Source organism: Seriola aureovittata, chromosome 21 (assembly GCF_021018895.1).
Source record: "Seriola aureovittata isolate HTS-2021-v1 ecotype China chromosome 21, ASM2101889v1, whole genome shotgun sequence".
In the NCBI taxonomy this organism is placed as follows: Eukaryota; Metazoa; Chordata; class Actinopteri; order Carangiformes; family Carangidae; genus Seriola; species Seriola aureovittata.
In genome coordinates, this window is record NC_079384.1 from 21,171,096 (window position 1) to 21,381,591 (window position 210,496).

The 210,496-nt window shown below is 40.8% G+C and overlaps 9 protein-coding genes across 14 annotated transcripts; 4 read left to right on the forward strand and 5 right to left on the reverse strand.

The window, feature by feature from the left end:
* Positions 1-32,756: 32,756 nt before the first annotated feature.
* enpp7.2 (ectonucleotide pyrophosphatase/phosphodiesterase 7, tandem duplicate 2) lies at positions 32,757-39,254 on the forward strand. Its single transcript, XM_056366552.1, has 5 exons — positions 32,757-33,033; positions 36,466-36,611; positions 36,739-37,371; positions 37,678-37,924; positions 39,084-39,254. Exons 1-5 carry the CDS (start codon positions 32,757-32,759, stop codon positions 39,200-39,202), a joined length of 1,422 nt encoding a protein of 473 aa, XP_056222527.1. The 3' UTR covers positions 39,203-39,254.
* Positions 39,255-40,198: 944 nt separating this feature from the next.
* zgc:171971 (uncharacterized protein LOC569690 homolog) lies at positions 40,199-49,181 on the forward strand. 4 transcript variants are annotated; one of them, XM_056366016.1, is made up of 10 exons: positions 40,203-40,295; positions 40,377-40,500; positions 40,852-41,080; positions 42,107-42,153; positions 42,274-42,434; positions 42,559-42,683; positions 44,761-44,869; positions 45,947-46,233; positions 46,463-46,615; positions 47,729-49,181. In XM_056366016.1, exons 3-10 carry the CDS (start codon positions 40,889-40,891, stop codon positions 47,867-47,869), a joined length of 1,215 nt encoding a protein of 404 aa, XP_056221991.1. In that variant the 5' UTR covers positions 40,203-40,295; positions 40,377-40,500; positions 40,852-40,888; the 3' UTR covers positions 47,870-49,181. The 4 variants fall into 4 exon arrangements, with proteins under 4 accessions (XP_056221993.1, XP_056221992.1, XP_056221991.1 ...); XM_056366015.1 differs by having other exon boundaries at positions 40,204-40,295; positions 40,377-41,080; XM_056366018.1 differs by having other exon boundaries at positions 40,199-41,080; positions 46,466-46,615.
* Positions 49,182-49,904: 723 nt separating this feature from the next.
* Positions 49,905-54,893, reverse strand: tfam (transcription factor A, mitochondrial). Its single transcript, XM_056366019.1, has 7 exons — positions 54,619-54,893; positions 53,725-53,867; positions 53,421-53,491; positions 53,048-53,197; positions 52,771-52,866; positions 51,828-51,884; positions 49,905-51,649 (listed from the first exon to the last, which is right to left on the reverse strand). The coding sequence occupies exons 1-7, from the start codon at positions 54,702-54,704 to the stop codon at positions 51,368-51,370; spliced, it is 885 nt and encodes a 294-aa protein (XP_056221994.1). The 5' UTR covers positions 54,705-54,893; the 3' UTR covers positions 49,905-51,367.
* Positions 54,894-55,844: 951 nt separating this feature from the next.
* Positions 55,845-63,848, reverse strand: ube2d1b (ubiquitin-conjugating enzyme E2D 1b). The gene is made up of 7 exons (XM_056366719.1): positions 63,650-63,848; positions 62,494-62,557; positions 61,726-61,757; positions 59,217-59,294; positions 58,449-58,554; positions 57,136-57,229; positions 55,845-57,047 (listed from the first exon to the last, which is right to left on the reverse strand). The coding sequence occupies exons 1-7, from the start codon at positions 63,671-63,673 to the stop codon at positions 57,002-57,004; spliced, it is 444 nt and encodes a 147-aa protein (XP_056222694.1). The 5' UTR covers positions 63,674-63,848; the 3' UTR covers positions 55,845-57,001.
* A 5,731-nt stretch (positions 63,849-69,579) lies between these two features.
* ipmkb (inositol polyphosphate multikinase b) lies at positions 69,580-97,351 on the forward strand. Its single transcript, XM_056366150.1, has 6 exons — positions 69,580-70,913; positions 78,012-78,097; positions 80,580-80,676; positions 81,932-82,104; positions 87,505-87,586; positions 88,707-97,351. The coding sequence occupies exons 1-6, from the start codon at positions 70,676-70,678 to the stop codon at positions 89,522-89,524; spliced, it is 1,494 nt and encodes a 497-aa protein (XP_056222125.1). The 5' UTR covers positions 69,580-70,675; the 3' UTR covers positions 89,525-97,351.
* A 1,496-nt stretch (positions 97,352-98,847) lies between these two features.
* naglu (N-acetylglucosaminidase, alpha) lies at positions 98,848-111,514 on the reverse strand. 2 transcript variants are annotated; one of them, XR_008826312.1, is made up of 7 exons: positions 109,880-111,514; positions 105,559-105,706; positions 105,228-105,374; positions 104,114-104,199; positions 102,598-102,854; positions 100,963-102,360; positions 98,848-99,574 (listed from the first exon to the last, which is right to left on the reverse strand). XR_008826312.1 is itself a non-coding variant. In XM_056366704.1 (6 exons), exons 1-6 carry the CDS (start codon positions 110,290-110,292, stop codon positions 101,156-101,158), a joined length of 2,256 nt encoding a protein of 751 aa, XP_056222679.1. In that variant the 5' UTR covers positions 110,293-111,514; the 3' UTR covers positions 98,848-101,155. The 2 variants fall into 2 exon arrangements, 1 of the variants encoding a protein (XP_056222679.1); XM_056366704.1 differs by having other exon boundaries at positions 98,848-102,360.
* Positions 111,515-113,662: 2,148 nt separating this feature from the next.
* LOC130162288 (signal transducer and activator of transcription 5B-like) lies at positions 113,663-138,930 on the reverse strand. Its single transcript, XM_056365973.1, has 20 exons — positions 138,751-138,930; positions 137,921-138,126; positions 137,559-137,693; positions 136,557-136,713; positions 134,771-134,860; positions 134,380-134,557; positions 133,747-133,877; positions 131,675-131,826; positions 131,220-131,375; positions 129,934-130,113; positions 129,605-129,692; positions 125,916-126,038; positions 125,565-125,657; positions 121,506-121,712; positions 121,252-121,346; positions 121,004-121,146; positions 120,701-120,856; positions 120,410-120,461; positions 119,911-120,018; positions 113,663-118,713 (listed from the first exon to the last, which is right to left on the reverse strand). Exons 3-20 carry the CDS (start codon positions 137,684-137,686, stop codon positions 118,590-118,592), a joined length of 2,361 nt encoding a protein of 786 aa, XP_056221948.1. The 5' UTR covers positions 137,687-137,693; positions 137,921-138,126; positions 138,751-138,930; the 3' UTR covers positions 113,663-118,589.
* Positions 138,931-139,748: 818 nt separating this feature from the next.
* Positions 139,749-169,193, reverse strand: LOC130162192 (caveolae-associated protein 1-like). Its single transcript, XM_056365789.1, has 2 exons — positions 168,268-169,193; positions 139,749-144,329 (listed from the first exon to the last, which is right to left on the reverse strand). The coding sequence occupies exons 1-2, from the start codon at positions 168,796-168,798 to the stop codon at positions 143,454-143,456; spliced, it is 1,407 nt and encodes a 468-aa protein (XP_056221764.1). The 5' UTR covers positions 168,799-169,193; the 3' UTR covers positions 139,749-143,453.
* Positions 169,194-176,080: 6,887 nt separating this feature from the next.
* atp6v0a1b (ATPase H+ transporting V0 subunit a1b) lies at positions 176,081-208,536 on the forward strand. Of its 2 annotated transcripts, none has more exons than XM_056366141.1 (22): positions 176,081-176,184; positions 178,070-178,232; positions 178,514-178,592; positions 178,813-178,910; positions 179,031-179,159; positions 179,428-179,510; positions 180,281-180,407; positions 180,528-180,610; positions 182,099-182,192; positions 183,886-184,098; positions 184,786-184,936; positions 186,093-186,232; positions 186,344-186,507; positions 186,763-186,853; positions 187,264-187,382; positions 188,078-188,294; positions 188,852-188,959; positions 190,864-191,064; positions 192,832-192,849; positions 195,968-196,085; positions 196,466-196,637; positions 207,059-208,536. In XM_056366141.1, exons 2-22 carry the CDS (start codon positions 178,116-178,118, stop codon positions 207,150-207,152), a joined length of 2,616 nt encoding a protein of 871 aa, XP_056222116.1. In that variant the 5' UTR covers positions 176,081-176,184; positions 178,070-178,115; the 3' UTR covers positions 207,153-208,536. The 2 variants fall into 2 exon arrangements, with proteins under 2 accessions (XP_056222116.1, XP_056222117.1); XM_056366142.1 differs by having other exon boundaries at positions 190,957-191,064.
* The last annotated feature ends 1,960 nt before the right edge of the window (positions 208,537-210,496 follow it).

Sequence of the window (210,496 nt, forward strand, 5' to 3'; positions counted from 1 at the left end):
TCTGGTGGACTGGACTGTAGTCTTCATGTCCCTCTAACAATGCACACTCTTTCACATTAACACACACATGTTATAGTTTCATTCGCTCATTCGCATACACGTCAAAGTCAAGCCTCGGATTCTGACAAACTAACAAAAAACATCATTTATACACAGAAGCACTGTCCCACTCAGCTGACGAGACCCCGCCAGAGCACACACACTGACAGGTACACACACACACACACACACACACACACAATCTGAGACAGACAAACTAACAGGCGTGAGCTGGCTGACCTCTCTCCACAGACCAAACTTTATCATAAGTTGACTTTAATGGGAAAACGAATGACAAGCTCAAGGAGAAGCCACGGCCCCAGCGAAAAACAATTTGCGCTCCCGAAGAACAAAAGGAAAGAGTGGGGAATAAAAGACAGCACGGAAGAAAGAAGAAAAAAGTTGTTCAAGCGTTGGCAGGTAGCTGATATCAATTGAAATAGTTACTGAGTGTTGCGTTTCTGTTCGGCAGGACTCAGGACAACCTTGAGCAGAGGGGCTAAGGCTAGCTGGAGTTCTGAAGAGTGAGACTGGCAGGTTGAGAAAAAGAATACGCTTTCTGGTTTTTGTCAGGCCAATCCTGAACACTGAAGCCCTTGTGGCTGACATTGGCAGAAGTGTGCGATGGTTTTCGAAAGTCCATAAACTTTCACAGATGGAAAAAGGGAAGAAAAAGAAAAACACACTACCAGGATTCAGTGCTCCGATAATTGGCACTGATTACACGTGTCATTTGCATATATTCACACATCCTCCTGTGAAAATGCTTTACAACACTACTACTACTAACTTACTAACAGTTGTGACCAAGTTGTTCTCACAATTACAATCACAGAAAGTGGAATTATAATTTTTTTTTAAGGAAACAATAGCAAAAACATAATTCTATAAACATGCAAAAAGAAAAATAATTGTATATCAATTTTAAAATGTTGTCAATTTATCAAACTAAACCCCCCCCAGTCCTCCACTCCAACCACGAGGCATTCAGTCTAAGCAAAGTTACTGTAATGTCTGTGAGAACAGAACAAAAACTGGACACAGCAGCAGCAGCTGGGTAGGGGTCAAAGGTCACCAATCGGGACTCAATGGATAGCTGACAAAAGATCAAGGAGGATATTCAGGGGTGAGTCTACTACAGAGAGACCAACACACACATTTGTAGATCTCAGAGATGATAAGAGTGAAGCAGTAGTCGCATGCCAGGCCAGACCTTCAGGAGACACTCGGGCTAACGGTGCCCGAAGGCCTCCTTCTTCAGACTGATGCCCCCCCCCCCCCCCCCCCCCCCCCCCCCCACTGGTGTCCACCAGCGGGTTCTCAGGTCGCACCTACGACTTTCTGACTTTGGTTTTTAAGCAAAGTTACGTCACGTTCATACCTACACATCCAGCTGACTACTAACATGTACATGATGTGATGGGTATGTGATTTCAACACACACACTGTGCGTAGGGTGAGTCTTCTATGTAAGGAGTGTGTGAAAAAACAAAAAAACAAACACCTGACCTCCTTCTGCTAAAGTCACTCCAGATTGCTGTTTTCTTCCTCCATGTTTTCTTCCCTCTCTCTTGACCTTCACTCTCGCCTCTCCCTCCTAATCTCTCCTGTGGCCGATTGGAGTTTTGTTCCATTGTCGAGCCTGTCACAATGCAGTGACAAGAGCATAGATATAGAGAGAAATACAGAGGCACACACACTGGACAGGCACGCGCACAAACGCACGCACGCACGCACACACACACACACACACACACGCACAAATACAGCACAGAAAATGCAGGGAAATATTGAGATACACAGAAACACACAAAGACTAAAAACACAGAAATAGCTAAATATACACATACATAAGACAGATTGTCCTCCTGTGAAAAAAAAAAAAAAAAATGCCACCATAGGTCGTCTGTGTGAGCAGTTTATTACAACACATAGCTGTACACATTGTTAGTTGATCTCCAAAGGCCGCAGCAATTATGACAGGAGCAAAGGAGGAAGTCAGGTGACACAGTATAACAAAGTCCTTATTAGGAGGGGGTCGACAAAACACAGGCCACAGTTTCCTGTTTCAAACCAATCGTCATTGTTTCTTTTATCCGTGACCGTTCCACAATCTTAACTGCATATACAGTATTATTGTAACCATGACGACCAATGTCTGGTACGCCCGCTACTACCAAGCTACTATGTGTCCTATGAGTCCTATCTGAAGGTAGGATCAACTGACCCATACACACAGTACCTGCCAACATTTTGGTTTGAAAGTACACAGGGTGAATTACAATATATTATTTACATATCAATTGATATCCATACACTGTGTCACTGCATCGAATGCACACATTGCATGAGACTCCTATTCCATCTGAATCTTTATTCCAAATCTTATCAGCCTTCAGGAGCATCATTGGTCACACTTTTTCAAAGCAGCACTGGACCCAAAAGAAATATTTCTACCCATGATGCTGATCAATCGACACTCAGCCCAGCCCGCATTATTCAGTTTTGATTTCAGCCATCCCTGTTTACGAATTAAAGTGCTTAATATGGCTGTATATCACACGGCCATGGAGCTGTCTGTCAGTAAAATGTTAAAATATGTGCTGAGGTGGAGGTGTAATTCCTTCCTGGGCCAGGTCCTGAGGGAGAGACCCTCTATATATCAGTGTAGAACTGCAAAGATCAGACCTAGATCTTCTATCCACCGCTCACCTTGAAGAAGAAAGAACTGCTTGGCTTGCAGCATATGACCACAAACAAAGCTACTTATATTACAGCCCAGTTTATTGTCTCCATAACATTTTACTACCGTACATTTGGAGCCATGCATAAATAATCTCTCTCCTAAAACAGTACGAGTGATAAGCTGTCGTGGATGAATAATCAGGCTCAGTGTGTATAGAATAAGCAATTATGACGAGCTGACTCATCCATTCTTTGACTGAAGCACATTACCGGACCATTCACACTAACAACAACCATGTACACCTAGAAACTACAGTCATATTGGATTCGGTGTCAATACAGGAAGTAGTAGCGACAGTCGTGGCGTGGTGGTTGGGATACTAGATGGTCATGCACCATGTCTGACTTATATGTGGGAGACAGGTGTTTTAGTTGCCTAACCATAACTTAACCATAGTTTATTTGTCACAACCGTGATCTTTCCTTGACCTTCAGCCTGTTGTAACAGCCATGGGACATTAAAGCCCGCCTCCGCTGAAAATCACACCTTGTTAACACGAATGTTTTTTTTTATATATTACAAGACATATGATGAGTGAAAACCATGTTAAACAAAACATTAATCACAGCAGAGGATTTTCACATCATTTAAAACATGTCTGGAGAGAAACTTTAAGCTGAATTGAGTTCGCTGAGTCATCGTCACTGGAGATGGAAGCTGCCCTCGCATGACTGATGAAGTGTCATCATCATTTCAGCCATGATGTAGCTACAGTATGTTTATTTTTCTTTATTTAAAAGCTTACTTCTACTTGATTACAAAACTGTAATTCCCACATCTACCTGGCTGCCACCAGAGCTGATGGAAGCCATCATAATCTCCTTTTCCTACACTTTATATTCTTTGCTGTGATTAACTCATTGTCCAGGAGCTTGGAAATTGTGATGACATTGATAGTGTTCACCATTTTTTCCAGAGCTGTTTTATGTGAAGCAGAGACGCTGCCCTGATGGTGTTGCTGAGCTCATCGCAGCTTCCTGTGCCTTTTCACCAGGATGGAAGAATTGAGGGTCCACGAGAAACAAGTCTACATTGTGTCCTGATGACTCCCTGCTGTGCTTATTACATGTCAGTGTAATAAGGTGGTTGATCATGCATGTTTATAAGAGGGATAATCTGGCCTGTAACATCTGCCCGTGCCCCCTCTGTATTCTATAGAGGTGTGTTTGTTTTGAGCCTGTACACATCCATATCTTCCCTTTCACGGATAAAGATTTCAGGGCTCATTGGTAATCAAGAAGTAACTCCTCTGGTGCCTAAATCATTTGCAAATGATGCGAAATGTTGCAAATTAACAGACCACTGGAGTGCCAGAGAACGATTTGGTAATTGGAGCTGAAATTAATACCAGGGGTTGAGAGGGAAAATGATCACATGGTCAATCTGGATTCAAATTAAGGAGAAGTGGAAGGAACATAACATAAATTCCCCCATCCTGGAACAACTAACACAATCCAAATGGGACAATAGTTTCCTTAATATATCTTCTGGGTTTGATACAATCTTGAGCAGCGGCTTTTTCTTGGACCTCGCTTTATTAAGAAGGTTTCACCATCCAATTTTAAGGTGCAATTCCATGAGATCCTGTGTGGAAAAGCAATCCAGGAAAGTGGAAATTGTTCTGTAATAACCGTTTGTCTGCCAACATGGCAAAAGTTTTGGTGACTACTGTTGTGGTGTAGCAGCTCCGTGAAGAGATCCCTTCCCAATGCAACTATAACAGTATAGAGACCTTGTTGTGTGTATAGCTGATACTAATGAAGCTTCCAACAAGTCTTCCAACCTAAACAACCATGGGTGCTTGTCTCCACTCTTGGATATGACTTGTAGGCAGGTGAACCAGACCTTTGTCGTCATGGTATTTAATCATAATTAACACATATTCAAGGTTGTGGAGGGTAAAGGGTGAAGGTAAGGGCACTTCCTTAAGGTTAGAGGACCTTCATCACCTTGGTTAAAATAATAAACACTTAGTTAAGGTTGTGGAATGCCATGGATAAAGACAAACAACAAAGACTATTGGTATCACATGGTGAACGAACAGTGGTCTCCTCATGTATCCACCCCAAACTCCTCCCAACCCCACCCACTCCATATCCTTTAATAAGTCATGTCAAACCAAGCACACAGACCCATAAGTCTTCAAAAAAGCTACTACACTGATTAGGCATTGCACTCCTATATAATGTTTCACACTCACAGTGGACAGTTTTAAAAGAAAAAAGGATTCAAATCGATGCAACTGTAATGATTTGTATGAGGTAGCAGAGAGAGCACCCACATGCAAATACAGACCAGGGGCCAGATGCATAAACACTGTGTAGCTTCATGACCGGAAATATACATACACAGTCTTTTCATCAGTAATATAAAGCCGTGCGTACACACACTTCAGCTTTATAAATCTCATTCATTGAGAAATTCGCCGCACATGAACGACCCCCATTTCCACTCCGACAATTAGCTATAGATGGATGAAGACGCTTCCTTAATCAATCAGTTTGCATTAAAAAAAACACACTGTCTGTGCAACAACTTACCAGGAATGGCAGCGAAAAGAAAAGACAAGAAAGAAGAACAATTTCTCCGATTGTTGGTCAGATTACAAACGAGAGCTAATCAGTATTTTACTCTTAACTTCATTTGCTGGGACTAGAGACGTCTTAATTAGGCTACCTGAAGGGCGTCTGAAATTGGGATTAGTAAATATTAAAATGGTATTGAAACAGTTTACAGAAAGACTCACAATAAATTATGAGGATATAATATTAAACAATGCTAAAGGAAATATTGAGCACATAACACAGTTTATGAACAATATAACTGTTTATGAATTGTTAAATTGTTTTTGCTGTGTAAACTTATAAAACTTTTAATGATAATAATAAATGCAAGCTCTGTGGCTGTTGTCTCACCATATAGTCTGTGTTCATAAATATAAGTTCATGTGCAGGAAATGGTGTACGCATGGTTTTTGTGTGTATGCATTTGGCTCCAGGAGGCGAACTGTTCTGTTATTTCAATGGAGGAGATGGTGGTAGTTACATCACACACACACACACACACACACACACACACACACACACACACACACAGGCAGGCACAGGTAGCAGGAATAAAAGAGGCTACAGGATGAGTCCACAATGTGGAGAACGTGAATGATATGGCAATCTGTGAATGACTGGGTGAAGACAGCTGGTGTGTACTGTGAGCTGATTGGGGAATTGGAAACAGGTGAGGTGGGTGTGGGAGGTCAGGTGACCGAGATGGTCTGAGGACATCTGGTGGGTCAGAATGGCAAAAAAAACCAAGGCTGAGACAGGAATGGAGACAGCAGCAGAGGCAGAGATATTTGTTTTTTTTTTTATTCTATACATTCCTCCTCCTTGTGAAAACCTGGCGTTTACATTACCCACAATGCAACCTGGCCACCGACAGTTTTCTGAAATTTTCAGTCTAGAGTCTGTGGTCTCAAGCAGAGATGAGGAGCGGAGGTCTGGTAAGCTCACTCCTCTCCAACTCCAACCTCAAGATTTATTTCATTTTCAAAAGCTGTAGTCCCAGCTGTCACTGACATCATTTCAGGGCATTTATCAGACTTCAGGCAGCTCCCTCTCCAGATACAAAAATACCTTTACACAACTTTCTTTTCACAAATACAGAAGTACTCCCCGACACCTGCGATTGGAGTTCCCTTTTAACCCCGCAAACATTCTTACATAATGCAAAAACTTTTCACTCACAGACTGTCACATGTTGTGTCTGATGTGTCACCTGTAATTCTTTCGTTTCAGCAGGCAACAAAGGATGAGGCTGTCTACTTTGATTGCGCGTTTGTTTGGTCTTCCACAGCTCTCGTCTCGGCTCCGTCTGACATGTCTCTTGCTGTAAAACCCCATGTAGAGCTCTACAGTTTTACCCCTGCAGGTATGTAAGAACACATGCTGGCTATGTTTGCTCTGCCATGACTGGATGCTGTCAGTTTTCGAAGGTCACAGCCTGTTATCAGCAGTCTTATATGTCTGAATACTTCTGTTTGCAATAGTGTCATTTAGCTTAGTGCTTGATTTTTATTTAAGTCCAGTGCTCATTAAGACTATGAACTATATTTTAAGTAGGTAGAACTGGTATTGGACAAGCATCCATGTGTTTTCATGCTTCAAACTGATGATTTTATTTCCACAGTTTCTGGTCAGACCTGGTTTATTCCCACCACATACTGTATATGAAGTCCTTAACCATAGTTCACAAATAGGGTGCAGTCCTGAGCCCAGACCCGAACACCGTCCTATCTGGACATATAGTCATATAATCTATACATTATTAATAATTATTCAATTTTAAAGGAGCATTTCTATTTTAGCACAGCTTTTCTAGCCTTTAAAATTCCCACATTGTACAAAGTGAGAATCCCATGTCTTTTTTATTATTAAGGAGGTCCAGGTTCTATATTAATGCTGTGAAAGTATCAAAGCCTCAGTCCACAGAGAAATGCACACAGCCTGTATTCAGAAACGGAGCCTTAAAACCAGCCGTCAGGACTTCTGGAACTTTGTGATGTCACAACAATACAGTCATAGTCCTCAGCCATGCCCCAAGCTCCGCCCACTTAGACCCACCATCCATCCTTGCAGGATTTGGTTTCTCTGAGTGTTTTCTAATGGATCATTCAGAAACAGTCAGCCAATCAGAAGAGAGGGTCAGAGCCTCAAATATATCTTCTTATGGATATCAACACTCAGCCAATCATTGCGCCTCAAGCCGCTCAGTAGGATGAACACACATGGTGAGAGACAAAGTCAGAAAAGTAGGTGTGAAATGTGGGATAGAAGAGGGAAAGAAAGCGAAAAGGATGTGATAAAGCTGTTGTTAATATATGTTGAGATTGTTTATTATAAAGGAGCTTCTGTTTTGCTATTGCTACATAGCTAACAACATTCACACCAGTCTATAAGAAACGAGTTCAGCATTTACTTGAAATGCTAAAAGAATATATAGTTATTTTCATACTATATACTATTTATAGAGAGAATGTATTATTATTTTATAATAATTAATATAATACATATATATATATATATATATACATATATAACTTTATTATACATTATTATTATCATCCTAATCTAACTGTCTAAGTGGACCCCTTTGATTTTGATACCCCTGTGCTTTACTAATGTCCACAATGTATTAGCACATCAGCGCCATGAGCTCCATTGATATGGATACACAGACAGTAGTTCGTGGGATCAGTTCATTGATGGTTTGGGTCTGCACATGGGATGTGTTGAAATAAGAGAAAAACATATCAAATATCACTAGACTTATCTTTTCATTCATATCAAGTGTGAAACTAAATGTTGTCACTGAACATAAATCGTTAATGTAAACCAGCTGCATGCATCAGATGCCAACTGATAGAAGACAGGGTGGTGTGTATTCCTTCTGCTGGACATCACATCACATCTGTCTGCAGACTCTCACAGCTGTAGGAGGCATCAAATGAAAGTGGATGTGTTCCCCAAATGTGAATGAGCCTCAAAATTCTTAGGTTTTGAGCCTTCAAACTGGTTTCTCAGTAGGATAGCAAAAAGGAAAACCCCCACACACATTAACACACACACACACGCGCACGCGCACACACACACACACACACACGCACAGACCTTTCCATTTCCCTCCCCTCCCGGCTCTTCAAATCAGCATGGATGTGAAGCCAAATGCTGGGAGTGGAAGCTGAAACGGCGCTCTGGAGCACCACACTTAACAGACCACTGCCTGTGGCTATGAACAAGTCGGCATCTTCATTCCTTCCCTTTCCCTCCCCCCTCCCTCCCTCAAATTCTCATCTCTAAACCTCTTTACCCTCAATCCCTGTATCAAAGCCTGCCCTCTACCTTCAAGCCGGGGAGAGGGAGGCCCGCTGTCCATTTGCACTGCAACCTTCTGGCAGGATCCCTTAGTGGAAAATGAAAAGATGGTGGGATGACGTAGGAGGACATCAAATCAAAGAAGACCATGGAAATGTGGGTATGAATGACGTTATGGAGTATAAGGGGGAAGGGAAGGCAGTGGATTAAACATGGTGGAGAGACAGGAGTGATGCAGAAAGTCTGCAGAAGGGAGGAGATCATGTAAGGAGAGAGGAGGAGTGGAAGAGGAGGGTGGCGGTGTGGGTACATGTGAAACCTCACTGTCTGTTTTAATATTCCCAGCAGAGAGAGAAACAGACGGAAAATCGATCGTTTCATTTTTTCTCTGATATGAAAGTTAGACAGAGGGCTGAGCTTCAAGTCTCGCTTTCTCCCTCCACCACCTTGAAAATCATCTCGTCTCTCATCTGTAAGTCATGGAGACAGAAAAAGCGGGTTTGACGAAATAAGCAAGAGAAGAATGAGACTGCAGGGTTAAAGGAGCACGCTGTATATCCATATCACTTCAAGCATGACAAGTACTATCTCATTCAGCTATTTCCTCATATATTCACTCACTCACTTCCTTATATTTGGGCAGGCAGTCATTTTGTTTGGCATCAATGAGCAAAAGATCCTTAATCAGATTTCAGCATGTTGTAATTCAACTGGTCGGAGACCAAACCTCATGTCTGCAGCTCCTCTTGGTTCTGCTTTCAGATAATCTAGACCGTGACAGGCGACTTTGGCCTATCATGGATCTTTTCAGAGGGAAAGCATTCCTATTGGCTGTTGTACAAATGCAGATGCATGTGCACGTCAATTGAGATGTGAAGCATTTCAGAGATACAGAGAACTTGCTTTACTTCCACTGGACAGGTATCAGGCTGCTAACCAGGGTTCCAATTTTGGGGGGTGTTGGGGATGGTCTGACCCCCCTGATTAAGACCGACCACCCAAAAGAGGTAAAACCAACAGTTAACATTTATATATCCTACTTACCTGTAATTGTATATTTAACAATATAGTTCCCATATTCATGCCTGGATCTCGTAGAACTTGTACTATGATTTCAGACACCCATAAAATGGACTGTACCATTTCTTAACCTTGACGTTAGCTGAACGCTATCCAAAGATTACTGGGAAATGTACTTTAGCTGTTAATGTAGCTGTTAACCCTCCCCACACTGTGCAAACACAACTTATACATACAAATGCATAACAAGGCAACAAAACACGTCAGGTATTCTGAATCACAGTGTCTATATGGAAGCGAACTTCCTTGCAGTGCTGATGTAAACACATGTCTTCCCTCAGAGAGAACCTTGATCTTAGATTCAGAACCACCTGAGCAAGAAAGTGGCAAATGCTCCACTGTAAGTTATGTTCCTGTAATGGAAAAAGCCTTTACGATAAAATGGTGACGTTACTGCTTGATGTCAATATGGTTTAAATGAAGGAATTTGATTGGCTGTATGGAATCAAGTTCTCTGTTCAGACAAATGAATGACACCAAAAAAAAAAAAAAAGTAAATTCCTCCCTTTTGGTTTCAGATTTCCAGTCAAAGGAAAGCACAGGTAATGCAATTTAGAGAACAGGTACTGTATATCAGTCAGAAAAAAAACATGCAATTTAATTTCAATTGGACTTTAAAACCTTTAAACTGTAAAAGTGTCAAGAATTCCAATAGGATGCTTGTGTTACTTTGCTCGTGCTGCATGTTAAAGCACATTTGTTTGCTAATACCTCTGAAATAAAATGTTTAAATTAAAGAGTAATACCAATCAAATACCCAGTTTGTTTTGAGGGTAATTGAAAATCAATATTAAACATGATTGGACAACAACAGGAAACAAACCTTTTCTATAGTTCTTTCTAGCATGAGCAGCGTAATGCATGCTGTGTTATACTCAACCCCGACTGTTACTAATCTAATGCCATATGCATATGCAGTGACGATGCAAGAGGTGATGTGAGGATTATAAAGTGTCAGTAAAAAGTTGTGTATCCCTGCCAAATATTGTGAGAATAACCAATAGAAAAATACACTGTGTACATATGAACATTAAGTGAAATAACAAACAAGGCAGTCTTGTTTCGTAATATTTTGACACACTGCTTATATCCAATTAATTGCGTTCATATACAGCTATTTTGTGGCAGTAGATTGTTGACACATCAACCATTTTGCATTAATAGAATATGTTTTAAGGGACACGTAGATTTCGAAATCATTTATTTATTTATTTCAAATCACAACAGGAACATTTTTTTTCCTTGAAATGATTCCCAACCTCTCACATTTATTAAACATTATATAATATCTTCATCCAGAGCAACACAATCAGCTGTCAGAATATATGAAGGGAAAATCCGGGCATCTCAAATCAGCTGTCCGTGTGATGTAGTGAGAGCACTGCCCCGTCGTGCAGGTATATGAGCCGGTGCTGGAGCTGTCCAACTGTCCTTTAACTGATAAAACCAGGAGACGCTGCTGGCTTTGGGTCGTCTGGATGGAGTCTGATTGCCTGCCCGTCTCTGTGGGTCCAATCCACTATCAGGTTTGGTGGTGCCACTCAGGAACCACTTGCACAGACCCCCCCTATACACACACACACACACACACACACACACACACTGTGCACATACTTTGAAACGCTGACGCACGCACTCACATGGGAGGAGAGAGGCTCCGTCACACTCGGATGCACACATGCCCCAACAGAAATATTACAAAGGCAGATTTCGACTCAGTGTGCACTATACAGTATTTACATGTGTTTGACGTCACAGCCACATACTGTACATGCTTCAACACTGATCTACACACACACAGTTAATGAAAAGCAGGATTCCTGGGAGTGTCTGGCCAGAGTTTGATCTTTATCTCAGATCAATGTCAGTAGATTGCAAGGGAGCCGTGAGTCTCACATCTCCACTCAATACTAAGACTAGACCGAGCGGCTGTGTGCGCGTGTATGTATGAGATAGAGAGAGAGGAGAGAGTGTGTGTGTGTGTGTGTGTGTGTGTGTGTGTGTGTGTGTGTGTGAGAGAGAGAGAGAGAGAGAGAGGACCCAGTTAAACAGTGATTTTTAAGGGCAGACACTTAATAGTCTGCTTTACTAAGTTTTGTAAAACTCTGTGAGCGTGAATGAGATCCAACTCCATCCATCCATTAGCTATACCACTTCTCCTTGTAGGGTTGGGAGGGGGGGGGGCGGGGGCGGGGGGTCTGAGCTCCAACTCAAACCACTCAAACAGTTATTTTCGCGTACGCTTTCACAGCCCTCACACACAGAATATCTCTGCTCCTGACAGCAGGCTGAGTGTTGAAGCCTGGACCTGTTGGACAAACCACATAGACCAGTTCTATATGACAAGTGACCTGAGATAACCTCTGTTGTGATTTGAAGCTATATGAATAAAACGGACTTGATTTGAATTAAATGTATGCCAAATTTTCCAGAGCAATGTTCTTGAAAGTGTTTGACTCAGCTCTTGGTTTTTTTTACTTAGATCCTGTAGTTATTTCTATATTGTTAGTTTAGGTAAAATGTCGGTGTAGGCAAAGATATTCACACTGCCAATATTAACATAAATCTTAACATAATAAATACACAGTGTTTGCAAGCTACCAATTATATCACACTGGAGAACTTACAACCAAAATAAAAATCGAAGTCAGTTGTTTTGTCCCACTGTAGCAGTGTATGCCATCATGTCATGTTATGTTTTGCCACGTGAAGTTATGATATATCACTATCTTTGTCTTGATTCACCAAATAAAACAAAACAAAAAAAAGAACTAAAGCTACTTAGGAAAAGTAGTTCAAACTAAATGATGCAAATAACGTGATACGAAATTATAATGAGCTATAAAACAAAAATAAATTACATGAGAGCATAAAAATGCCACTCAATTGAGTTTATTGTACAAAGTGCCAATTTGTTCACAGGTCATATATAAACCAAAGAAATGAAATATCCCAGCACTGATGGGCAAGTGCTAGAATGTCAGTTAGTTTAGTTTAGTTACAGTAGAGAAGCAATGGTAAAATAAAAATAAAAAAATTGTTCCTTTCCTTTGATGTCCCAAAATTGTTTCTAGTTTCAGTAGTTAACTACATGAAATGGTAAAAAAGTAACTATTTGAATCACAACGCACATATGAATGTAGTTGAACTACCGGTAAATTACTGCAAAAGGTAGTTAAACTACTAGTTTGATTACATGTAGTTCACTACTCCCCAACACTGTAAATACAGATATATATATATACACTGCCAATATTAACATAATAAATATTATATATCGTTGGGACTCGGTACATTCAAGGTGGTGGAGACCACATGTTTCTTCTGTTCTACAGACAAGGAACTCACTTCCCCACAGTTCCTCACTGTTCACACCTGGGGACGACCCTCCCCCAGGGACATCACTGATCAGTCAGTGCTGGTCAGTGTGTGACATGTGACCCCACAGGGTGTCACCAGTCAAAACCCAGATCTCCTTCTTTGTTCTTTTCTCTTCTCTCCTTGGCTTGCTCTGGAGCACTCCCGGCTCTTCGAGGAGCAACAACGCTCCCGGCTCTTCGAGGAGCCACAACGCTCCCAGTGCCGGGTCAGCACGAGGCTGCAACACTCTCCCTCACTCTGCTTCTCAACACAGAGTGTACAAGTTAACTTCAGCGCCAGCGGCTACGACACAAAGGCTTCCAGCTGATTTTGCAAGCAGCAGGAGCTACAGCAGAGTTAGCGTGGGGCAGCTAACTCTGTAAGAAGAACAAAGAGGAAAGCAGCTAACCTCCTCTCCAACACAAAGACCACACGGCCGGCCAGGACTTCACTGCACCAGGAAGTCACCTGACCCACTGGACTCTTCAACAACACTGGGAAGGGCCTCTTTTTTGGCCCCTCTCCCACGAATGAAAATCAGCTGAAGCCTCAAAACTTATTCAACCCTTAAAATGAAGATAACACAGCGTTAAAGTTTTATATATAGTTATACTACATATAAAAAAACTACAAAAAAACTGTTGACATTTTATTGCTGTTTTTACCTGTTATAACAAAGGAAAACACCAAACTCATATTAATAGGAGAAAAAAACACCGGCATGTGTTTGCCTGCTTTTAAATAAAACACAGAACTATGGCTTATTCGAGTCCTTTTCTTATTTCCTAAGGATTAAAAAAATAAAAAGAAACCCACTTTGAAATAGATAAAACATATCTGCAGCCTAATAGCTTTAAGAAGAGTAAACATAAGAACAGGCCAGTTTGTATTTAATTATGACTCAAGTCCATTTCAGTGTGCAATCATCCTCTTCTGTTTTTATCCTCAGCCAAGTACAGCATTCAACCGTCCAGACATCCAGAATTAAACTCTCTATTTTCCTATGAGACTTTTCTTTTTTTGGATTTACCTATCAGCGGCAGGAAGAGGCGGTAGGCTGTAAACGCTGCTATGGAGACGTTGTAAGATGTGATGTATATTTTAGTCGAGGAAACATAATCAGTATCACCTCGATCTCCATAATATGAGGTGTTCTCTTTAAAAGAAAAAAGAAAAGTAAAAGAAAAAATAGCTGTTATTTATTTTCATATTATTCTATTTACACACACATACACACATCTGTATATACTTTAGATTAGACATTGTGTTTCTACTGATGAAACCAAAGCAGAACGCAAAGCTATACAACATTATCCTGCTGAAGAAACTCAGACTAGGTTCTGTTGTCTTCTGGCTACTGGTAATGCTGTAAAACTTGACTAGTGTGTATACTGGACTTATCGGGAGCTCTACTGGGAGCTGTGGTCCTGAACTCATTCTGCTGCTCCTCCCTCCTCTCTGTTGTCTGCAGATTTACCGCTGCTTGATGCACAACCGTTTGAAGCAATTCGTTTTTTTTCTGCAATTCGTTTTATTTCAGCTTATGTTTTTTTTTTTTTCTCTTTAACTTTATTGGTCATGTAATTACAAGGCAGCAACAGTCCACTGGTGCCTCAGTGTGTAAACAGTGGTAACACATAAATGGTAACCGTGTGGGCAAAGCTGCAAGACTGAACAGTCAGCCAGAGAGGGAGACGGACATGAGAGAGACGACGGCCACATAGAACCAGAGTGGGCCGCTCAGCCTGCTCCACTGGGCCGATCACCACAACACAGCCGCTTCCATCTCTCTCCCTCTCATTCACTCTCTGTCTCTCTTTCTCTCTCTGTCTGATGTTCAGCCACCGGCCCAATTTGTGTAGCAGCCCATCGGGATCGTGGATACATACACACTGCCAATTTTAACATAATAAATATAGATCCAGATATATCAGAGGAAGCTGGTCCATAGAGGCAGAGGAGGTTGCTCTTCCTCTATTTTTTTTTTTACATGTATATATATATATATATATATATACTTTGTGTGTGTGTGTGTGTGTGTGTGTGTGTGTGTGTGTGTGTGTGTGTGTGTGTGTGTGTGTGTGTGTGAAGTGGTGATCAGGGGCAGACGAAGATGGACTCCTGCTGCCCTCCTTAGTCTTCCTTGTCCTCATTTCAATTTAATACTTCATTGTTTTATGCAAATCTGTCACTGGCCAAAACAATCAAGAACCAGAGTAGAGTCTTGAGTCATTGTGTTGATCCAATGATAAATTCCAAATTTCATCTTCAGTTCTCTACCACTGTATAATATGTGAGTGTGAAGAGCTGGCAGTAAAGTGATAGATACATTCATACAGGAGTAGTATATTAGAAAAGAAATTATAACATGGAATCGCAAAACACATCTTTAAATACATCACTAAAAAATGTCATTTTTATGCGTCCACGCAGACAGCCAGGACCGGAGGCTTTATGTTGAAGGTTGTCTGTGCATCCGTCCGTCTCATTCTCATGAACGCGATATCTCAGTAACGCCTTGAGGGACTTCTTCAAAATTGGCACAAACATTCACTAGGACTCAGGTCAAGGTCACTGTGACCTCACAAAACACATTTTTGGCCATAACACACAAATTCATAAGCTATGATACAATTTAACTCAAATGTCAATAAGGATTTTCTATCCAAAAAGGTCAACGGTCAACTTCACTGTGACATCATCATAATGTTCTGCAAAAACATGTCTGGCAATAGTTCAATGCTGTAACTCAGGAAGGGGAGGTTGTGACCATATTTCCTGACACTTGGCTGGTGGGCGGAGGAAACAACTGTGAGGCGGTCATTTTAGTTATTAAATGTGACCTAACCTTTTAACAACATTGGCATTACATATAATAATTTGTGTTTTTTCAAAGTTGTCCAATACAACAATAGGTGTTGCAACTCTATTGTCCAGCACTTATTTTTTTCACTTTATTTATGTCAATGAGAAATTCACTGTTTCCTCCAATAAAAAGTTGAGCCTCGTGCAACTTTTGCCTCTTGCTGTGATTTTTGGTGTGAATGTGCAGTGAGAGCTTATGAAACTTGCCTGTAGACTGTTCTCCCTCAGCTGGACCCAACTTATTATGTAACATAATGTAGTGTAAGAATAAGTGTTGACTCTGTGTGATCTTTTGCTCATTTCTCATACCAGCTGGTCGTCTTGGTACCTTCAGGGCCGCTGTGGCTGTGAGTGAAAAGGATTGATCGAAATGTTGAAAAGCTCCTTGATATACCGATATGTGTTGATCCCCTCTGACTCTGTCTGGACGTGAGCGTACTGTCAAATCCCTCTCGCTCTTCCCAGCTGTTAATTTTCACACAGCCTTCTGGGAAACGGTGTTCTGAGGAAGCATTTTAAGCTCTGCTGATCAAGCCTGCCAATGGACAGTAATCAATCCATGTCCACCAACCTATTATTCATTAAAGCATCAAGTAAAAGGGTGGGGTGGGGGGGGGGGGTACTTGACCCACTTGGAGCCTCTCTTAGTCTCTCTTTGACACATATACACACTCAAAGCTGTCAGCCGTGTCCCCCGGTTCCATTCGGTGGGTTAGTTGCTGCTTATAAAGTAAATGAGAGTTAACCGTGTGTTGGCCCCTCAATACTCTGAGCTGGCTCACCCCTGATTCATGGACAGACACCTTTACAGGCCACTCACTATGACTAAGGACTATCAATCACACACACACACACACGTTTATACACCAGAAGCCCCCATTCAAACACAGTGTCATGTAAATAGCTGCCCTCAAGGTGCCACAACCACAAGCCCTGTATGTATGCTAAGCTGCTAGCTACCTGCTGCTGCTACCTGGCTATTAGCAATTATTATTTATGCATACTGGGAGCAGATACAGTCAGCTGTTACATCCACATGCCACTGTAACTCCACTAATGGCCGCTGGTTTTGGTCTTCTTCAGTTCTAGCTGTTTACATTTACCTTTGATCCCCTGTGATAGCTGCTTCTATAAATAAACCAATGAATACATTATTTCCATTCCCTGCTAATGAGCAACAGCAGGTTACTTATAACACACTGAAAAATGATTGTGATGATCTGTACCATCTCTCCCTCACACTTCCGGAAAATGTGCAGTTACAGGTAATTACACTTTTCCCAAAAAAGTGTCCGTACTTGTGTGCGAGGCTCGGCGCGTGCAGATGGCGAGGCAGAAGGAGTCGGATGTTTTCCCGCCACATTAACAAGGGGTGGAGCACTCATTCTTTTGACTTGCATTTTTAAACTCTGACAGCTTTCTTAAAAACTCTGCAGTAATGAATCCATTTTGTCAGTTTTATTGCCAGCAGCACTTTGATCATTCGCATAGTTAAAAGCTTGCGACGGTGTCCATTTAATATTGTATACAACACAGACTGACTGCCTGACAGGACCTCTTTCTGTCAATCAGTCTGATGTATTTTTATATTAAAAATATATTGTAGTTACACCATTAACAGCATCTAAATGTATTTTGTGAGGCGTGAAATTATAATTGCCACCTTGTTCCCTGTGGATGGGGTCATTGCCATCCAAGAATAGACTCCTCCCATCAGGATAGAAATATTTCATCATAGGATAAAGCTGATCACTCAGAACAAACCATGCCATCATTGTAGGGGGTCAAACACTCAGGCCTGGACTGTTCTCTCTGCACCTGCCCACTTGTGTGGAATATGGTGAAGGATGACTCATCTGACCACATGGCATTTATATATCTTTGAAAAATGTCCATGAATTTCACAATATCTTATATCCTTTTTAAACCAAAATTAGCGGGTATAAGCAGGTTTTTTAAATGTGGGTAAACCAGCTAAAAAACTCAGCTCTACCAGGTGAGGTTTGCCTTTCTGAGAGGACACACACAGCTGCAGGGACCAATGTCATCACATGCACAGAGCACACACACACACACACAGACACAGGTCCAAAGAGTGAGCTGCTAGCCACCATGCAAACTGGTAAAATCTGTCGCGTCTCATTGTGAGACGCTTTGATCGGTGATTGTGTGTTTTAGAAATTTATTTCGGGGCTGCAGCTCACTCTTTCATCCCTGAGTGCTGGGCAGTTATCAGGTCTGTTTACAGTGTCTGCGTGCTCTGTGTACCTTTTACATTGCTGCCAAAGGCCCAATGTTAGCGGGTCTTAGCAGGTTTTTTGACCAGTGTAAAAGAGGTTTAGTGTTTGGTCTGTCCCCCTTTTCGTTTTAATGACATAAACTTGGACTGCACATGTTTTTACAAAGCTTGATGACCCATGTTCTCCCAGCATGATCTGACAATGTTTTACTCAGCTTCTTGTGGGGTCACACAGTTGGCTTGTCTTTTTCATATGCCCCACAAATGTTCAATGGGGTCGAGGTCAGGTGACTGTGGAGGAAAGTCCATGACAGTCAGGACTACTTGGTCTTCTTTGATCTTTAACTAGTTCTTGCAAAGCCTTGAGGTATGTTTGGATCATTATCCTGCTGCAGTATGAAAAGTCTCTGAAGAATGGAATGGTGCTTTTCCTTGGCCAGGATGTAATCACTTCAGTGCAGACCAACTCCAGAGTAGGTAAAACACCCCCAGACTTGAATATTCCCACCACCCTGTTCTACTGTGGGTTTCATACAAAGCAGTATCATCCTCTCTCCTGTTTGTCTCCTTACTTGCACATTTACGTTATGCCATACATCTAAAACTTGGATTCATCAGTAAATAGGACTTTTTTTTCTTCCCCCCAGCGCTTGTCCTTGTTTCCCCTCCTAAGAAGTGGTTTAGAAACAGTTCCTCATCCTCTGAGACCACTACAACACAGCTTTCTTTTGACAGTGCTTTTGCTGATTGGAGTCTGGAAATTCTCTATCTGTGATGAAGTTGCTTTTCTGTCTCTCAGGGAACTAAGCTTGATGTCTTGATCCTCTGATGGTGTGGTCATCTGCCTAATCGAGCTTTGGATACATTTGCTCCAGTTTCTGCAAAGAGTTCATCCACTGCCCACTTAGAAACCTTTATCTGGCTTTGATTTGATGCTGAGAAAGCCTCTCTTTGCTTAAAAAAATATTTGACTTCTAACATTTTCACTTAGTCCTGCTGTCATTCTCCCCACTATTGCATTAACAGTGATCTGAGGAACAGTCTTATTTATAACAGGTGAACACAAGCTCCAAGTTGAGTTACTTGAACCAGCCTCTGATGAGTCGATAAGGGCCTGGAGACTTAGACTGTGGCTTAGATATAACAAATACTCAGACTTCAGATAGATGTCTGAATTCATCCATTACAAAGAAAGCAGTTTAGTTCTTAACTATCTTAAGCTGGACTGCACAATGAATATTAAAATTGATATTTAAGACTATTTTCAGAATAAAAAAAATGGCTGACTGAGGAACAGCAGAAATGTTTGTCTTTTGGAAGAATTCAACACTTAGATGGATGTTTTACTAATAGTGTTGGCAAACCACAAATTATGAGCCATGTTTTCTTTTCTTTTTTTGTTGCTGGGTGCTACTCGGTCAGCACAGGTGTCATTGGTTGTCGCCATGGTAACATTGGTCTTAGGCCTGACAGGGGTAAGGTGTCCAATTTTTTTTGGCATAAAATTAGTCAGCCAAAAACATTCAGTAACGGTGTTGAATAGAAAGGTCAGAGGTCAGAGGAGAATGGACAGACTGGTTGGAGCTGACAGAAAGGCTACAGTCACTCAGAGAACCACTCTTTACAACTGTGCTGAGCTGAGAAACTTCAGACTGAACAACACATTCAACCTACAACAGCAGAAGACAACGTCACGTTCCGCTTCCTGTCACCAAGACCAGAAACCTGAAGCTGCAGTGGACACAGACTCACCAACACTGGACAGCTGAAGACCTGGTGTGATGGATCTGGATTTGTGCTGAGACAGCAGATGGTAGAGTCAGAGTCTGAATCCATGGACCACCCTGCCTGGTGTCAACAGTCCAGGCTGGTGGTGGTGGTGTGATGGTGTGGGGAATGTTTTCTTCTTAACACCAATCAATCATGGTCTGAGTGTCTCAGTGTATCTGAGTATTGTTGCTGATCATGTTCATCCTCCATGGTCACAGTTCACCATCTTCTAATGGCTCCTTCCAGCAGGATCATAATCCATGTCACAAACTGGTTTCATCAACATGACAGTGAGTTCAGTGAACTTGACCTGAATCCAGTAGAACACCTTTGGGATGTGGAAGAACGGGAGATTGGCAGCAGGAATGTGCAGCAGACAAATCAGCAGAAATGATGGGATGACATCATGTCAACATGGAGCAGAATCTCAGAGAAAAGTTTCCAATCCGTGACATGTACATGAACCCAAGTATGGTGTTCCTTAGAGAGTACTGTCTGCATATAACTGTGATAAAAGCAGCTCCTTAAACATAGGAGCAGAACTCTCTGTGCACCAAATCTTCAAACACTATTACCTAGATGGGACTGCATGTGAACGGGATGACATTTGAAAGGATGAGAAAAAGCAGAACACTCAAGATCCATTTGGTATGCAGACACCTGAACATTGTCCAAAGATTCTGAATAAAGTGTGTGTACTTGAGCATGTGTGTGTCAGTGCGGGTATCGTGACAGTTCTGTCTCCCAGACATGTTGTTAGGATGCAGGGAGAGATTAGCATAAACATACTGCAATTCCCATGAACACCATTGTCAGGATCTGTCACTGCAGTAACGCTGACACCACAGAGCACAAAGCATTAACCCCCAGATTAACCCACATCCCTCCTCTGGACAGGAGAGGAGAGGAGGAGAGAGAGGGAGAAGGAGATGGAGGATTTGGATGTAAAGACAGAAAAATGTCAAGAAGAAATGGGGAGAAGCTGTAAGGAGTATAAAGGAAGGAGAGGATGGAAAAAGAGAGAAAAGCTGAGGTGAAGGGGAAAGGGAAAAGAAAGAGTAGAGAATGAAGAGGAGAACTCAGATAAGAGGTAAGGAGAGAGAGATGGTAGAAGAGGGGGGATGAAGGGGAGCTGGGAAAAGAGGAAAAGAATGACAAAGGATAAGACAAGGAAAGAAAGGAGATAGGAATGGAGGATGAACCATGAGAGGAGAGGGGAAACGGAGGGGAGTAGTGTGGGAGAGTAGACGAGAGGAGAGGATTAGATGAGTGTCATCGTGGAGTGATCACACGCAGCCCTCATCCATCACAGACCCAACAGGAGGGAAGCTCTGCTGTCTGTTCGTCCACTCCACTGCTACTGGTGGAGAGGCACAAGGACACAAAGATAGTCACAGAAAGAGAGAGAGAGAGAGAGAGAGAGAGAGAGAGAGTGAGAGAGACAGTCAAAACTGTATCTGCAAGAATTCAAAAACAGGATTTTTCTTCCTGCAGGAGCTTTTCCAGTTTTGGGCTGTAGTTCCAGGGCTGCAAATAGTTCCTACCTTTGAGGCACAACTGTGAGGAACTGTGAGGCTGCTGCGGTGATGAATATTAGTGGCTAGTTATATAAGGAGCAATGCAAACCATCCACCTGATGAAACTCAAAAAGTAAACATGGAGAATCACCTTTCAGTTCTTATTTGGAACAAACTCCAAGAAACCTGGAGGTCTGCTCCATCTCTAAGTGCCTTTACATTCAAGCTACAAACTACTTCTCTTTGCCACTGTCTTAAATTCAATTAAATTATAATATTTTGATCTACCATATTAATTTGGCTTAATGCCCTTTTATGTCTTACTTAGAGGTTCTGTACAATTACTACAGAATACCCACTCCAGGTATCAGGCACCAAGGTCAAGAAAACTACATAGAACATTGTGTGGACATCTGAGCAAAGAATGAGGACATATGAACATTCAGGCCATATATGATAGATCAGCATGTGAATCAAAAACCACACGCATTAATCTGCTTCTCGAACAGCCTCCACTCTTCTGGTTACAGGCTGTCTACCAGATGTTGGCATCTGGCTGCTGGGATTTGTTGCCTTTCAGCCACAAGATCCCTGGTGAGGTCCAACACTGACACTGGTAGTCAGTCATTGTCAGGCTGAAACAATAAAAGGCCTCCAAACTGGCACAAAGCTGCAAATCTGCAAAGATTTCCTTTCACTGGTGCTAAGGGACCAGAACAACATCCGCAGACCATAAGTGTGGACACAGGTGTCCACATTCTTTTGTGTATGTAGCAATCTAAATGAATCTGTACTGAAATCATGTTATCCAAATATGTGAAAATGTTCTTTTTGTTAAAATAGAACAAACCATTTTAAAATTGTTATGAAAACTCTTGGAATATTTTGCATTTGGTATTTATCTCAACATCAGTTGTAATTCATTTGCTATTTCAAAGACTAGAACTCATCACAAACCAAAGAGCAATGTGCGGAGTGACCCCGGTAGTTTTATTTCCCTGGGGGCCGGCACACATCTGTGCGGAAGTACCCATCTCATCCCTTTGTTTTCAACTGAAGAACTGAGTCACTTTCTCTAGTCTCAAGTTTTGAATTGTTTGATTTGGACTTTATTCACAAAAATCGCACATCCACATTCCATCATGACCCATAAAACCATATATAAACCTGATGGTGCTATTAATTACAGAGAGGAACAATAAGAACGTAGAGTTCATCCTTAACTAGAATCACCTCCTCACAGCTGTTTCCTGCACCAACCAGCCAAGATGTAAACATGGTCACAGTCTCTCCTTCCTGAGTTTCAGCATTGAATAGTGGCCAGAAGTGTTTTTTCAGAACATTATGATGTCACAGTTAAGTTGACCTTTGACCTTTTTGATGTAAAATTTAATCACTTTTCATTTTATTCTTCTGGACATTTGACTTAAATTGTGTCACAATTAGTGTATGAATTTGATGAATGAAGTTATGGCCAAAGCGGGTTTTTTGAGGTCACAGTGACCTTTGACCTTTAACCTTTAACTGCCAAATTCTAATCGGTTCACCCTTGGCTCCAAGGGAATGTTAGTGCCAAATTTGAAGAAATTCCCTGAAGGTGTGACTGAGAAGTCACGTTCACAAGGCCAAAACTGTGTTTTGTGAGGTCATGGTGACTTTGACCTTTGACTTTTGGCCACCAAATTCTAATCAGTTCAACATAATACAAGAGGTTAATTGATCAAACAACATAATAGCTCCAAACAAATATGCTCTCTTATATTTTGATTAATGTGTGACAATGTGTGACTGCTATGACTTTTTGCAACTTTCCAAATGTTGAGGTTTCAAGTCACAAAAAAAACAGTGTGAATGACGAGGAGGAGGTCGGTGACAGTGCAACAGGTGAATGGGTTATCTGTGTGTGTATGAAAGAGAGGCAGTCTGGTCTGTATGTCTCGGCTTGTAGCCAGTCTCTTAGAATCATATGGCGCCATCTACACACACACACACACACACACACACACACACGCACACCTCCTCTTCCTCTTCCTCGGTAATGGGATGAAGTGCCAGAGGCCGAAGAGCAGCGCAAACAAGCAAAGTGGTTTCCAGGACAATGCTGCTGACCTCTGGCACTTGCTGTGCATGTTGGACGCAACAAGGTCACATGACAACAACACACAATCACAAAGCAGTATTAGCATTCCTGAAAACAAATGAGAATTTAAAAAAATTTGACATCAAATTCAAGTTAATTAAAAGTGTTTGTATAAGAAATGTGAGAGTTTTGTGTTTGCTTATACACTGTAATGTGTGTGCTACGCTACCTTTTTCTGTGTGTGTGTGTGTGTGTGTGTGTGTGTGTGTGTGTGTGTGTGTGTGGTGTGTGTGTGTGTTGGAGTGGATGTAGATGAGTTTTCTCAGCGCTGTAGGCGAATGGGCTGCGGTTGGCTGGCCTGACTGCAGACCGCTCTGTGGAAAAGAACGACTTTTTAAATTACCCATACATCACTGTCACTGCAGCACAGACCGGGGTGATACTAGCACGGCGAACACATGCACACACACACACACACACACACACACACATATACATGTATACACATTCACACCTTCTCTTGCTCCTCCTCCTCACTCAACAAACTCAATCCCGTGTTTACAGACATGCAAACACATGGCTTTGCAATGCAAACCTAATCACGTTCTTGTATGTACATGCAGAGAGGCAAGAAATGGAAATATGAAGACTAATACTTGGAGACTAAGAAAAGATGTAACTGATTTATGAACTAAACAAACACATGCATATCTAAGCCATAAGAGCACAACTGCAGAACCATCAGCAGCTGGTGAGTCTCCTTCTCCACACTCCTCTCTTCCTCTTTGCTTGCCATTCTCTTCCTCCTCCTCTTCCTCCTCCTCCTCCATCTAACGAACTGGATCTTAATTGCAGGTAATTAAACTGCTCATGGCTTACAAAGCAGGAGAAGTGCTAGCAGCATATGTGTCGGCAATAAAACACCGAGACATTACACCACTTGCAGGATTTAGATGGTGGGCATTCGGAGGGTTGTCGCTTCATTATCGCTCTGGTTATTCCTCTCACTCAACTGCTAATTAGAATCTCAGGAGATGCGGAGCATACGCTGAACGCCCACTCTATGAGCATGCAAATACACACACCCACTGGAAAATGCAAGTGCTGCTGTGGGTTTGAGTGATTGTTACAGCAGAGGGTGACAGAGGGCTGTGAAGTAACGCAGGAGCACGGTGATGATGCTACAGAGGCTGGTGGACGCGCTGAGATTTATCGCTTTCATGTGATTTACACATGTTGATAACGCCTGGAATCTTTGAGGAAATCGTGATGGAATTCACCTTTTTAACACCCAGGCGGGTTGAACCGGTCAAATGAACTTTTAATGAAGAAGTAACAGGCTTACTGGCGGACGAGATGACAAGATGGCAGGCAGGTATCCAGGAACAAACAACAGGGAGATAAACACAGGATTCTGCACATGAGGAACACGAGGGATCGCACACACACCAACTGACACAGAGTGAGGGAAACACAGAGACTAAACACACGGAGAAGGCAAGGGTAATTGGGAACAGGTGAAACTAAGTGAGGTGGGGCACACCATCAGAGAGGCGGGAGACACACACACACACACACACACACACACACACACACACACGCACACACACACAGGGGCAGGAAGTAAAGTGAAAAACAGACACACAAGGTAAGTCATTTCAAAATAAAACAGGAAAAATAACACAGTCCGAGCATGAAGTCAACGAGAGGTGCAGATCGTGACACTTTCTTCTTTTCTGTATCCAAAAGTGGACTTGACACTCGACGACCAGATAGGTTCCTCTACTACATCACCATGCGTCCTCTTTTTTCCTCCCGTCATGTGAGGCAGGAACCCGGCAGGACATGATGAAGACGAAGTTTCACGGATGAGTCAGAGTCAATCGGACACGAGAGACAACAGTTCTCAGCTGAGGCACTTTAATATCACAGCTGGGTCAGTAACTTCACCATCAAGCTTTCGCAGAGATTATTAAGAGAAAAGAAACCACAAAGCTTTTTATACCTTTGCCACCAAGTTTAATTACACGTGATAATACATTCATGAGGCAGTTATAATTCTCTACATGATAGGGACATCTGGAAACCCTTGACTTTCTCACGCAAAGATAGTATAAGATATACATTCACATAAGAGGTCAGGCTGGTTAGCATCTATAGGTACAGATGTGAGGGGACAGATGTGTGTTTGGACTGTGGGAGGAAGCCGGAGAACCCAGAGAGAACCCATGCAGAACATCCGACGCCAGTGACAGTGCTAACCACTGCACCACCATGCCGCCCCAACTGTGACTCATTGTCAGGTCGTAATAACCACGGCAGGTTGTCTAATGATAAACGTAGCTATGGGTACAGGAGACCTGGAAAACTCAGATAACTCACAATAACATTAAAAAAGTAAAATATAGTTTATGTAATAATAATAATAATAATAATAATAATAATAATAACGATAATATACCTCATTCACCTGGATGTTGGGTAATTTTTTTCTCTTTTCTCTTGTTTGTTCCTGTTTTGTAATTATTATTATTATTATTATTATGATTATTACCTATTATTTATTTTCTTATTTACTGATATTCTTCTTATTGTTTTTATTCTGTAATATTTCTTTAGCTGTTTGGGAGGGAGTTAGACCTGACTTGCTACAATTTGCATGTCTTATCCCTCCAGTAACATCTAACGTAATATATTTGCATTGTTACTTCCTTTTTTTTATACAATAAATAACTGTGATCACAGAAAGAAGGTGGAGATGTTTCCTTTCAGTCGTATGGATCAGGTTTTGACTAATACATTGTAATCATCAATGGTTATCTTATATGTCTTTATAAGACAAAGAGGGCTTAAATGATTTTGAAACTGTTCCAAATATTTGACCAAAATGAATCTGACATTGGACATTTCCAAAATAATGTAACAATGTTCTGTCTCAGTCATTCTTGTGGGTTCCAATATGTCACATGACAGTCTACAGGTCATTTCCACATTATAGGAGGCTTTCATAATAAAAACCCGTATCAGTCTAGTTCAAAATGCTCTTAAGTGTTGGTTTGTGCAGAGCTAGAAGATAAGAACTTAAATAAATTTATTTCGTGCACAAACATAATGTGAGTGCAATAACTATGATTAATCTCTCTCCACTGTGGATGGCAGTTATACTGTACCTCATTCCCTGTGTGACTTTGGAGGCAGATAGCAGGAACCATCTCTGCTTTCATTAAAGTGCATCTTCAGTCAAATACTTTGAATTAAACCACGGGATTGAACTTAATCCATAGGAGTTTAAAACCATGTCTCAGGGCTTCACCAGCAGCATTCTCTGCATCTGTTTAATGTCTTATATTTGGAATCAGAATTTAAATACTAAACAGATTACTAACTACTTATACTTATACACAATGATTGGTTCAGGCTACACCTAGTGTATATGGTGTAAAAGGCCTTTTTACACTGACACGGACACAAACTTGCTTCGTATTAATCTTGATATTAACTTTGCTCATTAAAACAAAAAAGAAAATATGGCAAATTTAAATCAGGAATCATTCATTCATCAATCACTGTTTTCTTCCTCAAGGAAGTCACAGAATACTGTAAGTACTTTTCATTATTTTAGAAACATGTAACATGAACAAACATCTATATTAGATTTTAACAATATCATATCTACCCGCCTGAGTGACTTTGGTAACTGCTGTCCTCATCTGAGAGGTGAAAACAGAGGCAGAGAGGACGTAGTGGTTGGAGGTTGGAAAGAACAGACAGCCTGAACCTCAGGTCTGGTTCATAGACTGGAGTCGCCACCTGCTGGTCGTGTCAAAGTATTGTCGGGCTGCTTTTTACTTGTATGATCCTGTTGGCTTTCCAATTTGTTGTCCCGGTGGATGATCTGCTTCTTGGTTTGGCTTTGTTTTATGATTTATCACAAGTTTATGACAACTTCAATACAGTATTTTACTCTCTGTAGTGAGTTACATTTGGTACGATTGGTTTTAATCACACTGCACATGTAAAAGCCAAACTAAGGACGAGAGTTGGAAATTAGCATCAGCTATAAACTCTCTGTGCGACACATCACTTTCATGCTTTGACTAAACTAAGTCCTGGGTAAGAGGTTGGACTCTGGATTATGGGATTTAGATGAACTGACTCTGTCTCATGCAGTGAGGGCTTATCGTGATCAATGATGTCCAAAACCTGCCTCAAAGTCAGTGAGAATTAATAGAAAGAAATCTTACGGGGAATAGGCTATTAACATGTATATTGTCCCGCCCGTCACAACTGTGACTATAGCGGAATATTTCTTTATGCTACAAGCAACATGAACAACATTTTAATATTTCAAAATGATAACTGGAGACTAGAGCAAGATTCAAGATACTTACCAAAAGTCTTTGGTATAGTGAACTAATAACATTGGTTATTCACCCTGAAATAGAAAAAACCTTCTAAAAACTTTTTTAATTTTGCCCAGATTACAGTGTGATGTTGTTCTTTTACCTTCTTTTCCCTGTGTTAGATTTCCCTACTTTCTTTTCACTAAAGCTTAAATGGGGATGGAGGTAGCATTTTAGATTGATGGTGTGCTGAGTGCTGTTAAAGGGGCACATCAGGATCAGTTAATACACCAAAGGGGTTTACCACTCAGCCTGAATAACAGTCATATAATGTCTTCTGTGGCTTTGAAGGGAGCGTTCCAAAGACTTACAGTAGAGAATAAACCTAAGGATGTCATCAGAGTTATTCCATCTTTGATTGGAGACATTTAACAGAAATGCTGCATTACGCTGTGGTCGTGTACCAGCAGGTCCTAACGAAGGGATGCTTTTGAGCTGCGTGTGAAGTGTAGGAGCCAATGTTTTTCGGGTTTGACCCATATTTAAACTAAAAGTCAGGATATCTCTGCTGATTGGATTTTTGGCAGTTCTTTTTTTCATTTCTCTCACAAGCCCCTCAACATCATCAAAGTCCAAATCCAAATCGCTGGAGTACCTCTTTAAATTGTCTGATACAAGTCTGGATTAACAGCTAAGCAAAGAAGGAAACTGTCCAACAGCTCCAGATCCCTAAAACCAGCTGGTTTACTGTCTACCAGTTGGTTTTTGGTACAATGGTTAAGTGCAAAATGTGTTTGGGAATTTGCATCGCTTTAATGCAATATCATACTTTCACTATTGTTCTCATACAGTTTGTGCATAATCCCAAAACAAAGTTGTGTTTCATCAAATATCCAATTACCATAAACTGATATGAACAAATTGTGGGGTTTGTGATTGGGGCACAACATGTATCAAATTTTTCTCTTTGTCCAAATGAACCGAACCACAGGTGTGAAAGTGCCGCGAGAGGAGGAAGGGGAGGAAGAGGAAATAGTATGATCAGTAGTATGATCCATTTTGAAACCAACAAACCCTGTCCGAGGAGTTCTGTAAGTATTGATCTGATTCCTTCATGAGCTGGAGATGATGGTGCATCTTCTGTGGGTGTGAGTACAGGTAACGTGTGGTGTTACCTCTCTGCCTTAGTCAGATTTCCTTCAGATCAGGTTGTGCAATAGTCAGGTAATAGAAGAGCAATCGTATACATTGCCGTGGACACTTTGCTGCAATAGCAAGCAGATCAGGCTGATCAGGCAACCTCCGCATACTTTAGTTTATTGTACGTCACTGCTCCACCTTGCTGTCCTCTTTGGTGTTGCTATCTCTCCCTGTGCTGCCCAAGCTGCTGCACATCTCCTTCTATGGTTACCACTAGGACTATGACCAAGACTTCCCTTGAAGGCTCAGGATGGGATGGAGAGGAAGGAAAGGAAAAGTCAAGAAGAGTCAAGGAAAGGTGACAGATTTAAAATGTCCAGCATTTTTGTTTCTCCATAAAAACCTTCTTGTGAATCACCTCAAACCAAATCTCAGACTTAATTTTCAAAGAGCGTTGATTGATCAACTCAAAACTTGATCAACTCAAAACTGCATGCATACATGCATCCTGTGGTTAAGCAACTTCAATGAGAGGAGATGCAGTAGAGGTATGATAATACTGTGGCTTGGACTGGTTTAAGACACAGAGAGGTTGGTAAGTCAAAGGAACAGACAAAGGTACTTTTCCTCTTCCAGAGAATCACAACCCACTGAGGTGGGACTCCGTTTGTATCTGACCATCACTTTTTCTCTCCAGCAGCCGATGACTTCAGTCAGGCTGATCCTCCTTCCTCGGACTTTACTACTACAACTTTGGCTCCTCAGAGATAATCTACTGCACAATCCCAACACTCACCCGCAGCTTGATTCCTCACAGTTTGTAAAAGTCCATCACTCCATTAAAAGCCAAACTAATTGGCACTGATTGGGAGTGGGTTTTGGGTGTGTGTGGGGTAGAGGGACTACACCTCCACATGTAGCTGTGCTGGTGACAAAAGGAAGCAGTCTTTAAATGCTCTGTGTTCAACTCTCACTACTTAAGCTACTTGTGACTGTAGGCGAGAAGACATACTGAGGTTTGTGTAAACAAGCGCACCTCCAACACATATTAAATACCTTCTACCTGCTGTGCTATGAAAAATCTATTACACCATGCTGGAGCAGATGCTCATGGCTGAGCTCGGTCTGAGTATCCCCACCCCTTTAAAAAACAGCAATAGTCTAAACATTTATGTTGTAGAATCAAATGTGAGAATGTCTAGAGCTTGTGTTAACCACAAACCTTAATTCAGCCTCTAACCAAAAACCCATTCAAAACACTGGAAGTGATAAAATGCAACTAATTTCTGGGTTTTAGGACTCGTTCCTGCAGAATTCTAACGCTAACAGCAGCAGCAAACATTGGGGGTCACCACATTAAAAGCTCAGTCACACTATAAAGTGACTCAGTGAAATTCATCTCAAAATTGAATTCATTTGAAAGACATACAAATGATTGAAATAGGTGGTACAGGGAATCTTCAAAACAAAACAGTGTGCCATGTTTGCAGGATCACAGAAATCAGAAAGGAGGTTCATTAAACCACAGACTGTAAAATCCCTTTTCTCAACAGTGTGATGTTTAGTTTCAGTGAGCAGCATTTTCTGTATTTTGATGTTTTCGTCTGAAATGCACCTTGGCGGTTGTTGTTAATTCCTCCTCTTGTACTTTTGACTTTTCATCAAAGAGCTAGAATTGTTAATGAATTAATAACGTACTACATATTAAACTGCATATACTAAAATGATTGATATTTTACTCTTCTCGCAGATTGTTTTGTCTTCAACTTAACAAAGGGTGAAGACAAACTTCACACAGTTTGTTGACCATCCTGTTTTCTGACCAGTTTTTTGGAAAATTCAGACAGATGTTTGTGCTTGTTACCAAATCTCCTCCTAGTTCAGAGCATCTTCTTCCATTCATTACAAATATGAAATAATAGTCCAGAAGCACTTATTGATCAAATATTACTATGACTAATTATTACAGTGTCCACAGATGTAATCATTTGTTTTGTTTGTTTGTTTGAAGGATATCTCAGTTTGAGGGAGCCGATCTTTCAGCTCCTGTTTACACATTAGTGCACAAATTAAATGGACTCTTTGATTGTATTGGGCAGCTACCAGTTCTGCATGTAACTGACTGAGTAAGTGGTACAAAGACATGAAGAGGAAGATAAACGGTACCTTGTGAAACAAAATGGATTTAAATAATAGGAACTTATAATTATAGTTTATGTGTGTAGGCTAATGGACATGTGAATAGGAGAGAACCATTTCAAGTCTAAGGTGATTTTGTCTATTAAAAGTGTTCAAGATTTAGATTAGCTGTTGTAAATTGAAGTTTTCTAAAGCAGTTCTATTTAATTAAAGGTCCCATATTTAACACTTGTTTTAAAACACTTTTATTTTTCTTTTTTATTTGAAGTGTTGATCCATAAGAAGCTATATTTTTAAAAATAATCTCAGTGTATCTCCTCTCTCAGGCTTCTCTCTGGAGCTCTAGTAACAACAGCTCAGTGAGCCAATCAGAAGAGAGGAGGCTCTGAGCCTCTCTTCTGATTGGTTGAGTGTTTTTTTAAGTGATCCAATGAAAATATAAAATAACAGATTTCAGGGAAACACTCAGAGAAACCAAATCCTGCCAGGTTGGATGGTGGGGCCTGATGGGCGGGGCTTGGGGCGTGGCTTGGGACATGGCTGAGGGCGGTGACTGTTTGGCTCAGTTTCTGAATACAGGCTGTGTGCATTTTTCTTTGGACTGAGGCTTTGATACTTTAACAGTATTAATATAGAAGCTAGACCTGCTTTATAATCAAACAACACATGGACATCTGCCTTTATACTATATGGACCTTTAAATGGGCTATTTGTAAAGTGGTTTCTTGTGGGGAGCTTCAGCCATCTTTGTCTTTATAATACAAAAAGTTATAATACGCTCGCTGAGCAGTGTTACGTCTTCAGAGCAGACTGGAGGCTACAGTGTGTCGCTATCAGAAAGTAACAAAATGGGCCGAGGCTAGCTGGTTAGCACGAGCATGCTAACTTCAGTAGAAGAAAAGACGTGATATAGACAATAGTTAACATTTGTGTTGCTTTGATGCTAAACTTGCAATGTTTCTTCTAGACTGGTAAGTAACCAATTGTTAATGCTAACGCTGGCTAAGTAGCGATAGCAAAACTTACAAATAGCTTCTTTAAAATATTTGTAAAGTTACCAAAGTAATACAACCAGTAAGAGAAGCCCACTGAACAGCTTCTTGGTTTGAACAGCTTCTCATGATTTGTCCGGTCTGACCTGCAGCAGGTTCAAAAAGCTGAGTATTGTTCTCAACAATCTCACACAACAACCCACACACACACACACACACACACACACACTTTCTCCCTATCATAGCACTGCATTACACTAATAAAGCCATAAAACTTGCTTTATTTTTATGGATAGATTAGATAGAAGGAGATAGAAGGGTTGGACAATATCACATACAAACGTTGGTTAAGGCTGTACCCAGCACATTGAGCAACACAGTCTCATATTAGCCTCAGGGTAATGTTGTACTAATGCAGTTGGAGCAGAGGAACAATTAGATTTTCTTGTAAAATATTTAGCATTGCTGCAGCCGGATATAAATGATTAAATTTTAGACAAAATAGACTCCGATAGAAAAAGTCTAAATAAATTGGAATTCTGTGGATTTTCAGTTCCAAGGTCTAAATCCTCAGTCATGCTGCCGCTCTGCCTTGCTATCCTCAGCCTCATTTCCAGCTCTCCCTGCACCGCCGCCCCACCGAGGGACTATGTTTCTGACCTGCAGTCAGTTTTGACTGGGTCCACCAGAAACAAGCTGCTGCTGATCTCCTTTGACGGCTTCCGTTGGGACTACGACCGAGACGTTGAAACCCCTAACCTGGATAAGATGGCTGAGGACGGGGTGAAGGCAGCCTACGTTACTCCAGCCTTCCTCACCATTACCAGCCCTTCTCACTTCACAATGCTGACAGGTAAAAACATCAATTTAGCATTTATGTAAGTAACTTATTGATATGTGACTCTATTGTGGGCTTAAAACATGGCAGTTATCATACTTCAGGCATCTACCAGGCCATTTCATGCTAAGTAACTTCATTATAAAGACATCTGGGTTTGCTTGTCTATGTGTAAAAGATGGTTAAGTTTATCTCCTGAATAAAAGAACAGGGCCCCAGTCTGCAAATAGTGCTGACATGTGTTTTTGGTTTGAATGATTTAATACTTGAATGCATCGATCAGCAATTTAAGGATTTCATCCAGAATTCAACAGTGTGTATGTTTTTTAAACATCCTCCTCCTTCTTCTGTCTTTTAAATGCTATAAGTCTGAGTCCTGTGCGCAAGGACTTTTTTTTCCGTTACTAAGTTTCATTCATTTTGAGTTTTGTATTACAATGGCAATTGTGTTTTTTTGCTTTTTGCTTTTTCTTTCATCCTCTTAGATCCTCACTTCATTTTACCAAAAGTCCTTATAAGGAATCCATATCACAACAGAGAGCAAGCGAAGACCTGAAACTAAGAAACAAAGGGACACTTGTTAGCTACATGTCTGCATTTTGCCTTAGCAGGTCCTCCTTATCTTATGTGAAGTCAACTAAACTTATCTAACACTGTCATCTTGCAGATATCAGCAAATATCAAATATGAGTGCTGTTATTCAAAGGCATGCAGAATGATTTGTACTTTCTCCGATGAGCTGTGATGAGCCTCTTTGCCAAAGAGTCTAGGATCGCCACTGATGTTTAGTTCCACAGTAGTACAACAAATTTTTATTACCCACATGCATACGCTTTAATATTAATTCCGTCTCAACAGAACTTAAATCCTGAATAAAGACCCAGAGATCCCTGAGCTCCACCGCTTCAGGTAGCAGCTCTTTAGTTTCCTGTGTTTACTGGGGGGTTTTAGGGAGACCGTGACACGTACAATCCCCTTTTGGACACAGCTATTTTAGCTATTTCTATGAGCAACTTTTCAAACAGGGTCCATTGCAGCTTTGTGTTCTAAAACTTTGCTTAGATACAGATACAGTAGATACAGTGTTTTTTTTTAGAAACATTCCCTTTGTCTCAAAATAGTACTTTAGAGCAGTGAAGTGAAGTTATTAACACTGACTGTCTGAAGATGCTACTGAATACACTTTAAAGTAACTTTACATATTAAACTGTTTGTAAGCAGTGCCATATATTAAAATATAAATCTCAAAGCATGATTGTAGTAAACCACACAAAGAGATACCTCACACTCAGGATTGTTAATGTGCAGTAAACAGCCTACATCTTTCAGCTTTCTGTGTTTTTTCATTCATGTTACTGGACAGAAATTAACAGTAAACACTGATTAATTTACCTGCTGCTCGACGCGGACGGTACTCTGAAACTCATATTAACTTAAAATGAGGCAGTGATGGCTGCCATAAGTTTAATGAATATGCACATCATCTTGTGGATGTTGTGGGCCAAAACATTATAACCACTCACAGCTGAAGTGAATAACATTGATTTTTCTCAAAAAAAAAATAAAAGGTGCACGGAAAGGTAGACATAGTAGACAATGTTGTTGGGTGTCAGAGAAATGGGCAAGTGTAAAAACCTGTGAGAACTTCTACAAGGGCCAGAGGATTTGGTTGGGGGAATCTTCTAAATGGTGAGGTTTGTGGGGTGCACACCAGAGGTGAGGGTGTGGTCCAAAGAGGGACGAACCATCATACGCAAGGGCAACGAAGGCTGTCCTGTCTAGACCAAACCAACAGAGGGGCTACTGTGGCACAAGCTGCAGAATATTTAAGTGATGATTATGGGAAGAATGTGTCACAATAGATGCTTGCTGCATATGAGGATGCATAGCCACAGGCCTGTCAGAGTGCCCATGCTGGTCCCAGTGGTTTTTAATAATATTTTGGCACATCAGTGAGTAAGTGTGTGGCATACAACATGCACACCATGAATAAAATCCAAATAAGAAAATACAGAACCTGAAAATGCACCATTAGAAAAATGGCATTTCGGCTCAAACAGAGCAAACAGCATTTAAATGACTGTGAGAGAGGAGAGCAAACACCAGACACTGTTCATCACCTGGTTAATACCATCCCTACAGGGAAGCATGGTGGAAGCAGCACCCGGGGGGGGGGGTCAGTCTCACTGGTCAAAATTGAGGGAAGGGTTAAGGCAGCCAAACACTGAGAGGGCCTTGAAAAAAACCTGCTCCGGGGTGCACAAGACCTGAAACTGGGGGTGACGGTTCACCTTTCAGCACAACAGTGACCAGCCAAGACAATGCTGGAGCAGCTGGAGTTGCCCATCCAAAGTTCAGACTTAAAGCCTGTAGAAGCTCTGTAGAGAGACCTGAGGATGGCAATTCCCAGACGCTTCCCATCCAATCTGAGGGACCTTCAGAGGATATGACCTGATAATGATAAACTCCCTGAATCCGTCCTGTAGAGAAACACCCAAGAAAACTGGAAGCTGTAACTGCTGCCAAAGGGGCTTCAACAAAGTGCTGAATTAACATGTTTTCGCTTCGTCATTATGGGTTATTGAGTGTCCATAGATGAGCAAAAATGTATTATTAAAGAAGAATAAGAATAAAGTGCGCAAAAAGTGAAGGTTGTGAATACTTCCTGAAGCCTCTGTGTTATATGAGAGAAGAGAGATGAGTCCAGTGATGACAGATACTAACAAATCGATTGGTGAATTAGTTAGCGTGTAAATATTCTCTCATTTTACTTCAAACATCACTTCACAAAGAACATCAGTGTTGATTTTGTGATAAAAGTTTAGACTTAAAAATGAATAAAAACAATACAAACATCAATAAAAACATGTCCTGGTTTTGGAGCTTCTTTGGATGCTCATTAATCTCTGCTTTAGGGAAACACCTCTTTATATAATTTATAATTATCGGTGCTTCGATGGTTTTGGGGAAACGACATTGGTGTATTTCAAGCTGAGTCAGTTTATTGACCATAATTTGTCTCGGGAAGATTTCCTAAAAGCAGAACTCCACAGGGAAATGAAGCAGTTTTGAAGTGTTAAAGATCAAGCAATACTTAACCTGTGGCCTTCTAGATTCACAGTCAAAAAGAAATGTGGTTTTCCTGGTTTCTGTTCCTGCTATTTATGGTATGGAGATGACATGTAGGTGACCAATGCAGATGCATCCAAGAGTGGGACCTCTGCTGGTTGAGGAGATGTTGATCTTTTGCACATTGTACAGTTGTGGATCTTACCCTGATTGTTTTAACAACAGGTTCCTCTTTTTAAATCTTTAAATGTAATCTATCAAATTTTACATGTTCTTCTCTAAGTACGAGCAGTCCGTGAATCTTCTACAGTTAAAAAGTCCCATTAAAACATGTATAAGTTTCTTTACTTTTAAGGGTTTTTTTTTATCTTTCATCAGGACGGCACATTGAGAATCACGGAGTGATCCACAACATTTGGTTCAACACCACCACTCAGGAGAAGAAGCAGTACTACATGACTCAGTTTGTTGATTCCTACTGGGACAATGGCAGCTTACCCATCTGGATAACAGCACAGAGACAGGTTCATTAGATCCTGACTACCTTAAAATCTTCCAGTATTTCTGGTTGTTTTTTCTATGAATGTCCCTTGATGAAGAGTGTTTGAGGAACTCCTTTCCGTCAGTTAATGGTGTCTTATCCTCTTCCAGGGGCTGAAAGCAGGCTCTCTGCATTTCCCTGGCACAGCAGCCACCTACAAAGGAGAGACGGTGAGTGTGAGGCAAGTGGAACCTCGTTTCTACGATCATTCCAACGAGACGGACTGGAGGCTGAACATCGACAAGGTGATTGGAAAGTGGTTCCACCAACAGGACCTGGACTTTGTTTCTCTGTACTTTGGAGAACCAGATATAGCCGGGCACTCACATGGACCAGATTCACCAGAACGGCGGGAGATGGTGCAGCAAGTGGATCGTACTATAGGCTACATCCGGGACAAGATCCGAGAGCATGGCCTCACAGACCGGCTCAACATTATCATTACTGCTGACCACGGTATGAGTACAATTCTGCGAGGTGGACTAGTTGAGGAGATCATCCTCTCTAAGATCCCTGGCTTCAGCTTCAGAGACATCCAGTTCCAACTGTTGGATTATGGTCCTTTTGGAATGCTGCTTCCTAAAGAGGGGAAGCTGGAGAAGGTGTACCAAGCTCTGAAAGGAGGCCACCCTCACCTCCATGTGTATAAAAAGGAGGAGGTGCCAGCTAGACTGCACTACAGCAACCATCCTCGACTCCTGCCCATCATCCTCATTGCTGACCCTGGATACATCGTCAATGGGGTGAGAGTCAGAGAGTGTATTTGAGCTTTGAGGAGCTGTGTATGTTAAGAGGATTAAATATGGGTCTGATTTTCTATGGCTGAGGTATAAAAGTGCAAACACTACTTGGTGTTCTTCAGATGTACCTTTGAGGCTTTGAGGCCTTGGTTTTCCTTTACAACTGCTTTAATTTAAAAGTTATTACATGATCAGGCATTGTCATCAGTTGTCTAAAACACAAGCCTACTACTTAACCAAAACGTCTGGGTTTGAATCAGTCTGGGGACCATGATTCTCATGAGATGTCTCATTTCTGTGTCCATATAGCTTTTACCTCTTAACAACCACAAAGGAGACCACGGCTTTGACAATGAGAACATGGACATGAAAGCCTTCTTCAGGGCAGTGGGGCCTGACTTCCAGAAGAACGTGATGGTGGATCCCTTTGACATGGTTGATCTGTACCCATTGATGTGCCATCTACTGGGAATAAACCCAGATATCAACGATGGACACTTGAACAGCACCAAATACATGCTGTTACCCAAGGAAGAGACAGGAGGAGACAATGATAGTAAGTGAGCACCATTCACTGATAGTATTCATGGAGCTGGCTCAGTTGTGGGCCCTTGTATAGAACATCATACTAAAAGAGTACTCAACTGATTTGACACTGAACTCCTACAGCACTGTTAACATTACATTGCAGTCTTCCTTTTTGTCAAAACCTTGAACCTAAATTACCCACAATGCAACTAAACAGCCAACAGCTCAATCATAGATTTCTTAGGAGTCACCACTTACCATCTCGACTGTGAGATGAAAGCTAGTAGGTGAACCATATTTTGTCAAACGTGACTGTGATGATTTAAGGTGAAATTACCATTCCTGAAATCACCTGATATATACCTATAGCTGCATTTTTCTTGCATGTTTCCAGTGGCAGTAGTGTTTAGCAAGATTGAAGACAACATCTGAACCAATAAGAAATAAATATTTATTATTAATAATAATAATAATAATAATAATCATACAAGAAATGTAACACAAACTGCTTTACAATAAAGAAATGGTATGCACCAAGACATAGAATTACCATGAAAACATGTTAAAATGTAAAAGTGCTGCCTATCTGATATCTTTAGGTAGTGTGTTCCACAGCTTTGGGCTGTAACTGACTCCATCCCCAGTTTCCCTGTAGCTTTTACTGCCGACCTTCAATTAACCAATAGTAGATGATCTCAGTGTTCTTGGAGGTCTATAGTTAACAAGCTTTAAAAAGCTCATTATAAGCCTCACACTGGAAACATTTATTGCATCTATCTCTTTTGTTTGATTGCATTATAACAACGTTTGGATATCACATCTGTTGGACTTCCATAAAGATTATATCTTTCTGCAAAGGTAAATAAATTTAAGGTGGATTTGGCATCCACTGTTATCCTTCGGTGAACCAAAGAGGGAAGATAAGATACTCCAATCCAGTGATAGCCATCAGCAGACTTCAACCTTGACATTGCAGGGGTTATATTACATTATCTAACCACTGTAAAGTTATATTTTATCAGTATGTAAAAGGTTACTGTTGTTTGCAAGATTTTTGAATCATGAAGGAAATGTAATGTAAATCTAAAGATTTTTTTCTGTAAGTTTTCCTGCCTGTTTTTAGTCTGTTGCTTTTTGATTTCCTGGCTGATTTGCTGCCTCATGTATGTCTTCTGTCTTGTCTGCAGCTCCAGAGGAGAATACTCAGACGAAGGTGGTGATTGGCTTGTCAGCAGTGACGGGGTTTCTTGTGCTTGTGTTTGTCATTACCACTTCTTACAACATGTGCAGAAGGACTAAAGCATAATGAATTTGAAATTGATATATTTTTTAAAGTCAGGGCAAAGATTTTAGTAAAAAATTATCCTGTTTTATTTATTGCACAAGTGTAGAACCTGCTGTAGAGGAAGAGAAGACGTTCAGTGATTATTAGTAAATGATTGAGAATTCAGGGCTCAAGGCTCAGTTTATTAAGCTCTGCAGAAGGAAAGACAGAAGTCCTCTGTATTGGTCAGTGTAACCTGAACAGATATTTTACTCTGTAAATAAATGTTGTGCTACATGAACATTTATTTGGTGCTTTTAGTTCATCTTAAAATGGTAATAAATTGTATTCTGCGAATAAAACAGTGATTTTTATGGCTTTATTCTCCTCTGCACTCTCTCTGCATCCTTGTCTAATAGTCGCAGATCAACATATTTTATACTAAGTTGCATTCTGCCCTTCTGTGAGCACAGTGTTAATAATGTCTGCTGCTGTAGTACTTTATCAGAGGATTTTATTAAAGGCTAACAAAATAATTCCCCAAATAAATTGTTGAGTCATGGCCTCAATATGGTCTATATGTTTGCATATTCTGTTCATCATGAATAATAAATAAAAATGAATAAATTGTGCCTATTTTTAACTCAAGGTAGGCCTATGTTCTACACAAAACAAAACTCAATAACTGTTCTTTGATAAATATTTCTAAATGAATAAATAATATTATAGTATCAATAAATAATTCTATATTATTTTAAAACAAGCAAGCAAAAATTAATTAGTGAAGCCTAGAAATTAGAAATTGAATGTATATTTAGTATGTTGCAACCATCCCTGATCCGATTATATTGTCATATGTAATCATCTTTAAATGTTATAAGTAATTAGCAGACAAATATATGTTTATTTATATATATATATAGTCCAAGTCCAAATGTGTCTAAGTAACTGAGAGAAATGCGAGAAGTTGCGCCGTCCCCAGTCTACCTAATGGAGCAGGACCTACTGTCACACACCAGACAAACACCGCCCTCTAGTGGTTGCACATGTGAAGTACCGTTTTAACAACAACAACAACAATAGCTGCGCAGTACGGAAGGAAATTAGATCCATTTACACTGCCCAAATTAAACAGGTAGCAGAACGGAACTGCTGGAATAATATCACTGTTTGAATATATTTGACGTTTTCACTCGGGACTGTTTGTTTTCTACAGCCGCCGCCCGGAAATCCCACTGTGTTTTCACCAGGAGGATGAAGTGTCGAAGGTGAAGAGTTATTCGTGCGCAGCCTTTCAGAGGCATTACTACACAAAGCAGCGGGACCGAGTGTAACTACCGGTAATAGTGTTGTGCTGTGCAAAAACGGAATTATTTATGTGCTCGTGAGTGCGCAGTTGTGTATTTTGGGGCAGTCTTTTAACGCGAGTGGGAACAAAATGGAGGATAATAAGCTGATAAGTTGTCTGGTGTGTGTGTGGACCCGTGCTCGGTTTAGACTGAGCTCATTGTGGGTTTCAGTGTGAATTAACTGTTCTTGGGATCTTTTTTTTGCTGGACAGAGACAGAAGGAATAAAATCAAGTCACTTAGCTGAGAGAAACCGGATTTGAAACGCCATTACTTTCAGAATAAGAGCTTGAAGTGTGTCCCAAGCTATATCGTTATTAATTAGCCTATGAACATCCGTTAGCCACAGAAGTTAAACGAGGAGAACCTGAGCCCACAAAATGACCGACTCGGGGGATGCAGCAAGTGTACCCGGCTGCTCCGGCCTCAGCAGCGGGGCCGGGCTGAGTCTCACCGCGGGCAGAGGACATCAAGGCACGGTCAGGAGTATGTCCTCCCCAACTCCACCTGTGAGACTGACATCCCTCAGGACCAGGGACTTGACACTGGGGGGAGCATTTAAAAAACCAAAGGTAATGATTGACACACCACAAGGGTGGAATATAATATTAAAGCACTAAGGATTGAATATTAAAATGAACATATCCGTAGCTACTATAGGGAATCAGAATGAATAGAGGTAATTATAGAGGTATGAATGAATATCATATGACTAAAGTTGCCCAGCCCACATGAGCTTACAAGACACTTCCTACATCCAGTTCCCCTCAGAGGCAAGGGAAAACAAAAAGTAAAAGGAAGCAAGTGCATGGTTCTGTATACAGTATATGTATACATATGTTTATGTGCCAAAAACATTATATCAGACTCTCATATGTTGATGATAGGCATTTAGCAAAAACTGAGCTAAGTCAAATGTGTCATATTTTCTGTCGGGCCTGTGGAACAGATACAACACCTCTGCCTGTGGTTCTCAAACTGCACACTGGCTCAGATGGTACAAATGGTCATAAATGTAGCTGGGAGAGAGAGTCCATGGTAGTTATCAATAAGACAATCCTAAAACACACTGGGAGCCAGTGTAAAGAGGATAATGTTGTCATTGATTTAAAAACCTGAGCTCTTTACAGAAATGAAAGCATTACAAATGGTGTCTGTGTTTTATAGAGTTTGGCAAGATCATATTATGGAAAATGTTTCTAAGATAATAGAAACATGAGCGGACTAACTTTGTGGCATGCTGCTAAAAACTGACAATACTATCGAATAAAACAGGATTTCTTGCACCCAGATTGGCTTGTTCCAGTAGAGAACCAGCAGATGGCAGAGTTTGTCTTGTAATGTGCTGGGAGCCAGTGACAATGATTGCAAGGTCCTTTTTTCCTTGGATCATTACCAAGAAAAAGTAGAGCTCCCTTCCTTGATATGCATGTGCTAATGGAAGGGTCACAGTTAAAATGAAACTGTAAAGAAGTAATAAGAAACAAGCGTAATCTGTATCATCACCAGCACGCGTTTAAACACAGTTTAAAGTCATTTGTTTCAAATCCCCATAAAGAAATACTCGGTCTAAACAGTGTTTTCTCTTTTTTCTGAAGAAGACCTTTGAGCCGAATGTCCACGCTGTGAGGAAAAGTAAAGATGAGTGAGTGACCGTTAATAAGATGATTCCAGTCTCCTGTTTCATAATGACAGCACTGCAGCTTTTGCTCTGTCAGTATGTCGTGTTTAACGTTCATGAACGTTGTATCTCATTCTTCCCCAGGTTAAAGGAAAAGATAAGTGTGGCTCCAAAGAAGGAAAGAAGAGAGAGGGATGAGAGGAGAGGAGCGAGGGAGAACAGAGGGAAGAGGAGAGAGAGGCCTCAGACTATTCAGTCTCACTCCATCTTTGAACAGGGTCCTGCTGACACAGTCTGCAGAACAGGTGGCCACCTTCTCTTCTCTTTCATATGCTTTCTTTTTCAGGGAATTGAGGCACCAGAGCTTCAGTTACAGATGATATTACAGGTTCACTGCTTCCTTCCCTCACAATCAATCCCTCTGTTCAGGCTGGCGTGCTGCTGCAGACAAGCGTGACTCCACCACCCCTCCTGTATGTAAACTTGTGAAGAAAGAGAGGAAAGATTCAGAGGAAGATGAAGATGAGATACTCAGTAAACTACAGAGGGATGATGTGAGTACTTCCTGCTATCAGCTATACTTTAAAGGACAGGTTCACAAAATTACAAGTCAGTCTTAAAGGTCCCATATAGTATAAAGGTAGATGTCCATGTGTTGTTTGATTATAGATCAGGTCTAGCTTCTATATTAATACTGTGAAAGTATCAAAGCCTCAGTCCACAGAGAAATGCACACAGCCTGTATTCAGACACTGAGCCCTTAAAATGAGCCATCAGGACTTCTGGAACTTTGTGATGTCACAACAAAGCAGTCACCGCCCTCAGCCACGCCTCAAGTCCTGCCCACCAGGACCCACCATCCAACCTTCCAGGATTTGGTTTCTCCAAGTGTTTACCTGAAATCTGCCACATTTTAGTTACCTCACTCAGAAAACAGTCAGCCAATCAAAGAGAGGCTCATAGCCTCCTCTCTTCTGATTGGCTCATTGACCTGTTGTTACTAGAGCTCCAGAGAGAAGTCTGAGGGAGGAGATGTAAAACTACATAGAGATGTTTTCTTAGTTCTTAAAACCACAAATATATCTTCTTATGGATCAACACTTCATATAAAACACAGGAGAAGAGGAAAATATGGAGCTTTTAAACAATAGTGCCCATGTGGACATTGAAATAAATTGGCCTTGCTGTAAAGAGGGAATGTAGTACTAAAAGTCCGTCCAAGAAAAGTTGAATCAAGGGCAACTGGATTGGATGAACCAACTTACATCAATGGCACAGATAACAAACCCACAGAGGTTTAATACCTGGGTCTCCTCACCAGTCAGTCAGAGCTGAAGAAGCCACTTGGATGAGAGATGAAACGTCCAGTCTCCCATGATTCAACGATTCTTGATAACCATGACCTGGATGACTGAGGCTACATCCACACTAATACGTTTTAGTTTTAAGATACATCATTTTTGCTACATTTACCCCCATTCAGAGTTTTCAAGCCCCTAAAACGGAGACTTTTGCAAATACTGCTGACCCTGTTTTAGTTTGAAACTCTGGTATAGTCTGGAAGGGCAAAAACTGTGACTTTTGGAAAACGTGACGCAGACGTTTGCCTTCTAATTAGGTCTTTTCAGTCTCGACTACCAGTGGTGAGTACAACATGATAATAAATTACAAGTGTTACGGACCTTGTTGTCTTTGCTAGCAGCTGTTGTTCAGTTACATTCTACATTTTTGTCTTTGCTGTTCCTTGTTTGTATTTTCTGCAACAAACCAACTGCAGAGTAGACTGCTTCCTGTTTACACCAGCACCAGCATGTCCAGTGCACATGAACAGTCATGTGATATCCCTTTTCAGGTGTCTTAGTATGGATAAAGATATATTTCTGATCCTGAGCTAAAATGCTTGTCTGGATGGAGATCGTTTTCCTTTTAAAACACCATTTTAAAAATGAAAACATATTAGTGAGGACACACCCTGAGAATCTTAACAGACTTACTTTGATTGTTTTTACTGTCAGAATGAACAGGAGGAATGATTACATCACGCAAAAACAATATGATCATCAGACTGTTGGTTTAAACTGTCCTTTAAAGCTGCATTCATTGTTCTTGGCCACTTGGAGGAAGTGCAACAAGCTGAAAACACAACATTTCACACACTATGACCTCAGGAAAATGTGGCTGTTGTGCTTCCAAACTGTTCGATATTTAGAAATGCAGCAGGCACAGAGCAACTACTTGTAGTAGGTGAGTTCACCTGATGAATGTCAGGACAATAGTCTCTCTCCTTTTAGCTCCGGTTTTTTCTCCTCCTGCAACAAAATATCTGGCTTCAACTGACACCTTTCACATTACATATACATATCACTTGATCAGTTATTAATATATAAAATATTGATCAGTGCAGCTTTAAAATGAAATATACACACTAAAGCAGGGGGCCTGAAGTAGTGGAGTCAAATGTGACTGTTTTCTGTGTCAAATGCAAACAGAGAGCTGTTGTTCATTCCTCTCCAGTGGAACTGAAGATAAAGTTTAATTAATGTTGCCATAATGATAATAATAATAATAATAATTACCCTCATCACTGGTGACTGATCAGCTCATAACTAATATTATGTGTTGCACCTACAGTTCATAGATGATCCAGATCTCAGGAACGACGCCAGGCTGAAACCCATCCAGCTGCCTCTGTTTCAGTCCAGCAGCTTCATCAAGAGTCAAACACTGTCGACCACAACATGTGAGAAAAACCACCTCTTTCTTCTTCTACTGCCCCTGTCTGAACAACAGTGTCACATTACATGTCTGTTAACGAGGAGCTCATTTCATGGCAGAAATAGCCTGAAATATACAGCATTTAATAAACAAAATTCACATACACTCACGGAGCGCTTTATTAGGAACATCTGCGTATCTGCTTATTCATGCGATAATCCAATCTGCCATGTGGCAGCAGTGCAGTGTATAAAATCCTGCAGATACAGGTCAGGAGCTCCAGTTAATGCTACATCAATCATCAGAGTGAGGCAAAGTGTGATCTCAGTCACTCTGACTGTGGCTGGTTTGATGATCTCTCAAACTGCTGATCTCCTGGATTTTCACTCACAACAGCCTCTAGAGTTTTTACTCAGAATGGAGCCAAAAAACTAAAAAAACAACCAGTGAGCAGCAGCTCTGTGTTGATGAGAGAGGTCAGAGGTCAGAGCAGAATGGACAGACTGGTTGGAGCTGACAGAAAGTCTGCAGTCACTGAGATAACCACTCTTTACTAATGTGCTGAGCAGAGAAGCTTTGAACACGTCAAACTTTGAGGTGAATGGGTTACAACAGCAGAAGACCACATCACGTTCCACTTCCTGTAACCAAGACCAGAAACCTGAGGCAGCAGATGGTAGAGTCAGAGTCTGAATCCATGGAGCAACCTGCCTGGTGTCAACAGTCCAGGCTGGTGGTGGTGGTGTGATGGTGTGGGGAATGTTTTCTTCTTAACACCAATCAATCAGTCTCCAGACCTGAATCCAGTAGAACACCTTGCCATGTGGTAGAACAGGAGATTGGCAGCGTGAACGTGCAGCTGACAGATCAGCAGAGATGATGTGATGTAGTCATGTCAACATGGAGCAGAGTTTCCATGACATGAACGAGAACAAAGAGAGGAACTACCTAGTGTTAGTGTGGTGTTCCTAATAAAGAGCTCAGTGAGTGTATGAGCATCATGGCTGAATAAGTGCCAAATATATGGAACATGTGACTTCCTTGCCTGCATGATGTGCAGTCCGTTCTTGTGTTGAAGGATTTGTGGTTCTTGTGTGCACAGATCCAGAGAACCCTCCTCTGCTCAGACCTCCGGTCTGTGGAGATCAGGGTAGGGTGGGCCCCAGCAGGACAGTGTTGCCCAAACCAGAGCAGCCATCTCTGGTGGACCTGCTGCAGGACCTCAGCCTGTCTGGCAGAGAGGAGCTCTTCTTCATGCAGCTACCTGACTGTATGCCGGGCAGAGCGTCGGGACAGAAGCAGGACCCCGCTGTCGCATGTCCAGCACAGAAACCTGCCAAGAAGGAAGGCAAGGCTGAAGACAAGAGACCAGCACATCTGCAAGCACAGGTGAGTTTACAGAGGGAAAACTGTAACTAACTAATATCACATGTTCTTACTTTTCTGGATTTGATGGCTCCCATCCTTTACTCTTTGTCTTATTACTGACCCTCTCTGAGACCTTTCTTTAATTCTGGTTTTACTCGCTCTAGTTTTTTCTCAGCTGCTGGACTTTTCAATACAAAAATGCTTGTATAAGCCAGTTTTTAACAGGGTGTGTATCTGTGCCTCTCCTCAGCAGGCTGTGACGAAGGAGGGCTGTCCTGTGCTGTCACAATTCCCAGAAGGATTTCTGGGTAAACTGCAGATCAGAAGGTCAGGGAAGGTGGAGCTGAAGCTAGGCGACATCGTCATGGACGTCTCTGAAGGAGCTGCATTCTCCTTCCTACAGGTACCGTGAGTGTGGGGGCAGAGTAAGCTGTTAGGTTCACCCACAGTGGCTTACTATGATTAAAGTAGCAGTGTGCTGTTCTTAGCTTTTCCTTTGGTGTTGTCCCTAAGACCTCTGATATCAAAGGAGACAATACAAAAATCGGAGTCCTTAATGCAAAAATCCTTTAACCATTTAGAGTCAAAACAGAACAGTTTTTGTCCAGAGAACAACGCAGAACCTATAGAGTTATTTGTAATATAATAAGTATGACTCTCTCCTGTGTGTTTTCACCCTCATGTTCGCCTCCTCAGGCTCCATTAATTTTTTCTCTCCAATCGGAGAGCTGTTTCCCTCACAGCAGTTCTCTTTTATAAGCTCAGTCAGTTGCTGATTCATGATTTCATCATGGACGTCAGGTTGTGAAGCGCTGAGAGGTTTCTGTGAAGCATGACATGGTGTCTGACTCCACCTGACGAGGACGTTTCCATCAGAATTAGTGCTGCGTGGTTATGCTGGTCTATGTTAGCAGTGTTAGCTTCTTTTGTTTTTGTTTGTGGACTCTTTTGAATTCTATCACACGAAGTCGTGGTCTTGATCACGGAACAGCAGCTTAAACATTAACATGTGATATGAATTAGGGAACGAGCTGAACGGAGCTCAGAATCCTTCCTGTGCCCGGTCCGCCATCTTGCCACCTGGGTTACCTGATTCCAATGGCTGCCTTTCAGTCAAGTTGAGGGCTGTGTTGCAAAATGCGTCACAAAAGCAAGATGGCAGCTCTCGTAGTTTCGTAGTAGACTTGAAACCTTAATAAATTAATTTAATATGCAACAAAAATGAAAAATGTATTAAAATATGTATATGCATATGTAAATAAAATCTATATATGTCATTTTTTCAATAATATTGTTTACAAAAATATTTCTTTGGGAAAAAAATCTTTGAATTTAATTATATACAGTAATTTCATAAAATACTTTTCTATTACTTTTTATTGTATTTTTTTATCCCTCCTCCAAACTGCTACCAAAGCACTGCAGTACTGTGGAACGCTGCCAGTGATCAGTTGGAAAAATGAAGCTGCTCTGTCACTGTTAATACAGAAACAATCTCCTCTTCTTCCTTCTGCAGCAACTGGTGTCTGTGCGTCTGTCTGAGGGGCGGACTGGGGACATGATGGTGCTGGGAAATGTCCACCACAAACTGGTCTTGTCTCCTGACTTCCAGGCTTTACTGAGACAAGCTGCGACACAGCAGCAAAAAGGACCCTGATCATGTTCTTATCTTCTGCACAGAGACTCAGCAGGTCGGAAAGTGACGCTCTTCGACACATGGAAAGATTTATTTTGGATTCTGTGACACTCCTGATCTGATGGCACATGTTTAGTTGTTACAGCACAGACCTCCGTCTGACGTTTTTAAGGCAGCTACTTCATTATTTGTGAAATTATAATTATATTTGTGAAAACCTTTAAGTGGTTGTAACTTTTTGAAAATCCTGTGACGGTAAAACAATCCATCAGAATTTGAATAACTCCCTCTGATGTGACGACACTGCCAGAGATGATTTGTGGAAAGATGAAAATTGCGACGTGGTGTAAATACATGGTGACTCCACAGTGACTGAATGTTGTACACTCTTACCTGTGCACTGATTACCTTTTTATAGATGGGCGACTTCTCACTGCGTCAGTTCTACACACACCAGCACAGCAGACGATATGATTGTGAGCTTCACACTGACTGAACACCAGCAAAAGACATCAACCACATGTTGTAGCTGATTTTGGTCCGTTACAGGATCCACTTAGAAGAGGTCAAAGGTCAAACTTGTAATGAGTGACAGATGACAAGTGGAGACTTGTCTCTCACCATGTGTGGATTCTGTAGACTAAAAGGTGCAAAGCAGATGCTCTGTTAGCGCACTGATAATGTACGTGATGCATTTAGACTTTGTAACATTTGTAGCGTTCAGTTGACTTAGAGTTGTATTTCCAGTCTGTTCTGTTCGTTCTTTCTGCTTAGTTTCCTGCTACATCCACATCAGTTACTCTTTCTTCACATCAGCCCCACAGAGCAGCTGAACAGCAGCTGTAAATCCAGATGTCGCTGATCTCCAGTGGTAGAGGTTTTTATATATAAAAAATACAAACCAGATTCCAAACTGTCAACCAGTTTACTGCCAAAACATTGTCATTGCACTTTGTGGAAGCGGTTTCAGATAATTTAATCTTGAATATTTCAGGCTTTAAGGGTATCTCACTGGAGAAAACCTTTCAGTCTTGAATCAGCTCTGAATGAATGCAGATGCGGGACGAGACACAGCTGGATTGTTATTTTGGAAGACTGTAGTGCAGCTTTTGATACAGAGGGTCGTGCCGTCCTGATGAAGCCTTCAGCAGTGGGTTTGTGTATAAAAACTGCTTTTAAGAACAGCAGTGATGGCTCCACATCACTGCTGTTCCTGTGTGTGGGTTTAAAACTAGAGGGACTGTGACAGGGCAGCATGGCTGTGCTCTGAAGAGCTCAGGCTGAGCATGTTTCGCTTTCAATCATTTATTAAAACTCATTTTTATGCCTTTTATACTGATTTCTCATGTGGACATTGTAGATTGTTAACGTATCTGTTTTACTGGTTTTCTGCCTCCATTTTATTCCTGAATCTTTGCTTTTCTTCATGTTTAAAGAACTTTGGGGGGGGGGGGGGTGTCTGCCTCGACCGGTTGGGTTGAGCTTGACTGTTATCTGGTGTTGTCGTTACAGCCTGTCATCACTGTTGACTGTAAATACAGCTGCAGCAGATGTTCATTTTCACCCAGAAACAGTTTTCAGCTTGGTATTACTGTAATTACTCTTTGGCAAAAATGCTGCATTCACGACACGATGTAAATGAACTTGTTCATGTTTAACTGGGAGAAACAAAGTCAACAGAGTTTCTCTTCACTCTCCCAGGCACAACTGAAAGTCTCGACTCTGTAATATCTGAACTGATGCTGGGCAATAATTCGATAATGTTTATGGACTTTCCAGATCATAATGTGATGACGTGATCTCATATTATCATTCAACAAAATGATGTAGTCCAAATTCATTAATGAGCAAGTAATGTAATTATGACATTTCATTTACATTCACTGTATCAGAAATGTACTGTATATTGATATAAGAAAAATGGGATCTGCAGTACAGAGAATACTATGAAGGAATAAATAGTAAATGAATGCAAAATAAATTCATTTTGGTAATTAAAAAATACTTCAGAAATAAATGTATTTTTAGGGTCCATAAAAGCTGTAGAAGCTTGTAGAAAAGTGTATGGAAAATGTTTATTCAGTAAATACACATTACAAAGAAAACACACTGTAGTCGCTGTCTGAATATGGCAGCTCTAAACACAAAACCGTCAATACTGAAAGTATGTTCTTCATTACTAACAAGAGTGTCATTTAACTAACGCGAAGAGCAGACAGAATCTGGATTTCAGGATTGTTAACCGACGTTCTCCGAGTTTCTTTTAAACATGAAGCAGGAGGCTCATGACTTTAAACAGTATGATCACAACAACACAATACCTGAAGGGGAATGACCCTTTACATCAGATACACATAATTATTGGATGCTGTGAAAAAAGAACATTTTATTATCAACCATCAGGTATGTTGTTGTTTGTCTTTTTACAGGTGTTAACAGAACAAAGCGCATCATATGAAGCTCATCGGGAGCAATGCATAACCTGGGACTTTGTGTTTAAAGACCAAAGTGTCAGTTGATTATGTTACTTATGTCAGGATTTCACAGTTTGAGGTGGCGACTGTACAAGCTTATGCTACACCATCGACAGCGATGATTCAGTCAGGATTCATTCATAGAACGTTGGTACCGCCTGATTTTGTAAGTGCTGTAAATTTGTGGCCAGTGGACCTTTTCTCAACAGCAAAGTCACTAAGAACCGGCCGGCAAGCTGCACTGTGCCGTCACTTCCTCCTTTGTGTTAAAAACTACAGTGAACAGCTGTTTTATGAAATTTACTGACCAGACTTTTATTTCTTAATAATGAAACTGTATTTGTGAGGTATTCTTATTATTTTTTTTTTTTTTTAAGATTTACATCTTCAGTAGGAACCATTGGGCTTTGAGCTGAGACTTACAGTAGAGAAGTCAGGAAGTGCTGCGAGACAAACAAACACACCGTTTTGGACTTTTCGTGGATTTGCTGACAAGAAAATAGAGAATCAGAGTAGACTCATTCTTTACATTAACACTCCAAAAATAGAAACGTGTGGTTGTTCCTGGGACGGCAATAGTAACCTTTACATTTCCCTCATGTTTACTGTGGTAACACTCAGGAACTTTAAACACTTCAGACAGTAAAAAGTAACTTTTCCTCCTAGAATCACTTTCACGCCTCACTCAAATGTCTAAGCTTTTACAATCATTCATTTCATCACTTCGAAGTCCCAGTCTACACCATTCAACCACTCAAAGCCAGATGTGTGTTTGTAGAGTGGATGAGAATAAGCTCACACTGTAGCTGGTAATGGTGTCATGTTAACTAGAAAGAGATGTGACTGCAGTAAAATGATCTTAATTCCTCTGAATGCTGTGAGAGGATTGGCCTGTTTAAACATGAATGACAACAGCTCACTTTGTTTTGTTTTTTTTTGTTTTTCCTTGAATATGAAAGTCACAAACAGAGCGCAGGCCTATGTCGCCAGAACTCCTGTCTTCAACACTCTTTTTTCCCCTCTAGACTCAGTAGATACACACATCCTATTTGGTGTCGGTGGTCTTGTTAGTCCTGACAGTTTTTGCAGAGCTACTTTTCGTTGTCTTCCTGGTTGTTTTGGACTTTCCTTTGGCAGTGGCCTTCTTCCCTTTAGCTTTCTTTGTGGTTTTCTTGGCTGCATGAGTCGGGTCAGCGAGTCTTTTCTTGATAGACAGGGTCTGCTCTCGGAGCAGGTCTTCACGGCCAATCTCCACCATGTGCTCCTCCCACGACTTGATCTCATTCTTATAGCGAATTTTGTCATCCTGGGCCAGCTGTGTGTAGACCTGAGATGTGAACACAGAACATCTGCATGAAAGCCTTGTAAGTACATATAAAGGATATGTGATATGTGATGTGTGTGTGTGTGTGTGTGTGTGAGAGTGTGTGTGAGAGTGTGTGTGAGAGTGTGTGTGTGTGTGTGTGTGTGTGTGTGTGTGTGTGTGTGTGTGTGTGTGTGTGGACCTGTTTCTGGTGGCTCAACAGATTCGTCCAGTCCTCCAACAGCGACTTCATCTTTGCCTGAATGAACATCAGGAACAACATTACATCAACGACTGTTTCTGTAATTCTCTTTTGCAATACAAACACATAATCGTATGTATCCCAGCCACATGTCATGGACCAGAACCCAGGACCAGAACTATGTTATGTTACCAGAGAGGAGGTGGAGGTGATGGAGGGTTACAAATACCTTGGTGTCCATTCTGAGAACATACTGGGCTGGAAATACAACATACAGGCTTCTACAGGGAGGGACACAGGAGACTCTAGGTCCTTTAATGTGTGCAGCAAGATGTTGCAGATCTGTCACCAGTCTGTTGAAGCCTGTGCAATATATTCTTTGCTGGAGTTACCAGAGCCAAGTGACACCAACAAACTGAACAAACTGATCAGGAAGGCCGACTCTGGAGCCCAGGGAGTTGGTTGTGGAGACGAGGATGCTGCACAAGCATCATCCCCTTCACCAGTGCAGTGCTGTTTTCCTTGCTACAGTCTGCTAGGGCAGCAACATCAGACTCCTCTCACTGAAGAGTTTTTCCTTGCAAGGGACAAGAAGGGATGTCTACCCAAATAGCACTAATGTACAGTACATTATATTAACACCATTGTACTGTGTATATTCAGCACACAGTAAAACTGGGTCTATCTTTAGTCTCTATTTTCTTATTTTTTTATATTTATACTTTTTTCTTTTCTTTCTTGTTTTTTTTATTTATGTGAAGTAGCAACTGCAACACTGCAATTTCTGTCCAATTGTTTATTCTTTGACATCAAAGAAGAAACAGTTTGTATGACATCATTTAAGTCTGATCAGTCACTTGCAGACCATTCATCTACTACGGAGATCAACTCATAACCTGAACCGTCTGTTTAAATGTCATGTCATGGTGCTGTGGTCACTTACCTGCGTGGTGGTTCCTCTGGCCTCCTCATAGTGCTCTGACATGAAGATGTTAAACGAAGTGCGAGGACGTTTGGGCTTCCCCAGGCTATTCATCTCCTGGATCACACACACAGTGAGGAGCACAGTTGTTGTTCAGCAATGTTGCTATAAACAGGATTTAGTACTCTGCTGACTTCAACTGGATACTGTTAGCAAAGTCAAACTTTTAGATTACTTGGATATCACAGAAACAGTCTTGACAGTGGAGCACCCTGGCCTGAAGCACTTTATGTCTTACCCTCTTCTTGCGGATTGCTTTCCTTTTGGCCATCCTCTCCCTCTTCTCCAGGGCTTGCTGCTGGACCTGTGCTGGGGTCAGCTGGGCCTGGTAGCGCTGGAAGTCCACCTTAAACTGCTCCCTGGCCCGCAGAGAGGCCTCCTGAAACGGCTACAGGACAGAGAAAAAGTCAACATCATTCTGACTAAACCTGTGTGTGGAGAGACTGTAAGACATTATGCTTGTGTTGTGTTACACTTATTCAGTATCACAGAGATTAGCTGGAAAGTTCCTTAGCCTACAATTTATGCACTTAGGGCAACATTAAAGCTGGAATAGACGAAAAAGCATAACGTACAGTTTATACTGTCCAACAAGTAAAATATGGAACTACCTGTTTCTGTTGTGGGCTCATGGTTCTCCACTGTTGGGCAACCTTCCTGATGATATCCATTGTTTTGATTTCTAAAGGCAAAAATTACAAGATGGCACTTAACAGACTGATATGATCTCAGTCCTTGACTTAAGATAGAAAAAACCTCAAACTGTTGGATTACATTTCAATGTGATTTTAATATGCATGCTTCACGTTGCTTATTGTTAAGTATTACAAGCTGTAATTGCCATATCCGTGCGGCTAGTTTATGAAATCAATATCTCAAGCTGCCCTCTACAAGTATCAAGCGTTGCACATTTACCTGGGTTTTGTCTGATCATTATTGGCTTCTGTTCCATAAAATATCTAAAATATCCATTCAGAGGTCTCTTTGGAGGGCCGCTGGCCTGAGAAGTCAGACATTTCACTGGGTTGACGTATGCAGCGGGGAGGACACTGGTACACCTGGAAGATGCGTGTGCACACATACACATTAACATAAAAAGCGGATCTATTCTCCCCAGTGGAGAGAACTTCACACAAAACTCAAACATCTCTTTTTAAACTAATGTATGTGATATGTATCCCTCACACCAAAGCAATAATAATAATATACTTTGAATAAATGGTTGACGTTAAGAATCTGTTTTCCTTTAACCCATACAATCCTTTTAAACTAAAAACCACTGTAGAGATATATTTTGTTTGAGTTCACATATGGATCATATGTATGATATGGCCTTAAGTCATGCTTTTGAAAAAAGAACAGACAGCATGAACTGCAAGATGCTGAAAACTGCTGCACATGGTAAAAGACATTATAATTCAACAAACGGCCCCAATCACACGTGCATCACTTACAATGTAAAAAGTACATTTTGAATGTGTTTAAATAAACACCCTATATTTCTTGTTAATATTAACTCCCTAAAAGCTCGTCACAACCGTTCAAAGCACTCAACAAACACGATGTTATCTAAATTAACTACTCAAAACGTGGCTGTAGCTGACTGATTGGTTATTCAGTAAGTTGACTTAAGGACATACAGTAATTCACTTATGTTATTATTTCCATTACTGTCTGTAGTCTCTAAAAACAAGAATTTGTGCAAACTTTCAGTATACGTGCTAAGAGAGCAAGCCAAAGCTAGCTGGCTAACTTAGCTGTGCTACAACTTCAGCTAGCTGATTCAGAGAGCAACTTAAAGTTAGCTACCTTGCCAGGGTGCTTGTGCAGGAGAAGACACTGAAGGACTTAGCCAACAGGCTAACACTTGCTGTTAACACACTGAACGGAGCCATGTCGGTGTAAATTAACGTTGAAGGCCGTTAACTGGAGTAATGAAAGACAGGCGTATTGTCCCACAAAGCCAGCGTGTTGTTATTTTCATGCATTAGATGTATGAATTGAAGCAGTGCCTCCTCCCCACTCCTTCTCGACATGCAGGAATAGCAAAAGGCGCCCTCCGTCTCACCCGGTGGTTTGTGGGAAAAGGTCGAAGCTGTTTACTTCCGTTTCCGTTCTGTTCGTCTTACTAATAATATATCGATGGTCTCGTTTAATATTTTTTACGAAACAGAACATTATATATGGGAATGATCTTGCCATATAAAATAAAACAATCATTAAAAGACTAAATAAAAGCATTAGAACCTTTTTGTCTCTTACAGCTTGCCGTCCAGCCTGTACACTTTGACCCCTTCTTCTGTAATCACTGCACTAAGCCTTTGTAGGGCAGTACCTATACTGAATGTATGTCAGAAATAACAACAACAAAAAAAAAATGTATGTCAGAAATAGGAATACAACTAGTCGAAGTGGTCAAAGTGAAAGATTATACAAAAACAAGTTTCACAATCTGTTAGCTCACAGTTAAGTAACTGGCTGGCAAATACAGTCACATACCTGAATTCATTCTTCAGGGATTATTGAACACACTGTAATTTTTATACCTGTGTGATTTGCAGAAGTGGGTGTTTTTGCTTTGCTTACATGCCCCTTTTTCCTCTGTTCTGAACCAAGGCTTTGCGTTTTATACTGCCAATCAGGCAAAGCAGACAACTGTCCCATGGCCCAAAACTTTGTGCTAATTTGACCAAAAGTGTTTCATAATATCCACTATTTAACCACAATTATCAATGACTTGACGAGGATGGGTCATGCTTTATTACCCGATCTTCAGACCTTGTCCAGATCTAATTTTAAGACAATTCAAGTAAAGTTGTATGCTTTGTATCCGTTAGTGATAATTGTTTACAATCTTTGTTTTCCTTAGTATTTATGAGTATACTTCTGTATTAATAAATGCTGGCTACCATGAATTAGAATTACATTAATACCAAACAATATGATCAGTAAATTAGACGTCAACAGAGTAAGACAACATACAGATACAAACTCAACAGTAAGCACTGTGATAAAAACTGAGCTAGACCATAAAGTCATGATAAAAAACTGTACCATTCTTTAATTCAGTACAAAAGGTGCCACACAGGCCTCAAAGACACAAGTGAGAGAGTGTTTACACAGGAACAGAAAATGGGATTTTTACCCTTTCTGTAGCAGAGCCAGAGATACAGACAGACTGGAGGTCAAACAGAGGAACGTGCTCAACCCTCAGGTACAGGTTTCATCGGGTTCAAAATCTGATCTTTGTGCCTGTGTAAATCCAACCAAAAATCCAACATCACAGCTATTCCCAGGGGAAAAGAGTACATCGTTTTAATGACAGATTTACATTGTGATGACTCTAATTCAAATAAAAACAAATAAAACAATTATACAGTTCCAGAGGATTTTAATACTATACAATTAATAATAATAGTAATAATAATAATAATGATAATACAAATAATGATGAAGAACACAGTAACACATGACTTGTAATAGCTCCCATTTCCAGGGGAACTGCAACAGTACATTCTTTCATTCAACATCGTCTGCAACAAGATGCAAAATAACTAAACAAGAACTTCCGTCACCCACTACACAAAGGTGGGGTGAAGTTGTAATGTTAAAGGTGGATATTATGATGTTGTCATTATTCCTTTGTTTTACAGACAAGTGTCAGAATGATGGGCTTACATATTTGGTATTCACGCGTCGACATTCCCAAGGTTCAGCGTGTTCTTTGCTGGTTGCTGATGGATGCTAGCAGAGACCGAAGCTGAGCTCTTCCAGTTACGGAGCAGCTTGTGTAATAAGTACATTATCGTGCTGCTCTATCACTCAGCTCCTCCCTTGTTGCTGAGCGGCATACGGTGGGATTTGTGGAACTACAGTTCTCTAGTTTCATTTAAAAATGAAGAATTCTGTGAAGCAGTTCATAATAAATTTGTGTTTTATAAATAAAATGTCCTTGATGCAAAAACATGCCAAACTTTAAAATGTCAAGCTAGCCATTAAATGATCTTAGGCAAAGTAAAACAAATAACGTCTGGTTTCAGATTAATAACAATGACAGTTTGATGGAAGTTACCAAAGATTACTTAATGACTCCATACTATAATTTACAGTGTGTTGTGACTTTAAAAAAGGACGGAAAAAGAAAAAAAATTCAGCGTTTTTTTTTTATTTTTTATCTGTGATGTTTTTTTCTTTACATGGCATACTTTTGGGTCCATTCTTTTGCTAGTTTGTTGTATCTGAGAAGAGAAAAGACGAGAGTCACTAGATGTTGATATTGAGATTAGTGGATAATGAAGCTTCACCTGAGCCTGTGTGCACACTCACTTGTCTTTGTCGTTCTTGTAGATGTGCGCTATGTCTGGAACTAAGGGATCGTCTGGGTTTGGATCACAAAGCAATGAACATATGGACAATAAAACTGGAATGAAGAGAAATTATGAAGATCATATTAGTTAAAGTGTAAATAAAGGAGGTTAAGACAAGGCAAGTTTATTTGTATAGCACCTTTCAACAACAAAAAGTGCTTTACATAGAACATAAAAGGCATTAAGAAAAGAAACAAGATGTATATACAGGTATACATACATAGAAACACCTAGCTAAAATGAATGCAGCCTAATCTAACACTCCTGCAAAAGATCCTTCCTCATGTAGGTTGTAATGTTCAGTTTGTGTTGTAACTGTTAAAGAGGTGCTGACTCAACTGTATGATCATTTTGGAGGCTACAGTTTATGTTACTTTTGAATTGTATTGTGTTGTGTTAACAGGTCTTTCTATAATTTTGTCCACTCCATTCAAAAAAGTGAGGGTAGGCTAAAAGAAAAACACCTCTGTTTGTGACAGCGAAAAGGCAGACCTCTGTACATCTCCTGACAGAAAGTCTTTTACCGAGCTAATGTCGGCAGAAACATAACACAAGCACCAGAACTGAGTTAAACACACTGAATGTTTCTGAATGATACTTGCACATGTCGCATTAATTTCTGGGTGTGTAATTAAACAGATCGTACAGCGGTGAAGTGAATTACTGACATTTGTCAGGAGTACTACTGGACCTTGTGCGAACATTGCACCTCTGTGAGGTGTCAAGTCCCTGTGGACAGCACACACAACAGCACCACTACTGTAAAAATCCTAGGGGAAAGACTATAAATGTTTCTTTGTTTGTTTTGTTACACTACTATTTCCACAGTCAAAAATCACTACAGCATGTATCTGATCAGCATCAACCAGGAATTCATATTATACATTACATTTACTACATTAAACACTGATATGTTATATAAAACATCCAGTCATGTGCACCAGAGTTAAACATTTTCTTATGAATGAACTGCTGCCACTGCCTGGTCTATGTAATACAGTCATAATAACACAGACAAGAGCTTTACACTGTGCTAATAATGCAGATCTGGATATCTGAAAAGTGTGATACATTCACTTACTCTGCTACAGCAAATTACACAATAAATCCACATGAAGTAATGTTCTCAAAATGAGCGCACGCTTTCACATTTTGGAATGAAACTCAAAACATGCGAATATAGATTTACACTCTACACGCTCAAAATAGGATCAATGGCACAGCGGAGATGTTGTTGTTGTGTTGTAGTTACGTTTGATAGAGTGTAATTACCTTTAGACACTGTTAGTGCTGGAGACCACTGTGACCGTAGAATGTCCAAACAGATACTGCCATTGCTGTTAATATTTGGGTGATAAATCTTTGTTGTAAATGCTACCTGTAAAAAAAAAAAAAAAAAAAAAAACACATTTTATTCACGCAGGTTTGTATGAGCAGATAAAATACACATCCACAGTTACTGTACTAGTGTTCCTCACTCAGGCTCTGTGTTTCACATTCAATTTCAAATAATGGATACTACAGTAAAGTGTAAAGTCTCAGCTTTAATTTGATGAGGTTTTCATGGAGATAGAAATTCTGTAGATAGATAGTACTTTCTAAATTGCAGCGATTTAAAAAACTTGGATAAGTTTGTATCTTTGATGACTCCAGAGGAAAGCCACCCTGTATCATCAATAAAAGTAATTTCACACAGTGAGCTGTACACCACAGACAGCTGCTATCCATTATCTACCTTGTATAGTCTCATCACACGGCTAAATAGCGTGAGTTTCAGCTCAAAATAGAGGAAATTGTTCACAATATGACCAAGAATATAAGGAAGTTTTGCAACTAGTGTCCTAAACGTTGTTTGTTGTCACTGTTTATGGAAAGCACTTTTAAAATCATGAAACATACAACTTGTTGAGGGTTATCCTTAACATAATTCATGAAATAAAGAGAGGTTTTGAGGACCAGAAGGTTTTGTGACTGCACACCACCATGATAAATTCCACAGTGTAACAGGACAAGGCTTTGAGCAACCACACCAGCTCTTACCTTTGGTGGCTTGAACGGGTAGTCGGTGGGGAAGTGGATTGTGAGAAAGAAAACTCCTCCTTGATAAGGACTATCACCCTGACATAAAGACACAAGAGATATTTGTCAGTAAAACATTTCCCACTAAAAACATTCAAATGACTGACAGTCAGCAAACTACAGCCGCCTTCAGAGAGAACAGGCTCTCTTTGAGTTATCTAGACTTTGAAGCCTTACATTGATGGTTTTAGTGAACTGCTGTCACAAAGCTGCTCACCATGACTATGAATGTCCACACTGAAGAAGGGAAGTTCACAGTTACAAGCCAATCACACACAATGCTGACAGATCAAGAGCAGTAAATTAAAATGTTTTTTAAAGTGTAACTCCGTAATGGGAAATTGTGGCTTTACATGTAGACTACAAACACACAAGTAGAGTAGAATGCACAAGAAAAAGCAGAAACAATTAATACCCCATGGGTGTCACAGGTTGTCATTTGTCTTTTGATTGGTGGCATCAAGAAGGTGAGTTTCACAGTATCTAATATTAGTGCCAACAACTAAAGCACCTGCAGAAAGCCAGCTGAGCTGAGCAGGGTTTAGGTAAGGCCTGCATCCTTTCTTCTTGTTTGCAATCAGTGGATGTGGTAGCTGGTAAACACTGTGTCCCATATACAGGCAAACTGCAACCTACTGTTACTGTTACTGATTAACATGATCAGTTCAAAAAACACTGTTAATCATAGTGAAAATTAAATCATCTCTGGTTAATTCATGAAAAACCAGAGATAATCATTTTTATTTATTATTATTATTATTTTATAATTTCTTTTTTATTGTTAAGGCCATTTGTTTTATTGGTTGTGGTAATGCTGTACCAACAGAATTAATTGATGAGATCTCAGAATGTAAAGATATCATATACAATAGGTCCAAAGTGGCATCTAATGTGAGAAATTGATCAGAGGTTGTAAACAATCCAAGAGGTAAATCAAATTTATTTGTAAAACAAAAATATCCCAAACTGTCAGGTGTTAACATCCATCACAGACCCACTTCCTGCTTCAGCTTTGACCTTCTGCACTTACTGTAGTGCACAGTTTTCCTGTTCAATGAGTTCAATAAGCAATATTTCCGGTGTGCTTACTTCAGTTTTACCTCCAAATAAGGTGTTTTACACAACCTGAATAAACCGCTAGTTGTTGTCCTGTTCAACCTATTTTTACCAAAGTCACCCCATTCTGAGATCTCAACAATTACCCATTGCTGTAATTACCCATGGTTTTCCTTTGATATTCGACTATAAATGTAATTCATTATTATTGATTATATGGTGAACTACTGTACTTTTAAAAGTCATAATGGACAGCAGAATGATGCTGCTGGTCTGTGGACAGGTTCCTGTGTTCTTGTTATTAGTTGATACTTTACTGTAAATGCAGTACTTTTAGTCCATGTCTTCTGTAAAGACAATGACTCAGTTTTACCTCTAAGCTGACTCATAGATACGTGGCCTGTACTCTGGGACAGGATGGCTGTGTTTCGTAGGTTACTGTGGTGAACAGTTCCAATTACAGGTAACCCAAAAGGTGACACCAAAAGGTGAGTTAATTTGCTAATCTGACGTTGTGATACAGTTCCCATGAGAATACGTTTGACTGAACATCAACAACATTCCTTAAACGGAATCTAAGCGGGAGGCCTACCCAAACCGATTAGCCTCCGCTTAAAGATGATTCATGAATAAGTTAAGAGTTAGTTGTTTTATATTCACTAATGATGCTTAAAAATATACAATACACTGTGTATTACACAATGCAAATGCATTGAGCCAAAGTTATTCAAAACTATTGAAAGGAAATGCAAAAGTAGACCAAACAACTCCCTGCTGTGGCTTTAAAGATCTACACTACCGCTCAAAAGCTTGAGAACATTTTTGCAATTTTTAAGGAAATTTCAGCAGCTCAAGTCCAGTGAAAAACTGGTACAAATGACAGATGTAAACTGCCCAAGTAAAAAATTAATAGATAAAAAGATTGGGTAATTAAAAAACTCAAAAATCATGTAAAAGTTGGTGTTAATGCAAATTAATGCAAACAGTTCCTACAACCTTCTGTCTGTACAAAGACAGTGTTGGAACAAACTGTGTCACTACACTCTCTGATGCATTATTAGGACAACACTGTACTGCAGGAAGTAGGACTGTATATTACTGTCAGAACAGTGAGAAAAAGACAAGTAGCAGAGGAAGACAGACTGGTTCATCCTACAGCGAGATAATGAGCCACAACATTAGAAGAACAGGATGATCATTTTAAAATCCCCAGTTATTAATCTGCTCTGTGCTTTGATTTCGGAAACACTGAGACATTGAATTATGTGAATGTAAATAACAGCTGGAAAAATTGATGTTTCCTGAACCTTCTGACTGGTAATGTATGTAAAACACTGGGAAACTCCATAGTCCATATAGCTACTAAGTGCACCTTGAAAGGACTGAAAGGCTGAAGTGATAGCATGATACTCACTGGACCCATTATGGTTGCCTGCCAATGAAACACTAGAAGCAATCAAGGAGAAAGAGAGAAACACAGCAGAATGTAAGCTGTACATGTCACAGACACAATGTTCATCAGTCATCATTCATCTACTACAACACTCTGTCTACAGAAGCTCATGCATCTGCTCTCTCTCTGTTTGGCACAGGTGAAGCTGGTCTTACCACTGTGACCAGCTGATCATACGGCTTCAGCCACTCCTGTACCCAGTCACTGTCTATGTCTAGATTATTTAAAAGGTAACCTATCAAACTGACTGCACATTCTTCCTCACTGAGTCTCTCTGTCAGCATTGCTTTGTTGGAAGAATGGGGATTGTTCTAGTCCTACCATCACTTCCAAAATAAGGTGTGGTATAAGAATAGCTCACAAGTAACCCTTTAGGCAAAGCTTTGAAATCTGGACTCTTTCAATGCCTGTTTCTCCCCTAACTATGTTTGGGCCTCTTATCTGAATAGATGAAAATAACAAACATCCTGTTCATATTGTAGTTTCTAGGACAAAGAGTCCTCCTACAGTTGCCTTATTTGTTGAATGTGTGCAAAACAGTTGAAACAGTGTCTTAGTTGTGTGCTATTATCATGTTTTAACCATCAAACAGCCCACATGCCGTGAGAAGCTGCCACTTTTAAATATACTCAGGTGAGACATTATGACATGAAATATGTGTGTGTGTGTGTGTGTGTGTGTGTGTGTGTGTGTGTGTGTGTGTGTGTGTGTGTGTGTGTGTGTACTCACAGTCATCCCCCACTGGTCCAGCAGAGCACTGTGCCGGAGGGTCTCTCTGCAAATCCTGCAGCTCCTGCCCAACATAAGAGAAATACTGCAGTTAGTTATTCCTCTTTTACATCCAACTTTGTGAGCACTACTGTGATGTTTTCTCCAGTTTATGATGATGACTGGTGACTGATGACCGAAGATTGGGTAAGTGAGCTTAGCCACAATGACAAATGCTGATAATATATACAGTTTGTCAGCAGCATCAGGTTATTGGATGCACAATGAATTCAGTGTAGTGGAAAACACTATCTACTCAGGGATTCATCAGTTTTCACAGTGCCCCTTCACCAATTAGCAGGCAGCTCTTTTTGATCTTCAACAACTAATAACCTGTCCCAAGAGGCATGCACTTTCCCTTAGTCCCCCCCCCCCCCCCCCCCCCCCCCCCTTTCACTATCTGCATCAGGGTACTTCCTGGTTGGAAAGGAGTGGTATGGGGTAGAGGAAGAGCTTGCAAGATTTTCCCTGGGAGGTATACTCATGTTTAAGATATTATGAAGTGCACACAAGTTATCATAGCAGTGTATTTCATACTTTCCCAAGCAAACACTAGACTTTATGAGGACTTGTGATTGTTGGGTGGGGACATACCCGGCACTTTCCTGGTGTCTATCCACTTCTAATATTCTATTAAGGCAGTTACCACTGCCAGCACTAACTACATAGCAGGGGTACAATATCAAAAAACAACAAAAGAAAACAGTTGCGTTGTGAAGTAGTCACTTCCCTGGTCATTGAAGTACTTGTCCACAGCCAAGAGACGCGTACAAACACAAGAGGACTGTCGATCGGCTACTTGGACAAGTTAAAGAGCTCGTAGAGTGACAGCTTTAAAAACAGTGACAGATTGACACGGAGGCAGCCAAACAGGGCAGTTAAGAAGCTAACTTGGCTATTTGTTACCACGAAACTTTGAAGTTGTCCTTGTGTGTGTTCTGGGAGGTGTCAGCAAAAAGCTTATTCCTAGAAACGTTACGGAGTTCGCCAGAAGTTGTTTTAATGCGGGGATAGCGTTGAAATCTTTGTTAATAAACAATAATAACTCAAACGTTAGCCTCTGCTCAGCCAGTTAGCTGCCATTAGCCGGCAAGCAAAGCTAGCTAGTCAAACTTACCTTCTGTATTCTTTTCAGTGCCATGGTGACTGATGCCGTTCGCTTCTCAGCTCACTTCGACTCTTTCTTTATTTTCTGTTTCAATATTATTGCTGCAAAGTCAATGGCTGTAGTTTATTCCCTGAGTACTTGCACGGACAGGGATGTGTTTGTGTTTTAATAAAACCTCCTTTGTTTCCGCTTGTTTCTGTTTACGGTCGCTCCTCCGCTCCGAAGTGGATCATGGGAAACGTAGTCATATATATATATATATAGATACATATATATAAATACATATATTTATATACATTGTTGCTCATAAAGTTTGAATAAAATATTTTTTACCTCTTTCCATGAAATGATTGTGACAATGTGATTTATTCTTGACAGATAAAGTGTATATCTTCTCAAATCTTAGTAGTCAATCTCTTCCAAAGTGATTACTGATGTATTTAAATAGGAATAAACAGAGGATTGTGTCTGAAAATAAAATTACTCCAACTTTATATACACACACACACACACATATATGTGTGTGTGTGTGTGTGTGTGTGTGGCACTCACTACCTGTATACATATGCATATGTGCATATACATATAGAACACTAATAATAATAATAATAACAATAACAATAAAAATAACAATTATAGTAAGAGACTAATAATAATGAGACAAATAATAATGATTGTAGCAGTGGGTATTGAGCAGGGTCATGGGGCAGTATAGATGGTTTACAGACACAGATACAGTTTCTACAGCTCCTTAGGCAGAACCTACCTACCTACAGAGAGAAACAGAAGAAAGAGATGAGAAAGCACATCAAGTATGCAACAAGTTTTGTCAACATTACTGCTGCTGTTTAGTTGCCACTGGTTTGAAGAGTCTGTACTGGTTTACTCTGGTTTAAAGATAATGCATCTCTGTGTTCAGTGTAAAAATGAAACCAAATAGGCACCTTTCCAGGGTCTGTGTCCTGATTTTCATGCCATACAGATATTGATGGAATAAATGGACATTAATGGCTGGAAAAGCACATCTGAAAATCTAAAACCACAGAGCATGCATTTAAAAAAAGCATGAATGATTTGCAAGCAGCTAAAATCTAGTGTGCTATTTCTCTGGTCTTCCAACAGGTGGTGCTGTTTATAATGATTAAAACTGTTGCCACAATGTCTGAAACAAATTTTAATCAGTTAACAATTCACAATTTCTGAATAATTATAATTATTTTCAGGAGAGCATAAAAGATCTCTGCACTCCTCCTTACGCTCTACACTACAGCCAGCATGGAGTGATGGAGAGTTTCTGCAGGCCTCTGAGCTGAAACATGAAGGACACAAACATTTTCAAATACTTGCAACATTATAATGAGAGAACATTATAACGCAGAAAAGTTTGAGGGACTAAACTACGCTATTGTCATCATTAGCTAAATGTGTAACACATCATGATGGGTGTGTTTGTGGAAAGGGCTGAAAAATAGTTGAGCAACAAGAGCCATTCTTGACCACAGCCCACTAACAGGTTAATCATAGCTATGACCTAACCTCCATATATATCCAAATGAGCCAACTCCATGACAACTGAGCAAACCCATTTGCTGATGAAGACCATTTGCTGAATTGAAAGCTCCAGAAAAAGCTAGCTTCAGTTAAAATTACTTTGTCTGCTAGAAAATGCTTTTCAGCATCCTGATGGCATTGTACTGTATATTCCATAGAATGCAAGTTGGCTTTTGATTGGTTGACTTGACTTTTAATGCTTCTAAAGGGAAACATTATAATTGTGATATAAAATCAACCTGTTAAAAAAACAGACAGAATAAAAGATGTTCATGTCATGCCATACTTCACTCTTCTGTGATCACAACCTTTTTAATTGGTTTGTGATTGACATGGTAAATGTTCACTTAGAAAAAATAGTTCACTTCATCTGGTGAATGGCACTCACTACTTTTTAGATCTCTTTTCAATTTCAAGAGCAACTGATGATTTTCTGGATTTCCGTGTGTGAAACCAGATGAGAGCTGAGCCTCTTTCTCTGTGACTACTTTTTCAAAATCTGGCACCTATTGATACTTTAAATGTAAGAATGTCTGTAAGAAGTGGGTATCTAAAAATGACTCACTTCCAGCAATGTGCTGATATGAAGTTCTGCTTATTTGAAGGGGAATTTACCAGATTTTAGAGCCTTTCGTAATAAAATGCTTACATGTTTATTTAAAAAACCTTTTCCACACTATCTGTTGTTCTTCATTAACCCTTGTCTTTTATGATGTCACATGTGAGATATCATTATTGTCTGTTTTAGTGACTCTGTTGGAGATGAACTGATACATGTTGGTGGACTGTGAAAACGCAGGATTATTGATAATGAAAATAATATGATGAATATGGCACATGGAGGTCCGGGCCTGTACATTGAACTTATATAATACAGACAGAAATCATGAGCTACATCAGAACATTACATTACAGATGTAGGCCCACAGCATAAACACTCTCATTATGTTGTTATGAGCAGGAGAAAAGACTGAACAGCACCTCATATAAGTGTAAACAGAGCTGCAATCTGTTTACTGATCCCTGTATTGTGTTTATGGGACTTTAGGCCAATTAGAGTGATAGCATGAATTTTCCGACAGATAAGTGTAATTGTCAGTGCAATTAGGGACATGGACTCATCTGGAATGATGGTGGAGGAGAATGCAAATCCCAGTATGACAGGGGCTTTCTCAGACTTACATGGGCCATGCTGTATTTCAACAGTTTACAGTCATTCTGTCACACATTTATATCTGGGAGATACCAGTAAAAAATATCATACTGTTATCCATTAACCAGTGTGAGAACAGGTTGTGTCTGACTAATAGATTGATTAGTTGTCAATATACAGTCCAATAAAATGTTTAAAGCAAAGACAAACCAGAGGCTGACAGCGGAGAAGATTCAAATCATGTCTCCTACAAATTATGTTCATTTATAAGTAATGTGCAAATAGAGATTGTGAGATTCCCTCACAATATTAAGTTCCAATTCACAAAGTAGCGTGATATTCTGTCAAAAACAGAACAATAATTCAGTCACACACAGCTGCTCTGCATTGTGTGAGACTGTGTTTTAACATTATGGATGGCAAAGAGTGTAAAAGTCATCCCTAGGATGCACAGACTTACACTCACTATAATATTATATACTCTGGCTGATGTAAGAGAAAAATATCTAGTCTCACTGTTGAATAGCTGCAGCACAACATACAGTGTGTTATAGTAACATTTTAAAAGATGATTATGGATAAAGTCACAAGTCAAAATGCCATACTGACAATATAGAAATATCTCAAGAACATTTTAATATCAGATATGTTCTATGTTGGGATGTAGATATTATCAAAAGTGATTTACTGCTCTGGATTTCAACTCTAAAATTTCAGCTTGTTGTTGATATGTTTTGTGTTGTTCTGTTGAACACATCTCCTGTTGCCCTCATAATATGTATTTTATTATTGTAATTAATACTATTTTATCTTGTTATTTTTATGCATACAGAACTGGAATCAGTTAAATAAGCCACTTAATGAAATGAAATGATATTAAGTCGTGGAAACATTAAGTCATTCACAGCTGATGACAGTTGACAGATAAACTTCTGTTAAACTGTGATAAGGCTTCTTGATGGCTGATATGGGATCAACCCACATAATTCATTATTTCTAATAAACTCAGTGTTTTCAGTCAGCAACTATGACTGTGAGTCTAGGGGCTGTTGTCATGTTGTCTGCCATCAGGGAGGAGGTAAACTTTCCCTAGGAGCCAAATCATACACATATTTAAGATCATTTATCCCGTCAGCTGTTGGCTTTTTAAAGTTGTTGCCCTCATTGTCATTGCAATTAACAAATACTGATGGACTCTCAGTGTTTCACATCTTATCATGAAATTTACTGTATGTTAAATGGATTTATGCCTCAAGTTTTTCCTGCTTACCCCTGCTCATATTGCTCTCACAGTCGACTACGTCGCTACTATAAGGCTGCGGAGATACTGATACCGTCCCCACCCCCACCCTCTCTAATTAATGGTATTAGATAATAACGTTAATTATTATACAGAATATTGTATAATGAATTCCTGTTTAATGGGACACTTATGGAATTAAATCATCATTGATGTTACAAGCCGCAACTGTGCTTCTCCTGCTATGACAAGTCAAAATGTCCCCAGTAGTTATCTAGTTTCATTGGATTTCATTTTCAGTCTCACCTAAAGAAACAAAGAAAGCCTTATCTCTTGAGGGAGAGCAGTTTGACTTGTTTCCATAACCGATGGTAATGTACTGAAACAAAACTGTGTACACAGAGATGTTTGTCTTAATTTGAATTCTGCTTCACACAAGGCTCTACACTGTTTTTCACCGGACAATATGTCCATAATTTTTTAGGATTGTATCCCAAATCAACAGATCATCTTTCCTGTTACATCAAGAACAATTTACATTTAACATCATAAATATTACTGTTATCTGTAAATTAATCATACAGAATAAAGATTTCACTGCAATAAACTAGGGCTGTTCACAGTAAATGTTCCAATTAAAGATCTTCGCAGTGAGCAGCTGTTTAGGCAAATTCAAAAGACTCAAATATCACCTTACATAGTTTGACTATCTATTGAATAAGCTAAAACAATAATACCCTCCTTTGGGGTATTACTGTACAGCGGATGGTATATGACATCACTGTTGAGCGCTAACCCTAACTAACCCTAAGCACACATTTTTTATGCTAGAGGTAAGATTCTAATTTACATGAAGTAGAATACAGATAATCAAATCATCAATTTATAAGATCTGAAGAGCTAAATCATAAACAGGACAGTGTTGTTGACAACATGTTGCTTTGCTTCACTCCAACTTGCCTGGGAAACCACCCTGTTCTAAACTCAGTTACTGGAATGCGAGCAACATGTCCTTGATAAAGAGATAATGGCAGTATAACATTTTCCATCTACTACACCTGAAATTTACAAAGATCGCTATTTAACCTACTTTGTTTAATTCTTGCTCTAAAAACTGAATGAATGATTGATACATGCTGTATACTAAAGCTATTTCTCTCTTCAAGTGTTGAATATGTTCATATTTAGCACTGTTAAGGTAAATGCCATTGTAATTGAGTGGGAACTTAGGATCACTTATTATTTAGGGATATTTTTAATGGTCTTGTAACACTGGGAATGGATCCAGGCTGTGAAAAAGTTAATGTACTTTTACGCAATGTTTGGTTTGAATGTTTATTCTAGTGAAGCCCCAGATTAAAAATAAATCTGGCCCATACTTGGGCCACATGCTTATTTTCTTCTGGTCCATTATACACCTGGTTACATGGTCTGAATCTGGCCCATATACAGCATTCAGATGCTACTTCCACATCTGGACCAATTCTACTGCAGAAAATCCTGCAGCTGTCAGCCAATACCAGAGGATAAAAGCAGAAATCTGCCCAGATGTGGCCAGACTCAGGCCTAGGACCCTGTCACATACATGTAGATATCTTAGATCTTCTGCTCTTATTATTTGCTGCATGCTTTATACTTCACATATTTCATGCTATTCATGTTTATGTTTTTATGCTGCTCCTCATTTCTTTGTAGTGCTGTTCTTAATGTGGATCATTACAGTGCAAACTGTCTAATCTCACAGGATAACATTTGAATTTGGCTTCATGGAAATACCGGTAAGACTGATAAGTCACACTGGTATTTGTGTATTTAGTTAGCCACATATTAAATATATCAACAGACAGAAAAAGCTAGGGGGAGAATAGACCTACATTTATTTTCATACATAAACGAGCTGATGTCGGATGCAAATCAAGTTGCTGTCGCAAAGGTGTGAAAAGGTATGTTTTGCGACAGTAATGGCAAATGTCGCAAACGTGTGAGAAGCTCTGGGCGTTGGTTACGTAGAGAGGTAGCCGCCTACTCTGACCTGGATATCTGTGGCTGAGAAGGACTCTGCCGACCTCTTTTAATATCATGGATTTAAGGACGACAAAGCGTCGCGTTTGTGCTCATCCTCAGCGGACAGGCCTTCGTCTTGAAGGCGGTTATACGGCAAGTGCGATGTCCCCCTGGTCTGCTGAGCTGTGACGCGAGGACGGACTTGTTTAGCAGCCTAATGGACAGTATCGATAAGTTATCAATTAAAATCTCGACTGTGTAGCCTCTTTGTGCGATTTCGGGATTATATCGTTTCTGTTTGCACCGCCTGCCTCTGTGCTGGTTGACTGTAGCAGGATATCACCTCTGACTTTGTCGTAACATCAGCATTACTGAGGGAAACCAGTGTTTAGGTGTCGAGCGAGGAAGTGAAGCTGAAGTTGATAAAGATAAGACCGGAAGTTTGGTGATTTTGCCTTCATAACAAAGGCACCTAATATATTCATTTTGTTTTTGAAAAAAGACTTCTGGGGTTGAACAAAGCAGTTAAACCAACCAACTTTTTTTTTTTTTAAATTAATTTCTTTATTATTACCATGGTACACTGTATTATCTTTACGCCTCCAATCGTTTTATTTTGGAAGCTGCGAGCGGAAGTAGTTTTTGGTCCTGCTGTTTCTGAGTCTGGTAGGAAGGGGGATGTGGCCAGGATGTATTTATGCTGCTGTTCAAGATATGAAAATCATTGAATCGGCGCTGCTTCGGGAGCCCTGCTTCACCACCGGGCACAGCGGGGGTAACGACAGTGCTGCCGTCCGTCAGCGTGGTGGTTGTCGGCGCTCGAAAACAGCCAACACGGCCGAGGCGTCTGTGCTGGTTTCGTCTGGACTGGACCATTTCCATGAAGGCTTCTCAACCTCACGCCCAAACAATTTGTTGAATTTGTGTGCGGGGCTGTATTCTGTGCTTATGTAATAACAGTATGTGAATCGACACAGTCACATTGATTTTTTTTTTATAATTCGTTTAGTTTTGGACAAAAGGCTTTGCCCTTTTTTTTTTTTTAATTCTTTTTTAATTTAATTTAATTTTATTTTATTTTTTACAAATGTCAACAACTCAGCATCAAGTGATGATGGAGTCATCTCTAGCTCTTGGTAGACTGGAACTGACCCCCAGCACAGCCGCTGTTGGGGTCAACCTGACCCCGCGGCTAAGCGGTGGCCCCCCCGCGAAAGAGAAGAGCGGCCAGCGGCCTCTGGGGCCACAAGGCCAGGCTCGTCTGAACGGCTGCGTCCCGCTGTCACATCAGGTGGCGGGTCACAAGTACGGAGTGGATAAAGTGGGTAAGTGAACTGTTCGAGCGATTCTTAATTTCCCTTTTCTTCTGTCACAGAACATAACCTCCTTTTCTCAACATGTTATTAAGACATGTAATGTGTGAATGTGCTCTGGCTCATCAGGCCTCCATGTGACTCAGGACATCATATGAATTGTTTGAGTTCATTGAAAAAAAAAATCGGCCTACAAATAATCCACCAAGCAAATTTCTCATCAATGTAAACACACAACTTTGTTCGTACTGCTTGTTCTTGCCACCTGTCCTGTATTATAGGAAAAATGTTGTTGGAAGATCAATTAACCTAGAAGTAAAAGATGAAATCAGTATTTTAGTCAGTTCAGTTTGCTGTATAATGCATCCGAACCAGTGTGGATAGTAAAGTTCAGAAACACACGCTCTCGCTCTACAGGATATGCGCACTGTCGAGTAAACTCAGATTTTGAATAGAAGTTCGACACAATTTTTTTTTTTTTTCATACATGTGAGAGCAGCGTGCACATGAGGTAGGATTCATGCATCTGTGGAAATGAAGTTGAATATCTTCCTTCTTGCACCAGCTTCATCTTCACACATGGATCCTTGCATTTAACCTGATCACGCAGAGATCTGCGGCTCTAATTTGTCCCCATTTGTGGATTTGTGCCCATTGAGAATCCCGGCCCCACGACCTGTGTCTCATCATCACTGTCACACACTCGCACTCATGCACGCAGCACACCTGACATTATCAAAGCCTCCACTGTGCATTATTAGGCAAAGTGTTGAGCTGAATTGATTGTGCATGATACAGTCAGCAGCTGGTGTCACAGTACAGTGTCAGATGGATGAGTCATTGCTGTTTAGTCAGGTACCTTGATGAATTGCAACTTCTGGGAAAACACGTCTTTATTCTGTGGCACAGGCAGGACATTTCCAAGAGTTGTGAGTCCCGCAGTCCGGGATGCAGCCAAGACAGACCTGTCCATCCACGGAACCTCTCTGGCTGAAGTGGTCATGTTTTTACCGCAGGCAGTGGTGTATGCATTCTTTGGTGTATCACCGTGTTGATTCACAGACCTACTAAAAAAATTATGGAAAGTTACAGATGACAGTTACAAATGTAAATGTACTGCTCAACAAAAATTAAGCAATAAAACTAAGTTGATGCCATAAAACCTGCGTGGACTCAATTTAAAGAAAGTATCAGTTTTATAAGACGTGAATAATAGAATCTAAATGTTTGCAAAATATTTTGTGCGATGATGATTTGAGAGTGTCCCCTCTCTATCTGCAGGGTAGAAAGAAGGATTCAGGGATAAACTACATCTGACAGCAATGTGGAATGATCTTATCTCAGTCAATCCTTGGGCGTGGTTGTGAATAATCATTAACACGAGCATGAGTTCAAACTAACAGACAGGTATTGACACAGTATTGAGACTAAACCAGCAGTCTCCTTCAGTCTCCACGGCAGTTGTATAACAAGCGCTGGAATCCTGTTCAGCTTGTACTGCCGCTGACTGAAAGTGATCCTGCTCACTCCTCCCACCGTTTCCCTCGGCCTCCACTCTCCTTCTCCACCATAGGTCTTTTGTTTGAATGCAAGTTAGTGGTGGGCAGCTATGTGCCATAATGGACTGGAAGTGTGGAAGTTTTTAACTGAGCGCTGCCTAGAGCAGGTGGTTTCATTGATTATTTCAGTGTCTGTCATGCAGGTGATCTGATGTGTTCCTCTTAAACAGGAAGTGTGTGTGGTCATATATCTGTTAACTACCCAGGCTCACAGAGGCAAACTGGATTTCCCATGCATTAGACTCCATTGGTGTAGTGATTACATTTTATTGTATTGTTAATAGAACTAGGCTGATTATTCAGTCACTTTTTCTAGCTGTTAAATTGTTAAATTTACATAATTCAATGTTTCGGTGTTTCTGAAGTTAAAGCAGAGAACAAATAAACAGCTGGAAAATTTAAAATCAAGGAATCTTCTTGTTGAACTAAATTGAATCTAGATTTTTGACTCTGAACAATCAAATGCTGTTCAGAGACTTGGTCAAACTCTGTTGCAGAAGTTCCCACTGATGTGTCACTCTTGCAGGTTGCTTTGCTGTCACCGTCCGTCTGTCCAATTCATCCTAAACCGTGGGGTGTAGGTCTGGAGACTGCGCCGCTCTTCATCATGCGATGACGCCACCGTCCGGTTCTGTTCTTCTCATGTTTGATTTGACATAAGTGGACATTGTGGTTGCCGGTTCGTACTGAGAGGATAATTTTGCGTGTCTTGCCTTAGCGATTGACAGGCTTTGTTTTCTGCACATGAGCTGTTAGCATCTAGGGATACGCTGCTTCCAGTACCGTCACCTGTACCTGCAGAGGCCGCTGTTGCAGCTGCTCTGAAAAGGTTACACAGTGTTGCTTTAACTTTCAAGGCTTCATTTACTTCCATTGCTGGTTGTGAATTATGATCCACTGTCATTGGGTTGAAGCCAATCACACGCAGCATTATTAGAACTATGACTGGAGAACATAATGAGATAAAATAGTGATACCTGTCGAGAAACTGGAAGATTATGACGCCAGAAATATGAAATGAACTGAGGTGAAATACATACAACAAAGTTAATAAGTGTCTTTATTGTCAACATGTTTGCTGGTGCTGTTTTGGTGCATACAGATGCCAGTGAGAAAAAGTACATAATCGGTGTAAAGAAAGGTTGGCAAAAGATATGAATGCTTGATGAGGTCTGATGTGTAGGATTTATTCACTCAGCTAATAAACAGTTGGTGGTTGTTATTTTTTTTCTAATAAAAGGTGACAGTGGTCAGACTTTTTATTTGCAGTGATCTGATTGGTCAGTAATCGCACTGCTGACAAGTTTTGATCTGAACCCCTCAAGCGGGTTTTCTGTACACCATAGGTTTTTGGTTTACCTGCCAGCTTTGTGATAGGTTAAACCCACTGATAAATGGGTTTAACCAATGTTTTTTTGTGATAAGGCCCCTCTGTCTTACTGTAAACATTCCATCTGCATTAATGTGTGTAACCTGTGATGGAGATGGAAACATGTGGATCCAAAATGGGCCAAATATGCCACTGCATATTTCCTGTTCTCATGAATGTGGAACCAGTTCAAGTTTAGTTTTCAATTCAAAGCAGTTTTTTCATGTTCAACCTGAAAATCTACTTGATTTTTTTTTTTTTTTTTTTTTACTTTCAGTCCCTTTTAGATAGGAAAAAGGTGCTGTTTTCATACAAAAATATAAAAAAGGGGTTATGAAACTTGCTCAACACTGTTTTTTTTCCCATAAGAGCTCTGTTAGTGTGTGTGTGTGTGTGTGTGTGTGTGTGTGTGTGTGTGTGTCTGTTCGTGGTTGGTTAGATCATAACGTAGTTACAGTGTCTGATGCAAGACAAAAGCAAAGGTGAAAGTCCGGCTGTGTTCCTGAGCAGACCTCCCTCAGCCGCCTGTTGATTCTTCATGTTAAAGGCAGGGCAGGACTCAACTTTCAACCTGAGAGCCGCATTTCTCAGTCTGATCGTCACAGGCTCTTCTGTGTGACTTTACACAAGAAGCTCAAAGCAGAGTCGGTCACTGTGGTTTTCAAGATATGTTGTAGAAAACCAGTGACAATACCAATAAATCATCACCAGCAACAGTAAACATCTATATATGGTTCAATTATACTTAACTGTACCAGTTTAACTGTCATATGTTATAAGTAGTTGTTTTGGATAAACATGTCAACACTCCCATCACATGCTGGACACATTTATGTGAACATGGTGTGCATCTTCCTCTTTTTCTTTTCTTATTCTGTCACACCATCATTCATCAGTCAAGCCCAGTGTCTCAGGTCAGCTGACTGTGTGTGTGTGTGTGTGTGTGTGTGCGTGTGTGTGTGTGTGTGTGTGCGTGTGTTAGTAAGTCATTCGATGTCTTACACAAATTACACACTTCTATCACAGCCTGATTAACTGACACACTGGTGAGCTGCTATTTTTACTGACTGACAGACTGTGACTGGTCAGCAGACTGATGGAGTGACCAGGAAGTTCAGTTCATACAAACTTGCATATGATGCCTGTGTGACGTAATCCCCTGTCTTTCCTGAATGAATCCATTTTTTCTTTTGAACACACAGTGAAACATAACCCCACAGTTCAGATCACACAAATCTACTTTCCTGTGAACCACATCTACAACACCCATACTAATACTGTGGATATCGTACTAATACTGTTGTATTTCCACTGAAAACATTTTCCTTTGCACTTCAGAGGAATAAAGCTCCATGCTCTGCTCCTGTGTTTTATCTGAAGTGTTGTTCCATAAGAAGATATATTTGTGGTTTTAAGAACCAAAAACCATCTCAGTGTAGTTTTACATCTCCTCTCTCAGGCTTCTCTCTGGAGCTCTAGTAACAACAGGTCAGTCAGCCAATCAGAAGAGAGGAGGCTCTGAGCCTCTCTTCTGATCAGCTGACTGTTTTCTGAGTGAGGTAATTAAAATACACCAGATTTCGAGTAAACACTTAGAGAAATCAAATCCTGGATGGTTAGATGGTGGGTCCTGTTGGGCGGGGCTTGGGCACGGCTGAGAGCAGTGACTGCTTTGTTGTGACATCACAAAGTTCCACAAGTCCTGACGGCTGGTTTTAAGGCTCAGTTTCTGAATACAGGCTGTGTGCATTTCTCTGTGGACTGAGGCTTTGATACTTTGATACAGTATTAATATAGAACCTAGACCTGATCTATAATCAAACTACACATGGACACTTTATACTATATCATACAGTTGGATCAACTGAACAATTTTAATACAAGATGAACATTATAACCTTCAGGACAGATGTTTTATTGCAGAACTGTTGCATTACTCAGTATTCGCTAGGTGTTCCTAATAAACTGCCAACTGAGATTCTATAATTGTTAACACTGACAAAAAGGGACCATTCTGTATAATGAGAACTTTAACTTTTAATATGCAAGTATATATTTGTAATGATTCTTGGATAAAATTTTGAATTCAGGAGATTTCATTTGTAGTAGAGCTGTTTTTATATAAGCAAAATAAATATTTGAATACTTATTTCAGCACCGTGCCTATAAACCAGTATGAAAATGTAATGTAGAATTAGTGGTTGTCTGCACAGGCAGTGTTTCAGCTGTGTGCAGTTTTGTGTCTCCCACACACTGGACGCAACAGATGCACTTCTATTTTAATCAATCCAGCTGTCTACACACGCTGTGAAACAGACTGCGTCTCAGTCGCACTGGTTGCATGTAAGCGTGACGGGAGGTCTGGTACCTTTTTAAGCTCCTAGTCATATGATCCTCCTTTTGACACGTGTAAGTGCAGTGATTGTATGTTGGTCAAACACCGGTTGACCTGCACTCAACACGTTGCCTGAAAGCATCATGTGCAGACGCAGACGGAGCACTGACGCTGCCGCTCTGTTAATGTGCTGCTTTGACTGCAATCCCCCCCCGCACAGACATCCTGTACCATTCATTTGTGATGATGATGATGATGATGATGGAACAGGGCAGATACATAATACACTCAGAGCAGTGCGACAGCAGCTGTGGACTGAAAGGATGACTCTGCCTCCTCTTCATCTTAGGATTGAGGCTGATGACCTCACAGACAGAGGACAGATGTCCCCCCTCAGGCTCACATCACTACCCCCCCCCCCCCCCCCCCCCCCTTATCTGCTGGTTGTTTTCCACATGTGTTTGGAGGTTTTGCATATTGTTTTGTATTTGCATGTGTGTGTGTTTCTACATCTCTGTGTTCTTAGAAGAATCTAGAGATCAGCCAAAGAGCAGACTAATCCTCTCCACTGCAGGTTCATTCAGTCTGTCTGTAATCAGCTGTGGTCAGCATGTGATGATGTAACAGGAGACTCACCATCTTTCTTACTACACTGGAAGTAGGCTCGTAAAGGGAGCCATATTTACTGGTAACCTTGAATGTTTCTCCAACTCAAAATAGTAAAACGCAACACAAATCAATGATGAATAAATGAGTTTTAACTAATTAGTGATTTCCTGTAATGATCAAATGAACAGGGAATGGTCAGATAATAGCATGTGCTGTGGCCAGCTCAAACAAGTAATGGCTTGTGATACCAATAAATTCCCAACAGCAGATATGTGATGTGTATTAATCAGGCACTAATATGATTGATTCATTTGATTTTATGGGAGTTGACACTCTTTCACTTTTCACTGCCACAAATGCATAACACAACAAAAGAGTGCATGGCATGTGTGCAAGGTTAGCATCAGGATTAACCACAATGGAATAATGCATGAATGTGTTTTTCTTGTTCTTCCTACTGTGTCCACATTGTGTGAGAGCAGCATTTGCTCATCTGTTTTACAAGAATGAAGAGTAGTTTTTCCATAACTTCGTACAGGATGGTGCGAGAGCTGCTGTAACGGTGAATACACTCTGTGTGTTACACATCTGTGTTCCTTGTTGCTCGTTGGTGGAGCAGTTACATCCCCCACAAGGACATTCATAGAAATTGCGCTCGTTGCCGTCATGTTTCCTGAACCCTTCTTTTCCCTCCATGTCTCCCGGTGAAGTAATGATTACCTTCATTATTGATTAATCCACATTTAATGAGTCCAAGGTGACATCTTCAAGTCTCTCATTCTGTTTGCACAACAGCCCGAAACCCCAAATATAAAAAAAGCAGCAGTTTCTCACATTCAAGAAGCTAAAACCATCAAATCTCTGACATTTAATTTGAGAAACGACTGAACCATCACATATTGACAGATTCTTTTTGCTGTGCTTTCATGTTCTTCTACCTCCTCTAATCTTCATCTGTCGTTACACGTGTTTGATTGCTGCTGACTAAGCCCTGTATGTCTGATGAATGTCAGTTTGTGGTTCAGTATTTGAGATTTAACCTCAGTGTGGAAGGGAGTGAACACAGTCAACTTTGTATGACAATGTTGTTGTTGACGAACATTAAACCGAGTCGTCTGAAAATCATTTGTTCAACACTGACGTGCTGAAACGAGGACTGAGGCCACATGACCGAGTCCTCCTGTCAGCTGTTCCTTGTCTTGCTTCGCTTTTCAGCCCCGTCTTTCTGTCTGTTGCAGGTATCTTGCAGCATCCAGATGGAACAGTCCTGAAGCAGCTTCAGCCTCCACCGAGAGGTCCACGAGAGATGCAGTTTTACAGCATGGTAACGTGTCTCTCTCTCTCTCTCTCTCTCTCTCTCTCTCTCTCTGTCTCTGTCTCTGTCTCTGTCTCTGTCTCTGTCTCTCGCTCTCTCTCTCTCGTCTTTATAAATATAAAAAAAACAAGTGTATTTATTATATTCACTCTTTAGTTTGAATAATCTGATTAAAAAAACAAAAAATCAAACTTTAGGTGAAAATCAGATCAATATAACAATTAACTTTTTTTATACAATTTTATACATTTTAAATTTATTGGAACTTGCACATGACTAACTTTATATTTTTTGGTTGTAGCAATGAAAGAGTGGCTGGGACATTATGTTTCTTGTTTCATCATTTCCTCGTTTTATAACATTTTTTATTTAATTTTAACACTAAGCAGCAGAAGCCATTCCAATCCCATGATTTTTTTATTTTTATTTTTTCTTCAACCCACTCTTTGGTAGCTTTAATCCAACAACATAGTCATTTTTAGCCATTTTTGGGTAGAGAACATAGCCCAACATGCTGTGCAAACCCACCACCCCACCCTGCTGGGTTAAAGCGCCCCATGGCGGGGTTACTAGAATAGCCCAAATAGGGTTACTTTTAACCCAGCAGTTTTAAGAGTGTATAAAAAAAAGTTTGATGACGGACTTGTCAAGTAAAAAAGTAATCATCACTAGCTCTCTGTAATTCATTGTTCAGCATCACATTTGCATATTGTCACATTTTTTAAATTGTGTAACATCATGATTTGATGCATTATTACACCTCTGCTCATCATGCTTGTGTAAGGTCATCACCCTGTAAGGCTGTAAATATGTTTGAGTTTTTGTCTCCGTCGTGAGTCACATACTGACTTGTTAAACTCGCATTCCAACACACTTGCTTTGGTTTCACAGCTCATACAGGACAACACACACACACACACACTGCATACTGAGCATAGACTGATTATCAGTTTACTAATGTTTGTCTGCTGCTGATATTTGACCTATTGCAGATGATGGATCATGGATCTGTATCGTAGCCTAGTGTGAACAAGTATAAATAATCCAGGACCTGCAGACACATTACGCCTCTGTGTAATATCACTGAAACGTTAAATGATTCAAACATGAGTCGTCTTACAATAAATTTATTATCTTTACATTGAAGTGAGTACACCTGTGATTAAATGCATAAACAGGGTTAGAAAAGAGCTGAGCTTCTTCACCTCTGTCCTGGGTTGTGTCTAATGCAATGTGGCTCCACATGAAACAAACTGCCTGAACAATAAGAAACCAGGCTGTGGGAGAGGGAACAAGAGCGTCAGCAGGCTACTGACCATGAGCTGAAACACAGCTGCAGCAGTGGTCAGCAGGTCCAGGAAGAGCCGTACTACCAGTAACAGAGGGAGCAGAGGTCGTCCTCGGAGGGCGCTCCTGACATGAGGATTATCTGCGGAGGCCGGTGTTTTCGGTGATCAGACGGCGAGAGGGACGCCGCGTGAAGTCGACCTCTGTTGTCGAAGTACAAGAGGAAAACCATAACTCATGAGGTGGCACAAAAGATTGCAGGTTGAACGCTGCCAAAGAACATGAAAAGAGACCTTGATGAATGTTGGCAGCTCATTCTTTGGTCAGATGAACAAAAGATGGATAAACAGAAATAATTCCATATTAAATGTACTGGATTTGTCATTACTTAACATCTTAGTCACTCAGTCTTGTCGCACAGGATCCTGTGACCTCGGCAGAAAAAGCCAACTATGTAAAACAAATCTCCCTCTGGGACAACAACCATCATGTGTCCGTCTGGGCGGGTGTAAAGAAGAACGGATGGGTGGAGAAATGTAAATTCCTAATAATCGGTGCAGACATGAGTCGCTCCATACGGCTCTGTCTCATCACACAGAGGAACATGTGTCTGTTGCTCCAGAGCCTCAGTGTTTGCTTTAGAGCTTAGCAGTGCTGTCAGTCTCAGCAACTCTCATACAAACAGGAGTGAGTCATGGCATCATGTCTGCCTGACTCTCTACCACACCGATCCAACTCAGTCCCAGCAACACACACACACACACACACACACACACGCACACTGTTCTAAAATATGTTACTACTGTGACACTGTTTTATTGTATGTACTTTTTTTTTTTTGCTCCATCTGCTTTAGAGTAACAGAACATATTTAAAATGATGGGCTGTTATAACACTGTATGTTGAACCTTCACCATTTAAATAATAAAATAATAAATTCTAACTGGACAGTTTCCATTAGATTAAAAAAAAAAAATGTAATTGAAATGATACTGCACATAGCGTGTATTAGTGATGTAATAGATAATAATTGATTAATTGGTTTTATGTTGATCAACTAATCAATCAGCCACAACTTTGGCACTTACATTCAACAACAATGAAGATAATGTTAGTTGCAGCTTGATGCCAAATAAACCTGTATGTACAGTGTAGTACGATGATGATGATGATGATGATGATGATGTATGTGTGTGTCTCCCAGGTGTATGCAGAGGAGTGCAGTGATCCATGTCTCCTGGAGCTCCAGAACCACCTTCCAAAGTACTACGGGACCTGGTCCTCTCCTGACAGCCCCATTGGTGAGAGACTGTGTGAAGCTGGTTTGACCCTGTTCACATTAACATGCGTCTCAGCTGATCCGATCACAGGTGGTCAGCTCCAAGCTCAGGTGTGAACGCACTCAAGACACATCTGAGATCCCATCACTCGGACCACATCCAGAGGTGGTCTGGACCACATGTGTCCACATTCTTTTAGCAGTGTGAACGCGAATGTATCGGGGGCCGCGTTGGAGGAGCAACTACTCCGCTGACACAGGTCATAATTAACCAAAATATTTAACTATTTCAAATGGATGAAACTTTATTTCACTGTTAATTAATTCGCTCTTGCTCTGTGTCTCTCTGTCTCACTCTCACACACGTTTTGTGAGATCCAATCACAAGCGGTCAATGGAGACGCATGTGGAGACACATTTTAAAGCAGGTGTCAACTGACAAACTTATAGCTGACCACTTGTGATCGGATCACTGAAGACGCATGTTAACACCAGGTCTGAACAGGTCTGAACGGGGCCATTGTTACACTCTCAGACCAGATCTGTGGAGCGTGAGAGGTAGACAGGTTCCAAAAAATCTGATCATATCCAACAATACAATACCATCTTGATCTGTATCACTTTCTTCTCCCGGTTGTGCCGAAGATCCAAACTGAGTGGGACATTTTCCGGTGTAAATCAGCTGCCTCAGTGCTCTCTGGTGGACAAACTCTGTAATGGAGACACTACATGTTTCTAAATGACCTCAGGCCAAGTTTAGCCTTTTTGCACTGTAATTTCTCTGTATCTACAATAAGCTAACATGAGACAACTTATTTGATTGCTGATTTGTTGGTCTAGCTCTACTGGTAGTCTCTTTGACTCAGTGCATGCTGGGAAAGGACCAGCCCCCTGCAATTCTCAATGGGAGAAGAGTATAGAAGCCCCAATAGTTTAACCTCAAGGATTGATGGTACTGGTGCAATTTGAATTACAAAAACCAAATATCATGCACTAATGTTATTTACTCTAAATGATTCTTATTATTCCTCTTAATATTATGGGATATTTATATGATACCAGGGAAGTTTTTACTGCAAACTGTTGAGTAAGTTCCTCCCACATCTGTTTGTAGATTTCTCCTCTGACATCTCACGATGAAAGAAATAACAGACTAATTAACTTGCAGTCAAATAGTCAAGGAACAGCCTACTTCACATGAAAACATGTTGTTGGCAGCACTTACAGTAAGTGCAACCTTTTAATTCATCACTCCTGTGTCTGTGCCGCTGACTCAGACCTGTACCTGAAGCTGGAGGACGTGACCCGCCGCTTCGTCAAGCCGTGCATCATGGACGTGAAGCTGGGCCAGCGCAGCTACGATCCGTTCGCCTCGCAGGAGAAACGGGAGCAGCAGATCAGAAAGTACCCACTGATGGAGGAGATCGGCTTCCTGGTCCTCGGAATGAGGGTGAGTCTGACCTGTTGTGCCGCTGTGGAAGATCTTTAGTCTACCAATGTCAAGATTTTGAAATGGCGGGGGGGTTTTAAAAAATATATTTCTGGTCCATCAGCATGTAAATAAACTTTCCAACCCGTTTGATCAGTGCCGAGGGCTGCACTCAGAGATGAGCTGAAATAAAGTCCATCAAAATCTGATCCTGTGTTTACTTATCTTACTTTACTTCTTACTGTAGTAGCCACAGCTGTACTTTCAGTGTGCCAGATACATGTTTAATCAACAAATATCTGATTGGTGTCAGTATCATCATCATCATCCACCCATTTTCTGTGACTTACCTGCAGTGGGGTCGCTGTGGCAGCAGGTGAAGCTAGGTAGTAGCGAGCTCCTCCTGTGGGATCCTGAGGCGTTCCCAGGCCAGCTTATATCTATAGTCTCTCAGCTGGTTCTGGGGTTTCCTAGCGGTTGGATGTGCTCGGAAAAACCTCCAATGGGAGGCGCCCCGGGAGACATCCTGATCAGATGCATCCTGCAGCTAGCGCCTTAATCCACCTATAATCAGCCAATGTCCCGCTCCATGACACTGACCCATGGCCAACCCAGAGACCCCCGGGGCCAACCAAGCCTGAAAGGCCTCCTTTATCAGCTTGTACGTATCCACCAGTATGTTGTCTGGTTGTTAAAGACAGAACCCCAAACTATCTATGAACTACTATACAACATCTTCTGGGCAGTGTTAGCCGGTCGGAGAATAACAGCTGGTTACAGCGGAGGTTTTAATATCAAATAAAACCTGATGACACACCGTAAGGACCAGAAATCAGTGACATTGCTCTCACTACGTTCATGTGCATACAGCAGACTTTTAAAAAGATGAGTTAGTATTTAGCAGCTACTGCAGTCAGGATATATAATATCAGATACAGCTTCGTATGCAAAATCTAAACAAAGGTGAAAAGTTGTTGTGAACTTAGTTTTCACTTTGTCACAGTAACATGACCCCCCCCCCCCCCACACACACACACACACACACACACACACACACACACACACACACACACACAGACAGATGACAGGAAAGACGGCGAGAAGTTTTTATCTGCTGGAAAGGAAGAGAGTCAAATAGCGCAACCTTTTATCAGTTTGATCAGTTTCCATCACAGCCTACAGTCAGTGTCATCATCACTAAGTGTCCTGGTTTCCTGCTTCAGCAACAAACAAACAAAAAAACAGCCAATCAGATGAGTGAACTGTTTTCTTTCTGTATTTAAAATGAACCATAATTACAGGAGAAAACAGAGGCAGCACTTGATTTAATTAGTTGTGTTGAAGCTTTGTTTGTTTCCACAGGAAAGTAAAGCTCCATTTTTAACTCATTATTTTTTTACTACTAGAAACCTTCGTCTTCATATTCTGCATGTTGAGTTGTTTAAGCTTGAATTGTTAAAGACTGATTTAGGCAACTAAATAGAATGAAGTAATGTGAAGTAAACTAATTAAACTGAGCTATGTATTTCATCTGTAATTAGCTCAAAATGACAGAATTCATCTTTGGAAAACCCAGTTAGTGCCAACATTACAGTGAACCACAGTGTGTAGGACAGTCCAGCCCTAGATGTCCATACTACCAAGCATGTGAATATCCATTTATCCACGGCCACATAACTTGCTATAAGCTTACATAAGAGAGACAGGGAGAGCATTAGTGTCCTCAGGGTGAGGAGGACATGAAGATATGGGAGAGGAAAGGTGTGATTCAGGAGTCAGAGGAGGATCTCAGTAATGTATTTGAACCTGTCAGTCCGTGTGCACAGGAGGAAACAGCTTGTGGATTGGTTGGTTGGTCCTGAAAGACCTGATAGTGTTTTCTTGTGGTGACAAACCCACAGAGGATTATCACAGACTCTGCAGTTCCTCTCTGCTCTGGTTTGGTTTGTTCTGGTTGGAGTCTTGTTTTGGTTTTCCAGCCCACAGCTTTACTGTTGTGGTTCAGTCTCAGCAGCAGCAGCAGCAGCAGCAGCAGCGAATGTCAGAAGCAAAGTAGAGGTTTCTGCAACAACTTCATCTACTTCCAAGGTGCACGGAGGAAGGGAAAAGTCTAGAGGTCAAAACTCCAGCCACTCTTGCAGTGCAACTTTAGTGTGAGACGGATGTGTTGACCCCGATGAAGGCCACAAAGCATCAGTCTAATAATAAATAATAAAGTTGTGCTGTTTACTCCAAGGAGTTGGTGGAGAAACTCAAAGGAGAGTGACTATTGGACTTAAATTCATCATGATAATACTGAAACAATGCTGTGATTTCACTTAGTTCAGCTACAAAAAAATATAAATGTAGCTTTAGATATAAACCTTAATACGACAATGTAAAGATACTTACACATAAAAGTACTGCATTCAAAATGTTACTGAGTAAAAATGATTAAATCTGAGACCTGTGTACAAAAAAAGACACATAAATTCATTGGGATTAAAATGGACACACACACAGACATACATTATACATTTTCATATTTTAATAAAAAGCATGTGCAAGTTTCTCTGATAACTTATAAACCAGACGTTCAGGAGGTTTTTACCAGCAGCTGAATTATCCTCAGAGATGTCCTCCTCTCCATAACAAACACACCAGGGGATTCAAACCAGTGGGAATACCCAGAAAGCAGTTTGACTTTAAAAATGTGTGATTCACCAACACTATGTGGCAGACACATGACGCTGTCTCACATTGCCTCCGCTTTTTTCTCTGATTAATTCAGATCCAGACGTCCCATCGCCAAAATCCTTGATCTGGTCTGATGAAAGCCACTTCTTTCTTCTGGCAGGAAACCACAACACTGACACATGCATATAGGGGATATGATGATGTTGACGAGGGAGGCTATGAACGCCATGAAACAGAGCGTTACCGTATTAAAATTACGTATTTGTGTAGGGTTGAGAATTGATGGAAACATTTGTAATAATGTAAGAACACATCTAGAGAACATAGGTCTGATGTGGAAAAGTTACAGATTAGAACTTTAAATCCTGACACAGAATCATTGAAAAGTTTGGACTCTCTTGTACATCTAGTTCTGTGGGTTTAAATTATGTTATTATCACAGTTTTCAGATGCAGAGGTTTTTTACAGGCAGCCAGATGTTTTAGTGTTGCGTTAACCCAAGCTGCAATTTAACTAGATGCATGAAAAATTAAGAGTTCTGTAAAGTTGGACAGTTTTGTGCCTCAGAACAGGAAGTTTAGAACAGGATGTGCCCGTCACTGAGCTGGGAAGATTCCCATACTAATCACTGCTACGTGTTTGTTTGGATAGAGAGGAGACTAATTAGTGGTAATGATCTTCCTCCTGATGGATTGATAGTGGAGGAAGAGAGAGTTTAAGAAAGACTCAAAGGAAAGATAAAAAGAAGTGATTAAGTATAGAGCTGAGGAGAGACTCTTCCTGGTCTAAATATAAAACTGAAGCCACTCATACTTTAGAGTTGTTGAAGCAGAGGTGTGAGCCTTGTTCCGCATATGTGGCTTAATGAATCCGGGCTAACCTGCTGTAATCGGGCTGAAAAGATCTCACACACCTGATTTGAGCGCTTGACTTATGTTAAACAGTGCGCCCGTATTTTGAAATAAAGGTTGAGATTTGAAACTGTGATCAGTAATCACATGACTGGCTGAGTGCTGGTCATGTGATTGCAGATACATGAGGTAGGTGTGCTGTACACTTTGATCCCTGTTGAATACATACAGTAGATGTATGTAGTACATGTGGTTATGCTACAGGTGATGTTGGAATCGGTTCTTCTTTTAGTGTACAAACTTTTATGTTGTGTGTTTTATCAGTCCTGTATTTCAAGATAATCTCCTGGTGTCTTCCTGTTGTGTTTTTCTCCCAGGAAACTCCCGTAATTTGCACTGCCCTTAACTTTTATTATAAATAATCGTCATACACAGATCCACACATTTTGTATATTGACGTTATCCAAGTTTATCTGCTGTCTTCCACCTCAAAAACGTCTCTCGACTCCGGCCATCACTCTCTGACTCTGTAGCTGAGACCCTCATCCACGCCTTCATCACCACCCTTCTGGATTACTGCAATGGAGTCCTGTTCGGGGTTCCCAGCAAAACCCTGGACAGGCTCCAGTATGTCCAGAACTCAGCTGCCAGGGTTCACACCCGCACCAAGCCCTGGCAGCACGTCACCCCCACCCTCATCCAGCTTCACTGGCTTCTGGTCAAAGCCCGCATCCAGAACTCGCACCCCAGCACCTGTCTGACCTCCACCTGCCGTTAAGCCCGTCCCGGAACCTACGGCGCTCGGACACTGGTCCGCTCTCCACCCCCCCTACACCAGCCTGCGATCTTTTCGGTGACAGAGCATTCAGTGTGGCAGCCCCCACCTTCTGAAACTCTCTCCCGGAAGACATCCGCACAGCCTCATCTCTGGAGATTTTCAAAAAACTGCTGAAAACCCTCCTGTTCACCACGGCCTCTGGCCTCTAGCTGCCTCATCTCCTCCAATCTCTTCCAATCTCTGCCAGTCTCTGCCATCCCTATTCTGTCTCATCTTGTTTTCATTTATTTGTTCTTTATTCATTTTGTGTTTCTTTCCAAGTAAAGCAGCCTTGGGTACCTTGAAAGACACTATAAAAATCCAAGTTATTGTTATTATTATTATTATTAAGTTGCCAGATTGTGTATGGAACACAAGATAGACACACAATGCAAACACATGCATACAATTTTAACCCATCTGGCAACCCACAACCCGATTCAAGTGGTGTGTGCCGCTGCTGTCTGTGCAGGCAGGACATTTCACTGTGGAATTAATTCATTGTTGTTAAATTAACAAGTTAAACAAAACTTGTTAATCATGTAATGTTTATGTAATGATAAATGTTTATATTCATTGAAGTGATGGAATTTAAATGTAAAAATTCAAATGAACGTTATGTGTTTATTATGTATGTATGTTATGTATTAACTGTGGCGTTATGGTTCAGCATGGAGCAGGTGTAATGGAGCTGTTATAGTTTGATGTGATGGAGGCAGGTGTGAGTGTAGCTGTGCACCACTAGGTGGAGGAAGAGTCTGAGAGAACCAGCTCCTCAGTCTCAGTTATTCCTGGTCGGCACATATCTATCATCGCTGACGGAGGATCACAGTAACGGAGAGAGAACTATTTCTGTATGAACTGAATAGCTCTTGTTTTATAAACTCTATAAATGGAATGATGCTGTTTGAAGGTTAAGCTTAGAAACAGGAGCAGTGCTATTACCTGTCAGCACACGAGTCATGAACAGAACGTGGCACGTGTATGTGTGAACAGACAAACAAAAGCAGGGGACAGTTATGGGGGAATTATAGGGACACACACACTCTTACCATACTGAATGTTCTTGTCTTCCAGGTATATAAGGTGTGCAGTGACACGTTTGACTCCTACGACCAGCACTATGGAAGAGGACTGGTTAAGGACACTATTCAAGATGGTATGTGTGTGTGTGTGTGTGTGTGTGTGTGTGTGTGTGTGTGGGGGTGTGTGTGTGTGTGGGTGTGTGTGTGTGTGTGTGTGTGTGTGTGTGTGTGTGTGTGTGTGTGTGTGTGTGTGTGTGTGTGTGTGTGTGTGTGTGTGTGTGTGTGTGTGTGTGTGTGAACCTTCCATAATAACTCCAAAGTAATTACAGTCATATAGTAGTAGTAGACGAAGTACAGAAAATAACAATTGCAGAAAATAAAGATGCACTGGAACTGAAAGCTCTCCTACTGAATGATAAATATTCCTTCAGATAACATATTATTCATCATGACCATATGGTGTTAGAGGTTACAGTCATTCTAAACAACTTATTTTTGTCTGTGCCGCAACACATACTTCTATTTTAACTCGGCTTACATTTAAATGTACCAGCATTTTTAAAGCTCCATATCTTCCTCTTCTTCTGTGTTTTATTTGAAGTGTCCATCCATAAGAAGATATATTTGTGATTTTAAGAACCAAAAACTATCTCAGTGTAGTTTTACATCTCCTCTCTCATACTTCTCTCTGGAGCTCTAGTAACAACAGATCAGTGAGCCAATCAGAAGAGAGAAGGTTCTGAGCCTCTCTTTGATTGGCTGACTGTTTTATGAGTGATGCAATAAAAAATATAGCAGATTTCAGGTAAACACACTCAGAGAAACCAAATCCTGCAAGGCTAGATGGTGGATGCAGGTGGGCGGGGCTTGTGGCGTGCCTGAGAACAGTGACTGCTTTGTTGTGACATCACGAAGTTCCAGAAGTCCTGACGGCTCGTTTTAAGGCTCAGTTTCTGAATACAGGCTGTGTGCATTTCTCTGTGGACTGAGGCTTTGATACTTTCACAGTATTAATATAGAACCTAGACCTGATCTATAATCAAACAACACATGGACATCTACCTTTAGACTATATGGACCTTTAAGTCAAAAGAAATTTGATGACCAGTGTTTTTCCTAAAGGTTTGTGAGAATAAATAATAGTAAATTATTTTTCCTGTTATCTTTTACTTAAGTTACTTTACCTGCCAGTCAAAAAAAAGACAAAAAATTCCTCTCCTCTCTTCTCCTTTTGTTTCCTCTCCTCCCCTCCAGGCTTGGCTAAATTCTTCCATAATGGTGTGTGTCTGAGGAAGGATGCAGTGTCGGCCAGTATCCACAGGGTGCAGCAAATCCTCCGCTGGTTTGAATCTCAGCACCAGCTGGCCTTCTACGCCAGCTCGCTCCTCTTCGTCTACGAGGGTTTCCCCTCCTCTTCCTCCTCCTCCTCCTCTCTTTCTTCCCTCCTCAGTACCCCGTCAATCAGCCCGACAGCTGTGAAAACTACCACGTTGTCATCGGCGGGCGACGGCTGTCAGAGGGGGGAGGGAAAAGCAAGACAGGAAGGGGCGGGCCAGGAAGAGGAGGTGGCGGAGTTCAACAACAACAACATTCAGGTGGTTTTGCCCTGGGACTGCGGCATGACCACCATTTACACCAACCACAGGAAACACGGCCACCACCACTGCGCCAAGGGTCATCTCCATGGCAACAGTGGAGCCGGTGCAGACGTGGAGACGACGGCGAGCTCGGTTTCCAGAGATAACAACTCAGTACTGTGTCAAGAAGACAACTCTGCATGGAAACGAACGGGTGAGTCGCAGCAGCCGCCGAACGGAAACGGAAACAAATCACAACTGGAAAGGAAGGCTGAGGAGGGAGAGGGGGAGGACGGCGGCAGGAGGAGGAGAGAGGAGGAGCTCCAGGGACAAGGAGATGACGCCACAGAGGGGGGTGGAACAGACACAGAGGTGGAGGTCAGGATGATCGACTTTGCCCACGTTTTCCCAAGCGAGAGCCACGATCATGGCTACATCTACGGCCTCAAACACCTGCTGACGGTGCTGGAGCAGATCCTCTGTGAAGCTGCCTAGACCTCTAATTCCTCCCTGCCCCCCCACCCCTGTCCCCCCCGCCCCACCCCCCACCTCCTGACCTGCTCAAAGTGAACCACTGTCTCCTCCCCCTCAACCTTCCTCCTTTTTTTTTTCTCAAAAAGACAGACGCCTTCAGAGGAGAGAGGGAAGAATCAAAGAAGTGAATACTGAAGCATCATCATCATCATCATCATCAACGTCGTCATCATCGTCATCATCTCACCCGATTGTGATGGTCCGTCAGTCATGTGTGTGTCTGTGTTTGTGCGTGTGTGGAGGTGGTAGAGCTGTGTTCTCCCTGTGATCAGCAGCACTACATGCACTAATCAGTCCATGAAGGCATTAGACCCTGAACTTAAACACAACATCTCCAGCTGCACGACTTACCCATGCTCAGTCCAGCTGCACGCCACCTCACCGTTTAAATTGAATCCTTTTAAAGTTGTATTTTTCTATAACATTTATAACAGTAACTGTCCTTTTAATACCTCTGGTTGTATCAGACTATTGTGGGGGGTGCTGCAAATGAATATTGGATTTATCAGATTGCCAAATGCAGACTTTCAAATCTCGTCTCAACAGTTTCTCAATTGAATTTGTTGTAAATTTACTGTCATGATATGCTGTATGTCATTATGGCAATATAAAATTACTTATACCGTGATAGAAGATTTCATTTACAACGCCCAAATATACCTTTATATAGATTTTGGTAAAACAATCCCAACTCAAGCTTTTGCAAGAGCCATCCACCTTAATGTAACTTTTACTGAGCGGAGGCAAAAGCGCCCTCGCTGGTGCATGAGACTCTGTTGAGCTCAAAGTCCGAGCGGTTGAGGGCACAGGATGCAGCGCTGCCCCTAGAAGCTAACAGCGCATGTACAGAAAACATCGCTCGGGCAACAAACACGAAATCGTCGTCTCAGTACAAACCAGGAATCGCGCTGTCCACTCATGTCAAGTCAGCATTTGACTTATCTGATGGACCCACAATCTGAACCCACGGCAGCTGTGTGCTAAAACATATATCCTAGGAGCTAGTCCGCCATGATGTCAAGCTGCTTCTTATAGCTGGCTGAAGACCCAGTGTACCCACTGTAGTGCCGTAAAACACTACATCTGACACATTAGCAGCAAGCTAAGGATTAGAAATGGATCTGGCTCTATATATCTGATATAATCCTTTCAAAAACGAATGGATCGGACCCACTGCTGATCCTGTGGATTGGCTCCCCATCTTAAAGGATGAAGTTTGCTCGGTTGTTATGGAAATACAGCTGTGAACTGTTAGACGTAGCACAGTTAAACTTCATTCAGCTACATCATTCGAAACATTTTCTCTTATCCGCATCCTGGACATCCACAGTGGTTAACTGGATATGCTTCGTTTAGGGTAACATACATATATTAAATTACAAAATGGGAAGCAGACGTCCCCCGTTACTGTTCTCTGTTGAAACCAGTAAACAGTTGAACAGTTAAAGTAGTGTTCAGAGTGGCGTGTTGAGGTGAGCTGACGCAGATTCGCTGTCAGCTTGTGAGCATCGGGTAAAACGAGAACGTCTGGAGAGTGTTGAGGTTTGAGTCAGGTTGTCATTTTGTGTTTTTGTTTAAACCACTGTCTACAGGTTTCTAACTCAGGTAAATTTACTGTAAGAAAAAATTGTTTAATATTACTACTATTGTCCTACAAGATGATCCTCATGCTGTCTGGTTGTTCAGCTCTAAATGATTGTTTTATATAGTCTTATCTCATGATTCACCTTATCTCATCAGTGTTGACCTTGACTCATGTTTGACCTCTTAATCCTACGACGACCTTACACACATTGTATTGTCTTTTACCATGGCTATTTTATTTGTTGTTGTATATGTCCGGCTGCTAAATCACCTCTTCTTTCTGAAGCCTGTGCTCTTTGCTGTGCTATTTGCTGTGGACTTCAGTGCCATTAGTCTAACATTAACCACAAGTTGCTTTGTGATTTTCAACTTATTGTGATGTAATGAATTGATTTTTAACAAGGCAACGAAGATATTTTGTTTAGTGCAGATGGGCAGAAATGTCAGAGTACTGGTTCCCAGTGAAGCAGGAGTCAACACATGTAATTTTACACTAATTAATGTCAGGTGGAGCCAACAGCTTCACTGGTTAATTTAGCTTTTTTTTAATTCTATATTTGGTAGGGATTGATTGACCGAAGCGGGGGATATTTAGGTTTATATTAAGACCTGTGTTTTCCATTTAAACCAGTGTAATTCCTGTAGCTGTGGTAGATTTCTGGAAGCTCAAAGCCGACCTTGGTCGCGATAGTTTTCGGTTGTCTTGTCGAAAGATAACACAACAATTCGGGACTGAACGATCTCCTTCTCTCTAGAAAACAAATCGAGCTCAGTTCGACCATCATCATATTCCAGAGATTTCAGCCACATGCCATGGCCTTCATCAGCAGATTGTAGAACCCAGTTAGTCGACCTTATGGCACGATTCTTTTGTGAATTTTATTTCTCAAATTCTATGAAGTTGTGCAAATATTAAGATTTTTATCTTGAGTTAAATGTGTCGTGGTCACAATGAGGAAACAAGCCTGGATAGACTGTAAAAGTATCAGCCTGACATAAGAGACGTGGCAATGCAGCTCCAGGCTCCCAGGGGCCCCCGGGCAGGTTCACTGTCCGGTTTGTAGTAATTTCAAGTCCAAATATGTTTGGGGAATATGCACCTTTTTAAAGCACAATAGAAAGGTAAAGTCGTAGACCGAAGCTCTCAGTGCGGGTTTTACAGATGTCGACCTCTGTATTAGTCTGACTCTACTTCCCAGTGTGATGACAGCAAATGAAATGTGACGAGTCTCGGCTCTCCTGTCTTCACACACGACGACAGCTCAGTGTAGGAGAGTCCGGCTGTGTGTTTTTTTTTAAGATGGAGATACTTTTTATTTTATCGTCCTTAAAGCTTAGCAGACGCCTCGGAGCCGCTGTCTGGTCTTAAGGTTTTCTGTGCAGGTTTACTGACTCCACCCTCTTGCTCTCCACACTAACAATGGAGCTGCTTTAAAAATGTAATGCTAAATCTCACTGCCAAAGTACGCCACAAACACTTTGATTTTAACCAGTAAATATGCACAGGCCTCTTCAGCTTGTAATATATGAATATAATGAACAATATGAAAACTCTCATGTTTAGTAAATGAACTTGATTAGATGTATTATGATTTTAATCTGAAGCTAAAGAGACTGCGAACTATTAGAATATATTTTCTCTATCGTTGTTTCTTTTTAATAAACTAGATCATTTCTTTGAAATAATCAATGTGAAAGTTTAGGAGTCTTAAGGGACATTTACACGAATTATAGGAGAATTGATTATTTTTATTTTTTTTATTTTATTTTATTTTTTTTTTATCACTGCCTTATTTTCTGTTCATGTCTCCATGTTGTCTCTGTGTTTGAAATATTGATTATTGATCATTCTGGCAGCTTTGTGAATCTCCTCTCTGTGTTTCTAGCCTGTTGTTTTATGGCTAATTAACAAAAAGCATATCATGCATTTGCAAACAGGGCATTGTTGATTTGAATTGGTTTGATTGTTAACTGAGTCACAATGATGCAACTTTTGACTTAAACTCCCTTCAGTCAGTGTAAAAATCCACCGATGTTTCTGAGGCAGATACACTGAATGTTCACAACATTTACAAGCAGCTAAATTTCACTCTTTTGAAATAGAAGCTGAGCTGATTTTTCCTTTTTTTTAAAGGACCAGAAAACGGTTTTTACATGATGATCGCCCTTATGACCTATCATTCCTTCTTTACATTACAGCCAATCAGCTGACGTCTTTCAGACAGCCACTGGTTTCCATTTCACATTATGTCACTCTTTACTGGTTTACGGGCATTTTTAAGCGCAGACTTATTTGAAAATTTCTCAAATAGCAAACCTGAATACACATTTGGAAACATAAGAAAGATGAAAGCAGACGGGATGCTCAGTATGGAGCCAGCAGTTGGCCTCTGGAGTAATTATAGGCTTTTACAGTGTTATACTTATGTACTAATGAACTTTAGAACGTTCGATTAAAAAAGATAAAGATAGAGTTCTAACATTTACATTTAAATGGTGCAATATAAAACTCAAAGAAAAACGTAATTCAAAGATTTACCTGCCTTTAAATAACGTTATAATTATTGGAATTTAAAAGGAAATTGCAACATGAATTTTAAATTAGATTATGTTATTCCATATAACCTTTATTTTATACCACTCGAAATGAAATGAAACCCATTGAGCAGCAAGGAGAGCTCTCATATTGGGCGGGGGTCATTGCAGATATCTGACCAATCAGGGGTCCTGCTGCCGCTCAGTGGGTTTACATAATGTCCTTTCTTGGCAGCACATGCATCTGTTAAATGCAGTGCTGACATGGAGACAAATGCATTGTGGGATGGAATGTGGTAATTCCAATTAATAGTTGAACTTAAGGTTTCAACACTTTCAGTCTTCAAATACATAATCAAATCAAATTAAACACTGTAAAGCTCTGTAATTATTCCAGTGCACAGTCTTGGTTCAGTGTGATAATACCTCTAAAGTACCTTTAAGTCTGCACGTTGATTTTCAAACCACAGTGAAATGGAGACAAATGGCTGCCAAGAAGGTAGAAGACAAAATACAGTACTTAAATAAAGTATATGCAGTTTGTGGTAAATGGGTTAAAACATGCAGAAATACTAATATAGTCATTTAGACCTTCATTCACATAAATGCTGACCACTCTTAAATTTAATATTTGAAGCCAAGTAAAACAAGAGTTGTGCAGAATGTGGATGCTGCATGTTTGGAAGTTAGGGCTGATGTTTCCGTACGGTCAGTGAAGAGTCTGGATCTGGACCTGGAGAATACCGATCACCTCTACTGCCTCAGAAATTCTGCAGTGTAATCTCTGGTTGCACCTTTAGCCATACTGGAAATAAATACCAGGAGTCATGTTGTAGAAAATCTACTGCTCATCTGAGTGTAGCGTCTCAGTCAGGAGACATTAAACCTGCTCTTCTGACTTCTCACCACTGATGATGAGGATGTGAAATGTCAGACTGATGATGACAGTGATTGGATGCCAGTGACCCTGTGTTTGTTCTGGCTCAGCGTCGCTCTTCGTATAGGCTCTCCTCATTTGTTTACATTTCAGTTGCTCTCCTCGTGACGAGGAGACGCCGGTCTGAGGCCAGAACATCATTTCTACTCTTTAACTCCAGGACCTGAACAGGGTGTCGTGTCCAGGCTGAAACTTTTCTTTGGTTTTTGATTCGTCTCTCATGCACGGCCAGTGCAGCCGATGAAACAGCCAGTTTATGACGTATGTTTTACACATTTCTCTCTCCTGTGAACGAAGTACCTAACCAGTCACGCTCCATTAAAGGACCATAAAGCTGGTGTGACACGCTAACTACAAATGATGCGTACTGTACATTACTGCCAGCTGTATTCAAAGCACGCTGCGCATCCTTCGCTGTAAAAGCTCATAATCGATTAAATTCAATCAACTCTCTTAAATATATATCATTATCGATGTAATTGGATATATTGGCAATATCAGATTACTTTCAGTTAACTTGTGTAGTTACCATATTCATACTGAAAAGTAATGCATTCAAAACAAATATAGATATTATAGATAAATATCTATAATCTTATTAATTCAGAAAAAATTGATTTTTTTAAAGAAAACTTATTTTGTTTTTTTTTTCTCATTTTGTTTCTGTACATTCAGAACTTAAAATGAGTTCAGTCATGTAAATTGATATGAGTTGACTAATTTGTGGATTTTATTTGTTTTAAAATTCTCCATAAAGTCTATTTTTTTTATCATTTGAAGAAGGATGGATGGATGGATGGATGGATGGATGGATGGATGGAAGTTACATGATTATTTGTGTTTCCATATGTCTGTCATGAGAGATCAGTGATAACATAAATACAACATGAAATCAAGTCCAATCACAAGCTGCATATTCCAAGTAAACTGAGAGCAAACTGAAAATTCAAATCTGTGTAAAACGGTAAACTATTGTAATTTGGAGGAAGTTAACGGAAGTTGAGAAAACTCAAAACGGAGACATTAAGTTGAATCGCCTTGTCTTATAATTATCTTAAAACTTAATGAACTTTTTGCTTTGAAATATCAACTTTACCTTCACTTTTTCATTTTTACCTTGTATGTTTATAGATTTATATCTTTACTTTATTTGAAAATCATCTTGGAACTTGCTGTAGATTAAAAAAATATATATATTTATATATATATGTACAATGTAAATTATGTTTTTCAAAACATTGATATGATGATTTTATCACTATCGCTATTAAAACTCCAAGAAGAAGAGATGCAAAGAGCCACGACTGTAGATGCTGCAGGAAGTTTCAACACAGTGAAACGATGTGAAATCGGTTTAACATCAAGATAAACGTCATCGGATGCTTTGAAACATGGAGAGCAGTAATGTAAAATCAATAGCCCTACTGTACATGGGCTGAAATATGCAAAACCAGCTGTGTGGTTCCTTAATGGGCTCCAGGAAGAAAAAAGTAATGGGACACTAGTGTTCTCTCAGCCAATCAGAATCATTTGCTTTGCGACTGAAACCATTTGGCATCCCTCTCTGTTTTCACTTAGTGATGCTGCATTTATGTCGTATGGGTTGAACCAGCTGATTGGTTCAGACTGTGAATCATATCTTTCACTACATTTATCACAGATGTTTACTAAGCTAAGCTGCAATCTCAAAACATCTGTACAGTCTTTCCCTCTGGACACAAATGCAGCATTAAGGAAAGAAACGTGTCTCTGGTCCTGATTGGCCGTGATCTCTGGTCCTGATTGGCCGTGACCTCTGGTCCTGATTGGCCGTGACCTCTGGTCCTGATTGGCTGTGTGACGTCCTTCAGCCTTTTTCTTCCAGGTGATGACTTTTGATCCACTAAAGTGTCTTCATGCGACGCCTGATGGAAACTTTCAGGTGTTTGTTCACAGTTAGCGCTGCGGACTGCGGAGCGTCATTGGCGCGGTGTAAAAGGTTAACAGTGTAAATGCTTGTGGCGTGCTGCTGCTGCTGCTGCTGCTGCTGCACTGTCGTCATGAAAACAAAACCTGTTGCTGGATAGAAGGTGCGGGTGAGAGCCGGTCAGAGGCCGAACCTGCTCCGCTCCGCTGAACCCTGTCGTGGAAACTCAGCTCTTAAAACTCCTCAATGTGGATTTTGAGAGTGTTTGAATTTTGATGTACTGGATTTAATACATGTTATAAAAAAAATGAGCCTGAAACAGAACAGAACATGTCATCAGTGTACATAGGGAGAGGAACTCAAAACAGTTAAAGTCCCTCTACAACTACAAACCTGATAATCATTATTTTTTCAACAATAAAAATATTAATCAAACGGTTTTGGTCCTTTTGTGTTTCATTTGAGAAGTCCTCACTAACTGTCACCTGCTTTCTGCTAAACTAGTCTGCAAATAGCAAGAATACTGACATTAAATATTAAAGAGGCTTGTTGCTAGAGACTCACTAACGTGTCAGCACCACACCAGTGTCTTTCTGTGAGTCATCTCTCCTGTTCTCTGCCTCCAGACACTAAGGTGCCTTTGTTTGCCAGAACAATGCTGCACGTTGCAAGGAAATGATTTCCATGTGGATTTTTTTTAACAACTTATTATTCAACCTAACTTTTAATAAATGTCCTGTTAATATGATTATTGTATATCGCAGCAAACACCAAGCCAAATATCTTGTAAGTAAAAACCTTCCTGGCAATAAACCTTATTCTCTGATCCTGCCTTTGTGATGATGTCATCATCCCTTCCTCATGCTGCTGTAGCCTGACACCCATGTGTCATGCAGTATCCCCTTGCCTTTATATTTTTAAGGTAAATAAAAACATTTGTATTACAAGTACTCATAATTTGTTTCAGTAACAATTTTAACTATCAACAATAAATGCACATATAAATAATAAATGATAAAGAACATGGGAAAACAACAACATGATTAACTAGACAGGGTTGAAGAGGTGAACTGCTGCCCCCTTATGGATTTTACTCCTCTGATTTGATTTGGAGATCACGGCGAGTGTTTTGATGCGATATATGAATAAATGTATTCTGTTTGCAGTCTGCTCTGTTTCCAAGTCAAACGTTGAATGCTTATACCTGAAACATAAACTACAATAATATTGTTTGTATGTGTATGTATATGTATATGTGTGTATATATGTATGTATATGTGTGTGTGTGTGTGTATATATATATACACACACACACACGCACGCACGCACGCACACACACACACACGCACGCACGCACGCACGCACGCACAAAAAACAATGCACGGTGGTGCAGTGGTTAGCGCTGTCGCCTCACAGCAAGAAGGTTCCGGGTTCGAGTCCCGGCTCGGCCGTGGGATCTTTCTGTGTGGAGTTTGCATGTTCTCCCCGTGCCAGTGTGGGTTCTCTCCGGGTTCTCCGGCTTCCTCCCACAGTCCAAAGACATGCAACATGGGGACTAGGCTGATGGGATACTCTAAATTGACCATAGGTGTGGATGTGAGTGTGAATGGTTGTCTGTCTCTATGTGTTTGCCCTGCGATGGACTGGCGACCTGTCCAGGGTTTACCCCGCCTCTCGCCCCTCTTCTAGAGGATAAGCGGTAGAAAATGAATGAATATATATATATATATATATATTTTTTTTTTTTTTTAAACATGAAATATAACAATATAATTATACTATAATTCCGGCAATAATATCGTGTGACCCACACTTAGAGCTGATTGTTTCTTCCACCACTATATATCATCATTTTTGCTCAATTCTATGCTTCATTAACTTTTATGAATTAGTGTTATTCACTTACCAGTGCAAATGTTTAAGATCTTTTCCCTGAGGTTGAATCTTCTGCTCAGCTGAGGTCTTTCTGTGGGGTCTGCATGTTCCCCCAGAGTGAGTGAGTGAGTGTGAGTGTGAGTGTGAGTGTGAGTGTGAGTGTGAGTGTGAGTGTGAGTGTGAGTGTGAGTGAGTGTGTGTGTGTGTGTGTGTGTGTGTGTGTGTGTTGGGTTTCCTCTCCAGGCCCAAACAAATGCAACTCCAGTGAATTGGAAACTCTGAATTAGGAGTGTGTCAGCTGCTGACCTGGTGTGATGTGCCCCGCCTCTCCCCTAAAGCATGCTGGGATAGGCTCCTGGCCAGCCCTGCGCAGGGGTAAGTGTAGAGATGGATATGTACTGTGCAGTGTTCAGGTTCATCACTGAGCACACACACACAACAGTGAAGTGCAGAATGAAATCAATGTATTAGTCACACAGCCTGTAGACTTATATGACATGCCTGAGTAGAAGAATCAAAATCAAAATACAAAAATAGCATTTATACAACACAGAAACTAATATTGTGCAACATGGAATGTTTTCTGGTATAACGTGAATATCAGCTGTTCCCATAGTGACAGATAAAATACCAAAAATCATCACTAATCTCCCGAAATATTAACATCATCCTAAACTAAAACTACATTTATCAAAAAGAAAATAAATCTAATCTACGCAAAACCAAAGTGACTCAGGAAGTGACTGATACATGTGATGCGCCTCACCCATGAATTCATATAAAAATATATCTTTAACAGGAAAAGTCATCTAGGGACTGAAGACATGACGTTATCTGCTAAGGTGCATCATGAGCCACTTTGTCAGAGTTATTTCTCAGCATGAAACAAACCCAGAACAGAAACAGAGTGTGTAATGGCCCCAGCTCACTGACCACAGGAGCAATGAAATTGTAAATGAAGTAGAAAATTGTTACGCAAGATCAAAAAAAAGAAAGTTTGGTAGCTGTTACAAGCCTCTACATGTTGTGATGCTGCTTAATGTCTGTGTCACTGCGCAGAATAAGGCACAAGATTCAAGTTGACTTCATACTGACAGTGTGTGTTTTATATTGACTAAATGTTCCCAGGAGGTCAAACATCTCAATGCCCGTCTGCCCACAGTCAGTGAAGTACCTGTGATGTAAAGGAACAGTTCAACATTTTAGGAAATGTGCTTAATATAATATAATATAATATAATATAATCAGTTCCATGTCTGTGTGTTAGCAGCTGGAGTCAGGACATGGCTAGCCTAGCTTAGCATGAAGAAAACAAGCAGAAGTAAAAAAAAAAAAAAAAAAGAAAACTAGCATGACTCCATCCAAAGCTCACTGATGGACGGGCTGAAATGACAATGGGATCATGGGGCGAGGGGCTGGAGCCCATTGGCTGGTGCAGGTGACCCTAAATTGGACGTGTACATGAATGGTTGTCTCTATGTGTCATCCCTGTGTGCAACCTGTTGCCCAGGGTCGTCTGGGATTGGCTGTATACCTGCTTATCCTTGAGGATCGCAGAGCCCCCCCCCCCCCCCCCGAAACACTCTAGGACAGTGGTTCCCAACCTGTGGTGGACCACAATCATTTGTAAAACAGTACAGTTTTGGTGAAAAGATGTACTTTTATAAAAAAAACATGATTATTAAGGCCGATCACTGTAATAAGGCAATGATAGAAACTTTTATGTTGTTGCTGCCAGATCAGATCACATACTTGTTTGCTCTCAGTCTGGTTTTGCGCTAAAAGGTGAAATCCATGGAAGAATTTGGAGAGTCAAAATGGATAGCTGGTTAGCAGCAGGAAGAATTAAGAGACAGATGGTAAACCGACAAGTATGGTTTGGGGTCGGATGTGGGGCTCCAACATTTTTGAGAATTCAAGTGGGCTGTGGGTTGGAAAAGGTTGGGAGGGGCTGCTCTAGGATAAGCAGGCATCCAGGCTGATGGATGGATGGATGAACTGAAATGTAAAAATTCTCAATTTCTTGTGGTTTCAGGGGGGAGTTTGACACTCAAACTATCTTTTTTGTGAACAACAGCCAAGCACAGTGACTGTGTGCAGCTTCCTGAAGTCAGTGAGGTTGCCAGGTTTGGTAGCATTATGCCTGTGGAGACACCAAAAGCCACACCTGTGCTCACTGGTTGTATCTGGTATTCTGTGCCATAGCCGGAGACGTACCGACGCACTCGGCAGATGGATGAACTATTATTCAACTGTTCCAGCATCTGAAACCACAAACTGACATTTCAACATTTCTGTATACAGGTTAAACACACAATACACACAGCTTTCGTCTCGTTTTAACTTTGGACAGTCAGGCTAGCTGTTTCCCTTCGCTTCCAGTCTGTATGCTAAGCTAGGCTAACCACATCATGACTCCATCTAAACATGTCAGTCTGTAAAAGTAAATACACATCATTCAAAAAAAAAAAAAAATGCTGAAATATTTCTTTAAGATTAGTGGAATTAAAAAAAAATCAACAGACACACAACCGCAAATCAACACCTACACACAGTCATTACCGCATCTTCGTTTTCTCTTCTCTTTCATAACGATTCATGCAAAACAGTTCCTGGACGTTCCTGTAGATTCAGGCAGTTAGATTTCCTACATCAAAACGTTTTGGGATCGCCACGCAAAAACCGGAGGTGGAGGAAGACATTCTTCTTGCTGTGACTTGAGACAAGTTTTTCCCCACAGTGTTGTCTCCACTCACTATAGTCTCTTTAAGGCCTGTGGGTAGTACTTGAGGAAGATCCTGTGGGCGATCTCATAGGTGTCTCCCTGAGGCTTGGTCGGGTACTTCCTGCCGTTGTAAACGAATCCCTTTTCTACCTGAAAAGCCGCCTGGTTGAAGGCGTCCTGCTTGAACGGTCGTCCGCTGTTCAGACACTCCACTAGCATGTCGACAAACAGCCCCCAGCGCTGGGCGTAGTAGTCCTCCATGAGGCCCCCCCACTCTTTACTGGCGTAGTCCAGGATCTCACCACTGGGGCCCCACAATGTGAGCTGGTTTCTGGCATTCATGTCATAGAGCTGCGCCTCTTTCTCATCCAGGCCTAAGGATCTCGCCCGCTCCAGCCATGTCCCCAACAGGAAGTTGCGGTCGCTATTCAGCAAACGGTTGAGCTCAGGCAGGATGTCATAGACCAGCACGCCGCCTGCAACCAGCAGCTCCGGCAGTTTCTGCTGCTGGAAGGCGTCTGCGATATCCTGGTAGAAAGATGTCGTTAGGACTTGCAGGACCTGCCGAGTCACATCCACAAGGTCGTACCGGAAGGTCTCCTTGGACATGAGGGACGGAGCCGCCTCTATAATCAGCTTCCAGGCTTTATACAAGTCAGCCGGGTCATACCAACGGCCGCCATTCATGTGGAAGGAAGGCCTGCGCACCAGCGGGCTGTGGTTGTGGTTTCGGTAATGTGGCACGGTGCAGTTATAGACGCTGGCGAACAGGAGCACCCACGCAGCCGTGAGGTTCTCTTGCGTGCTGCCGTAACGGCGTATGGCGTACAGTGACGCCCACTTGGACAAGTTGACCGGCTCTTTGCGCCAAGCCAGCTCGCTCATCAGCTCGTACATCACGGGGTTTTGCTCAATGCCCTCGGGTGTCATGCCTATGCCCACCATGGTGGAGTTTGGGAAATTCAAGGCTTTGAAGGGCCCAGAGTTGATGCTCTCCACTGTGCCAAAGAAACCACTGTTCCCACCAAAGTTGTTCAGCATGCACCAGATGAACGGCTGTCCATAGAAAGACTCGGTGTAGGAGAAGATTGGCTCGGTCTCTGCAAACAGGTCCAGCACGATCATTCGTCCAAGGGGCACCCCGTGTAGTAGGGCCTGGATCTGGTTTGGTTTCCAGAACGCTGCATCGCTGAAGAACAGCCAGCCCTGCATCAGCCAAATTGCCTGAGGATCAACTGGGGAGAAAAAATGAGATTTGGATGAGGGACAAGACGGGGACAGTTCTCAAACATGGCTGAAAATCAGGGGAGAGCTTGGGGGGGGGGCTGTTGGACAACAGGTCATCCATGGGTCAGCAAACTAGGGCAATTACTGCACTTGTATCCCAAAATATCAGCACTCAGCGAGCTCACAGGGACCGTCGGGTTCAGAGCTCACAGTGTGAACAGGATGTTCGTCCTGCAGACACTCACCTGCAGTCATTGAGGCAAAGACAGAGCGGCTGACAGCAGACAGGTAGGCGGGGTCAGAGGAAGGAGGGGTCATCTCATTGAAGGTGTCAGTGTTGTAGATGTGATCTGTCCCGAACTGCTTCACCACCTGGGACAGATAGAGGGAGCCAATCTGGAGGAAGAGTGGATCCCGAGGGTCTAAGATGTAGGAGCACGAGAAGCTGCAGTTGAACTGAGCCCAAGGCCCCAGTCTGGTCACATTCGCTGCAGGATACAACCTGAAACACAGGAAACACTTGAGTGAGCTCTGAATGTGAACAGACGGAGTGTCTGAAAGGCATCAGGGAACTGAGACGCAGAGGTGTCTGGTAGACGTCAAACTTTGTTTTATTAGAAACTTCCTTAATGCCGCGGAATACTTTTGTACAAAACGATGTCTGACCACACCTGTGCTTCTCCAATACAACTAGAAACGTCACCTCCAGCAGCCGGCCAAGTTGCAGTAAATGTGGTCACAACCTCTGTTTCCTGAGTTACAGTGGTGAATAATGGCCAGAGGTGTTTTTGCAAAACGTTATGATGTCACAGTGAACTAGACCTTTGATCATTTGAATATAACATTTGGTCCGGATAGACATTTGAGTTAAACTGTGTCATAAGTAGTGAATGAATTTGTGAGGTCACAGTGTGACAGAAGAAATTAAATTCCCTCAGGGTGTTCCTGATACATTGCATTCATAAGAACATGAGATCACCGCGACCTTGACCTTTGACCTTTCACCACTAGAATCTAGCCAGTTCATCCTTGAGTGCAAGTGAACGTTTGTGCCAAATTAGAAGAAATTCCCTCGAGGCGTTATTGAGATAACGCATTCACAAGGCCAAACTGCGTTTTGTGAGGTAACTGCGACCTTGACCTTTGACCTTTGACCACCAAAGTCTCATCAGTTCATCTTTGAGTCCAAGTGAACATTTGCCAAATTAGAAGAAGTTCCATCAATGTGTCACCGACATCATGTTCATGAGAAGAGGACAGAGGGACGGACAAGCTGAAAACATATTATAACTTATTACCTACTAGTGAAACACTGTTTAAATATATGAAACAATATAACTGTAAATGAGTATATGAGGGACAGTAACTAATTACATATATTTACATACAAGTTTATACTTCTTCTTTATGCTACTTTATGCTTGCATTCCACTACAGTTCAGAGGCAAATACTGCACTTATTAATGCCCTACACTTATCTGACAGCTGTGATTACAACACATGATGACTTCAAATTAAATATGATGCACTGTTTTAAATCAAAGGTCTATTATTTACACTGTTTCCTGTGTGTCCTTATTTGAAGTGTTGATCCATAAAAAGATATATTTGTGGTTTTAAGAACCAAAAACCATCTCAGTGTAGTTTTACATCTCCTCTCTGGAGCTCTAGTAACAGCAGGTCAGTGAGCCAATCAGAAGAGAGGAGGCTCTGAGTCTCTGAAATGTATGACTGTGAAAAGCACAACCATCAATGCATCACCTGAGGATTCCTTTGGGAATGTTCCCGGAGAAGGCCGGCAGCACAGGAATCATACCGAACGCCCTCATTCGCTCCAAGATTTTAAACTGCAAACAGAGAAGAAATGTGACGTGAGGAGGATTCAATCCAAAATGTGATTTCAGCCACAAAAACTGTGATTTAAAAAAAAAAAAAAGCCCTTAAACAATAATTCTGCTTTTTGACGACTTGGTTCTTATTGTTGCAGTTTTGGTCGTTCCTGGTGTGAAAGGGCAAGAAAGACGAGATAGAGAGAGTCAGATGATCAGGCTTGTAGAGAACACAAAGGGGAACAGTAACACTGTCACTCAAACTGTCTGTTGTAATCATCCATTACAGTTTACAGAGCAACTTCCTGCTGAACTACGGTCCTCACGCAGTGTTTCAGGGGATCTGGCCGCCTGCAGCGGATGAAGTGCTGACACATTTTAGTTTTGCCACACTATAAAAATACTCCACTACAAGTCCTGGATATTAAGTGCGCAGCAGTTTAATGTTGACGGAGGAAAAGACTGGTCTCAGCTGGAAATCACCAACTGACCTACAGCTTCTTCATCTTGTTTCTATTGGTTACATTCCTTCAGGAACAGCTGGCAGCAGACATAATTCTTAGTATTTTACAAGTAGAAAGCAGCGTTAAATGGAAATACTCAAGTAAATTACAAGTACTTCAAATTTGTATTTAATTACAGTCCTTGAGTAAATGTATTTAAATACATTCAACCACTGCCTGAAGGTTTCAGCATTTGGTTTGGTGAGTGCAGTGTTTTCATAAGCAACAGGAGTGGCTGCAAAACTGGAACCCCCCCCCCCCCCCCCCCCCCCATGCAGGAACACCTGTGTTTGTTTTATATATTATATATACAGAATGGATTTCCCTTTGTAAAGAACATTTATCTAAAATAACTTGTAATAAACTGTAATTAAATTTAGGAAATCAGATTATTGTGATAAAAAAGACAATCCAGGTGAAAACAGCTGCTTTCAAGTTATTCATTCTCATTGTCAGTGTTTCGCACGACCACGGGAAAGAAATGTTCTGATTTAGCACATAGTGGCTTTAAACTGTGACGACAAGTGTTGGAGGTTTCCGTACTTGGAGGTAGAGCTGGGTCACGTGCCAGGACTGCGGCAGGGGCCCGCCAAACTTGAACATGTTCCCCATGCGGTTCCAAGCCAGAAACGCCGGGCCGGAGAAGAACTCCTCGATCTCCGACTGGTTCAACCCGAGGGCGCGGTAAACCTGAAAAGGAGTTGATGTTCACACGCTGCTGCACATTATCAAGGCGTGTATCGCGGATCTGCAGCGAGTCTCTGCCAAACATGATGGTTTTAAACACAGATACTAAGATGTGCGTTTAACTGTGTTTGAATGCGGGGTTGTGTGAAGGCTGTAATGAGTTTGAGGTTGACAGGTTGGCTCTCACCTCTTGCCACAGGGCTTCCTGGCCGGTGAAAGCCAGGGGCAGGTTGATCCCGTTGAGCGCCATCCAGTCGATCTCTCTCTCCCATCTCGGCCAGTCCCACCACACAGAGGAGTAGCTAAACGTGCAGACGTTCTGGTAATACCGGAATCTAGACACAAACACGCAAATATACTCTTCGTTTTTAAAAGAGATCAAATACGAAACAGGTATGCAAAGTAAAAAATGAAGCTACAAGATGACAAAGAGAAACTAAATGATAAAAAGGCCTTGTTAGCATTGAGCAGCTGTGAGTCAAGTATACCATTACATACATTCAGTGCAGGTATTCTCCTTTCCATTTTGTCACTGTGGCACCTAGACCCTGTTTGTGCCTCTCATGTATTATCACAGACTTATACAACAGTTAGTTCCGACCAAAGAACTTGATTGGACGAGAGTCATTCCATGAGTGCTGATATAGAGTACAACAGCACTGGGACTTTAAACTACATGTATCACTCCGCTTCACAGGTGTTCTATTAACCGTTAATTAGCGTCACATTAACGGCCGTTATCTCTCTTAGATTGTAACAAACTTTACAAAGATGAAAATATTTCCAGAAATAACATTTGAATGAAATGATGTGTGGTCGTCAGGAGAGGATGAAGGAAGAAGCCTGGATACTTCAGCACACACCTGAGGTAACGTGTAGACAGAGTAGCAAGCGAGTGTGCACTGTGCAGGTCAGGAAAATGTTTATGTGTTGCTTAGCAACAGTCCAGTACCAGTCCAGTTGTGGAACTATTTGTGTTGGTGTAGCCAAATAAATGATGAAATAAACAAACAAATCATAATCTGTGGATGCTTATCTAACTAACATGGCGTTCACAGAACTGTTGTATAAAAGCACCGTGCTGATATTCAACATCACAACCTCTGTGTGATGTAATTAGGTCGCAGAGCAAAGCATTTAAAGCTGTGGTGATATTTTAAAATCTGTTTCATGAGTTCCATAATTTCAAACCTTTTTGACTATTTATCACTCAGTTTCCTAATCCACATTAATACGCTATCCTAAATGAATTAGTCATTGCTATGAGCATATAATACATTACAAAAATATTTTCATCATCAGGTACAGTGCATTTATCAATAACAATGATAGTCTCCCTAATTTTACATTTTCATATATGGTAATGAATTCATATCTTTTCATGCTGCAAAGGTGGCAAATGGTACTGTATGTCCCTTCAGGCCACCATCTTTGTTTAGATTGAGAAATTATTTGGAAAACAGGTTAAAAATCTTTTATTAAGAAGCATATTTGTGGTCAAATAGTTAAGATGCACACTATTATAACTCCAACTGGGTTCCACTTCTGACTGGGGACCTTTGTTGCATGTTACACCCCCTTGTAATAACTGATGGCTGACACATTCTCAATAAATTCAGGTTGTTTAACCTCTGACTTGCAGACGTCCTGCACTCGAAATATATCGTCCTTAGCTTATTTATTCATATGTGGTACTTTGTGTATTTTAAAATGTTCTTATGCATAAGGTTTTATTATTGATGTGTTGTGTTTTGTGTCTGACCCGTTGTGCTCTGAGCACACGGGTGGTGTCTCGACAGGATCAGCACTTAAAGCTAAAGCCAGACATCAATCAGAAAGATACTGAAGTGGAAGTGATGTCTCTCCTGACATCTGATCTCAGAACAGCGTCCTGCTCCATTAAGGATCTGATGAAATTGTGGCAGCAGGCTGTTGTCTCTGAAGCCAGCTTGACTTCCAGCTGTTGCATCGGTTCTTTCTGTCATTTTCACGCGTGTGATTGCGTCACATTGACAAAGGTTGCGGCTCGTCAAACTGAGGGGGGGGGGGGGGGGGGGGGGGGGGGGCAGGATATTTTGGACACACCTCGACAGGTGACTAGCTGGAGACGAGTTTCTACGGACAACTGCTAACACCGTTCTGGGATTGGTTGTGAAATTGCACCCATTATTATACACATGCACAGTGTGTATTACTTCTACTTTCTTCTTAAGCGTTAAGAAGCAGTGGCAGAAAGTAAATCAGCAAATTACACAGTACTACTCAGAGTCTATTTCTATATAATCATAAACGATCAAAGCTTGGAACCGGCTAAGAGTTGCCCTCCAACACTAAGTTATAGTCCTGGGAAAACCAGACTGTGCCATGTGTGCCTTGGCTTTTTCAGCCTAACTACTGTGCACATGACATAACTGGGGTGAGCTGATGCGGGTCTAATGCACAACAGATAATTGAAAGCAAGGGTCCTTCAAAGGGCCCGGCCATGGTACAAGTGTCCATAGTGCTCACAGTAAACAATGAAAAGTAATGTGTGACAACGCTCCATTTGTCATGCACCCATGGGTTTTGTTGCGCTGTGTAGCAGAGGAGGGGGGCTGACGGTTACTTGCCCCCCAAATCATAGAATTCAAACACATAGACATACCATGGCGGTCTTCTTCATAAAGTTTGATCGTTATGTCGTAAAAATACTTAGTGTCTCATTTGCAGGGCAGTGTGGGAAACCCAGATCTTTAGATGATCTTAGCTGCTGATAAAACACATGAACTATGTCAGCGGCTCTTCAACTTTCAGGACAAGTGATCAGTCGATAGCTGTGATTTCAACAGAGGTGGTTCCTCTGTCTGGTGAGGTTCCGCTTCTGCTAATGTGAGTAGACACACACACACACACACACACACACACACACACACACACACACACACACACACACACACACACACACACACCACACACACACACACACACACACACACACACACACACACACACACACACACACACACACACTCTGGTACGTCAGCTGCAGCAGTGTGGAATCGACTTGGTGGGAAAACATTTTCAAAGATGCCGTTTTGCTGACGTCAGTAAAATTTGCATCGTCAATGGATTCTACAGGGCGAACACACAGGACACAGAGACTTGGTTTACACCAGTCTTCATTTGTCTTTGACCACAATGAGTAAACCATTGAGTCTGGCATGTCATTATGTTTTCATAGCTCATGTAGGTCTTCAACTAAACTCTTCCATATGCAAAAACACTAAATTACTAATAAATGATCACCTCATTTATCATTCCACCTTTAATACACGTCCTCAGGACTGGCTGATGTCACATGTTCCAGCAGTAAATACTCAGCCTTCAGATATCACACCCCATGTGTGTGGAATAACTTGCAGAACAGACTGAATTTCGACACAATGATACCAATAAGCCAAGTCTGACGGATTTAGAGTGTAATAGTTTTACTTATTTTCTTTTCTAATCTGCAGTTATGAGCGTTAATGTCGCCATCTTATTGTCTACATGCTTGTGCATGTTAATGCATATTTAAAAGCATTCAAAGGTACACTCTGATCACTGTTTATATGAACACATGTCCACTTGTTTGTATGAATACATACAGTATCTGAATGTGTGTTTAAAATCGCTGTAAATTTGTATTTTTGCTATAATTATTTCTTTTTGTTATTTCTTTAATTTTTCTGTTCTCAGGTCTCACTTGTAAATGAGATCTTGATCTCAATGTGACTTCCTGATTAAATTAAGTGCGCACACGCACACATATACATATATATCTATATATCTATATATACATACATATAAAATATAATATGTATAATAAGTTCTGTATGAAATAATTAAATTATTAGCACATATTATAATGTTATATCTTGTCTAAGTGAAGCTCATTTTTAAACTACTTTATATAGTGTCGGTTAGTTTGGTTAGTTTAATCCAGTGATTCTCAAACTTTTTCACATCAAAGACCCTAAACTGACACAAATTAGACCACGGGCCGCCGTCTGACAAGACTTTAGCTTTTGAATGTTTTGTTACAGAAAGTGTTTGAAACTCAAATAGTTGCACATTCTGTCAGTGTGTTACTTATTAATGGATTAATAGTGAAAACAAATTATTTCTTTTTTTCTGGGGACACCCTCACAGACCCCTGGGGGTCCCCGGATCCCATTTTAAGAACCACCGGTTTAATCTATGTAAAATCTTGACCTGGTTAGTAATTAGTAATGTTAACTAAGAATACAAATCAAGGCAGTGTATAATGGAAATAAATTGTACTTGAGTAGAAGTGTAAATAATAATAATAATAATAGAAAAACAATGTTACAATTGTCTAATGGTTAGTTTTAGCTGCCATTCATTGCTGAGTAAACCCGCTGTCCTGGAGAAAGGCTTCTGCTCAGTATAAATGTAAGAAGAACCAAAGAGCTGCTGACACCAACCGTGGACATCTGTGTTATTCATCAACAGCGCGGGTCACTGACCTGTGCGGGGTGTTGATGCGCAGGACGCCGGTGAGCTTTGGCAGAGGACGGGGCAGATCCAGCTGATCACCAGACCAGGAAACATGGCAGTTGCAGAAATATTTCATATAGTTGTAGATGCCAGAAGCCAGGGCCACCCCGCTGCTGCCCGTGGCCACGATCTTGTTGTTCTTCGTGGACCTGAGCTCGCACACATCCAAGCTGTCGTTGGAGAGGCTCCTGTTGACTGACACGATGAACTCCGTGGATCTGTTCCCGAGCAGGCGTTTGAGCAGCTCCACCACCGCTCTGCCCTGCGCCTTGTCGCTGGCTTTGGGTTTGATGTGGTCCAGAGCGGGAAACTTACAGTGTGCGGTCACGAAGAGACAGAGCACGACGCCCAGCACCAGGCCGCGGCCGCTTCCGGGTGACATGCTGATCCCCGCTTCGGCAGAGCCAGGCTTTTCCCACCCGTGGCACACGTTTAAAAAACAAGTCTATTTCTCCAATTGCAGAGAACCAGGAAGCGTTGTTTTTACTGAAAGGCTGCTGGCCAATCAGAGCGCGGGGTGCTGCCTCGAGGATCGCTCACAGCCAATCAGTGTCTGTAGAAGTATATTTCAGTGAGAGGCCACTGCTCGTCGTGTGGTGAAGCTGTCATGTGATAGTAATATTACAGAAGTGGCCTGATTCCAGGTGTAGTCATGTGATCATGTAGACAGCACGAGGTCAGGAGCTAACAGTTAACAGCTGACAGCTCGCTACAGAGACAAGGTTCAAAAGAGAACCAGGACTAGTGGGTCATGGTTGTAAACTCTTATTTTGAAAGTTTACTGTACATGCTGTAAAGAAGGAGGAAAGTCCATCACCATCCATTTTTTACTGCATGCGTATTTTTGTAAGTGTCTTTATGTGGAATTGTGCTTTTCATTTACCTTTGTCCTTTTTTCCGTTTGCCCTTCTGACGTTTTACTGTTTGTAAGTGCTGAATCCAGACATTCAACGCTTTATTGCTTGCAGTACTTCAACTGTTACTGAGCTGTAAATATTTTTTGGATGAAAACATAAAATGCCTTGATTATAAAGAGTAAACATTTCTAGAGCTACATGCGTGTCATAAATGCTCAGTAGTGTTTGATTGGCTTTGTGTATGATCTAAAAACAGTTTGATTCTGAGCACAAATTAAACTGTTTTGAGATGATTGTTTGATATTGCAAGACAAGTTGGTGAATGTAGGTGGAAAGCTGGGTTTTCTGTTTACAGATGAGAAAAGCATAGAAGGTTTCAAGAAATGTGTTTTAGCAATTGTGAAAGACTAATCTCAAAAGTGAATAAAGTTGGCAGCCAAACTATGACAGATTCTATTTGTTTGTTAAGCATTAACTTGTAAGATTGAAAATAGGCATTATGCCCAGAGAACTGTGTGTGAGGTTGCGTGGAGCTGATTGGCTGCTGACCTGCTGCTGCTGCTGCAAATTGCAAACAGTGTTCACAAGACAAAGGACAAAACACCAGACTAATGTTACATCTACAGATGTTCACTCTGCCTGTGGTAGAATGTAATGAAGTACATTTACTGTTACTGTACTTTGCTTTTATACTTGGTGCATTTGGTGATAATACCGCTGTAGTTTCAAATAAAAACAAATGCAGGACTTTTACATGTAATTGAGAATTGTTTTACTTTATTTAAAGTAGCAATATCATAATTAAAGAATCAGAATAATTTCACCACTCATCAACACATTTGTTGTGACATCACAAAGTTCCAGAAGTCCTGACGGCTGGTTTTAAGGCTCAGTTTCTGAATACAGGCTGTGTGCATTTCTCTGTGGACTGAGGCTTTGATACTTTCACAGTATTAATATAGAACCTAGACCTGATCTATAATCAAACAACACATGGACATCTACCTTTAGACTATATGGGACCTTAAAAGACCATAATCTCTTCATGCTGTGTTTATTTAGGATTTGACCCTGAAATCAGTTCAAAGGTTGTTTCTGTCCTCTGATATAATCTTGGCTGTTAAACAATTCTCCTCACCTGATAATCTGACTGAAAAGTATTTAGTTTCAACTTTTTCATTCACATGAACATTATAACATAATAACACATCAGATATCTGATGTTTGATATGGGCAGTAATCTCATGAATGTCCTGCATTTCTATAGATTTATAACAAATATGATTTAAATCTTTTCCATAATAATGGCAGACCACCCCCCCCCCCCCCCCCCCGGCTCTGTGTTTCCTACTGTGACAAGTCAAAATGTCTGCAGATAAAAAGCAGAAAACAAGCTGGTCTAGAGAAGAAGAGAACACAAGACCAGATGATGAAAATACAGTTTTCAAAAACTTATTTTTCAAATTGCTGAGGTTGGAAACTTTAGTATTTTAGAGAAAATCCAGGCCAAAAAATGCAAAATAAAACTTAAACTTAAAATAATAATCCATGATGATTAAGACAAAACCCTCCATAAATGTCAGCTTCAATACTAAACCTGCCTCGCTGCTGCAGAATCAGGCGAAAAGAGAGAAACAAATTTTCAGTTCTCCTCTACAAAGTTTCCATGCAGGAAGTTAAGATGCAAAATATTACCACAAGAACAAATCATATTAATCATCTGACATTAGTCCTTATCTGTGGCAGTTCCTGTTGATTATCACCCACATATATAATCTTTTATATCCTGAGAACAAGCCTTGTGTTGTCAGGATATAAAACTGTGGCAGCATTTTGTTGTTTTTTAACTCGGTCTTTAGTTTTTCAGGAAAATCTCTCTGATCAACCAAAATCCATAAAGAAATAATGAGCATCATGGCTGCACACTCAGACTGGCAGAACTAATGTCTTATGTGAAAGTGAGAACTCACTAACCTTCATTAATGATTCACTATCAACAACAACGACAATAAATACTGAAGTATAAAGCTTTAGTAAATGATGCATTATGGAGCCATTAGTCACTAAAGTGCTGTAAAAATGGTTCTCAGTTTAGGAATAATGAGGTCATGAATCTCAACACCCCCCACTGAAAGCAGAAATAAACCCATTATCAAATATATATTTTTTGTTTTTTATTTTAATTTTGCAGTTTATCTATTCAATTAACTCTTATATTTTTGCTAATTTCATTTCCAACACGGAGGTCTAAATGCTGTTTCTAAGCTTTCAGAAGTGATAAACTGACCTAAGCTGAGGAATCATATAATCATAAACCAAAGTATGGGACAAATTCAAATGTTGACCTGATGGTGGCGCAAGTTGAAAAGTCAGAGGATCATCAAAGTTGTAACAGGTCATCCTGAAGGGAAAATGTCATGTCAAGCCAACATTTTTCATTCAAAACTCAAATGTGAACCTCATGGTGGCGCTACAGGAAAAGTCAGGGGATCACCACAGTTTATCTACAATACCATGAATACATGAACAAAGTTTTGTGTCCATTCATTTTGATATAAATGATTTGCAAAAGCTTTAAACTGCTGGTGGTGTTACAGGAAAACTTCATGGTATTGCATCCGATAGTTGTCAAGATAGTTCACTTAAACACTAAATGTCAACCTGCAGGTTGAGGAAAATCAAGGTGATCACCGAAGTGTTTAGGATTCATCCTCTGTGGACCATAAATGTTTTTATGAAATTTCATGGCAGTCCATCTGATAGATGCTGAGATATTTCAGTCTGGACCAAAGTGGTGGAATGACCGACTGCTACTGTCATCCCTGGAGCCATATAATGATATGATAATGAAATACTGTGCGAAGTACAGATGAATGACAGTAAACCACAATGTAATTCAATTGATTAAAAAAAAAAAAACTTTTATTTCCCAGTCCCAAAACCAAAACATCAAACTTCCAGCAAAATGTAGCACAATATGGAAGTAAATAAGAAATCCCCAAACAGACCACAGACTGTACAGAAGCCAGGAAACACATGGCAGCAGCGAAGACACACAAACATTAAGTTGATTCAAGGACAAACAGGAGAAATTCTGCATTATCAAAAACATCAAATAACTGCTGGTGTGAGCAACAAAGTGCTTGTTCGCTTTTTCTTGATTTAGTACACATTCAAAGTTTGTGTTTCAATTTTCATTTAACAATCTACGTAAAAGAGGCAAAAGTAGCACAAGGGTTAGAAAAGCATCTCCACTTGAGTAATCGGGTGTTATTTGGTTTATTTGGACTCATCTACCTTTATTTCACAGTGTCTTTTCCTGAGGTTTACTGTATTTACTTTCATTGTGGGTGAAGACTTTTAACATTCCTTGGTTGAGGCTGGTAGTAGTGCAGTGTTAATGACAATGGCTTTAACATGTCCTGTATGGACAGTGCTGTCCCTTAACAATCCACAAGGCACAGACGGATCTACAGAGTGTCTAGCTGTGTCCCAATTCAGGGGCCGCGTACTTCCGAGGTTGCATTTGAAGACTGAACGCGTCACAGCGGCGCGACTAGGTTGTCCCATTTCAAAGGCTCCTCCAAATGTGTCCTCCTTTTCCTGAGATCTAACAGGTGGATCCTTCATGGCCCAACCTATCCCAAGATTCATTGCGCGCTGGACCTTAAAACCTCAAGTTTTTTTTGAAAAAAAAGTTACTTGTTGTCAAGGTTGCTAGGGGACAGCATAGACGGTAAATAAAGATGGACGTAGCCTCTGTCACGTCACCCACAGGTTTCTGAAGAGCAGTTTTGAAGCTCGGAGTGAGCTGCTCAACTGACGCCATCTTGTCTGACTCCACCCCTAACTCCTGGCTAAGGCAAATATGGGCAAAGAGGTGGGGTGTGTGTGGGGCCAGTTTGAGACAAGCATAAGCTCACCCACCTGTCACTCAAAGAGGTCCAGCCCTCAATTCTACATAACTTTAAGCCCTAATAAAATGTAAACAGGTGAGTTATATAAACAGGTGTGACGAAGGAGGAAATTAGCTCTAGAGACCAAAACTGTTTTTGTACCAGGCTGTAAACATGTTTATTTCTGCTGTAAAGTTGGACATTTTAACATGGGAGTCTATGGGGACTGACTCACTGTTGGAACCAGACTCTAGTGGCCATTAGAGGAACTGCGGCATTTAGTTGTTAAATGTTGACTTCATTTTTCCGCCCCGGAGGTTGATGCTTGGGTGACAGGAGCTGTACTTTGCAACAAAACTGTAAGGTAAGCAAAGCAAAAATCCTCTGTAGACCAGACTGTCTCATTTTGGTTCGGCCTTAGCGGCTTACGATGAAGGAACTGAACTGGGACACAGCTTCTGTAGCTCCACAGAAAAGACACATTTACTGAAGGATATTTCAGGAAAACTGAGAATCTTTATAAAAAGCTTCCTATGCAGAGTCATTATCATCATCATCATCATCATCATCATCATCATAATAATAAGGGTGCAGATTTGACAGAATCAAGCTGAGACTGATTCTGGTTTAAGAAGCAATGCTGCAAAAAATGATCTGCACTGCTTCATGAGCTGTGGAGGTGCAATGATTATAGTAGTAGATCGACAGGAAATTAATCAAAAACTATTTTGATAATTGATTAATTGTTTAAGTCCCTTTTCATGCAAAAGTGTGTGAAACAATGCAAACATTTTATAGTTCAAGCATCTCAAAAGTCATAGCAAACTGAATATTTTAGCATTTTGGAAAATTGTGACGGTAAAAAACTGTGATTTTTTTCCACTATTTTCTAATCAAACAATTCATCAAAACAATAACTGCCATATTAATAATGAAAATAATAGTTAGTTGCAGCCCTTAAGAGCTGCTGTCCTGATTATCCTGGCTGAAGACTAACAGAAGTCATACAAAGTGTGAGGTACGAGTATATCCCAGTGGAGTCCACTGACAGATAACTAAGCTTAGCTTGTAATACAGCACACACCATTTTCACTACATATATTCACACACAAAAGATTCATTCAATGTAAATGCCACAGTCCCACTTCCACAAAGCAACACTAGATGTTGGAGTTGACTCTTAAAAACTGCAGCATGTCAAGTTTGTGGTCGAGCTGGAGTTGCATATTTAAAATATTCTTTTTTTTTATCCGTTTCAGATTTTAGTCGAGTTCAGGTCCAGAAAGACAAAATGTCAAGCTCACTTTAGGTTTGGACGGACGTGAAGCACCAGGCATCAGATACAGTACGTTAGAGTCGTGGAACAACACAATGGTCACTTCAGATTATTCTGTTAAAATCATGATTAATAGTTTTTGTAGTCCTGAAGGAAACATAACACTGACTTACGGTTAAAGGGGAAACTTCTGCTTCTAGGGAGGACGATGCAGGTGTCACATAGTAGTAAACAAACTTGGTGTGGAGACATGCTCACACATTGCTAGAGTAAGTGAAGAGATGAATAAACTCTGCACACGGATTGTTAAACAATGTTTTAACCTCTGGAATCTGACATTTAGAATAAAAGAAGGGAATTAATTATTCTCTACATAAACTTTTTCAGTAATGAAATGCTGTGTTTAGTTGTTATATGAGCTGAATTGAGTTCGGACTGAAAACTGGCATCAGAAAAAAAGTAAACCTCCGTTTACTGATCTGTTGTCTTGGTTTAACACTCTGTGTGTGCGTTTTGTTTTCTACCATTTGACATCCTGTGAGAACAGTTGTATAAAGTCTAAATGACCAAAACAAATCTCTAAAATGTTGTACAAACATTCACCAAGGTTCTTAGCATTTACCAACTACAGACTACAACGTCTGTTTTTAGCAAAGTGTCGTCCAGAAACATGTAGTACATAAGTGATAATTATTTTACCATTGGACAGATCATATTGTACCAACATTTGTATTTAAAAGTCAATCTGGCAACAAGACTTGTCAAAGTGTTCAAATCAATAATTGGTTATTGACCAAATCACAGCACCTGAGACTGAACATTTTGCTGGATGGCAGTGTAGCACAAGAACCTCAGAGAACAGCTGGAATAGAAGCAATTAATTAAAAATATTATTTTAAAAAACACCAAATTATAGCAGGTACTGATTCAAAATCCCATTTTTCAGTACTTAAAGTCAGACTATGTTACCTCTGAAATGAGAAATGAAACAGTACACGCACCCCAGTTCAGTTCAGTACAATCTGGGTTTTGCTACTGCAGTCTCACTTGGTCTGGTTCAAGCAGTAGCTTATCGTGGCTAATGTTGGCAAACTTAAGATAAACAGTGCTGTGTACCGGACATTACAGAGTCAGCTTGCTCATTTTATGACTTGTGGTCTATGATCATGTTACAGAAAACATTAACACTCAGAGTAAACACACCGAGGCTGTGGCGGTGTCACTAAGCGTCTCATTAGCGTAGCTCAGGTTTAGAACGGGCCCAGCTAAACCAAAACTGCTCACTGAGCAGAACCTGACTGCGGTGTCAAAATAATGATGGTTAAGAGAAACACAGTATAATACTGCTGAACATTCAATATTCTCAGAAAATGGTAATTATAGAAATTGGTTTCAGTTTTATGATTTTACCGTTCATTTAATTTCTCTAACTGCTGAAGAAAGAATTATCACTGAAACAACTGTATATTTGATCATCACAAAATAACCCATCACACTTTACTATTAATATAAATGACCATCATATAGTTAAACATCTGGACTGTACAATAATAACCGTTTCCTTTTTAATTAGAACACATCTATGATTTTGTTTTTTCGTGACACTTCCAGCCTCAGGGGACTAAACAAAGGCTCCATTGGCACCGTCTTCATTAATTAGTTCATCAATTCTATTCAGACACTAACCCACTTCCTACAGAACCTTTGACTGACCTCTAGTGTTGTTAGATGGTTTGTACAGGACACAGCAGCTGGGTTTAGACTAAAGCGCAGGAGAAGCTGAAACTGCAGCTTCTAAGAGCACAGTGGTAGGGTTGAGGAAAGCATTTCATTTTGTGACAGCAAAGCTTAAGCCACAGCTAAGCTAATGTCAAAGCTGCAGCTCTGTTTCTTGATCTTTACTTGTTGTTTTTTTTTCCAACTGATGACGACGTCTTTAAAGCAACTGACTCAACAGAAACTTTGGAAATGAAGGAAAATTCAATTTGCCATCATCCTGTGAATACTTCTGGTTTTCACATTTGCTGATGTTCAGCAAAAGTTACATAGTCTTAGTTTAAGACTTACTTACTTTTTAATAGGAATTTTCTATATAATACTTAATATATATATTCTACGATGGAAAACAGATTCAAGTTGCCAATGTTAACCAATGTTAGCTGTGTAGAAGGAAATGGAAAGGATTTTAAGAGAAGCTAGTTTGTCTGCTGTGAAATTTTATGTGAACATGTTGGCGCCTAAAACCTCAACAGGCACATTTGAATGGAAAACTTACATAGAAACTAACTGTAGTTCAACATTTTGTCTCAAACCAACTCCACATGACCATTCTGAGAAATTCTGAGAAGTGGGAGAGGACATTAACACCAGCCTCTGTCAAAATGCAAGGAACACTGACTCTTGAAAACAGGTTTTCTGTCTCTACAGAGACTTGGACGGCTATTCATTACTGGACCTGCTCTCTTCCAAAACTCCTGTGTGCAGCTAAAGCTAGAGATGAATGGTGAATTGTAATGTGGATCTGCCAGAAGGACTGATTAAAACAGGAAATTTCTTGCAGTCTGGGGAGAATTACAGGTATGAGTGTTGCGGTTGGATAAGATGGAGATGACCTGAAAGTGTGCAGCAGGTTCAGGTTCAGATTTCAGGTTCAGGACTGCTGGCTGCTCCACTGGTTGGCCATGGGCCTGCGGAGCAGCTCCTCCACATGACGGGCCACGTCCATCGTGTCCTCGAGGTCAAAGTCTCCATCTGCATCCAACATGGTGTCGCTCCTGACAAGACACGAGCAGAGAGAGTTTCAAGAAGAAGGTTCATTGGAACAAAAGTTGGGAGGACATATTTCATTGTGTCTAACATTTGTTACAGTTGTTGACTTTAAGACCCTTTCCAGAACTCATATTTACTTTCTACAGTTCTACTTTCTTCTTTTGTTTCTGTTTGTACAACACTGAGCTGTGTTTGTGGACATATTTACATGAGCAGTTGTTACACAGCTCTTGAAGAAGGATTATTACCTTTAAAGTTCATTTGACCAACTTTTCAGCAAACAGTTGTTTGTTTCCAGATCCAGCCGTTCAGACAAACATGATCCTTCATGTGTCCAGCTGATGAATCTAATTCCAGTATTCCCTCTCTTTTAACTCTTTTTTGGTTTCTAACGTCTGAGAAAAAAAAATCTGTCTCTTTAGCTGCTAAATGCTCCACTATGTTCACCAGCTGCTCTCTAACTGTGTCTGTCAGCTGTTTGCTGCTGACCAGGTAGTGACAGTGGGTTCTTAGAGCGTTTCTCTATGAATTGCTGCCTGCTTGTGGGTGAAAGCACTATGAAAATGGTGAGATTGAAGCTGAAGAGCAAAATTGTCAGCTGGACAGCTAAACAAAGAACTGAAACTCACTATAGGTGGAGTAAATGTCAATATGACAATTTTGACTATTTGTTTTATTAGCTCTCTTCATGACATATGCTTTAGTGATGATTGGATTTTCAACCGCTTAAACTGCATAGAAATATCAACCGGATCATGTGAATTGTAGAAATGTACTTCCTCTGGAGAAAAACAGTAGCGGAGCGTCGTTCCGGTGGCTCCGGCAGCTCCAGGCCTGTGGTTCCACCACAATGTTGCAAGCGGTACAAAATGTAACCCCACTTTTGTGCAAAACATCAGGGAATTGCTTTACTGGGACTTTACCAGTAATGTCTGTTGGTAGATGTGAGACGTTAATGTCACACATGTCTGCAGCTTCACAACATACTTCAAAACCAGAAAAAGGAAGTGAGTTTGGTGACGTGCATCAAGGTTTTGCGCAGGGACTGGTATGATTGGTTCAACTCGTGGGAAAATATGACGATTTTTGATAAAAATATGCAGACAAGTTGTGGTGATTGGAGGATTGGAGGGGATTGGTTGAATTTGGGTTAATTATTGCGATTGCGACATGGACTAAATAAAGTAAAGGAGTGTGCTTACATGGCTGGGTAAACACCAAAGTTGTTGGGGTGGCTCACAGAGGGAGAAGCTGTCTGGTCCATGAATGTAGGAGCTCCTCCGCTGGGTTCAGGGTTGGGGGTGGTAAACCTACCAGAGACATGTGCCACACATTACTTCATATAGTCATCTATGAGCATTAAACTGACTACAAATTAATTGCTATTTGATTAATTGCTCCTGGGTTTTTTTTTTTTTTTTTACAATTAATCACAACTCTTCGACATGTTGTGCAGTTATGTCACACAGTACCAAGTGGGAGTGGTCTCCAAATTAATTCTAAAGCAAAGATAACAAAACATAAAGTCAGTCATATAGAACTATCTTGACAACAGAGACAAGAAACATCTGTCTGTTAGGTGTCTGAGTGGTTTACAGTTCAATCTAATCTAGTCTAATCTGGACAATTGGCCCATCATCTTTCCGGGATACATACACCGAATGCAACTTCACTTTGTGTGTGTTTGTGAGAACCACTTACTCTGGCACAACTTGTTTGATCTGTGGTTTTACATATCCATCCACTGCTTTTGCTGCAAGAGAGACATAATGCAATGAGTAATGACACCTGTCATCCAGGTATTGAGTTTGTTCCACCGGTTTCAGCTTTTAAAAGGCTTCTACAACTACTACATACAACTATAAACACGAGTTCATCTTTACAAAATATTCTTTATTTCACTGAGGAAGTCATCTTGTTTTCAGATGTGTGTATTTTGTTCATAGCGGTGATGTGTTAATTTAAAGAGAAGTAAGTACTGCTGATACATACAGAGTGGGGGAGTGTAGTACTTGGCAAAAACCTCGTCTTTGGGTCGGTCAGGGTAGAGAAACAGGAGGTGGTTCAGGTCACTGATGCGATCAGCCAGGGAGCGAATGGAGAAGTCCTTGGTTGTGTAAGGCAACAGATTCCAGACCAACCTCTCACCTAGCCAAAGACAGGAGCAACCACAGGTTACAATCACTGCATTTACCAATGCTAGATATATTGTCATAGTTGCAGAGATAGAGATGACTTGTGTACTAACTTGTGCATGCAAACTAAGTATAAAAGGCTTTATGAGCAGTTCAGTACCTGGTTTGTTGGGATTCTCAGCCACCCAGGCAATGGTGATACCTCCGATCTCAGAGTCACTGAATCGCAGCAGGAAGGTGCCATTGGGTTTGGACAGCAGCATGTCCTGTGCCTGTTGCTTGTTTACAAAGCCCAGGATGGCACTGCGAACAGTACACAAACACACAGACATATTTATACATTAACTCTTGAATGCACTGGCTTTGTCGTTTCTTGTTTGTACAAAAAAAGTCATCATGAGTCATTACCCATCATTCCAGTGAGGCTTGAGATGTTTCTTCATGAGCTCTACAACTCCATCAAACCACTGCCAGAAGGTGAAGTTGCGTCCAGGTAAACTCTCCTGTACAAATTAAACATAAGTACAAAGGACATAGCACATAAAAGCACAGTAGTAACGAGTTTACTGTAAAATCACATTAGCATGCAGCAGGGCTATTTTGTAGCTATGGCTTAGTGATATTAGTCTTGAGCAATATGTTGTGCAACGAGCTGGCCTCACCCGGTTGAACTGGGCCCAGGATATAGTCATGTTGTGGTAGTCCTCAGGGTTGTTGCTGCTGCTTGTAAAAGCCTTCTGTGCCAAGAAGACCAGGTTGTCCTCCGACAGGCCACGCCCACTGTGCATCTCCGCCTTGTACTTCATATCAAGTGCCTCGCACAGCTGGGGCCACAGCACCTTGTCTGGCACGATGAACGGTACCCTGCCCTGAGGAGACATAAGAAAAGAAGTAGAGAAGCTCAGAGCCTGAATGTGTATTCATAACTGTTATTTTGATAAATCATGAGAAAGTGACACTTTTCAGTTTTTTTTTCGAAGACTTAAAAATGACACTGAAAAACCACAGGGAGATGTGAAAACATAAGTCAAAAACAGACATGTGGTACCACACCTATTATTGACTGCAGCTTTAGTTGTTACAGTTTCTGTTTCTTATTCTCACCAAATCTCATGAAAAGACCAAAACCAGCAATGTGCTATACTGTCTCTAATTTATATCTGCAATGATTAGTCAATTAATGGATTAGTAGATCAACAGAAAATGAATTAGCAATTATTACGATAATCAAATAATCATTTTAGCCTCTTTTTGGCAATTTTGCCATTACTTTACAGTTTACAATATAGATAGAGACTGGACACAAGGTTCCCTCGCTGGGAATTGAACTGTGGATGTTATGTGGCAGCCCCTGGACATCCCATTTTAGTCAAACAAACAGCCAACTGAACATGGTGTCAGAAGTTTAGAAAGTTATGAAGATAGAAATAACGTGTGAAGGGCTGTATAGTGCAACAATTAAGCGCAAGTGTTTTTTGCACTGATTGGACATAAAAAGTTCCAGCTAAAGCTCGCTAACAGAGGCGGCTGCAACATGAATCAGTTTCCAGTCTTTCCCACCGAGATTTCGCGTTGCTTCAGGATTGGAAACGCAAGCAGATGAAAATCAAGTGAATGCACTAATTTACACTATGGGAGAAGGAGCAGAGGATACTCTGGTTTCGCTACACTTAAGAGGATTCAACACAGTTAGAAGAAAGCTGGATGCGCACTTCGCAGCAATGACAAACGTGATCTTTGAAAAAGCTAAATTTAATCAAAGGTAGCAAGAAGTAGGCGAATCAGCCGACAGCTTCCACACAGCACTTCATTGCCTCGTGGAGCACTGCAGATATGGAGCTCTACATGATGAGATGGTGAGGGATTGACTTGTTGTGGGCCTGAGGGATAAACGCTTTTTGGAACAGTTACAAGTGGATCCCGACCTGAGGTTAGATAAGGCCATCACTAGAGCTCGACAATGCGAGTAGGTGAAAAAGCAGCAAGAAATGCTTGAGGACTAACTTTAAAGCGGACATCTCAAACACTCAACTCGATAGCGTGCATGTGCGGCGGCACACGTTCAAAGCATAGCATCCGGCAAAGCATACAGACTTAAGAAAACACAGCAGGAAAGACAAATACAGTGTAAAAGATGTGGAGACATCAAGAGAGGCAGTGTGCAATCATTGCAGGAAAAAAGGACACTATGCTAGAGTTTGCAAAACAAAAAAAACATTTGAAGTGAACATAGCCAGTGACTGAGGACAGTGAAGATGACGTTGCATTCTTGGGCTCCCTGTCAGAGGATACAGGTGGTAGTCCATGGATGACAGACATAAACGTGGGAAATCTCAAAGAAGTGTTCAAAATCGACACTGGAGCGGATGTCACTGCAGTCCCAGTAAAACTGTACACCCAGGGGCAGTTTGACAAGGCGAGTTCATCTCCTCAGGTACCGGAACACTTCCAGAAATGTATGTCACGCATCCTGGCGGGTCTGGAAGGCGTTCTGTGTCAGATGGACATGATGGGAGGCTGCGGAGGACGCTGTCACGACTGCAGGAGGCGGGAATGACACTCAATGACAAGTGTGAGTTCTCAAAGAGCAAGGTAAGGTTCTTGGGTCAAGTCATCGAGGCATCAGGGGTCAGCGCGGATCCTGACAAGGTGAGTGCCGTGAAGGCCATGACAGAGCCCAACACTGTCAGTGAAGTGAGACGCCTTCTGGGGATGACAAATCACCTGGCAAAATTCCTACCACACCTGGCTGAAAAGACACGTCCTCTCAGTGACCTTTTGAAAACGTCAAACATGTAGCAAGCCTTTGATAGCATCAAAGAAAAATACCCCAATCTTACAGGATGGGTGAAGTGCTTTTCCAGCGACATATAGATGCAGACTGGAGACCTGTGGCGCATGCTTTGAGAAGTGCTCAATCACTCATCATCACAATCTTTGAGAGCCCTCAGTAGCACTGAACAGCCATATGCCCAGACTGAAAAGGAGAACCTAGCCACAACATGGGTCCTGCGAGAGATTTGCAGAGTTCCTTATTGAAACGGATCACAAACCTCTGATTCCCCTGCTGGGTTCAAAGAGCCCTAGATGAACTGCCACCACACATACAGCACCTGCGCATGTGACTCATGAGGTTCCCTTACACAATTTCACATGTGGCAGGCAAAGACATCGCAACAGCAGAAGTGCTTTCCAGAGCCCCTGTCAGCATCGCAGCAGAAGGGCTACAGGAGGAAGAAATTAACCTGTATGCCGTCTCTGTTATTGCGAGCCTGCCAGCTACAGAAAAGACTATTCCACTAGACACTACTCCATCAGCTGAAGAAATACAGCATGGAGGGCTGGCCTGACAAATTCTCCATTGAAAGAGCATTCCAGCCCTACCTGCCTTTCTCAGGTGAGCTCACAGTTCAAAATGGTCTGCTTCTGTACAGCTCCAGAATAGTAATTCAGTGTCACTCAGAGCAGACACACTGACCAAACTTCATGAGGGCCATCTAGGAATCACCATATGTGGGGAGAGAGCCAGACAATCAGTATGGTGGCCAGGCCTCAGCAGAGAGCTGACAAAACTGATAGAGGACTGTGACACATGCAGTCGCAAAAGAACAAATTTAAGAGAAACAATGCAACCTACAGAGTTTCCAGCGAGGCCATGGTCTACTGTCGGAGCACATCTGTTTCAACAATAAACAAATATTACCTGGTCATTGTGGACTATTTTTCAAGATACTTTGAAGTGGCCAAACTAACACACACAACATCAGAACACTGTGATTGAGCACTTCAAATCTATTTTAGCATGTCACGGAATACCAGAAGTGGTATGCTGAGACAATGGACCACAATTCACATCTGAGCCTTTCAGGAAGTTTGCACAAGAGTGGAGTTTCAGTCGTGTGACCTCCAGTCCCCATTTTCCACAGAGCAACGGCGAGACTGAACGGGCTGCGTGGACAATCAAAAGTCTACTGAAGAAATCCAGTGATCCCTATCTCGCCCTTATGGCCTAGTGTGCTGCGAATGGACAGCTTCTCATGGGGAGGAAAATCAGAACACCATTTACTGTCATTCCATCTCAGCTTAAACCAGGATGGATATATATAAATACAGAGCTGAACCAAAACTATGATCGCAGACACAGAGCACGAGACATGCCACATCTGCAACCAGGTGACTGTGTATGGGTCAAAGACATGCTTGAGAGGGGCACAGTGGTATCTTCAGCAGGCACGCCCAGGTCCTACATCATCATATACCAAGGGGCACCCTGCGAAGAAACAGATACCATCTCTTGCTGACCCCTAGAGCACCAGAAACACCCACCAGCTCACCTCAGCCAACACCTGAAAACACTGTTTCTGATGCAGCGAGTACACCTGTTTCAAGTGCAATCCAATGTGACTCTGGTCTCCAGTCTACACTGCAGGAGACACGTTTTCCTACCAGAGTCAGAGTATCTCCAACATACCTGAAAGACTTTGTTTGTTCATAGAATTTAGAACTGGGCAGAATAACCCCCACACTCTGGTGGAGGGCCAGGCAGTCTACCCCAACCCTCAAAATAAAATTTTTTTTTAAATTTTAAAAAGAAGGAAAAGAGAGAGAATTGCGGACTGTCTAAGATTTTATTTTGCTATTTATATTTTTGATATTACCACATATTATTTGCAGTTTTGACAATACCATATGTTAAGGGTTAAAAGTAGTAGCCAACTTACAGGTTCAGCAAAGGCATTGTCCCACAGGACTGTTGCCGTGGCATTGTTGTCCTGACTGCCGTGGACGATCACTACCACAGGCAGCGATAGGGTCTGCAAGCACAACAAGAGGGACAGTTCAAGATTAAAGAGGAAGAGTCTTCTGGACTCATTCAGACTAATGCTAGAAAACATTCAGAGAAAGCTTAGACAAAGCCATAATCTTGATGAATACTGGCTAGTATTTCAATTCTTCCAAAGGACTCAGCCACAGTCAGTAGCAAAGCTAACTATTCAAAAATCAAGCAAGACACCCAGAGTCCTTTGGCTGCTATTCACTGGTATAAAAGATCAAATGTTCCATGTGATTACTTTGACATGGAAGACCAACTCGTTGCCCCCGACACTGAACTGTGATTCAAACAGAACTGTGAACTTCTCCTCCGTCACCGACTCTGCACCTCGACGGTCAGAACGCTTGATCCGTTTCAGGGACTGTAAACACACACAGCAAGCACATGATAAGTTATAAGAGACATATAACTTTATTACAATAAACTATATCAGGAACAATACTTGTTAACAGGATAAATTCATTGTTGGTTTTCAGGGAATTTGTTGATAATGATGACATAAAACACAAAAGATTTTCTGTTAAATTGCGATTCTCATCTAAACAATCCAATATCGATTCTTAAAATCCCAAAATTGATCTTTGAATTTGCATCTTTTCTCAGTAAACATGTAAATCTGTGCTAAATGTTACATAGAGGCTGTTAGTTGTAAGTGGTTTAGTTCAGGCTGCACAATGTGTAAACTGTCTACTTTGTTTGTTAAAATTGAAAATGAAGGTTAAGCTAAGCTAAGCTAAGCTATGAGCCACCTTGAGTCACAACATTCTCATAAATGTGACTAATTACAGTTTAGGTTACAGGTGTGTTGTGACTCAGGATTGTTAGCTGTTTATCTCGTAGAAAATCTGGAGATCCCATCTATGAGAGGAATAAACTGTAAAAGACTCATCTGAGCTCTGTGTGTGTTTGTTGTGTATCTCAGTCGGTCCCTGCCGGGGAGTGAACACTAACTAACCAGTTGTCTGCAGAACACAAACCCTGAAAATGAATCAGTGAGCAGACTTTCACTTTTCAATCCTGCCTGTGCTCACAGTGATAATTAAAGTGGATGTGCTGTACTTGGCTGAATCATCTGCTGCTGTCAGTCCACGTGTAGCTGTACGGGACCCCATTTATTTCTTTAAGATATGCATAATGATGACAACCTTGTAAGTGTTGCAGGTTTGGTATTATTCTTGCTCAACTGTTTTGCACATGTAGGCCTACAAAATATTAATTTATCATCTTTTAGACATTCTGCAATTGCCAAGGAAAATAAATCATTTTTCGCTTTACACAATTTTATATTCAAGCAAGCAACTCTTGTTGAATGTACAAGAAACTTAAGTTCCCAGGGTAAATTCTCAGATCCGCTTTACGCAACATTGGTATTTATCTGATGTAACTAAATTACTCAAGGTCCCATATTTTATACTTTTCCAGTGTTTTATCTGAAGTGTTGATTCATAAGATATATTTGTGGTTTTAAGAACCAAAAACCATCTCAATTTGGTTTTTAAAGGGTCGTTTAAGGGTTTTGTCTTGTTTCGTTCAGAAAACCACAAAGGACATAATGTGCAGTCTTCCATCATCAGTAATAGTAGTAATATAACAAAGTGCTTTACAATATAAACACAAAAATCGAAGCAAAAATGACCTGAGACATCAACAATAGAGCAGTAGAATATAGAATAAAAACAAGACAGGCTTAGACTAACAACTCAGTAAAATGGATAAAATCATGGGAAACATGATCTGAATGGTGATTTTAAAGTTGGAACTGTCTGAACTGAGTGGGTCTCCTCAAGTAAGTGATTCCAGAGTGTCAGGGCCCTGACAGACAGGTTCACTTATCCCTGGCTGAGCTTTACCTCTGGGTTGGCTGAGAGATCGGTGCTTGAAGATCTCAGACTACATGAAGGTAGTCTTCACAGTTACAGTCATCGCCAAAAATATTGGCACCCCTGCACTTCAGATAATGCACCATTTCTCCCAGAAATTTGTTGAAATTATTTATTTTGTTTGCATTGGAACAACATAAAAAAAACTGAGAAAAAAAGCCAAATCTGAAATCATTCCACACAGAACTCGACACCTTCAACTTAATATTTGGTAGCACACCCTTTGGAAAAAATAACTGAATTCAAGGCATCAGGCATCCAGTGCCAGAGGCAGCAAAGCAACCCCAAAACATCTGTTAACCTCCACCATGTTTGACCGTAGGGACCGTGTTCTTTTCTTAGAAGGCTTCATTTCTTTTTCTGTAAACAGAACAATGATGTGCTTTACCAAAAAGCTATATTTTGGTATCATCTGTCCACAGATTTTAGCTTCCTCAGGTAAGTTTTGGCAAACTCCAGTCTGGATTTTTTATGTCTCTCTGTCAGCAGTGGGGTTCTCCTGGGTCTCCTACCATAGCATCCCATTTCATTCAGATGACGGATAGTGCAAGCTGACACTGTTGTACCCTGTGTCTGCAGGTCAGCTTGAATTTGTTTGGAAGTTGATCGAGGTTCTTTATCCACCATTCCAACAATCCTTCGTTTCAATCTTTCATCAATTTTCCTCTTCCGTCCACGTCCAGGGAGGTTAGCTACAGTGCCATGGGCGGTAAACTTCTTGATGACATTGCGCACAGTGGACAGAGGAACATTAAGATCTCTGGAGATGGACTTGTAGCTTTGAGATTGTCCATGCTTTTCCACAATTTTGGTTCTCAAATCCTCAGACAATTCTTCACTCTTCTTTCTTTTCTCCATGCTCAGTGTGGTACAGACAGACACAAACACAATGGTTGAGTCAACTTTTCTCCATTTAAACTGGTTGCAAGTGTGATTTCTACATTGCCAGCACCTGTTACTTGCCACAGGTGAGTTTAAATACAAATTAAAGGAGCCTCTCATGCTTGAAATCCTATTGTTTCTTACAATTTTGAAAAGGTGCCAATGATTTTGTCCAGTCCATTTTCGGAGTTCTGTGTGGAATGATGTCAGATCTGGCTTTTTTTTCTCTGGTTTTTTTGTGTTGTTCCAATGCAAACAAAAGAAATAAACATGTGAATACCAAAGCATTTTTAATTGCAACAAATCTCTGGGAGAAACGGTGCATTATCTGAAAGAAGTGCAGGGGTGCCAATATTTTTGGCCATGACTGTAGGTGATTTAGTTAGGTGTCAGGCCGTTTAAAGTCGTGCAATAACATTTTCATATCAGTTATAGTTAGTATCACAGTTATATCAGTATCATATCAGCGATCCCTTCAAGTCTTGCAAAAGAGCTTTGTTTTGTTTCTAAGGCTTTTTGATTGGTGCTGGTAAAAAAGAACACAGCAGGAATCACAATAAGTAGCAGGTGAATATGTGCAATGTAATTAAGCTGATTATTAAGCTAATTGAAATGGATGTAGGGATCAAATATTAAGCCAAGATTTTCAGCTACAAGATAAAAATCCTAAATAAATGAGAATATGCTGATAATGTCAATAGTAAGGCTCCCTCTCTTGTCAGAGTTTAACTTAAGAAAATCAATATAGATGGCCCATTGTATTGAGCAGTACACCAGAAACATTAGGCTGTACTGGAAGGTTTAGGTGGTGTTGGTGTTGGAAGGTATGTTGTCTGTATAAAGAAGAGATAAGATGCTGGGCTGAAAATAGTGCCACCCCCATGGAGCATATAAGGGAAAACTAACATAGGATCCAGAATTGATATCTGTGATACACAAAACCTAATTTAGGTTTTGTTATTGGACGCAAAAGCCACATTTTGGTTAAGTTTTACCTTACAAACCTACATGGGGTTTCTAGCCAAATCATGTGAAAATGATGTTACTTGCAACACAATTCTACAATTCAATATAAAAATTGTATATATATATATGGTGGATGTTTTATAAAATACCTATGTTGTATCACTCTTACACTCCTTAAAAGAAATCCAATAGAGCTTACCATGTTTCTGAAGTGTGCACTGAGGGTGCCGGTGGCCTGGTGATACTCCATCACACAGTTGTTGTTGAGGATTTCTCCACTGCTTTCACTACAAAGGCAAAAGAAAGATGACAGAAAAGCTAGAAATGATTTAACACATTCTCATTTACTGTAACGGCAGATCTCTTCAAAAAAGGGGGACACATTACACATTTCATCTGTTAATCTTACATGACAACTAAACCACAATGAAACATTTTGTCTAGTTACTGCCAATTAATCAATTACCATGGCATATGACAGCCTTTAGGATTCATGGAAAAGTCTGCATGCTGCCATGTGCACCTCACCTGTGTGTGCTCTCATTCTTCAGCAGAGCTTTGGCCTGCTGCTCGCTAACAATGACCGCCTTGACCTGTGGTGGGTTCATGTGGACATTGAGTTTCCCGCCCACCAGAAGGCGTACAGTGGCTGCAAACTTGGTCTGGGTCTTTAACACCTGGGGTGGCTGCTTTTCAATGATGAAGGTGCTGAAGAGAGGACAATGACACGATGAGTTGGTCAACATTTTCTCCCCTGATAACATTAGCATTATCCTTAGGCAGTGATGTTCATGTATGGGCATTAGCTCAGTGTATCAACAAAGTGTATTGGGACAAGCGCTTCTGTCTATGAAAACCACCAACAGTACCAATGAGAAGGGAGAAGACTGACAGAATCCTGTTGCCACAGAGAATGCACTTCCTGGCATGAAAACAGGCACAACTCTCACTCCGGATATACAAGGACAAAAGTGGCCGGTAGTATCGGCCCTGCATCCTATACTCACTCAAACCGAAACTCAACTTTTAATTTGGTAATTATGCAATGTAATTCTGGTGTAATGCTGTGGTTAAGCTGCAGTGTAGATATGGAACTACACTGCAAACTGAGGCACAGATAAAGGTGACAGCCAGAGATTACAGAGGATGAATGCTAATTCAATGGCCCTGCATCATGCATGCATCTCCTGTATAAAAGGGGTAGAAGAAGTCAAAGTTTTGGTCGAAATAAATGGACCAATAAAACAATATATGTTGATGTCCAGTACTTGAGAAGTAGTGGGTAAGACATGTATAACAACACAGAAAAACAAAAAAGAGCAAAAATGTTTCACTGCTTCTGTGATTAAAATATCTGACAGGGGAAATGACTTTGTCACAGTGATGTAAAAATCAGACAATAAAACTGAATGTAGTGTAAATAGTTGTACTTCAATAAATTCCACTAAACAAAAAAGAAAATAAATTAGAAAAAAAGAGTAATTCATTCACTCCAATGTGGAACGAATGACAACTGGAGGTCCGGAACTAATAAGAGCAGTGAATTACAACTGCAAAAGATGCAATCCTGGGCTCAGACACTCACCTCACCCAGGCTATGACCACAGTGCCCAAAAAAAAAAAAAAAAAAAAAAAAATTCTGAATCAGAAGTGGTGAGTGGACTCACGCCTGGCTGGGCCCTAATCCTACTGAGATCACAGTTTATGCTCCAGGTATACAAGGGGTAGCCGCATAAGATACTCCAGGGGGCACTGCCTTATCTAACTCTAGTCCACAGGCGCCGTCAGCAAGCAGGTGCAGACTAGATTCTCACCTGGTAACCAGGGCAGAGATGATATCAGTGATGTCACTGTTGAGTTTGCTCAGCAGCTCTTCCATCGGCCCCGGCAGGGGGAGCTGCTGGGTTAGATGTTCACAGCGCCGGATCTGCTGCCGGTTCTGCCAGATTAGGTCAGCCAGCTTCTCACACCTTGTGGACAAGGAGACGAAGTGGAGATACCACCATAGCATTAAGGTAAAGGAGAGGGTGGGAAAATCATTAGATGTTCCTCTATGTGAGTTTATTTATGCATATAAATCCTATGTTTATATTTGTTTTTATAGATGAATGTTTTATTAACCTCAGTGCCTTAATTGTACGAAAACATTTCCACAAACTTTCCTCTATCACAAAAAAAAAATCATGCACCTTTAAACTGTTTAATAAAATCTCCACTCTGTAATATAATACGGAAGCCAAACTGATTAACAAGCATTTCCATTATGTACCAGGACTGGAGGACATCCAGTCCCCCCTCATGAGGACCCCCATTTCCAGCCAGCTGCTGCCTCCTCTTCCACTGGATGAGTTCCTCATCCAGGATAAGAGTCTGCTGCTTCCTCAGCAGGCCCAGGGTCTTCTGGTGTTGTTCTGACAGGTCCTGCAAGCACACCACCAGCCACATGCTGAGGAACATTCACATATGTGCCATTCAGTTTGTTAACATTCACAAAAAAAGAAATGATACAGGGAGAAATGCAGTTAGCAAGACATGTGGAGACTGATTTAGATTTAAAAGTAGATATTTATTATCACTTGCTGCAAATAATAGTCAGGGTTGTAATTTTGTGTAAGGCTTTTTTAAGACATGTTGTGCATGTCTGAAAAGTAATGGAGCACAAAAAACAGTGTGTTCTGCTGCTGAACTTTTGAAATTGTGCATTTTGAAAGTGCATTCATCAAGCAAGAAGAAGACCGTATGTCAGGAAATATTAGCCGAAGTCTTGAACAGGTGGTTTCATCAGTGCTTGTGTGTAGGCTTGGTAGGGCTGTCGACTCACATTTCTTGACTACACAGCTACGCCTTTTGGCTGGACCGCAACAGCAGGGCCAGTCTTATAAATGCCAGTGTTGCTGACTGACTGACTGGCTGACTTGTTGATGAAGTTATGGCATTGGTAGGCTGTCCAGCCAGGTGTTGGAGTTTCAAAATGATTTGGTGATAACAGTTTCTACTATGTCTTTATTGGGCTGTTTACAGGCAGTTTTGCCAGCTTAGCGCCTTTGTTGCTACATATAGAAACTTTTCAGAGCCCTTGATCAACTTTTTCTCAAAACTGCACCTAGTGACAAATTAAGCAACTTTTTGGACAAACCATAGCTACCTTCTGTGGGAGAGTCGTCACTATTGCCCTGCGAGCCCTCTGCATGCACACCTTTCTAAGCCTCTCACCCAACTGACTGTACAGCACATGACAGACATGAATGAGTTTCTAACTTTCCCTCTGAGTGATCATGTTACTAGTAACTACAGCCAAAATCACAGCACAGTCTTTGTCTTTAATTTGTGTGTTTGGTGATGTTGTCAGGCGATGTCATGGTTATAAAATCAGGATTTTAGCAGCAGCTTGGAAGTGACTGCTGGTTAACATGCAGTCTTAATGGGCTGTGTTTCAGTGACTATTTCATAGTTATTCCGTTGTCCGACGACGGAAACAGAAAAAAGACACGTAAGTGAGAGCAGTTTTATTAGGAATTCAGAAGTATTAAAATATTCTTTATGTGAGCACAGAGAGTAGGAGAGAAGCAAACAGATAAAAGGCTGAAATCAACTGACACCAGGCAGGATATACACTCCATGGTGCGGTAGGATTTGTAACTCACATATCACCAACTTACTTTCTCTGAGGATATCTAATGTTTTCACATAGGCATTTCCTCTGCTGCTCCCCGACTCTGAGTTGACTTTAACAGTCAGACTCTGCATCTATTCTCAATAAATCATTTTCAGCCTTATTTACGTGCAGTGAAGTCTGTCCTAGTTCAGTTGCTGTTTGCTACAATAAACTTAAAACCTACAAGGCAAAAACAAAATGTATTTATTTGGTTTATTGTCCTGTTTTGCTGTTCACTATAGAAAGAAACTCCTGAATCAACCACAGCATGATGTATATTTAAAGTATTATCTCTAAACTGGAATTATATTATGCGCAGAAGGACATGACATTAGGAAATAATATGGGCAGGAATTATACAATAGTCATGAGTGTAATTCAGTGTAATGCATTAAAAAAGTCAACGCACATACATGTGGGCAACAAGAGTCACATTCATGACAATGGTTTTACACTTTCACCAGGAAACAAAGCAATGTGCCAACAAAGGCAGTGAAGAAGAAGACTGCAAACAAGTAAACATGAATGAAAACAAAGCAGGTTTCTAACTTTTTCAAACTGTATACAGTACAGTATGGGTCTATGTTGTGTATCGTTGCCAGTCTGTATTATTGCAGAGCTACGGTATATGGTGTGTGTGTGTGTTTGTGTGTGTGTGTGTGTAGGCACGTGTAGTATGTTCATACAAGCCTGTATTTCTGTAGTGTGCTGGCCTCTCTGGCGAGCCAGGCCTCCACAGTGGCCCTTTTGCTCTGCAGGGTGGTCTCCCGCTGGGTGCGCTCGGCCGGAGGCAGGGAAGACAGGCTGCTCAGCTGGGCTAACAGAGCAGGAAGCAGGGAACAGTCAGGACATTAGAAACTCCACCAGCACAAAACACATGAAGAATTTTAACCAGCCCCTAATTGCAGGTCATTTTCTCGAGTCAAACAGGCTGGTGATGTCTGGAACCTATTTGTCCTTCTGACATGGCAGAGAAACAAAACGCTAAATCTTAGGCTGTTAGCAGAACTTTAGTTTATTTCTTTCTGTGGCTCAAACAGGGATGAAAAATATTCAATAAATATCTATTTTGTATTTGTTGAATTTACCTTACACACATGGCCAATGAATGGTCAGTGGGTTCTGTGCTGCTTAGAGTTGCAGATGTGGATTCAGTATTAGGTTGGGTAGAAACTCATTTTTGGGCCAGGGACACAGAATATACTAAACATATAATGAGGATGTAATGTTGTGTGTATCCGTCCATATCAGTATCAGTATGTGTGTGTGTATGTGTGTGTGTGTGTGTGTGTGTGTGTGTGTGTGTCTATCGTCCTCACCCTGGATGCGCAAGTTCTCCTGGTATTGGATGATGAAGTACTCCTGGCTGTGCTGCAGCTTTCTCAGTTCGTTCTCAGTCTCCTGTGTGGCCAGACGTAGCTCCTCAAAGGCCTGGTTGATCTGCTGGTGGCGCTGTGACAGGGAGTCCATAGCTTGGGTCCCAGTCCCACAGCTGGCCTACACACAAAACATTAATAATTAAAACATCAAAATCCTTTTGCCTGTTTTTTTCCCTTTTTGTCCCAACAGTTTGGTACTACCAATATCATGGCACTACTATGTGTAATTTATTGTTTGTGAATAACCCTTATTATTATTATCATTAACATATGGATTCACAGGATTCCTGCCTGCAAATGATGAGACATCAGAAACCCCTCCAATACTTACATTTGTAGCTTCTTGAACCAGCCTCTGCTCTGAGTGCAGGATGTGTTTAATGCAGCGCACCAGCTCCAAAGGACAGCGGTCGTAAGTGCTCTGCAGAGATACACACACAGGCAAATCATTAATTTAATCAATTGAAAAAACTCAATAGCATACCATCAATGTGGCCATTAATTTTAGAGCTTAGTACTTTCCGTCCAGGCCATGTTCATTGCTCTGCTCTTGTGAGTGAGAAAGGGTTTTTTGCTCTTTTTTGCTCTTTTGTTGCAGCACACCTGCTTACATTTCTCAATGTGAAAATAAATATCATAGGTGATTCATTAGTGCCTACGTATAACCTATAATAATAGATCCTAGAACATTTGCTAAAGGCCCATGTAGAAACAATATGTAGCAGATCAAAAACATCAAACTTTATAGACTATTACAGACTATTTATTTACCCTGACATAGCCACAGTGTGAGATGCATTTCTCTTAATCACTCTTTGTTACACCCACAACAACAGTGTACTTTTGACCTAAAGTAAGTCATCAGTACACAAAGGGACAACTCAGTCATTAGGCCAAGTTTAAAATCTCTTGCATTTACAGTTTTAGTGAATTTATACTCCTAATAAAAAAAAATCCTAACTCATTAACTAAAAATGATATTGACAAACTGTTTACAAGCTAATATGGCTAATCATTCTTGACATTTTAAAGTAAATCCATTACTATTTGGTAGTAATTGCAATTTACATCAAGCATTCTTTATATATTTTTAATATAGCGCCACCTGGTGCAAAAACTGCATGAATATCAGAAGTCTTATTTGTGGTCTCCCTCAGCCAGATTTGGTTGTAATGGATGAAGCATTCAAGAGTTATAGCAGGTTTAATTGATTTAACCCCACACACACACACACACACACACACACACAGTTTGTTAGCCAATCATTGTGTGATTGCTGTCAGTGGTCAGTGTGAATTAGGCGTGACGACAGTGAGAAGCTACTGTTCGTTAACAACAATGGCGGCTCCTAAAGAAGAAGTTAGCATGGATGCTGCTATAGCATCAGTTATATCAGAACTGGAGAATATTTTTTTCACTGAAAAAAGAGCAGAGAATAGCTTTGGCTTAGCTTTGACTTTGGCACAGAATCTGATTGGTTGAAGTTAGACAGTGATAGACAGATGGTTCATCCAATCACCTGCCAAGTATTTTTCAAAAGCACCTGCGTCTTTTCTAAACAGTTTCCAATGAAGTCTTCCCAGGTGATTCTGTGTAACAAACCATCTGACACGTCAGGTTACATAAGTGCACACGGTACTAGAATTGACAGTTCAATCTTACATAGCAGTAGTAAACTACTGATCAGTCGACACAGGTTTACAGTTAAAAAGTTCGCAGACCGGGGCGTCGAGTGGCACAGTTGGTTGAGCAGGCGCCCCATATGCAGAGGCTACAGTCCTCGCTGCAGTTGGCCCCGGTTCTAATCCCGCATCAGACGGCCCTTTACTGCAGGTCATTCCCCCTCTCTCTGCCTCCCCATTTCCTGTCTCTCTCTACTGTACTATCAATAAAGGCATAAAAAAGCCAAAAAAAAAAAGTTCACAGATAAAAACTAAAGCCATGTCCCGTACACTACTAGTTATCTTAGACATAATTCAGAAAAAAAGTTGACTAACCGTAACCCTGGTTTTTTGTTTTTGTTCAGTGGGAGTCACTTGAAACCTGCTTCACATTAACTGCACCAATTGTTTGTGCGTAGGGCACTTCTCCTTTGTCTCACAGTAGCTGACTGGTACCTTGAGCTGGCTGGCGTAGTGGCCTAGCTTGATCTTGAGCAGAAAGCCGTCCTCTCCTCCCTGAAGCTGGGCTTTCCTCTGCAGCTCGGCCACCAGGTTGTCCAGCAGACGCTTGGCTTTGGCTTCCTCTGCTGGGTTGTCCAACTCCACTGAATCCCTGCAAAACAATTACATTTTTAGATTTCTAACCAATCCAAGGCACGACTCAAACTCTTATTAAATTCAACTCATTTAACAGGGTGATAATTATAAATTTTACTTATATTGCACTTTCAAAACAAGGGCACAAAGCACGCGAAAAAAAACAAACATACGACATAAACATAATCAGATAAAAGAACCACCTATAGTTAAATTTAACAAATACAACACATAAGAATAACACATATGAGCATCATCAAGTAAAGTGAGATAAGCTAGTAAAAAAGTTAACTCTGTGATGTAACCAGACATAAGCTCCATCAGAGTCTTAAAGGCTAAGAATACATTTCAGAATCAATTCTAAAAGTAATTGGAAGCCACTGTACGAACACAAGGACAGGTGAAATGTGCTCGGGCCTCATTTTTAAACTGTGCTTAGGATCCATTCTACCTGCATGCAAATCACAATCAGCTTTAAAATGTGCACTACACTCCCAGAATTATCTGTAAATGGTCAATGTAACACCCTCATGAGTACTGACATAGTTATTGTTCTTGTGATGATTGACAATGGCGTAACAAAACAAAGTAGGGTTGGGGTTGGGGTGTTAAAGTTGGTTTTAATGTTGTATAGGTTTTTAGAGCCTGACAGGAATAATATTCTGGGGCAACCATGAAGGTTAAATTGGCCAATTAGCAATCATCATATTATATTATATCATATTATATTATATATGAAATTTAAAGACAAAAGGGATCTTACATCCAAGGAGACTAATATTGCCATTGAAAAATCCATGATCCGACCCACAGTCTGGGTGCCACCACAATGAAAAATAACAATAAAGGTCTCAAACATACCAGAGCTGGGTCTCAATCCACTGGGCCAGGTAGTGTCGCACCTCGATAGGGAAGTGCTGGCCGTACAGTGCCTGCATCTGGTGTAACGCCTCACCCTGCAGCTGCTGGGCCTGGATCCACATTGCCATGGTGCTGCTGTGGAAGCAGGAGGATGGCAGCAAAAGAGGACAGTGACAGGATGAGGAAGAAGGGGAAAGGATCAGTAAGCAAGAGTAGTAATGAGCAAGATGACCAGAGGGAGAGTTTTTTACAGTAGAGTGAGAGTTAAGTTGAGTTAAGGTGAAGTGAAGAGGAGTTATCGCATTGTTTTACTGAGAACAGGAAACATCATAAGTCGTCAAAAAACAAATACAAAGCAATACCTGCCAAAATAGTGAGCAGTTCCAATGGGATGCAAGTGTCCCTGCTGATCTCAGTAGATCACTTCAGATGACGTACTACACCTACAGTCCTTACAAAATGCTGAAATGCTTCCAAAAGTGCTCCTGATTCACCATGGCAAAGAGCTGCACTTCCCACAATTCAGCTTCAGATCATTTGTCAGAGACCTCCTCTTCCATTTGGCACACTGACACAAAAAGCAGATATATATGAATTAATTTAGAATCGATCCACCATTTTCTACAGTAATGCTTCTCTTTACTAGAGAATAAAACAAGTATTTGTCTATGTACTCAGGTGCAGTAACAACACCACCTTCCTCTTCATGTCCCTAAATTTACTAACACTAAATAACAAATTACTCAGTAACCCTAACCCAACATATAAACATGTAACGTAGCTGTGAAAAGTCATGTTAAAAGATTACCAGTAGTGGTTCATTCAGGCTACACAAGACAGCGGGAACGCATTGGTCAACAGCAAGGAAGCTTTCACTCCCAACAACTTTGAGACATAGCTTAGCTTGCTAACATTACTGTACATTGAGATTGGCTCGTTGGTAAACAAAAAAATTGTATGGAGAAACTTGCAAATGGCGACCACTGAATTTTGCTGAACATATGTTCAAATGCTGAGCGGGAACATGGTGAAATTACGTTACGTTTATTACTTTTCTAGGGCAAAACAGCGTAACGTTGGCTAGCTAGCGGAGGAAAGCTACTCTACTAGCTAGCATAGTAGGAGCGCTCACTGATACTACAACTTCACTTTCATGCTCCACAAGTGGTTAACGGCCACGTCTTTAACTCACCTTTTAAGCAACTGCAGCGCACCTTACAGCAACACCGTGGGCACGCAGCGGACAGCATACACACACACACGTACACACACAAACACACACCACTTTTCAACCTCTTACGCGTTAGTTGACGTGCATGTCACATCGCCAACTTCTTTAACGCTCTCTGGTTTCTGGTAAAGCAGCTGTTGTTGCATCAAGTCAAGAGACAGTATTAACGACAGCTTCCGATTTAAAATGTCAAATTAAAAGCTTTATTAAACATTAATAATATGTGTAATATAAGTTTAACAGACCATGATTTTTGTCGTAACTTCTCTGTATATAATAGACTACACAAAAAAAATTTACTTGACATTTGTTGTTGTCTTCGCCCAATAATTGTAACAATAATCTTAATGAAGATGTAGAAGCCCTCTAAATCCGGTCGTGTCCATGCTTACTTCAGATAACTTGATGCAGCCCTGCCAGTACTCCTATTTCCGCTGGGAGCCCCACCCCCAGCCCGCGCCCAGCTGTGTGTCAAAAACACATCTGTGTGGTCGCGTTTGCATTTAGACTTTTATTAATGTATATAAATACATCTAATGAGTTTAAGACAGTCTGATAATGAATCAGGATTAAAGACGGCAATAGGGCAGATTAAAAAAGTTATGAATAAAAAAATAATAACAATAGTCTCATACAAAACTGAGGAAATTATCATTTTTGTATTATTAAGATTTTGCATATGATTTTTTTTGTTTTTCGCCTTTTCAAGATATATCTCAGCAACACCTTAGTAGTGCTTATATGTGCAACTGGTGGCGATCAGCCACAGTTATACTTTGCCATGACATACAATTTGTTATAATAGAAAAGACTAAAATAAGACCAAAATCAACTTCACATAGCATATTGCTTTAGATCAGGCAGGTCTGCTGTAAATGTGTTTGTAATTGGCAGTTTTTTTTTGTGTGTGTGTCCAGTTCTTCAGTTTTTCTGCCAACATCAAATGAAAACACAGTAAGTGTGAACCAAATAGTTTTTATTAATTAAATCATTAGTGGTTAAGAAATGAAACATTAAACATCATAAAGGAATCAGTTAATGACAAAACAAAAGCAAGGAAACAGTTAAGTGTGAACTACATTTTGTGTTTCAATGAGCATATAGCTGCATGTTGTTACTGCTTTGACAGACATGACATTCTTAATCAACTTTGAAAGACTGAGCTTAAAACCACTGAACATCTCTACCACAACTGTGCATCAAAAAAGCTAGAATATTTTTGAATCCTTGCTAACATGTAAAAGCGCCAGTGTCACTTGTTGCACTGTGGAATCTGTGCAAACATCAAAATGATTTGGCCCAAGAAGAAGCTGTTCTAAATGCTGAAGAAGTGCAGGCGACAGAAGGCAAGAGGCTCTCTGGTAAATAAAGTCAAAATGCATTGTGATCTGCATTGGCAGTGATTCACATTATATACAAAAAATGAACACAAATAAAACTGATTTGTCTGAGCTACTGTAGAAACTAAACTTTGACAGTACAAATACTATGGCCATGTGGTAAACCTTTGAAACAGTTATGTAAAAGTCTATATTCTCCTACTTTGGATGATAAATGTATCTTGTGTCTGTCTCTGTGTTAGCCCTTTATTAGACTGGGTGTACACCCCTTCAGTCCAAAGTATGCCGAGATAGGCTCCAGCTTCCACTACCCTGACTGGGATTAGTTCGGAAAAAAGAATCACTGGATGGAAGTTTATCCTGAATATGCTAGAAGAAATTCAGTCAGAGCAGAAAAAAACATCAATTCTTGTATTCATTCTTGCAAGGCACTCATAAAATACCACCAACAGTGGTGACGATATAAAACACGTTTTTACAAACAAGTTAATGTGGACAACAGAGCAAAACCTATGTGCGAATATTTAAATGAAATGGTCATTTGAAAGAGAGTAGTTGGAAACTCTGCTGAAATGCAGCTTCAATCTGGAACAGAAAAAAAATGAGAGTGAGATGACTGAACACTAGGGGTCAGTGTCAGACCGCAGCAATAACACACACTTAGTCCTGGGAATAGACAGGTCCTAGACGTGCACAGAGTCTAAACTGCTTCTGCCAGAGGTTTGTAAGATTTGCTTAAAGTATTGGTCCTTATCTCAGTTTATTTATTGAAACACATTTTTAAATAACACACAACAGGTTTGTAAGAGGAAAATTCTCATGAGAAAATAGTTAAAGTGAAATATAATGGACTTATGGATGAGCTGTCTCTATCTTGTGTTTTGCTGACCTTCATTTTCATGGGTGCGGGTTGTTCTTTGGGAACACTGGCAGCAAAATGTTATATAAGAGTATTGCATGGAACAAGGTGCGTTGAAAAGACAGTGATTAGGCTACATTCAGTCACTAATGAAAAAGGAGATGACGTCAGCCTAGTGTAAAGTGTGATTACATACAAAATCATTCACAAATACTTAACTGTGAGCTCACGAAAAACCTAAAAATTACAACAGAATCACTTTGCTTCTATAATGGGTACATTAAACAGAGTAAGATAACGCCTCAACATTTAAACAACTAATCAACAAAGGGGGCGGAAAGAATAGTTTTGCATGTGTCATATGAGATATTTCACACACACACACACACACACACAAGGAAATGTCTGGGTAAGCATGAATATGTCCTCAGTGTGTTTATGAATAATTTGGCCATTAGAGCACGACTGAAGTTCAATGGGCAGGAGATGAGTCATTTCCATAGACTTTAGTTGTGAATGATTAGTGTAGTGTCTTTATTTAAAAGATAAAACAAGAAATGAAATGCTGACAAAATTATACTTTCTTACAAAGGGAATGATGGTGTCCCCTCCTAATGAACTCTTACGTGAATTCTGCTATTTCCACTTCCTGTTTTCTTCTTCTTCTTTCAATTTTAGTGATCATCTACACCCTATAAACACAAAGGGACTCGAAACAAGCCCTGAAGTGCTTTAGCAAATATGGGAGGATTTTCATTCATTCTTAAGCACACAGCCTGTAGTCAAAGTAAAACCCAATGAAAATTGTGTTTTTTTGCTCTAAATTGGGTCTTATTTTTGTGATATCGGCCATCATTCATATTGTTAATAATGACATTTTCTTGACCAAGTTAACTGCTGAGACCTGGGAACATGGCAATCTAGGTGAACGCATTAGCGAACAGTGACGCAGGCAAGACCAGTTCAATATTCACTCTGCTGTTATCTCTGTTTTGATCTCTGCCATCTCCTGAGAAACATATCTGCTCCTTTAGCTGTTAAAGGTTTTACTGTCTGCTGTTGCTTGGCAGGAAGTGTACAGTGAGTTTATCAGAGCTTTTTCACTAAGAACAGTTGCCTACTGCTGGAAAGAAGGTTGATGAGAGTGGATGTTTGCTGAAACCCCCGAAATAATGAGCAGAAAGATGTAAAAACTGCAGAGCAGGATATAATTCTCTACTTATTCAGGGGCCTTGTGATTAGATAAGAAAATAAAACCTTCCATTAAGCACTTACCATGTCAGTAGACAGTTCCAAACAAATTCTTAATTAAACTAGCACAAATCAGTTGACACACATCAACCCTGGAGCTGGGGCATTTGCCCGTCCTGCCCACTTGGTGGATTGGATGGATTGTTGTTGGATGGCTTCCTCTAGCATGTTCGAGTGGAAAACACTGAAATACATCAATTTTTTATTGTGGACCACACCCTCTCATCAGCACCACAGTACATTGCCAGCTGAACTAATTGGCTAATTCACTCAACAGGTCTGGGCATGATCAAGAAGTTGGCTTGGATAAGATCTAGCCGAGTGATCTGCTGTTAAAAACACTGCCATTTAAACACAATGATTCCAGTCTGATTTTTCAAATAAATCATGATTCACACGTAAAATGGGAGTACTATTTACAAATGTTAAATGGCAATATTATACTCTTTCTTTCCTGCCTCTCATATTCTGTTAGAATATGACGCATCCCTTCAGGAAGCCCAAAACCTGGTTTCTCCTCACCCGAACTCCCTAAAAAGCAGGGATCAGCTTGGAAGACAGTGTTGTCATGGATGACCTGATGCCTATGTGCCTTCTGTCTGGTCCAGTGATCTGCACCTGGACTAACCAAAGTGCATCAAAAATATTTCCACATTATTCAAGTGGTGATGCTGAACCTAGTTCGTGCTGAGCAGACACCCAAAATTCAAAATCTACTGAATCAGCTCCATGTAAGTGTAGGACTAACCTGCTCTGACATAATGTATAGCTATTTTTTCGGGCTGGAAACAGAACATTGTATGTTTTCTATGTATGTCAACAACAACAACTATTGATTTTAAGAGCATATAATTTGGCTTTTAGTGTAATAAAGGATTACTTTACTTTAGGTGCAGTTTGCCTCCAAATAAAGTGATTTGGAAAATCTGGATAATCTCTTGGTTTGTTAACCACCTGTCTTATTGTCTGACTAATCCGCCAAACTTGTAGAAATGTCGCCATGCTCCCAGATCATAACAAATACTTTGGTGAGTACAAAATCATTATACCTGATAGAAATCATGGCCAAAATAATAAAAAATAAGACCCCAGCTTGTAATCAACGGTAATTACTTAAATCTTCTCGATCACCACAATTTATTCAGTTTTTACAGAACTCTCAGGATTGGTGCAAAGGATTTTGTTAGGATCTTGGCAAATTCCTCTTTCTTTATCTAATCACTGTCTCTATCTCTTTCTTCATTCTCCTCCAGGGCATCGTGGCTGTCCTCCTCTTCATCCTCCTCGACCTCTTCTTCATCCCCTCCTCCATTCATCATCTCCATCTCAACCTCTATTGCGCCCTCCTCAACTTCCCCATCCACCCCGCCGAATGGGTCAGCATCCTGGGACACTTCCACCATCTCGGTGCCTTGGACCACCTCGACAGCACCCTCACGAACTTTCTTGACATGGAAGGTGAAGGGGGGCACCTTGTACACGGCAGTCTTGGAGCGGGCGTAAACGACGTGGTCCGGCGTGAAGGCCTTCTTCACCTTGTCGCGGGATGTCTGCATCTTCTGCTTGCGCTCAGGGTTGACGCTCATGCGTGTTCCAAGCTTTCCCATCTTCTTCTCAATGTTGTGACGTGTCTTCTCCAGGTTCTCCCTAGTCTTCTGCTTTGTCTTCTCTAAGTTCTCCTTGGTTTTCTGCCTGGTCTTTTCCAGGTTCTCTTTTGTCTTCTGTTTTGTCTTCTCCAGGTTCTCCTTGGTTTTTTGTTTGGTCTTCTCCAAGTTCTCTTTGGTCTTTGCCCTGGTCTTATCCATCTTCTCCTTTGAGAAGACTGTCTTCAGGGTTTGTACGCGCTGCAGACTGCTGCGTTTGATGCGTTCAGCTCGAGACTCCTCAATGGTCTCCTCAATCTCATAGCCCTCTTCATCTGATGAGAGGTCTACATGTGGCTTATCTGCCTTCTCTCCTTCTCCGTCCTCTCCTGGCTCCTCCGCAGCTTCCTTAAGCTCTAGCAAGCTGCCTCCTCTACTTCCTGACACAGACTCAGAGACCTTCATGGATTTAGAGATGCTGAGTTTTGAGGGAATCTTCACTTCATCCTGTGGAGAAGAGAACATAAGGACTGTTAATACATGTTGAATGTGATCAGTAAAAGTGTCTCAATGTCCAGATAGAATACCTTGTTTAAAGTTTTACACATGATATTATGTCCAGGATGGCCAATGAAAATGTAGACATAGAAATATCTATTCTGTAGGTCACAAAAGATAATGTAGTATAAAAGGTTGAAGTAATTGGACAGTCATAAAGAAAAAATAGATAGCAAGATAGCAAAATGAATCCGGCCCGTACTTGGGCCACGTGCTTGTTTTCTTCTGGCCCTAGTATATGCCCGGTTCTATGGCCCAAATCTGGCCTATATGCAGCCTGATTGTTAGATGCTACTTCCACATCTGGAGCATTCTGGCACACACAGAAAATCTTCCTGCATTTCAGCCAATACCAGAGGATAACATCTGCCCAGATGTGGAAGCAGGTTGGGCCAGAAGTTTAATTCTGAATCTGCAATAACCCCAACAGCCATACATTCATATATAAATAATGCACAGGTTTTGTGGACTGCGTTTATAAAGCGCTTTCCTAGTCTTATCGACCACTCAAAGCCCTTTAAAATGGAAACCACATTCACACACATTCATACAGCACTGCTCTATCATACACACGCAATTTGGGGTTTAGTATCTTGCCCAAGGATACTTCAAAATGCAGCTTGCAGGAGCCAGGTATCAATCCACCAACCTTGCAATTAGTGGATGATCCACTCTTATTCCTGAGCCACAGCCACCCCTTTGTATACTAATATATTTGATGGCTTTTAGAGTTTGGCTGAGCTCTAGTAAATAGTACTATAAATTTCATTCATAGTCATCTTGATTAGGCCAAAATACCCTCACAAGGTTGCACAACTTTAAGAAACCCCTTTTATTAAGACCAGTTGCCAGTGTCCAGTTGACTTCATGATTAAAGTGGAAATAATTTTTTGATCGCCGAGGAGCAGCAGAACAAGCTGACATTTTATCTTATAAAGTTGATATAGCCAACATGTTAGCCAACAGTTGCGTATTTACACGTCCAGCAGCACAGTGCACACAGCAGATAGCACTGCGGCTTCGTTATATTGTATTTGGGTCATCCAGCACCATTTGAAGTTTAGTTTGTGTCTACTGGCAAATGATAGGCCAATATTTACTTTTTGTCTTTTTTCTCCACCAGCTCATGAGAACAACACAACCTGCCAAATGCTCCACTATGTTCATTAGCCAGATGCAAACTTTGTCTGTCTGCCGTAGTTTACAGTGTGTTTTTCAGGGACTTTTCATTGAAAACAGCTGCCAGCTGCTGCTGGAAATAAGGTCCGTGAAAGTCGTAAGAGAGGCCGTAAAAAAAACAGCAAAGGCTGCAAAGATGCTAAAATGCTTTGTAGAGTCAGGTGGTTCTGTCTGGGATCGTCACTACCAGCCAAAACTTTGATGTTATACATAGTTATTTATCCATAATCTATATGAAAGGATTGACAGCTCCTTTAAAGTTAGATTATTATCTATTTAAAAGTAAATGTAGTCATTTAAGTTATAGGATGAGGTGAAGCAAGAGGGATAGAATTAAGGCTTGGGTAGTTGAAGGTTAGAATCCGGCATGATAAGTATTATTGGGATGATACAAGGAATGGAATGTCTTTATTATTATTAAATGGATTTACAGTTGGTCCATTAGAGGAAACACAGATGAAGGCTGATTACATTCGGCAGAGGACAAGACTGAGTGGAATCTGTAACAAGACCCCGGGGTTCCCAGAGGGAAGGTGTGACAAAGAAAAATGTAACTGACTCAGAGACAAAGTAATGGAAACATACTAATGGAAATAGCTTGTGGTTTTTTTTTTTCTCCAGGAAATTCTCATCAGGATCAGGATGAGTTGAAGTTTGGTCTAATCATGTTTTTCTCTGCAGGCTGAAACATGATCCGACTCTCTCATCTTGTGTTCACCCAGAAACACCACATCACCTGCTGACAGACACATGAGCAATTACAGCAGGAGAGAGCTAGTACAGTGTCGCATGGTGTGTTTGTTTTTTTTTGTTGACCACAAGAGAGTCTTTACATTCCTGGTTTGGTGTGGACATCAGGTCACTCCAAGTAAAAAGTAAAAAGTTCTTTTTGGAATTTATCAAGTCAAAATCATCTGATTTGTCACTTGAGTGCGACTCAAGTCCACATCTCTGTTGTGTTGATGTCCACTGGAGAACTGGTTGTTCATTATAGTGACCTTGCCTGTTTTGAGGCTTTGAATTGCTACCCACATCTCCATTTTTTTTCCAGATATATACTGTAGTTCTGGTGACATGTCCACTGGTGGCTGTTTCTCCCGGTTGTCCAAATGAAGCACAACCTACCAAGCATCAACCTCCAGGGCTGAAAAATGAAGTCAACAATGAAGTGCCAAAAACTGCAGTTCCTCTAATGACCACCAGAGTCTGGCTCCAACAGTGAGTCAGTCCCCATAGACTCCCATGTTAAAATGTCCAAATTTACAGCCTGGTACAAAAACAGTTTTGGTCTCTAGAGCTAATTTCCTCCTTCATGACAACTGTATATATAACACACCTGTTTACATTTTATTAAGGCTTAAAGTTATGCTGAATGAGTGTGTGTTGTTTCGAGTGACAGGTGGGTGAGCGTATGATTGTCACAAACTGGTATGCGCTTAAATCTTGTCTCCACACATGCCCCTCCTCTTTGCTCATTTTTAGATTAGCTGGGAGTTAGGGACACTGCCAAGATGGGAAAGGTGGAGCAGCTCACTCTGAGCTTCAATACCACTCTTCAGAAACCTGTGGGTGATGTCACAGAGGCTACGTCCATCCTTATATACAGTCTGTGGTTTCCGTACAAGGTTTCTAAGCAATTTCTTCTCAGCTTCTGCACGTCAAACAGGAACTCTTCTGGAATTTCCAGGCAAATTCTAACCATTTTGATTTTAGTTAACCTTTCCTCTGGCACCCCCCCAAAACAAAGTAGCCCCACCACAGGCAAGGCTCTAATAGCAGTTGAATCAATCTGGGTGTAATGAACCTTGCAGCTTCCAGGTCTCTCTAGTTTGGTTTTGGGTGTTAAATCTTGTTACGTAAATGTCTTAGTACACCTCCTGTGCAACAAGACTCCAGTAAGTATGACCTGACTCCACCTAACCCCGACCCACCCTGATAAAGCATTCCTGCACAGCACCACTTCATGTTCCTCTCCTTCCTCCATCATCTATTCCTCCATTCCCATGGCCCTTCCATCTCCCACCCACTTTTTACTCGCCTTTCACCCGTTTGCATTCCAGATTAGGGAGCCTTTCTTTCCCTTTCTCTCTTGTGACCCCTTCACCTTGTGAATACAATACTCTGACTTGTTAATGAAGGGATGGGAAGGAGGTGCGAGGGGAGGGGGGTCTTCCGGTTTCCATCACGGCAAATCCTCATCCAATTGGGCTCCTGGATGTCTGCATGAGGGCCAATACTTGTACGTATTGTCTTTTCCTCTCCCTCTACATGCCTTTATGGTCAAAACAGGAACACAGCAGAGCCAGAACAAAGGACCACAAGGTGGGGGGTTGGGGGATAAGGGAAGATAGTATGTCGTATGAACTGAGTAATAGCACAAATGGGATGATGCTTCAGAGTCTTGGAAAACCATCTGCTCAGCAGGAAGATGATAGCATCAAAGTGTTGGCTGGAAGGTGGAGGTATGAGAGCTGGGGGGCGGGTGAGCGGAGGCCTTGCACCTATTGTATTCTGTTGCCGTTCAGTGTGATGGCAGTTTTATGAAGGTATTGTGTTGCAGTATCTTGGGTAAACTTGACCTTGGACGTGGATTCTTGGCCTGAACAGCTGTGTTGACAGGCAGGGCTGGTGGAAAATACCTGTCCTGCTCAAATTCATTACATCTTGTTTCAATCTCAAGAACAATACAGTTTGTATTGTAAATCGCTTTAGCAGTGTCCTCACAGTTTGTCACAAGGGTTCTTACTAAAGGTGGATATTAGGGTTGAATGTTTGCGTGCTGCTTTTTCTTGTGGGACTGTATCAGTAGACTGGGATTTCCTACTGTATCTTAAAGGAATAGTTCAATATTTTACATGAAAAACTAATGTTTTGTCCTGGGATTCATGCTAGAACAAAGTACTTGCCCAAAATGAAAAGAGTTCATCCTCTGGGGATCATGACGGTGTTCGGGATATATCAAAGCCATCCACTCATTAGACTTTCTTGTCTACAAAAAGACATTTTAACCTGATGAAAAGAGCCAAGTTCAAGGGGGTCATCAAAAACATTAGCTTTAATCCTCTGGGGACCATGATATCCAAAGCTAATCTTCAATCTCAACAGCAGTAGACAAGATATCCTGCGGTGATTAAGCAAGTCTTAGACAGACGAGCCAACCAGCTGACCGGTGCCATCACTCATCCACACTTGGCAAGACAAAGTTCACCCAATTGCATAACAGTTGAGACAAATTGTGTGTAAAAGCTGAACATGTCCAGTCGCACCAAGGCAACTGAGGCTAAGATTTGGACCCCTATCAACCCCCCCCCCCCATCCCCACTCTTGTCCTTCCACCTTCTGTTTTGCCCCCCAGCACAGTGCACACAGCAGATAACACAAGCATGCAGTGAACCTGGGTCTTTTAGGTGCCTTGGGGCTGTTAAGGCAGTTTGCTCAGTGGGTATCCAGCCGTCTGTCACATTGATCTCATTGGGATTGTGGGACTGCTCAGGGACAGATGTTCAAGTGATGAACACCATTAACCACAGAGAATAAACCCTGTAATGAATGGGCCTCATCCTGACTATTCCGGAGTCATTTTTCATTAAATATATTCATTAATTCACTGAGTAATGCAGGCAAAGGGTAATGCAGCCAAAGCTTTTTAGCTTTTTTTTCCCTTATCGTTGAGAAGCCTTCACACATACAGTGTGTGGGAAAACCCATTTGGTCAGCTCAGAGTGTATGAGGTCACATGTTGATGTGTTTGCACAAGATGGATTCAGCAGAGGCTGGGGTACTGGAGGGAATTCTCTGCTATGTGCATGAGTCTGTGTGTGTGTGTGTGTGTGTGTGTGTGTGTGCGTGTGTGCGTGTGTCCAAAGTACATGGAAAGAGTGTACGGGGAAGTTCAGGCATTCACCTTGGTGTGTTGACTTCCTGACCCTCCTAATTTAATAGGACATTGTTCTCCATGAAGCTGCTGGGCCAAAGACAGGAAGGTACACTCAGAGCCATGGAAAATGGAAATAGATGAATAAGGTATGTAATGGTTCTGAGAGTAAGTGTTTGTGTGTGTGTGTGTGCCTGTGTGTATTTTATTTTCTAAGCAAGGCAGTGAGAGCACATTTTGCCCTAAGCTCTTGCAAAACATGCACAATGAGATAATTTCCATATCTGGTTTGCACTTAAGTTACAAAATGACAGTCAGGAGGGAAGTTAGTTGCAAAACACACTGAACCAAAAAGTGTGTGTGTGTGTGTGTGTGAGAGAGAGAGAGAGAGAGAGAGGGAGACAGACAGAGAGACACAGAGAGTCAGTGTGTCCTGAAGCAAAGGGAGTTGTCGTCTCATGATTTGTTTCATCACAATATGGGGCTTCCCACTTTGCTCTTTATGTCTTGTTAGGCCTTCATGTTGGGTGTGTGCGTGTGCATGCGTGTGCGTGTTCACAGTGCAATAGATTTCTGTAACCAGCGCTGCGTTCCACTCTCCAACCACTAACACTTACTCTCACACACAAACTACATCACTGCATAACTGACATCAGTTTTCCTACTTTTTTTTTTTTGTCTTCCTGTTTTCTTTGTTTCTTTGTTTCTCTTTTTCTTTTTTTTTTTTCCGTCTGACGGTGGTGGACAGATCGCTGCAGTGACTCATGGCTGGTGGAAAAGTCATTCATCTGAGAGGCATTTGCAGTGCTTTTACTGTGGCTCTCTTCCTCTAACGACCCACCTCTCACTCTGTGTGCGTGCACCAACGCATGAATACTCACACTTTTTAGCTCTCTGGTATAACACATTACAGATACACTGTTAACAATACGGCCAATATATAGCAAGACATCATCCTCTGGGAACCGTCCTTACCTGACAGTGTGTGTTCAGAGGAGCATGACCCTTTTACATTCTGTTATTTGTAACTTAAATTATTAAAATCGAATTATTTGCCAGCAACATCCCATTCCTCATATTAAAGACTGTGGTTACATGAAGCTAGTATATCCAGGTATTCTTCATGGAATATGAGTAACCTTGTTATTCACCTCACTGTATATTAATTTGGACTTTATCCAGGTTTCTGATGGTTTCTATTTCCGGACTGACTAACTTATCTCAACACTTTGGTTTGTGGCTGCCTGAGCTGCGCTGTATCTACCAACCCTGCTCTGCTCCGCACTTCGTTGTCATTTTGATCTGCCTCATTGCACAGCCTGAACCTATGCCTTTTATATTCACACTGTACAGATCTATTGACTGGCCACAACTGTGCTCTGAGGGCAGGAATAATATAACTGGTTAAGCTTGTTTGAGACTAAATATAGATAGACATTGTTACATATGGAAAAGCTGTGCAACGGATGTACTGCGTATAGGGCATCTAACCATCTCAGCTTCGGCTTAATATTTATATATTTGTTATTAACGGGCTTTGCAGCAGAGCAGGTTTAAACTGAAGTAAAGAGATAAGAGGTAGCTAACAATACGAAGCCTATAGTCCTTACAAAAGCCCTATCACTGTGTGTGTGTGTATGTGTGTGTTTCAGTTGCTGAGATCAGCTGGCTGATGCTCTGTGTTGTCAGCACAACTCAGTGTTTCTCTGTCATGGTGATTGTGCACGGTGACTTCTGTCCCACCACACACTCTGCTGTGGACAGCACAAGCTTTTAGGCCTGAGGCCTGACATTTGTCATGCTTAACGTTTGATTGAACTGATTTCATTTGCTGCATCTATGTTCATACGCTTGAAAAAAATGAAAACATAAAAAGTAAGTATACAGCCATGTGGTCATGTAGCATCCATGAAGCTGTACTTCTCATTGTAAGGAAAACCACGTTGTAATATGAATATTATCACCAAAAACAGTGAAAGTCAGATTCACTAAAATCATTAGAGTACATTTTCTGGAACCATTAACGCAACACTGACGTCCCTTGCTGAGCATTATGTTTAAAAATGACGATTGACACACAAACAGATGACACTGTGATCTCTGTGTTTTTCATCTCCACTTCACATCATTATTTACATATCTCTCCTAGTCTGTTTTCATGCCTGCGCCTGTGTGTTTCCTGACGGTCTCCGATCAAAGACATTGAGGATGTTTGATACAGGCATATTTGGCTTTTCCGGGCATAGGCAGCGATGAGTGGCTGCACAGGGGAACCATGGCAGCAGCAACAATACCAAAGCATTTACCTCAGCCAAGCGTGTGTAAACACTTCCTGACTCAGACTGAAAATGTTTAATATATATTGTTGTTTTTTTGCCAAATCTGTGTTTGTGTACTTCACATCCTTGGTACTACAGTGTAGTCTCTAATGACTGTTTTGTATTAAATCTATAAATAAAAAGCATGACTTCATTTGCAGTCAAAAACATTTAGTTGTGCTTTTATCTCCATGGTAACAGTGGTGAGCCTGACTGGAACTATAATGCTTCCAGATGAAAGGAAAAAGATTTTCACTAGACAACAGTTGAGTCAGAGGGTTACTGCTGCAGGAGGTGTGTGTGTGTGTGTGTGTGTGTGTGTGTGTGTTTGAGTGTGTGTGTGCACAATCTCTCTGTGTGCAAAGAAGAATACAGATGTGTGTCTGTGTGTTTAACTGTGTGTGCGTTTGTATGAACATATGTGCTTATACAGAGGTTTAAATGTGTGGCTATTTGACTGTGCCTGTGTGAGCGAATGTCCATGAGTGTGTGTGTGTGTGTGTGTGTGTTTGTGTGTGTCTGTGGGATGTGAAGCACACGATGGAAGCTTTCCACTCTCAGCCCACACTGCAACCACTCATCAGCCCAAAGTAGAGAGCGAGAGAGGAATCCTGCTGTAACACACCCCTCTCTGTTTCTGTTTTCCTGTTTAAACTCAAACCACCAAGAACTCCCCTACTGCTGTGGAAAAGTCAGATGTGTGTGTGTGTGTGTGTGTGTTGGGGGGGGGGGGGGGGGGGGGGGCACTGTACCTGGGTGACCAATATGCATACTCTACTGTATGAGCTGTATAAGTGTGCCTTCCATTACAGACACACACACACGTAATGAGGGGATGTTCCAGTAAATCCAGGAAAAAGTCAAATCTTCTTGATACAGATGCTGATTTGAAAAGGAACTGAGAGCAGTTTAAGAAGCAAATGAGGTTTTCTTTTTATGGAGCTTTCAAATTACAAAATTTACTTTGGTTTAGAAAACAAGGTCCATTTAGTCCATTTTGATCATATCAGATGTCATGGAAATGTTGATGCTGCTTTGTTTCTGAAAACTTTAACGGTGCTATATTTAAGTTTTTGCTGTTGCCACATAGCCAAAGTTAGCAACAGCTGTTTAGTTACCAGTCCAGAAGAAACATTCAGTTCAAATGAATTTAGCATCAAACTCCATTCTTGTACTCTCCAAGCTGTCTCCAGTGATGGACAACAACGCCAATGTTAGCTCTTGTTTTGCTTCTATTTCTATCAGTCATTTTCTTCTACTGAAGTTAGCATGCTAACCAACTAGCCTAAGTCCGCTGGACCGTCTCATCTATTTCCGATAGCGAGTCACTATAGCGCCCAATCTTCCCTGAAGAAGTAGAGCTGCTCAGACGGTTTATTATAACCTCTTGTCTTGTACACACAACAATGCACGTCACCATGGCAACAGAGAAAACATACATATATCCTCATTAAGCCCATGTTATGTAATATGATGGACAGCTGAAGAACAGCTATTAAATAGACCTTGTGGTGTCAACTCAATTAACTCATACACTTCATTGCTCAAACCTTTAAACCAACCCTTTAAATGGACAAGACACCACATGGTCAGGTGAAGAGCACACTAAAAGAATAAAACATAAATTAATTCTCTGCATTAAAGTAAGTCGTAGTTTTAATTTGCAAATTTGAAAAAGCTGTTGGGTTTGACACAAGGAATATACACCTAGCACCTTTAAGACAGGTGAGACAGAGTGGGGCAGATTCCCTTCAGTCAATTGCTGTAAAGACATGTCCATCATTAGGGGAGCTGACTGAGAGAAGCAAACCAACCATGTCTACTATTAAATGTGTTTTATTTTTGTAATAAAACCATTTGAATACTGATCTGTGAAATGCAAAGACATCGTGTAAAAATAGTAGACAAGAGTCATAAAGTCAGCAAACTATTGCATTGTAAGGTCTGTTCTTACTAAGATGACCATGGACATTGAACTAAAATGTAGGGATTATTTTTGATAAATCAACCTCATATGTAAAATCTAAACAATTAGTTTCTATCTTAAAATAATTTTAAATCTGAAAATGGGATGGCAATAATATTTGTGGGTTTGTTGTCCACCAAAAAGCATCATGGGATGCCCATGAAATAGGCGGAGCAGTAACACTTGAAACCACATTGAGATCAGTCTTAGATAAATGTGGTCTGTGTTGAAATGCTAAATTGGGACATAACTTGAGTTTCACAAGTCCAGAACACAAATACAGGCAAAAATGCAGACTGAGAAAGGCCTAATATCTGCCTAAAGTTTGCTAACGTTAGCTAACATTAGCCACCATTAATTAGTGGTCATACCAGACCAAGTAAATCTGTAACAACAGAACCTGGGATGGTGGTGAATTGAACACAGGTGTGTTTTGTCGCTTATGAATTTAACTTTCTGACTTAAACTGCAATGATATGATGACCTCTGCCATATAATCCTTATGCCTACCCTGTTGGACTGTGTCCTTCGGGTGATGGATGCGTAGGCACACATTACTCTAAGAGACTGTGCGTGTGTTTGTGTGAGTACATTTCTCATGTGAGCGCCATGGGAGAGAGTGTACTGGTCACACACAGCTTAAAACTCTGGGGAGAGAACTCTCTACTTTCCTTCTGTTTTCCACTCGTCCCCTTTAATCAGAGCCATGAGACCGGAGGGGGAGAGAGAGAGAGAGATTGCTATATAAAGTGATGGCATGCCGTAGGTCCCTGAGGGAGGGAGAGAGAGAGATGAGTCACCAAGCCTATTGTTGCATTGAAGCACTGCAGCAGTTCTCTTTTTCTTCTTTCCTTTCTCTTAGTTTTTGTCTATTTTGCTTCCTTCCATCCCTTCACCCCCTGTCTTTGTTTCTTTCTACCTTCCTTGGTTTCTACCTTCCCCGGTGTCCTTACAGTTTGTGGTTGGAGAGTAAACTTTGATTCTTGGGTCACTGAGAAATGAAAGAGATCAGCGTTTACAGCTCCATGGCAACAGAATAAATATTCCTTTGCTAGATTTATGCCAGATAAATTCCCTCGTTTTTGATTCAGTTTCACTTGCCCAATGGCACGGAACAAATGCGTGTGGGCAGGATACCCCAGTGGTGTTGATTTAAAAACCTCTTGAATGAATGAGAGGGAAATTTTCTCATTTTATTTTAAAGTCTTTTAAAGTCTTGGTTCTTTGTTAATATATTCATCGTTTATGAGGTAGAAAATAATCTGTACTGGAACTTCACACTGGTATATACCTATTCAAGTAAAGAGTCGTATACTCACTTAAGTCTGACATATAGAACCTTAGATTGTATTAAAAACTTATTTGAGTGCTGTGTCACAAAGTTTAATTTTAAGGGGTGCAGGTGGTGACTGACTGTTACATGCTGAACTGCATACGTACTACATACATACGAGTTTTGTTTATTTACTTCAAAGTGGACACATAGCATGAAAAGTAAAAACAATTTTGATTTTATAAATGATAAATGATATGTAACCTACAGCTTAATAGTTTGGGGGGATAATGATGCGTACTGTTTTACTTCTACTTGATACTGACATATGTCAATGTGCCATTAGTGCGTGCAACACCCCGCACTGGAGGTTCCCACTCGATTAATACAGAAGTTAAATAACATTCCCTGCACTATTGAATTCTGCTGTACAGTCGTTGCTAGCACATGCTGGGTTGTTGACGATATCCAGTTAGCCAACTTTTTGTTTGCCAAGTGTTTTTTTTAGTATAAACACTGTTAGGCTAATAAAGAGTAAACTGTTCGTTTTGCTTACTCAGCGTTTTCATGCATCTCTCTCCCTTGTTTCCTGTCATCTATTGTTTTATCTATTAAAGTTTCAGCTCACTCCATCAAATCACACACTCTCATTTTTACATTTCTATTTGTGTACGGATTAAATAAATGAGATTTAAAGTGTTAATTGGTGGCAGATTTATTTCTTAAAGCTCCATATTTTCCTCTTCTTCTGTGTTTTATTTGAAGTGTTGATCCATAAGAAGATATAATTGTGGTTTTAAGAACCAAAAACCATCTCAATGTAGTTTTACATCTCCTCTCTCAGGCTTCTCTCTGGAGCTCTAGTAACGACAGGTTGGAGAGCCAATCAGAAGAGAGGAGATGAGCCTCTCTTCTGATTAGCTGACTGTTCTGAGTGATCAAAAAAAAGGATATAGAAGATTTCAGGTAAACACTCAGAGAAACCAAATCCTGTAAGGTTGGATGGTGGGTGCAGGTGGGCGGAACTTGGGGCATGGTTGAGTGCTTTGTTGTGACATCACAAAATTCCAGAAGTCCTGACGGCTGGTTTTAAGGCTCAGTTTCTGAATACAGGCTGTGTGCATTTCTCTGTGGACTGAGGCTTTGATACTTTCACAGTATTAATATAGAACCTAGACCTGATCTATAATCAAACTACACATGGACATCTGCCTTTATACTATATGGACCTTTAACTTTGGACAGAGCCAGGTTAGCAGACATCCGACTAAACATCAGTCTGAACGTTTGAAAAAAAAGCACTAAAGTATAGTTCCTGAAACTACTCCTTCAAATAAATTCCATGACATTCATTTTTAATATTTTGTATCCTATATCCTCTCCTGTCCTCTCCTGACCAGATGTGTCTCCTGGTTGTGTTATTGTTTGGCCAACATGTGATTGCAATATTTCCTACAGTACTTAAAGGCAGTACAAACACGTCTGTTTGTGTATTCAGGATGTGGAACTTCACACCACAACAGTTCGCATAAACTATCAACTTAAACATAGACGTTTTGTATGGAAGGATACATGAAAAAAGGATTTCTTGAAGAGTTTCCAAGGCTGCAGACACGTGTGTGTCAGGCAGCTCTCTGCTGTTTTCATTCTCACTCTTTTCAGCTCACACTGCAAGACACAGCTTGCCATTGTCGACTATCATTGGAGGCTGTTTTTTACGACATACTTCGGTCGGTGGGCATTCTGATCATGTGCTCTCATGCAGGAGCTCAAAGAAACACACACACATATACATGCACACACATGTAAATGTAGTCGCATAGACACACACACAGTCTTTTTAATGAGTAAACACAGAACCCCATCATTAATAATTCCTCCTGAGTGATGACATCAACATTTCTACTATGAGTGTACCATTCCATTGCCATATCCAATGACAGCTTCATTCAAATACACAAGATGAGTCCACCATTCAGAAATGTAGAAGTGGCAACCGCAAGCTTTGGCTGAATAAAGGGATGTAATTACTATTATGATGAGACGAGCAGCTGAAGCTTGGCAGCCCTGTCCCCCTCCTCGCTGGCCCCTCTTAGTCTAAGAACAGTTCCCCACGCTTGACTAAGAGGGACCTGGACACTGAGGGATGACAGTGGTCGTTCCCATGGCCACCTCATGTTACTCTTTCCAATAACAATAGAGGAGGTTGGTGTTTATGGAGAGATTTATGGAGCTTCAGAAGAAATGACCTCTTCCTCCACTGTTTGCTCCTGTCCTGCTCTGTGCAATGTGACTTCTAACAGAAATGTTAGGCTACTGATGGGTACAGTATATGGAGGCCAGTCATTTTTAATAAGGGTATAGAGATTTTTTTCATTGCACTTTCCTTATTGTGCGAGAGTAAAAGAAGAATGGCTAAAATCAGAGCAAAGGACATCTGGACTTTTCTTCCTGGTCCAGCTGAAAAACTGCTGGAAAACGTTGCATTTCCCATAATGCAAATGCCACAGTTACCGGCTCTGACATGGCAGATGCTCAGCTCCAATAAAACAAACTCTCACTGGCTCATTGAGGAAAATGACACTAGACCAGACACTAGACAAATTAGATGTTTAACATTCACCATTGCAACAAATCAAAGACATAAAAGACGCGCAAGGCTGAAAAACTGCAGTTGCAAATGACTGTTTCCATGTTGCAATCCAAAATTTGAATGACCGAGGAGAAAATATCCATGCTGGACTTACAGTCAGGTCTGTGAAGGATAAAATTAGCTTCAGAAAAAAATGGAGACAAGCCATAGGAGAGTCTGCCAGAAAGATTTGATGCACACTACAACATCCTTCTGTGTGTCCTGCATCAGCAAGAGGAGGATGTCTCTGAGTACTGAGTATTTCAAAACAAAAATCATGAGCCTTGGGGGACAACTTACAAATTAGACTTGCTGTAAACTTGCTGTTTTGCTACCACCACTACTAACACTATTACCATTTTATATATCAGTGTGTGCATCCCAATCCACAGTCTCTCAATTAGCCATAAAGGCAAAAATCATTCCAGGCTGCAATTACCAAAATGAAACCGTTAAACAGGACATTGATTAGCAGCTATCCCTGCATGCAGCCTGTGATTTGTTTGTTGTTGGGTTCATATCTTTAATGTGTATGCACTGTACCGGGTTGGGTATGTGTAAATATATGGGGAAACTATGCCAAAGAAATGACTGCAAAAAATGTACTTCCTGGCAATATTGCCAGTATTGATTGTTTATAAGCTGCAGTGTTTCTTCTGGCATCATCTGACTAAAAGGGAAAAACCGAACAGCTTGACATGATAATGTAATAATGACTTGATTCTTTTATCTTGAGATAGCATCTAGAAATGCTATCACTTTCAGCTTCTGTAGTGATCTTATCTTAGATTTTTTTTCCCCCCAGTAATCATAACCTGAGTGAGACATTATGGCAGGATACCAGGCTTCTGTACTTTGTAGTCTAAGTGAGTTTCACCATGGCGTCATTCCACAAAGCCTGGAGACAAAGAGAAGTGAAGAAGAAGAAGTGATCCCAATATCTTAGACATCATAGAAGTAGATGATATGTTATCTTATCACAAGCATTCCTCTGTTCTGGGCCAATAATTTAACTGCATGGTTATGAGAAGATCCAAAGCGGGAATCATATGATGGTTTGGGTCATATGAGGAAACAAATTAATGTTTTCAGTAACCACAGCTTTTGACTATGAGTCATCTACGTCTGACTCATGTGGAAAAGCTTCTACTAAATAATCTGGATCTGAAAGATAATTTGTCTATTGATGTCAAGTGAGCAGCATTAGAGCAAATTCGTTATGCATTTCACCAAAGCAGAAGAATTATGATTGTATTTCGTTTTTTAAGGTTTGGGACTGATCCCTTTCTAACAATAACTACCGTGCACTCTACAGTTTAATGTGTAAATAAGCCATAGAGGTGGCAGCACTTAGCTGATACAAAGGATGTAAAGCGTTGCATGGTATCCCCGAGCTGGATCCAAACACGGCTGCTTTTGTGAGTTGAAGGTTTTTGACCAGCACGTAACATTTTTTATTTACATTGTTAAAGCAACCAAATAGTAAACCTACAATATTTTTACAAGACACTAAAAATATTTGCTCCTCTCCATTGACTTTTGCTTTAATTAACTGGCAATTTGTGCCTTATTTTCAGGATATGCACAATAACTGAAGTAGAGCTCTATGCAAGTAGAAGTGGCCTGAAGCGTATTTTTACACTGTAAACATTTGTTGAGATGAAGAAAAAGAGCATTGAAAAAAAGGGTTTTGAGACAGGACGCGTTTTGCTTGAACGCAACAAAATACCTAAGGAGTGAGCACTCCTAGCATTTGGTCTGGAAATAGCAAAATGCGTACATTACTGCTCAGTCTTTTCCAGCAGATGATAAGCCAGTCCGTTAACTTCCTCACATCTGATGAAAAGCAACCCTTAGCTTGTTAAAGGGAAGCATCTGGAACTTCCTGCCACTGAGTGGATTAGTCGCTTCCATACAGGGTTACCTGTGCCCCATGAAACATATTTGGCAATGTTTAGTGGGGGGAGCGCTGGGAAGCCGGTGTGGATCACATCCGTATCAGCTCATACTTGTTAGTTGTAGTGTCTGTGTGGAAAAGGTGTTGGCCTCCAGTGAGAAAAGCCCTTGTAGAAAAATAATGTAGTGAAGCAGTAGTTCACTTTCAGGGAAAGGCATCTAACACAAGATTTAACCATCTAAAACTGCATTTTTATCTGCATGGCTGGTCACATTTGGATTATAGAATTCTCCATACTGTATATAAATGTGTTCAACAACTCAAAAATATTTGTTTGCATGTATTTGATTATTCATTAGTAACAGGGGGTATCACCTAACAGGAACTAACATGCCCTACAACAGTTCCCATGGTCTAGCAGCCAATAGAGGATGTGCAGCTTAGAGCACATGCACTTAGTTTTTCAGCTGGTGGTGACTGTGGCTTGATTGAGATGCCTGAACAACGCATCACCTGGGTGGGTTTGCCTGCAGCTCAAGGGTTTATGGGTATTAGGAGTCAACTGACGATAAAGTGGAAAGTTGGCGTAAAGATGAGCCGTACAGGAACGTCAGCACAATATCAACAGTTTCTTACGACAGTTTAAACACTACTAAAGCACTTAAGTTGAATATAAGACGCAGAAAGGTCATAAAAGTACGCTGCAGGGATATCAACATAGCTGACATAGCTGCATGTCACAAACAAGCAGCAGTCGCCTGGACCCAGCCTCGGATCTTAAAAACCAAACAGGAACACAATCTCCAAAAGGTCCTTTCCTTCTCACAATCAAACAAGTATGCGATAGTTGCTATTTTTAGACGGCTCTCCCCCTTCTCTTTTCTCTTTCTTTGACTCCTTAAGCCCTCTGATACCTCGCTCTGTTTCCTTTATTGTCTCTCCCTCCTCCTCCTCCTCCTCTCTTTTCCTTCCTACCCGTTTTGTCAACACAAGCTCTCATCAGTGTTTTGACCATGTAGCCTGACATGCACACCACCCCTAGAAAAAAAACATACTCCTTCAATAAGCCCTGCTCCCAGCTGAAACAATGTTAGACACAATCTGGCCTGTAAACTGAGCTGGGAACATTTCTGGCTCACATGTCCATATAAGGACCTGGATCGACCTGTGTGAGAAGACGGGGTTCACATGAATTTACAAGCAAAACATTATTGAGAAGCATGATCGCTCCAAGGCTGTTGGTGAGATGTTGAGCATTGCAGCGTTGCAGGGACAAGAAAAAAAAACAGCAGACGAGCTCATGTGTAAATTATTTGGATGAAGCTGTGATCACAGTAAAAATAAGATGGCAGTTTGACAATGTGGTGTTGATTGAAATGTAGCAAGTGTGGAGGCAACAGGTGTTTTGGGTGGGTGGTGGAAAGTATCACATAGAGGAAAAGGATGAACAAAATCTGTTCTGACAGGTTGTTTGTGAGAGTTTCTTTCCATTGTCCAAGATCCTGATTCCTTTGAAAGTCAGGAGAAGAAGTAGAAAGGAGTTGTGGCTTAAAGAAAAGAAAGAGGCACCTTGAGATTTATCCCTTGGTAAAAATGTGGTGCTGTATAATACCTGCATGGCTAGATGTGAGCTACTGTGGCTGGTAACAATCCTCATCTGTGACAAAACAGAAAGTGGACCTGTGACAGATCTGCAGTGTTAAAGTGATAGTTGAGGTTATTTGACGTGGGGTTGTGTGAGGTACATATCTATAGTCAGTGTATTACCTGCAGTAGATGGGGTCATCTGCAAATAAAAAAATGTTTTAGCCACTTATATCTAGTATCAGTTGAAGTGTAGCTTTATTTTGAATATTTTCACCACTTTATCTTGTTGTCAAACAGCCCTTTCCTTTGGAACTACAGTTTGTGAATTGTTGAATACTACTACCAGATACTACTATTCCACAGGTCATCTGCTTGAGTCAGACAGAGCTGAGCGTAGGTGCACTTGCATAGAAATATGGTAGTTCAATGGTTGAGAACATGTAGTTCCAAAGGAAACGGCAGTTCAACAGCAAGATAAATTCCTGGAAATATTCAAAATAAAGTGATATTATTTCTTTCCTGTGGACTGGTTTGTAAGTGGCTAAAATATTTTTTTGCTGAATCTGTCCACAGCAGCGCTTCGCTCAGCTTCTGTGCTGGTGCTACTGCTGCATCTCTAAACTGGCAGCACACAACCCCACAGCAAATAACCCTAACTACCACTTTAAAGTGAGAGAGTCATGGACTAATGTACAGCCTGCTGAGGTCATGAATGGGGCTAACCAGTTACATGCTAGCACTTGCGTCAGGGTCAGGGTCAGGGTCAGAGTTGCTGGAAAATTTTCCTCTTTAAAAGGACAGCGCTGCCAAGATAGTTTGCATCTGGTCAGCTGTGGAAATGTGCATGTCACTGACTTTGCTCCAAAATGTTACTGTTTTAAATGCTGTGGTCGTGGCCTTTAGAGCGGCTGCACAACAACTGCAACTCTTGAATAGTTTGCCTAGATCAACAAGAGATCCTCAGGCTCATTACTAGCTCATAGAAATATCCAAATGAATGAAATAATCCTAATTAAAAAAAAACACATGATGATGCTTCCTTGTTATATTTTTGCAAATTGCAAATGAACCCTTCATAGTTTAGACTTTAAATAATGAACTCTAGGCAGTTACTTTCAAAATATACGTAGTGTTTCACAATTACTTTTCATGAGCATGCTTATCTTTTAACATATTTCATTTCAAATCTTTCAAATTTTATATATAAATATCAGTTACATAACCTGATTCATTATGAAGAGGAAATAATGAAATGAGAGGGTTGAGAGCAAAATGATGTCTGGTAAGGGAATGGGATGGTGTGTAGGGTGGGGTAGGTCGAAGAGGACACGATGTGGATGCGCGGAGGAGCTGGGAAAAGGGAGGAACAGGGCTGTGACTGGTTCCACATTAGGAGGTGGAGGCAATAGGAGGTTAGCGTGGAGAGCCCGGGGATGCCTGTGCTATGAATCAGCTGTCTAAATATGGTCCCTGCTCTTCATTGCAACACACCCATCCACTCCCTGTACAAAGTGGACGGACAGCCCCTCTGCTTCCAGTTTATCTTTCTCCCTTACTCTCCCACATATATTATTCCACCCTCTTCACGAAGACGGAGGGAATCTCAGCAGGTCAATGTGTCACATATACTCGCTACACAGTAGTTATTGCTCTCAGCTTATCAACCTCTAATGTAGGAGGCAGAGACATTCACAAACACATTCAGGGGAAAGTGGGTATATCCCTGTTCTTCACAGTCATTGTCCTTAAATCCCTACAGTATTTGAAGCATTAAACCAAGTCATTCAAGGTGTTATTAGAACATATTCCAAATGGCTGCACTCAAAGGGAGGAAAATCCAGCCACAGAGGAGAAGCAATGAACAGAGGAAGTCTCTCCTCGCAGGGAATCATCATACACAGTAACAGCTTTTTAGATTTATGAAAAACTGTAAGCAACACATACGGGCCGCCTTTGAAAACCGATTTTTAGAGCATTTTGTTAGCACAATCCTGTATTTATTGGTCTGCCCTACGTAGATTCATTAGTGTAAGTTGAATCTCAATGATAAACTCTCTGAATTGATTAAGGATGCAATAGGTGATTTCTGATCACTAGGTGGCAGAGAAACAAGCAAATAACCAACAAGTCCTCCAACCTGAACAACCACACATACGACCCACAGGAGTGTTTCCTGATATAGCGGCCCTACAGCACCCTTCATCGCCCTTTGTGGCCATCGATACTATGATAAAGGTCATGTCTTGGTTAGGTTTAGGAAAAGATCATGATTTAGGTGAGAATAAGAACTTCCTCAGCATTAGACTATCTTTGTTGTCACGGTTACAATAATAACGTGGTTAACTTTGACCACACTTCTCCTTTCATAATTACAATGACCAATAGATGTCGCCTAGCAACAAAACGTAACTATGGGTCATAATAACCTGCTGCACAGACGACCTATGGGCTTATTTTTTTATAGAAAACACAGAAAATACAACGTTGACATGCTATCACCTCATAAAGTAGTACTATAGTATTCACTCTGCTTTTAGCTCCAGTTTGGTCTCCACCACCTCCTGAGAAAAATATCTGGCTCTTTAGCTGCTGTTCCACTCATCTGAAGACCACCTAGTCGCTAACCTTGTCTGCCCAGATATGGCGAAGTTGGTAACACTGATTTTGCTGAAATCAACTGGTTGCTGCATCATAAAATAAAAGTTGCTGAGCGCAGAGGTGTTGGGAACTACAAAGTCTGGGGATAACTTCCAGTGGCTTTGACACTACACATGACCTCTTTAACATTACACATATTAATCTGATTCATAGTTAATATAAAAAGACTGTAGTGCAGCTTTAATCTACTAATATTTCCATCGCTCTTCCTTGTTTCCTTCTGTTTCTCTCTCTCACACTCACACACTGTGGGGTTAATTGTCATAATCCAGCATGGCTCCTCAGTATGTGCAGTAACCTCTGTTCTCTGACACCACATGGACTCAGCTGTCAAGGAGCTGAACAGAGATGCAAGGGAGGACTGGACATTGAGGCTTAAATGAGTCAAAGACACACACACACACACACACACACACACACACACACACACGCACACCCGCACACAAACATACATTCCCAGAGGAGGACAGCTGTTCATGCTAACAGGGAAACAGCCTTTTCCAGCTGATGTGCTGACAGAGCTGCCTGATTAGTTTTCACTTACACGTTGTACAGTAGCCTGGGCTCGTCCAACATGCCAGTGGATTTATGGGGTATTGTTTGGGTTCTTGGCATTAGCCAGAGTTGGTTTTAGTTTGTGTCACTAAGTCTTCCTTTGGGTCAATGACATTGCTCCTTCATAAGGAAACAAGATGAACATGAATCAGTCCAAGTCTGGTTAGGACCACACTTGTTAAGGGGGCCCAGGAAGGAGTGGAGCAAAGGCTGCTGGGCCACTAAAGCAGAGATTAAACATCCTACGCTCCACTACAAAGCCCTCGTGCTGTAGTGAGGTTGCTAATTTGCTAATGCTGAGCTACAGATGCTCTACCCATGTTGTTTTGGGCATGATGACCTCTTAGAGGAAAATTCATCATCAATGAGTTGCAAACCTTGGTAGCGTGACATCATCCAAATACTATTACCCACAATCCCCCATGCAAAGATAACACACCATGTCAGATGACACAACTCAAAGTGATACTGTTGGTGCAGGTCGTTAGCATTGTGCTAGTGGAACACAAAGAAAACATGATTTTAGACAAAGTCAGCAGCACTGTAGGCGTTTTACATGTTGCTATGTTGTAATATGCTGATTAGCATTGGTTTAAAAAATCCTGTCACACCACACTGACTGGCAGCTGCTGGTAGCGAAGTACTCTTTTGATGCACTTTGCCTTAGTGTTTCCATACTTTATACTTCTACTCCACTACATTTCAAAGGAAATTTGTCTATGTCTATAGTGGCTAAATAAACCCAACTATAACAATGCATGTTAATGTATCAATAACAAACTAGTAACTTAACATTGGACCACATGCAAAAATACCATGTGTTGACACTGGGCAAAAGTCCAGTTCTTTTTTAACAGGCATATTTAAAATAAGTGTTCTGAATAAAGCAAGTAGGAGCCATGTATTTGATTTGTGTGATAATCCTCTGAGCACTGGGGGGTGTATGGGAAGGCTGAGGCTGTCCACAGAAAATTTAAGCCACAAAGCAGTTAAACACAGGTGTTGCTCATTGTAAATGAGTCATACTTAGTGGCTGTTTTTTTGTTTAACTTTGAATAAAAATCTTATTGGAAGTTAAGGACATTACAGATTGCAGATACAAGATGATAAATGTATCATGATACAGAGCATTAGTAAGGACTGGATATCATTATTTCAAGGACATGTCTAAACGATTAGAGTTTCAGTGAGCAGCTGGGATAGGAAGTATAGGACTATACTATACTACATTATAGTACAGAGCACAAACAATACTTGATTTCTGAGGCTGATACCAATATTGAGACTGTAGAGGTAGGCCTGCAAATGAATGATAAAACCTATTTTTTATATTAGTTTTTTAACATAAATGCACAACATGGTGCACATTTTTGATAACGATCCCTTACATTTGACCAATAACATACATACTGAACATACATCATTGCTCTCTGGTGGACACACTATGTAATGAAGACACTGTTTTTTCCACTGACATTTACACACATAATCGATACACCAAAATATATAGTGTGTGATAAGATGATATTGAGCTGATTATATCACCCGGCTGATACATTGGTTTGGCTCCAATAATGTGCATGTACTGGCACCTTTAAACACATTCACAGCAGTATGAAAATTGCAGCCTTGTTAGTTTTGTTTGTTTTTCCATGATGTTCTTTAGAGTATAAGTACACACCACTACTACCAGTGCACAAATGCCTCCACAGTGTTTAAATAGTTGTGAGCGGAGATGTGATTGCGCATGGAGGAACAAGTCGTCGGCGCTAATGAGTCCTAACAAAAGCCAAGTATTTATGTGTTGACAGTGTTACGGTTCACTGGGGGTGTTGCTGGAGTCGCTCTCTGTCTACTGCTGATTTTTGAAGGAATCTGCTCTTGAAGGGCAACAGAGTAGCACAGAAAATTGAAAACAGAACACACTGTGGTTTGCTTTTTTTAATGAAGATGAATCTGAGGTTATGTCATAGTTGGCAACCGTAAACAAAGCCAGTGTTTTGAGTTAGCGAGGGAGCCAGAGATAGGCATTTCAGGGGGAGTTTCTCTTGCCAAAGGGCCAAAGAAGTTGGCTAATGCTAGTAAAATCCCAGCCCTCTTGTTTTTCACAGTGTGGTATTTCAGGTAGATTGTATTGGAAACTTGCAGCCCTCAAGACATTATTGTATTCTAATTAAAATACTGATTTATGATCCTTTCGGATTGAGAAACCGTTCAGTCATCAAATTCTCTCAGATGCAATGATGGAGATTAGCTTTTTCTTTTTGGCCGACAGTTCTGCCTTGCTCATCTGCGGATCATTATATATGAAATCTTGTGCTGGTATGCCAAGACGAGAAAAGCCAAATATATTGTGTAGGTATGTTAGAATAGCACAAATGCAAAACCATTCACAGGGAGACAGTCTGGGTTGCCTAAGATGGAGCTCTTATTTGACTTTTGCCCAGTCCCTGGACAGAGACTGAGAGAAACACAGAGAGAGGGAGGTTAGCCCAAGCCATGATGTCTGAGTCACTGCTGGAAACTCTGAATGTTCTCGCACCACTGTGCAAAAAGCTGCAAGCTATTATACATCACAGCCTCAAAGGCTAAAAAAAGAACAGGGCTCCCCTCAACTCCCCTCAAAAAAAAAACTTGCTCTCTGTCTTTAAATGAAACATTTCTCTGCCTTAAACAGGACCTTGAGCTCACTTGTGGTATTTTCCATCTCTGTATAAAAAAAAGGGGAATTGACTTTCCGAATTAATTCCGTATGACTTGGGCAGCCGGCGAGCTCGGCTCACATGTGACGGCTTGTAATCCTGAAGTTCTACACACTGTCTGCTACGAAAGGAAAAATATCTGGAAGCCACCTGTTGAGGATACCACTTATTGATCCAATGTACAGTAGATCTGGGGTGGGGCTGGGGTTGGAGTAGAACAACATCTGAGAGTCTAACAGTCACAGACACACAGTGCAGCCCTGATCACTGCTCCTGTATGTTGTCTAAGAACATAATAAGTTGTGCCTCTGTAGGCTTCTGTAGCCCCACACACAGATTGTGTGTTGCTTGGAGCTTGAGGTTATTTGTGCTTTGACACAATTTTATGAAAGTTCATTTATGAATACTCGGAAAAAGTAGCACATACCGGGTTGGAAAATGACTTGAAGCTGCGCTTTCTCATACAAGTGTGAGTAATGAATCTGGTGGTTGTTTCCACAGGTGTGGATGTGTCTCAAGAGTCTTTTTGACAAATTATATTGAACTATGTTTTTGGTTATTAGCATGAAAATGCATTTCATTTAAATACATATTGGTTGCTGTTGATAACATAGCTTCATTTTGAGCTGCATTCACTCATAGTTTACATATTTAATGATGGTTCATATTGTACATTATCATAGTTACATCCCCTCTTACTATTTTGCTGTTGTTTATTGTTCACTTTATGATTTCATTCATCCGAATATGTATCTACAGTATATGCACTTTGCTAATCTTTGTGTCCGGGTTGTAAACCTGTCTCGTAGAAATTATACTTATATCCAACTAATTAGTATTGGAAGGAAGCATCATTTCTGTTTTTCCAGCTGAGAAAATGAGGAAAAGTTGCATGGAGGGGGTCGGGGGGTGGGGGGGGGGGGTGGAAAGTGAGATTCATGTTTGGTCTTTCTCAGGTTTGTACAACAAAACACTTCAGTTAAGGGATGGGTATAGGGTTAGCATCACGGTAAACTTGAGGAACATCTCTATCAAACCAACACTTTCTTCTTCACTTGTATCAAACCACCACTGAATCATTTTCAGTAGGATTTCTTGAAAGTGATGTAGTACATTGACCCATGGGCCACACCCATCCCTAAACCGATAAGGTGTCGTGTACGTTACAGAAACAACCTGAACCTCAATCACACGAACCACAACCACACACTAATACATGTATTTACACAGACAAACTCTCTCCCACCTGGTAGATCATGACTTTAAAGTTGCGTCTCTTGAGCAGCTCGGCCTCGTTGTTCTCCAGCTTCTTGATCTGGCCTCCTTGCTTCTCCAGGGCGGCCTGCACTGTCTTGACGTTGACGCTCACCTTGCGCACCTTCTCCATCATCTTACTGACGCTGTTGGACGTGGTGCTGTGGCTCTTGGACAGCTTGGACAGCTCGCCCTGGATGCTGGTCACCGAACGCTCCATGTCCTGCTGCCTGGCCTCGAGCCCGCTCTGGGTCTGCTGGATCTGGTCCACTGCCCCAATGATCTTGTCGAGCAAAGACAGCACCAAGACCCCGTTGGCCTGCGGGTCCAGCTTCGCCACCTCGTCCTTGTCTTCGGCGGCGTCCCCCTCTGTGCCCATGGTGGACAGCTCTTTTTTGGCTGCGGCAAGGGCATCGTCTTCATCATCTGAGGGTGGGAGGTTGACCTCGTCGTCTGAGATCTCAGTGAGGGTTTGGGGCTCCAGCTGAGCACTTGAGGATTCCAGTGCTTCCATGGCTGCCATGTCGGTGGATTTGTAGTGTACAGTCAGCTAATCAACCTTTCTTCACCACTGGTTCTTCTCTCCCACCTGCTTCTTCTTTTTCTTCCCTTCTCCGGACCTCTGTTCTTTTTCCCTCCTACTTCTAAACTCACTTATCTCTTTCCAGCATACATGCGCTTTGTCTCTCTTTCTCTCTGTCTCTCTGTCTGTCTTTCTTTCTGTCTGTCTTTCTGTCTGTCTGTCTGTCGTGTCTACTTCAAATCCCTGGAATCAGGCCAGTGTGCAGAGGAGGCCAAGCAATGCTGGATGTTACCACATGAGCGTTAGACTGCGAATGCCACACCAGGGAGAGAAAACCCTCCAGTCAAGCTAAAGCCGGCAGTTTTTTTTTTTCTCCAGCCCCCCCTCTTTTTTTCCACGGACTCTCCTCCTCTCTTCAAACCCCTCCCTCATCTCCTCCCTAAATACTCAAAAACACACACACACACACACACACACACACACATCAGTACAACTCCACCCACAGCTGGAAGGTCCAGCCCCTTGATGATTCAATGACACACCCCCTTGGTCAAACCTTGTCCCATCAGCGTGGTTGGAATAGTCAGGGCAGAGCTGTGCTGATCTGCTTGTATACAAGCTGAGGCACAGCAGAAGGAGGAATGTCAGGCAGGATCCCTTCATTTTTCCATTCCTTTCTCCCCTCAATGAAGAACATGGAAGAAGGCAGGGCTGGATTTAAAATGGATGACACCAGGCAGGAAAACGAGCCCTCCTTGGGTCATAAACACATAAACAAGGACATAAACGAGCAAAGACTTGGAACAGAATGATGTCTTGATGAGTTCTAGGCACATTGTTGTTGTAGTAGTTCACATTTTATATTCCATATTTGCTAATACAGTAATGGATTTGGGTATTTAGCAGCTAAAAGTTTACCAATAGATAATAACTCAAGGTCCATTTACTTGATTTCTCTAGTTTTTAACTGCCTTCATCAGCAAATGGCGTTTTGTGAGTCATCATGGACTCAGGACAATGCCATTCGCTGATGAAAATCATGAAATACCCAATCATTTAATAGAGAAAGGCAAGGGTTAGGGTTCCACACAAAGAAACCCATATCCACTCTAGAAAACACACCCTCACCAGATTATGATTTTATTCTAAGTACAATTAGAAAAAACCACCATCTGACGACCCGAGAGGTCTGACTGGACTGTTGTCCAGCAGCACAAGATTATTTTCAGTGACATTACCTCCACCTCTTTACTTTATTCATCTCTATATAAAGGACACCCATTCAGAAATGCAATATACGACATATATGTCCCTATATCAAGATTGATGTTGCCATATATGTCAGCTATAAGGGGATATATTATTATCACATATATGCATCCTCTGGATATATGAAGACATAAGTTCATGTATGAAATACCCATAGCACAATTTACATATATTAAAAAATATCTATGACTATATATGTTAATAATATACTGTATATTTAATTTAGATTATATTACTCTTTTATGCTGCAGTCTGCTGGGGCAGCAGCATGTCAGACATGAACACAAGGAGACTGGAAAAAAAAGGCTGGGTCTGTGTTTTGCAGGAGTCTGGACTCACTCAGGACTGTTGTGGAGAGACACATGCAATGTAAGATGGAGGCCATCTTGGACGATACCAACCATCCTCTCCACACCGTACAAATGTGATTCAAACTATAAAACGGAGGAAAACTTCTGCTCTCTCAAAAAGACAGGAACTGTTTTTACATAACATGTAAACTTTTCAAAGTAAGAAATAACCTTTATTTTTATTTTTAACTCGAGCTCGCGGCCAAACCGTAAAAAGGAGACAAATAATTCTTTCTGAAAATGTAGACATAGTTGTTGGGATTCATAAAATGTAACTTTGACAGGCAGGGTCTGCACAAAATTTAAACGGGGGTGCCGAGTCCGGCAGCAATACCTGTCTCGCTCTCATTGACACCTAATGTAATCGTCTTTTTTTTTCAAAACAATCTCACTCTGTCTTCGCACTGAGCTTACTCACTAATTTTAAGGAATATCTGAATAAAAGAAAGACTGTAAGAAACTTCTGGCTTCAGTGTCTGTCACTGTGTTTTCGGTTTATGAAAAGAAGTAACGGATTTCTCTTAATTTGCAATTGTTTGAAGCCATGTAGAAGCTAGGGGTTTCACAGAATAGTCGACTAGACGACTATTCGAATATTAAAACCACTAGTCGGCACTGTGCATTGCTGTAGACTAATCGTTCATCTGTGATTTTAGCACGGTGCAGTGATAAAGCATTGGCATCTACAATGCATCTACAGCAGATGTGCAGCAGGGGGCGCTGTGGGCATTTGTTGTTGTAGTTGTTGACAAGTCACACGTGATACTGGGCGCTAAAGCAGCAGAAATGCAGCGAAAACAAGAGGCAGAGAGAGACATGACTGTACGCCCCGATGCTCGACAGTCAACAGTGTGGAAATATTTTACCAGAGCAGATAAAACCGTCAGCTGCAATATATGTAAGGCAACTCTAAAGTACCACCGAAGTACCAGCGCTATGCATGACCATTTGAAGCTACACCCGCTCATGGTTACCGCTAACAGCAGCAACAACGAGGAGAAGCGCCAACAGAGGGAACAAACCAGGCAGACGACAATCGGAGAATTTTCCAAGCGTCCGATCACCGACCACAGAAAAAGGGAAATAACAGGTCAGTTTGTAAATTTTATTGTGCTGTCGCTGCAAGAGAGCAATCGGTCGTGCAGTCAAACGGTATCTCCAGGTCAGACAAGCTGCTGGGGATTTAGTCCAATCAGATCGCGGCTCATTTTTAAGCAGCCTCTCAGAGCCAATCGAGGGCTCTGGTATTTCACCTGCCCCCAGGTTGGTCCCGCCTACACCCTTTACTGGTTGTATGAGACGTTTTTGACGATAATTGATTATTGTTATTGGGTTAAAAAAATATGATAGATATCCCGCAATTAATCGTCTAGTCGACTACTTTTTGGGAGTAGTCAATGACTACTAAAATACAGCACTCGTGAATGCCCTAGGCCAGTAGAAGCCAAATTCTGGGCAGATTTTCACATTGCCATGGCAACGGCAACTCCTGACCTGTGTGCGTGCGTGCGCCTAGCAACCAGATAACCAACTCTCCAAGCTCCGCTAGCTTTACATTAGCCGCATGTTAGGTCTTAAATTACATTTAGTTAGGTCTTGAATATGTAAGTCCATTTACTGCTTCCTTCGTTGCTTTTTTTTTGTTTTGTTAAAACAGTGAATGAAGTTGTGACGGTCTCCGCTGAGACAGAGGAGAGGAGAAGCTACTAGCCCTCTCTCGCTGTCACTTCTAGTCGCGTTGCTCTCCTCCCCAGAAATGTTAAATTTAGCACAGAAAAAAACATAATAGTGGTCATTAAATAGCGGTTCCCGGGATTTATTAACCCTCAGGGGTCCCTCTGTCCTTTTTTGGACATTTTTTTCTGCTTTTTTTTGCATACATCTCTTAAACCCCTTCAGTTCTGCTCAAACCTACCAAATGTTTATTAGTTTTCGGGATTTTAACCCTTTAAATGCCAGTTTGAAGACATGTTGCCTCTTGTTTTATTAAAAAAAAACAACACAGAATATGAGATATTTCCCACATAATAAATGATGGAGGGATGTGACATTGTTTTGTAGCAGAGTCTTTTATATCAAGACATTTCTCAAAACCAGAATATGATCAGGGTGACTTTTGAACACTGGAAATAAATCATGTACTCATCCCTGCAGTAGCCCCCGTGGCACTCAAAATTTCCCTGGAATCTTTTAGTTATTATTATTATCAACAATGAGCTAATGGACACATGAGTTTCCCCTAGGGGATAAATAAAGTATGTATGTATCTATCTATCTATCTTAATTAATTTACTTATGTTTATTTGGGGGGGGGGGGCTGGAGCCTATCCCAGCATCTTCTCGGGCGAGAGTACACCCTGGACAGGTCGCCAGTCCATCGCAGGGCAAACACAACCATTCACACTCACAGCCACACCTATGGTCAATTTAGAGTATCCAATTAGCCTAGTCCCCATTTTGCATGTCTTTGGACTGTGGGAGGAAGCCAGAGTACCCGGAGAGAACCCACACTGTTTAACTCTACTAAGAATGAATAGATATTTAGATCTATCTGACGAATCACTACACTATCAATCATTGTGTCAACTGACTAATCAATGGCTTAAGAAACATTATGGCTGAAACTTGACATTGATTTCTTCATAACTACCTGATTGTGTCTTCAAACAATAATCAGGTAGTTTGAAGCCATACTAGCCTAGCCTATAGTTTCACACCCCATCCATCAACCACTGAGCCATGGCGTTGAATCAGAAATTACAGTCAGTAGCTGTAGGTACATAGTGAAAATTGATGGTTTTCTTAAATGATCAGCACAGTCTTGTTAGTTAATAATGGCCAAGGGTCAAGGTCGTCAACAGCTGCAATGAAGACCTATGTATTTAGATAAGATCTTGAAGAGTCATTGGCCACGGAAACCCATTTTCCAAAGTGCACCTTCCAGTCATTATGTTCAGATTTTTTTCCACATGCATCTCGTTGGACCTCTCTTCTGCACAGCAAGCAAACACTTGGAAAAAAAAAAAAACATTAGAATGCATTCAAGTTGGGAAAACCACATGGCACCCCGGAATGAGGCAGAAAGCTATCCTTGAAAAGCTGTTTCTCGTAGAAGTCTGCCACAGTAATTTATGCACATTATGGGAGTTCCATGTTTCCAAAATTGTTCCGTGGCAGCCAGCCAGTGTCCTGGTTTAAACCCTGCTCCGTGTGGAACTGTGAGAGGGTGAAACTCCACTGTGGCGGTTTTTAAGAGGAAAATTTCTACAGTATCTCGTTAGGACTGACTCAACACTTGGCCAGTTGTCGACTGTTCCACCACATCTGGTAGACCTTAATCTCAGAACGTTTAGAGAGGGGGTTTTGGTAGCACTTTACTTTAGGTGGTACTCACAAGGAATTGGGTGTCATACACATCTAACATCTAACATCTAAGTTCATGATAATTATCTGGCTTGATACAGTACAGACTGTAAAAAAGAAAAGGGAAAATCTCCATATGACTGATTATTGGTAGAATATTAAAGCTGCTGTTATCAAGATTTTTTTTATAACAAATCAAATATGTGTAATGTGAAAGGACTTGATCATATTGCATGATCTTCATCAGAAGATGGAGTGAGCCCAATTGTCAACGATCTTGAGAAATTAGATTTATGGCGGAGCTTAAAACTTAACTATAGCCATAACATAAAGGAGCTTTTTGTGTTGCTATTGCTACATAGCTAACATTAGCATTAACAGCTCTTTACTTACCAGTCTAGAAGAAGTGTTGTGAGTTCAGCATCAAACTTCATTCCTTTAATCACCAACAGCTGTCTCCAGAGGTGGAAACAAACACCAATGTTAACTCTGAGACTGTCCTCCTGTGAAAAACGAGCCCATAGTTCATCTGTGCAGCGGGTTATTATGACCCATAGTTAGGTTTTGTTGCTAGGCAACATCTAGTGGTCGTAGTAATGATGACAGGAGCAAAGGGGAAAGTGCAGTGACGTAGTATAGAGAGAGACAAAGTCCACGTCAGGAGGAGGTTGTGGTGGATGGATGAATATGACACAGGAGAGCGGTGTTCGATTCCCGTGTGAAACCAGCAGTTTATGTTGATTGTTTTATTCATGACTGTTCGACAAAGTTAACCACGTTATTATTGTAACCATGACAACAAAGATCATCTAATGTTGAGGAAGTACTTACTTTAACCCAAATCACCATCTTTTCCTGAACCTAATCAAGTCATGACAGTTATTATAGTATCCACGGTGACGATTTATACACTGTTCTCGGTACAGTTGCATGTTATTATGGTAACCAAGACAACTGAGGTCCAGTATGCATGCCACTAGTTGTTAACTCTTGTCTCTATAATTTTTTTTTTCTACTGAAGTTAGCATGCTAACAAGCTAACCCTGGCTTGTCACTTTCCCATAGCAACTCACTGCAACTGCTCAGAGGGCGTATTATAACCTCTTGTATTATAAAGCCGAAGCTCATGTCAAACACCTGCTCCCAGCAAAAAAAACATGTTTGATGGCAGAGAATGTGTTATTTAAAGTTCATTAGGCTATACTGTGACACATCCATGTGTCTTTAGTTTGCAGTCACTTCTGTAGCAGTAAGTGCCAGGTTAGATATACTGGAGCTTTCAGAAATCTCCAAGTTTCCCAATCGTTATTACAGCCTGGATGTTGATGTGAAAGCGGGTACTAATAATTACAATAACTCCAATATGATATAAGGCACAAGCCACCATACTTTTATCATTCTTATTTATACATGAAGGCCAGTGATCTCCCTCACATAATTCCTATTCTAACCCCCCAACTTTGAACCTGAGTTGAAGTCTAGTCAGACAGGATGTCTGAAAACGCGTATTTGGGTGTGTATAGGATCTTAAATGTTATCTCATAACCTAAAGACTCTGCCCACCCTATGAGGTGTTTTCACTTATCCTGTCTGATTTACAACCTTCTCAGGCTGAAGGTGGGTGGAACTTAAATGGGAATTAAGGTATGGTCACATACCTGCAAAAGGATGTGATGTCATGACTCTAATGTGGGCAATAGTTAGGCTAAATATTGACCAGAGCAAGAACAAACTGTAACTTTAACCTGTAAAAGAATGTAGTTAAGTGTGATAACATATAGGTAATATATTGATGAAACATAAGAGAATAATAAATGATCTATTTCCTGAAATCAATAAAAATATATAAATATATAATTAAATATAATATGCATATAAACATCAATGACATAACAGTGTCTGTGATAAATAGTCAATGTGTGTGTGTGTGTGTGTGTGTGTCCCGTTGTGTCACGTGTCTATTTTAAATCCCTTTGATGTATGAATATATCCAGTGTTGATGACCTGTTCCAGTTGAGTCACCATGTCATTACGAATAATCCTGGATCAACCGCATGAAACTGATGGAACTTTTAAAACAAGCTTCCGGTTGGACTTTTCAAAATAAAACCACGATGACAAATCTATCAGCCCGACTTTGTACTATGAAAAGCGGCACCGTGACCCATTAATAATATAACACAATCCAAATACATTGGTATCATTATCATCTTTAGAGTCACTACTGAAAAAGTACAAGTTGTCCGTCAAGCAAAGACACAGTGCTTTAATTTTGAAGTCGTTTCTTGTCAGTTGTATTTTCGGCCGACTGTGTCTAACTTGATGCGCTACCCTGGACCACAGCAGCCAGCATCCAGGAGGGTCTGACAGGCCGGAGAGAGCCGCCTTGCTGCAGCGAACACAGGTGAGGAAATGGATATTTTTTTTAAAAATGTTTCATGTGAAATGTTGAAGGTTGTCATTTAAATGTTTTAGACTCAGTGTCAGTGAGGGGTTATGAACCATAGTGTAGTAGATATTACACGTTTGGGCTGTCACGACAGTGATAACGAGACACCGACGAAGGCGCCTCACGTTCACAAATCATTTTTTTCTTAACAATGCTAAATTTTGATGTTAGTAACGTTCGTCATGTGAAGCGAGTTGTTCTCGTTATAAATATCAGGCCACTATAGCGTTATAAGATATTACTACTACTACTACTCTAAGCGAGTCAACCTAACACATTTTCTGGTACTGGGCCTTTAACGCGCCCAATGTTTGCGTATAACAGGAAAAAAACATTAGCGTTTATTGCTGAACGGTGAATCATTAATAAAGATGGACAGAATCAGTGTCCGGGCGGAGGTGACAGATGGTCACACAGAACTGCAGGCCGGACTCCTGCAGCATCATGGCGTCCTTGAGCAGTGAAGGGCAGAGATGCAGAGGAGGGATGCTGCGACGTCAGCGATGCTCTGCTCTTCCTGCTGGAGCCGTTGAGACGTTTTCTTATAATACAGAACTGATTTTATAGTATTAACTTGAAATGCTATTATAAAAGCATTTGCATTTGCATCCTTGTTTATTTAGTTAGTTTATATATGTAGTCACTATTTTTCGTTATTGTGTTTTTTCATCATTCTCTGATGTAGATATTTCTTTATTTTGTCTTGTTAAATGACGTGTGTGACTGACTGTTTCTACATTCATATAATTAAATTAAAATAAATTAATAAGTAAAGGCTTGCATTTTTGATCAATAAGCGCCATTCCCTTCTGTAGCTTAAGCATTTTACAGGAGCCCACATATGGACAATCAATGGATATTAAACTTAAGCCTATGTATCTTGGTTATTACAATATTTCTGTTATACAGATACATCAGGGCTGGATCAACCTGTTCCAGGCTTGTCCTATTGGACAGTTGATTAGAGCTAAATTTGATTAAACTAAGGCGACAACTAGTGATTATTTCCATTATTGATTGATAAAGTAAATTATTCTGGAGCCTTAGAATTTTTGATTTTTTCCTTGATAAATGTCAGAATTCTTCTCAGTTCATTTTTACTTCATAGACTAACAGAGTAATCAACTGAACAGAAACAGAAATAATAAAAATAGACACTGTGTTGACTCACATCTACATGACAGGGTATCAACATGAGGTTAAAATAGAGGATTTGCCTTTACCAGCTGACTTAACATTGTACTTTAATGCACATTTCCAACAAATCTGTAATTAATTAAATCACAAACAAATTGTGAGAGAGTAAACATGGGGGTTTAAGCCCTGGGCAGGCCTGGGGTACCAGCAATGTTGTCTACAAGTGTGAAGATTTGCTGCTGCTCTTTGTCATATTAACAATAACAGTTAACTCTGGGTTTTGCTCTGTTAATGGAAGATTTAAAGGCATCAGATGCGCCATGCACCGCTGAGGAATAACATTTTTATAGACAAAAATTATTAATCGATTATCAAGAAAGTCACTGGCAGGTTGGTAATTTAGCGTTTACCACAATACAACACTATATAGTGCAGTGTAGCATAACATAACAGTGTGGCATGCTCTTTGTTTTCTGTTGTGTTGTACTAAACTGCACAGTATAGTTTAGTAAAGTACAGTAGTACATTAGAGTAAGGTAATAGCATACAATGCAAAACAGTGTTATATTATAATACAGTATATTGTTCTGATTGATATGAAATGTTTACATCAGTTCACCTACAGAACAGCAGGTCTTGTATGTGCTTTGACATTTCCTTCAGAAATCTTGAAGTCTAATAGTTCATATTTCCTCCTGTCCAGTCCTGCAGTGTCTTTATTCTAGCTGAGGAGGAGTGAGGTGGTCATCATGGGAGAACTGTTCAGGAGTGAGGAGATGACCCTGGCCCAGCTCTTTCTCCAGTCTGAGGCAGCCTACTGCTGCGTCAGCGAGCTGGGAGAACTGGGCATGGTCCAGTTCAGAGATGTAAGTACAAAAGTTCTCAAGTACAGTTGTAGAAACAGACAGATTAATCTCACTCATTAGATTATAGTTTGTGAAAATAATGAGAGGTCAGAGATGATGAGTGGTGTCCTGTATTTTACTGACATTTGACTACACACACTTACTGTACAGGTGATAATTAATATATAGATATATAGATATTTTCAATTCACTTCCTGGATATCAGTCACTTTGAGTTGTAGCCAAACACTATAATAATTATTGTGTCAAAATATCTTTCTCTTGTGTCTTTCCTCTCGCAGCTGAACCCAGACGTAAACGTGTTTCAGCGCAAGTTTGTGAATGAAGTGAGGAGATGTGAGGAGATGGACAGGAAACTGAGTAAGTAATGAGACAAATTAACATCAGGCCCAGACAAAGGCGCAGTGTGGCTCCTATCTGGGACTCAGTCCAGGTTCAGTTTCTGATCCCTTGTTGCTCCTTTCAGATGAAGACCACATACAGTCAATGTAATTCAGATGTTTCTCTTTTTGTGTTTGTGTTTCATCTTTTCTGGAGAAATATGGGAATTTTTTCAAACATGATGTTCTCTGCTGTATAGGGTTTGTTGAAAAAGAGATCAAGAAGGCCAACATCCCAACTGTGGACACTGGAGAAAATCCAGAGGTGCCGTTTCCCAGGGACATGATCGATCTAGAGGTAATCAATCATCAGGCCATTCAGAAGTTAGAATGCCAATCCATGTTTGTGATGCCTGTCAAAATGGTCATATTCACAGCCAGTCTATAACAGTGGGTGTGTGTGATTTGTGATTGGCAGGCCACCTTTGAAAAGCTAGAGAATGAACTGAAGGAAATCAACACCAACCAGGAGGCCCTGAAGAAGAACTTCCTGGAGCTGACAGAGCTCAAACACATCCTCCGTCGAACACAGCAGTTCTTTGATGAGGTTTGTGTGTTTCACCCTTTCAGACACACACACACACACACACACACACACACATAGACACTCACATTAGCACCCACCCATCCCATCTACACCATCAGTGAAGATAGTTTATTGAAAGTCTTATGTGTCAGTTTTATTCCAGAGTGTAATACCACAGAGCAGTGTATGTAACAGTGTATGCTTTAAAGGTCCATATAGTATAAAGGTAGATGTCCATGTGTTGTTTGATTATAAAGCAGGTTTAGTAAATTAAAACTTTCTGTGACAGATGGAGGATCCCAACCTGCTGGAGGAGTCATCAGCTCTGATGGAGGGCAGTGAGGGGGGGCGTGGTGCCCCGCTCAGACTGGGGTAAAGCATATTGTCTGATAAACACACTTCTATTCTTTTGTCAATTGGTAAAATAATCACATGTATCACATGAATATGAGCTGTATTTTGAAACTGCTGTAATTAGTAAACGTGTAAAAATGTTTATCACAAGATGTTTATTAATCAAGTGGCAGACTGAATTGAAAAATTGGTCAAATTTACTCGACAAGTTTATTGTCCTTCAGCAGATGAATCCAGTCAGACAATCAGTTAAACAGCATCTTTCATCAGACAGATGACATAATCACATAAAAACTCATTTAACATTGTTGTAATGTCAAAATTAAATTATTTTTCCAGTCGGCATACCAATTGGCAGCATACCAATTGTCACCATAGGTACTATAATAACAGTCATGGCTTGGTTAGGTTTAGGAAAAGATGGTGATTTGGGTTAAAATAAGTACTTCCTCAACATTAGACAAAGTTTGTTGTCATGGTTCCAAGAGCAACAAAACAAAAAAGGGATTAACTTTGTTGAAAGGTCATAGATAATAGAAACAACATAAACTGCTGGTTTCACACGGGAATCGGACACCGCTCTCCTGTTTCACATTCATCCATCCACCACAACCTCCTCCTGACGTGGACTTTGTTTCTCTCTACGTCACCGCACTTTCCCCTTTGCTACTGTCATAATTACTACAACCACTAGATGTTGCCTAGCAACAAAGCACAACTATGGGTTATGCTCACTAAGTTAGTACAGCAGTGTCTCCTCTGAGCTCCTTAATGTTGTGTCTGCACAGGTTTGTGGCTGGAGTGATCAGCAGGGAGAGGATCCCCACCTTCGAGAGGATGCTGTGGAGGGTGTGTCGTGGCAACGTCTTCTTAAGGAAGGCAGAGATCGAGGACCCTCTGGAGGACCCCGCCACGGTCAGCACACAGAATTTTAGGGAATTGGCTAATTGCTAGACATTGGAACCAAATACATAACAGTCACCTATAAATAGGTAGCCTATATAAGTATTTTCTCGTACCTTGTCTTTCCAACAGGGAGACCAAGTCCACAAATCAGTGTTCATCATCTTCTTTCAAGGTGACCAGCTGAAGAACAGGGTGAAGAAGATCTGTGAGGGGTGGGTGTCACATACACTTAATGCTACTGTTAGTTAGTCGTCATTTTAGGTCATTTTAAGTTAGAAGCCAAGAATATGTTTAAGCTGAATGTTGCGCTGCCGTGTTCTCAGTGTAAAGTGCATTTTGAGGCTACATGAAAATGCAAGATAAGGAGAGAAAGAGAAGGAAATTAAAAGGGACAAGGACAAAGTAACATCACTGACATACAGGTTTTACAAATGAGCCCAGAGCTGTTCCTCTGCCTGTCTCCATTCTGTTTATCTGCAAAAGTACAGATCTCACTATGGACAGAAGCTCTGTGATTGACTGCCAAGCTGGAATATTTGGCTTCAGACACATGAAATTAATGGTTCTATTTAGTTATAACTTAATAATGAATCCACACACTCAAACCCATGTTGTACAGGTTATACAGATGCAACAGTCTAAAGACAGATGTAGGACAGTTCTCCACTTTGTTTATTCATGCATTGCAGGGACGTTCCTGGCAGCTGCCTTTCCTCAGTCTGTAATTTAATACAACCCAGCACAGGTGAGCTGTATAACATCACCAAGCACAACAATGCAGCCAAGCAGACACCTGCACACTCCTCCTGGATGGCTTATTGTTTCAGGCATCCAATCATTTCTTATCACTTTGATGCCGCCTGGCTTGAATGAAGACTTCACATCATCCTTTTTTGTGAATATGATTTATGTTTGGTGAGGTTTGTCCTTCTTCTTTTGTTGCAAAGTCCTTGGCATGTGTGTTATTACTGGCTACATCGCTGTGCTTGATTATTTTATACAGCTCCCCTATGCTTGGTATATATACATATGCCTGAAATGTGAAGTGCTGACCTTCACGTGTTTAGTTATAAGCCATGACATGGGTACTTTGTAGTTGGTATAACAACAAAATGGGTTCATTTAGGGGTTAGGTTAAATTTCGACTAGATTAGATATAGGTTAAAAGTCAGAGCAAGAGAATATGATTCGTATGCCGAGGCATTTCTGTACCGCAATGCTTCATTTATGGAATGTTGTGACACATTTTACCTTTATAAAAAAACATTGCAGCTTCTGTGATTTGGATATTGCACTTGGCCATATTGCGATTTCCATAATATATTTTGATTAATTGCGCAGCCCTAGAATGTTGTATTTTCAGATGAGTAAACACAAGGACGTGTTGCCATCATAGGCATTAGAAAACAATGTGTTTTGTTTGAGAGGTTTGAGCCTGGGAACAGTTCAGGTTGGACGACCAAGCAGAAAACTTTACATATGAGGGTGATATTCATGACATCATGTTATTATATTCATATGAGCTTATATCAACTGGCCTTTTAAAGAACTGCAGGTCATGACACTGTACCAGTGACCTAGCTGTGGTGGTTGTTGCTCAACTCACAGTTATAACAGAAAGCCTGTGTTAGGCTACAAAGTGGGGGAAAATGAATGTCAGATACTGTGAGGTGACTCTGTTGGTGGGTTTATGTTTCCAGGTTCCGTGCCTCTCTCTACCCGTGTCCAGAGACCCCACAGGAGAGGAAGGAGATGCTGGCTGGAGTCAACAGCCGCATCGACGACCTCCAGATGGTATGTTTGTCTCTTTACCTCCCATTACTGGCATTATTGCAGCAAACCAAACAAATAGGTGTTACATTAGATGATAGGTCAGAATCACACAAATAAACTGAAAATAAAAATAAAGTAGCGGGGGAGGGAGTTGACCTTGGAGTGAAGCCTGCTTATTGTATAAGCCACATAACCATTAGCTGTACAGTTCATTTTTTGGATTGAATAATTCTTTCAAAGCATCTTTGTAGTCTTTGTTCCACTGCTGCCCACTAAACAACAAGACATTAATTTAACACAGCAGGATGTCTGCGCTCGGCTTTCCTTGATAAAATTTATTTCCAATCAAATTACAAAAGCCCTCACGGTGTAGATGGCTGTTTTCTCGTGCATTAGTTCTTATCTGTGAAAGACCTTTGTCCTGTCTAGAGTTGTGTTCCCCCAAAGTTTGCCCTTATTAAGCCTGGAAAAAAGCCTCAGCTCTGCTTGAGAGGTCAGCTCCAGCCTGACACGGCCAACCACAGACAATGTGGTACACTCTACTACAATAGAGCATTTTACTCTGAATTATATAGAAAATGGAATTCTGTGCATAAACATGGCCTGAGCCAGTGCAGTGTGACCAGTTCAGCTGCATCATAGTGCAGATAGATTCTAAACATCCAGCTCACACTCTGATCGAGAGGAGGTCCCATGGGTGTAGCCATGTAACTGAAGGATCTGTGGATCACAAGCATTAAAGTACATGCAACCAGTACTAAAGAGGTCAAAGGTCAGTGGCAAAGAATGATGACAGAAGATGCAGCAGGCATTGCTGTGTCCTGAGTATGATAAATTAAAGTCTACAGAAGCCCAGAGGGGCCATAGCTGTACTTACTTTTAACGAAGTTTTGATCATGATATAATTATTTTGTGACCTTGGCCCAACCCACATGTCTTCTAGATAAAATACATTGGTGGTTCATATATGATCAGCGGTATGAACTAACTGCGATACAGAGTCAAGGTGTGCTGTCGATGTCACCAAGTTGCACCAAGTAGAGGGCCTTTTTTTCAAACAGGAAATAAAACAACCCCATCCTCATAATAAAACTGTAACCATACTGTATTCTTATGTGCCAGTTTCCCCAGTTTGAGTGATTTTGATTATGTCCTTTCAAAAAAAAAAAGGAGGCTGTAGAACACTTCGGCCAAAGACAGTGGACTAATTTAATTATTATTGTTTATTATTTTTTATTAACTATTATTATTATTATTACTCATGATCTACTGGACACATGAATTTCCCCTATTGGATACATCAGCAGATGGAGCTGGAGCTGGCTCAGTAGTCACAGAACAAACGTCTTGTCTCATCAGCCTCTAAACTGTCTTAGAAGTTTGTTTTACTTTTCCAAGTAACACAACTGAGATGTGACAAAAACAATGTGTGCTTATGAGAAAACCAAGCTTACACCAGGATCTCTTACTGTTGTATGTACCTACTGTATGGCTTGATATACAAGTCAGTCTATCTGACATGAAGCTAAAACAGAGCTGGTGCAATACTCTGGTGACTTCTATGGAACATACTTACAGACCAGCAGTCTGTACACCATGATTACCACTGCACCTCACCTCAGGTCGGCCAGTAGAACTGTCAGATTTGGCACCATCCAAACATCCATTGTCAACTGGACAGGATCTAGCATCTGAAACAAATCTGCTCTTATAGGTGCTGAACCAAACAGAGGACCACCGTCAGCGTGTGCTGCAGGCTGCCTCAAAGACCATGCGGGTGTGGTTCATCAAGGTGAGGAAGATGAAGGCCATCTACCACACCCTCAACCTCTGCAACATCGACGTCACCCAGAAGTGTCTGATTGCTGAGGTGTGGTGTCCTGTCTCGGACCTGGACTCCATCCAGTTTGCTCTGCGTAGAGGGACGGTTAGTTTATTTTTAAATCTTTTACATCTTATACTTTTATTTTGGCCGGATTTGATTCCAGCAGCAGTTCATACGGTTCAATGAAGCTTTGTGAAATAACATAATTAAGTTGCTGCTGGAGAATTATGAGTCTCTATTAGAGTTTAGCTGTGTTAAAGTTAAATTTGAAAATAGAAACTATACTGAGGATAAAATAAGATAAACCTTTATTTGCACATTTCTATGGAAACAGCATCTACTGTAAGCCCCGATCCTCTGAGTGGTCGTTGTATTCTGCTTAGAAAATGGAAGCTTCTTAGCTAGCTTAGCTTGCTAACATTAGCACAAGATGTTTCTTTTTGTTCATAGTTTTTTGACACCTGCTGAGTCAGTGGCAGCTCCTGCACGCTGACTGCAGTGTTTGTCCTGCAGTATGAAACAGAATAGATCTAGCTAGCATTAGCTGTCACATATGTGGTGATGGCAAAGGAACAGACTGTTAAGACCCACAGTGAGCTCAGTCTTCATAGTTCCCCTATGATCCAAATCACAGGAGAACCTAGTGTCTGAGTAACATACAGACTGCTGAGAGTTTAGCACCTGGAAATGTTGTTTTTTGACATCAGGTAACGTTAAGTCATGAAGTCAGTATGACAGACAAGACAGTATGGGCAGTATGTGACTGATATGTGAGGCTTTGTTTGCCAGGAGAGGAGCGGCTCTACGGTGCCATCCATCCTAAACAGGATGCAGACCAAGCAAACCCCACCAACCTTCAACAAGACCAACAAGTTCACATCAGGCTTCCAGAACATCGTTGACGCCTACGGCATTGGGAACTACCGGGAGATTAATCCAGGTTATACAGAAATTCCTTTGTCTCTATCTGAATTCATCACATCATCATATCAGTGCTTTAACTGTCTACTTTTAATAGTACAGCGACAAGATTCAAAATGCAGTCTTAGTTAGGGACAAAATATGAATATACTTTTTGAAATCTATAAAGGGGCTTCTGTATGAAAATGGATGCACTGTCATCAGTGTTTGTCTCCTTCATACCCGTCATCATGCAAAACTAATTACTGAGTGTCGACGACAGGCTTTCATTAGACACAGGCAAGGGCGTAGGTTTGGGCTCAACATTGGTAGGGACACCGCAACCTCTCCCCTTTCAGCCAATCAAATGCTAGCATGCCTAAATTGGTTGTCTTGGGGACGTAGCCTCTGGAAGGGCACATCGGAACGATCTCATATGACTTCACTCCAAACATAGTACAAACAAGTAGACAGCTGTTTACAATCTAGAAAAAAACACTGTGAGTTCAGCATCAAACTTCTTTCCTTTACTCACCAACAGCTCTCTCCAGAGGTGGAAAGTAACATCAATGTTGACTCTTGTCTCTATCACATCTTTTCTTCTACTTTAGTTAGCATGCTAACCAGCTAACCCCGGCCCGTCTCCTCACTTTACGATACTTTACGATGACTCACTGCAGCCTCCAATCTGTCCTGAAGACGTTGCGCTGCTCAGAGACGTACTATGACTTCTTGTACTGTAAACACAATGATGGCTGAAGCTCTTGTCAAGCAACAAAACCACATTCAGCGGCAGAGAAAATAAGATGTATATATTAATATATATATAAAGATATATCACTAGAATAGCTAAATTGACCATGTTACCAACATTATGATAAGATGCAAATGTTTGGTTGACTTGAGAATTTGTGACATTCAGTCTAAATTTGTTGCCAAGGAAAATCTTTTTCCTCCAAACTGGTCAATTCTGAAACACAACTGTTTTTTCTCACCTTCCTCACATCCTCATGTATAATGAACTGTAATCAGAAATGTGTTGCACTAGTCTATTAACTATTATGATTGCGATATGAATTGTTAAACATGTTTAGGTTCGTTATAAATTTAACCTGTATAAGCTTAAAATTCAGTTGTATGGCAGAGACTCAGCATATGACTCATGTGTGGGCCTTGTTCTGTGTTGTCTGTTACAGCTCCCTACACCATAATTACTTTCCCCTTCCTGTTTGCGGTGATGTTTGGTGACATGGGTCATGGCGTGCTGATGACCTGTGCTGCCCTCTACCTGGTCATCCGAGAGAGTCGCCTCCTCGCCCAGAAGAGTGACAATGAGGTACAGTGAGACACGTAAACAAGTAATACAGTGATAAAAAGATTCACAGTTTCATACATATATTGGAGATATGGAATATATGAAGCAAGAAGTTTTTGTGTGTCTCTGTAGATGTTCAACATGGTGTTTGCTGGCCGCTACATCATCCTCCTGATGGGGATCTTCTCCATCTACACCGGCATCATTTACAACGACTGCTTCTCCAAGTCTCTGAACATGTTCGGGTCTGGGTGGAGCGTCAGGCCCATGTTTAGCCCCAAAGGAGCCAACTGGTCGTAAGTCAGCCAACTCTCCCTGCACTTATATAGAAGTTAACCTTGTCATATACAGTGTTTTTAAAGAACAGATGAAGTTGAACACAATGCCCGATTTTTAAAATTATCAAAAAATTATCAAAGGGATAGTTCAGCATTAAATTCAGCATAATCATGCAGGAACCTTCTTACAGATCCATTCAGCTACTGTATCACTGACATTCATGTGATTTTATTCATCTCATCTCTGTACTGTTTATGGTTGATTTGTCCCAGATTTGAGACACTTGATGGAAACGCAGTTCTACAGTTAGACCCAGCTGTCCCTGGTGTGTTCAACGGGCCTTATCCACTGGGAATCGACCCGGTAAAACCTGCACACTCACTAAAACAACAAAAATAAATAGCTGGTAGTTATTTCCTCTGGTTAGAACTACAGTGCAAACATTACAGCTGGCATGTAAACATATACTATATTCTTGGGAAGAGACCCATACCAACAATGAATGTGTCCTACTAAATCTAGTGTTATGCCCTTAAACTAATTAACTATAAAGTATAAAAGTATACTAAAGTAAAACTGAGGCTTTACAAGTGTTGACCCAATGGGCTTACGTCAGAGTGGCAGAAACGAATAATAACAAATAATCTATTCTAAACTGCTTCCAGCATGTTCATATCAGTGCAGCCTTAGAGAAATAAACAAGAATAAAAAGGAGCAGTCAGGTTTCTCTGGTTGGGTTTCAGACCTCTGAACCTGCTGTGTGGTCTCTGTAGATCTGGAATGTCGCCACCAACAAGCTGACTTTCCTCAACTCATTCAAGATGAAGATGTCTGTGGTCCTGGGCGTCATCCACATGCTGTTTGGAGTGTCTCTCAGTCTCTTCAACCACCTGTAAGTGCTACACTCTGCAAGGCTATTGCTGAATGTTGATACATTAGAGTAATTGATTGCATTCATTAGTAATTAATAGGGTAATTCTATTTATCTGACACAGTGTGATGAAACAATGAGCTGAATTCCGAACTATTTCCATATTTTGTTACTGGGACATGATCAGAATGCGACTCTTGGCTGACTCCCGTCACATTCACATGGCAAACCAGGCAAATACTTGTGGTCCCCGAGGAGAAAAGGCTCCCCTAATGGCCCCTCATATTAGCACCTTTTGCAATGACAAATATAAACTCCCTTAAACACACTATGCAGTGCACTGCTGCTGCCCCAAAACCCTCGTAAAGGGGGGACCTGATGATGTCTGCTGTAGCTAGTGTCTACTGATTGCCTGTATATGAGGTATTTAGGAAACATCTGTAAATTGTAGCCTCTACCGATTGTCTGCATGTGAGGCGTTTAGGGGACACATGTAAATTGTAGCCTCTACTGACAGTCTGCATGTGAGGCATTCAGGAGACATGTGTAAATTGTAACATCTGACAATAGTCTGGATCGCCACTGCCTGCTGGTTAATGATATTTCCATTTTGCATTGCAAAATCAGCAGAGTAAAACTATTCAGCAAATGCCAGACTTCATCAGCAACAAGTAGAGTTATTGTCTGTGTTGGTAACTGACGTCACTGCACCCCAGGTACTTCAAGAAGCCACTGAACATCTTCCTGGGCTTCATCCCAGAGATCGTCTTCATGTCTAGCCTGTTTGGCTACCTCGTTCTGTTGGTCTTCTACAAGTGGACGGCTTATGACGCCTTCACCTCCAAGGATGCTCCCAGCCTGCTCATCCACTTCATCAACATGTGTCTCTTCAACTACAATGACCCCACCAACAAGCCCCTCTACAGGGGACAGGTGCTCCCTTCCTCCTCCTCCCCTCTGCCTCTCCCAGCTTCCTGCCCCTCCCTCTTGCACTAACATAGCTGAGCACCAGTAGAGAGGTGCTCATAGTGAACAAACACACAATAATAATTACATATACTTTATTTTCTAGAATCTTACTTTCTTCCAGAGAGGTCAGAGATCAGTCTTTCAAACTACTGTAGTACACTTTAATCTGCTCGTCAGATCTTCAGGGCAGTCATAAAGTATTAGAACAGTGATATGGTAGTGATATGTAGTTAGTGTTGATTTGCTCCTCTTGTTGGAATTGAAAATCAAAACCACTAGAAACATCCAAGCAGAAAAGTCTGTTCTCCTTTCAACAGCTTGAGTTAGTGTTGGCGTAGAGGTAATCATGACTTCCATGTGCCTTCAGACTCAAAGATGAAACAAAATCAGCTGTGTGGTTTTCCTGCACCAGCACCATTCAAGATTCAGGCCTGACCAGGATGTTTGGGGGGTTAGCGTTCTTCTGATCACTGCTGCACATCGCCAACACCTTGTTAACTTCTCTCTGTTTGAATCTGTAGATGGGGATCCAGGTTTTGTTGGTGCTGATTGCCCTTGCATGTGTACCCTGTATGCTGATTGTGAAAACTATGGTGCTTCGGCGTCAGCACCTGTGGAAAAAGCACCTGGTATGTGGATCTGACCCCGCCTATAACCTTACTGCCACCTTTGATGAATAACAAATATAACCTTTGATATAACCTTTTTTTTTTCACTCCTATTCTGCCATTCATTGCATTGTGTAACGTGGTTGGTTGTGTTGCCATGAAAAATGCTTAAAGCCTGCCTTAGAAATGCTGTTATTTTGGTGGGAAATTTGTAAGAAATACTTGACAGACTAAGGGCACCCTAACAGTGTATTTTACTCTTTTGTTCTCCCCGTATATTTATATATATCCAACAGATATTTATTGCCTGAATTTTACCACAATACATGCATGAGATGCAGCGGCCTCGAGCTCTGGTTGCTCTCACTGGTTGTGTTAAACCTCATCAAAATAAAGGCCATTTAAATGGAGTTAGGGTCAATTCGCTGTTGAATGATATTTATAGCTTTGTAAAATTTATATTGATAACTGGCAGTTGTAGATGGATCGCCAGTCAGTGTTTATTGATTTTTCTAATATTAGTTAACCGTATTTGCAGAAATTACTACTAAAAGACAAGATTAGATCGCACTTACTAGTGCAACAGGTCAAGCAGCTAAATCGACATCTGAAGATGAAATATTATACATGAAAATTATTGAATAGTACTTTGCATTACAACAGTAGTTGGTTTATCCATTCATCCATCTTTCAGGTGATCATTTATCTGTTATTTGTTGATGAAATTGTCAACAAATACATTTACTTTTTGTTTTCAAGAGTTACTTTTTATTTTGTTTATTCTCCTTTTTTCATTGTGTAAAAGAAAGGTCATCAATAATTTTCTTTGACAAAATGAAGACTGGTGCCATAGCTCAAAGATCACGAGTTGAAGCACTGTTTTTCAAAATGGCTAGTTTACCTTAGCTGACAACTTTCTAGAACGGTAGAAGCAATATTTTATCACTCTCTGATTGTTGAATGTTAGCATTTTTCATGAGGCAGCAGTTTTTGTCTTCACCTGTCTTCCTGTCAGTGTCTACATAATTTGAACAACTTGAATGGCAAACATTAATGTTGATGTTGATTAATACTTTATTTCAATGCAGTATTAATGTATTAAATGATCAAAATTAGCTATTTATTATGATTTCCAGGTCCAGATTAGTCACCAGAACTAGCTAACCTGCTGACAAGCACATAAAAACAGACCGGTACTACAGAACCAGACTAGATCAGGATGTAGCTGGTAGCTCAGTAAACCACCAGGACATTTTTATTTTAGTCACTTTAAACTACAGCTGTCGTAATATCAGATTTTCACTACACAATTATCATGGCCAGAACAATTCACTGTAAAGATATTAAAACTTAAAAGAAAATTTGAAGAAAAAAAAACAGAAAGAGAGGAAGAAAGAGGAAAGCTATATATTTATTTGCACTATAACTGTGCAAAAGCACACAAAAAGAACAATTACACTTGTATGGATTAACACAATACCAATATTTAATTTCTTAAATATGATATGCAACTATAATTCAGACCAAAGTTTCTTATTCGCCATTTAAAGTTCACAGTTACAAGTTGTACTTCATAAAAATGTCTCTTTGTCTTGTAAAGTCTTTAACTGCTGAGGTTGAACTCAACCAGTGAGATTATTTTACCCTCCAGTAAAGGATTGATGTTCCTAATCTAATAATTTACAGGTTTAGTCTGTAAAAAAATATTATTGTACTAGCTAAGATTTCAGTATTGATTGTGTCACTGATCATTTTAATTTTTTGTTACTTTTTATTTATTAAAAGTAAAATGTCATGTTTGACTACCCCCGTCACTGTACTGGGTGCCCTGTTTTACTTGAAAAAATGAAATCAAATTAAGAAGAAAGCGTTGAACCTAAGGCTTGCTTTAAGCTAGACACAGCTCTTGTGGCTTTTGTATCTAGTCCCAGAAGAGGGAAGAAACCCCTGCAGAGAATCTAGAGCAGTCTTTAGAGCAAACAGGCGTGTCCTCATCATGCACCGGACTCACCCAACAGGGCACGCAGAAGTTCGGAGGAGTGCGGGTGGGTAACGGGCCCACAGAGGACGAGGCTGGCATCATGGACCACGACCAGCTCTCCCAGCACTCAGAGGAAGGAGATGAGGTGAGCCCGTTAAACATCACCAAACGTCAATTTCAAGCTTCCTTCCTCTTCCAGACCTTCATTTAGTTTAGTTTTTAACTGGATTGTGATGCTAACTACATTTAGCATCACAATCTAGACTAGATACAGACACAAAAGATTAATTGTAATTTGCATATTTCTGTAGGGAACTGTGTACAAGCAGTGCAAAATTCTTCTCACTCAGAATTGCTACTAAATAAAAGAGTTGAAAATAAATACACTAGAAGGAGTAAAAATAGGGAGTGATGCGTGTAGATCTGCTAAAGGTTAATTTCTTTATTGTTTAAATAATTTTATTAGTTAATTGCTTTAGCCAATAAAATGTCAGAAATCGTGAAAATTCATCATTAGAAATTCCTTGAGGTCGCTTGTTTTGTCTTAACCAACAGTCCAAATTAATGACATGAAGCTGGGAAAAACATTTGAGATTATTCTGAGTATTTGATGAATTACTTAAACCCTTAATCAAGTTTCAAAATTAATGTATAATCATTTCAGCACTTGACTTGAGGCACACTTTAATTCTGTTACTTCATGTATTTAAAAGTGTTTAGTTTGACAGTTTGTCATCATTAAAGATTTCCATGTTTTTCTGTTAGGGTGGTCATGCCATTCAAACAGCTGCACTTTTCTAATTGCACTACAGTCACTATTTATAGGCTCACTAACAAACATGTATTCTCCTTTTATAAGCAATCATATCAGTTCAATGAGTACAATAGCTCACATCAGTTTAGATACAGTGATTCCAGAGTCAGACTGTCAAAGGCTTATCACTAAAAAACTACAAATTTGAAATCCGACGTCTCAGTCCATTCACCAGCTGCCTGTTGTCCTTTCATATCAGAGGACAGTCATTCCCGGGTAGTAAGGAGAGATGGGGGTTAACGTGGACCTAACAAAGTGCAGAGGGAAAGGGAGGGCTGGCATGGACTAGAGCCGATAAGAGATGGATTTTCCATTTCAGAAATATAAACAGAAAGGTGGTTTTCATGAGAACCAGCAAGTGGAATATCTGAATTCTCTGGGGTTTTTTTCTTCTTTTTCTATGACTCAGAGGTTTGGTGTGTCCTGGATAATAAATCACTGAGTGTTTATGTTTTGATAACATATTGCATAACTGTAATGTAATGAGACTGTATTTTGTCACCATTTTTCCAAGAATGTGATCTTCCATTCAGGCAAGACTTAGCAAAAGTTTATGGAATTTAATATTGCATACTGTTGAGAGCAGCACTACTATAGAAAACATCCAGATACATTTGTTTGATGGGATATGAAAGAAAAGTCAACCGTCTCTTGTGCTTTATCCAGCTCTTCTGAATTGTGGATAATCATTTAAAGGAGCTATTTGTAAGTGTTGCTATTGCTACATAGCTAACGTTATCATTAGCAGCTGCTTATTTGCCAGTCTAGAAGAAACGTTGCAAGTTCAGCATCAAACTTCATTCCTTTACTCAACAACAGCTGTCTCCAGAGGTGGAGAACAACACCTATGTTAACTCTTGTCTCTATCACCCCTTTTCTTCTAACCAGCTAGCATCAGCCTGTCGCCTCGTTTTCCGATAGCGACTCACTATAGCCTCCAATCTGCTGCGAAGATATAACGCTGATTTTGTCTGGTACCAGGACTTTACTGTAGTGTCTGCTAAAATAAACTGCAAAACAGTGATCCAAAAAGTAGGATAGAAACTGATGCAGTTATTGAATTCTGCCACTAATCTTTGACTTTTGTTTGCTTTCAAGCACTCAGAGGAAGAGCCGGTAAGAGCCTGAGTTTGGTATCTTCTTAGCATGTCTGGATGCTGTCTTGCTGATGTATCTATTTGTGCCTTTAGAAGAAAGTGAAAGTGAAGAAACTTTCTTTCTTTGAACTCTGGTTGTTCTTTCTAAACCGCCTATTCTCCTTATCTGTTACTCTCCTTAACTCCCAATGCAGCATTTTCCCTGACTGTGTGTGCAGAAGATCACTTTACTGTAATTGGGAAAAACAACAGTTAAATTGTTTTATTTTGATTAGAAACAAGTGGAACTTCCTCACCTTTGTCATTGCTTCACACCTGTCACAAAGAGATGAGTCACAGTGTGAACAGATGTGAACAGATTAGGTCCTCACAGAGTCCTAAATGATTAACATGAGGTGGCAGAGAGTTGTGGTGGAAGGCATGCTCCAGTCCACATGTACTGATCATAGTTTGTCATGTTTCACAATGTGTGTCAAAGACAAATCAAAGTCTCCCACATGACAGGGACAAGTCCACGTCAAAACACAGGAGACAAAGACCAAGACTGACATTTGTCCCAGTTAAAGTCACTCAGAGTCTGAGATTAGTCAAGTCAAAACACCCATGAGACCCTAACAAATCTAAGTTGAAACACTATGAAACAGAGACAAAGATTAGTCGAAATAGTCCAAATATTGTGACATGTTTGAGTCAAACCAAAACATCCAAGAGACTGAGTCAAGTACACTCAAGAGGCCGAGACTAGTCCAGGTCAATAAAGCAATCACAAGACAGATGTGAGTGCAACAGCTCTCCTCTTGAAATATACCTTAATATAAGAGAGCATCTCAGACTTGTCTTGGTCTCCAGTGCTACAGCCCTGCCTTTGAAAGATTCTTGACTTTAAACACAGAGTCTAAGTTCTCTTCTTTTTACTGAACTGTTCATTTCTTCCATCACAGATCCAAAGTCTTCCCTCTTGTACACTGTAAATGTACGTTGTGAAATCACGCGACTGTAATGTGTGGTAACAACATTCTAATGGAAACCACTTGCGTCCATATATTTTGCCATTACAGCATGTTAGCCAGTGTTGTTTTCATTAGCCACTTCTGTCAGAGACCCTTTGAATGGGAACAATGAGCACTGCTTCCGTGAACTCTCTTTCACGAGTCCAAGGACAAAAGAGAAGCATGGAAAGAGGAAACCAGACCAGTGCCAAACCAAACCCAACAAGAGCAATGTAGAGCAGTAGACCTCTATGCCCCCCCCCCCCCCCCCCCCCCCCCCCCCCCCAGCCCGCTTCATACAGGAAAGGCTAGTCTTGCTCCAGGATGGAGAGAACGGAGGAACTCTGTTGCTTTTATAATACACAAACAAAGCCTCTGGGCCAGACATCTTTTCTCTTTGTTTTCTGCCTGACTACAGATAATGGCTCAGCCAGGGGTCAAAGGTCAAAGCAAGCACTCATTAAGATATTAAGAGAATTTCCATTCCTAGTCATTTCCACTGTTCATGCCATATGAACAGTAGAGATGTTATTATTGGGCACATTTTCAATAGCAGAGCTGGGTGATAATCTTCTTTCAGAGTTGAATAGATAAAGTGTTTTTTAACAGATTATACACGACCGGTCAAAAGTTTGAGGACAACCCAATTTTTTACAGTTTTCATTTTCACAGCTGGAGTCCAGTGAAAAACCTTGAAAAATTTTATGACACCAAAATGTCATAGAAAACAGTCCTTTTCAGGGACGAAGCTTTCCTGCAGCAGTGAAAGTTAATGCAAATAGTTCTTACAAACCCTCTCTCTGTACAAAGACAGTGTTGGAACAAACTGTGTTACTACTTACTTCAGCTGATTGGTGAGTCAAAATTTAGAACTGAGACATTCAATTATGTACATTTCATTAACAACTGTAAAATAATGTTCTAAAACCTTTCAGAGTGTACATTCTGAAATTTGTATTGTTATTGTCTTGCATTCTGCAGTCAGCATGTTATGTTTAAGTTATACTTTCATTTTTATGTTTACACAATTGAAGCATGTTGAAACATATTTTCAGACAAAACACACACACAGTGGCTTCAGAAAGTAGTCAGAACCCTTCAGTTTATGCACACTTTATTTGGTTTTAGATTTAATCGTAAATGGGTAAAACCCAAACTGAAAACCGTAATTCAGTACTTAGTCATCGAAGTAAATTTATTTGTAAAGTGAGATACTAAAGTGTTTACAGGGCAGGGTCTAATGAGAGACACCAGTGAGTTGCATAATGCCAATAACGGATCCAGTGTTTTTGGAGCTCGGCCTCTGCTTCTTGTTATATGTTCAGAGACTTTAGGGAAATGCAACACTTGATAATTTTACTACCTCAATAATGTTCCTGTTTATGTATCATGCAGAATACAGATACAGTGTTTGTCTCTAAAAGCAGAGGAGGCAAAAGTAGTTCCAAAAAAGAGACACAATGGATGCATTGATGGCCTGAAGGCTTCTTAGCATTGAGGTTGTCAGTTAAATCTTTCCCCTTGTCACACTTGCTCCTCACTGCCACTACTGAGGTGCTCTTGAGCAAGATTAAAGGGCATTGGGCCCCTGCGATGTGCTTGATTTACTGCATGCACACATGGATTTACAGAAGGTTACTACAGTGCATGTGCAGTAACCATGCTGTCCAATTACTTGCTTAACCTGATTTCTCTGAGTAACTTGGTTTCTTTTATTTATGTAAAAGTACTGAGTGATACTTTTCTGGTTAAGTAAAGGTTTGACAAAATGTGTGATGAATACATAAACTGCTGTGCACCAGATGTGTCCTGTGAAAATAGTATAAACAAGGTACTGAAATCATTCCCTCTCACTTTTGTCAGTTGCTCCCAATACAATGAGCAGCAACTTTACTATTTAGCATTCATAAACAGTAGATACTGTAAACATTTATAAATAGTTGATAACACATGATAATGTTCTACTATAATACCCCCCCCCACTCCTACCCATCCACGCTGATATCTGCTACATTATAGTCCATTATAAACCACTTATTCTGTGTTTTTACACTGCTTATCGATGATAAACAGGAGATCTTACATACAGAACCTTGCTGCTGAACCCATGCTGTGTTGTGTTCTAACCATTGTGACTTTCCACAACAGTTTGACTTTGGTGACGTAGCTGTCCACCAGGCCATCCATACCATAGAGTACTGTCTGGGATGCATCTCCAACACAGCCTCCTACCTGCGCCTCTGGGCCCTCAGCCTGGCTCATGCACGTGAGTACAAACGCACATGCACCATGCACACAGGCATGCATGTACATAATCTGTAAAATGTTATTTAAAGAGGTTGTAGATAAAGACCCTATTTGTCTGCAGTACATGTAGTAGATACATCAGAACATCAAATTCTTTATGTGTTTATTTTAGCATAATCTTTATTATTTATTATTGTTTGTTATTATTATTATTGAGTGGCAGTAGCTCAAGAGGAAGAGGGTCGGCAGTTATGGTGTGTGTGTGTGTGTGTGTGTGTGTGTGTGTGTGTGTGTGTGTGTGTGTGTGTGAAAGGGTGAATGAGAGTGAATGTAAAGCAACTATATAAGTGCAGTCCATCTATGGTATGCTATAATGTTATTATCATTGTGCGTATGCAGAGCTGTCAGAGGTGCTCTGGACCATGGTGATGCACCTGGGTCTGTCCTCCCGGAGCTGGGGCGGGTTCTTCGGCCTGTCCATCATCTTCGCAGCCTTCGCCACGCTCACGGTCGCCATCCTGCTCATCATGGAGGGGCTGTCAGCCTTCCTGCACGCCCTGCGTCTGCACTGGTTAGACCCACAATTATAACATACCCACACACATACAACCTACATGCCTGCTGACATGGACAGAGCATGATAGACTCTCATACGCCACAGTGAGCTGTTCTTCACCTCTTGAACCGGGTATCTCTGCCTGGGTTGCACTTCTTCAGTTTTACGTGTACATGAGGAATGTTAGCAACATAAAACATTCCTGACCCAGAGTGGTTTACCAAACTGTGAGCACGCAGGCCTCCAGATAATCTCACGCACCCCCCAGATCCATCGCCTCCTAGCACCACCTCCACCCTGCTGATCTAGCCTGCACTACTGCAAACTACACTGACACACAGGGAGGCCAAACAGTGTGAAGCTCAATGTAGGGAAGTCATGGAATATCCTGGAACAGGGTGATTACCACTCTGATGTAATAAAAGTGTATGTATTAACAGGTAGTAGAAGTAATTAGAATGTGTTGGAGAAAACGGCTGTAATCATGAATCATATTAATGGGCATTTTAAATAGATGAGTATTATGAGCTTGTAGGGAACTGTGAGGAGGAGCTGCTGTTAAAGTGATGGATGGTAAATGTTCAGTATCCCAAGAGGGAAAACTCCCGTTCAGCGCAGAGTACATAATTATATCCATCCAGTGATTTATGAGCACATAAGGACTGTTTCACACACACTCTGGGCTTCTCTGTCAGATAGGTGTCTATAACCATGTTAAAAAAGTAGCAACATACTACGAGGGAGAGTGGTTACAAAAGATATTTTTTTATTTCACACTTATACCTCTAGTGGTGTGCAGATAGTATGTTAAAAATGAATCAGGAATCAGCTCTTTAACATCCAAAGTTCCTGTTTTACCTCGTCACAGAGCAAAGTGTTAAAAAAAAAAAGTGAAAAACTGCATCAGGGTCAGAAAGTCACCAAAATGCATAAGAATCATTTTCTGGCCACTTTCAAATGACTGCACTTAGGTCCTAATGAACAGAAGGTAATAACATGTCAAATCTGATGCATATTAACATGTGTTTGTAGTTGTTATTTTTGTATTGGAGTAACAGTTTACTCATGACAAATGGGTTGGAATCACAATTCTTATAGAATAGTAATGATCAGAAAATACAGCTACTGTCCCTTTAAAGCTTCTCATTTTATAAAACATAAAAGGATTAAAGGAATAGTTTGACATTTTGCGCAAAACATTTGTTCACTTCACCTTTAATCTCACGTCTGTGTGTTATTGACAGGCTTGGAGTCAGGATGTGGTTAGCCTAGCTTAGCATACAGACTGAGAAGCAGGGGGAAATAAGTAGCCTGACTCTGTCCAAGTTCAAAAATACACTCACCAACATTTCTAAAGCTCACTGATTAAAAACACTGAACTCATTTGTTTAATCTGGACATGAACTTAATTTGAAATTTTACTGATTTACATATCTTGTAGTATTTACTGGGAAGCAGCAGTGTTTACATCCATCCAACACTTCAGTGCAGAATCTCGGGCAATAACGTGGGTCCTCAGATAAACGGTTACCAAAGGTTTTGATTTCAGTCTTAAATGCCAGGCTGTCAAACCTACCACCTCACTGTGAAGTCACTGCATCCAGCTGCTGTTCCCCTAGAAAGACAGAACAAGATACATCCAGCATGTAACTCCCGCTGAAACCACAACTTGTCATTTTTACAATTCTGTTTTTGTACGTACATATGACATGTTAATTAACTAATTGACAGGCGTATTTTTTAACTTAGCTCTTTCCCCTGCTTCAAGTGTTTACACTAAGCTAGGCAACCATGTCCTTATTACAGCTCCAAATTCATATTGGTATTGATCTTGACAACAAAATGCTCCTGTATTTGTGTACCTTTTGTGTATTACAGAAGTTGTAGCTGTGCTGGTTAAAAATATTAATTGAGATATTAGGGTTGAACCAAAGGAAGGATGTTATTCACCGGCCTTTTTGCTGTGTGACATACAGTCTCAGTCTTATTACAGTCTTATCTGTGGGAAATTAGAGTCGATATTAACAAGTGCACCCTGCTGCATCTCTGTTTTACAATTTATTCCTTTAAGAAGCAAAAGCAACATGTTTATTTTCTTTAATCCCTCTGGTTTGGTTCCTGACAATAACACAGAGCTTTGTGTCGTGGTTCTGAGATCGACAAAATGCAGGGAGAAATATCTTGTGTGCTTTTATTGGACAGAGGTATGCTGTTAATGCTTAACTGCTGCTCTCAGGGCTGATTGTTGTAAGTAGGTTTAAGTGGAAACGGCCTGTCGGTCTTGTGTATGTCTGTCTTCCCTGTAAACCAGTGGAAAGTGATCTGACCACCTCTGAAAGACCAGCACAGCTGTCTTTTGTCCAGACTGTTCTTCCAACACTGTATTTGTGTTGCATAGTCATACCTATCTGCTTCACACATGGGCCAGCCTTATGTTCCAGACTGGAGGTCATACTGTAAAAAAGCTGTCCAGGCAGGTGTAATCAGCTGAGGTGAACCAGAGGTTTTATTGACACATTCAGTGTAGATTGGGTAAAACTGACTCCAGGCCAAACACCACATCAAGAAAAATACTTTTAAGGAATCACACTACTTCCTGATGATAGCAAACACCTGTGGGATTACACAAACATCTTTGAAAATGTAACCTGTTGCTGGATAATGTGAAAAAAGTAATGTTTTGATTGAAGGTTTACGTATGGAACACATGTGTATATATATATTGAATTAAAAAATCCCATTGACACGCATGATAAAGGTTTGAAAAGAGGTGGTCTTCACAATATGAAGGTCCACTATGATGGTTAGCTCTGGTCTTAAATTGCGGCTCAACTGTGAATGTTTGCTGATGTTTAGAAGTGGTTTGGACAAGACACCCAGTGAGCCTGTCATAAACATTTATTGACACTCAGAAGTGGTCTGGTAAAGAAATCTGGATGTTGACCATGTTGTTGATGTCCACAGTTGATCAGAGCAGGGACATCTAATAGTGAGGCTGTCATGAATGCATTGATGGTCAAAGAGTGAGTTGAATAACACTGAGAAGCAGAGCAGGCTGACATCAAATGAACATAATGTGCACGTCCATGTGAGGATGAGTGTTTGCTGGGATTGAACACTGTAAACAGTAGTTGTCATTTGATTTTTAAGGATCTGGTGATATTCTATATTTTTGTTATTGTTAACAAATCACATCCACAGTATATAAAGATGGATGTAGCCTGATTAGCGCTTTTGAAGCTCAGGGTGTGCTGCTTCGGCATCATCATCTTGGTTGTGCCTGACTCCTGATTAATCCAAAAATACTCTCTAGAGGATTAGTGTGGTGGGGTGTGTGTGGAGCTGAGATTTCGGTGCATGCTGGTTTGTAGCAAGCATAAGTTCACCCACCTGTCACTAAGGTTTAATTAAGCAATATCACACTCGAGATCGTGATGTTATACTGAGTATCAGCATGGCTGTGATTCGGTCAAAGGCCGCAGAAGACAATCACAGCCGTGCTGATATTCAGTACAATATCACAACATCAGTGTGATGTTGCTTTTATACAACAGTTCTGTGAACGCCATATTAGTTAGATAAGCAACCACAGATTATGATTTGTTTGTTTATTTCATCATTTATTTGGCTACACCAACACAAATAGTTCCACAACTGGACTGGTACTGGACTGTTGCTAAGCAACACACAAAAATTTTCCTGACCTGCACAGTGCACACTCGCTTGCTACTCTGTCTACACGTTACCTCAGGTGTGTGCTGAAGTATCCAGGCTTCTTCCTTCATCCTCTCCTGACGACCACACATCATTTCATTCAAATGTTATTTCTGGAAATATTTTCATCTTTGTAAAGTTTGTTACAATCTAAGAGAGATAACGGCTGTTAATGTGACGCTAATTAACGGTTAATAGAACACCTGTGAAGCGGAGTGATACATGTAGTTTAAAGTCCCAGCGCTGTTGTACTCTATATCAGCACTCATGGAATGACTCTCGTCCAATCAAGTTCTTTGGTCGGAACTAACTGTTGTATAATCCAAAATACTATAGAGGATTAATCCGCCACTGAAAATAGTCGCCAACAAACACACTATCGCCTCCTGTTTGAATGACATTCATCCAGCTGGTTTTGGAACTTTTTTTCTTTGGAGTTGCTGACAGTAAGAAAAACATAGCGAATTCCAAGGTTTATCCTTAATGCTCAAATGTGATATTGGTACCAGCTTCTAAAATCCAGTGCTGGTCAAGCTGTGGTGCTTTAAAATGGAATTTAAATTAGACATGATATGAACGCTGAGTGAAAAAGTGAGCTGTAGATGAAGGACACCCACTGAGGCAAGAGCCACACAGGAGGGAGCTCAGTGCTGCAGCACAAAGTGACTCTATCAATTAACATTTCTAACGTGAGTCAATGCAGTGAGAGGCTGTAATTGTACTAGGCAGCTCCTAGTGCTGCTCTCGTGTGTGTTACTGTATGTTATTACAGCAGCAGCGTGTCGGCTCAACAGGTGTCTGCTAAGGTTAAAAAGAGTAGTGGAGTATTTTTCACAGAGGTGAGTGAATGGGAATGTTCAAAGTAAACAGCAGTCAAGCCGGAGCCTCTTCTCTGCAGTCCACTCTTCACACACACATGCTGATGAGTTATCTGCACAAACACACACACACACACCAGAGTAAGTCAAGTGTAGTGTGGGTTAGGTACAAGCATTTTTTCCACCTCTACAGCTGTGTGGAGAAGCAGAGGAGAGGATCGCTCATTTCTTTCCTCTTTTTAAGTGTTGCCCTCTCACAGCTCAGGCAGGCCAAATATTTGCCACAGCCGGGAGACATTCCTGGACACTCCCCTCTCTCGCTGAGGCCAGGAACCAGCAGGAACTAAAAATCCACTCTTAGTTTTTTCCTCCTAAATGAAGATGTCAGCAGTTGTCAGGATTTGAGGATTACTATATCCTAACTGTGAATGCTAGTGAATTTAGATTTTGCCGTAGTGTTGCTTTAGTGTATAACAACACTGACAGAATAAGCAGTGCTGCCATTTTATTGCAGGTGGATCACAAGGCGAGGTTTGTCCTACAATCTGGTCCAGAATCAAACTGGCTCATATCAAACTTAGTTAATTCATTTAGTTATCTTAATTAACTCTTTTTAAAACAATTTTATTACAAATTTCTCCCATTCAAATATTCAATTTAAAAAGTTGTTATTTAAAAATCATTGTGTGTTATTCATCATTGGAAATCCTTAAATGTCTTCAAAGTCCAGTAAACATGAACCAGTCCATATACTATGACACGTCAAAATGCCTGCTGTGAAAAGGCCTTTCAGTCCTTATATCATTAAACCAACAGATTATGTAAATTATTTGAATGATAACTAGCCTACATTCAAAAAAAGATTAGATTTTTCCTCTGAAGATCCTTGACCTTGTGTTTAGAGCTTTTAAAAGCATCTCATAGGTGCTAACCAGTGATTATAGATGGTCTCTGGGGCCGGTTTCACAAACAAACTTTGACTGTGTCTTAGATAGTACAAATAGTCACACTTCAGGTAGAGTCTTAATTCATCCCTTACACAGAAAGCAGTTTAGTTCTTGATTATCTTAAGTCAGACTATGGTAAAAATGAATTCTTGGTAAATTATTTTTTTCTAAATAAAAAAAATGGCCGACCGAGAAACTGCATTAGCCCAGCAGAAAATGTTTCTCTTTAGGAAGAATTCAACAGTTGAAGAGTGAATGAAGAGTGGAAAGAAAAATCTGGTTTGGAAAAAAAATGGCCTCTGTCTCTAAAAACTCTTCCCCTCCTCTTTGCTCTCTCCATAACAATGTTAGCAAACCACAAATTATGAGCCATGTTTTCTGTTTCTTGTTGTTGGTTGGTACTGGTCAGTGCAGGTGTCATCAATTGTTACCATGGTAACACTGGTCTTAGGCCTGAGTCAGCCTCGGGCTAAGGTGTCTAATGTTTTTGGATTAAAAAACGAAACAGGCCCCTGGTGTCCAATGTGAATGACCTTTGACCTCCTCTCAGTCATGCTGTGAATGGTTTCGGTCTAGTGGCTGTTCTAGGTACTCACTTAATCTGTCTCAGGGTCTTGTGTTTTTAAACTAGCACACATCACCCAGGACCAGTTGTGTTTAGCACACTGGTTGTTGTAGATGTTTTTTCTTTCCAGTCGTTGTTTGTTGCAGAAATACCTTACTTATAAAATAAGAATTTTTTTTTTTTTTTTTTAAGTGTTGTTACCATTCTCTGTTTAATCTCCCTGTGGAAAACACTCGATCAAACATTAGTTTAAAAGTTCATTTTCAGTATGACATGAACATTACTTCTCCAGAATGAGCAGGCAGCACATCAGGGTCCAGTTTTATTGGTAGAGATATGAGAGGAGGTGTCACTGACAGACTGCTCTGGCTCTCAGCAGCCATATTTGGTCACACAGCAGTCTGAGGTTGTACAGACCATAAGGCTGTATTCCTCTTAAGTGTCCCATCCACTGACTTTCACAGCTCACTTCTACAGGCTGCTGTCATCTCTGCATGTGCAAATGTCTGACATGTTAAACAAGAAGCTACAGTTAAGGGATTCAAAAAGTCTCTGATTGCTGCTAGCTCACTGCTCAGCCTCTGGTCTTTTCACTGTAGAACAGGGAGTTGTTAAAGCAGAAATGTTCAGAGTGGGTTCCTGTATTTGGAAATCAAAAAGTTCCACTTGGGTTTCCTCAATGTCACACCTTCTACTGCAGCTACAGAGTTTACCTGAGGTTTAACCAGAGCAGGTTCAGAGAGCAGGTGTGGGTTTATGAGGGTATATTTTGTTACCACTTTGTAATAAACCCACTAGATCATTTTAAGCCTTTTACATTTTAAAACTCCCATTGGCTTCTGTTTATCATTTCTTCTTGGTAATAATGGAGTTAGACAAGTTTCTAATCCACAAATAAACACTCATGGTCTGCTGACCCTAATAATCTACGATCTCTAAGATAAATTTGTGGTTTTAAGAACCAAAAACTCAATGTAGTTTTACATCTCCTCTCTCAGGTTTCTCTGTGGAGCTCTAGTAACAACAGGTGAGTGAGCCAATCAGAAGAGAGGAAGCTCTGGGCATTTCCTCTGATTGGCTGACTGTTCTGAGTGATCCAATAAAAATATAGTAGATTTCAGGGAAACACTCAGAAGAACCAAATCCTGCAAGGTTGTATGGTGGGTCCAGGTGGGCGGGGCTTGGGGCATGGCTGAGGGCGGTGACTGCTTTGTTGTGACATCACAAAGCTCCAGAAGTCCTGACGGCTGGTTTTAAGGCTCAGTTTCTGAATACAGGCTGTGTGCATTTCTCTGTGGACTGAGCCCTTGATACTTTCACAGTATTAATATAGAAGCTAGACCTGATCTATAATCAAACAACACATGGACATCTGCCTTTATACTATACGGGACCTTATATAACACATTCATTAAAGGTTTCAATCAGAGCTCCAGTTATAAACACCATTAAACCTAAAAAGTAATTAAAATGGGTTTTAATCCATCAAGTCTGCAGTTATACATATTAATGAGTCTGATAAATTTTGGTCAAATGGTCCAAATCAGTTGATGGGATTGGCAACCAGGCAAACTAGATGTTATTCTTATTAATGCTTATAACAGATTAATTGAGTTTTAGTACATCATTTAAACTTTAGCCACTATAACCCCTATAAACCCCTATAAACCCCTATAAACCCCTATAAACCCTTTATTGAGGGCACATAACTAGAAAGTGACACATTCATTTATAATAATATAATATAGTATAGTATAGTACATAGTCTTGCTGAACAGAGTATGTTCAAATTCCTGTATGGGCAGTGTAACCATCAGACTCATCCCATTGGAAACCCATGGAAACAACACTCATGTGTTTGCTGTGATGAACCAGTACAGAATGATCAGAATTTTTGATGTTGACACAAAAGCATCTGTAGAATTAGTCCACTTTGTTCAGTCCTCTAACAATCATGGCTGATGTTTTATTAAAATCACAAATCTGACAGCTGCTGTTATGTAGTGCTGACAAGATATTTTTTATCATCTATATTTTTCATGTTTTCATCAGATATTTCAAATGGCTGGGCAGAGAATAACTCACTGTTGTGAGGGAGGATTTTACTTTAATGGAATGTGCCCTGCCTTAAACACATAGGAGCCAAATTAACTTTATGATCTTGGTTGTTTTCTCCCTCATGAGAATGAGATTACTATCACTAAGAGTGCAACACTGCACTTAAGTCTTCAGGTTAAACATGCCAGCTGGCCAACTCCTGGTTACTAGTGGACTTTCAGGCCATCTGCTGGTGTGTTCCTGTCATGTGTCATCTGTGATTGGACTGGGAAAGTCAAAGGAATTTTGAAGTAGGACAGAATGGTGAAATTACCTGATTAGAAAAGAGGGGTTAGAGGCTCAGGAGGCACAGTGGGTTGTCTGCTAATCGGAAGGTCGGTGGTTCGATTCCCAGCTCCTCCAGTCCGTGTGTTGAAGTGTCCCAGGGCAAAATACTGAACCCCAAATGATGCACCATCAGTGTGTGATCAAATACTTCTGTGAATGGGTGAATGTGACCTGCAGTGTAAAGAACCTTGCGTGGTTGGTAAGACTAGAAAAGCACTACTATATCTGCTTATCTACCCAGACAGATACACTGTGAAAAATAGTTCCAAAGATCTTGGTTTGTCCACCAGTTTGATGCTGCATGAAATATTGTTAATATCTATTAACTAATGGATGAATTGTCATGAAATGTGGTGCAGACATTCATGTTCCCTCAGGATGAACAATAACGACTACTGCCATCATCAGGTCAAGATTTCATTTTGTCCAGTGCTTTGGTTTATGACCAGATACCTGCAAAACTAATAATGATCCCATCAGCTCCACTTGTGCTCTGTGTTTACTGCTAATAAGCAGTGGTTAGCATGCTAATATAGCACCATACGGTAAACAAAGATGGAGATCATGGTAAACATTAGCTGCTTTTATCGCTCCTGCAGTTTGGTTTTCTTTACAATCAGCTGTGCAGCCTGACACAGATGCTAACATGGCTGTAAACTCATAAGGGTTCAGTATGTTTCAAACTAGTTTATATGAAGCTTCATTGAAACACACACCTGTTTCCTCTAACTGCAGGTAATGATGATGCACCATCACAGAGAGCAGAGAGACAGCAGTCCACACAGTCTCTCCTCACAGATATTCATGGTGTTGCACTCTGTTATCCAAAAGAGAAGTTATATGAAGAATGACAAAAGAGAAAATTCTAACCCTGCATACTCATAATCATCCGACACACACACACTCCATCAGGTGGGTGTTATGTTTGCTCTCTGGCGTTCTTATGGAGTAAGGATAACGACACCGCCGTTACTCGAAACTGGTGGCCTTTATTCAGCCATAGTGGGTCTCAAAATGGCCCCATACAAAGAAGTCCATCGAAGAACCCCCCTACATGCAGGCTACTGGCAGACGCTTCAATTTACAGATGTCCCATAAACACCACACATTCAGTCCGTATTCACTAGCAACAGCACACATTATTGGGGGCCCCACGAGGGGTTTTGAGGCAACAGCAGTGCAGTGTATAGTGTCTTTGTTTGTTTGAAACATACTGATGCCTTTAGTCTTTAATTTAGTTTGTTGCTTGTTTGTTGTATATTTGCTGGGGGAAAGATTAAGGTCAAATATGTCGACCAATGTGAGGATAATATCAGATAAACACAGGTTTCTGGGCATGTTTGAAAGCGTCACCAAGGCTCACTGTCCAGTCGCAGTCATTAAACAGACAGTGTTTCAGCTTGAAAATTAATATTTTTCAGTCACACTGACAAAAATAATAATCAGTAATAAGCACTTAAAGGTTCTGTAGACGATCGTCACTGCCACTAGATGTTGCACTAGAACACCAGCATCTGGTGTTAAGCAAGGTGTTAAGAAGCCCAGTCAAAGTGTCCACTAAGCTCACAAGAAACACATCTGAATAAAGTTACTCTGTGAACATGAAAGCCAACGAAGATTCTGCCACAACCATTAGCCCATGCTAGCATTGCCGTGATATGCACCACAACAATGCTGACAGTTAGCCGGCTAGCGATAGCAACATTTCATTCAAAATAAGCGTAACAGCAAACATTTAACAGCAGGTACTCACATGCACTAACATGCACACGTACGTGCACTTACATTGCAAAACACACAGAGGAGGTGTAACTTAGTTCTCTGCTCAGGACACCATGACTACACTATATCTTTACATAGAAAATAGTTGCTTGCTGCTATATTATTATGCTAATCTTGTTTACAGAACCTATAAAAATTGGGGGTTAAATAATTGGGGTTTTTCATTGTTACTATACTTATTAAACCTGACCTCTAATTTGTTCCTGTTGCACCTTTTTCTTTCAGGGTGGAGTTCCAGAACAAGTTTTACACGGGCCAAGGGTTCAAGTTCGTCCCGTTCTCATTTGAGAGCATCCTGGAGGGACGACTCGACGAGTGATCGAGCCTCCACCCCTCCAGCATGACTCTCCAGCCTTCCCCTCTCCTCAGTGTATGTGTTTGTGTGTGTGTGTATATACAGCCTTCTGTCACCCTCTAGTGGTCATTTGTGAAACCTCAGCGTGTAATAGGTGTAATGTCATCTTAAAGAGATGTTTTTCCAGTGCAACAGCACCAGGTTATTCCCCACACTGGAGCTTCTATTGCTGTGACACAGTACCATCACTGTACTGAGAGCTCAGCCCTGTCACCACCACTGTCCTAACATCTCCTTCACCTACAACAAAGCTTTTCACTCTTTATTAATCTGTTCAGGAGATCCTGCAACACCGATTATATTTTGAAAGTATAGTCATCAAATGTCATTAGGTCTTGATCTACAGAACTTAAACTTTCATCAATCTTCGTGATTATTAAATGCTCATGTTTCCATCACAGTCAGGACGGCTTTCTGTCAAAAGAGTGACTGCTACAGATCTCAGACATGACAAAAATGAAGACCTAAGTCATAATAAGCTGTAATGCTGTTTGTGCAGCATGGCTGTGAACTGTACTTTCACCATGAAATAAGATGAGCACATCTGGAGCTGTAAGACCATGACTCAACATTTGGTGATATTTGTAACATGACTGAAAGTGTGATTCCTCCCAGTATATGAACATTCAGAATGTTAAAAACTCAATGTATGGATTCCATTGGATGTAGTGATTTGTTGCTGTCTGACCATGAAGTAATGAAAGGAACACAGCTTTTCCTTGATGAGTGAAGAGGTGGAGCCTTTGTGATCTGTGGCATCCTTGTGCTCCTTCTGTGTAAATTGTTGTAAAGTGGTTAAAGAAGTGAACTGAAGCATTGAAGCCTGAAATGTCTAAAAGTTCATTGTGTGGAATCAACTGCAGTTGCTTCATAAATATGAAGAATAATGTCACTCCTTGTCCATCCTTTGTGAAAAATGTACATTTATTTTCTCTACATATCTTTAATTTTGAAGGATGCTTTGTCCGTGCAGCATTTTCATCAAAGTAGCCTTCGACATGTGGACGGTCAGCACACCCATCAAGGGTTAAATGAAGAGAACATGTAAAGTGGGCTGTGCTGCACTGAAACATCTCTTCCATTCAAACTGAAGAACAGTTTGGACACAGTAACAATCATGTTTGGCTGATAATCAAAGCTATTGATAGTGAATTTGATTTTCTTTGTTTTGTTTCAGAAAACATATTTTATAAGTGTTTGAAATGTTTCAGATCATTTGTATTTAGATGTTGATGCAGAATGTGTGAAGAGAGCCTCTACACATCAAATGCAGCTGGTGTTGGTCAGTGACTGGTGACATGAAGGTCATGTGTTTGTGGTCAGTAATAAACAGAGACTTGGGGATTCATCTTGTGTCCTGTTTTTTTCTCTCTCAATCTCTGGGTAAGAGCAGGCAAATGCTCTGGACCCTCAGACCCCGAGGGCCCCAAGCACCACGGGTTTGCTGTGTGCCAGTTAGGTTATATTAATAGATATTTTTCAAAGCATCAAGACATTGGTCTGGATCACGTCTGAGACCCCTCCCCAAGCTCAGCTCATGATTTGCAGTTTGATATAGTAGTCACTATATCTAGAGATAGATGGTTCTGTATCCAGCAGTGAGGTGTCCCTCCTATAGTTGTTTTATTTTTCAGTTTCTTCTGGTGGTTTCTTTAAGTCCTCAGTGACAATGTTTTCCTCCAGTGAATTAATAATATAGATCATTGTGGTCTAATGATCAAATGGTGAACTTTCATGGCCTTCGTTCTCTGACCCTCGGTTTTGCAGTGTGCTGGTTTTTCTTGGACCTCAACAAACTTCAGATTTTAAAGCTGCACCTCTTATTACTGAAATTAAATCAGGTCCCCAATCTGACTGTTTAGGTTCAACAGAAACCCTCTTAATAGGTGAATTAAAATCAACTATAGATGAGGACCATGCAGCACACTGAGACACTGAGCTTCACTCAGTGCAAGTTCAGTCTAATCTGTAACAGTTCAGTCTAGCACAGTATATGAGCCCCTCACAGGTGCTTCAGATTACACAAATCAAGCAGACGTCCTGGGTTGGAGCCGCTCTGCCTCAATGTGTACTCCCTCCAGAATGCCTGCAACATGTACCGCGCTGACTACGGTCCTTTACGGTTGAGAGGAATACACCAGTACGTTTTGCTTCTTTGTAAAAACATAGTTTCAATCTAAATAAAAGATGTTAGGCAGTCTTGTTTTACTTCAGTGCACATAATTTTACAATGGTAATAACACACCACAAATGGAGTAACACACCCTCAAATAAATTAGTTTAGCTGCTCTTTGATTTGTAAAGTTCTTCTATCAGCAGATAGTGTGCATATAATATATGAATTCAGAGGAGTCATTTCTTTAGAAACGATCAAGCATTTATTTACATCAAATGAGGCACTTATAATCAGTGATAATAAAAAAACTGTAGGATTCACTGGATCCATAAAAAAAATTGTGAGACACAACATAGATATATGTTTGCAAGACTAAATGCCCTGTCCAGTTGTTTTAGTCAGTACAGGTATCTAGCCTATAGGAGCTTTGTGAGCTGGTGCTTCCTTGTTCGCAGAATCTCAGTCGTCATTCCAGCCTGCGTGGTCCTACACATCCATGCCGTGTTTCCTGACGCCACAGACCAGTACGTGGGTTTTAGACTGCCCCATGATAGAACCGGGACACAGAGCTGGATATGACCTCCTCCTTCTCAGGCCGCTCGAACTGTGCAGTGAGGTCCTCTGGGACGGGGATGGCCAAAGCAGCTTCTGCGTATGGTCCCAGGTCAACAAAGACTTTTTCAAATATGAGGTCCACCACATTCCCTGTTTGATAAAACACATTAGATTTTGTTTAAATTTTTTTGTTGTTTTTTTACAAAACAATGATTGAAAGTGTGTTTCTAACTACCTCCTGACATTTTCTTTACTGTATTTTGTTGTTGATGGAACTCTCATAACATTATATGTGCAATACTTAATACAATGTGTACAAAACATTTTTGGTTGAAAAATAAAATAATATAACACTTATAGAATGTCGGCTCAGTCTTAACTTAGCTCTGCATTCTCCCTTCATGGCCTTCGGAAAGTCGACCTTGAAGAGTGGTTCACCTTCTTTTGTTTGGGCTTGTGGTCGGTCAGCATTTTCATTGTAGGACATGGCAGCCAGGTAGAGTCTGGAGGTACAGTAAAGAGAAAATCAAAGATGTTAATGTTGACAGAAACCTTAGCCTACACACTCTCACAAGTTCTAAGTAACCACAGCTTCATTTACCTGCACATTATTCCAAGACTGATAAATGACTGTTAG

Excerpts from the sequence above, each read along its gene's own strand:
- naglu (XM_056366704.1), bottom strand. The coding sequence starts at position 110,292 with ATGTCACCCGGAAGCGGCCGCGGCCTGGTGCTGGGCGTCGTGCTCTGT. Across the intron at positions 105,707-109,879 it reads CGCATCAACACCCCGCACAG|ATTCCGGTATTACCAGAACG; the intron begins GTCAGTGACCCG and ends GTTTGTGTCTAG. Across the intron at positions 102,361-102,597 it reads CTTTGCCTCAATGACTGCAG|TTGATCCTCAGGCAATTTGG; the intron begins GTGAGTGTCTGC and ends TTTTCTCCCCAG.
- LOC130162192 (XM_056365789.1), bottom strand. The coding sequence starts at position 168,798 with ATGGCAGCCATGGAAGCACTGGAATCCTCAAGTGCTCAGCTGGAGCCC. Across the intron at positions 144,330-168,267 it reads TTAAAGTCATGATCTACCAG|GATGAAGTGAAGATTCCCTC; the intron begins GTGGGAGAGAGT and ends TCTTCTCCACAG.
- ipmkb (XM_056366150.1), top strand. The coding sequence starts at position 70,676 with ATGTCAACAACTCAGCATCAAGTGATGATGGAGTCATCTCTAGCTCTT. Across the intron at positions 82,105-87,504 it reads TCCTGGTCCTCGGAATGAGG|GTATATAAGGTGTGCAGTGA; the intron begins GTGAGTCTGACC and ends CTTGTCTTCCAG. Across the intron at positions 87,587-88,706 it reads TAAGGACACTATTCAAGATG|GCTTGGCTAAATTCTTCCAT; the intron begins GTATGTGTGTGT and ends CCTCCCCTCCAG.
- LOC130162288 (XM_056365973.1), bottom strand. The coding sequence starts at position 137,686 with ATGGCAATGTGGATCCAGGCCCAGCAGCTGCAGGGTGAGGCGTTACAC. Across the intron at positions 121,347-121,505 it reads CCTGGGCCCAGTTCAACCGG|GAGAGTTTACCTGGACGCAA; the intron begins GTGAGGCCAGCT and ends TAATTTGTACAG. Across the intron at positions 120,857-121,003 it reads TGAGAATCCCAACAAACCAG|GTGAGAGGTTGGTCTGGAAT; the intron begins GTACTGAACTGC and ends GTCTTTGGCTAG.
- enpp7.2 (XM_056366552.1), top strand. The coding sequence starts at position 32,757 with ATGCTGCCGCTCTGCCTTGCTATCCTCAGCCTCATTTCCAGCTCTCCC. Across the intron at positions 33,034-36,465 it reads TCACTTCACAATGCTGACAG|GACGGCACATTGAGAATCAC; the intron begins GTAAAAACATCA and ends ATCTTTCATCAG. Across the intron at positions 36,612-36,738 it reads GGATAACAGCACAGAGACAG|GGGCTGAAAGCAGGCTCTCT; the intron begins GTTCATTAGATC and ends ATCCTCTTCCAG.
- atp6v0a1b (XM_056366141.1), top strand. The coding sequence starts at position 178,116 with ATGGGAGAACTGTTCAGGAGTGAGGAGATGACCCTGGCCCAGCTCTTT. Across the intron at positions 178,911-179,030 it reads GGGACATGATCGATCTAGAG|GCCACCTTTGAAAAGCTAGA; the intron begins GTAATCAATCAT and ends TGTGATTGGCAG. Across the intron at positions 184,937-186,092 it reads CTACCGGGAGATTAATCCAG|CTCCCTACACCATAATTACT; the intron begins GTTATACAGAAA and ends TGTCTGTTACAG.
- zgc:171971 (XM_056366016.1), top strand. The coding sequence starts at position 40,889 with ATGACCGACTCGGGGGATGCAGCAAGTGTACCCGGCTGCTCCGGCCTC. Across the intron at positions 42,435-42,558 it reads TGACACAGTCTGCAGAACAG|GCTGGCGTGCTGCTGCAGAC; the intron begins GTGGCCACCTTC and ends CCCTCTGTTCAG. Across the intron at positions 42,684-44,760 it reads GTAAACTACAGAGGGATGAT|TTCATAGATGATCCAGATCT; the intron begins GTGAGTACTTCC and ends TTGCACCTACAG.
- tfam (XM_056366019.1), bottom strand. The coding sequence starts at position 54,704 with ATGGCTCCGTTCAGTGTGTTAACAGCAAGTGTTAGCCTGTTGGCTAAG. Across the intron at positions 53,198-53,420 it reads TGAGCCCACAACAGAAACAG|CCGTTTCAGGAGGCCTCTCT; the intron begins GTAGTTCCATAT and ends TCTGTCCTGTAG. Across the intron at positions 51,885-52,770 it reads CCAGAGGAACCACCACGCAG|GCAAAGATGAAGTCGCTGTT; the intron begins GTAAGTGACCAC and ends ATGTTCATTCAG.
- ube2d1b (XM_056366719.1), bottom strand. The coding sequence starts at position 63,673 with ATGGCACTGAAAAGAATACAGAAG. Across the intron at positions 61,758-62,493 it reads TGGACCAGTGGGGGATGACT|TGTTTCATTGGCAGGCAACC; the intron begins GTGAGTACACAC and ends GATTGCTTCTAG. Across the intron at positions 59,295-61,725 it reads AGGCAACCATAATGGGTCCA|GGTGATAGTCCTTATCAAGG; the intron begins GTGAGTATCATG and ends TCTTTATGTCAG.